This window comes from Lepisosteus platostomus, chromosome 22, assembly GCF_059453375.1.
Source record: "Lepisosteus platostomus isolate fLepPlt1 chromosome 22, fLepPlt1.hap1, whole genome shotgun sequence".
Taxonomy (NCBI): domain Eukaryota; kingdom Metazoa; phylum Chordata; class Actinopteri; order Semionotiformes; family Lepisosteidae; genus Lepisosteus; species Lepisosteus platostomus.
The window spans coordinates 1,943,208-2,202,788 of NC_142632.1; the positions used below are offsets into that span (position 1 = coordinate 1,943,208).

General features: G+C 45.2%; 84 non-coding genes and 3 pseudogenes across 84 annotated transcripts; 43 read left to right on the forward strand and 44 right to left on the reverse strand.

The window, feature by feature from the left end:
- Positions 1–3,394: 3,394 nt before the first annotated feature.
- Positions 3,395–3,468, reverse strand: trnat-agu (transfer RNA threonine (anticodon AGU)). Its single transcript has one exon. It is a non-coding gene; the product is annotated as a tRNA-Thr (tRNA).
- Positions 3,469–7,982: 4,514 nt separating this feature from the next.
- trnak-cuu (transfer RNA lysine (anticodon CUU)) lies at positions 7,983–8,055 on the forward strand. The gene has a single exon. It is a non-coding gene; the product is annotated as a tRNA-Lys (tRNA).
- Positions 8,056–13,420: 5,365 nt separating this feature from the next.
- Positions 13,421–13,562, forward strand: LOC148642907 (U4 spliceosomal RNA). Its single transcript, XR_015929479.1, has one exon. It is a non-coding gene; the product is annotated as a U4 spliceosomal RNA (small nuclear RNA).
- Positions 13,563–15,510: 1,948 nt separating this feature from the next.
- Positions 15,511–15,584, reverse strand: trnan-guu (transfer RNA asparagine (anticodon GUU)). Its single transcript has one exon. It is a non-coding gene; the product is annotated as a tRNA-Asn (tRNA).
- A 1,193-nt stretch (positions 15,585–16,777) lies between these two features.
- Positions 16,778–16,850, forward strand: trnar-ucg (transfer RNA arginine (anticodon UCG)). The gene has a single exon. It is a non-coding gene; the product is annotated as a tRNA-Arg (tRNA).
- A 1,560-nt stretch (positions 16,851–18,410) lies between these two features.
- Positions 18,411–18,492, reverse strand: trnas-uga (transfer RNA serine (anticodon UGA)). The gene has a single exon. It is a non-coding gene; the product is annotated as a tRNA-Ser (tRNA).
- A 1,537-nt stretch (positions 18,493–20,029) lies between these two features.
- trnan-guu (transfer RNA asparagine (anticodon GUU)) lies at positions 20,030–20,103 on the reverse strand. The gene has a single exon. It is a non-coding gene; the product is annotated as a tRNA-Asn (tRNA).
- Positions 20,104–21,296: 1,193 nt separating this feature from the next.
- On the forward strand, positions 21,297–21,369 carry trnar-ucg (transfer RNA arginine (anticodon UCG)). The gene has a single exon. It is a non-coding gene; the product is annotated as a tRNA-Arg (tRNA).
- An 8,129-nt stretch (positions 21,370–29,498) lies between these two features.
- trnas-cga (transfer RNA serine (anticodon CGA)) lies at positions 29,499–29,580 on the reverse strand. The gene has a single exon. It is a non-coding gene; the product is annotated as a tRNA-Ser (tRNA).
- A 1,389-nt stretch (positions 29,581–30,969) lies between these two features.
- Positions 30,970–31,051, reverse strand: trnas-uga (transfer RNA serine (anticodon UGA)). The gene has a single exon. It is a non-coding gene; the product is annotated as a tRNA-Ser (tRNA).
- A 963-nt stretch (positions 31,052–32,014) lies between these two features.
- Positions 32,015–32,096, reverse strand: trnas-gcu (transfer RNA serine (anticodon GCU)). The gene has a single exon. It is a non-coding gene; the product is annotated as a tRNA-Ser (tRNA).
- Positions 32,097–41,480: 9,384 nt separating this feature from the next.
- trnas-uga (transfer RNA serine (anticodon UGA)) lies at positions 41,481–41,562 on the forward strand. The gene has a single exon. It is a non-coding gene; the product is annotated as a tRNA-Ser (tRNA).
- A 1,550-nt stretch (positions 41,563–43,112) lies between these two features.
- On the reverse strand, positions 43,113–43,185 carry trnar-ucg (transfer RNA arginine (anticodon UCG)). The gene has a single exon. It is a non-coding gene; the product is annotated as a tRNA-Arg (tRNA).
- A 1,193-nt stretch (positions 43,186–44,378) lies between these two features.
- On the forward strand, positions 44,379–44,452 carry trnan-guu (transfer RNA asparagine (anticodon GUU)). The gene has a single exon. It is a non-coding gene; the product is annotated as a tRNA-Asn (tRNA).
- A 1,538-nt stretch (positions 44,453–45,990) lies between these two features.
- On the forward strand, positions 45,991–46,072 carry trnas-uga (transfer RNA serine (anticodon UGA)). Its single transcript has one exon. It is a non-coding gene; the product is annotated as a tRNA-Ser (tRNA).
- Positions 46,073–47,622: 1,550 nt separating this feature from the next.
- trnar-ucg (transfer RNA arginine (anticodon UCG)) lies at positions 47,623–47,695 on the reverse strand. The gene has a single exon. It is a non-coding gene; the product is annotated as a tRNA-Arg (tRNA).
- Positions 47,696–50,498: 2,803 nt separating this feature from the next.
- trnas-uga (transfer RNA serine (anticodon UGA)) lies at positions 50,499–50,580 on the forward strand. The gene has a single exon. It is a non-coding gene; the product is annotated as a tRNA-Ser (tRNA).
- Positions 50,581–52,130: 1,550 nt separating this feature from the next.
- Positions 52,131–52,203, reverse strand: trnar-ucg (transfer RNA arginine (anticodon UCG)). The gene has a single exon. It is a non-coding gene; the product is annotated as a tRNA-Arg (tRNA).
- Positions 52,204–53,396: 1,193 nt separating this feature from the next.
- Positions 53,397–53,470, forward strand: trnan-guu (transfer RNA asparagine (anticodon GUU)). Its single transcript has one exon. It is a non-coding gene; the product is annotated as a tRNA-Asn (tRNA).
- A 1,536-nt stretch (positions 53,471–55,006) lies between these two features.
- Positions 55,007–55,088, forward strand: trnas-uga (transfer RNA serine (anticodon UGA)). The gene has a single exon. It is a non-coding gene; the product is annotated as a tRNA-Ser (tRNA).
- A 1,551-nt stretch (positions 55,089–56,639) lies between these two features.
- trnar-ucg (transfer RNA arginine (anticodon UCG)) lies at positions 56,640–56,712 on the reverse strand. Its single transcript has one exon. It is a non-coding gene; the product is annotated as a tRNA-Arg (tRNA).
- A 1,193-nt stretch (positions 56,713–57,905) lies between these two features.
- Positions 57,906–57,979, forward strand: trnan-auu (transfer RNA asparagine (anticodon AUU)). Its single transcript has one exon. It is a non-coding gene; the product is annotated as a tRNA-Asn (tRNA).
- A 3,511-nt stretch (positions 57,980–61,490) lies between these two features.
- On the reverse strand, positions 61,491–61,563 carry trnar-ccu (transfer RNA arginine (anticodon CCU)). Its single transcript has one exon. It is a non-coding gene; the product is annotated as a tRNA-Arg (tRNA).
- A 3,377-nt stretch (positions 61,564–64,940) lies between these two features.
- On the reverse strand, positions 64,941–65,013 carry trnar-ccu (transfer RNA arginine (anticodon CCU)). Its single transcript has one exon. It is a non-coding gene; the product is annotated as a tRNA-Arg (tRNA).
- Positions 65,014–69,079: 4,066 nt separating this feature from the next.
- On the reverse strand, positions 69,080–69,152 carry trnar-acg (transfer RNA arginine (anticodon ACG)). The gene has a single exon. It is a non-coding gene; the product is annotated as a tRNA-Arg (tRNA).
- Positions 69,153–70,777: 1,625 nt separating this feature from the next.
- On the forward strand, positions 70,778–70,859 carry trnas-gcu (transfer RNA serine (anticodon GCU)). Its single transcript has one exon. It is a non-coding gene; the product is annotated as a tRNA-Ser (tRNA).
- A 1,343-nt stretch (positions 70,860–72,202) lies between these two features.
- On the forward strand, positions 72,203–72,284 carry trnas-uga (transfer RNA serine (anticodon UGA)). Its single transcript has one exon. It is a non-coding gene; the product is annotated as a tRNA-Ser (tRNA).
- A 1,695-nt stretch (positions 72,285–73,979) lies between these two features.
- On the forward strand, positions 73,980–74,050 carry trnag-gcc (transfer RNA glycine (anticodon GCC)). Its single transcript has one exon. It is a non-coding gene; the product is annotated as a tRNA-Gly (tRNA).
- Positions 74,051–78,770: 4,720 nt separating this feature from the next.
- On the reverse strand, positions 78,771–78,912 carry LOC148642933 (U4 spliceosomal RNA). The gene has a single exon (XR_015929426.1). It is a non-coding gene; the product is annotated as a U4 spliceosomal RNA (small nuclear RNA).
- Positions 78,913–80,206: 1,294 nt separating this feature from the next.
- LOC148642934 (5S ribosomal RNA) lies at positions 80,207–80,325 on the forward strand. Its single transcript, XR_015929193.1, has one exon. It is a non-coding gene; the product is annotated as a 5S ribosomal RNA (ribosomal RNA).
- Positions 80,326–80,962: 637 nt separating this feature from the next.
- Positions 80,963–81,126, reverse strand: LOC148642935 (U1 spliceosomal RNA). The gene has a single exon (XR_015929489.1). It is a non-coding gene; the product is annotated as a U1 spliceosomal RNA (small nuclear RNA).
- Positions 81,127–82,886: 1,760 nt separating this feature from the next.
- LOC148642936 (5S ribosomal RNA) lies at positions 82,887–83,005 on the forward strand (annotated as a pseudogene).
- A 636-nt stretch (positions 83,006–83,641) lies between these two features.
- On the reverse strand, positions 83,642–83,805 carry LOC148642937 (U1 spliceosomal RNA). The gene has a single exon (XR_015929230.1). It is a non-coding gene; the product is annotated as a U1 spliceosomal RNA (small nuclear RNA).
- A 1,807-nt stretch (positions 83,806–85,612) lies between these two features.
- LOC148642938 (5S ribosomal RNA) lies at positions 85,613–85,731 on the forward strand (annotated as a pseudogene).
- A 636-nt stretch (positions 85,732–86,367) lies between these two features.
- LOC148642939 (U1 spliceosomal RNA) lies at positions 86,368–86,537 on the reverse strand. Its single transcript, XR_015929150.1, has one exon. It is a non-coding gene; the product is annotated as a U1 spliceosomal RNA (small nuclear RNA).
- A 6,940-nt stretch (positions 86,538–93,477) lies between these two features.
- On the forward strand, positions 93,478–93,596 carry LOC148642940 (5S ribosomal RNA). The gene has a single exon (XR_015929175.1). It is a non-coding gene; the product is annotated as a 5S ribosomal RNA (ribosomal RNA).
- A 636-nt stretch (positions 93,597–94,232) lies between these two features.
- Positions 94,233–94,396, reverse strand: LOC148642941 (U1 spliceosomal RNA). The gene has a single exon (XR_015929278.1). It is a non-coding gene; the product is annotated as a U1 spliceosomal RNA (small nuclear RNA).
- Positions 94,397–96,203: 1,807 nt separating this feature from the next.
- LOC148642942 (5S ribosomal RNA) lies at positions 96,204–96,322 on the forward strand. The gene has a single exon (XR_015929199.1). It is a non-coding gene; the product is annotated as a 5S ribosomal RNA (ribosomal RNA).
- Positions 96,323–101,871: 5,549 nt separating this feature from the next.
- On the reverse strand, positions 101,872–101,986 carry LOC148642943 (U5 spliceosomal RNA). Its single transcript, XR_015929307.1, has one exon. It is a non-coding gene; the product is annotated as a U5 spliceosomal RNA (small nuclear RNA).
- Positions 101,987–102,377: 391 nt separating this feature from the next.
- On the reverse strand, positions 102,378–102,494 carry LOC148642944 (U5 spliceosomal RNA). The gene has a single exon (XR_015929330.1). It is a non-coding gene; the product is annotated as a U5 spliceosomal RNA (small nuclear RNA).
- An 8,839-nt stretch (positions 102,495–111,333) lies between these two features.
- On the forward strand, positions 111,334–111,415 carry trnas-gcu (transfer RNA serine (anticodon GCU)). Its single transcript has one exon. It is a non-coding gene; the product is annotated as a tRNA-Ser (tRNA).
- Positions 111,416–112,378: 963 nt separating this feature from the next.
- On the forward strand, positions 112,379–112,460 carry trnas-uga (transfer RNA serine (anticodon UGA)). The gene has a single exon. It is a non-coding gene; the product is annotated as a tRNA-Ser (tRNA).
- An 8,129-nt stretch (positions 112,461–120,589) lies between these two features.
- On the reverse strand, positions 120,590–120,662 carry trnar-ucg (transfer RNA arginine (anticodon UCG)). The gene has a single exon. It is a non-coding gene; the product is annotated as a tRNA-Arg (tRNA).
- Positions 120,663–121,855: 1,193 nt separating this feature from the next.
- trnan-guu (transfer RNA asparagine (anticodon GUU)) lies at positions 121,856–121,929 on the forward strand. The gene has a single exon. It is a non-coding gene; the product is annotated as a tRNA-Asn (tRNA).
- A 1,537-nt stretch (positions 121,930–123,466) lies between these two features.
- Positions 123,467–123,548, forward strand: trnas-uga (transfer RNA serine (anticodon UGA)). The gene has a single exon. It is a non-coding gene; the product is annotated as a tRNA-Ser (tRNA).
- Positions 123,549–125,098: 1,550 nt separating this feature from the next.
- Positions 125,099–125,171, reverse strand: trnar-ucg (transfer RNA arginine (anticodon UCG)). Its single transcript has one exon. It is a non-coding gene; the product is annotated as a tRNA-Arg (tRNA).
- A 1,193-nt stretch (positions 125,172–126,364) lies between these two features.
- Positions 126,365–126,438, forward strand: trnan-guu (transfer RNA asparagine (anticodon GUU)). Its single transcript has one exon. It is a non-coding gene; the product is annotated as a tRNA-Asn (tRNA).
- Positions 126,439–127,974: 1,536 nt separating this feature from the next.
- Positions 127,975–128,056, forward strand: trnas-uga (transfer RNA serine (anticodon UGA)). Its single transcript has one exon. It is a non-coding gene; the product is annotated as a tRNA-Ser (tRNA).
- Positions 128,057–129,606: 1,550 nt separating this feature from the next.
- On the reverse strand, positions 129,607–129,679 carry trnar-ucg (transfer RNA arginine (anticodon UCG)). The gene has a single exon. It is a non-coding gene; the product is annotated as a tRNA-Arg (tRNA).
- Positions 129,680–130,872: 1,193 nt separating this feature from the next.
- On the forward strand, positions 130,873–130,946 carry trnan-guu (transfer RNA asparagine (anticodon GUU)). Its single transcript has one exon. It is a non-coding gene; the product is annotated as a tRNA-Asn (tRNA).
- Positions 130,947–132,482: 1,536 nt separating this feature from the next.
- Positions 132,483–132,564, forward strand: trnas-uga (transfer RNA serine (anticodon UGA)). The gene has a single exon. It is a non-coding gene; the product is annotated as a tRNA-Ser (tRNA).
- Positions 132,565–134,114: 1,550 nt separating this feature from the next.
- On the reverse strand, positions 134,115–134,187 carry trnar-ucg (transfer RNA arginine (anticodon UCG)). The gene has a single exon. It is a non-coding gene; the product is annotated as a tRNA-Arg (tRNA).
- Positions 134,188–135,380: 1,193 nt separating this feature from the next.
- Positions 135,381–135,454, forward strand: trnan-guu (transfer RNA asparagine (anticodon GUU)). Its single transcript has one exon. It is a non-coding gene; the product is annotated as a tRNA-Asn (tRNA).
- A 5,791-nt stretch (positions 135,455–141,245) lies between these two features.
- On the reverse strand, positions 141,246–141,318 carry trnar-acg (transfer RNA arginine (anticodon ACG)). Its single transcript has one exon. It is a non-coding gene; the product is annotated as a tRNA-Arg (tRNA).
- Positions 141,319–142,942: 1,624 nt separating this feature from the next.
- On the forward strand, positions 142,943–143,024 carry trnas-gcu (transfer RNA serine (anticodon GCU)). The gene has a single exon. It is a non-coding gene; the product is annotated as a tRNA-Ser (tRNA).
- Positions 143,025–144,367: 1,343 nt separating this feature from the next.
- Positions 144,368–144,449, forward strand: trnas-uga (transfer RNA serine (anticodon UGA)). The gene has a single exon. It is a non-coding gene; the product is annotated as a tRNA-Ser (tRNA).
- Positions 144,450–150,131: 5,682 nt separating this feature from the next.
- On the reverse strand, positions 150,132–150,273 carry LOC148642961 (U4 spliceosomal RNA). The gene has a single exon (XR_015929427.1). It is a non-coding gene; the product is annotated as a U4 spliceosomal RNA (small nuclear RNA).
- Positions 150,274–151,567: 1,294 nt separating this feature from the next.
- LOC148642962 (5S ribosomal RNA) lies at positions 151,568–151,686 on the forward strand. Its single transcript, XR_015929192.1, has one exon. It is a non-coding gene; the product is annotated as a 5S ribosomal RNA (ribosomal RNA).
- A 637-nt stretch (positions 151,687–152,323) lies between these two features.
- LOC148642963 (U1 spliceosomal RNA) lies at positions 152,324–152,487 on the reverse strand. Its single transcript, XR_015929500.1, has one exon. It is a non-coding gene; the product is annotated as a U1 spliceosomal RNA (small nuclear RNA).
- Positions 152,488–154,294: 1,807 nt separating this feature from the next.
- Positions 154,295–154,413, forward strand: LOC148642964 (5S ribosomal RNA; annotated as a pseudogene).
- A 636-nt stretch (positions 154,414–155,049) lies between these two features.
- LOC148642965 (U1 spliceosomal RNA) lies at positions 155,050–155,213 on the reverse strand. The gene has a single exon (XR_015929165.1). It is a non-coding gene; the product is annotated as a U1 spliceosomal RNA (small nuclear RNA).
- A 1,807-nt stretch (positions 155,214–157,020) lies between these two features.
- LOC148642966 (5S ribosomal RNA) lies at positions 157,021–157,139 on the forward strand. Its single transcript, XR_015929167.1, has one exon. It is a non-coding gene; the product is annotated as a 5S ribosomal RNA (ribosomal RNA).
- Positions 157,140–157,775: 636 nt separating this feature from the next.
- LOC148642967 (U1 spliceosomal RNA) lies at positions 157,776–157,945 on the reverse strand. The gene has a single exon (XR_015929137.1). It is a non-coding gene; the product is annotated as a U1 spliceosomal RNA (small nuclear RNA).
- A 5,256-nt stretch (positions 157,946–163,201) lies between these two features.
- LOC148642968 (U5 spliceosomal RNA) lies at positions 163,202–163,318 on the forward strand. The gene has a single exon (XR_015929291.1). It is a non-coding gene; the product is annotated as a U5 spliceosomal RNA (small nuclear RNA).
- Positions 163,319–163,548: 230 nt separating this feature from the next.
- On the forward strand, positions 163,549–163,690 carry LOC148642969 (U4 spliceosomal RNA). Its single transcript, XR_015929469.1, has one exon. It is a non-coding gene; the product is annotated as a U4 spliceosomal RNA (small nuclear RNA).
- Positions 163,691–164,449: 759 nt separating this feature from the next.
- On the reverse strand, positions 164,450–164,564 carry LOC148642970 (U5 spliceosomal RNA). The gene has a single exon (XR_015929323.1). It is a non-coding gene; the product is annotated as a U5 spliceosomal RNA (small nuclear RNA).
- Positions 164,565–164,954: 390 nt separating this feature from the next.
- LOC148642971 (U5 spliceosomal RNA) lies at positions 164,955–165,071 on the reverse strand. Its single transcript, XR_015929338.1, has one exon. It is a non-coding gene; the product is annotated as a U5 spliceosomal RNA (small nuclear RNA).
- A 393-nt stretch (positions 165,072–165,464) lies between these two features.
- LOC148642972 (U5 spliceosomal RNA) lies at positions 165,465–165,579 on the reverse strand. Its single transcript, XR_015929348.1, has one exon. It is a non-coding gene; the product is annotated as a U5 spliceosomal RNA (small nuclear RNA).
- A 391-nt stretch (positions 165,580–165,970) lies between these two features.
- On the reverse strand, positions 165,971–166,087 carry LOC148642973 (U5 spliceosomal RNA). The gene has a single exon (XR_015929352.1). It is a non-coding gene; the product is annotated as a U5 spliceosomal RNA (small nuclear RNA).
- A 7,124-nt stretch (positions 166,088–173,211) lies between these two features.
- trnas-gcu (transfer RNA serine (anticodon GCU)) lies at positions 173,212–173,293 on the forward strand. The gene has a single exon. It is a non-coding gene; the product is annotated as a tRNA-Ser (tRNA).
- A 2,612-nt stretch (positions 173,294–175,905) lies between these two features.
- trnae-uuc (transfer RNA glutamic acid (anticodon UUC)) lies at positions 175,906–175,977 on the reverse strand. Its single transcript has one exon. It is a non-coding gene; the product is annotated as a tRNA-Glu (tRNA).
- Positions 175,978–176,824: 847 nt separating this feature from the next.
- On the reverse strand, positions 176,825–176,897 carry trnav-aac (transfer RNA valine (anticodon AAC)). Its single transcript has one exon. It is a non-coding gene; the product is annotated as a tRNA-Val (tRNA).
- A 647-nt stretch (positions 176,898–177,544) lies between these two features.
- Positions 177,545–177,658, forward strand: LOC148642977 (U5 spliceosomal RNA). Its single transcript, XR_015929382.1, has one exon. It is a non-coding gene; the product is annotated as a U5 spliceosomal RNA (small nuclear RNA).
- A 391-nt stretch (positions 177,659–178,049) lies between these two features.
- LOC148642978 (U5 spliceosomal RNA) lies at positions 178,050–178,168 on the forward strand. The gene has a single exon (XR_015929380.1). It is a non-coding gene; the product is annotated as a U5 spliceosomal RNA (small nuclear RNA).
- A 1,516-nt stretch (positions 178,169–179,684) lies between these two features.
- trnag-ucc (transfer RNA glycine (anticodon UCC)) lies at positions 179,685–179,756 on the reverse strand. The gene has a single exon. It is a non-coding gene; the product is annotated as a tRNA-Gly (tRNA).
- A 5,053-nt stretch (positions 179,757–184,809) lies between these two features.
- Positions 184,810–184,926, forward strand: LOC148642980 (U5 spliceosomal RNA). Its single transcript, XR_015929359.1, has one exon. It is a non-coding gene; the product is annotated as a U5 spliceosomal RNA (small nuclear RNA).
- A 13,386-nt stretch (positions 184,927–198,312) lies between these two features.
- On the reverse strand, positions 198,313–198,383 carry trnag-gcc (transfer RNA glycine (anticodon GCC)). Its single transcript has one exon. It is a non-coding gene; the product is annotated as a tRNA-Gly (tRNA).
- Positions 198,384–205,518: 7,135 nt separating this feature from the next.
- Positions 205,519–205,592, forward strand: trnat-agu (transfer RNA threonine (anticodon AGU)). The gene has a single exon. It is a non-coding gene; the product is annotated as a tRNA-Thr (tRNA).
- A 9,710-nt stretch (positions 205,593–215,302) lies between these two features.
- trnas-cga (transfer RNA serine (anticodon CGA)) lies at positions 215,303–215,384 on the reverse strand. Its single transcript has one exon. It is a non-coding gene; the product is annotated as a tRNA-Ser (tRNA).
- Positions 215,385–218,068: 2,684 nt separating this feature from the next.
- Positions 218,069–218,210, reverse strand: LOC148642984 (U4 spliceosomal RNA). The gene has a single exon (XR_015929483.1). It is a non-coding gene; the product is annotated as a U4 spliceosomal RNA (small nuclear RNA).
- A 1,326-nt stretch (positions 218,211–219,536) lies between these two features.
- Positions 219,537–219,678, reverse strand: LOC148642985 (U4 spliceosomal RNA). The gene has a single exon (XR_015929405.1). It is a non-coding gene; the product is annotated as a U4 spliceosomal RNA (small nuclear RNA).
- Positions 219,679–219,904: 226 nt separating this feature from the next.
- Positions 219,905–220,021, reverse strand: LOC148642986 (U5 spliceosomal RNA). Its single transcript, XR_015929263.1, has one exon. It is a non-coding gene; the product is annotated as a U5 spliceosomal RNA (small nuclear RNA).
- An 8,681-nt stretch (positions 220,022–228,702) lies between these two features.
- On the reverse strand, positions 228,703–228,776 carry trnai-aau (transfer RNA isoleucine (anticodon AAU)). The gene has a single exon. It is a non-coding gene; the product is annotated as a tRNA-Ile (tRNA).
- A 5,214-nt stretch (positions 228,777–233,990) lies between these two features.
- Positions 233,991–234,132, reverse strand: LOC148642988 (U4 spliceosomal RNA). The gene has a single exon (XR_015929490.1). It is a non-coding gene; the product is annotated as a U4 spliceosomal RNA (small nuclear RNA).
- A 2,246-nt stretch (positions 234,133–236,378) lies between these two features.
- trnag-ucc (transfer RNA glycine (anticodon UCC)) lies at positions 236,379–236,450 on the forward strand. Its single transcript has one exon. It is a non-coding gene; the product is annotated as a tRNA-Gly (tRNA).
- Positions 236,451–237,624: 1,174 nt separating this feature from the next.
- Positions 237,625–237,698, forward strand: trnat-agu (transfer RNA threonine (anticodon AGU)). The gene has a single exon. It is a non-coding gene; the product is annotated as a tRNA-Thr (tRNA).
- Positions 237,699–257,910: 20,212 nt separating this feature from the next.
- On the forward strand, positions 257,911–258,052 carry LOC148642991 (U4 spliceosomal RNA). The gene has a single exon (XR_015929484.1). It is a non-coding gene; the product is annotated as a U4 spliceosomal RNA (small nuclear RNA).
- Positions 258,053–259,581: the final 1,529 nt, after the last annotated feature.

A 259,581-nucleotide genomic window follows, 5' to 3' on the forward strand; every position in this document is an offset into this window, starting at 1 on the left:
GTACATCATCTATCAACAATTACACAGGTTCTGTTTCCATATTGCGGATTTTCGTTAGGTATTATCAAATCCAGTGGCGCTGTGTGTTAGTTTACTGAGTCCCATGTCACATGGTCTGTGATTGAAACCTGTAAAACCGGTTTAATTTGTCACAGCCAGCACTCTTCAGGTGTGAGGGTCTTCTGCTCAGAATGAAACGCTAAAATGTTTGTGTATATTCTAATGGTAGTGGGGGCAGGGTGTGTGGGAACAGGTTTGGTTGAAATTGCATTGGACATCTATGTTCTTCACACCTGAAACATTTTCTCTGAAAGCATTTTCTTCGCAATTTAACCGATCTTGTTACAGCATGTTACAGTTTACTATTATTAACCATATTAATTTTAAGTGCTTAATGTAAAATCTTGTAAAAATATATTTTCATTGTTGAAATATACATTAAGTCTGACTATCATATAATAAGTTAAATACAAAACTAAAGATAAAATAGGGTTAAATATAATTCAAAATATTTTGCTAACAATGTTAACTGTTTATGAATAATAAAATGTATTAACTAAGGAGTAGGATGGCACAGTTGTTAGTATGTTTTTTGTTTTGTTTCTTTTTCATAAATACAACAGTAGTACCTGATGTCTCAGTGGCTTTCAAAATTAAATTATGCATGCAAACCTGTGAACTAGAAAGATAACTAAGATATCCATCCATTATATTCCATAATATCCATGAAATATATGGCGCTGAAATATGTGTGACGCAGTGGTGGCCTGACACGGTGAGGTGCGCTGGCAGCTGTGTGATGCAGTGGTGGTCGGGTATGTAGAGGTGCACTGGCAGCTGTGTGTTGTGACGCAGTGGTGGCCTGACACGGTGTGGTGCCCTGGCAGCTGTGTGATGCAGTGGTGGTCGGGTATGTAGAGGTGCACTGGCAGCTGTGTGTTGTGACGCAGTGGTGGCCTGGCACGGTGAGGTGCGCTGGAAGCTGTGTGATGCAGTGGTGGTCGGGTATGTAGAGGTGCACTGGCAGCTGTGTGTTGTGACGCAGTGGTGGCCTGGCACGGTGAGGTGCGCTGGAGCTGTGTGATGCAGTGGTGGTCGGGTATGTAGAGGTGCACTGGCAGCTGTGTGTTGTGACGCAGTGGTGGCCTGGCACGGTGAGGTGCGCTGGCAGCTGTGTGATGCAGTGGTGGTCGGGTATGTAGAGGTGCACTGGCAGCTGTGTGTTGTGACGCAGTGGTGGCCTGGCACGGTGAGGTGCGCTGGCAGCTGTGTGATGCAGTGGTGGTCGGGTATGTAGAGGTGCACTGGCAGCTGTGTGTTGTGACGCAGTGGTGGCCTGGCACGGTGAGGTGCGCTGGCAGCTGTGTGATGCAGTGGTGGTCGGGTATGTAGAGGTGCACTGGCAGCTGTGTGTTGTGACGCAGTGGTGGCCTGGCACGGTGAGGTGCCCTGGCAGCTGTATGATGCAGTGGTGGCCTGGCACGGTGAGGTGCGCTTGCAGCTATGTGACGCAGTGGTGGCCTGGCACGGTGAGGTGCGCTGGCAGCTGTGTGATGCACAGCTCAGTTGGTTTTGTCCAACTGAGCAATCTTGCTTTCATAAAATATACCAACATTTTAATGACTGATGATTAACATGCTGTAATACACAGTTCAAAATTAAAGGCTCAAATGCTGTACATGAGAGGTTAAGCTCCCCCTGGCGGTTTTACAAGGCGACGCCGGATAGTTAGTCACGTGACACACGTGAACCGCGTGATACCCCGGTGGGCGTGTCGCGGTATGCCGCGAAATACCTCACCCATTTTGAATGGCTGCATCTGTACGTTCAGAATCAAACCCGCAGCTGTTGTTCGACTTTATTTCTTGACTAATTACAACTGAGTGTCGCACGAGCAGTTACGTAAACTTGTCTGGTATATTTGAACACAAATGCCATTCTTCAATTAAAACTAACAGTACATTGTCAGGGACATTCAGTTCTATAAAAACAAGAGACAGACAAGAGAATATTTCTTCCTTTCATGTGGACTACGTGTTGACTTACTGATCGGAATAATTGAAAAGTTCGGGTTCATAGCCGATGCAGTGCGTGCTAATTAGAACAGCAACGCTGAGCTCTCAGCACCGTACTGAGCCCAGGTGTTTTTCTAAAGCTGTCAGGTGCAGTTCATTTACATGAAGGAAATTTCTTACTGGGTACAATTACAATGCAGTAAGTAGCACAGACTACTTAGGGAGCAGCCCGATGTGTTTAAAAATGACCCGAGCCAGGTAGGAGTCGAACCTACAATCTCCTGATTCGTAATCAGACACCTTAGCCATTGCGCCACTGGACCTGGTGTAACACTGCAGGACTGTAACCCAGTGAGCTCAGCCCTGCAACTAGTAAAATATTACCCCCGGTCCATTCTTTTCCAAAAGTGAGAAACACCTGTTTTCTACATGTTGTCTGTTTTAAAACCATATCTCTTTAAACCAAACCAAGAGTTTGTCTTTTGCACTGCTATTCTGATTCATTTCGATTTCAAAGAAAAAAAAACATTACCTTCCAAAGCATCATAAAATTGTCCCTTCTTCCAGACTCTACTTCTCTCTTGTAGTAGTACAGCAGACCTTTCCAGGTGAGCAGATCACAGAGTCCGAAATGAGCTTCCTCCATCAAGCAAAGTACCTGAACATGACTCTGTCATCATAAAAGCGCCCCTGTAATAAAGAAATTAAATCCGAAATCAAGAGGGCAGTTGCCTACTGAAATACAAGAAGTCATCAATTTTAACCTAGCAACACAGTTCAGAGTCCGGAGTGCGGACTGATGGCGCACGGAGGGTCCATATACTGTGGATCCCTCAGTGATCTTCCGCGTATTCAAACCGCCAGCGTGTGACTCCCCTGTCCCCGTGACCTCATTGCTCTGCTCTCTCCTCTGTGCAGCCGAGCCCGACTCACGGTAAAGTGAAAAAAAATATGCCCTCAACGTGAGATTTAGTCTGGAGCGAGGATAGATGTTACCTTTTTATCATTGAACAGGATGTATGTGATGTGGCGACTAGGTTCAATTTTGTATCCTCTTTAAAAGATTAAGGACTGGGGTGAGCGTGATTTACCAGCTAAGAACCCGACGTGCGCACCGTTTAAGCTGCATAGACTCGGTCGTTTAACTCTTCTCCATTAGTAGGGTTAAGGTTAAAGAAAAAAACATTGCTGACTTCTTTTTTTTTTGCCAGCCGCTAGCGCTGATTAGCAAGGTTTGTATTTCATGTTTTGCAAGTTGCATCCATTTTAAGAAAAACAAGTCGCGTTAAAGACAGGAAATGAATACTTGCATTTAATTAAGTCTAGCCGTAGGCGGTTGTCCATAATGACCAGTACTGTTCAAGAAGACAGAACAAAGAAGGCACCGCTGGGATTCGAACCCAGGATCTCCTGTTTACTAGACAGGCGCTTTAACCAACTAAGCCACAGCGCCCCAGGAGTGTTGTCCTTTTGCAGCCACTTGGACACACCTTTAGAAAAACATTTTGTTAGGCATTCTGCCTCAGCCTAAACACCTATAGCTTGCAAAGCGCATGCTATTAGACAGGCACCTCTGCAAGACCTTAAGAGTCTCTTAAACTAGTGATAGTAAGGTGTTCCCAATGGGTGATGTTCGGCTTTCAAATCATCTCTCCGTGGAAGCGCCGAGATGCAGCTGTTTAAGGCTTAGAAGCAGCTGACTGTTTCACTACCTAGCTGATCACTGTCAGTCAGGGAGCTTAGAGGTGAAAAGCCTGTCTGAGAGACAATTCGCCATCGATCAGTTCAATATGTTCTGTACCAGCTCGGCGCACCCGAGATCATCTTGGTAGCCGTGTAGCTCAGATGAGTGAGAGCTTGTGTGTATTTACCACCGTGATTGGATGCCGGCCTTTCTCAGGTCACAGTAAACCTTCTGCTCAAAAAAAGTGAGGTAAAACCTCACTCTGCACAGTAAAACCTAAAAAAGTGAGGTTTTATTTAATCTCTGACCAAGGGAAACGTTTCATTTTTTCAAAGAAATGTTTGTTAAAAAATAAAGTCATAGTTCCATGGGATTCAATCATAGACCGTGTGACATGGAAGTCAGGAACCTAACCCACTAAAGCACTACAGAAACATTATCGACAGACAATGTACAGCGTGTACTATTCTTGTGTTGCGGTACATGAATATAATTATATCGTTATTAATTTCTAATTTATAACTTTATTAACTTTATAAATTAACTTTATAAATTTATTAACGTTATTAATTAATTTCACGACGCACAGACAGAGCGTGGGGAGCCGCCGCCTGCAAACACGGCTCCAGGCAGGACTCCGCTCTGCAGGAGCCGCAGAGCAGAGGAGATGGGGGCAGCTTAGCTCCTGTGCAGAGACCTGAGCTGTTGTTGCTGCGGACGCTGTCTTTTCTGCACTCGGGGTAGGAGTGAATGTTGAGTTGCCCTTAGAAATGAAGCAGAGCACTTCAACGGCACGGGTGTGTGTGTGTGCGCCCTGGTGATTCTGGGAGCCAGATCGAACCTGGGCTAAAAGAGAGGGGGCTTAGCCCTCTTCCATTTACTAGTTCAAAGTTGTACAACCCATTTGTATCTGCTAGGCGGCGCAGTCGTCGTGCACAAAGAACGCTTTGAAAAGCGTCAAAGGCAAGTCATTCTGAGTTGGTCGTTTGTGTTTTCCGTTCAGACGCGAAATGCTGAAATGATCTCTCGGCTCCTCGGTTGTCATTTCTGCTCCGTAAAGGAATCACAGCACGCGTCGGCTTCCAGCACGGTGGGTCGGGACACGATGCCGGGGGTCGGAGAGAGCGATGTCTTCCTCGTTAGTATAGGACCTGTCACTTGTCCCCACCTGTCACGCGGGAGACATGGGTACATCAGGATGTTTCATTGAAGTGAAAGCAGGATGCGCTGCGACATGCACTGTGCAGATCCCGCCACACTAAGAGGTGAGTGGGTCTGTTCGATCACAGCGCTAGGCGAATCCCCAATCCCTTTTGTGCGTGGCGACAAAAGAAGTCTGAAGTCTGTTTCCACCCGGGGACCTTTCGCGTGTGAGGCGAACGTGATAACCATTACACCACGGAAACAGTGGTAAGATGTGCCCAGCGGCCCAGCGCTGAGCTTCGCCAATGCGATTCAGCGGCTTCCAGTGCCTTTATTGGGGTGCGCTGATGGACCGTGCTCTCTCTCCAGAGACCAGCACGCCTGTCATGGACGGAGCAGGAAAGGTGGCGCCACATTCTACAGCCCTCTCCACGCAATCGACGAAATCGGGCTACTGAAGTGGAGAAAATCGCCTCTCCAGAAAGTGCAAATATCATCTTGGAGAGTATAAATCCTATTGCCAAAGGTCAGCCCTGTCTACCAGAGTAACCCTCCCACCTCCTGCAGCGATGGTCAGCTCATCTCACACGCGAGAAGTTTCGGCTGGAAACAAGCGCCCCCTCTTCTCGCACGTTTTGCACGTTTGAGTAGTTTTAATGCGGCTCCTTCGTACGCGGTGCTGATCTTTTGGAAAGCAGGAGGCAAAACTGACACGTTCCCATACCAAAGTCGAACCCGGGCCGCCTGGGTGAAAACCAGGAATCCTAACCGCTAGACCATATAGGAGAGCACAACCCTGCTGTTCCGGGCATCATGCAAGCAAACTACAGAAATATTAGAAAACGCAAGAGAGTTGTCACTCAGAGTGTCGAAGGGTCGATGTATACTGGGGCTCAGTTGAAATGCAACGTCAGGACTTTTCCGAATTATGTCACATGAAGAGAGCACAGCCTTTTCCACCCTGCCACGTGTGTATCGGTAACTCGCCGTGATCGTATAGTGGTCAGTACTTTGCGTTGTGGCCGCAACAACCCCTGTTCGAATCCGGGTCACGGCAGAATAGGGGTGTCTGCTTTTACTACTTGCACGAATGAAGGCAAAAAAAAGCCAATCGATGTGAACGAACGGCGCTTTACAGAGGAGTACTGCCTGACTGGATCGTTGATGAACGACAGAGGCCACTCCGACCTCTTCTCGGGTTTCTTCAATGACTTACTAAGGATCTTCTTCACATTCGCCCATGCAGGGGAAGCCAGTTACACCAAAGCAAACGCAGGAAAGTGCATTTCATGCAGAGACCAGGAGGGACCTGTTTACACCAAGAGTGGTCGGAGTATGGAACAATGCGCCCAGCCCTGTTGCTGGAGTCGATTCTTGATTAGATTTTGGGCTCACTAAGAGGCCCCCGCTGGGTACTAATCTTTCTGTTGTTCTCGCAGGTGTTGCGCTGCTTTTGAGCCGACAGAGCTCGTCTTGGTCTGTCGGGACAGCCCAATTGCAAATGATCGGCTCCAGGTACAGAAGGAACGTGCGTTTGGTACAAGAGTGCATGAAGGCACCGGAAATACATTGGGAACAAATGACTGGTGGTTCAAGACCTCTGTGAAGTGCAGGAGCGTGCAAGAAGAGGCTGTTTGCACCCGGTCTCGAACCTGGGACCTTTCACATGTTAGGCAAACGTGATAACCACTACACTACGGAAACCTGTAGGGTTTGTTGCTGGTGTATCGCTTGCGTTTCGGGCTGAGAAAGGGACACGTCATTTTAGGCAGGGGGCGCTGGAGAGAGGAACAAAGGGAGCGATGAAACAAAATGCCGAAACCCGGGATCGAGCCAAGGACCTTTAGAACATACTCTCACGAATCGTTAGAATATGTGCGTTTGATCATCAATTGCGTAACAACCACATTCGTTCGACTTGAGCCATCAAGCTCATAGTTTTCAAATCTTGAAAGCTGTCATTGAGCACATCATAGTCTGCAGTACGCCCCGTAACTTGCGTACTTCAACAGAAAGAAGAGCAGACAGCTCCATAAATATGCGAGGCGCAGAGAGTGCAAGGCGAGCCGCACACGTTTTGGTGGCTGAGAGAGGGCAGTTTTTGCTTCTGCATTTCCCAAGTAAGGACGCATGACAACAAGCGATTGCGGTGCTCATTTACGACATAGTGGTGATGAGTTTTCAGTACGTGTTCTTTTGAACGAGCAATGAGGTTGCTGCCTTGGACAGCTGACTGCACGCTCTCATTGTGCCACGTGATGAGTATTCACCAGGCTCGTTCAGTCATTAGTCACATTCCATCGTTTGCCATAAGCAGATGCTGCAAGGTGATGTGGATATCAGTTCCCAGTCTTGTGGACGAGGACAAAAAGAGCACACAAGGGCTCAGCCGGGAGTTGAACCCAGGACCTCCCACACCCTAAGTGAGAATCATACCCCTAAACCAATGAGCCACGGCAGCACTTTCTATTTTATCCTGTCAGCGAGCTTGAGGACGGGGGAGAGGCGTCATTCGCTCGTCCAGTCAGACCTTCATCAATAAGTCAAGAAAGCCGCAATTACACGACTGCCTTGCAAACGAAGGGCAGTGAACTGCACCCGGTAAGAGGGGAACAAGCGGCACTAGGCGACACTGAGGCATGAGCCCCAGTGAGGGGGGTTAGCTTGCATGGTACAGCGCTCGCTTTGCATGCGAGAGGTAGCGGGATCGTTTCCCACGTCCTCCAGGTGTGTGCTTAGAGCTTGATGTGCCGAAAGGTGTCCTTTAGCCTGTGGTCACGCCTTGCATGGAGAGCGTCATGCAGCTGTCAATCATTTCGCAGCCACGCCCCCTCTTCATCTTCTCTCTGCCTTAAGCGTCTCCGCCACTCTCTCTTGACATTTCATGTCAGCATGTCAGAAGTCCGAGTGACGTTTTTAATGGCTGAGTGAGGGCACGATGCTGAAGCAGAGAGGCCACTTCAGCCAGAGAGACTTGTGCTAGGTGAGATCTGAAAAACGGACTCACAACAGAAACAGACCAAAAAAGTATCGGTGAGATCAAAAGGCAAATGCAACATCCAGCAGAGGGCGTCTGAAGATTAGGGAACGGGCGACTGAAATCCATATGAGGCAAACTTTCCGGCTGTGCACTGCAGCTGGCCTCGTTGGCATAGTTGGTAGCGCGTCAGTCTCTTTATCTGAAGGTCCTGAGTTTGATCCTCACACGGGGCATGGCTGCTTGCTCTTTTCAAACACTTGCGGCAACTGTTCGCTCATAACCACGTCTGGAATGCGTGACCTTTACACGGGGGAGAAGCAACGCCGCATCCCTTTTCTAAAGAACATTCATATTCAGAAATAAGTCAAGAAATTTGCCATTACTTTTGCTGTCAGCCTGCCCATGTTGCCAAAGAAAGATTCACTCTGCGTCAACATGACAGAACAGCGATCACTTGAAAACACTGTTCCACACTCCGTAAGCAAGAACTTCAGTGTTTGCAGTCACCCGATATGCCGATAGTCAAAGGAGCACAAAACACGAAGCGTCAAAAGACAAGATGAGTTGATGGAAAGAGCGTTGAATTGATGAGCACAAAAGTTCAGCTCGTACAATAGGCAACGAAGGTCCCGGCGTCATCATCGCACTTGAAAGGACTGCCTTGCAGACTAAGGGCAGTGGGAGGTTGCTGTTTTGAGATGGAGGCATTGGGATGGTGGGCCGAGATCTATTCTTCTTAAGGAATTCTTCATCGTGAAAGATCGGTCCACAGATCATCCAAAGAACTTACAAATTTTTGGGACTCAGGGAATCACGTCTTGAAAATACGGCTTGGACGCGTAACGGCATTCTATCCAACTATCCAACTGCAGGACTTGAGGGTTTTTTGTGCTTTGTTCTGTTTTCGTTGACATCGCATTCGTAAGAGCGTCAAAAAAAGGCAATTCCAGCATCTAACACGAATAAAAGGGCTATTGAAACTGCAGGGCTGCGCAGCTTCTAAAATCCTTGCACACAATTCTCCGTTATTGTTACTTCCTTCTTTCTGTCTAACAAAGTTCCCTTTTCCTGACCGGACGGGGAGACTATCATTCCAACTTGAAGCCAGCCTTAAGTTCTCCGAGGCGCATTTGTCTGCTAGCATGCATTTTGTGAAATTTTTTTTTGTTGTTGTTAAACCAAAAGCGACTTTGAAAAAGGTTTCCACCGCCGCCCGGCACTCTATGTTAGACTGTATCAAGAAAGCAGCGCGCGCTGCAGCCGTGGCCGAGTGGTTAGGGCGATGGATTAGAAAGCCGTCGGGGTCTCCCCGCGAAGCTTCAAGTCCTGCCGCCTACGGTGTCGTCGTGTGTCTGCGCAACAAAGGAAAAGCACCCGTTTCACTTTTCCCGCGACTTTTAAAACACGAATGATCTGGATTTCTACATGAATGGCTCTTAAAATGTGATCTGATCTTCATCTGACGCATAATAATAAATAAAGACAGTCTTGTTTAACAAACAACACACAACATTTTACATTGTCAATTCAGTTCAAATCAATGTATTTCTATATAGCGCCTTTCACAACAAGGTTGTCCCAAGGCACTTAACAATGCAAGTTGTTAAGAGCCTTGTGTCTAATATGCCGCCTAGGTTACGTGCTGTCTCTTTGAGGCAAATGTTTAAATCCTCTGAGTTAAGTGCTGAAGTTATAGTAGTCCTATCAGTATTGTTGCCTCCGATCAACAGATCCTCAGTTTTCTCAGAGTTGAGTAACAAAAAGTTTTCACACATCCAAGTCTTTCCTTCATTAATGCATTTAACTAAAGTGATAATAGAAGAGTTGTCATTTGGTGTAAACAAAATGTTTATTTGAGTGTCATCAGCATATGAATGAAAGTTCATATTATTTTTTCGTATTATCCTACCTAGCAGCAGCATGTAGAGAGAGAGAGCAATATTGGTCCCGGCACTGATCCGTCTGGTACCCCAAATTGAACTGGTGACGTTGATGAAGCAGTACAATTATTAGATATTTGAACATAATGAAAACGATGAGTAAAATGTGAAGTAAACCACTGAAGGACGGTTCCAGATAAGCCAACCTCAAACTCAAGCCTGTGTAACAAAACAGAGAGGTCAACCGTGTCAAAGGCAGCTCTAAGATCTAGAAGCACAAGCACTGTTGCATTCCCCGCATCAGTAGCTAAGAGAATATCATTTACGACTCTCGTTAATGCAGTTTCAGAAACCAGACTGAAATTTCTCAATTATATTATTTGAATCCAGATACGATTGACGTTGGGCAACAACTATTCTCTCAAGACTTTTAGATTGAAATGGGACCTTTGAGACAGGCCTGTAGTTGTTAAGAACTTGTGGATCCAAATTTGACTTCTTAAGGAGCGGTCTAACAACTGCTACCTTAAATTGATCAGGTACAACGCCTGACGCAAGCGATGCATTCATCATACTAATTATAGGTCCTGCCAGTCCTTCGAGGGAATCTTTGACTAGCTGAGTGGGGATGGGATCTAGCGAACAGGTGGTTGACTTTGTCTTACGTCTGTGTTCATGAGTCCACCATAAGAAGAAATCTGAACAGGAGTGGTGATCATCCGAGGTCACCACGGAGGAAATCACTGCTCTCCCCAACAAAAAAACCACCACTGCCCCTCTCAAGTTTGCTAAAGACCACATGGATGTTCCACAGCAACTCTTGGAACAATGTTCTGTGGACAGACGTGACAAAAGTTGAACTTGTTGGTAAATGTACACAGCGTTATGTTTGGAGATAACAAAACACTGCATACCAACTCCAAAACCTCATCCCACCTGGGAAGCATGGCGGAGGCTGTACGGCTTGTAATCATCGAGGGACCGATGAATTCCAAGATGTATCAGGAAATTCTACAGCAGAATGTCAGGGTGTCTGCCTGTGATCTAAAACTCGAAAGACGCTGGGTCATGCAACATGACAAAAACAAAGGAGTACATCAACAACAGAGTGGCTGAAACAGAAGAAATTCCGTATTTTGGGATGGCCAAGTAAGAGTCCTGACCCCAATCCCATTGAAGTGCTGTGGCATGATCTGAAGCAGGCCGTTCAGCGCAAGACATCCCAAAAATATACATGAACTGAAACAGTTTTGCATAGAGGAATAGGCCAAAATACCTCCTAACCGCTGCTCAGGTCTGACCAGCCGCTACAGAAAGTGGGGGTTGAGGTTTTTGTCAATAAAGGAGGTTCCACTAGCTCCTTAATATAAGGGTTCACGTACTTTTTCCATCAATGACCTTGATTGTTTAAAACATTTGTTAAAACAGCAATGTCAAATGTTGGGCGTGTGTTGTTTGTTAAATCAGACTCTCTTTATTGATTATTATGACTTAGATAAAGATAAGATCACATGTTAGGAGCCATTCATGCAGAAATCCACATCATTCCGAAGGGCTGTTTACAAAAGTTTTTCTCCCAACTGTATGTGAGAGAAAAGCAGAGACGCTCACTGAGTAAGGTGGGGTTGCAGCTTCGCAAATTGCAAGGACATTTGTACTCTCAAAAGGGGACAGGAGCACCCCAGATAGAACTCGAACCCACAATCCCTGGCTTAATCACTAGTTTAAGAGACTCTTAAGGTCTTGCAGAGGTGCCTGTCTAATAGCATGCGCTTTTCAAGCTATAGGTGTTTAGGCTGAGGCAGAATGCCTGTTAACAAAATGTTTTTCTAAAGGGGCCTCGCACTCTTTTCCAAGCAATGGTCACCATCCCCACCGAGTGTCACAATGTAGTCATGTCCTAGGACGTCACCTGTTAGTCTCCATTTGTCTGCCACCAACACTTTAGGTTACGGGGTCACAACCGCACCCCGGAGCGCAGAGGAGCCGTTGGCGTTTTGGTGGCGCAGATTGGGCTGAAGGTGGGGCGCTTGAATCTCGCTGTTGGAGGCCGTCTGAAACTGACCCAAGCCTTTCCCTTGAATTAAATGTAAATAAGATATGAACCCCAGATGCACATGGAATCAATCACGTGTTTCCTTTGAGCCGTTTCAAAGACTGCTCCAGAGTTTACCTTGCACAGATGCGCAAAGATTAATGATGGGGGTGCATGCTTCCAGGCGCCTTACAACTGTAGGGACTGATTAGAGACAATTCGTAGCGTGTGTTCGTTTCCATATACGCCCCGTGTTGCAATGGTAGGATGAAGTCAAATACGGCTTGGACGTGTAACGGCATTCTATCCAACTGCAGGACTTGAGGGTTTTTTTGTGCTTCGTTCTGTTTTCGTTGACATCGCATTCGTAAGAGCGTCAAAAAAAGGCAATTCCAGCATCTAACACGAATAAAAGGGCTATTGAAACTGCAGGGCTGCGCAGCTTCTAAAATCCTTGCACACAATTCTCCGTTATTGTTACTTCCTTCTTTCTGTCTAACAAAGTTCCCTTTTCCTAACCGGACGGGGAGACTTTATCATTCCAACTTGAAGCCAGCCTTAAGTCCTCTGAGGCGCATTTGTCTGCTAGCATGCTTTTGTGAAAGTTCAAATTTGGACAAACACAATCTGTGGCGTTTAGCGTGACATAGTCTTGCAGGCATCGTGCTGTCTCACTGCAATACTATACCGCTGGAGGAAACAGTCCATCTGGCCATGAAACTCATTTGAACGTCTAGCTACAGCAACTAACAATATCATGATTTATTCAGGATGTGTGGAATCAGAACGTCCCGGAGACAGCTTCCGAAATCGTGAGCATTCTCTGGTGGTGTCCTGCTGGGATCCTGTGGGCGTGTGTTGGTGGTATAGTGGTGAGCATGCAAAAGCCACTGCATTGGCCAGGAATCGAACCCGAGCCTCTTACTTGGCAGGCAAGAATTCTTCCACTGAACCACCAATGCTCAATACCTGTACCTTCAAAAAAGACGCTTTTTTGGTGCTCTGTTCAAAAAGCGTCGACATCTGTTTCCAGCTGCAAAATGCCATCCGCGGACACTGAAGAATTTATTTATTTAGACACCGCTCAGAATCCCCTGTAAGATTCTCCCTCAGTTCCTTTGAGCAGTGTTTTACCTCTTTCAAAAGGCTTCACTTTCCTAGTCACATTCCAAGGCTCATCGAACCCGGGCTGTTTCCTCCAGCGGTATAGTATTGCAGTGAGACAGCACGATGCCTGCAAGACTATGTCACGCTAAACGCCACAGATTGTGTTTGTCCGTTCGTGTCAGTTGTCCTGCAACCACGGGAAGTGGGACACAAACATGCTGCAATGCTTTCAGGACGTTAGGATTTGTTTATGCAACATCCGAGAAGAGTACTTGTGGCTTGAATGTGAACTGTACGTGCCCGCCCCCTTTCCTCTGTAGTGCATGAGTTCCTCCCGGCCCTTCGTCATTGTTCTGTCATCTTGTATTTAAAGGGTTGTATTCCTGCTGCTGATAATAAGCAACGGTTTTCTCACAACGCCCTTTGTTTCCGACGGAGCCCTTGTCTGTCATGAAATTCTTCAAAACCTCAAGCTAGAAGAAGAAGACGACAAATATGAAGCGTTACAGCAACGACATGCCATGAGACGATTGATAACGATTTCCGTAGGATCCCCACGGTTGCCTGGCAACCGTCAGCTTTGCGCAGTGGCAGTATCGTAGCCTGTGAGGTTTAGCCGAGGCGCGATTATTACTAGTTGAAAACTTTTCCCAATACCCCCCTTCCGCCGGTTTGCAATACAATCGGCGAAAGCAATTTTTGACAGTCTCGTCAGAGACTGAGCAAGGTGTTTAAAGACAGATTTTGTCATGGTGACATCATGATAGAAAGAAACGAGCTTGTTACGTTTCAACAGAAACGCTCTTTAGCTCTTTCAGCGTTATGCAGAGAACAGCGTCTGTCGAGATCACTTTTGAGTCAGCGCGAAACGCCGTGTGCTTGTCAGTTTGATTTCATATTGCTTGTAGCGGCGCCCGGCTTTTGTCTGTCAAACGTTAGGTTGCGCTTCTTCATGCTGCATCGTCGGCATGAGTGGAGCTTTATAAACGTCTGTACTTACTGCGCCCCATAAGAAATCGTTTGTCCCCGTTCAAAAGAGATTGTGCGATGTCCTGCAGCAAACCTTTGACAGTTTGAAAAGAGGAATTTATTCTGCTTCCTGTGCGTGCAGTAGTTACAAAGTTGAACGCCTTTACACGATCTGCTGCAGTTTTCAGTGGGCGGGCTTTGTCAAATGGCTTGGAAAAACGCACAGTGTTTCGGCTCGGGAAACATCATGAGCAGTGTCCTGCATGTTTTCTGTGTGTAGCTGTCTTTTAACGCATACAGAATTCATTCGAAATCATTGATTTCTCCAATTAACAAGGGTCCCTTAAAGGATGAGTCAAAGTAACGTCTAATCGGATTAGTTTCCTTAGAGCTGGTTCAGAGTTTGCTCAAGAGTTTACCTTTCACAGATGCGCAAAGAAGAATGTTGGGGGTGCACGCTTCAAAGCTCCTTACAGCTGTAGGGAGTGATTCGAGACGATTCGTGGCGTGTGCTCGTTCCCATATACCGTACGCCCCGGGGTGCAGTGCTAGGATGACATACAACACCGCTTGGGCACGTAACGGCGTTATATGCAAGTGCGGGACGTGAGGGTTTTCGTTTGTTCGTTTTGTTTTGCTCTGCTTTGCTTTGTTTCGTGGTCAAGAGGCGTAAGGTAAGTCGTAATCCAGGGAGAACACTGGTGGCAAACAGTCCGAGGTGAGAGGCGAGGACAAAGTCGAAAAGGCAGAAGGGGAGTCCAATATCCAGAATAAACGAGGTAATGGAAAAACGCCAGGTAGAGCTCTCAAGGAGCAGACTCAATACCGAGCAGCGGGAAGCAGGTAAAGATGGTAAAAATAGCATTGCGTACCGCACGGTGGAGTGTGTGCAGGTGGGTAAACTCGTGCGGCGGCGTTTATTAATAATCACCCACTGCTGGTGCTGATTAGATCGCTTATGAGTTGGTCTTAACTGCCTGGCGGTCATGACAAGCTCCTCTTTAAGCTGTGGTTTAGTTTTGCATTCATGTGTTTCTAGAGCAGTTATTTATAGGGGTGGGTGGGTCTTTCACAGAGGCTCAGGACAAATCCCCCACATGAAATTTTACTGTGTGCGTTCAGACAGTCACAGGTCAAGAGCCAGGCAGGAGGACAATGGACAGAAGAGCCAACGAACTAAAAATAAAAGAACGAATATGAAAAAGCCACCATCTTTTTCTTTTTGACATTTTCCGACTTTCATGCAAGCCAGGACAAAGTTGCTCGTAGCTACTTGTGGATTCAAATACTCTATCGAGTGCTTTGATGAGTTTTTGCAATTTGATTGTCGTCCTGTCAGCCTGTTTCTGTTTTTTTTTTCAATCTAGTGATGGAAAGTAAGAGGGAAATGATGGAGCAATCAATAACCGCTCCGGAAAAATGGCAGAAAGAAATGGCCCGTCACTAAGGACATTTGTGAAGCAGAGGAGTGACATCACCACAAAGGCGACTTATTCTGCTGATCGTTTTGGTGAATAATGATTGAGGCGCGTTAAGAGAAAGGTAGCTGCGTCAGCATGCTTAGGCTGCAAAGGATCAAGCAAAGGTTTACTCCATGCTGAAAAGAGAAGAAAAGAAGCACAACGTTTCGACTGTGGAGCCTTCTGCGCCATCTTCTTTAGCGGTGATGATGTTTACATTGGAAAAACTGAGACATGCGTCCCTGGGTGGGCTTGAACCACCAACCTTTCGGTTAACAGCCGAACGCGCTAACCGATTGCGCCACAGAGACTGACGGCCGCTTGTGCTCCCTACATTTGCAGGTTTATGGTCAAAGAAAACAATCACTTGCGCTTCTTGCAGCCGGCAATCTTTTTCCACTGACAACCAAGAAATGGATTTCATCTTTCACAAGCTGTATGGATTTCTTCAAAAACAAGTTATTCCAGAAAGGAAATGAATTCTTGTATTAAACTGAACCAAGCTGTACATGTTTGTCTGAAATGATACATTCGGCACAACAAGACACGGAGAGAGGCACCGCTGGTATTCAGACCCAGGATCGCCTGCTTACTAGGCGGGCACTTTAAGCCACTAGGGAACAGCGCCAGCGGAGCACCGCGCTTTTACAGACACTTGGACACATCTGCGTTCGGTGTGCACTTAACCTGCTCTCTGAGCCCGTTGCCTCCATCCCATTTAATAGCAGAACTGACGCCAAGAGAAATGATGAGAAATGGCATTTATCGGGCACTTTTCATGTCCAAGGAGCTCAATGCCCTTGACACCTCCCCAAGGCGACAGAGCTGTGCATTCTTTGGCGACACCACTTTTTCTTTTGTTTAATTTCTATACTTATTGATAGAATAAAAACGATATGTCATGTACTGTAAGGGAAATGTCTCTTTTCATGGGGAAAGCTAGCACCAGCAAATGTTGTGTTTAGAAGAAGTGATTTAACATGACACGTGACCTAATTTACCGGAGCAAAAGCTCACCCAGCAAGCCCTGCTTTACTTCTACAGGAGAGAAGTACTGTAGAGTCTGCAAGATGTTCAGCTGGGTAGCTACGTCAGCATGCCTCGGCTGCAAAGGAACAAGTAATAGGTTTATTGCATGCTGAAAAGAGAAGAACGGAAACACAGCGTTTCGACTGTGAGGTCTTCTCACACCTGAAGAAGCCTCACACCTGTAAAAGGCTCCATGGTTTTCTTTCTTCTCTTTTCAACATGGAATACACCTATTGTCTGCAAGATGTGACAATTTCATGGTGTTTTGGAAGAAAACCTTTTTTCTTTGAATTCAAAATCAATCGGAATTTCAGCACGACACATCAACACTTTTTCTGTTTTAAGGAGATGATATTTTAAACCTGATAAAAATAGTAGGAAACACAAGTTTCTTGCTGTGAAAATTTAGATGGGGAAGTGTACTACTAGTAGCAGTGTAGAGCTCTCTGTGGTGGAGTGCAAGCGCATGTTTTATGGGCCAGTGGCGTAATGGATAACGCGTCTGACTTCGGATCAGAAGTTTGTAGGTTCGAGTCCTGCCTGGCTCGTGAGGCTTTTAAACCTCTCAGGTTCCTCGGTAACAGGTTGCCGTCATGTATATGAACTATAGAAAAGCATTTGCCACAACCCATAAATTAGCACGCAAGTGCGGGCTAGTGAACACAGAACTGTATGGAGATCATCTCCAGCTCCGAGCTCAATTGCAATGAAAAAACATGCAGAACAGAACTGGAGAGCAGCTGAATTTGTGCTCGGTAGGGTGGGGAGGACTCAGCATTGCTATTGTTCTAATTGGCATGAACTGCAGGGGATCTGAATCAGAACATGTCAGTTAGTTCGATCATTGCGTCAATATGTAGGCCACGTTAATACAGAATTATTACTTTGTCTGTCTCGTCTTTGTATATAGCTGAATGTCCCTGACAATTTCATGTTAGTTTTTAAGAACGACATTGGTGCTAATATATACACATATAGCATATAAGGAACACGTAAAAGTTGAGTCCATGCTGAAAAGATAAGAGAACCGCCACAAGGTTTCATCTTGGAATAAATCTTTACTTGTTGTTTTGCAGCCTACCCATTCTGACCTAACTCCTCCCTTGAAATTCCCTAACAGATAAGGGTACGTAACGGCTCATGCAATGCTCAGTTGCAATTTGTCCCAAAACAAACAAGAACAGCAGCTGAGGGTTTGAGTTTGAACATGCACTGTATTAAAGCAGCTTTTATTTCCATTGATAAATGCTAGATATTCCTACAGAGATTCTCCAGGTGAGTAAGCGATTCCTGTTTCTGTTTCTATTTCTGTTTCATATATATATATACAGTATATATATATATGTTACATGTGTCTCTGCAATAGTACAAATGTGTTATACACTATCAGTGGCTGCTTTTTTGTGCACCTCATCTACAACAAGGGTTTTTTTTTCATTTATGTTTGTGGACCTTCACCATTTGAGGAAGTGAGTTAGATAAGAAAGTTACAGGTATGGTGAGCAATGACTGACAAAGGCACGTACTGCGTATTCCTTACAGAAGTGTAAGCAATTTGTTCTAAAAAACACTGGCTAAAGTCCAACATCGTTAGCAATCTTATTACTTAAACAGAATTAACATCAATAAACTGTAAGGTGCTGGTACATGCGAGTAGATTTGATCTTCTATTAAACAAAAATGCAATTACAGCTCTAAAAAGGTCAACCTAGACTTCTGGAACAGATCTGTTCAGGTCATTGCTGTTCCTCTGACCTTGTGAGTCTTTGGAATTTTAAAAGTGTATTTTGCTTGCCTTTCATGTGGTCTGTGTACAAGTCACTGTGGCGTATGCGATCCTACACAGCCTTGCTATAGACGTGACGAGCCTCCGCTATGTTGCAATGGAGAACAGGTTCAGTACGGAGCTGCCGAGAAAATTCAGCTGGAAAGCTCGTTGCAGAAAAGCATCGGTATCTGTGTCCAGCGGCAAAGCGTCCTTCGTGGGTGCTGAAGAATCGATTTCACAGGCTGCGGGTCCAGGCGATTTAGAGTGTTAAAGGTCCCAGCGAAAACGAAACGGCGCTGGTCCTTTTACACGCACGCACGCAACCAAATGCAAAGGACACCGTAGTCGGCAGGATTTGAACCTGCGCGGGGAGACCCCAACGGATTTCAAGTCCGTCACCTTAACCACTCGGCCACGACTACAGCGAGCGCCGCGGCCGCTGCCTTCTTGCTACAATCGAACAGGGAGTGCGAGGCGGCGGCGGCAGCGGAGGCAACTTTTTTCAAGTTCGCTCTCCGTTTAAGAAACCTTTTACGCCATACGTGCAAGCACACACACACACACCTCAGAGGACTTAAGGGTGGCTTCAAGTTGGAATGATAAAGTCTCCCCGTTCGGACATGAAAACAGAACGTTCTTAGACAGAAAGCAATCAACAACGGAGACATGTGGACGACGATTTTAGTCACTGCACTTTGAATAGCATTTTTGCTCCAGTTACAGGAGATGCACCAATGGCCCTTGACCTACGCTCTTACCAATGCCTTGAACATTCAAACAAAACAGCCCTCAAGTCCTGCGGTTTAATATAACGCTGTTACGTGTCGAGGCAGTATTTGACTCTGTCCTACCGTTGAGACACGGGGCGTATATGGAAATGAACACATGCTACGGATCGTCTCTAATCGGTCCCTACAGTTGGAAGGCTCCTTGAAGCGTGCACCCCCATCATTCATCTTTGCGCATCTGTGAAAGGTAGACTCTTGAGCAATGTTTGAGCCAGCTCTAAGGCAACTAGTGCTATTGGACAGACACCTCTGGAAGATCCTAAGAGTCTCTTAACACCACTTCCAGCAGCAAGCTTAATTGTTCGCTGGAGGTCTCCCACCCAGGTACTGACCAGGCAAAGAATCACCACTACATTGAATGAGGAAGTTAATCCTGAAATCCAATTACATATCTCAAGGTAAGACAAATCCATAAGAACATGTCTTAGTATTACTTCGTTTACATTAGTATGGCACTGAGTTGGAGCTCCTCTTTAAGCTGTGGTTTAGTTTTGCATTCATGTGTTTCTAGAGCAGTTATTTATGGGGGTGGGTGGGTCTTCCACAGAGGCTCAGGACAAATCCCCCGCCTGAAAGTCTAATGTGTGCGTTCAGACAGTCACAGGTCAAGAGCCAGGCAGGAGGACAATGGACAGAAGAGCCAACGAACTAAAAATAAAAGAACAGATATGAAAAAGCCACCATCTTTTTCTTTTTGACATTTTCCGACTTTCATGCAAGCCAGGACAAAGTTGCTCGTAGCTACTTGTGGATTCAAATACTCTATCGAGTGCTTTGATGAGTTTTTGCAATTTGATTGTCGTCCTATCAGCCTGTTTCTGTTTTTTTTTTTTCAATCTTGGGATGGAAAGTATGAGGGAAATGATGGAGCAATCAATAACCGCTCCGGAAAAATGGCAGAATGAAATGGTCCGTCACTAAGGACATTTGTGAAGCAGAGGAGTGACATCACCACAAAGGCGACACATTCTGCTGATGGTTTTGGTGAATAATGATTGAGGTGCGTTAAGAGAAAGGTAGCTGTGTCAGCATGCGTAGGCTGCAAAGGATCAAGCAAAGGTTTACTCCATGCTGAAAAGAGAAGAAAAGAAGCACAACGTTTCGACTGTGGAGCCTTCTGCGCCATCTTCTTTAGCGGTGATGATGTTTACATTGGAAAAACGGAGACATGCGTCCCTGGGTGGGCTTGAACCACCAACCTTTCGGTTAACAGCTGAACGCGCTAACCGATTGCGCCACAGAGACTGACGGCCGCTTGTGCTCCCTACATTTGCAGGTTTATGGTCAAAGAAAACAATCACTTGCGCTTCTTGCAGCCGGCAATCTTTTTCCACTGACAACCAAGAAATGGATTTCATCTTTCACAAGCTGTATGGATTTCTTCAAAAACAAGTTATTCCAGAAAGGAAATGAATTCTTGCATTAAACTGAACCAAGCTGTACATGTTTGTCTGAAATGAGACATTCGGCACAACAAGACACGGAGAGAGGCACCGCTGGTATTCAGACCCAGGATCGCCTGCTTACTAGGCGGGCACTTTAAGCCACTAGGGAACAGCGCCAGCGGAGCACCGCGCTTTTACAGACACTTGGACACATCTGCGTTCGGTGTGCACTTAACCTGCTCTCTGAACCCGTTGCCTCCGTCCCATTTAATAGCAGAACTGACGCCAAGAGAAATGATGAGAAATGGCATTTATCGGGCACTTTTCATGTCCAAGGAGCTCAATGCCCTTGACACCTCCCCAAGGCGACAGAGCTGTGCATTCTTTGGCGACACCATTTTTTCTTTTGTTTAATTTCTATACTTATTGATAGAATAAAAACGATATGTCATGTACTGTAAGGGAAATGTCTCTTTTCATGGGGAAAGCTAGCACCAGCAAATGTTGTGTTTAGAAGAAGTGATTTAACATGACACGTGACCTAATTTACCGGAGCAAAAGCTCACCCAGCAAGCCCTGCTTTACTTCTACAGGAGAGAAGTACTGTAGAGTCTGCAAGATGTTCAGCTGGGTAGCTACGTCAGCATGCCTCGGCTGCAAAGGAACAAGTACTAGGTTTATTGCATGCTGAAAAGAGAAGAACGGAAACACAGCGTTTCGACTGTGAGGTCTTCTCACACCTGAAGAAGCCTCACACCTGTAAAAGGCTCCATGGTTTTCTTTCTTCTCTTTTCAACATGGAATACACCTATTGTCTGCAAGATGTGACAATTTCATGGTGTTTTGGAAGAAAACCTTTTTTCTTTGAATTCAAAATCAATCGGAATTTCAGCACGACACATCAACACTTTTTCTGTTTTAAGGAGATGATATTTTAAACCTGATAAAAATAGTAGGAAACACAAGTTTCTTGCTGTGAAAATTTAGATGGGGAAGTGTACTACTAGTAGCAGTGTAGAGCTCTCTGTGGTGGAGTGCAAGCGCATGTTCTATGGGCCAGTGGCGTAATGGATAACGCGTCTGACTTCGGATCAGAAGATTGTAGGTTCGAGTCCTGCCTGGCTCGTGAGGCTTTTAAACCTCTCAGGTTCCTCGGTAACAGGTTGCCGTCATGTATATGAACTATAGAAAAGCATCTGCCACAACCCGTAAATTAGCACGCAAGTGCGGGCTGGTGAACACAGAACTGTATGGAGATCATCTCCAGCTCCGAGCTCAATTGCAATGAAAAAACATGAAGAACAGAACTGGAGAGCAGCTGAATTTGTGCTCGGTAGGGTGGGGAGGACTCAGCATTGCTATTGTTCTAATTGGCATGAACTGCAGGGGATCTGAATCAGAACATGTCAGTTAGTTCGATCATTGCGTCAGTATGTAGGCCACGTTAATACAGAATTATTACTTTGTCTGTCTCGTCTTTGTATATAGCTGAATGTCCCTGACAATTTCATGTTAGTTTTTAAGAACGACATTGGTGCTAATATATACATATATAGCATATAAGGAACACGTAAAAGTTTAGTCCATGCTGAAAAGATAAGAAAACCGCCACAACGTTTCATCTTGGAATAAATCTTTACTTGTTGTTTTGCAGCCTACCCATTCTGACCTAACTCCTCCCTTGAAATTCCCTAACAGATAAGGGTACGTAACGGCTCATGCGATGCTCAGTTGCAATTTGTCCCAAAACAAACAAGAACAGCAGCTGAGGGTTTCAGTTTGAACATGCACTGTATTAAAGCAGCTTTTATTTCCATTGATAAATGCTAGATATTCCTACAGAGATTCTCCAGGTGAGTAAGCGATTCCTGTTTCTGTTTCTATTTCTGTTTCATATATATATATACAGTATATATACAGTATTGTACTATTATTATATAATTCGTTACACTGTGGCTGTGTTGTGTGTGTTAAGCTGCTGTTGCACTGCAATTTCCCTCACGGGATCAATAAAGTATCTATCTATAAGAAGACATTACCAACAACGACCACAAGATGGAGATATTGTCTAGACATTACCAACAACGACCACAAGATGGAGATATTGTCCAAAGAGGCAAGAAGGGCAAAGCCGCGATAAGGTAAAATCATTTTTTGTAAGAGATTGGTGTCAGAATGCACATCCGTATCCCAAACAGAATCTCTAGTAAAATATGATCATTTGTGAAACAGGCAAATGAGTGTCTGCTACAATATGATTGCTACAGATGCAGCCATTCAAAATGTGCGGGAGATACTGCATTATTTTCCGGTACGCTGTACGCAGTCTACCGCGAGTTACCGGTAAATACCGCGAGTTACCGGTAAATACCGCTAGCAAAATAATAGTATCCGGAATTTCCGCAAGGTGGAGCTAATAAAGCTCAACTTCTCATGTTTGAGCTGTAGCCATCAAAGTCTTTAATGAAGATATTACTAATAGTATTAATAATAAATGACCTTGGACAAGCTGTAAACTCAAAGTATTGCCCTGGTCCACATTATTTTTTTCACTGACCTTCTTTGTAAAAGTAACACCACAGCATTTCGCAATCACGCATTTTTTTCCAATCATGCAAAGTACAGTAATTTTTGAGAATCGATTCACCATGCCTTTCACATGCTCATAAAAGAGATTGATTTAGGAACATAAACATATTACCGTATGCAAACTGTACTGTATACAGTTTGTATATGTATATGTATATGTATATGTATATGTATATTTAATGTCTTAACTGTGCCCGTTTAAGTATTGAATATTTATATGGAATTTTACCACTGAAGGGAAATCTTAGTGCCTGAGCATAAAAAGAATAGGAGCGTAATGCAACGCGTGTGAAGGCCATAAACGATATTAATTTTGGAACATAAACATACAGTATATGGCTGGTCTCGGTACTTTAAAGAAAACATACACGAAACATGGTTTCATTATGACCAGAATCGGTCTTGAGATATTTTTAACTTGATTTACAGTATTTGAGAGGTATGTCTTGACACCGATACTACGTAAATACTCCTCACGTATATGTTTCTAGGTTTATATTATGCATTTCATACGGTCAAATTGCTTTTGAGCAACTGATAAGAAGCGCGAAACGGTATGCCCAGGGCGTTTTAGTTTTTGTTTTGTTTTAATGCAGTGCAGTGGATTGATTAGAGATATCAAGTACATACAAGTCATTTTTTAAATGTTGTAGTTCGTCTTGTAAAAATGTTACGAATACATCATCTGTCAACAATTACACAGGTTCTGTTTCCATATTGCGGTTTTTGGTTACGTAATACTATTTTCTAATTTCACGTTGTGAATATATGATTTGGGCAAACAGAGCCGCAAAGAAGTACATTATGGGTTGTTGTTGTTTTTTTGCAGTTTTATCTAAAATAAGCGATGCTTAAACCTTTGTCTGATTCTTGTGAAACTATCCACACGACAGTTACCTAGGAGTTGACTTCAGTGATGTCACTGATGGGATGTTTCTAAAAATCCATCCTCTGTAAAACATCTTCTCTAGTTGTTCTGCATATGTATTCGCTAATGAAGCTGTGTGTTCTGAGCCTGGTTCTCTACATTTCTGTATGAACCAGCTTAGAGGGCTAAAGACAGCTTGTGTTTAAATTGAGTGTAAGGTAATTTATGCTTCTAAAGTCATGGTCAGCATTTATTATTGTACTGTGCTGTAAACTTCTTCTGTGCCTAATTACATTATTTTATAGTCGATAATGTTTCTGTAGTGCTTTTTCAGCCCTCAGCATGTGACTGCGCTGGTGGTGCTGTGGGTTAGGTTCCTGACTCCTATGTCACATGGTCTGTGGTTGAATCTCATGGAACTATGACTTTAATTTTTAACAAACATTTCTTTGAAAAAATGAAACATTTCCCTTGGTCAGAGATTAAATAAAACCTCACTCGCATCAAAACAAATTTATATTTCTAAATATCACAACATGATCGAATTTACGTCTTTTTAATAACAATGAATAGTCACCTATGCGTTACAAAATAAACATTTATATTGATTTGAATCGAGTTTTGATTTAAATCGTAAACGCGTGTTTAAAGGCGATATACTGTATAAAAGCGCTGATTCTTATGGAATGTGTTTGGCCGGGGATTCAAAAAAATTATTTTTTTTAATCGCGTATCTAAGGAAAATTGCAGTATAACTTTGTTCATGCACAAACAGTGGCATGTTACATTATAATTTGGGTGTCTCCTCTTGCCAGAAAGCTCTAAATTGGATTTTGAGTGCGGTTTTTGACTTTTTCTAAATTGCAACCCATAAATAAAGCTGATACAGTTTAGACTTACTGTATTCTAAACTGTATTACAACATCACATTGGACAATGCAACGTAAATTGCAAAAATGCACTTGGAATCTGTCCAAGCCCTACTACGAAAATTATTAAAACTGCGACACTTATCATTCATCTTTAAATAAACTTTATTTTATATAGCGTTTTAAGCGAATAGGTAATTAGATTGCTCATAAACCTAATCGCTTTTTCTACATAAACACAGCGTGATTGCTCTCTGAAAATGCTTTTTTCTTTATATTAAGGCTCAGATTTCAACTATAGATTGTATTATTATAAACTTTCTTGGAAAAATGTCTTTTATGTAAACCATGTTTGCTATTAATTCATTTAGGGCTAAAATACGTTCATTGTCTTCCAATCGAGTCGAGTTGACATTGGAAGCTTGCCACGCCCGGACTGTTACACCAACGCATTAGCATGTTGAAGCGATTTCATTGAGGAGGCCATCTACTAGTTAACACTGTACTTCCTACTTTGAAAACACCTGTGAAATTGGTTTAATTCGTCACAGCCAGCACTCCGGCAGAGAGGGGGGTTGTACTCGTTAATGTCTGATGACATACAAGTGGAAAGATTACAGATTTTAATCGTTTTTTTTCTGAACCAGGGAAAATCTGATCATGTTTCTCTATAACAATAATAAAAAACTTTATTTTAAATTATTTTACATATCCCGCTTGCACATCGCACGACTTTAATAAATCTATTCTTTATTAATACTAAATAAATAATACTAAAAATACTACAGCAAAGAGGTCACTTGATTTTTGGAATAATTCCAAATAGCACAATGATCCGCTGGCATTCCTGAAGTCTGTTTAGTGCATAATCTTCCAAATACAATCACTAAGCAATTATAAGAATTATACCATCCTATTTCTTTGTGATGTCCTGTAAAAACTAAACCTATTTTTATAAGGCTTTTACTCAAAAGGTTTCCAAACACACAAAGCATTTGTGAAGTACTATAGTATTTCTAAAGGTTACTGGTACAACATCAATCATTAAAGCTTAACAATAAAGTTTAGATTGCTGACTATGGACTAACTACATTAACTAACTGCAATGCAACATTATACATTTTACAAGAATATCTGGTTGAATTCTTGCATTTGTAGCCAATTTAATGCGAGAGAAATAAGCCAATTTAATTATTTCACAAAAAATAATGTAATATAAAATGGATGTTTTTAACTTTATTGTAGTGTTTTAGAAACTAATATGTCTTCAAAAATGGTTGTTTTTCACTCCTAGGAATGAAAGCTGTTGTTAAATGATGTTTATTTTCAAATTTGGAAAAATCAAAGGATTCTAGCTTTCTCCCCTTGCAGGCATCGGACACAGAGAACCTCATGGTTTTCCTAAAAATCATTTTTTATGTTCCCTGGTGTTCCAAACTTAGTTTTAATTTGTTATTATGTTAAAAACAGGGTAATAAATTTCTAATTGGACTATAAATAATGTCATATTGTCTGCTATAAAACTGATGTTTTCAACTCTATTGTAGAGATTCTAGAATCATCTAATAGAGAATTGAAATAAAAAAAGGGCATAAGAAAACATTACCAACAACGACCACAAGATGGAGATATTGTCTAGACATTACCAACAACGACCACAAGATGGAGATATTGCCCAAAAAGGCAAGAAGGGCAAACCCGCGATAAGGTAAAATCATTTTTTGAAAGAGATTGCTGTCAGAATGCACAACTGAATCCCAAACAGAATCTCTAGTCAAATATGATCATTTGTGAAACAGGCAAATGAGTCTCTCAGGTGCCCATTGCTCATTTTCAGACACATTTATGCAATACTTTCACCATGCGTTGAGCAATAGGGATTAAAGATACCAGAGGTAAGGTTTAAAAGTGATTCTGAGGTGCAACACATCAGCAATACAGCTAGGCATCTGAAATGCGGGGTTTGAGAGCCCTTCAGGGAACACCGTACCCTAAAGGTACCAGAAGTCCAGTAGTATAAGCATTAAGTCACTGTCACCCCTGTTACAATGTGATTGCTACATATCTTCATTTCTTTGGTTTTTAAGGAGTAAGAGTGCAGGGGGTCTAAATCTGCGATCCAGTGTGTTGAAGTATTTCACAACATTACCTGTAGCCCGTATGGAAATAAATACTAATTCTGATTATTGCCCTGGGCATGTACCAATAAATCACCGAGCATATATATATATATCACTGTGTTGAAGCTAGAGACCTGTATGTAATATTATGGTGCTAAAATGTCATTTTCACATATATTAATGTAATAAATGATTGCTTATGCTTTATAAACAAATCTAATTAAAATAAATGATTAAGTTTTGTATTTATCTTGTACCATAGAACATGATTTTCTTTGTATTTCAAGCCCACAAAGTGTCCAAATGACGCACTACATGATATAAGGAAGATTATCACATGCATATCGGTATTATCTTTCTTATGAAAATGCATTCCTTTCATTACCTTTTACTTTTTAAAATGAACTCAAATTGTGTATAATGTAATAATTTAAGTAGAAGTGCTTCACTGCTCTATGCCGTCTGGAAATAAATCCTCAGACTACTTACTGCCCTGGGCATGTACCAATAAATTACAGGAGCACATCTATATATCACTGCGTTGAAGCAGGAGACACACAATCACTGCAAACACATCCTAAATACAGTGTTCTAGCACCTTTGACCTCATCCAGAACATATCATTTCTTGAAAGGGATTGCTGTCCGAATGCACATCTGAATCCCAAACAGAATCTCTAGTAAAATACGATCATTTGTGAAACAGGCAAATGACTGTCTCAGGGGCCCATTCCTCATTCTCAAGACACATGTATGCAGTACGTACACCATGCATTGAGCAATAGGGATTAAAGACACCACAGCTAAGGTTAGAAGTCATTCTGACTATATTCTAAAATATTGGACTCATATTCTTATGATGGCAGACATGATGCTGCGTTTAAAACCGGGGTTAATGGACATTATATGACTGTCAATTCTGTTTTGTTTTGGAGACTCTTGGCTGCCTATATGGTACACTGCAGCGTGAAGGAATTATTTTCCAAAACTGTGTCAGCTCAAAAGTTGTAAGAGAACCTCTCCAGCTGCTTTAACTCTCTTCATTTTTGTCATTTAATTGTCTGTCGGCACTATGTGGCAGCGTTGCATGACAACCCCTCTCACCACGGAAAGGAACCTAACAGCTTTGGTAAGAGAGGAGAAAAGGACCTGGCCAGTAAGGGGCACGAACCCGTGACTTTGGCGTTATTAGCACCATGCTCTAACCAACTCAGCTAACCGGCCTCACGACAGTGGTTCTCTCTGTGCTGCAAAAAATCGAACTCAGGGAATTTCTTTTGCCCTCCTTTGAATAGAAAGCCGTGTAATTCAGTGTACGGGCTTTCTCATGCAGTTTCATGGTTCTTGTAACCCAAATCCTACACTGGCCTGAAGTGCCCCCCATTTCACAGAATTTTTCAGCTGATTTAAAATGTACCTAAAGGAGAAGCATTATTGAAGACGATCAATTACCAAGAGCTTTTGTCAAAGGTTTTGGTGGTCATTTTTAATGACCACAGAGCGATGTGACCTCGGTTTTACATCTCATCCAAAAGACAGCGCCCTTTTACAACACAGTGTCTCCGTCACTATGCTGGGGCATTGGGACCCGCACAGACCTCAGGGTGAGCGCCCCACCGCCGGCACCATTAACACCGCTTCCAGCTGGAAGCTTTGTTTTTCCCTGTAGCTCACCCTCATCCGGGTACTGACCTGGCTCACACCTGCTTAGCTTCAGTGGGTTTTCAGTTGCGAGTTGCAAGGGGATGCAAGTGATGGAGCAGCTAGCTGCAAAAGCCACTGCATTGGCGGGGAATCAAAGCCGAGCCTCCCGCGTGGCAGGCGAGAATTCTACCACTGAACCACCAATGCTCAGAACCCGGGCCTTCAAAAAAGACGCTTTTTTGGTGCTCTGTGCAAAAAGCGTCGACATCTGCTTCCAGCTGTAAAATGCCATTCGCGGACGCTGAAGAACTTATTTGCAAGGGAGCGGGTACAAGCAATTTGGCATTTTAAAACCACCAGGAACACCGAACAGGCGCGCTTCTTTGCTTGCGCCGAAACACAACGACAGGAGGTGGACAACGTAGTCGGCAGGATTCGAACCTCTTTCTGTCTATTATATACTAAATGTTCTCTTGTCTGTCTCTTGTTTGTATAGAACTGAATGTCCCTGACAATGTACTGTTAGTTTTAATTGAAGAACGGCATTTGTGTTCAAATATATCAGACAAGTTTACGTAACTGCTCATGCGACACTCAGTTGTAATTAGTCAAGAAATAAAGTCGAACAACAGCTGCGGGTTTGATTCTGAACGTATCAGATTGCAGCACCTTTTACTTCCATTGACAAATGATAGAGATTCGAAGAGAGATCCTTCAGACCAGCAAGCAAACCCACGGCTATTTCGGTTTTCTATCTAGGCAACGTTGGTGTCTGCAATAGCATACATGAAAGCGTGATGCAATTTCTGTGGCTAAATTTGTTGCACGTCATGCACAGTAAGAGTGTTTCTAACACCAAATAAAAAGTCAACAATTAGCGATCACGCCTTCTCCTCAGTTAACCCACTGAAACCCTTGCTGTTAACAGTTCTTTAATGCATGCTTTACGAGCACCTACATATTGTGTCGGTTCTTTCAGTTTTATTCATTAGGTTTTCAAAGGCATAAGTAGAACACCAGAGGTGCGAACGCAAGATGTGTGGTTATCTGAAGAACTCATTTCCATGGCAGCGGGGCCAAGCTATTTAGTGTTTTTATAGTACCAGGGAAGGAGAAGCGGCACTTCACCTTTGCCGCGCAGGCACAAGGAGACGTGCGGCAGACGCCGTAGTCGGCAAGATTTGAACCTGCATGGGGAGTCCCCAACGGATTTCGAGTCCATCGCCTTAACCACTCGGCCACGACTACAGCGAGTTCACCATCGCCGCATTCCTCCTTTAATCTAACACGGAGTGCGACGTGGCTGCGGAAACCTTTTCAAAGTCGCTCTCCGTTAAAAAAAAATAATACCTTTGACAAAATACGTGCCGGCAGACAGACACGCCTCAGAGGGTTTAAGGCTGGCTTCATGTCGGAATGATAAAGTCTCCCCGTCCGGACATGAAAATGCCACTTTGTTACACACAAAAAAAGAATCAACAACAGAGAAATGCCCAAAAGCATTTGAAAAGCCGCACCACGTCGCACTTGAAATAGCTCTTACATTAGTGGTAGACGCAGGAATCGCATTTTTATTTACGCTCTTACCAACGCGATGGAAAGCAAAACAAAGCAAAGCAGAGCAAAACAAAACGAACAAACGAAAACCCTGCACATAACGCCATTACGTGCCCAAGTGGTATTGTACGTCATCCTAGCACTGCACCCCGGGGCGTACGGTACATGGGAACGAGCACACGCCACGAATCGTCTCGAATCACTCCCTACAGCTGTAAGGCGCCTTGAAGCGTGCACCCCCAACATTCTTCTTTGCGCATCTGTGAAAGGTAAACTCTTGAGCAAACTCTGAACCAGCTCTAAGGAAACTAATCCGATTAGACGTAACTTTGACTCATCTTTTTACGCTCAGTGCTGGATTGCTCAAACTCCAGCTAGGGTTAGGGTTAGCATTACCACGCTACTTAGACACTTTGTTTACGCTCAGTGCTGGATTTTGGGAACTTCAGGACGAGTGGGAATTTTCTCCTATCTGTCCATTCTGTTTTGTTTTGGAGACTCTTGGCTGCCTATGTTGTACAGTGCAGCGTGAAGGAAACATTTTCCAAAACTGTGTCAGCTCAAGAGTTGTAAGAAAACCTCTCCAGCTGCTACAACTCTCTTCATTTTTGTCATTTAATGTGACACTCGATGTATAACTGGAGCCTCACATATGCAAATGGTGCGGCTCCAGTTCGACACCCAGTTCGACACCACTTTACAGTATATGACAAAAGCATGGCAAACTGTGCCGGACCAGCAGATAACTTCCGCTTATTTTGACCATATTAAACATTGGAAATCTTCCCACTTGCATTTGTGACACTTGATTTTGGCTCCACCTAAGAAACTCTTAAATCTTCTAACACTTTTCTCTTCTCCCGCAACACACTTGTCTGTCGGCACTATGTGGAAGCGTTGCATGACAACCCATCTCACCACGGAAAGGAACCTAACAGCTTTGGTAAGAGAGTAGAATTACCTGAAGAACTGCTTTCCATGGAAGCAGGACCAAGCGATGTAGCATTTTTATAGTACCAGGAAAGGAGAAGCGGCACTTCGCCTTTGCCACACAGGCACAAGGCGACGTGCAGCAGACGCCGTAGTCAGCAGGATTCGAACCTGAGCGGGGAGTCCTCAATGGATTTCAAGTCCATCGCCTTAACTACTCGGCCACAACTACAGTGAGCTCGCCGCCGCCGCATTCCTCCTCCGGAGTGCGAGGTGTCTGCGGAAACCTTTTTAAAGTCGCTCTCCGTTAAAAAAAAAATACCTTTCACAAGATACATGCCGGCAGACAGACACGCCTCAGAGGGTTTAAGGCTGGCTTCACGTTCAAATGATAAAGTCTCACCGTCCGGATGTCAAAATGCAACTTTGGCAGACAGAAAAAAAACATCAACAAACCACAAATGTGGACAAGGATTTTACAAGCTGCACCACACTGCACTTTCAAAAGCATTTACATTCGTGTTAGACGCAGGAATTGTCCTTGTTTTGCGCGCTTACGAACGCCATACAAATAAAACAGGTCTACGGGTCTGAAACCTGCTCCACGGAAAACAGTTCTGTTGCGCTTTTGATCAAAGGGAGATTCTCTGTTCTTACTTTTTCATGACATAACACCCAAAGGGGCTTCTTTGGAGCTGGATTCCAACCAGCATCCTAAAGTTTCTTGGTCGTATCCTTTACAGTCCTCTGTTCGGTCGACATGGAACAGAAGGGGGCAGCTTTCCTCACACATACAGTGCAGTTCTGCATCAGACCTCTAACTCGTTTCCTTAGCTTGGATTTAAGCCACGAAGCAGGCTTCTACTGTATAAACGTCTAGAGGAATCACAAACTATTTGAGAGGCCATCATCCCAGGGGGAACTGACAAAGTCTATCCCTAAACACCTAGCGCAGTCTCTCGAGAGACTGTCAAAAATCGCTTTCTCCGTTTGTGCTGCAAGTAAGTGAAAATGCGGTCTCAACCCAGAGCCACTTGGCAGCAGCGGCACGTAAATACTGTTACTGCCACTGCTCGATACCGACGTTAGCCTACTATACCATGTTCAGCCACCGCTAGAAAATGTACAGCTCTAGTACTGGAGCAAACAGAAGGAGGGCCAACATCTAACAGGCACACGTGTCAGACATAGAGAGCGCCGAGGATGGGATTCGAACCCATGCGTGCAGAGCACAATGGATTAGCAGTCCATCGCCTTAACCACTCGGCCACCTCGTCAATGAAACTGGGCTGTCCAGACACGGGTTGGCACGCTCCAGATGATCTTTTTCTTTTTTTTCCCTCGTACTCGAGGGTCCTTTTCCTGTTCCACATGCGATTTCAACATTTTCCTTGGGAGATGTCAAGCCAGCAAGCCACTGCTGTGGTTCAGTGGCCAGTGTGGAGTTCAGTGGCCCTGTTGTACACAGAAAGCACATTGAGCTCCTTGGACATGAAAAGTTCCAGATAAAAGCCATTTGTCATCCTTTCTCTTGGTGTCGATGTTGCTATTGTATGTAAAGGTGGCAACTTGCTCAGCGAGCAGGCGGAGCACACACCGAATGCAGATGTGTCTGAGTGGTGTGTCCAAGTGGCTGCAAAAAAACAGTACTCCCGGGGCGCCGTGGCTTAGTTGGTTAAAGCGCCTGTCTAGTAAACAAGAAATCCTGGGTCCGAATCCCAGCAGTGCCTTTTTTTGTGCTGTGTTCTCGAACAGAACTGGTCATTATGGACAACCGCATACGCCTAGACTTAATTAAATGCAAGTATTCATTTCCTGTCTTGAACGACTTGTTTTTCTTAAAATGGATGCAACTTGCAAAACATGAAATACAAACCTCGCTAATCAGCGCTCGCGGCTGGCAAAAAAAAAAGAAGTCAGCAATGTTTTTTTTTCTTTAACCTTAACCCTGCTAATGGAGAAGAGTTAAACGACCGAGTCTATGCAGCTTAAACGGTGCTCACGTCGGGTTCTTAGCTGAAAGGGTGATAAATCCCGCTCACCCCAGTCCTTAATCTTTTAAAAGGATACAAAATTGAACCTAGTCGCCACATCACATACATCCTGTTCAACGATAAAAAGGTGACATCTATCCTCGATCCAGAGTAAATCCCACGTTGAGGGCATATTTTTTTCCACTTTACCATGAGTCGGGCTCGGCTGCACAGAGGCGAGAGCAGAGCAATGAGGTCACGGGGACAGGAGAGCCACACGCTGGCGGTTTAAACACGCGGAAGAAAACTGAGGGATCCACAGTATGTGGACCCTCCGTGCGCCATCAGTCCGCACTCCGGACTCTGAATCCTGCCATCCGAGTTAAGATCTCGGCGGAACCTGAGGCGCAGTTCTTTCTTAAAACGTAATCTGGTGAGCATTTCTAGAATCGTACTTGTATAGATGCAGCCTTTAATGTGTTGCTAGGTTAAAATTGATGACTTCTTGAACTTCAGTAGGCAACTGCCCTCTTGATTTTGGATTTAATTTCTTTATTACAGGGGCGCTTTTATGAAGACCGAGTCATGTTCAGGTACTTTGCTTGATGGAGGAAGCATATTTCGGACTCTGTGATCTGCTCACCTGGAAAGGTCTGCTGTACTACTACAAGAGAGAAGTAGAGTCTGGAAGAATGGACAATTTTATGATGCTTTGGAAGATAATGTTTTTTTTTTTCTTTGAAATTGAAATGAATCAGAATATCAGTGCAAAAGACAAACTCTTGGTTTGGTTTAAAGAGATATGGTTTTAAAACGGACAAAATGTAGAAAACAGGTGTTTCTCACTTTTGGAAGAGAATGGACCGGGGGTAATATTTTACAAGTTATATAATAGTAAAATATTATATAATAGGGGTAATAGTCGCGAGGGGCTTCAGCTTTTTCGTGCTTAATATGGTGCGCTGTGGCCACGGCAGATATGGGATCTATAAAAGCCGAAAATTCTCCGATCATTGCCTGACACAGCTCCTCAAAGCTATTACAGACCTCAGGTCCTTGTCTAGACATCCACTCGTGGACCGCTCGGCTGGTAGTTTTCCTTACTAACATAGCCTTTTCCTGTTCGGACGCTTCGGGCATAAACTGCAAAGTATATCTCAGCTCATCAATGTAGGTCTCCACATTATTCCCTGACACTGTCGGGTCAAACCTTTCTACATCTTTGGCTAACTGCCTCAGGGAGTGGAGGTTAATTTTTACAGTTTCTCCGTGGGCAGGGAGACGGCCGTGATCAGGAGCAGGGGGTCTATGCCTGAATTGAATCGCCCTTGCGTCTCGCGCAGGACTCGGCGATCTCCCCCATGCCGATCCGACCACAGACCCTGGCCGGGAGAAACCTCCTGGGTGAGCGCTCCGGGCTGCTAGGTGGGCTGGCATGTAAGTGGGATCTAGCCTGTTTTGCTTCCAGTACGGCAGCATCTAACTCCTTTTGCCTTTCCTGGCTGAGCTCATTTAAACTCTCAATTTCTTTTTCTTTTTCTTTCAAGCTCGCTTCTAGGTCTCTCCTAGCTACCTCAGCCGCAGTTTCTCTAGCAGACAGGTCATCTAATTTACCTAAAACTTCCCTGAGTCTGTCTTCACTTTCCTCACTTTTCACTCTCTTTTCTCTGATTATATCCAACAACTCAACTCGCTCCGCCTTATATCTTTCTAGCTTTCCCTGAAGCGTTTGAAACTTTGTCAGCTCGGACAAAGACAGTTCCAGCTGTTTAGCTAGATTTAAGGCGAAACTAGATAGGACCTGAACTGCGTTCACAGACCCTCCTGTGTTAAGCTGGTTCGCTACCTTAGCTACTAAATCTACTTGCAGCTTCTCAATATCATCAAAGTTCAACTTTTCGATACCGCTCCAGTAACCAGGATTGTCGTCGCTAGAAATAGTACTTATAAGCGACTCCACTTCAGACATTTTAGCAGCCATTGTCATTACGTCAGAGAAACTTTAAGAGTATTACTTTTTTTCCTTTTACCAAAATACAGTATGGAATCTAAACACCCGAGCAGATGGATTTCCAATCAGCACACGTTACACTAAACGCTAGAAAACAGGGGGATTTCTTTACGCAGTTATCAGCACACCCGGTATTCGCGTATAAAAGCCACGGTGCTGTGCTGAACTTGAACTCACAGCAACATCAGTTATTCTGTGCGATTGAGTCTCATTTCATTCTAAACTCGCCCACCCAGGGACGCCATTAAATGTAGTGGTTTGATGGGTTTACTGAGACACTTATTAATTGTAGCAGTAATCACGAGGTTGTTCGTTGGGGCTTTTAGAAAATCAATCGCCAGAACAACTAACAACGCACACACACGGGTTCAATACACGAGATACATTTATTAATATAAATTGTGCACCAAACATATACTAGTCTGCCTGGATACGAGCGGCAGACCTTACTGTGAGGGTTATCAATATACAAGATATATAATCTCGAAGAGATGCAAACACAAAGAGATACACAACAGAGAATATATGTCAATATATATCGTTCGGTTACCAAATCGCTAATCAGTGTTATTACCCATTGTTACTCTAAACTCGGAAGTAAATACATTACTCATGAATTAAATTGATAACAACTTGTGTTGAGGTACAATTGAATTCTCGAGACGCAATGTAGAACATGGGGTTAACTTATCCACTGTGTATGGATTTGGAATTTCCCGGCACGAACACCAAACCAGCTGACAAGCTCTGTTGCAGCCTCTGTTCCAGCGGTTGTCCAATGGGCGTTGTGTCGGCGTCCTCTGGCTACCAGCCAACCAGTCAAGGTGCAGCTCGGAGTAGGACGGGCGGAGGAATCTGACTGCGGCGCGCAGGGCAGTCGTTGCTCCGAGGGGATCTACCAGCAGTCCGGCTGGCTAGTAGAAAGTCTCTATGCACAGAGTGTGACCGCGAGTCCTCACAAGTCACTCTTTTGCCTGGGAAGAAACTGGTTCGTTCCCGGTCCAGCGCTGCTTCTGAATAAGCTATTCAGGTTGTCGACGAGGGTCCAACTGTAGGCTGCCGTTGATCAAACGGAGCATTCACGTTAGTAGAATTCTGAGTACGTACGGGATGCTTGGCCTCGCGCTTAGAACAAAGTCCAAGTCCCTATGCAGACAACAGCAGTTGTCACGTGATTGTCTCTGAGGATGCGCGAAAATGGCCAAGGAGAGCCCCGATCTGAGCTTGCGCTCCCTTTTTGACCAAGACACAGATGTGTGCTGATTGGTTGAGAGTTTGGCGGGCATTGGAGACCCACGTGGTATTACCACGCCCTGCCAGTCCCTGATTGGTTGGTCAAGGTGAGATATAAGTCACTTACTCTTGACACTTAAGAATGCAGTCCAGATGTCCATTCAGCACTCCCTAGACAGATAGGCGCCAATGGATGACCATTGATCATGATAGCCAGGCTTAGCTAAGTGCATCCCTGTCTGGGAGCTGTTCCCTATCAAAAGAAAACAACTTAAATCAGTCTGCATGAATACTTTCTCTGTGGCTGCACCACAGAGATGGGGGGTGAGATGGGGCTTCATTTAGGACAGCATACCAACGCTTAATTCTGTCTTATTAACAAGCATTGCCGCTACACTTGTATCCCAACTTTTGCAACTCGCAACTGAAAACCCACTGAAGCTAAGCAGGTGTGAGCCAGGTCAGTACCAGGATGAGGGTGAGCTACAGGGAAAAACAAAGCTTCCAGCTGGAAGTGGTGTTAATGGGCGCTCACTCTGAGGTCTGTACGGGTCCCAATGTCCCAATATAGTGACGGAGAAGCTGTGTTGGAAAAAGGGCGCTGTCTTTTGGATGAGATGTAAAACCGAGGTCATAGTGCTCTGTGGTCATTAAAAATGACCACCAAAACCTTTGACAAAAGCTCTTGGTAATTGATGGTCTTCAATAATGCTTCTCCTTTAGGTACATTTTAAATCAGCTGAAAAATGCTGTGAAATGGGGGGGCACTTCAGGCCAGTGTAGGATTTGGGTTACAAGAACTATGAAACTGCACGAGAAAGCCCGTACACTGAATTACACGGCTTTCTATTCAAAGGACAAAAGAAATTCCCTGAGCTTGATTTTTTGCAGCACAGAGAGGACCACTGTTGTGAGGTCGGTTAGCTCAGTTGGTTAGATGGTGGTGCTAGTAACGCCAAGGTTGCGGGTTTGAGCCGCGTACGGGCCAGGTCCTTTTCTCCTCTCTTACCAAAGCTGTTAGGTTCCTTTCCGTGGTGAGATGGGTTGTCATGCAACGCTGCCACATAGCGCCGACAGACAAGAGTGTTGCGGGAGAAGAGAAATGTGTTTGAAGATTTAAGAGTGTCTTAGGTGCAGCCAAAATCAAGTGTCACAAATGCAAGTGGTTGGATTTCCATTGTTTAATATGGTAAAAATAAGCGGAAGTAATCTGCCGGTCCGGCACAGTCTGCCATGCTTTTGTCATTTACTGTAAAGTGGTATTGAACTGGGTGTCGAACTGGAGCCTCACCATTTGCATATGTGAGGCTCCAGTTATACATCGAGTGTCACATTAAATGACAAAAATGAAGAGAGTTAAAGCAGCTGGAGAGGTTTTCTTACAACTTTTGAGCTGACACAGTTTTGGAAAATGTTTCCTTCACGCTGCACTGTACAACATAGGCAGCCAAGAGTCTCCAAAACAAAACAGAATTGACAGATAGGAGAAAATTCCCACTCGTCCTGAAGTTCCCAAAATCAAGCACTGAGCGTAAACAAAGTGTCTAAGTAGCGTGGGAATGCTAACCCTAACCCTAGCGTAAAAAGATGAGTCAAAGTAACGTCTAATCGGATTAGTTTCCTTAGAGCTGGTTCAGAGTTTGCTGAAGAGTTTACCCAGTGGGCACTGATTCGTCGAATATACGTATATTCACGGCGAAAATACGGCTATACGTATATATACGTCGCCTCGACGTATAATCAAAGTCGAATTGCAACCGTAAAATCGACGACATTAATAAACGCATATATAACGTCGAAAACACATCTAACACAGTGCCTGAGGCTTTTTACTGTATGTATCGTGTGTGCCGCAACTAGGAGTATACGGCACTCTGCACAGTGTACGAAGTAAATTATTTTCGCAGTAATTAATTTACACGTGTATAATAAATATAGTAAATATAATAAATTAATTACTGCGAAAATTACTTCGTACACTGTGCAGAGTGCCGTATACTCCTAGGTAAGTTAGGTACATCTTTTTGCCCAAAACTGAAGGGGCGACATTCCTCCCTCCCCCCGTGATGCCAGGCCTGTCCCCATCCTATTCCATAATGTCATTATACTGTATATAATACCATACAACAGTGACCGATCCTTACTAACTGCATGCGTTAAAATTGCACATCAGCTCATAGCAGGGGGCACATAGCCGCGATGTATTATCAATGTTAAATTTCAACCATAATATCGACAACATTAATAAACGCATACGTTGAGAAAATATCGAACCCAGCATATTTTCCGGTTATATACCACAATGCATTGCTAGTATTCCTTGGTCACCATTTTGGACACGTTTTTCAAACGTAGAAGTATATCCGCAAATATCTCAGCAATCCTCTTTTGACGAGTAAGTATGAACAATAATAATACTATCTGAATACATACAGATCTTTCTTAATATTATTTTGATTAAAATAGTAAGTGAATAAGCAAAAAATGGCACATAAAATAGTGGAGCTTTTTAAACGTCTGTACTTACTGCGCCCCATAAGAAATCGTTTGTCCCCGTTCAAAAGAGGTTGTGCGATGTCCTGCAGCGTTCGCAAAGCAAACCTTTGACAGTTTGAAAAGAGGAATTTATTCTGCTTCCTGTGCGTGCAGTAGTTACAAAGTTGAACGTCTTTACACGATCTGCTGCAGTTTTCAGTGGGCGGGCGTTGTCAAATGGCTTGGAAAAACGCACTGTGTTTCGGCTCGGCAAACATCGTGAGCAGTGTCCTGCATGTTTTCTGTGTATAGCTGTCTTTTAACGCATACAGAATTCATTCGAAATGGGGAATGGTGTGAATGGGGAAGATGACACTAAATCGTTTTGCCGTTTCTCTATTCTTATTCTATGTTGTACTTTCAAACTTTGGGTACTCTTTAATTAGGACAGACTTTATTGCTCAACTTCTATGATGCAAGCCAAATTTTATACATTTATTTCAGCTTTGAGCTTAGTAAACCGTTCATTTTTTAGATTATACTAAAGAAGATATTAATCATCATTAATTTGGGAAGTAATATTATATAATTTTCTCCTAGCTGCGGTGCTGAAGTCCCGCCCTAAATCAGCAGAAAAAGAAATAAAGGAGCACGCAATGTGTTACTTGAAGAATGCATATGCAAGGCAGGGGGCCAGGAGATCTGGACACTGAAAATACTAGGTTTTTGGTTCTAACTGTTAGGACAATTACACAGGGTTTGCAAATAGTGGACAAAAATCGTCTTAACTTCCATTGTAATATTTTTTTTCTTGGAAATATAGAAGTTGTACATTTTAAAATGTATATTTGAATCAAAATGTGGTTTTGAGTTAGTGTGTTAATGTAATTAGTTTGTGTTTGCCGTTACTATACTGTATATTGCCATATTACCAGAATTTGTAGCTGAAGTTTAAGACTAGTTGTGTTTTTTATGATTATTGCCCATATGTTGATTGTTGATTGATTGTATACAATGTATAATTTGAAATACATATTTTTCAGGTGTGAATGTGTATTTTCAGAATAAATTTCTAAACCAAATCATTGGGTTGATTTACTAGTTTCTACACCTGTAAAACCTAACTTTGATGTATAATAGACCTCTACCCATATACGTATAATAGACCTCTAAAGTTATCCGTATAATAGACCTCTAACCATATACATATAATAGACCTCTAAAGTTATCCGTATAATAGACCTCTACCCATATACGTATAATAGACCTCTAAAGTTATCCGTATAATAGACCTCCAACCATATACGTAGAATAGTCCTCTAAAGTTATCCGGAACTCCTACCATATATGTATAATAGTCCTCTAAATTTATCCGTATAATAGAGCGTTCGGCTGTTAACCGAAAGGTTGGTGGTTCAAGCCCACCCAGGGACGCATGTCTCAGTTTTTCCAATGTAAACATCATCACCGCTAAAGAAGATGGCGCAGAAGGCTCCACAGTCGAAACGTTGTGCTTCTTTTCTTCTCTTTTCAGCATGGAGTAAACCTTTGCTTGATCCTTTGCAGCCTACGCATGCTGACACAGCTACCTTTCTCTTAACGCACCTCAATCATTATTCACCAAAACCATCAGCAGAATGTGTCGCCTTTGTGGTGATGTCACTCCTCTGCTTCACAAATGTCCTTAGTGACGGACCATTTCATTCTGCCATTTTTCCGGAGCGGTTATTGATTGCTCCATCATTTCCCTCATACTTTCCATCCCAAGATTGAAAAAAAAAACAGAAACAGGCTGATAGGACGACAATCAAATTGCAAAAACTCATCAAAGCACTCGATAGAGTATTTGAATCCACAAGTAGCTACGAGCAACTTTGTCCTGGCTTGCATGAAAGTCGGAAAATGTCAAAAAGAAAAAGATGGTGGCTTTTTCATATCTGTTCTTTTATTTTTAGTTCGTTGGCTCTTCTGTCCATTGTCCTCCTGCCTGGCTCTTGACCTGTGACTGTCTGAACGCACACATTAGACTTTCAGGCGGGGGATTTGTCCTGAGCCTCTGTGGAAGACCCACCCACCCCCATAAATAACTGCTCTAGAAACACATGAATGCAAAACTAAACCACAGCTTAAAGAGGAGCTCCAACTCAGTGCCATACTAATGTAAACGAAGTAATACTAAGACATGTTCTTATGGATTTGTCTTACCTTGAGATATGTAATTGGATTTCAGGATTAACTTCCTCATTCAATGTACTGGTGATTCTTTGCCTGGTCAGTACCTGGGTGGGAGACCTCCAGCGAACAATTAAGCTTGCTGCTGGAAGTGGTGTTAAGAGACTCTTAGGATCTTCCAGAGGTGTCTGTCCAATAGCACTAGTTGCCTTAGAGCTGGCTCAAACATTGCTCAAGAGTCTACCTTTCACAGATGCGCAAAGATGAATGATGGGGGTGCACGCTTCAAGGAGCCTTCCAACTGTAGGGACCGATTAGAGACGATCCGTAGCATGTGTTCATTTCCATATACGCCCCGTGTCTCAACGGTAGGACAGAGTCAAATACTGCCTCGACACGTAACAGCGTTATATTAAACCGCAGGACTTGAGGGCTGTTTTGTTTGAATGTTCAAGGCATTGGTAAGAGCGTAGGTCAAGGGCCATTGGTGCATCTCCTGTAACTGGAGTAAAAATGCTATTCAAAGTGCAGTGACTAAAATCGTCGTCCAGATGTCTCTGTTGTTGATTGCTTTCTGTCTAAGAACGTTCTGTTTTCATGTCCGAACGGGGAGACTTTATCATTCCAACTTGAAGCCACCCTTAAGTCCTCTGAGGTGTGTGTGTGTGTGCTTGCACGTATGGCGTAAAAGGTTTCTTAAACGGAGAGCGAACTTGAAAAAAGTTGCCTCCGCTGCCGCCGCCGCCTCGCACTCCCTGTTCGATTGTAGCAAGAAGGCAGCGGCCGCGGCGCTTGCTGTAGTCGTGGCCGAGTGGTTAAGGTGACGGACTTGAAATCCGTTGGGGTCTCCCCGCGCAGGTTCAAATCCTGCCGACTACGGCGTCCTTTGCATTTGGTTGCGTGCGTGCGTGTAAAAGGACCAGCGCCGTTTCGTTTTCGCTGGGACCTTTAACACTCTAAATCGCCTGGACCCACAGCCTGTGAAATCGATTCTTCAGCACCCACGATGGACGCTTTGCCGCTGGACACAGAGAACGATGCTTTTCTGCAACGAGCTTTCCAGCTGAATTTTCTCGGCAGCTCCGTACTGAACCTGTTCTCCATTGCAACATAGCGGAGGCTCGTCACGTCTATAGCAAGGCTGTGTAGGACCGCATACGCCACAGTGACTTGTACACAGACCACATGAAAGGCAAGCAAAATACACTTTTAAAATTCCAAAGACTCACAAGGTCAGAGAAACAGCGATGACCTGAACAGATCTGTTACAGAAGTCTAGGTTGACCTTTTTAGAGCTGTAATTGCATTTTTGTTTAATAGAAGATCAAATCTACTCGCATGTACCAGCACCTTACAGTTTATTGATGTTAATTCTGTTTAAGTAATAAGATTGCTAACGATGTTGGACTTTAGCCGGTGTTTTTTAGAAAAAATTGCTTACACTTCTGTAAGGAATACGCAGTACGTGCCTTTGTCAGTCATTGCTCACCATACCTGTAACTTTCTTATCTAACTCACTTCCTCAAATGGTGAAGGTCCACAAACATAAATGAAAAAAAAACCCTTGTTGTAGATGAGGTGCAGAAAAAAGCAGCCCCTGATAGTGTATAACACATTTATACTATTGCAGAGACACATGTAACATATATATACTGTATATATGAAACAGAAATAGAAACAGAAACAGGAATCGCTTACTCACCTGGAGAATCTCTGTAGGAATATCTAGCATTTATCAATGGAAATAAAAGCTGCTTTAATACAGTGCATGTTCAAACTCAAACCCTCAGCTGCTGTTCTTGTTTGTTTTGGGACAAATTGCAACTGAGCATCGCATGAGCCGTTACGTACCCTTATCTGTTAGGGAATTTCAAGGGAGGAGTTAGGTCAGAATGGGTAGGCTGCAAAACAACAAGTAAAGATTTATTCCAAGATGAAACGTTGTGGCGGTTTTCTTATCTTTTCAGCATGGACTAAACTTTTACGTGTTCCTTATATGCTATATATGTATATATTAGCACCAATGTCGTTCTTAAAAACTAACATGAAATTGTCAGGGACATTCAGCTATATACAAAGACGAGACAGACAAAGTAATAATTCTGTATTAACGTGGCCTACATATTGACGCAATGATCAAACTGACTGACATGTTCTGATTCAGATCCCCTGCAGTTCATGCCAATTAGAACAATAGCAATGCTGAGTCCTCCCCACCCTACTGAGCACAAATTCAGCTGCTCTCCAGTTCTGTTCTGCATGTTTTTTCATTGCAATTGAGCTCGGAGCTGGAGATGATCTCCATACAGTTCTGTGTTCACCAGCCCGCACTTGCGTGCTAATTTACGGGTTGTGGCAAATGCTTTTCTATAGTTCATATACATGACGGCAACCTGTTACCTAGGAACCTGAGAGGTTTAAAAGCCTCACGAGCCAGGCAGGACTCGAACCTACAATCTTCTGATCCGAAGTCAGACGCGTTATCCATTACGCCACTGGCCCATAGAACATGCGCTTGCACTCCACCACAGAGAGCTCTACACTGCTACTAGTAGTACACTTCCCCATCTAAATTTTCACAGCAAGAAACTTGTGTTTCCTACTATTTTTGTCAGGTTTAAAATATCATCTCCTTAAAACAGAAAAAGTGTTGATGTGTTGTGCTGAAATTCCGATTGATTTTGAATTCAAAGAAAAAAGGTTTTCTTCCAAAACACCATGAAATTGTCACATCTTGCAGACAATAGGTGTATTCCATGTTGAAAAGAGAAGAAAGAAAACCATGGAGCCTTTTACAGGTGTGAGGCTTCTTCAGGTGTGAGAAGACCTCACAGTCGAAACGCTGTGTTTCCGTTCTTCTCTTTTCAGCATGCAATAAACCTAGTACTTGTTCCTTTGCAGCCGAGGCATGCTGACGTAGCTACCCAGCTGAACATCTTGCAGACTCTACAGTACTTCTCTCCTGTAGAAGTAAAGCAGGGCTTGCTGGGTGAGCTTTTGCTCCGGTAAATTAGGTCACGTGTCATGTTAAATCACTTCTTCTAAACACAACATTTGCTGGTGCTAGCTTTCCCCATGAAAAGAGACATTTCCCTTACAGTACATGACATATCGTTTTTATTCTATCAATAAGTATAGAAATTAAACAAAAGAAAAAATGGTGTCGCCAAAGAATGCACAGCTCTGTCGCCTTGGGGAGGTGTCAAGGGCATTGAGCTCCTTGGATATGAAAAGTGCCCGATAAATGCCATTTCTCATCATTTCTCTTGGCGTCAGTTCTGCTATTAAATGGGACGGAGGCAACGGGTTCAGAGAGCAGGTTAAGTGCACACCGAACGCAGATGTGTCCAAGTGTCTGTAAAAGCACGGTGCTCCGCTGGCGCTGTTCCCTAGTGGCTTAAAGTGCCCGCCTAGTAAGCAGGCGATCCTGGGTCTGAATACCAGCGGTGCCTCTCTCCGTGTCTTGTTGTGCCGAATGTATCATTTCAGACAAACATGTACAGCTTGGTTCAGTTTAATGCAAGAATTCATTTCCTTTCTGGAATAACTTGTTTTTGAAGAAATCCATACAGCTTGTGAAAGATGAAATCCATTTCTTGGTTGTCAGTGGAAAAAGATTGCCGGCTGCAAGAAGCGCAAGTGATTGTTTTCTTTGACCATAAACCTGCAAATGTAGGTAGCACAAGCGGCCGTCAGTCTCTGTGGCGCAATCGGTTAGCGCGTTCGGCTGTTAACCGAAAGGTTGGTGGTTCAAGCCCACCCAGGGACGCATGTCTCAGTTTTTCCAATGTAAACATCATCACCGCTAAAGAAGATGGCGCAGAAGGCTCCACAGTCGAAACGTTGTGCTTCTTTTCTTCTCTTTTCAGCATGGAGTAAACCTTTGCTTGATCCTTTGCAGCCTACGCATGCTGACACAGCTACCTTTCTCTTAACGCACCTCAATCATTATTCACCAAAACCATCAGCAGAATGTGTCGCCTTTGTGGTGATGTCACTCCTCTGCTTCACAAATGTCCTTAGTGACGGACCATTTCATTCTGCCATTTTTCCGGAGCGGTTATTGATTGCTCCATCATTTCCCTCATACTTTCCATCCCAAGATTGAAAAAAAAAAACAGAAACAGGCTGATAGGACGACAATCAAATTGCAAAAACTCATCAAAGCACTCGATAGAGTATTTGAATCCACAAGTAGCTACGAGCAACTTTGTCCTGGCTTGCATGAAAGTCGGAAAATGTCAAAAAGAAAAAGATGGTGGCTTTTTCATATCTGTTCTTTTATTTTTAGTTCGTTGGCTCTTCTGTCCATTGTCCTCCTGCCTGGCTCTTGACCTGTGACTGTCTGAACGCACACATTAGACTTTCAGGCGGGGGATTTGTCCTGAGCCTCTGTGGAAGACCCACCCACCCCCATAAATAACTGCTCTAGAAACACATGAATGCAAAACTAAACCACAGCTTAAAGAGGAGCTCCAACTCAGTGCCATACTAATGTAAACGAAGTAATACTAAGACATGTTCTTATGGATTTGTCTTACCTTGAGATATGTAATTGGATTTCAGGATTAACTTCCTCATTCAATGTACTGGTGATTCTTTGCCTGGTCAGTACCTGGGTGGGAGACCTCCAGCGAACAATTAAGCTTGCTGCTGGAAGTGGTGTTAAGAGACTCTTAGGATCTTCCAGAGGTGTCTGTCCAATAGCACTAGTTGCCTTAGAGCTGGCTCAAACATTGCTCAAGAGTCTACCTTTCACAGATGCGCAAAGATGAATGATGGGGGTGCACGCTTCAAGGAGCCTTCCAACTGTAGGGACCGATTAGAGACGATCCGTAGCATGTGTTCATTTCCATATACGCCCCGTGTCTCAACGGTAGGACAGAGTCAAATACTGCCTCGACACGTAACAGCGTTATATTAAACCGCAGGACTTGAGGGCTGTTTTGTTTGAATGTTCAAGGCATTGGTAAGAGCGTAGGTCAAGGGCCATTGGTGCATCTCCTGTAACTGGAGTAAAAATGCTATTCAAAGTGCAGTGACTAAAATCGTCGTCCAGATGTCTCTGTTGTTGATTGCTTTCTGTCTAAGAACGTTCTGTTTTCATGTCCGAACGGGGAGACTTTATCATTCCAACTTGAAGCCACCCTTAAGTCCTCTGAGGTGTGTGTGTGTGTGTGCTTGCACGTATGGCGTAAAAGGTTTCTTAAACGGAGAGCGAACTTGAAAAAAGTTGCCTCCGCTGCCGCCGCCGCCTCGCACTCCCTGTTCGATTGTAGCAAGAAGGCAGCGGCCGTGGCGCTTGCTGTAGTCGTGGCCGAGTGGTTAAGGTGACGGACTTGAAATCCGTTGGGGTCTCCCCGCGCAGGTTCAAATCCTGCCGACTACGGCGTCCTTTGCATTTGGTTGCGTGCGTGCGTGTAAAAGGACCAGCGCCGTTTCGTTTTCGCTGGGACCTTTAACACTCTAAATCGCCTGGACCCACAGCCTGTGAAATCGATTCTTCAGCACCCACGATGGACGCTTTGCCGCTGGACACAGAGAACGATGCTTTTCTGCAACGAGCTTTCCAGCTGAATTTTCTCGGCAGCTCCGTACTGAACCTGTTCTCCATTGCAACATAGCGGAGGCTCGTCACGTCTATAGCAAGGCTGTGTAGGACCGCATACGCCACAGTGACTTGTACACAGACCACATGAAAGGCAAGCAAAATACACTTTTAAAATTCCAAAGACTCACAAGGTCAGAGAAACAGCGATGACCTGAACAGATCTGTTACAGAAGTCTAGGTTGACCTTTTTAGAGCTGTAATTGCATTTTTGTTTATTAGAAGATCAAATCTACTCGCATGTACCAGCACCTTACAGTTTATTGATGTTAATTCTGTTTAAGTAATAAGATTGCTAACGATGTTGGACTTTAGCCGGTGTTTTTTAGAACAAATTGCTTACACTTCTGTAAGGAATACGCAGTACGTGCCTTTGTCAGTCATTGCTCACCATACCTGTAACTTTCTTATCTAACTCACTTCCTCAAATGGTGAAGGTCCACAAACATAAATGAAAAAAAAACCCTTGTTGTAGATGAGGTGCACAAAAAAGCAGCCCCTGATAGTGTATAACACATTTATACTATTGCAGAGACACATGTAACATATATATACTGTATATATGAAACAGAAATAGAAACAGAAACAGGAATCGCTTACTCACCTGGAGAATCTCTGTAGGAATATCTAGCATTTATCAATGGAAATAAAAGCTGCTTTAATACAGTGCATGTTCAAACTCAAACCCTCAGCTGCTGTTCTTGTTTGTTTTGGGACAAATTGCAACTGAGCATCGCATGAGCCGTTACGTACCCTTATCTGTTAGGGAATTTCAAGGGAGGAGTTAGGTCAGAATGGGTAGGCTGCAAAACAACAAGTAAAGATTTATTCCAAGATGAAACGTTGTGGCGGTTTTCTTATCTTTTCAGCATGGACTAAACTTTTACGTGTTCCTTATATGCTATATATGTATATATTAGCACCAATGTCGTTCTTAAAAACTAACATGAAATTGTCAGGGACATTCAGCTATATACAAAGACGAGACAGACAAAGTAATAATTCTGTATTAACGTGGCCTACATATTGACGCAATGATCAAACTGACTGACATGTTCTGATTCAGATCCCCTGCAGTTCATGCCAATTAGAACAATAGCAATGCTGAGTCCTCCCTACCCTACTGAGCACAAATTCAGCTGCTCTCCAGTTCTGTTCTGCATGTTTTTTCATTGCAATTGAGCTCGGAGCTGGAGATGATCTCCATACAGTTCTGTGTTCACCAGCCCGCACTTGCGTGCTAATTTACGGGTTGTGGCAAATGCTTTTCTATAGTTCATATACATGACGGCAACCTGTTACCTAGGAACCTGAGAGGTTTAAAAGCCTCACGAGCCAGGCAGGACTCGAACCTACAATCTTCTGATCCGAAGTCAGACGCGTTATCCATTACGCCACTGGCCCATAGAACATGCGCTTGCACTCCACCACAGAGAGCTCTACACTGCTACTAGTAGTACACTTCCCCATCTAAATTTTCACAGCAAGAAACTTGTGTTTCCTACTATTTTTGTCAGGTTTAAAATATCATCTCCTTAAAACAGAAAAAGTGTTGATGTGTCGTGCTGAAATTCCGATTGATTTTGAATTCAAAGAAAAAAGGTTTTCTTCCAAAACACCATGAAATTGTCACATCTTGCAGACAATAGGTGTATTCCATGTTGAAAAGAGAAGAAAGAAAACCATGGAGCCTTTTACAGGTGTGAGGCTTCTTCAGGTGTGAGAAGACCTCACAGTCGAAACGCTGTGTTTCCGTTCTTCTCTTTTCAGCATGCAATAAACCTAGTACTTGTTCCTTTGCAGCCGAGGCATGCTGACGTAGCTACCCAGCTGAACATCTTGCAGACTCTACAGTACTTCTCTCCTGTAGAAGTAAAGCAGGGCTTGCTGGGTGAGCTTTTGCTCCGGTAAATTAGGTCACGTGTCATGTTAAATCACTTCTTCTAAACACAACATTTGCTGGTGCTAGCTTTCCCCATGAAAAGAGACATTTCCCTTACAGTACATGACATATCGTTTTTATTCTATCAATAAGTATAGAAATTAAACAAAAGAAAAAATGGTGTCGCCAAAGAATGCACAGCTCTGTCGCCTTGGGGAGGTGTCAAGGGCATTGAGCTCCTTGGACATGAAAAGTGCCCGATAAATGCCATTTCTCATCATTTCTCTTGGCGTCAGTTCTGCTATTAAATGGGACGGAGGCAACGGGCTCAGAGAGCAGGTTAAGTGCACACCGAACGCAGATGTGTCCAAGTGTCTGTAAAAGCGCGGTGCTCCGCTGGCGCTGTTCCCTAGTGGCTTAAAGTGCCCGCCTAGTAAGCAGGCGATCCTGGGTCTGAATACCAGCGGTGCCTCTCTCCGTGTCTTGTTGTGCCGAATGTATCATTTCAGACAAACATGTACAGCTTGGTTCAGTTTAATGCAAGAATTCATTTCCTTTCTGGAATAACTTGTTTTTGAAGAAATCCATACGGCTTGTGAAAGATGAAATCCATTTCTTGGTTGTCAGTGGAAAAAGATTGCCGGCTGCAAGAAGCGCAAGTGATTGTTTTCTTTGACCATAAACCTGCAAATGTAGGGAGCACAAGCGGCCGTCAGTCTCTGTGGTGCAATCGGTTAGCGCGTTCGGCTGTAACCGAAAGGTTGGTGGTTCAAGCCCACCCAGGGACGCATGTCTCCGTTTTTCCAATGTAAACATCATCACCGCTAAAGAAGATGGCGCAGAAGGCTCCACAGTCGAAACGTTGTGCTTCTTTTCTTCTCTTTTCAGCATGGAGTAAACCTTTGCTTGATCGTTTGCAGCCTACGCATGCTGACACAGCTACCTTTCTCTTAACGCGCCTCAATCATTATTCACCAAAACCATCAGCAGAATGTGTCGCCTTTGTGGTGATGTCACTCCTCTGCTTCACAAATGTCCTTAGTGACGGACCATTTCTTTCTGCCATTTTTCCGGAGCGGTTATTGATTGCTCCATCATTTCCCTCATACTTTCCATCCCTAGATTGAAAAAAAAAAAACAGAAACAGGCTGACAGGACGACAATCAAATTGCAAAAACTCATCAAAGCACTCGATAGAGTATTTGAATCCACAAGTAGCTACGAGCAACTTTGTCCTGGCTTGTATGAAAGTCGGAAAATGTCAAAAAGACAAAGATGGTGGCTTTTTCATATCTGTTCTTTTATTTTTAGTTCGTTGGCTCTTCTGTCCATTGTCCTCCTGCCTGGCTCTTGACCTGTGACTGTCTGAACGCACACATTAGACTTTCAGGCGGGGGATTTGTCCTGAGCCTCTGTGGAAGACCCACCCACCCCCATAAATAACTGCTCTAGAAACACATGAATGCAAAACTAAACCACAGCTTAAAGAGGAGCTCCAACTCAGTGCCATACTAATGTAAACGAAGTAATACTAAGACATGTTCTTATGGATTTGTCTTACCTTGAGATATGTAATTTGATTTCAGGATTAACTTCCTCATTCAATGTACTGGTGATTCTTTGCCTGGTCAGTACCTGGGTGGGAGACCTCCAGCGAACAATTAAGCTTGCTGCTGGAAGTGGTGTTAAGAGACTCTTAGGATCTTCCAGAGGTGTCTGTCCAATAGCACTAGTTGCCTTAGAGCTGGCTCAAACATTGCTCAAGAGTCTACCTTTCACAGATGCGCAAAGATGAATGATGGGGGTGCACGCTTCAAGGAGCCTTCCAACTGTAGGGACCGATTAGAGACGATCCGTAGCATGTGTTCATTTCCATATACGCCCCGTGTCTCAACGGTAGGACAGAGTCAAATACTGCCTCGACACGTAACAGCGTTATATTAAACCGCAGGACTTGAGGGCTGTTTTGTTTGAATGTTCAAGGCATTGGTAAGAGCGTAGGTCAAGGGCCATTGGTGCATCTCCTGTAACTGGAGTAAAAATGCTATTCAAAGTGCAGTGACTAAAATCGTCGTCCAGATGTCTCTGTTGTTGATTGCTTTCTGTCTAAGAACGTTCTGTTTTCATGTCCGAACGGGGAGACTTTATCATTCCAACTTGAAGCCACCCTTAAGTCCTCTGAGGTGTGTGTGTGTGTGCTTGCACGTATGGCGTAAAAGGTTTCTTAAACGGAGAGCGAACTTGAAAAAAGTTGCCTCCGCTGCCGCCGCCGCCTCGCACTCCCTGTTCGATTGTAGCAAGAAGGCAGCGGCCGCAGCGCTTGCTGTAGTCGTGGCCGAGTGGTTAAGGTGACGGACTTGAAATCCGTTGGGGTCTCCCCGCGCAGGTTCAAATCCTGCCGACTACGGCGTCCTTTGCATTTGGTTGCGTGCGTGCGTGTAAAAGGACCAGCGCCGTTTCGTTTTCGCTGGGACCTTTAACACTCTAAATCGCCTGGACCCACAGCCTGTGAAATCGATTCTTCAGCACCCACGATGGACGCTTTGCCGCTGGACACAGAGAACGATGCTTTTCTGCAACGAGCTTTCCAGCTGAATTTTCTCGGCAGCTCCGTACTGAACCTGTTCTCCATTGCAACATAGCGGAGGCTCGTCACGTCTATAGCAAGGCTGTGTAGGACCGCATACGCCACAGTGACTTGTACACAGACCACATGAAAGGCAAGCAAAATACACTTTTAAAATTCCAAAGACTCACAAGGTCAGAGAAACAGCGATGACCTGAACAGATCTGTTACAGAAGTCTAGGTTGACCTTTTTAGAGCTGTAATTGCATTTTTGTTTAATAGAAGATCAAATCTACTCGCATGTACCAGCACCTTACAGTTTATTGATGTTAATTCTGTTTAAGTAATAAGATTGCTAACGATGTTGGACTTTAGCCGGTGTTTTTTAGAACAAATTGCTTACACTTCTGTAAGGAATACGCAGTACGTGCCTTTGTCAGTCATTGCTCACCATACCTGTAACTTTCTTATCTAACTCACTTCCTCAAATGGTGAAGGTCCACAAACATAAATGAAAAAAAAACCCTTGTTGTAGATGAGGTGCACAAAAAAGCAGCCCCTGATAGTGTATAACACATTTATACTATTGCAGAGACACATGTAACATATATATACTGTATATATGAAACAGAAATAGAAACAGAAACAGGAATCGCTTACTCACCTGGAGAATCTCTGTAGGAATATCTAGCATTTATCAATGGAAATAAAAGCTGCTTTAATACAGTGCATGTTCAAACTCAAACCCTCAGCTGCTGTTCTTGTTTGTTTTGGGACAAATTGCAACTGAGCATCGCATGAGCCGTTACGTACCCTTATCTGTTAGGGAATTTCAAGGGAGGAGTTAGGTCAGAATGGGTAGGCTGCAAAACAACAAGTAAAGATTTATTCCAAGATGAAACGTTGTGGCGGTTTTCTTATCTTTTCAGCATGGACTAAACTTTTACGTGTTCCTTATATGCTATATATGTATATATTAGCACCAATGTCGTTCTTAAAAACTAACATGAAATTGTCAGGGACATTCAGCTATATACAAAGACGAGACAGACAAAGTAATAATTCTGTATTAACGTGGCCTACATATTGACGCAATGATCAAACTGACTGACATGTTCTGATTCAGATCCCCTGCAGTTCATGCCAATTAGAACAATAGCAATGCTGAGTCCTCCCCACCCTACTGAGCACAAATTCAGCTGCTCTCCAGTTCTGTTCTGCATGTTTTTTCATTGCAATTGAGCTCGGAGCTGGAGATGATCTCCATACAGTTCTGTGTTCACCAGCCCGCACTTGCGTGCTAATTTACGGGTTGTGGCAAATGCTTTTCTATAGTTCATATACATGACGGCAACCTGTTACCTAGGAACCTGAGAGGTTTAAAAGCCTCACGAGCCAGGCAGGACTCGAACCTACAATCTTCTGATCCGAAGTCAGACGCGTTATCCATTACGCCACTGGCCCATAGAACATGCGCTTGCACTCCACCACAGAGAGCTCTACACTGCTACTAGTAGTACACTTCCCCATCTAAATTTTCACAGCAAGAAACTTGTGTTTCCTACTATTTTTGTCAGGTTTAAAATATCATCTCCTTAAAACAGAAAAAGTGTTGATGTGTTGTGCTGAAATTCCGATTGATTTTGAATTCAAAGAAAAAAGGTTTTCTTCCAAAACACCATGAAATTGTCACATCTTGCAGACAATAGGTGTATTCCATGTTGAAAAGAGAAGAAAGAAAACCATGGAGCCTTTTACAGGTGTGAGGCTTCTTCAGGTGTGAGAAGACCTCACAGTCGAAACGCTGTGTTTCCGTTCTTCTCTTTTCAGCATGCAATAAACCTAGTACTTGTTCCTTTGCAGCCGAGGCATGCTGACGTAGCTACCCAGCTGAACATCTTGCAGACTCTACAGTACTTCTCTCCTGTAGAAGTAAAGCAGGGCTTGCTGGGTGAGCTTTTGCTCCGGTAAATTAGGTCACGTGTCATGTTAAATCACTTCTTCTAAACACAACATTTGCTGGTGCTAGCTTTCCCCATGAAAAGAGACATTTCCCTTACAGTACATGACATATCGTTTTTATTCTATCAATAAGTATAGAAATTAAACAAAAGAAAAAATGGTGTCGCCAAAGAATGCACAGCTCTGTCGCCTTGGGGAGGTGTCAAGGGCATTGAGCTCCTTGGACATGAAAAGTGCCCGATAAATGCCATTTCTCATCATTTCTCTTGGCGTCAGTTCTGCTATTAAATGGGACGGAGGCAACGGGCTCAGAGAGCAGGTTAAGTGCACACCGAACGCAGATGTGTCCAAGTGTCTGTAAAAGCGCGGTGCTCCGCTGGCGCTGTTCCCTAGTGGCTTAAAGTGCCCGCCTAGTAAGCAGGCGATCCTGGGTCTGAATACCAGCGGTGCCTCTCTCCGTGTCTTGTTGTGCCGAATGTATCATTTCAGACAAACATGTACAGCTTGGTTCAGTTTAATGCAAGAATTCATTTCCTTTCTGGAATAACTTGTTTTTGAAGAAATCCATACAGCTTGTGAAAGATGAAATCCATTTCTTGGTTGTCAGTGGAAAAAGATTGCCGGCTGCAAGAAGCGCAAGTGATTGTTTTCTTTGACCATAAACCTGCAAATGTAGGGAGCACAAGCGGCCGTCAGTCTCTGTGGCGCAATCGGTTAGCGCGTTCGGCTGTTAACCGAAAGGTTGGTGGTTCAAGCCCACCCAGGGACGCATGTCTCCGTTTTTCCAATGTAAACATCATCACCGCTAAAGAAGATGGCGCAGAAGGCTCCACAGTCGAAACGTTGTGCTTCTTTTCTTCTCTTTTCAGCATGGAGTAAACCTTTGCTTGATCCTTTGCAGCCTACGCATGCTGACACAGCTACCTTTCTCTTAACGCACCTCAATCATTATTCACCAAAACCATCAGCAGAATGTGTCGCCTTTGTGGTGATGTCACTCCTCTGCTTCACAAATGTCCTTAGTGACGGACCATTTCATTCTGCCATTTTTCCGGAGCGGTTATTGATTGCTCCATCATTTCCCTCATACTTTCCATCCCAAGATTGAAAAAAAAAAACAGAAACAGGCTGATAGGACGACAATCAAATTGCAAAAACTCATCAAAGCACTCGATAGAGTATTTGAATCCACAAGTAGCTACGAGCAACTTTGTCCTGGCTTGCATGAAAGTCGGAAAATGTCAAAAAGAAAAAGATGGTGGCTTTTTCATACCTGTTCTTTTATTTTTAGTTCGTTGGCTCTTCTGTCCATTGTCCTCCTGCCTGGCTCTTGACCTGTGACTGTCTGAACGCACACATTAGACTTTCAGGCGGGGGATTTGTCCTGAGCCTCTGTGGAAGACCCACCCACCCCCATAAATAACTGCTCTAGAAACACATGAATGCAAAACTAAACCACAGCTTAAAGAGGAGCTCCAACTCAGTGCCATACTAATGTAAACGAAGTAATACTAAGACATGTTCTTATGGATTTGTCTTACCTTGAGATATGTAATTGGATTTCAGGATTAACTTCCTCATTCAATGTACTGGTGATTCTTTGCCTGGTCAGTACCTGGGTGGGAGACCTCCAGCGAACAATTAAGCTTGCTGCTGGAAGTGGTGTTAAGAGACTCTTAGGATCTTCCAGAGGTGTCTGTCCAATAGCACTAGTTGCCTTAGAGCTGGCTCAAACATTGCTCAAGAGTCTACCTTTCACAGATGCGCAAAGATGAATGATGGGGGTGCACGCTTCAAGGAGCCTTCCAACTGTAGGGACCGATTAGAGACGATCCGTAGCATGTGTTCATTTCCATATACGCCCCGTGTCTCAACGGTAGGACAGAGTCAAATACTGCCTCGACACGTAACAGCGTTATATTAAACCGCAGGACTTGAGGGCTGTTTTGTTTGAATGTTCAAGGCATTGGTAAGAGCGTAGGTCAAGGGCCATTGGTGCATCTCCTGTAACTGGAGTAAAAATGCTATTCAAAGTGCAGTGACTAAAATCGTCGTCCAGATGTCTCTGTTGTTGATTGCTTTCTGTCTAAGAACGTTCTGTTTTCATGTCCGAACGGGGAGACTTTATCATTCCAACTTGAAGCCACCCTTAAGTCCTCTGAGGTGTGTGTGTGTGTGCTTGCACGTATGGCGTAAAAGGTTTCTTAAACGGAGAGCGAACTTGAAAAAAGTTGCCTCCGCTGCCGCCGCCGCCTCGCACTCCCTGTTCGATTGTAGCAAGAAGGCAGCGGCCGTGGCGCTTGCTGTAGTCGTGGCCGAGTGGTTAAGGTGACGGACTTGAAATCCGTTGGGGTCTCCCCGCGCAGGTTCAAATCCTGCCGACTACGGCGTCCTTTGCATTTGGTTGCGTGCGTGCGTGTAAAAGGACCAGCGCCGTTTCGTTTTCGCTGGGACCTTTAACACTCTAAATCGCCTGGACCCACAGCCTGTGAAATCGATTCTTCAGCACCCACGATGGACGCTTTGCCGCTGGACACAGAGAACGATGCTTTTCTGCAACGAGCTTTCCAGCTGAATTTTCTCGGCAGCTCCGTACTGAACCTGTTCTCCATTGCAACATAGCGGAGGCTCGTCACGTCTATAGCAAGGCTGTGTAGGACCGCATACGCCACAGTGACTTGTACACAGACCACATGAAAGGCAAGCAAAATACACTTTTAAAATTCCAAAGACTCACAAGGTCAGAGAAACAGCGATGACCTGAACAGATCTGTTACAGAAGTCTAGGTTGACCTTTTTAGAGCTGTAATTGCATTTTTGTTTAATAGAAGATCAAATCTACTCGCATGTACCAGCACCTTACAGTTTATTGATGTTAATTCTGTTTAAGTAATAAGATTGCTAACGATGTTGGACTTTAGCCGGTGTTTTTTAGAACAAATTGCTTACACTTCTGTAAGGAATACGCAGTACGTGCCTTTGTCAGTCATTGCTCACCATACCTGTAACTTTCTTATCTAACTCACTTCCTCAAATGGTGAAGGTCCACAAACATAAATGAAAAAAAAAACCCTTGTTGTAGATGAGGTGCACAAAAAAGCAGCCCCTGATAGTGTATAACACATTTATACTATTGCAGAGACACATGTAACATATATATACTGTATATATGAAACAGAAATAGAAACAGAAACAGGAATCGCTTACTCACCTGGAGAATCTCTGTAGGAATATCTAGCATTTATCAATGGAAATAAAAGCTGCTTTAATACAGTGCATGTTCAAACTCAAACCCTCAGCTGCTGTTCTTGTTTGTTTTGGGACAAATTGCAACTGAGCATCGCATGAGCCGTTACGTACCCTTATCTGTTAGGGAATTTCAAGGGAGGAGTTAGGTCAGAATGGGTAGGCTGCAAAACAACAAGTAAAGATTTATTCCAAGATGAAACGTTGTGGCGGTTTTCTTATCCTTTCAGCATGGACTAAACTTTTACGTGTTCCTTATATGCTATATATGTATATATTAGCACCAATGTCGTTCTTAAAAACTAACATGAAATTGTCAGGGACATTCAGCTATATACAAAGACGAGACAGACAAAGTAATAATTCTGTATTAACGTGGCCTACATATTGACGCAATGATCAAACTGACTGACATGTTCTGATTCAGATCCCCTGCAGTTCATGCCAATTAGAACAATAGCAATGCTGAGTCCTCCCCACCCTACTGAGCACAAATTCAGCTGCTCTCCAGTTCTGTTCTGCATGTTTTTTCATTGCAATTGAGCTCGGAGCTGGAGATGATCTCCATACAGTTCTGTGTTCACCAGCCCGCACTTGCGTGCTAATTTACGGGTTGTGGCAAATGCTTTTCTATAGTTCATATACATGACGGCAACCTGTTACCTAGGAACCTGAGAGGTTTAAAAGCCTCACGAGCCAGGCAGGACTCGAACCTACAATCTTCTGATCCGAAGTCAGACGCGTTATCCATTACGCCACTGGCCCATAGAACATGCGCTTGCACTCCACCACAGAGAGCTCTACACTGCTACTAGTAGTACACTTCCCCATCTAAATTTTCACAGCAAGAAACTTGTGTTTCCTACTATTTTTGTCAGGTTTAAAATATCATCTCCTTAAAACAGAAAAAGTGTTGATGTGTTGTGCTGAAATTCCGATTGATTTTGAATTCAAAGAAAAAAGGTTTTCTTCCAAAACACCATGAAATTGTCACATCTTGCAGACAATAGGTGTATTCCATGTTGAAAAGAGAAGAAAGAAAACCATGGAGCCTTTTACAGGTGTGAGGCTTCTTCAGGTGTGAGAAGACCTCACAGTCGAAACGCTGTGTTTCCGTTCTTCTCTTTTCAGCATGCAATAAACCTAGTACTTGTTCCTTTGCAGCCGAGGCATGCTGACGTAGCTACCCAGCTGAACATCTTGCAGACTCTACAGTACTTCTCTCCTGTAGAAGTAAAGCAGGGCTTGCTGGGTGAGCTTTTGCTCCGGTAAATTAGGTCACGTGTCATGTTAAATCACTTCTTCTAAACACAACATTTGCTGGTGCTAGCTTTCCCCATGAAAAGAGACATTTCCCTTACAGTACATGACATATCGTTTTTATTCTATCAATAAGTATAGAAATTAAACAAAAGAAAAAATGGTGTCGCCAAAGAATGCACAGCTCTGTCGCCTTGGGGAGGTGTCAAGGGCATTGAGCTCCTTGGACATGAAAAGTGCCCGATAAATGCCATTTCTCATCATTTCTCTTGGCGTCAGTTCTGCTATTAAATGGGACGGAGGCAACGGGCTCAGAGAGCAGGTTAAGTGCACACCGAACGCAGATGTGTCCAAGTGTCTGTAAAAGCGCGGTGCTCCGCTGGCGCTGTTCCCTAGTGGCTTAAAGTGCCCGCCTAGTAAGCAGGCGATCCTGGGTCTGAATACCAGCGGTGCCTCTCTCCGTGTCTTGTTGTGCCGAATGTATCATTTCAGACAAACATGTACAGCTTGGTTCAGTTTAATGCAGGAATTCATTTCCTTTCTGGAATAACTTGTTTTTGAAGAAATCCATACAGCTTGTGAAAGATGAAATCCATTTCTTGGTTGTCAGTGGAAAAAGATTGCCGGCTGCAAGAAGCGCAAGTGATTGTTTTCTTTGACCATAAACCTGCAAATGTAGGGAGCACAAGCGGCCGTCAGTCTCTGTGGTGCAATCGGTTAGCGCGTTCGGCTATTAACCGAAAGGTTGGTGGTTCAAGCCCACCCAGGGACGCATGTCTCCGTTTTTCCAATGTAAACATCATCACCGCTAAAGAAGATGGCGCAGAAGGCTCCACAGTCGAAACGTTGTGCTTCTTTTCTTCTCTTTTCAGCATGGAGTAAACCTTTGCTTGATCGTTTGCAGCCTACGCATGCTGACACAGCTACCTTTCTCTTAACGCGCCTCAATCATTATTCACCAAAACCATCAGCAGAATGTGTCGCCTTTGTGGTGATGTCACTCCTCTGCTTCACAAATGTCCTTAGTGACGGACCATTTCTTTCTGCCATTTTTCCGGAGCGGTTATTGATTGCTCCATCATTTCCCTCATACTTTCCATCCCTAGATTGAAAAAAAAAAACAGAAACAGGCTGACAGGACGACAATCAAATTGCAAAAACTCATCAAAGCACTCGATAGAGTATTTGAATCCACAAGTAGCTACGAGCAACTTTGTCCTGGCTTGCATGAAAGTCGGAAAATGTCAAAAAGAAAAAGATGGTGGCTTTTTCATATCTGTTCTTTTATTTTTAGTTCGTTGGCTCTTCTGTCCATTGTCCTCCTGCCTGGCTCTTGACCTGTGACTGTTTGAACGCACACAGTAGACTTTCATGCAGGGGATTTGTCCTGAGCCTCTGTGAAGGACCCACCCACCCCCATAAATAACTGCTCTAGAAACACATGAATGCAAAACTAAACCACAGCTTAAAGAGGAGCTTGTCATGACCGCCAGGCAGTTAAGACCAACTCTTAAGCAATCTAAACAGCACCAGCAGAGGGTGATTATTAACAAACGCCGCCGCACGAGTTAACCCACCTGCACACACTCCACCGTGGGGTACGCATTGCTATTTTTACCATCTTTACTTGCTTCCCGCTGGTATTGAGTCTACTCCTTGAGAGCTCTACCTGGCGTTTTTTCCATTACCTCGTTTATTCTGGATATTGGACTCCCCTTCTGCCTTTTCGACTTTGGACCTCGCCTCTCACCTCGGACTGTTTGCCACCAGTGTTCTCCCTGGATTACGACTTACCTTACGCCTCTTGACCACGAAACAAAGCAAAGCAGAGCAAAACAAAATGAACAAACGAAAAGCCTCACGTCCCGCACTTGCGTGTAACGCCGTTACGTGCCCAAGCGGTATTGTACTTCATCTTAGCACTGCACCCCGGGGCGTACGGTATATGGGAACGAGCACACGCCACAAATCGTCTCGAATCACTCCCTACAGCTGTAAGGCACCTTGAAGCGTGCACCCCCAACATTTTTCTTTGCGCATCTGTGAAAGGTAAACTCTTGAGCAAACTCTGAACCAGCTCTAAGGAAACTAATCCGATTAGACGTTACTTTGACTCATCCTTTAAGGGAACCTTGTTAATTGGAGAAATCAATGATTTCGAATGAATTCTGTATGCGTTAAAAGACAGCTATACACAGAAAACATGCAGGACACTTCTCATGATGTTTCCCGAGCCGAAACACAGTGCGTTTTTCCAAGCCCTCTGACAAAGCCCGCCCACTGAAAACTGCAGCAGATCGTGTAAAGACGTTCAACTTTGTAACTACTGCACGCACAGGAAGCAGAATAAATTCCTCTTTTCAAACTGTCAAAGGTTTGCTTTGCGAACACTGCAGGACATCGCACAATCTCTTTTGAATGGGGACAAACGATTTCTTATGGGGCACAGTAAGTACAGACGTTTAAAAAGCTCCACTCATGCCGACGATGCAGCATGAAGAAGCGCAACCTAACGTTTGCATTCCTAGCAAATTCCTTTTATTTTTTGATAAATAAAGACAGTCTTGTTTAACAAACAACACACACAACATTTTACATTGTCAATTCAATTCAAATCAATGTATTTCTATATAGCACCTTTCACAACAAGGTTGTCCCAAGGCACTTAACAATGCAAGTTGTTAAGAGCCTTGTGTCTAATATGCCGCCTAGGTAACGTGCTGTCTCTTTGAGGCAGATGTTTAAATCCTCTGAGTTAAGTGCTGAAGTTATAGTAGTCCTATCAGTATTGTTGCCTCCGATCAACAGATCCTCATTTTTCTCAGAGTTGAGTAACAAAAAGTTTTCACACATCCAAGTATTTCCTTCCTTAATGCATTTAACTAAACTGATAATAGAAGAGTTGTCGTTTGGTGTAAACAAAATGTTTATTTGAGTGTCATCAGCATATGAATGAAAGTTCATATTATTTTTTCATATTATCCTACCTAGCAGCAGCATGTAGAGAGAGAGAGCAATATTGGTCCCAGCACTGATCTTCTGGTACCCCAAATTGAACTGGTGACATTGATGAAGCAGTACAATTATTAGATATTTGAACATAATGAAAACGATGAGTAAAATGTGAAGTAAACCACTGAAGGACGGTTCCAGATAAGCCAACCTCAAACTCAAGCCTGTGTAACAAAACAGAGAGGTCAACCGTGTCAAAGGCAGCTCTAAGATCTAGAAGCAAAGCACAAGCACTGTTGCATTCCCTGCATCAGTAGCTAAGAGAATATCATTTACGACTCTTGTTAATGCAGTTTCAGAAACCAGACTAAAATTTCTCAAGTATATTATTTGAATCCAGATATGATTGACGTTGGGCAACAACTATTCTCCCAAGACTTTTAGATTGAAATGGGACCTTTGAGACAGGCCTGTAGTTGTTAAGAACTTGTTGATCCAAATTTGACTTCTTAAGAGCGGTCTAACAACCGCTACCTTAAATTGATCAGGTACAACGCCTGACGCAAGCGATGCATTCATCATACTAATTATAGGTCCTGCCAGTCCTTCGATGGAATCTTTGACTAGCTGAGTGGGGATGGGATGTAGCGAACAGGTGGTTGACTTTGTCTTACGTCTGTGTTTATGAGTCCACCATAAGAAGAAATCTGAACAGGAGTGGTGATCATGCGAGGTCACCATGGAGGAAACCACTGCTCTCCCCCCCAAAAAAACCACCACTGCCCCTCTCAAGTTTGCTAAAGACCACATGGATGTTCCACAGCAACTCCTGGAACAATGTTCTTTGGACAGTGACAAAAGTTGAACATGTTGGTAAATGTGCACAACGTTATGTTTGGAGATAACAAAACACTGCATACCAACTCCAAAACCTCATCCCACCTGGGAAGCATAGCGGAGGCTGTACGGCTTGCAATCATCGAGGGACCGATGAATTCCAAGATGTATCAGGAAATTCTACAGCAGAATGTCAGGGTGTCTGCCTGTGATCTAAAACTCGAAAGACGCTGGGTCATGCAGCATGACAAAAACAAAGGAGTACATCAACAACAGAGTGGCTGAAACAATAGAAATTCCGTATTTTGGGATGGCCGAGTAAGAGTCCTGACCCCAATCCCATTGAAGTGCTGTGGCGTGATCTGAAGCAGGCCGTTCAGTGCAAGACATCTCCCAACTGTATGTGAGAGAAAAGCAGAGACGCTCACTGAGTAAGGTGGGGTTGCAGCTTTGCAAATCAAAAGGACATTTGTACGCTCAAAAAGGGACAGTAGCACCCCAGATGGGACTCGAACCCACAATCCCTGGCTTAGGAGGCCAGTGCCTTATCCATTAGGCCACTGGGGCACACTGGGTTGGGTCGATCACGCTGATGAAGAGCCAGTTTTTTTTTTCCTTTGCTTTTTCAAAGGGATCCCAAAATTAGGAAAGTTAGGCAGCAGAAGGTTTACTGTGACCTGAGAAGGACCGGCATCCAATCACGGTGGTACACACACACACACTCTCACTCATCTGAGCTACACGGCTACCAAGATGATCTCAGGTGCGCCGAGCTGGTACGGAACATATTGAACTGATCGACGGCGAATTGTCTCTCAGACAGGCTTTTCACCTCTGAGCTCCCTGACTGACAGTAATCAGCTAGGTAGTGAAACAGTCAGCTGCTTCTAAGCCTTAAACAGCTGCATCTCGGCGCTTCCACAGAGAGATGATTTGAAAGCCAAACATCGCCCATTGGGAACACCTTACTATCACTAGTTTAAGAGACTTTTAAGGTCTTGCAGAGGTGCCTGTCTAATAGCATGCGCTTTGCAAGCTATAGGTGTTTAGGCTGAGGCAGAATGCCTGTTAACAAAATGTTTTTCTAAAGGGGCCTCGCACTCTTTTCCAAGCAATGGTCACCATCCCCACCGAGTGTCACAATGTAGTCATGTCCTAGGACATCACCTGTTAGTCTCCATTTGTCTGCCACCAACACTTTAGGTTAAGGGGTCACAACCGCACCCCGGAGAGCAGAGGAGCCGTTGGCGTTCTGGCGGCGCAGATTGGGCTGAAGGTGGGGCGCTTGAATCTCGCTGTTGGAGGCCGTCTGAAACTGACCCAAGCCTTTCCCTTGAATTAAATGTAAATAAATAAATGAACCCCAGATGCACATGGAATCAATCACGTGTTTCCTTTGAGCCGTTTCAAAGACTGCTCCAGAGTTTACCTTGCACAGATGCGCAAAGATTAATGATGGGGGTGCACGCTTCCAGGCGCCTTACAACTGTAGGGACTGATTAGAGACAATTCGTAGCGTGTGTTCGTTTCCATATACGCCCCGTGTTGCAATGGTAGGATGAAGTCAAATACGGCTTGGACGCGTAACGGCATTCTATCCAACTGCAGGACTTGAGGGTTTTTTGTGCTTTGTTCTGTTTTCGTTGACATCGCATTCGTAAGAGCGTCAAAAAAAGGCAATTCCAGCATCTAACACGAATAAAAGGGCTATTGAAACTGCAGGGCTGCGCAGCTTCTAAAATCCTTGCACACAATTCTCCGTTATTGTTACTTCCTTCTTTCTGTCTAACAAAGTTCCCTTTTCCTGACCGGACGGGGAGACTTTATCATTCCAACTTGAAGCCAGCCTTAAGTCCTCTGAGGCGCATTTGTCTGCTAGCATGCATTTTGTGAAAGTTTTTTTTGTTGTTGTTAAACGGAAAGCGACTTTGAAAAAGGTTTCCGCCGCTGCCCGGCACTCTATGTTAGACTGCATCAAAAAGGCAGTGGTGGCGGCGGTGGCCGAGTGGTTAGGGCGATGGACTAGAAAGCCATCGGGGTCTCCCTGCGAAGCTTCGAGTCCTGCCGCCTACGGTGTCGTCGTGTGTCTGCGCAACAAAGGAAAAGCACCTGTTTTGCTTTTCCCGCAACTTTTAAAACGCGAATGATCTGGATTTCTACATGATTGGCTCTTAAAATGTGATCTGATCTTCATCTGACGCATAATAATAAATAAAGACAGTCTTGTTTAACAAACAACACACACAACATTTTACATTGTCAATTCAGTTCAAATCAATGTATTTCTATATAGCACCTTTCACAACAAGGTTGTCTCAAGGCACTTAACAATGCAAGTTGTTAAGAGCCTTGTGTCTAATATGCCACTTAGGTTACGTGCTGTCTCTTTGAGGCAAATGTTTAAATCCTCTGAGTTAAGTGCTGAAGTTATAGTAGTCCTATCAGTATTGTTGCCTCCGATCAACAGATCCTCAGTTTTCTCAGAGTTGAGTAACAAAAAGTTTTCACACATCCAAGTCTTTCCTTCATTAATGCATTTAACTAAAGTGATAATAGAAAAGTTGTCGTTTGGTGTGAACAAAATGTTTATTTGAGTGTCATCAGCATATGAATGAAAGTTCATATTATTTTTTCGTATTATCCTACCTAGCAGCAGAATGTAGAGAGAGAGAGCAATATTGGCCCCGGCACTGATCCGTCTGGTACCCCAAATTGAACTGGTGACGTTGATGAAGCAGTACAATTATTAGATATTTGAACATAATGAAAACGATGAGTAAAATGTGAAGTAAACCACTGAAGGACAGTTCCAGATAAGCCAACCTCAAACTCAAGCCTGTGTAACAAAACAGAGAGGTCAACCGTGTCAAAGGCAGCTCTAAGATCTAGAAGCACAAGCACTGTTGCATTCCCCACATCAGTAGCTAAGAGAATATCATTTACGACTCTCGTTAATGCAGTTTCAGAAAGCAGACTGAAATTTCTCAAGTATATTATTTGAATCCAGATACGATTGACATTGGGCAACAACTATTCTCTCAAAACTTTTAGATTGAAATGGGACCTTTGAGACAGGCCTGTAGTTGTTAAGAACTTGTGGATCCAAATTTGACTTCTTAAGGAGCGGTCTAACAACCGCTACCTTAAATTGATCAGGTACAACGCCTGACGCAAGCGATGCATTCATCATACTAATTATAGGTCCTGCCAGTCCTTCAGGGGAATCTTTGACTAGCTGAGTGGGGATGGGATCTAGCGAACAGGTGGTTGACTTTGTCTTACGTCTGTGCTCATGAGTCCACCATAAGAAGAAATCTGAACAGGAGTGGTGATCATGCGAGGTCACCACAGAGGAAACTACTGCTCTCCCCCCCAAAAAAAACACCACTGCCCCTCTCAAGTTTGCTAAAGACCACATGGATGTTCCACAGCAACTCCTGGAACAATGTTCTGTGGACAGACGTGACAAAAGTTGAACTTGTTGGTAAATGTGCACAGCATTATGTTTGGAGATAACAAAACTCTGCATACCAACTCCAAAACCTCATCCCACCTGGGAAGCATGGCGGATGCTGAGGTTTGTTGGATGTTGAGGTTTTTGTCAATAAAGGAGGTTCCACTAGCTCCTTAATATAAGGGTTCACGTACTTTTTCCATCAATGACCTTGATTGTTTAAACCATTTGGTCAATAAAGAAACAGCAATGTCAAATGTTGGGCGTGTGTTGTTTGTGAAATCAGACTCTCTTTATTAATTATTATGACTTAGATAAAGATAAGATCACATGTTAGGAGCCATTCATGCAGAAATCCACATCATTCCGAAGGGCTGTTTACAAAAGTTTTTCTCCCAACTGAGAGAAAAGCAGAGACGCTCACTGAGTAAGGTGGGGTTGCAGCTTCACAAATCACAAGGACATTTGTACACTCAAAAAGGGACAGGAGCACCCCAGATGGGACTCAAACCCACAATCCCTGGCTTAGGAAGCCAGTGCCTTATCCATTAGGCCACTGGGGCACACTGAGTGGGGTCGATCACGCTGATGAAGAGCCAGTTTTTTTTTTCCTTTGCTTTTTCAAAGGGATCCCCAAAATTAGGGAAGTTAGGCAGCAGAAGGTTTACTGTGACCTGAGAAGGACCGGCATCCAATCACGGTGGTACACACACACACGCTCTCACTCATCTGAGCTACACGGCTACCAAGATGATCTCAGGTGCGCCGAGCTGGTACGGAACATATTGAACTGATCGACGGCGAATTGTCTCTCAGACAGGCTTTTCACCTCTGAGCTCCCTGACTAACAGTGATCAGCTAGGTAGTGAAACAGTCAGCTGCTTCTAAACCTTAAACAGTTGCATCTCGGCGCTTCCACGGAGAGATGATTTGAAAGCCGAACATCGCCCATTGGGAACACCTTACTATCACTAGTTTAAGAGACTCTTAAGGTCTTGCAGAGGTGCCTGTCTAATAGCATGCGCTTTGCAAGCTATAGGTGTTTAGGCTGAGGCAGAATGCCTGTTAACAAAATGTTTTTCTAAAGGGGCCTCGCACTCTTTTCCAAGCAATGGTCACCATCCCCACCGAGTGTCACAACGTAGTCATGTCCTAGGATGTCACCTGTTAGTCTCCATTTGTCTGCCACCAACACTTTAGGTTACGGGGTCACAACCGCACCCCGGAGAGCAGAGGAGCCGTTGTCGTTCTGGCGGCGCAGATTGGGCTGAAGGTGGGGCGCTTGAATCTCGCTGTTGGAGGCCGTCTGAAACTGACCCAAGCCTTTCCCTTGAATTAAATGTAAATAAATAAATGAACCCCAGATGCACATGGAATCAATCACGTGTTTCCTTTGAGCCGTTTCAAAGACTGCTCCAGAGTTTACCTTGCACAGATGCGCAAAGATTAATGATGGGGGTGCACGCTTCCAGGCGCCTTACAACTGTAGGGACTGATTAGAGACAATTCGTAGCGTGTGTTCGTTTCCATATACGCCCCGTGTTGCAATGGTAGGATGAAGTCAAATACGGCTTGGACGCGCAAGCGATGCATTCATCATACTAATTATAGGTCCTGCCAGTCCTTCGAGGGAATCTTTGACTAGCTGAGTGGGGATGGGATCTAGCGAACAGGTGGTTGACTTTGTCTTACGTCTGTGTCCATGAGTCCACCATAAGAAGAAATCTGAACAGGAGCGGTGATCATGCGAGGTCACCACGGAGGAAACCACTGCTCTCCCCCCAAAAAAAACCACCACTGCCCCTCTCAAGTTTGCTAAAGACCACATGGATGTTCCACAGCAACTCCTGGAACAATGTTCTGTGGACAGACATGACAAAAGTTGAACTTGTTGGTAAATGTGCACAGCGTTATGTTTGGAGATAACAAAACACTGCATACCAACTCCAAAACCTCATCCCACCTGGGAAACATGGCGGAGGCTGTACGGCTTGCAATCATCGAGGGACCGATGAATTCCAAGATGTATCAGGAAATTCTACAGCAGAATGTCAGGGTGTCTGCCTGTGATCTAAAACTCGAAAGAGGCTGGGTCATGCAGCATGACAAAAACAAAGGAGTACATCAACAACAGAGTGGCTGAAACAGAAGAAATTCCGTATTTTGGGATGGCCAAGTAAGAGTCCTGACCCCAATCCCATTGAAGTGCTGTGGCGTGATCTGAAGCAGGCCGTTCAGCGCAAGACATCCCAAAAATATACATGAACTGAAACAGTTTTGCATAGAGGAATAGGCCAAAATACCTCCTAACCGCTGCTCAGGTCTGACCAGCCGCTACAGAAAGTGGGGATTGAGGTTTTTGTCATAAAGGAGGTTCCACTAGCTCCTTAATATAAGGGTTCACGTACTTTTTCCATCAATGACCTTGATTGTTTAAACCATTTGGTCAATAAAGAAACAGCAATGTCAAATGTTGGGCGTGTGTTGTTTGTTAAATCAGACTCTCTTTATTAATTATTATGACTTAGATAAAGATAAGATCACATGTTAGGAGCCATTCATGCAGAAATCCACATCATTCCGAAGGGCTGTTTACAAAAGTTTTTCTCCCAACTGTATGTGAGAGAAAAGAAGAGACGCTCACTGAGTAAGGTGGGGTTGTAGCTTTGCAAATCAAAAGGACATTTGTACGCTCAAAATGCACTCTCGCACTCTTTTCCAAGCAATGGTCACCATCCCCACCGAGTGTCACAATGTAGTCATGTCCTAGGACATCACCTGTTAGTCTCCATTTGTCTGCCACCAACACTTTAGGTTACGGGGTCACAACCGCACCCCAAAGACCAGAGGAGCCGTTGTCGTTCTGGCGGCGCAGATTGGGCTGAAGGTGGGGCGCTTGAATCTCGCTGTTGGAGGCCGTCTGAAACTGACCCAAGCCTTTCCCTTGAATTAAATGTAAATAAGAAATGAACCCCAGATGCATATGGAATCAATCACGTGTTTCCTTTGAGCCGTTTCAGAGACTGCTCCAGAGTTTACCTTGCACAGATGCGCAAAGATTAATGATGGGGGTGCACGCTTCCAGGCGTCTTACAACTGTAGGGACTGATTAGAGACAATTCGTAGCTTGTGCTCATTTCCCTCTATTCCCCGTGTTGCAGTGGTAGGATGACGTAAATTCCTGCTTCGACACGTAACGGCATTATAATCAAGTGCAGGAGCTGAGGGCTTTAGTTTTGTTTCGTTTTCCATGGCGTTCGTAAGCGCGCAAATCAAAGGCAATTCCTGCGTCTAACACGAATGTAAATGCTTTTGAAAGTGCAGTGTGGTGCAGCTTGTAAAATCCTTGTCCACATTTTTGGTTTGTTGATGTTTTTTCTGTCTGCCAAAGTTGCATTTTGACATCCGGACTGGGGGACTTTATCATTTGAACGTGAAGCCAGCCTTAAACCCTCTGAGGCGTGTCTGTCTGCCGGCACGAATCTTGTGAAAGGTATTTTTTTTTAACGGAGAGCAACTTTAAAAAGGTTTCCGCAGCCAAATCGCAGTCCGTGTTTGATTATAGGAGGAATGCGGCGGCGGCGAGCTCGCATTTGTCGTGCTCGAGTGGTTAAGGCGATGGGCTCGAAATGCGTTGGGGCTTCCCCGCGCAGGTGCGAAACCTGCCGACTCCGGCGTCTGCCGCACGTCGCCTTGTGCCTGCGCGGCAGAGGCGAAGTGCCGCTTTTCCTTTCCTGGTACTATAACAACGCGAAATCGCTTGGACCCGCTGCCATGGAAATCAATTCTTCAGATAACTACACATTTTGCGTTCGCACCTCTGGTGCTCTACTTATGCCTTTGAAAACCTAATGAATAAAGCTGAAAGAACCGACACGATATGTAGGTGCTGGTAAAGCACGCAGTAAAGAACTGTTAACAGCAAGGGTTTCAGTGGGTTAACTGAGGAGAAGGCGTGATCGCTAATTGTTGACTTTTTATTTGGTGTTAGAAACACTCTTACTGTGCATGACGTGCAACAAATGTAGCCACAGAAATCGCATCACGCTTTCATGTATGCTATTGCAGACACCAACGTTGCCTAGATAGAAAACCGAAAAAGCCGTGGGTTTGCTTGCTGGTCTGAAGGATCTCTCTTCGAATCTCTATCATTTGTCAATGGAAGTAAAAGGCGCTGCAATCTCATACGTTCAGAATCAAACCCGCAGCTGTTGTTCGACTTTTTTTTCTTGACTAATTACAACTGAGTGTCGCATGAGCAGTTACATAAACTTGTCTGGTATATTTGAACACAAATGCCGTTCTTCAATTAAAACTAACAGTACATTGTCAGGGACATTCAGTTCTATACAAACAAGAGACAGACAAGAGAATATTTCTACCGTTCATGTGGACTACGTGTTGACTTACTGATCGGAATAATTGAAAGGTTCGGGCTCATAGCCGATGCAGTGCGTGCTAATTAGAACAGCAACGCTAAGCTCTCAGCACCGTACTGAGCCCAGGTGTTTTTCTAAAGCTGTCAGGTGCAGTTCATTTACATGAAGGAAATATCTTACTGGGTACGATTACAATGCAGTAAGTAGCACAGACTACTTAGGGAGTAGCCCGATGTGTTTAAAAACGACCCGAGCCAGGCAGGAGTCGAACCTGCAATCTCCTGATCCGTAGTCAGACGCGTTATCCATTGCGCCACTGGCCCTGGTGTGACACTGCAGGACTGTAACCCAGTGAGATGAGCACTGCACCTAGTAAAATATTACCCCCGGTCCATTCTTTTCCAAAAGTGAGAAACACCTGTTTTCTACATTTTGTCTGTTTTAAAACCATATCTCTTTAAACCAAACCAAGAGTTTGTCTTTTGCACTGATATTCTGATTCATTTCGATTTCAAAGAAAAAAAAAACATTATCTTCCAAAGCATCATAAAATTGTCCATTCTTCCAGACTCTACTTCTCTCTTGTAGTAGTACAGCAGACCTTTCCAGGTGAGCAGATCACAGAGTCCGAAATATGCTTCCTCCATCAAGCAAAGTACCTGAACATGACTCTGTCTTCATAAAAGCGCCCCTGTAATAAAGAAATTAAATCCGAAATCAAGAGGGCAGTTGCCTACTGAAGTTCAAGAAGTCATCAATTTTAACCCAGCAACACATTAAAGGCTGCATCTATACAAGTACGATTCTAGAAATGCTCACCAGATTACGTTTTAAGAAGGAACTGTGCCTCAGGTTCCGCCGAGATCTTAACTCGGATGGCAGGATTCAGAGTCCGGAGTGTGGACTGATGGCGCACGGAGGGTCCATATACTGTGGATCCCTCAGTGATCTTCCGCGTGTTCAAACCGCCAGCGTGTGACTCCCCTGTCCCTGTGACCTCATTGCTCTGCTCTCGCCTCTGTGCAGCTGAGCCCGACTCATGGTAAAGTGGAAAAAAATATGCCCTCATCGTGGGATTTACTCTGGATCGAGGATAGATGTCACTTTTTTTATCGTTGAACAGGATGTATGTGATGTGGCGACTAGGTTCAATATTGTATCCTTTTAAAAGATTAAGGACTGGGGTGAGCGTGATTTACCACCCTTTCAGCTAAGAACCCGACATGAGCACCGTTTAAGCTGCATAGACTCGGTCGTTTAACTCTTCTCCATTAGCAGGGTTAAGGTTAAAGAAAAAAAACATTGCTGACTTCTTTTTTTTTGCCAGCCGCTAGCGCTGATTAGCAATGTTTGTATTTCATGTTTTGCAAGTTCCATCCATTTTAAGAAAAACAAGTCGCGTTAAAGACAGGAAATGAATACTTGCATTTAATTAAGTCTAGCCGTAGGCGGTTGTCTGTAAGGACCAGTTCTGTTCGAGAAGACAGAACAAAGAAGGCACCACTGGGATTCGGACTCAGGATCTCCTGTTTAAGAGACAAGCGCTTTAACCAACTAAGCAACGGCGCCCCGGTAGTGTTGTCCTTTTGCAGCCACTTGGACACACCACTCAGACACATCTGCATTCGGTGTGTGCTCCGCCTGCTCGCTGAGCAAGTTGCCACCTTTACATACAATAGCAACATCGACACCAAGAGAAAGGATGACAAATGGCTTTTATCTGGAACTTTTCATGTCCAAGGAGCTCAATGTGCTTTCTGTGTACAACAGGGCCACTGAACTCCACAATGGCCACTGAACCACAGCAGTGGCTTGCTGGCTTGACATCTCCCAAGGAAAATGTTGAAATCGCATGTGGAACAGGAAAAGGACCCTTGAGTACGAGGGAAAAAAAAGAAAAAGATCATCTGGAGCGCGCCAACCCATGTCTGGACAGCCCAGTTTCATCGACGAGGTGGCCGAGTGGTTAAGGCGATGGACTGCTAATCCATTGTGCTCTGCACGCATGGGTTCGAATCCCATCCTCGTCGCTCTCTACATTTGACGTTGGCTCTCCTTTTGTTTGCTCCAGTACTAGAGCCTTACATTTTCTAGCGGTGGCTGAACATGGTATAGTAGGCTAACGTTGGTATCGAGCAGTGGTAGTAACAGTATTTACGTGCCGCTGCTGCCAAGTGGCTCTGGGTTGAGACCGCGTTTTCACTTACTTGCAGCACAAACGGAGAAAGCGATTTTTGACAGTCTCTCGAGAGACTGCGCTAGGTGTTTAGGGATAGACTTTGTCAGTTCCCCCTGGGATGATGGCCTTTCAAATAGTTTGTGATTCCTCTAGACGTTTATACAGTAGAAGCCTGCTTCGTGGCTTAAATCCAAGCTAAGGAAACGAGTTAGAGGTCTGATGCAGAACTGCGAATTCAATGAAGGGGAACACTACAGTACATTGCACTGTATGTGTGAGGAAAGCTGCCCCCTACTGTTCCTTGTCGACCGAACAGAGGACTGTAAAGGATACCGCCAAGAAACTTTAGGATGCTGGTTGGAATCCAGCTCCAATGAAGCCCCTTTGGGTGTTATGTAATCAAAAAGTAAGAACAGAGAATCTCCCTTTGATCAAAAGCGCAACAGAACTGTTTTCCGTGGAGCAGGTTTCAGACCCGTAGACCTGTTTTATTTGTAGGGCAGGGCGCATTCCCAAACGCGAATCTCCTGTTTTAGAAATGCTTTGGGCGGCGTGAAGTGAAAATAAGAAGTGGGCTCCAGATGCACATGGAAGCAATCAAGTGTTTCATCCGAGCTGTTTCAAAGACTGCTCAACAGCTTTCCTTTTACAGAGGCCCAACGATTAATGATGGGGGTGCACCCTTCAATGTGCCTTACGACTCTAGGGAGTGATTGAGACGATTCGTAGCGTGTGTTCATTTCCCTCTATTCCCCATGTTGCAGTGGTAAGATGACGTAAAATCCTGCTTCGACACGTAACGGCGTTATAATCAAGTACAGGAGCTGAGGGCTTTTGTTTTGTTTCGTTTTCTATGGCGTTCGTAAGCGCGCAAAACAAAGACAATTCCTGCGTCTAACACGAATGTAAATGCTTTTGAAAGTGCAGTGTGGTGCAGCTTGTAAAATCCTTGTCCACATTTGTGGTTTGTTGATGTTTTTTCTGTCTGCCAAAGTTGCATTTTGACATCCGGACGGGGAGACTTTATCATTTGAACGTGAAGCCAGCCTTAAACCCTCTGAGGCGTGTCTGTCTGCCGGCATGTATCTTGTGAAAGGTTTTTTTTTTAACAGAGAGCGACTTTAAAAAGGTTTCCGCAGCCACCTCGCACTCCGTGTTAGATTATAGGAGGAATGCAGCGGCGGCGAGCTCGCTGTAGTCGTGGCCGAGTAGTTAAGGCGATGGATTTGAAATCCATTGGGGACTCCCCGCTCAGGTTCGAATCCTGCCGACTACGGCGTCTGCCGCACGTCACCTTGTGCCTGTGCGGCAAAGGCGAAGTGCCGCTTCTCCTTTCCTGGTACTATAAAAATGCTACATCGCTTGGTCCTGCTTCCATGGAAAGCAGTTCTTCAGGTAATTCTACTCTCTTACCAAAGCTGTTAGGTTCCTTTCCGTGGTGAGATGGGTTGTCATGCAACGCTGCCACATAGTGCCGACAGACAAGTGTGTTGCGGGAGAAGAGAAAAGTGTTTGAAGATTTAAGAGTGTCTTAGGTGGAGCCAAAATCAAGTGTCACAAATGCAAGTGGGAAGATTTCCAATGTTTAATATGGTCAAAATAAGCGGAAGTTACCAGCTGGTCCGGCACAGTCTGCCATGCTTTTGTCATATACTGTAAAGTGGTGTGGAACTGGGTGTCGAACTGGAGCCTCACCATTTGCATATGTGAGGCTCCAGTTATACATCGAGTGTCACATTAAATGACAAAAATGAAGAGAGTTAAAGCACCTGGAGAGGTTTTCTTACAACTTTTGAGCTGACACAGTTTTGGAAAATGTTTCCTTCACGGTGCACTGAACAACATAGGCAGCCAAGAGTCTCCAAAACAAAACAGAATGGACAGATAGGAGAAAATTCCCACTCGTCCTGAAGTTCCCAAAATCCAGCACTGAGCGTAAACAAAGTGTCTAAGTAGCGTGGGAATGCTAACCCTAACCCTAGCTGGAGTTTGAGCAATCCGGCACTGAGCGTAAGAAGATGAGTCAAAGTAACGTCTAATCGGATTAGTTTCCTTAGAGCTGGTTCAGAGTTTGCTCAAGAGTTTACCTTTCACAGATGCGCAAAGAAGAATGTTGGGGGTGCACGCTTCAAGGCGCCTTACAGCTGTAGGGAGTGATTCGAGACGATTCGTGGCGTGTGCTCGTTCCCATATACCGTACGACCCGGGGTGCAGTGCTAGGATGACGTACAATACCGCTTGGGCACGTAACGGGGTTATATGCAAGTGCAGGACGTGAGGGTTTTCGTTTGTTCGTTTTGTTTTGCTCTGCTTTGCTTTGTTTTGCTTTCCATCGCGTTGGTAAGAGCGTAAATAAAAAGGCGATTCCTGTGTCTACCACTAATGTAAGAGCTATTTCAAGTGCGACGTGGTGCGGCTTTTCAAATGCTTGTGGGCATTTCTCTGTTGTTGATTCTTTTTTTGTGTGTAACAAAGTGGCATTTTCATGTCCGGACGGGGAGACTTTATCATTCCGACATGAAGCCACCCTTAAGTCCTCTGAGGCGTGTCTGTCTGCAAGGCTTGTATTTTGGAAATGTTTTTTTGAAACGGAGAACGACTTTGAAATAGGCTTCCGCCGGCGCCTCGCGATCCAGGTAAGATTGTAGCAAGAACGCAGCGGCAGTGGGGCTTGCTGTAGTCGTGGCTGAGTGGTTAAGGCAATGGACTAGAAATCCATTGGGGTCTCCCCGCACAGGTTCCAATCCTGCCGACTACGTTGTCCGCTTTCAGTCGGTGTGTTTCGGCACAAGCAAAGAAGCGCGCCTCTTTGCTGTTCCTGGTGGTTTTAAAACGCCCAATCGCTTGTACCCGCTGCCTTAGAAATAAGTTCTTCAGCGTCCGCAAATGGCATTTTGCAGCTGGAAGCAGATGTCGACGCGTTTTGCACAGAGCACCAAAAAAGCGTCTTTTTTGAAGGCCCAGGCACTGAGCATTGGTGGTTCAGTGGTAGAATTCTCACCTGCCACGCGGGAGGCTCGGGTTCGATTCCCGGCCAATGCAGTGGCTTTTGCAGCGAGCGGCTCCATCACTTGCATCCCCTTGCAACTCGCAACTGAAAACCCACTGAAGCTAAGCAGGTGTGAGCCAGGTCAGTACCTGGATGAGGATGAGCTACAGGGAAAAACAAAGCTTCCAGCTGGAAGCGGTGTTAATGGTGCCGGCGGGGGGGCGCTCACCCTGAGGTCTGTGCGGGTCCCAATGCCCCAGTATAGTGACGGAGATGCTGTGTTGTAAAAGGGCGCTGTCTTTTGGATGAGATGTAAAACCGAGGTCACAGCGCTCTGTGGTCATTCAAAATGACCACCAAAACCTTTGACAAAAGCTCTTGGTAATTGATGGTCTTCAATAATGCTTCTCCTTTAGGTACATTTTAAATCAGCTGAAAAATGCTGTGAAATGGGGGGGCACTTCAGGCCAGTGTAGGATTTGGGTTACAAGAACCATGAAACTGCACGAGAAAGCCCGTACACTGATTACACGGCTTTCTATTCAAAGGAGGACAAAAGAAATTCCCTGAGTTTGATTTTTTGCAGCACAGAGAGGAGCACTGTCGTGAGGCTGGTTAGCTCAGTTGGTTAGAGCGTGGTGCTAATAACGCCAAGGTCGCGGGTTTGAGCCCTGTATGGGCCAGGTCTAGGTCCAGGTCCCTGTTTGTGAAACAGGCAAATGACTGTCTCAGGGGCCCATTCCTCATTCTCAAGACACATGTATGCAGTATGTACACCGTGCATTGAGCAATAGGGACTGAATACACCACAGGTAAGGTTAGAAGTCATTCTGAGGTGCCACAGGTGAGGGATACAGCTAGGCATCCGAAATGTAGGGTTTGAGACCCTTCAGGAGTACTGCATCCTTTGAGACAGACCCGTGCATGTTAAACAAATGATCATTTCTTTCGGCATTAGGGACTAAATATACTAAACATATGATGCTAAAATGTTATTTTCACATATATTAATGTAATAAATGATTGCTTATGCTTTAGAAACAAATCTAATTAAAATAAAAGCTTAAGTTTTGTATTTATCTTGTACCATAGAACATGATTTTCTTTGTATTTCAAGCCCACAAAGTGTCCAAATGACGCACTACATGATATAAGGAAGATTATCACATGCATATCGGTATTATCTTTCTTATGAAAATGCATTCCTTTCATTACCTTTTACTTTTTAAAATGAACTCAAATTGAGTATAATGTAATAATTTAAGTAGAATAGATTCTAATAATATAATGATCCAGTGTTTTGCACTACTTCACTGCTTCACTGCTCTATGCCATCTGGAAATAAATCCTCAGACTGCTTACTGCCCTGGGCATGTACCAATAAATTAAAGGAGCACATCTGTTTATCACTGCGTTGAAGCAGGAGACACACAGTCTCTGCAAACACATCCTAGATACAGTGTTCCAGCACCTTTGACCTCATCCAGAACGTATCATTTCTTGAAAGGGATTGCTGTCCGAATGCACATCTGAATCCCAAGCAGAATCTCTAGTAAAATACGATCATTTGTGAAACAGGCAAATGACTGTCTCAGGGGCCCATTCCTCATTGTCAGACACATGTATGGAATGCTTTCACCGTGCATTGAGCAATAGGGATTAAAAACACCGCAGGTAAGGTTAGATGTCATGTTCTATGATCATTTCTTTCAGCATTAGGGACTAAATATACTAAACGTATGATGCTAAAATGTTATTTTTACATATATTAATGTAATAAATGATTGCTTATGCTTTATAAACAAATCTAATTAAAATAAAAGCTTAAGTTTTGTATTTATCTTGTACCATAGAACATGATTTTCTTTGTATTTGAAGCCCACAAAGTGTCCAAATGATGCACTACATGATATAAGGAAGATTATCACATGCATATCGGTATTATCTTTCTTATGAAAATGCATTCCTTTCATTACCTTTTACTTTTTAAAATGAACTCAAATTGTGTATAATGTAATAATTTAAGTAGAATAGATTCAGGTAGGAAATATAGAGTCATGATGTTTATGGCTGACATCATTTCACATGGGTGAATTTTAAGCTAAGAAATAAAAACATTTACAATGAAGATACCATTGCTTAATTTTAAATGCCTTTAAAAAATAAATACCTCCTGAGAATAATTTGCCACTCCCAGATCCTTGGTAAGGTACTGTTTGAATCCAATCAGGAGAGGAGCATCCAGGGAGTGCTTTCTATAGAGTCCAGCTTGGGCCACTCTCTTCCGGCCTGCTGATACTTTTTAACTACTCAGGGCCTGTAAGGATATAAAACACCGGTTTAAACATTTTATACCTATAAGACAAATTAGAATTTTAGTAAAAAATAGATACATCTGAAAAATAAAAAGTCTTACTGCTGATAGAGTTCTTCAGAGCTCACATCTTCCCCTTCCTTATCCGCTTCTGTTTCAGTTTCTAGAGCAGCCTCTGGCATCTCTTCCTCCTGGACTGCGGCCTCTTGCTCAGGGCCGCTGGAATGCAGGTAGATTCTTTTCAACATGCTTTTACATAATATGTTGTAACAATGATTTCAAAAAGAAACTACAGAAGCCTTACAGATTAAAAATATCTCACCTTGCCAATGTGTCTTCAGGCTTCCCATGTACAAAAAGGCCCAAGGACTCTAGCAGTCTTACAACCACTATCCTGTTTGCCTCACCAGACACGATCTCTATTCTGTGGTAATCCACGATGACCCCGTTCTTCAGGTGATTCATCATGTCCTCCCTCGCCTGTTGAGAGGCCATCCTGATGTTTTCTGCCGTGGCGTGCTTCATACACGCCCTCTTCAAGTGAGCAGGAAGCTGATCAAGAGTATTCAGGCACATCTTGCACACCAGGGGAATCCTCGCGGGTTTCCTTTGAAAATAAATAATACCATCTGTGTATAGAAACAAGCTAAGACTGATTTCTTAAATTATCCTTAATTTTCTCTCTCATAGTTTGAGCATAATGATTTTATTGCATTTATATAAGAATTGCTCATTGCTCCTAAATAAATAATGGTTTCATAAAAAAGTGAACACTTGGTCTCAGTCACAGACTTTCCAATAGAAGCCATTGTGGAGTTCAGCAACTGCAGGTCCTAGAAGTGGGGAAGGAATTTTAAAAGAGAAATTGAATTACAATACAGAAGGAATGGCTGAGGGATCACTGAAATATATATATATACAAATTCCAAAGACTGAGTCCATATAGAAACAACTACCTTTCATTTTCAGTATAAGAAAAAAAAAACATTATCTTCCAAAGCATCATAAAATTGTCCCTTCTTCCAGACTCTACTTCTCTCTTGTAGTAGTATAGCAGACCTTTCCAGGTGAGCAGATCACAGAGTCCGAAATGAGCTTCCTCCATCAAGCAAAGTACCTGAACATGACTCTGTCTTCATAAAAGCGCCCCTGTAATAAAGAAATTAAATCCGAAATCAAGAGGGCAGTTGCCTACTGAAATACAAGAAGTCATCAATTTTAACCTAGCAACACATTAAAGGCTGCATCTATACAAGTACGATTCTAGAAATGCTCACCAGATTACGTTTTAAGAAGGAACTGCGCCTCAGGTTCCGCCGAGATCTTAACTCGGATGGCAGGATTCAGAGTCCGGAGTGCGGACTGATGGCGCACGGAGGGTCCATATACTGTGGATCCCTCAGTGATCTTCCGCGTATTCAAACCGCCAGCGTGTGACTCCCCTGTCCCCGTGACCTCATTGCTCTGCTCTCTCCTCTGTGCAGCTGAGCCCGACTCACGGTAAAATGGAAAAAAATATGCCCTCGACGTGAGATTTATTCTGGAGCGAGCCAGTGTTGCGCATACCTGCCTTCAAAGCAGTTAACCCAGGTTCGATTCCCGGCCAACGCAGTTACGAATGTTTTCAAATGCTGTCATGAGCCTTGGATTGTGACTAGCAAAGCGAAGCCTTTTGAAAGAGCTAAAGCACTGCAAAACGGAATTGAAGGAGAATCTTACAGGGGATTCTGAGCAGTGTCTGCATACATGCAGTCAGATAAAGGTGCTGAAAGCTTGAGCTACTCTCAATGTCATGCTGCCCTTCCCCGGAGTAAATCTGTTACATTGAAAGAATGCTTCTGGCAGGTTCAAAAAGAGACCCTTGTTAATTGGAGAAATCAATGATTTCGAATGAATTCTGTATGCGTTAAAAGACAGCTATACACAGAAAACATGCAGGACACTGCTCATGATGTTTCCCGAGCAGAAACACAGTGCGTTTTTCCAAGCCATTTGACAAAGCCCACCCACTGAAAACTGCAGCAGATCGTGTAAAGACGTTCAACTTTGTAACTACTGCACGCACAGGAAGCAGAATAAATTCCTCTTTTCAAACTGTCAAAGGTTTGCTTTGCGAACGCTGCAGGACATCGCACAATCTCTTTTGAATGGGGACAAACGATTTCTTATGGGGCGCAGTAAGTACAGACGTTTAAAATGCTCCACTCATGCCGACGATGCAGCATGAAGAAGCGCAACCTAACGTTTGACAGACAAAAGCCAGGCGCCGCTACGAGCAATATGAAATCATACTGACAAGCACACGGCGTTTCGCGCTGACACAAAAGTAATCTCGACAGACGCTGTTCTCTGCATAAAGCTGAAAGAGCTAAAGAGCGTTTCTGTTGACACGTAACAAGTTCGTTTCTTTCTACCATGATATCACCGTGACCAAATCTGTCTTTAAACACCTTGCTCAGTCTCTGACGAGACTGTCAAAAATTGCTTTCGCCGATTGTATTGCAAACCGGCGGAAGCGGGGTATTGGGAAAAGTTTTCAACTAGCAATAATCGCGCCTCGGCTAACCCTCACAGGCTACGATACTGCCACTGCGCAAAGCTGACGGTTGCCAGGCAACCGCGGGGATCCTATGGAAATCGTTATCGATCGTGTCATGGCATGTCGTTGCTATAACGCTTCATATTTGTCGTCTTCTTCTTCTTCTAGCTTGAGGTTTTGAAGAATTTCATGACAGACAAGGGCTCCGTTGGGAACAAAGGGCGTTGTGAGAAAACCGTTGCTTATTTTCAGCAGCAGAAATACAACCCTTTAAATACAAGATGACAGAACAATGACGAAGGGCATGCCGGGAGGAACTCATGCACTACAGAGGAAAGGGGGCGGGCACGTACAGTTCACATTCAAGCCACAAGTACTCCTCTTGGATGTTGCACAAACAAATCCTAACGTCTTGAAAGCATTGCAGCATGTTTGTGTCCCACTTCCCGTGGCTGCGGGACGACTGACACGAACGGACAAACACAATCTGTGGCGTTTAGCGTGACATAGTCTTGCAGGCATCGTGCTGTCTCACTGCAATATTATACCGCTGGAGGAAACAGTCCATCTGGCCATGAAACTCATTTGAACGTCTAGCTACAGCAACTAACAATATCATGATTTATTCAGGATGTGTGGAATCAGCACGTCCCGGAGACAGCTTCCGAAATCGTGAGCATTCTCTGGTGGTAGGGGCGTTCAAGATGGCGCTCAGGTGGGAGGTAAAGTTTAGTGGTTGGGGAGTTTTTTTGAGTTTTTCATGACCTGAATGTTAATTTTTGCTTTTTTTGACTACAGAAAAATAAGGACTTGACTTACTAGTTGTTTAAACTTCAGTTATAATTGAAAGAAAAAAAAACGATTTTTTTTTAGGTTTAAAAAGTCCGATATGAGTAACACTGGGAAAAGAAAAGAGAGTGCTGGGTCTTCGAAGGAGAACTCTAAGATACCTCAATCGTATATGTATAGCACTACAAAAAAATCGATGGCAACTAAAGGGAAAAGTGAAGCAGCTGCAGGGGCAGCAAGAGGGCGGAGGCGCCGCGCGCCCGGCCGAAGTGTTGGACCGGTGCGCTTTACGTGCTGAAATAAACACGCGACAGCCCCGAAATGTTTCCAGAGTGCTGTGCACTGAAGACTTGCCTGGTGCTCCTCCGTGCAGATTCTTTGTCCTCCTCCAGTGCGGGACGAGCCAACACAAGGGAGCGCATTCGCCAACATCCAGGCACGCAATGCGATTTGGAAAGCAGCTCCTTTCCAAAGAGTTGCACACGAACGATCCTTCAGTCCCGCTCGGGGGGCATGGAGCCCCCGCCACACACAGCTTCAAGTAGCGAGTCAGGCGCCAGGGCTTTCGCTTACGGCCACACCACCCTGAACACGCCCGATCTCGTCTGATCTTGGAAGCTAAGCAGGGTCGGGCCTGGTTAGTACTTGGATGGGAGACCGCCTGGGAATACCAGGTGCTATAAGCTCTTGCTCTCCCGGCCAGCAGGGGTCGCCGTTGGTGCCGTAGGCTTTGGGAGGAAAACCTGCAGGATGGAAAGGTGATCTATAGCCTCATCTCTAGAGATGTTTTGTTGCTGTGGCATGTGTGTGACCCATATTCCAAAAAAAAAAACCCGTCTGTAAAACGAATATCGAAGCTGCCTCTAAATCTGCAAATGAAGATGAGTCGATAAACCACTCGTTTTTCGTATAACTAGACATATATTCATTTGTTACCGATTTCATTCATTGAGCACGGATACAATAGAGGTACAGCCATTCACTGTTTGACATGTCTGCACTGGTACAGAACCGAGCAATCAGAAAACGGGTGAAACTGTCTTTAGACTCAGCATACAGTACCGAGGCCCCCCATGACCAAATAAAGGCTAACCTCGATAATCAGCCTAAAGAACGCAGACTACAGCAAAACGACTGACTTTGAAAAGGGAATGAACGTCCGGAAGGAGTAGTGGAACTAGCTTGAGATGCTTCTCCGGACCCCTAACTAAAAGCCAGCGAGAACCAGCAGCGGCGTCCACTCCTGTTGAACCGGGATCCTTCCGCAGCCACGCAGCTCGTGGTGTCCTAACCCTCCCGTATCTGATTTTGGACCAAGCACATCAGGGGAGAGCGCGAACGCAGTCCCCCACTACCAGAAATTATGCAGTCGAGATTCCCACATTTGGGGAATTCGCAGGGGTCAGCACAGCCGGAGTGCAATGGCCGAGCCTCGCTCTGGTTGAATCTCCTTCTTGATCAAGATATCTCCCCTGCCAGGTAAGTATGAGTTGTACAGGCCCCTGCAAGCGGCCCGCACCCACAGCACAAATCGCGCAGCCTAGGCCACCTCCTCGCCCCGCACGCCACCGCCTCCTGCTGGGCCCACTCTTTCGCACACTCACACGCCACACTAACACTCAAAAGTGTGGGCAAAACGAGAAAACGAGCGCGCCGTTTCCTACACATCTGCAGTCGCCGTTGTGCATTCGCAGCATGTCCCGGGATGCAATTCGGCCTCATTTGCATAACTCCAGACCGGCAGATCGCCACGCAAGCTCACGACGTGCGCCTGCCACACACCAAACAAACCTTTTCAGCAATTTCCAAAAAACGGGCCTGCTCGCCTGCCCACAAGGCTCCGTCTCTTACCTGCTCTCCAGAGCCTGCTGCCTTCTGTGCTTTTCTCTCGGCACCGCTGCAGCGCACACAACTCCTGCAGCGGGAGGGGGGGAGAAAGTTCCCGCGCTCCGCCGCAGGGAAGGCTCGCTCCGTGCGCACACGTCCTTTCGATGCCAGTCCAACAAGTGCTCCGCATTAGCTGCGTCGGGGCCTCACCTCACCTCGCACTGCCCCCTCCTTGAATGTCTGCCGCTGGGCATGCCCCGCTCTCCTCCGCCTTATCTTATCGCGTGTGAGCACCGACAATGGCCACAATGCCAGGGAATGGCACCTGTAAAGTGTTAATTGGGGCACAGGAACAGCCCGTCTCGTCTCGGGGGGGCCGGCTTCAGAGACAATACAGCAAACACAGCGGGGCGGGGGAAGAAGACGACACCACACATGCGGGTACATTCAGCTCCGGCGGGAACGAGACATTTGTCGGTCTTTTCAAGTGCCGAGAGCCGAGCAATCCTTCACTTGTATCGTTTCTCCCCGGTGACTAGATCTGGCCCTGCGACTCTCGACTGGGCTCACCCCCGGGGCAGCCCAGCAGGTGTGAGCCTGGCCGGCACCCGGATGGGAGATTCCACCCCGGAAAAGCTCCGGTTGCTGCTGCTCCTGCAAGAGGTGTGACGGGGACCAGTAGGGAGCGCTCACCCTGCGGGCTGTGTGGCTCTCTTACGCCCCAGCCTCCTGATGGCGACACTCTGCTGCACAAACAGAGGTCAAACCGAGGTCCCGACCCTCCTTGGCCATTAGGAAACCCCAGGGCGTCTCTCAAAAAGAGACGCCGGGGGTGTCCCTCTGGTGTTAGTGCTCCCCTTTACCCATCAGTCGGGGTCTCCTCCTAATCCCCGTCTCACCTGTAACAATCAATGACGAGGCCCCCCTGTCCGTGAGATTTAGTACTCGCGCAAGAGACCGGGGGCAGAGCGCGAACGCGGTCCCCCGCCCCCCACAAAGTGCGCGCTCCGTGTCCTGCAACACAGCGGAAGGGCAGCGAGAAGGAGCCTCTTGCTCTGACGCCGCAAGGCCACAAGAGGGCGGAGGCGCCGCGCGCCCGGCCGACGTGTTGGACCGGTGCGCTTTACGTGCTGAAATAAACACGCGAAAGCCCCGAAATGTTTCCAGAGTGCTGTGCACTGGAGGTTTTTGTCTGGTGAAGACTTGCCTGGTGCTCCTCCGTGCAGATTGTTTGTCCTCCTCCAGTGCGGGACGAGCCAACACAAGGGAGCGCATTCGCCAACATCCAGGCACGCAATGCGATTTGGAAAGCAGCTCCTTTCCAAAGAGTTGCACACGAACGATCCTTCAGTCCCGCTCGGGGGGCACGGAACCCCCGCCACACACAGCTTCAAGTAGCGAATCAGGCGCCGGGGCTTTCGCTTACGGCCACACCACCCTGAACACGCCCGATCTCGTCTGATCTTGGAAGCTAAGCAGCGTCGAGCCTGGTTAGTACTTGGATGGGAGACTGCCTGGGAATACCAGGTGCTGTAAGCTTTTGCTCTCCCGGCCAGCAGGGGTCGCCGTTGGTGCCGTAGGCTTTGGGAGGAAAACCTGCAGGATGGAAAGGTGATCTACAGCCTCATCTCTAGAGATGTTTTGTTGCTGTGGCATGTGTGTGACCCATATTCAAAAAAAAAAACCCGTCTGTAAAACGAATATCGAAGCTGCCTCTAAATCTGCAAATGAAGATGAGTCGATAAACCACTCGTTTTTCGTATAACTAGACATATATTCATTTGTTACCGATTTCATTCATTGAGCACGGATACAATAGAGGCACAGCCATTCACTGTTTGACATGTCTGCACTGGTACAGAACCGAGCAATCAGAAAACGGGTGAAACTGTCTTTAGACTCAGCATACAGTACCGAGGCCCCCCATGACCAAATAAAGGCTAACCTCGATAATCAGCCTAAAGAACGCAGACTACAGCAAAACGACTGACTTTGAAAAGGGAATGAACGTCCGGAAGGAGTAGTGGAACTAGCTTGAGATGCTTCTCCGGACCCCTAACTAAAAGCCAGCGAGAACCAGCAGCGGCGTCCACTCCTGTCGAACCGGGATCCTTCCGCAGCCACGCAGCTCGTGGTGTCCTAACCCTCCCGTATCTGATTTTGGACCAAGCACATCAGGGGAGAGCGCGAACGCAGTCCCCCACTACCAGAAATTATGCAGTCGAGATTCCCACATTTGGGGAATTCGCAGGGGTCAGCACAGCCGGAGTGCAATGGCCAAGCCTCGCCCTGGGTGAACCTCCTTCTTGATCAAGGTATCTCCCCTGCCAGGTAAGTATGAGTTAAACAGGCCCCTGCAAGCGGCCCGCACCCACAGCACAAATCGCGCAGCCTAGGCCACCTCCTCGCCCCGCACGCCACCGCCTCCTGCTGGGCCCACTCTTTCACACACTCACACGCCACACTAACACTCAAAAGTGTGGGCAAAACGAGAAAACGAGCGCGCCGTTTCCTACACATCTGCAGTCGCCGTTGCGCATTCGCAGCATGTCCCGGGATGCAATTCGGCCTCATTTGCATAACTCCAGACCGGCAGATCGCCACGCAAGCTCGCGACGTGCGCCTGCCACACACCGAACAAACCTTTTCAGCAATTTCCAAAAAACGGGCCTGCTCGCCTGCCCACAAGGCTCCGTCTCTTACCTGCTCTCCAGAGCCTGCTGCCTTCTTTGCTTTTCTCTCGGCACCGCTGCAGTGCACACAACTCCTGCAGCGGGAGGGGGGGAGAAAGTTCCCACGCTCCGCCGCAGGGAAGGCTCGCTCCGTGCGCACACGTCGTTTCGATGCCAGTCCAACAAGTGCTCCGCATTAGCTGCGTCGGGGCTCCGGCGTGTCGCACCTCACCTCACCTCGCACTGCCCCCTCCTTGAATGTCTGCCGCTGGGCATGCCCTGCTCTCCTCCGCCTTATCTTATCGCGTGTGAGCACCGACAATGGCCACAATGCCGGGGAATGGCACCTGTAAAGTGTTAATTGGGGCACAGGAACAGCCCGTCTCGTCTCGGGGGGGCCGGCTTCAGAGACAATACAGCAAACACAGCGGGGCGGGGGAAGAAGACGACACCACACATGCGGGTACATTCAGCTCCGGCGGGAACGAGACATTTGTCGGTCTTTTCAAGTGCCGAGAGCCGAGCAATCCTTCACTTGTATCGTTTCTCCCCGGTGACTAGATCTGGCCCTGTGACTCTCGACTGGGCTCACCCCCGGGGCAGCCCAGCAGGTGTGAGCCTGGCCGGCACCCGGATGGGAGATTCCACCCCGGAAAAGCTCCGGTTGCTGCTGCTCCTGCAAGAGGTGTGACTGGGACCAGTAGGGAGCGCTCACCCTGCGGGCTGTGTGGCTCTCTTACGCCCCAGCCTCCTGATGGCGACACTCTGCTGCACAAACAGGCGCCGTCCTTCGGGGGAGGCGTCAAACCGAGGTCCCGACCCTCCTTGGCCATTAGGAAACCCCAGGGCGTCTCTCAAAAAGAGACGCCGGGGGTGTCCCTCTGGTGTTAGTGCTCCCCTTTACCCATCAGTCGGGGTCTCCTCCTAATCCCCGTCTCACCTGTAACAATCAATGACGAGGCCCCCCTGTCCGTGAGATTTAGTACTCGCGCAAGAGACCGGGGGCAGAGCGCGAACGCGGTCCCCCGCCCCCCACAAAGTGCGCGCTCCGGGTTCCCTCTCGGGGCCCTGCAACACAGCGGAAGGGCAGCGAGAAGGAGCCTCTTGCTCTGACGCCGCAAGGCCACAAGAGGGCGGAGGCGCCGCGCGCCCGGCCGACGTGTTGGACCGGTGCGCTTTACGTGCTGAAATAAACACGCGAAAGCCCCGAAATGTTTCCAGAGTGCTGTGCACTGGAGGTTTTTGTCTGGTGAAGACTTGCCTGGTGCTCCTCCGTGCAGATTGTTTGTCCTCCTCCAGTGCGGGACGAGCCAACACAAGGGAGCGCATTCGCCAACATCCAGGCACGCAATGCGATTTGGAAAGCAGCTCCTTTCCAAAGAGTTGCACACGAACGATCCTTCAGTCCCGCTCGGGGGGCACGGAACCCCCGCCACACACAGCTTCAAGTAGCGAGTCAGTCGCCGGGGCTTTCTCTTACGGCCACACCACCCTGAACACGCCCGATCTCGTCTGATCTTGGAAGCTAAGCAGCGTCGGGCCTGGTTAGTACTTGGATGGGAGACTGCCTGGGAATACCAGGTGCTGTAAGCTTTTGCTCTCCCGGCCAGCAGGGGTCGCCGTTGGTGCCGTAGGCTTTGGGAGGAAAACCTGCAGGATGGAAAGGTGATCTATAGCCTCATCTCTAGAGACGTTTTGTTGCTGTGGCATGTGTGTGACCCATATTCAAAAAAAAAAACCCGTCTGTAAAACGAATATCGAAGCTGCCTCTAAATCTGCAAATGAAGATGAGTCGATAAACCACTCGTTTTTCGTATAACTAGACATATATTCATTTGTTACCGATTTCATTCATTGAGCACGGATACAATAGAGGTACAGCCATTCACTGTTTGACATGTCTGCACTGGTACAGAACCGAGCAATCAGAAAACGGGTGAAACTGTCTTTAGACTCAGCATACAGTACCGAGGCCCCCCATGACCAAATAAAGGCTAACCTCGATAATCAGCCTAAAGAACGCAGACTACAGCAAAACGACTGACTTTGAAAAGGGAATGAACGTCCGGAAGGAGTAGTGGAACTAGCTTGAGATGCTTCTCCGGACCCCTAACTAAAAGCCAGCGAGAACCAGCAGCGGCGTCCACTCCTGTCGAACCGGGATCCTTCCGCAGCCACGCAGCTCGTGGTGTCCTAACCCTCCCGTATCTGATTTTGGACCAAGCACATCAGGGGAGAGCGCGAACGCAGTCCCCCACTTCTAGAAATTATGCAGTCGAGATTCCCACATTTGGGGAATTCGCAGGGGTCAAAACAGCCGGAGTGCAATGGCCGAGCCTCGCCCTGGGTGAACCGATTTCGATTTTTAAGAACTTTATTTTCTTTTCACAAAAAAATACAGGAAATCACAAATCAGAAAGCTTTACATTAATATACATACTTAAAACAGTATATATGATCACATCTCATTACATTTTGACACGGTAACAGTTACATAGCAACAATTTTCTTTTTTTCTGGTGCAAATCACATTCTTTATTTAAACATGATAATGTTTTTCACAGTTTCTTGAGATGTTGACCTATGCTCTCTATTTCCCACTGATTTTCTGCTTCCTCCCTCCCTTCTCTCCACAGATCTCTGAGGTAATAGTTCTCTCGGGTGATGAACAGGGCCAGGCTACCTGCTGCCTTGACTGGGACCTCGATGCCTTTGAACAGCCCCATGTTCCTCACTCTCCACAGGGCGTCTTTCCCACTGTTCACCACGGCCCAGATCCTGTCAAACACGTCAGGAGGAAGCTTGACAGGAGAGATGCCGTATCTAACGAAAGCAGCGGTCAGGGTAAATTGGGGCGAGAGAGCCTGCAACCAATCTTCAAACTGGGCCCAGAAGGCCTTAGCAAAAAAGCAGGACCACAGGAGATGGGTCACAGTCTCCTCCTCGCCGCAGCCCACCCTAACGCAGCGGGGGCTGGGGGTGAGGCCCCTACGGTACAAGAAAGTTCGTACCGGTAAGCACTGGTGGACGACACTCCAGGCTAAATCTCTGTGAATGTTGCACAGAAATTTAGAGGATGTGTGTTTCCACACCTTCCTTGTTTGGGCTGATGTTAAAATGCCCACAGGGGTCTGCCTATTGTTCTGGGGTGCTACGAAATCTTCCAGTTTTTGGACGCTGACATCTCGGAGGGGAATATGGCCAATTGGGTGAGATCTTAGAAAACTTTTAACTGTCCCATAAATTGCAGGGCATGTGTCAGAGAGTGGGACGTCCAGCTTGGGTCTGACACCCCACACTCTGAACACCTCCCTACCTACCCAGAGCCTGGAAAAATAAGTCCAGGTACGCGCTGCAGGTGCTGTTGCAAAGCCTCTCAGCACAGAGGCCAGGAAAATGCACAGCAGCTTCGTAGCAATATCTGGGACAGACTTCCCCCCTGAGGGTAGCGGCCTGTACATTATTTCCCTTCTGAGTCTTTCCTGCTTCCCACCCCATAGAAATTGAAACATCAATCTCCTCAGCACCGCCGCAACACGGTGTGGGATTGGGAAGGTAGAAGCCAGAAAATTCAAGACAGGCAAGAGCTCGGCTTTGATGACCAGCACCTTCCCTGTCATGGTGAGGTCTCGGTCCTTCCATTGCATCAGTTTTTTGTTTAAGATTGGCAATTTGTTCTGCCAATTTACTGTTCCCATCTCTTCTCCAAAATACACCCCCAGGACCTTAATTCTCTTCTCTTGCAGCCTGAGATCATGTCCTTCTTTTGGCTCCCTCCAGTTCTGATAAAAAATCTCACTCTTAGATGTGTTAATTTTTGCGGAGGAAGCCAAAGAGAACCGATCACAGCACTGCAGAGCTCTGCTAATTGAGGCATTGTCAGAGAGGAGCAGGGTGACGTCATCCATGTATAGAGATGTCTTTACCTCTCCTCCCCCACTTCCAGGCACTGGTATCCCATTAATGGCCTGATCCTGGCGCAAGGCACAGGCTAAGGGCTCCATAGCCAAAACGAATAACAAGGGGGATAATGGGCAGCCCTGCCTCACCCCTGAACAGACTTCAAAGGTGCGTGATCTATTGCCATTAACCATGACTCTGCTGTTGCTACCTGTGTACAGCAGGTTAATCCACTTTCTCATGATGGGGCCAAACTTCATGTGCTCAAGTACCGATGTTAAGTACTGCCGGTTTAGGCGGTCAAAGGCCTTTTCTAGGTCTACACCTAAAATGCACAGAGGGAGGGAGCGATCCTCAGAGTACAGACAGACATCCCTCAACAAGGCCAGGTTGTCGCTCATCAGGCGTCCTGCTATCCCACAAGTCTGTTCTTTCCCTACCAGTGAGGCCACTACATTTTGTAGGCGCAGGAAAAGGGCTTTGGACAGGATCTTAGTGTCCACGCCTAACAGGCTGAGGGGTCTCCAGTTCTTTATGTCATTTTTTGCTCCTTTCTTAAACAAGAGAGAGATAGTGCCTTCTCTTAAGGAGTCAGGCAGCAATTCTGTCTTGTAGCTTTCCTCGAATAGGAGCAGTAGCGGATCCTGAAGCAGATCCCAAAAGGTGCAATAAAATTCTTTAGGGAGCCCGTCAGCACCCGGAGTTTTCCCCTTCTGTAAGCTCTCCATAGCCTGTCTCAGCTCTTCTACTGTCAAATCCCTCTCAAGTACTTCCCTATCTTCTTCACTCAAAATGTTTTCTAGCTTTGAGGTAAAAAAATGAATATCTTCATCCTTTACCTCTGTAGAGCTGTACAGTCTTGAGTAGAAGGCCTCGGTGCAGGAGAGGATAGCACTCGGCTCTGTTCTCTCTCGTCCCTCCTCATCAACTACACTTTCCATGACAGTCTTGGAGCCTACCACTTTCCTGAAAAAGAAGCGAGTACACTTCTCATTTTCTTCCAAGAACTGCACTCTGCTTCTTAACAGCACTCCTCGACTACTTTCTTCGGCTATGCTCCGGATGTCCTTTTTTAAAAGGGCGATATCCTCGAGCACATCGAAGCCACTGTGCAGCATCGTGTAGAGACGCTGCAGCTGCCTCTGTTTCCTGGCTAGCACTCCTCTCCGTCTGGCAGCAGCCTTCCTTCCCTCAGCCATGAAAAAGGCCTTTGTCCTCACCTTCACCTCCTCCCACCACTCTCCTACTGACCCGTACAGACACTGCAAGGACAGCCACTGTGATAGTTTCTCCTTGTAGCGGGATACTACCCCCTCGTTCTCTAGCAGCTTTGTGTTGAGTTTCCAGAGGCCTGGGCCAAAGACAGTCCCGCCCTGGAGTTCCACTCTACACCCTAAAGCCTGATGATCTGAGAAGAAGACAGGCTGAAGAGTGACCCCAACAACTTTCACTCTCTCTGAGACAAAGCAATAGTCAATTCTGGAGCTGCTATTCCTCCCTGACCATGTATATCCTGCTGTTGTGGGATATATACATCTATATGTGTCTGAGAGTTTAAAGTCTTGAACTAAGTTTTGCAGGGCCAGTGAGCTGGAATCCAATTTTATCGGCGAGCTAGACTGCCTGTCTGTGTGCTCTAAGATACAATTAAAATCCCCTCCCACTATCACGTCTGTGCTGCATAACAATAGGGGGGAGAGTGCCTTGAGTAGCTCCACCCTTCCTCCTACGTCAGTAGGGCAATACACATTGATTAGCCGCAGGTTAACGGTCCCCCATTCCACATCCACACACAGCAACCTGCCATCTATGACCCTCTGAATACTTTTCAATTTGAATGCCCATCCTTTGAAAAGAATGGCCACGCCAGAGGCTCTGTTGTTATTGTCCCCTGACCAAACAGAAGGCCCTTTATCCCACCTATCTTCAAAACTTTTATACCTCTCTTGATAGGCTAAAGCACACTCCTGCAACATCAACACATCTCCCTCTCTCTGCTGGAGGTAATCAAAGACAGACTGGCATTTAACTCTGTCATTGATACCTCTTGTGTTAAGAGAAATTATGTTAAGAGCCATATTACATAAGAAAGTGGAACCAGTCTTTACAAAACACATTTCTCTTCGGTCTCACCTGTTACCTTTTTCTTTTTCTTTTTCTTCTTACCAATTTCCTGCCAGCCATCCTCTGAATGAGCCTTCATCAGGGTGGCAGCAGTAAAAGCGTTCACAGAGTCCATTTCAAGGAAGGGGGTAGAGGGAGGGGTGGAGAGGTTCCAGCTGTCCCCATCGCCATGCTCTCCTTCCTCCTCGCTCGGGGAGAAAACAGAGTCATTTTTTCTTTTCCTCAAGTCCAGCTCCTGGGAGCACTGAGGGGAAAGGGGTGCAGCCGATGCACCAGTCTCCTCTTCCCCCTCACCCACCAGCTGCTGCAGATCCTCCGTGATGGACTGGATGGAGGAGAGGAGGGCATCTGTAGCACTTGCAGAGTCTGAGAAAAGCAGCTCCGCTGAATCCTGGGTATCCTCGCTGGACCCGCTCCACCGGGGGGCCCCACACTGGCCCTCGTTCTGAGGAGCAGGAGTGGGGGAGGGGTCCTCGCTGTTCTCGGGGGTTTTCAAACCCTCGTGCTTGTCTGGTGCAGTCTGCGGTTGTGGGAGCGTAGTGGATTTCTCTTCCACCAGCCCCGGAGCCACAGCAGGACTGATCCTGGCTGGAGGCTGAGAGTCTTTGTCCAACAAGGGTTCTTTGTTTGACTTGTTGTTTGCTTTGGCTTTTCGGGCCGGTTTGGCTGAAACAAGCACTGCCTCATCCTTTCTCATTTTGAGTTTATTGGCGTAGGCGTGAGGGCAGTTCTTAAAAACGTGTCCTTCCGAGCCACATAAATTGCACTTTGGCAGCATTGAACAGTCAGAGGCTAAATGTCCCTGTTTGCCACAGGTCTTGCAGCATTTCACAGTGCAGGACGATGCCAGGTGTCCCACAGCACCACAGCGCCGACACACCTTTGGTTGTCCCACATAAAACACATAGCCATTGCAGGCGCCCAGCCGGATTGTAGAGGGCAGGTGCCTTAAGCCTCCATTTACGCTGTCCGGTAGCAAGCGAACCTCGAATTTCCTTGCTCCTGTTTTTATACCATCAACATCTCTAACCTCAGTTCCATGGTGGACGGTGCAGTACTGGTTAAGCCAGGTGTGAATGTCCTCCGTCTTTGCCAGTTCCGAGAACATAACAACATGCACCGTTTTCCTCTCTCTCTGTGTCAGAGGCTGCAAGTTGATCTTCTCAAGTGCAGGAACTTTGCCTCTTTTTGCCTCAAACACATCCACGCATTGTTCAAACAGAGGATAGGTAGCAAATACAACCTCAAATGCTTTCTGACCTGGGAGAGCGAAGATGAAATCCAAGTGCCGAGGTTCAAAGCCAAGTTCCTTCTGTAACACTTTTCTGCTGAACTGCATACGATCCATGAAGAGGTCATCCAAGAGCTCAAAACGTACAGCATTCTTACGGGATCCAAAGGTTGCCATTTCAAAAACCGCAAATCGAACACTGCTTCCAACAAAAGAAAAACAATCCAACTACTCCACCTACAGGCTGATCAAGGTATCTCCCCTGCCAGGTAAGTATGAGTTAAACAGGCCCCTGCAAGCGGCCCGCACCCACAGCACAAATCGCGCAGCCTAGGCCACCTCCTCGCCCCGCACGCCACCGCCTCCTGCTGGGCCCACTCTTTCACACACTCACACGCCACACTAACACTCAAAAGTGTGGGCAAAACGAGAAAACGAGCGCGCCATTTCCTACACATCTGCAGTCGCCGTTGCGCATTCGCAGCATGTCCCGGGATGCAATTCGGCCTCATTTGCATAACTCCAGACCGGCAGATCGCCACGCAAGCTCGCGACGTGCGCCTGCCACACACCGAACAAACCTTTTCAGCAATTTCCAAAAAACGGGCCTGCTCGCCTGCCCACAAGGCTCCGTCTCTTACCTGCTCTCCAGAGCCTGCTGCCTTCTGTGCTTTTCTCTCGGCACCGCTGCAGTGCACACAACTCCTGCAGCGGGAGGGGGGGAGAAAGTTCCCGCGCTCCGCCGCAGGGAAGGCTCGCTCCGTGCGCACACGCCCTTTCGATGCCAGTCCAACAAGTGCTCCGCATTAGCTGCGTCGGGGCTCCGGCGTGTCGCACCTCACCTCACCTCGCACTGCCCCCTCCTTGAATGTCTGCCGCTGGGCATGCCCCGCTCTCCTCCGCCTTATCTTATCGCGTGTGAGCACCGACAATGGCCACAATGCCGGGGAATGGCACCTGTAAAGTGTTAATTGGGGCACAGGAACAGCCCGTCTCGTCTCGGGGGGGCCGGCTTCAGAGACAATACAGCAAACACAGCGGGGCGGGGGAAGAAGACGACACCACACATGCGGGTACATTCAGCTCCGGCGGGAACGAGACATTTGTCGGTCTTTTCAAGTGCCGAGAGCCGAGCAATCCTTCACTTGTATCGTTTCTCCCCGGTGACTAGATCTGGCCCTGCGACTCTCGACTGGGCTCACCCCCGGGGCAGCCCAGCAGGTGTGAGCCTGGCCGGCACCCGGATGGGAGATTCCACCCCGGAAAAGCTCCGGTTGCTGCTGCTCCTGCAAGAGGTGTGACGGGGACCAGTAGGGAGCGCTCACCCTGCGGGCTGTGTGGCTCTCTTACGCCCCAGCCTCCTGATGGCGACACTCTGCTGCACAAACAGGCGCCGTCCTTCGGGGGAGGCGTCAAACCGAGGTCCCGACCCTCCTTGGCCATTAGGAAACCCCAGGGCGTCTCTCAAAAAGAGACGCCGTGGGTGTCCCTCTGGTGTTAGTGCTCCCCTTTACCCATCAGTCGGGGTCTCCTCCTAATCCCCGTCTCACCTGTAACAATCAATGACGAGGCCCCCCTGTCCGTGAGATTTAGTACTCGCGCAAGAGACCGGGGGCAGAGCGCGAACGCGGTCCCCCGCCCCCCACAAAGTGCGCGCTCCGGGTTCCCTCTCGGGGCCCTGCAACACAGCGGAAGGGCAGCGAGAAGGAGCCTCTTGCTCTGACGCCGCAAGGCCACAAGAGGGCGGAGGCGCCGCGCGCCCGGCCGACGTGTTGGACCGGTGCGCTTTACGTGCTGAAATAAACACGCGAAAGCCCCGAAATGTTTCCAGAGTGCTGTGCACTGGAGGTTTTTGTCTGGTGAAGACTTGCCTGGTGCTCCTCCGTGCAGATTGTTTGTCCTCCTCCAGTGCGGGACGAGCCAACACAAGGGAGCGCATTCGCCAACATCCAGGCACGCAATGCGATTTGGAAAGCAGCTCCTTTCCAAAGAGTGGCACACGAACGATCCTTCAGTCCCGCTCGGGGAGCACGGAACCCCCGCCACACACAGCTTCAAGTAGCGAGTCAGGCGCTGGGGCTTTTGCTTACGGCCACACCACCCTGAACACGCCCGATCTCGTCTGATCTCGGAAGCTAAGCAGCGTCGGGCCTGGTTAGTACTTGGATGGGAGACTGCCTGGGAATACCAGGTGCTGTAAGCTTCTGCTCTCCCGGCCAGCAGGGGTCGCCGTTGGTGCCGTAGGCTTTGGGAGGAAAACCTGCAGGATGGAAAGGTGATCTATAGCCTCATCTCTAGAGATGTTTTGTTGCTGTGGCATGTGTGTGACCCATATTCCAAAAAAAAAACCCGTCTGTAAAACGAATATCGAAGCTGCCTCTGAATCTGCAAATGAAGATGAGTCGATAAACCACTCGTTTTTCGTATAACTAGACATATATTCATTTGTTACCGATTTCATTCATTGAGCACGGATACAATAGAGGTACAGCCATTCACTGTTTGACATGTCTGCACTGGTACAGAACCGAGCAATCAGAAAACGGGTGAAACTGTCTTTAGACTCAGCATACAGTACCGAGGCCCCCCATGACCAAATAAAGGCTAACCTCGATAATCAGCCTAAAGAACGCAGACTACAGCAAAACGACTGACTTTGAAAAGGGAATGAACGTCCGGAAGGAGTAGTGGAACTAGCTTGAGATGCTTCTCCGGACCCCTAACTAAAAGCCAGCGAGATCCAGCAGCGGCGTCCACTCCTGTCGAACTGGGATCCTTCCGCAGCCACGCAGCTCGTGGTGTCCTAACCCTCCCGTATCTGATTTTGGACCAAGCACATCAGGGGAGAGCGCGAACGCAGTCCCCCACTTCTAGAAATTATGCAGTCGAGATTCCCACATTTGGGGAATTCGCAGGGGTCAGCACAGCCGGAGTGCAATGGCCGAGCCTCGCCCTGGGTGAACCTCCTTCTTGATCAAGGTATCTCCCCTGCCAGGTAAGTATGAGTTAAACAGGCCCCTGCAAGCGGCCCGCACCCACAGCACAAATCGCGCAGCCTAGGCCACCTCCTCGCCCCGCACGCCACCGCCTCCTGCTGGGCCCACTCTTTCACACACTCACACGCCACACTAACACTCAAAAGTGTGGGCAAAACGAGAAAACGAGCGCGCCATTTCCTACACATCTGCAGTCGCCGTTGCGCATTCGCAGCATGTCCCGGGATGCAATTCGGCCTCATTTGCATAACTCCAGACCGGCAGATCGCCACGCAAGCTCGCGACGTGCGCCTGCCACACACCGAACAAACCTTTTCAGCAATTTCCAAAAAACGGGCCTGCTCGCCTGCCCACAAGGCTCCGTCTCTTACCTGCTCTCCAGAGCCTGCTGCCTTCTGTGCTTTTCTCTCGGCACCGCTGCAGTGCACACAACTCCTGCAGCGGGAGGGGGGGAGAAAGTTCCCGCGCTCCGCCGCAGGGAAGGCTCGCTCCGTGCGCACACGTCCTTTCGATGCCAGTCCAACAAGTGCTCCGCATTAGCTGCGTCGGGGCTCCGGCGTGTCGCACCTCACCTCACCTCGCACTGCCCCCTCCTTGAATGTCTGCCGCTGGGCATGCCCCGCTCTCCTCCGCCTTATCTTATCGCGTGTGAGCACCGACAATGGCCACAATGCCGGGGAATGGCACCTGTAAAGTGTTAATTGGGGCACAGGAACAGCCCGTCTCGTCTCGGGGGGGCCGGCTTCAGAGACAATACAGCAAACACAGCGGGGCGGGGGAAGAAGACGACACCACACATGCGGGTACATTCAGCTCCGGCGGGAACGAGACATTTGTCGGTCTTTTCAAGTGCCGAGAGCCGAGCAATCCTTCACTTGTATCGTTTCTCCCCGGTGACTAGATCTGGCCCTGCGACTCTCGACTGGGCTCACCCCCGGGGCAGCCCAGCAGGTGTGAGCCTGGCCGGCACCCGGATGGGAGATTCCACCCCGGAAAAGCTCCGGTTGCTGCTGCTCCTGCAAGAGGTGTGACTGGGACCAGTAGGGAGCGCTCACCCTGCGGGCTGTGTGGCTCTCTTACGCCCCAGCCTCCTGATGGCGACACTCTGCTGCACAAACAGGCGCCGTCCTTCGGGGGAGGCGTCAAACCGAGGTCCCGACCCTCCTTGGCCATTAGGAAACCCCAGGGCGTCTCTCAAAAAGAGACGCCGGGGGTGTCCCTCTGGTGTTAGTGCTCCCCTTTACCCATCAGTCGGGGTCTCCTCCTAATCCCCGTCTCACCTGTAACAATCAATGACGAGGCCCCCCTGTCCGTGAGATTTAGTACTCGCGCAAGAGACCGGGGGCAGAGCGCGAACGCGGTCCCCCGCCCCCCACAAAGTGCGCGCTCCGGGTTCCCTCTCGGGGCCCTGCAACACAGCGGAAGGGCAGCGAGAAGGAGCCTCTTGCTCTGACGCCGCAAGGCCACAAGAGGGCGGAGGCGCCGCGCGCCCGGCCGACGTGTTGGACCGGTGCGCTTTACGTGCTGAAATAAACACGCGAAAGCCCCGAAATGTTTCCAGAGTGCTGTGCACTGGAGGTTTTTGTCTGGTGAAGACTTGCCTGGTGCTCCTCCGTGCAGATTGTTTGTCCTCCTCCAGTGCGGGACGAGCCAACACAAGGGAGCGCATTCGCCAACATCCAGGCATGCAATGCGATTTGGAAAGCAGCTCCTTTCCAAAGAGTTGCACACGAACGATCCTTCAGTCCCGCTCGGGGGGCACGGAACCCCCGCCACACACAGCTTCAAGTAGCGAGTCAGGCGCCGGGGTTTTCGCTTATGGCCACACCACCCTGAACACGCCCGATCTCGTCTGATCTCGGAAGCTAAGCAGTGTCGGGCCTGGTTAGTACTTGGATGGGAGACTGCCTGGGAATACCAGGTGCTGTAAGCTTTTGCTCTCCCGGCCAGCAGGGGTCGCCGTTGGTGCCGTAGGCTTTGGGAGGAAAACCTGCAGGATGGAAAGGTGATCTATAGCCTCATCTCTAGAGATGTTTTGTTGCTGTGGCATGTGTGTGACCCATATTCCAAAAAAAAAACCCGTCTGTAAAACGAATATCGAAGGGGTCAGCACAGCCGGAGTGCAATGGCCGAGCCTCGCCCTGGGTGAACCGATTTCGATTTTTAAGAACTTTATTTTCTTTTCACAAAAAAATACAGGACATCACAAATCAGAAAGCTTTACATTCATATACATACTTAAAACAGTATATATGATCACATCTCATTACATTTTGACATGGTAACAGTTACATAGCAACAATTTTCTTTTTTTCTGGTGCAAATCACATTCTTTACTTAAACTTGATAATGTTTTTCACAGTTTCTTGAGATATTGACCTATGCTCTCTATTTCCCACAGATTTTCTGCTTCCTCCCTCCCTTCTCTCCACAGATCTCTGAGGTAATAGTTCTCTCGGGTGATGAACAGGGCCAGGCTACCTGCTGCCTTGACTGGGATCTCGATGCCTTTGAACAGCCCCATGTTCCTCACTCTCCACAGGGCAACTTTCCCACTGTTCACCACGGCCCAGATCCTGTCAAACACGTCAGGAGGAAGTTTGACAGGAGAGATGCCGTATATGACGAAAGCAGCGGTCAGGGTAAATTGGGGCGAGAGAGCCAGCAACCAATCTTCAAACTGTGCCCAGAAGGCCTTAGCAAAAAAGCAGGACCACAGGAGATGGGATACAGTCTCCTCCTCGCCGCAGCCCACCCTAACGCAGCGAGGGCTGGGGGTGAGGCCCCTACGGTACAAGAAAGTTCGTACCGGTAAGCACTGGTGGACGACACTCCAGGCTAAATCTCTGTGAATGTTGCACAGAAACTTAGAGGATGTGTGTTTCCACACCTTCCTTGTTTGGGCTGATGTTAAAATGCCCACATGGGTCTGCCTATTGTTCTGGGGTGCAACGAAATCTTCCAGTTTTTGGACGCTGACATCTCGGAGGGGAATATGGCCAATTGGGTGAGATCTTAGAAAACTTTTAACTGTCCCATAAATTGCAGGGCATGTGTCAGAGAGTGGGACGTCCAGCTTGGGTCTGACACCCCACACTCTGAACACCTCCCTACCTACCCAGAGCCTGGAAAAATAAGTCCAGGTACGCGCTGCAGGTGCTGTTGCAAAGCCTCTCAGCACAGAGGCCAGGAAAATGCACAGCAGCTTCGTAGCAATATCTGGGACAGACTTCCCCCCTGAGGGTAGCGGCCTGTACATTATTTCCCTTCTGAGTCTTTCCTGCTTCCCACCCCATAGAAATTGAAACATCAATCTCCTCATCACCGCCGCAACACGGTGTGGGATTGGGAAGGTAGAAGCCAGAAAATTCAAGACAGGCAAGAGCTCGGCTTTGATGACCAGCACCTTCCCTGTCATGGTGAGGTCTCGGTCCTTCCATTGCATCAGTTTTTTGTTTAAGATTGGCAATTTGTTCTGCCAATTTACTGTTCCCATCTCTTCTCCAAAATACACCCCCAGGACCTTAATTCTCTTCTCTTGCAGCCTGAGATCATGTCCTTCTTTTGGCTCCCTCCAGTTCTGATAAAAAATCTCACTCTTAGATTTGTTAATTTTTGCGGAGGAAGCCAAAGAGAAACGATCACAGCACTGCAGAGCTCTGCTAATTGAGGCATTGTCAGAGAGGAGCAGGGTGACGTCATCCATGTATAGAGATGTCTTTACCTCTCCTCCCCCCACTTCCAGGCACTGGTATCCCATTAATGGCCTGATCCTGGCGCAAGGCACAGGCTAAGGGCTCCATAGCCAAAACGCATAACAAGGGGGATAATGGGCAGCCCTGCCTCACCCCTGAACAGACTTCAAAGGGGCGTGATCTATTGCCATTAACCATGACTCTGCTGTTGCTACCTGTGTACAGCAGGTTAATCCACTTTCTCATGATGGGGCCAAACTTCATGTGCTCAAGTCCCGATGTTAAGTACTGCCGGTTTAGGCGGTCAAAGGCCTTTTCTAGGTCTACACCTAAAATGCAAAGAGGGAGGGAGCGATCCTCAGAGTACAGACAGACATCCCTCAACAAGGCCAGGTTGTCGCTCATCAGGCGTCCTGCTATCCCACAAGTCTGTTCTTTCCCTACCAGTGAGGCCACTACATTTTGTAGGTGCAGGAAAAGGGCTTTGGACAGGATCTTAGTGTCCACGCCTAACAGGCTGAGGGGTCTCCAGTTCTTTATGTCATTTTTTGCTCCTTTCTTAAACAAGAGAGAGATAGTGCCTTCTCTTAAGGAGTCAGGCAGCAATTCTGTCTTATATCTTTCCTCGAATAGGACCAGTAGCGGATCCTGAAGCAGATCCCAAAAGGTGCAATAAAATTCTTTAGGGAGCCCGTCAGCACCTGGAGTTTTCCCCTTCTGTAAGCTCTCCATAGCCTGTCTGAGCTCTTCTACTGTCAAATCCCTCTCAAGTACTTCCCTATCTTCTTCACTCAAAACGTTTTCTAGCTTTGAGGTAAAAAAATGAATTTCTTCATCCTTTACCTCTGTAGAGCTGTACAGTCTTGAGTAGAAGGCCTCGGTGCAGGAGAGGATAGCACTCGGCTCTGTTCTCTCTCGTCCCTCCTCATCAACTACACTTTCCATGACAGACTTGGAGCCTACCACTTTCCTGAAAAAGAAGCGAGTACACTTCTCATTTTCTTCCAAGAACTGCACTCTGCCTCTTAACAGCACTCCTCGACTACTTTCTTCGGCTATGCTCCGGATGTCCTTTTTTAAAAGGGTGATATCCTCGAGCACATCGAAGCCACTGTGCAGCATCGTGTAGAGACGCTGCAGCTGCCTCTGTTTCCTGGCTAGCACTCCTCTCCGTCTGGCAGCAGCCTTCCTTCCCTCAGCCATGAAAAAGGTCTTTGTCCTCATCTTCACCTCCTCCCACCACTCTCCTACTGACCCGTACAGACACTGCAAGGACAGCCACTGTGATAGTTTCTCCTTGTAGCGGGATACTACCCCCTCGTTCTCTAGCAGCTTTGTGTTGAGTTTCCAGAGGCCTGGGCCAAAGACAGTCCCGCCCTGGAGTTCCACTCTACACCCTAAAGCCTGATGATCTGAGAAGAAGACAGGCTGAAGAGTGACCCCAACAACTTTCACTCTCTCTGAGACAAAGCAATAGTCAATTCTGGAGCTGCTATTCCTCCCTGACCATGCATATCCTGCTGTTGTGGGATATATACATCTATATGTGTCTGAGAGTTTAAAGTCTTGAACTAAGTTTTGCAGGGCCAGTGAGCTGGAATCCAATTTTATCGGAGAGCTAGACTGCCTGTCTGTGTGCTCTAAGATACAATTAAAATCCCCTCCCACTATCACGTCTGTGCTACTTAACAATAGGGGAGAGAGTGCCTTGAGTAGCTCCACCCTTCCTCCCACGTCAGTAGGACAATACACATTGATTAGCCGCAGGTTAACGGTCCCCCATTCCACATCCACACACAGCAACCTGCCATCTATGACCCTCTGAATACTTTTCAATTTGAAAGCCCATCCTTTGAAAAGAATGGCCACGCCAGAGGCTCTGTTGTTATTGTCCCCTGACCAAACAGAAGGCCCTTTATCCCACCTATCTTCAAAGCTTTTATACCTCTCTTGATAGGCTAAAGCACACTCCTGCAACATCAACACATCTCCCTCTCTCTGCTGGAGGTAATCAAAGACACACTGACATTTAACTCCGTCATTGATACCTCTGGTGTTAAGAGAAATTATGTTTAGAGCCATATTACATAAGAAAGTGGAACCAGTCTTTACAAAACACATTTCTCTTCGGTCTCACCTGTTACCTTCTTCTTTTTCTTTTTCTTCTTACCAATTTCCTGCCAGCCATCCTCTGAATGAGCCTTCATCAGGGTGGCAGCAGTAAAAGCATTCACGGAGTCCATTTCAAGGAAGGGGGTAGAGGGAGGGGTGGAGGGGTTCCAGCTGTCCCCATCGCCATTCTCTCCTTCCTCCTCGCTCGGGGAGAAAACAGAGTCATTTTTCCTTTTCCTCAAGTCCAGCTCCTGGGAGCACTGAGGGGAAAGGGGTGCAGCCGATGCACCAGTCTCCTCTTCCCCCTCACCCACCAGCTGTTGCAGATCCTCCGTGATGGACTGGATGGAGGAGAGGAGGGCATCTGTAGCACTTGCAGAGTCTGAGAAAAGCAGCTCCGCTGAATCCTGGGTATCGTCGCTGGACCCGCTCCACCGGGGGGCCCCACACTGGCCCTCGTTCTGAGGAGCAGGAGTGGGGGAGGGGTCCTCGCTGTTCTCGGGGGTTTTCAAACCCTCGTGCTTGTCTGGTGCAGTCTGCGGTTGTGGGAGCGTAGTGGATTTCTCTTCCACCGGCCTCGGAGCCACAGCAGGACTGATCCTGGCTGGAGGCTGAGACTCTTTGTCCAACAAGGGTTCTTTGTTTGACTTGTTGTTTGCTTTGGCTTTTCGGGCCGGTTTGGCTGAAACAAGCACTGCCTCATTTTGAGTTTATTGGCGTAGGCGTGAGGGCAGTTCTTAAAAACGTGTCCTTCCGAGCCACATAAATTGCACTTTGGCAGCATTGAACAGTCAGAGGCTAAATGTCCCTGTTTGCCACAGGTCTTGCAGCATTTCACAGTGCAGGAAGATGCCAGGTGTCCCACAGCACCACAGCGCCGACACACCTTTGGTTGTCCCACATAAAAAACATAGCCATTGCAGGCGCCCAGCCGGATTGTAGAGGGCAGGTGCCTTAAGCCTCCATTTACATTGTCCGGTAGTAAGCGAACCTCGAATTTCCTTGCTCCTGTTTTTATACCGTCAACATCTCTAACCTCAGTTCCATGGTGGACGGTCAGCGCGAAACGCCATGTGCTGTCAGTTTGATTTCATATTGCTCGTAGCGGCGCCCGGCTTTTGTCTGTCAAACGTTAGGTTGCCCTTCTTCATGCTGCATCGTCGGCATGAGTGGAGCTTTTTAAACGTCTGTATTTACTGCGCCTCATAAGAAATCGTTTGTCCCCGTTCAAAACAGATTGTGCGATGTCCTGCAGCGTTCGCAAAGCAAACCTTTGACAGTTTGAAAGAGGAATTTATTCTGCTTCCTGTGCGTGCAGTAGTTACAAAGTTGAACGTCTTTATACGATCTGCCGCAGATCTTACAAACGAGCCAGTGGGGCCCGTTCAGCTCGGGGCTCATCGCCTGCGGCTCACGGCTTGCGAGCGTGCCCAATCCGTGCGATAACTCGGAAAACACCCGGCCACACTGTGCCGGAAACGACGCACTCTGGGAAGCCGCTATGCAAAGCGAGGTCCCAAGATCCCCTGCGGCCGGACACTTCCCGCCCCCCAAAGAAAAGAGCGCCAATCAGACGGCCGGAGATCGAGGACTCGCGGAGCAGACGGCCACAATCACCATTACAAGAGCGATTGCGAACGTGCTTGTTTTCTCTCTTTGACCAGCCCAGCTGCCCGCGACCCGAAAGCAGGGAAGCACAAAAATTGCAGGGAACTCATTCATGCTCCTCTCCACGAAAATCTTTAGTAAAAGGCAAAAGATTTGTACGAGATGAAGAGAAACCAGAGTGCATGGCTGCACAGCTGCAGGAGCCCAGGCCGCCTTCAAAGCCTCTGCGCTGCCGGTCATGGTTGGCAATACACCTGGCCTTACAAACGAGCCAGTGGGGCCCGTTCAGCTCCGGGCTCATCGCCTGCGGCTCTCAGCTTGCGGCCGTGCCCAATCCGTGCGATAAGTCGGAAAACACCCAGCCACACTGTGCCGGAAACGACGCACTCTGGGAAGCCGCTATGCAAAGCGAGGTCCCAAGATCCCCTGCGGCCGGACACTTCCCGCCCCCCAAAGAAAAGAGCGCCAATCAGACAGCCGGAGACCGAGGACTCGCGGAGCAGACGGCCACAATTGCCATAACAAGAGTGATTGCGAACGTTTTTGTTTTCTCTCTTTGACCAGCCAGGCTGCGCCCCACCCGAAGGCAGGGAAGCACAAAAATTGCATGGAACTTATTCATGCTCCTCTCCACGGAAATCTTTAATAAAAGGCGAAAGATTTGTACGAGATGAAGAGAAACCAGAGTGCGTGGCTGCACAGCTGCAGGAGCCCAGACCGCCTTCAAAGCCTCTGCGCTGCCAGTCGTGGTTGGCAATGCACCTGGCCTTACAAACTAGCCAGTGGGGCCCGTTCAGCCCCGGGCTCATCGCCTGCGGCTCTCGGCTTGTGGGCGTGCCCAATCCGTGCGATAACTCGGAAAACACCCGGCCACACTGTGTCGGAAACAACGCACTGTAAGGCACCTTGAAGCGTGCACCCCCAACATTCTTCTTTGCACATCTGTGAAAGGTAAACTCTTGAGCAAACTCTGAACCAGCTCTAAGGAAACTAATCCGATTAGACGTTACTTTGACTCATCCTTTAAGGGACCCTTGATAATTGGAGAAATCAATGATTTCGAATGAATTCTGTATGCGTCAAAAGACAGCTATACACAGAAAACATGCAGGACACTGCTCATGATGTTTCCCGAGCCGAAACACAGTGCGTTTTTCCAAGCCATCTGACAAAGCCCGCCCACTGAAAACTGCAGCAGATCGTGTAAAGACGTTCAACTTTGTAACTACTGCACGCACAGGAAGCAGAATAAATTCCTCTTTTCAAACTGTCAAAGGTTTGCTTTGCGAACGCTGCAGGACATCGCAAAATCTCTTTTGAACGGGGACAAACGATTTCTTATGGGGCGCAGTAAGTACAGACGTTTAAAAAGCTCCACTCATGCCGACGATGCAGCATGAAGAAGCGCAACCTAACGTTTGACAGACAAAAGCCGGGCGCCGCTACGAGCAATATGAAATCAAACTGACAGCACACGGCGTTTCGCGCTGACTCAAAAGTGATCTCGACAGACGCTGTTCTCTGCATAACACTGAAAGAGCTAAAGAGCGTTTCTGTTGAGACGTAACCCAGTGGGCAAAAGACGTATAATATACGTCTATTAAACGCATACCTTAGACGTCTAAATGTGGTCTGCAATTCGTCTAGAATGAAATTCTAATATACGTCTATTGTTATACGTCAATTATACGTCTATGATTAGATGTTCATTATACGTAAATGGTTGGAGTTCTATTATACGGATAAATTTAGAGGACTATTATACATATATGGTAGGAGTTCCGGATAACTTTAGAGGACTATTCTACGTATATGGTTGGAGGTCTATTATACGGATAACTTTAGAGGTCTATTATACGTATATGGGTAGAGGTCTATTATACGGATAACTTTAGAGGTCTATTATATGTATATGGTTAGAGGTCTATTATACGGATAACTTTAGAGGTCTATTATACGTATATGGGTAGAGGTCTATTATACATCAAAGTTAGGTTTTACAGGTGTAGAAACTAGTAAATCAACCCAATGATTTGGTTTAGAAATTTATTCTGAAAATACACATTCACACCTGAAAAATATGTATTTCAAATTATACATTGTATACAATCAATCAACAATCAACATATGGGCAATAATCATAAAAAACACAACTAGTCTTAAACTTCAGCTACAAATTCTGGTAATATGGCAATATACAGTATAGTAACGGCAAACACAAACTAATTACATTAACACACTAACTCAAAACCACATTTTGATTCAAATATACATTTTAAAATGTACAACTTCTATATTTCCAAGAAAAAAAATATTACAATGGAAGTTAAGACGATTTTTGTCCACTATTTGCAAACCCTGTGTAATTGTCCTAACAGTTAGAACCAAAAACCTAGTATTTTCAGTGTCCAGATCTCCTGGCCCCCTGCCTTGCATATGCATTCTTCAAGTAACACATTGCGTGCTCCTTTATTTCTTTTTCTGCTGATTTAGGGCGGGACTTCAGCACCGCAGCTAGGAGAAAATTATATAATATTACTTCCCAAATTAATGATGATTAATATCTTCTTTAGTATAATCTAAAAAATGAACGGTTTACTAAGCTCAAAGCTGAAATAAATGTATAAAATTTGGCTTGCATCATAGAAGTTGAGCAATAAAGTCTGTCCTAATTAAAGAGTACCCAAAGTTTGAAAGTACAACATAGAATAAGAATAGAGAAACGGCAAAACGATTTAGTGTCATCTTCCCCATTCACACCATTCCCCATTTCGAATGAATTCTGTATGCGTTAAAAGACAGCTATACACAGAAAACATGCAGGACACTGCTCACGATGTTTGCCGAGCCGAAACACAGTGCGTTTTTCCAAGCCATTTGACAACGCCCGCCCACTGAAAACTGCAGCAGATCGTGTAAAGACGTTCAACTTTGTAACTACTGCACGCACAGGAAGCAGAATAAATTCCTCTTTTCAAACTGTCAAAGGTTTGCTTTGCGAACGCTGCAGGACATCGCACAACCTCTTTTGAACGGGGACAAACGATTTCTTATGGGGCGCAGTAAGTACAGACGTTTAAAAAGCTCCACTATTTTATGTGCCATTTTTTGCTTATTCACTTACTATTTTAATCAAAATAATATTAAGAAAGATCTGTATGTATTCAGATAGTATTATTATTGTTCATACTTACTCGTCAAAAGAGGATTGCTGAGATATTTGCGGATATACTTCTACGTTTGAAAAACGTGTCCAAAATGGTGACCAAGGAATACTAGCAATGCATTGTGGTATATAACCGGAAAATATGCTGGGTTCGATATTTTCTCAACGTATGCGTTTATTAATGTTGTCGATATTATGGTTGAAATTTAACATTGATAATACATCGCGGCTATGTGCCCCCTGCTATGAGCTGATGTGCAATTTTAACGCATGCAGTTAGTAAGGATCGGTCACTGTTGTATGGTATTATATACAGTATAATGACATTATGGAATAGGATGGGGACAGGCCTGGCATCACGGGGGGAGGGAGGAATGTCGCCCCTTCAGTTTTGGGCAAAAAGATGTACCTAACTTACCTAGGAGTATACGGCACTCTGCACAGTGTACGAAGTAATTTTCGCAGTAATTAATTTATTATATTTACTATATTTATTATACACGTGTAAATTAATTACTGCGAAAATAATTTACTTCGTACACTGTGCAGAGTGCCGTATACTCCTAGTTGCGGCACACACGATACATACAGTAAAAAGCCTCAGGCACTGTGTTAGATGTGTTTTCGACGTTATATATGCGTTTATTAATGTCGTCGATTTTACGGTTGCAATTCGACTTTGATTATACGTCGAGGCGACGTATATATACGTATAGCCGTATTTTCGCCGTGAATATACGTATATTCGACGAATCAGTGCCCACTGGGTAAACTCTTCAGCAAACTCTGAACCAGCTCTAAGGAAACTAATCCGATTAGACGTTACTTTGACTCATCTTTTTACGCTAGGGTTAGGGTTAGCATTCCCACGCTACTTAGACACTTTGTTTACGCTCAGTGCTTGATTTTGGGAACTTCAGGACGAGTGGGAATTTTCTCCTATCTGTCAATTCTGTTTTGTTTTGGAGACTCTTGGCTGCCTATGTTGTACAGTGCAGCGTGAAGGAAACATTTTCCAAAACTGTGTCAGCTCAAAAGTTGTAAGAAAACCTCTCCAGCTGCTTTAACTCTCTTCATTTTTGTCATTTAATGTGACACTCGATGTATAACTGGAGCCTCACATATGCAAATGGTGAGGCTCCAGTTCGACACCCAGTTCAATACCACTTTACAGTAAATGACAAAAGCATGGCAGACTGTGCCGGACCGGCAGATTACTTCCGCTTATTTTTACCATATTAAACAATGGAAATCCAACCACTTGCATTTGTGACACTTGATTTTGGCTGCACCTAAGACACTCTTAAATCTTCAAACACATTTCTCTTCTCCCGCAACACTCTTGTCTGTCGGCGCTATGTGGCAGCGTTGCATGACAACCCATCTCACCACGGAAAGGAACCTAACAGCTTTGGTAAGAGAGGAGAAAAGGACCTGGCCCGTACGCGGCTCAAACCCGCAACCTTGGCGTTACTAGCACCACCATCTAACCAACTGAGCTAACCGACCTCACAACAGTGGTCCTCTCTGTGCTGCAAAAAATCAAGCTCAGGGAATTTCTTTTGTCCTTTGAATAGAAAGCCGTGTAATTCAGTGTACGGGCTTTCTCGTGCAGTTTCATAGTTCTTGTAACCCAAATCCTACACTGGCCTGAAGTGCCCCCCCATTTCACAGCATTTTTCAGCTGATTTAAAATGTACCTAAAGGAGAAGCATTATTGAAGACCATCAATTACCAAGAGCTTTTGTCAAAGGTTTTGGTGGTCATTTTTAATGACCACAGAGCACTATGACCTCGGTTTTACATCTCATCCAAAAGACAGCGCCCTTTTTCCAACACAGCTTCTCCGTCACTATATTGGGACATTGGGACCCGTACAGACCTCAGAGTGAGCGCCCATTAACACCACTTCCAGCTGGAAGCTTTGTTTTTCCCTGTAGCTCACCCTCATCCTGGTACTGACCTGGCTCACACCTGCTTAGCTTCAGTGGGTTTTCAGTTGCGAGTTGCAAAAGTTGGGATACAAGTGTAGCGGCAATGCTTGTTAATAAGACAGAATTAAGCGTTGGTATGCTGTCCTAAATGAAGCCCCATCTCACCCCCCATCTCTGTGGTGCAGCCACAGAGAAAGTATTCATGCAGACTGATTTAAGTTGTTTTCTTTTGATAGGGAACAGCTCCCAGACAGGGATGCACTTAGCTAAGCCTGGCTATCATGATCAATGGTCATCCATTGGCGCCTATCTGTCTAGGGAGTGCTGAATGGACATCTGGACTGCATTCTTAAGTGTCAAGAGTAAGTGACTTATATCTCACCTTGACCAACCAATCAGGGACTGGCAGGGCGTGGTAATACCACGTGGGTCTCCAATGCCCGCCAAACTCTCAACCAATCAGCACACATCTGTGTCTTGGTCAAAAAGGGAGCGCAAGCTCAGATCGGGGCTCTCCTTGGCCATTTTCGCGCATCCTCAGAGACAATCACGTGACAACTGCTGTTGTCTGCATAGGGACTTGGACTTTGTTCTAAGCGCGAGGCCAAGCATCCCGTACGTACTCAGAATTCTACTAACGTGAATGCTCCGTTTGATCAACGGCAGCCTACAGTTGGACCCTCGTCGACAACCTGAATAGCTTATTCAGAAGCAGCGCTGGACCGGGAACGAACCAGTTTCTTCCCAGGCAAAAGAGTGACTTGTGAGGACTCGCGGTCACACTCTGTGCATAGAGACTTTCTACTAGCCAGCCGGACTGCTGGTAGATCCCCTCGGAGCAACGACTGCCCTGCGCGCCGCAGTCAGATTCCTCCGCCCGTCCTACTCCGAGCTGCACCTTGACTGGTTGGCTGGTAGCCAGAGGACGCCGACACAACGCCCATTGGACAACCGCTGGAACAGAGGCTGCAACAGAGCTTGTCAGCTGGTTTGGTGTTCGTGCCGGGAAATTCCAAATCCATACACAGTGGATAAGTTAACCCCATGTTCTACATTGCGTCTCGAGAATTCAATTGTACCTCAACACAAGTTGTTATCAATTTAATTCATGAGTAATGTATTTACTTCCGAGTTTAGAGTAACAATGGGTAATAACACTGATTAGCGATTTGGTAACCGAACGATATATATTGACATATATTCTCTGTTGTGTATCTCTTTGTGTTTGCATCTCTTCGAGATTATATATCTTGTATATTGATAACCCTCACAGTAAGGTCTGCCGCTCGTATCCAGGCAGACTAGTATATGTTTGGTGCACAATTTATATTAATAAATGTATCTCGTGTATTGAACCCGTGTGTGTGCGTTGTTAGTTGTTCTGGCGATTGATTTTCTAAAAGCCCCAACGAACAACCTCGTGATTACTGCTACAATTAATAAGTGTCTCAGTAAACCCATCAAACCACTACATTTAATGGCGTCCCTGGGTGGGCGAGTTTAGAATGAAATGAGACTCAATCGCACAGAATAACTGATGTTGCTGTGAGTTCAAGTTCAGCACAGCACCGTGGCTTTTATACGCGAATACCGGGTGTGCTGATAACTGCGTAAAGAAATCCCCCTGTTTTCTAGCGTTTAGTGTAACGTGTGCTGATTGGAAATCCATCTGCTCGGGTGTTTAGATTCCATACTGTATTTTGGTAAAAGGAAAAAAAGTAATACTCTTAAAGTTTCTCTGACGTAATGACAATGGCTGCTAAAATGTCTGAAGTGGAGTCGCTTATAAGTACTATTTCTAGCGACGACAATCCTGGTTACTGGAGCGGTATCGAAAAGTTGAACTTTGATGATATTGAGAAGCTGCAAGTAGATTTAGTAGCTAAGGTAGCGAACCAGCTTAACACAGGAGGGTCTGTGAACGCAGTTCAGGTCCTATCTAGTTTCGCCTTAAATCTAGCTAAACAGCTGGAACTGTCTTTGTCCGAGCTGACAAAGTTTCAAACGCTTCAGGGAAAGCTAGAAAGATATAAGGCGGAGCGAGTTGAGTTGTTGGATATAATCAGAGAAAAGAGAGTGAAAAGTGAGGAAAGTGAAGACAGACTCAGGGAAGTTTTAGGTAAATTAGATGACCTGTCTGCTAGAGAAACTGCGGCTGAGGTAGCTAGGAGAGACCTAGAAGCGAGCTTGAAAGAAAAAGAAAAAGAAATTGAGAGTTTAAATGAGCTCAGCCAGGAAAGGCAAAAGGAGTTAGATGCTGCCGTACTGGAAGCAAAACAGGCTAGATCCCACTTACATGCCAGCCCACCTAGCAGCCCGGAGCGCTCACCCAGGAGGTTTCTCCCGGCCAGGGTCTGTGGTCGGATCGGCATGGGGGAGATCGCCGAGTCCTGCGCGAGACGCAAGGGCGATTCAATTCAGGCATAGACCCCCTGCTCCTGATCACGGCCGTCTCCCTGCCCACGGAGAAACTGTAAAAATTAACCTCCACTCCCTGAGGCAGTTAGCCAAAGATGTAGAAAGGTTTGACCCGACAGTGTCAGGGAATAATGTGGAGACCTACATTGATGAGCTGAGATATACTTTGCAGTTTATGCCCGAAGCGTCCGAACAGGAAAAGGCTATGTTAGTAAGGAAAACTACCAGCCGAGCGGTCCACGAGTGGATGTCTAGACAAGGACCTGAGGTCTGTAATAGCTTTGAGGAGCTGTGTCAGGCAATGATCGGAGAATTTTCGGCTTTTATAGATCCCATATCTGCCGTGGCCACAGCGCACCATATTAAGCACGAAAAAGCTGAAGCCCCTCGCGACTATTACCCCTATTATATAATATTTTACTATTATATAACTTGTAAAATATTACCCCCGGTCCATTCTCTTCCAAAAGTGAGAAACACCTGTTTTCTACATTTTGTCCGTTTTAAAACCATATCTCTTTAAACCAAACCAAGAGTTTGTCTTTTGCACTGATATTCTGATTCATTTCAATTTCAAAGAAAAAAAAAAACATTATCTTCCAAAGCATCATAAAATTGTCCATTCTTCCAGACTCTACTTCTCTCTTGTAGTAGTACAGCAGACCTTTCCAGGTGAGCAGATCACAGAGTCCGAAATATGCTTCCTCCATCAAGCAAAGTACCTGAACATGACTCGGTCTTCATAAAAGCGCCCCTGTAATAAAGAAATTAAATCCAAAATCAAGAGGGCAGTTGCCTACTGAAGTTCAAGAAGTCATCAATTTTAACCTAGCAACACATTAAAGGCTGCATCTATACAAGTACGATTCTAGAAATGCTCACCAGATTACGTTTTAAGAAAGAACTGCGCCTCAGGTTCCGCCGAGATCTTAACTCGGATGGCAGGATTCAGAGTCCGGAGTGCGGACTGATGGCGCACGGAGGGTCCACATACTGTGGATCCCTCAGTTTTCTTCCGCGTGTTTAAACCGCCAGCGTGTGGCTCTCCTGTCCCCGTGACCTCATTGCTCTGCTCTCGCCTCTGTGCAGCCGAGCCCGACTCATGGTAAAGTGGAAAAAAATATGCCCTCAACGTGGGATTTACTCTGGATCGAGGATAGATGTCACCTTTTTATCGTTGAACAGGATGTATGTGATGTGGCGACTAGGTTCAATTTTGTATCCTTTTAAAAGATTAAGGACTGGGGTGAGCGGGATTTATCACCCTTTCAGCTAAGAACCCGACGTGAGCACCGTTTAAGCTGCATAGACTCGGTCGTTTAACTCTTCTCCATTAGCAGGGTTAAGGTTAAAGAAAAAAAAACATTGCTGACTTCTTTTTTTTTTGCCAGCCGCGAGCGCTGATTAGCGAGGTTTGTATTTCATGTTTTGCAAGTTGCATCCATTTTAAGAAAAACAAGTCGTTCAAGACAGGAAATGAATACTTGCATTTAATTAAGTCTAGGCGTATGCGGTTGTCCATAATGACCAGTTCTGTTCGAGAACACAGCACAAAAAAAGGCACCGCTGGGATTCGGACCCAGGATTTCTTGTTTACTAGACAGGCGCTTTAACCAACTAAGCCACGGCGCCCCGGGAGTACTGTTTTTTTGCAGCCACTTGGACACACCACTCAGACACATCTGCATTCGGTGTGTGCTCCGCCTGCTCGCTGAGCAAGTTGCCACCTTTACATACAATAGCAACATCGACACCAAGAGAAAGGATGACAAATGGCTTTTATCTGGAACTTTTCATGTCCAAGGAGCTCAATGTGCTTTCTGTGTACAACAGGGCCACTGAACTCCACACTGGCCACTGAACCACAGCAGTGGCTTGCTGGCTTGACATCTCCCAAGGAAAATGTTGAAATAGCATGTGGAACAGGAAAAGGACCCTCGAGTACGAGGGAAAAAAAAGAAAAAGATCATCTGGAGCGTGCCAACCCGTGTCTGGACAGCCCAGTTTCATTGACGAGGTGGCCGAGTGGTTAAGGCGATGGACTGCTAATCCATTGTGCTCTGCACGCATGGGTTCGAATCCCATCCTCGGCGCTCTCTATGTCTGACACGTGTGCCTGTTAGATGTTGGCCCTCCTTCTGTTTGCTCCAGTACTAGAGCTGTACATTTTCTAGCGGTGGCTGAACATGGTATAGTAGGCTAACGTCGGTATCGAGCAGTGGCAGTAACAGTATTTACGTGCCGCTGCTGCCAAGTGGCTCTGGGTTGAGACCGCATTTTCACTTACTTGCAGCACAAACGGAGAAAGCGATTTTTGACAGTCTCTCGAGAGACTGCGCTAGGTGTTTAGGGATAGACTTTGTCAGTTCCCCCTGGGATGATGGCCTCTCAAATAGTTTGTGATTCCTCTAGACGTTTATACAGTAGAAGCCTGCTTCGTGGCTTAAATCCAAGCTAAGGAAACGAGTTAGAGGTCTGATGCAGAACTGCACTGTATGTGTGAGGAAAGCTGCCCCCTTCTGTTCCATGTCGACCGAACAGAGGACTGTAAAGGATACGACCAAGAAACTTTAGGATGCTGGTTGGAATCCAGCTCCAAAGAAGCCCCTTTGGGTGTTATGTCATGAAAAAGTAAGAACAGAGAATCTCCCTTTGATCAAAAGCGCAACAGAACTGTTTTCCGTGGAGCAGGTTTCAGACCCGTAGACCTGTTTTATTTGTATGGCGTTCGTAAGCGCGCAAAACAAGGACAATTCCTGCGTCTAACACGAATGTAAATGCTTTTGAAAGTGCAGTGTGGTGCAGCTTGTAAAATCCTTGTCCACATTTGTGGTTTGTTGATGTTTTTTTTCTGTCTGCCAAAGTTGCATTTTGACATCCGGACGGTGAGACTTTATCATTTGAACGTGAAGCCAGCCTTAAACCCTCTGAGGCGTGTCTGTCTGCCGGCATGTATCTTGTGAAAGGTATTTTTTTTTTAACGGAGAGCGACTTTAAAAAGGTTTCCGCAGACACCTCGCACTCCGGAGGAGGAATGCGGCGGCGGCGAGCTCACTGTAGTTGTGGCCGAGTAGTTAAGGCGATGGACTTGAAATCCATTGAGGACTCCCCGCTCAGGTTCGAATCCTGCCGACTACGGCGTCTGCCGCACGTCTCCTTGTGCCTGCGCGGCAAAGGTGAAGTGCCGCTTCTCCTTCCCTGGTACTATAAAAACACTAAATAGCTTGGCCCCGCTGCCATGGAAATGAGTTCTTCAGATAACCACACATCTTGCGTTCGCACCTCTGGTGTTCTACTTATGCCTTTGAAAACCTAATGAATAAAACTGAAAGAACCGACACAATATGTAGGTGCTCGTAAAGCATGCATTAAAGAACTGTTAACAGCAAGGGTTTCAGTGGGTTAACTGAGGAGAAGGCGTGATCGCTAATTGTTGACTTTTTATTTGGTGTTAGAAACACTCTTACTGTGCATGACGTGCAACAAATTTAGCCACAGAAATTGCATCACGCTTTCATGTATGCTATTGCAGACACCAACGTTGCCTAGATAGAAAACCGAAATAGCCGTGGGTTTGCTTGCTGGTCTGAAGGATCTCTCTTCGAATCTCTATCATTTGTCAATGGAAGTAAAAGGTGCTGCAATCTGATACGTTCAGAATCAAACCCGCAGCTGTTGTTCGACTTTATTTCTTGACTAATTACAACTGAGTGTCGCATGAGCAGTTACGTAAACTTGTCTGATATATTTGAACACAAATGCCGTTCTTCAATTAAAACTAACAGTACATTGTCAGGGACATTCAGTTCTATACAAACAAGAGACAGACAAGAGAACATTTAGTATATAATAGACAGAAAGAGGTTCGAATCCTGCCGACTACGTTGTCCACCTCCTGTCGTTGTGTTTCGGCGCAAGCAAAGAAGCGCGCCTGTTCGGTGTTCCTGGTGGTTTTAAAATGCCAAATTGCTTGTACCCGCTCCCTTGCAAATAAGTTCTTCAGCGTCCGCGAATGGCATTTTACAGCTGGAAGCAGATGTCGACGCTTTTTGCACAGAGCACCAAAAAAGCGTCTTTTTTGAAGGCCCGGGTTCTGAGCATTGGTGGTTCAGTGGTAGAATTCTCGCCTGCCACGCGGGAGGCTCGGCTTTGATTCCCCGCCAATGCAGTGGCTTTTGCAGCTAGCTGCTCCATCACTTGCATCCCCTTGCAACTCGCAACTGAAAACCCACTGAAGCTAAGCAGGTGTGAGCCAGGTCAGTACCCGGATGAGGGTGAGCTACAGGGAAAAACAAAGCTTCCAGCTGGAAGCGGTGTTAATGGTGCCGGCGGTGGGGCGCTCACCCTGAGGTCTGTGCGGGTCCCAATGCCCCAGCATAGTGACGGAGACACTGTGTTGTAAAAGGGCGCTGTCTTTTGGATGAGATGTAAAACCGAGGTCACATCGCTCTGTGGTCATTAAAAATGACCACCAAAACCTTTGACAAAAGCTCTTGGTAATTGATCGTCTTCAATAATGCTTCTCCTTTAGGTACATTTTAAATCAGCTGAAAAATTCTGTGAAATGGGGGGCACTTCAGGCCAGTGTAGGATTTGGGTTACAAGAACCATGAAACTGCATGAGAAAGCCCGTACACTGAATTACACGGCTTTCTATTCAAAGGAGGGCAAAAGAAATTCCCTGAGTTCGATTTTTTGCAGCACAGAGAGAACCACTGTCGTGAGGCCGGTTAGCTGAGTTGGTTAGAGCATGGTGCTAATAACGCCAAAGTCACGGGTTCGTGCCCCTTACTGGCCAGGTCCTTTTCTCCTCTCTTACCAAAGCTGTTAGGTTCCTTTCCGTGGTGAGAGGGGTTGTCATGCAACGCTGCCACATAGTGCCGACAGACAATTAAATGACAAAAATGAAGAGAGTTAAAGCAGCTGGAGAGGTTCTCTTACAACTTTTGAGCTGACACAGTTTTGGAAAATAATTCCTTCACGCTGCAGTGTACCATATAGGCAGCCAAGAGTCTCCAAAACAAAACAGAATTGACAGTCATATAATGTCCATTAACCCCGGTTTTAAACGCAGCATCATGTCTGCCATCATAAGAATATGAGTCCAATATTTTAGAATATAGTCAGAATGACTTCTAACCTTAGCTGTGGTGTCTTTAATCCCTATTGCTCAATGCATGGTGTACGTACTGCATACATGTGTCTTGAGAATGAGGAATGGGCCCCTGAGACAGTCATTTGCCTGTTTCACAAATGATCGTATTTTACTAGAGATTCTGTTTGGGATTCAGATGTGCATTCGGACAGCAATCCCTTTCAAGAAATGATATGTTCTGGATGAGGTCAAAGGTGCTAGAACACTGTATTTAGGATGTGTTTGCAGTGATTGTGTGTCTCCTGCTTCAACGCAGTGATATATAGATGTGCTCCTGTAATTTATTGGTACATGCCCAGGGCAGTAAGTAGTCTGAGGATTTATTTCCAGACGGCATAGAGCAGTGAAGCACTTCTACTTAAATTATTACATTATACACAATTTGAGTTCATTTTAAAAAGTAAAAGGTAATGAAAGGAATGCATTTTCATAAGAAAGATAATACCGATATGCATGTGATAATCTTCCTTATATCATGTAGTGCGTCATTTGGACACTTTGTGGGCTTGAAATACAAAGAAAATCATGTTCTATGGTACAAGATAAATACAAAACTTAATCATTTATTTTAATTAGATTTGTTTATAAAGCATAAGCAATCATTTATTACATTAATATATGTGAAAATGACATTTTAGCACCATAATATTACATACAGGTCTCTAGCTTCAACACAGTGATATATATATATATGCTCAGTGATTTATTGGTACATGCCCAGGGCAATAATCAGAATTAGTATTTATTTCCATACGGGCTACAGGTAATGTTGTGAAATACTTCAACACACTGGATCGCAGATTTAGACCCCCTGCACTCTTACTCCTTAAAAACCAAAGAAATGAAGATATGTAGCAATCACATTGTAACAGGGGTGACAGTGACTTAATGCTTATACTACTGGACTTCTGGTACCTTTAGGGTACGGTGTTCCCTGAAGGGCTCTCAAACCCCGCATTTCAGATGCCTAGCTGTATTGCTGATGTGTTGCACCTCAGAATCACTTTTAAACCTTACCTCTGGTATCTTTAATCCCTATTGCTCAACGCATGGTGAAAGTATTGCATAAATGTGTCTGAAAATGAGCAATGGGCACCTGAGAGACTCATTTGCCTGTTTCACAAATGATCATATTTGACTAGAGATTCTGTTTGGGATTCAGTTGTGCATTCTGACAGCAATCTCTTTCAAAAAATGATTTTACCTTATCGCGGCTTTGCCCTTCTTGCCTTTTTGGACAATATCTCCATCTTGTGGTCGTTGTTGGTAATGTCTAGACAATATCTCCATCTTGTGGTCGTTGTTGGTAATGTTTTCTTATGCCCTTTTTTTATTTCAATTCTCTATTAGATGATTCTAGAATCTCTACAATAGAGTTGAAAACATCAGTTTTATAGCAGACAATATGACATTATTTATAGTCCAATTAGAAATTTATTACCCTGTTTTTAACATAATAACAAATTAAAACTAAGTTTGGAACACCAGGGAACATAAAAAATGATTTTTAGGAAAACCATGAGGTTCTCTGTGTCCGATGCCTGCAAGGGGAGAAAGCTAGAATCCTTTGATTTTTCCAAATTTGAAAATAAACATCATATAACAACAGCTTTCATTCCTAGGAGTGAAAAACAACCATTTTTGAAGACATATTAGTTTCTAAAACACTACAATAAAGTTAAAAACATCCATTTTATATTACATTATTTTTTGTGAAATAATTAAATTGGCTTATTTCTCTCGCATTAAATTGGCTACAAATGCAAGAATTCAACCAGATATTCTTGTAAAATGTATAATGTTGCATTGCAGTTAGTTAATGTAGTTAGTCCATAGTCAGCAATCTAAACTTTATTGTTAAGCTTTAATGATTGATGTTGTACCAGTAACCTTTAGAAATACTATAGTACGTCACAAATGCTTTGTGTGTTTGGAAACCTTTTGAGTAAAAGCCTTATAAAAATAGGTTTAGTTTTTACAGGACATCACAAAGAAATAGGATGGTATAATTCTTATAATTGCTTAGTGATTGTATTTGGAAGATTATGCACTAAACAGACTTCAGGAATGCCAGCGGATCATTGTGCTATTTGGAATTATTCCAAAAATCAAGTGACCTCTTTGCTGTAGTATTTTTAGTATTATTTATTTAGTATTAATAAAGAATAGATTTATTAAAGTCGTGCGATGTGCAAGCGGGATATGTAAAATAATTTAAAATAAAGTTTTTTATTATTGTTATAGAGAAACATGATCAGATTTTCCCTGGTTCAGAAAAAAAACGATTAAAATCTGTAATCTTTCCACTTGTATGTCATCAGACATTAACGAGTACAACCCCCCTCTCTGCCGGAGTGCTGGCTGTGACGAATTAAACCAATTTCACAGGTGTTTTCAAAGTAGGAAGTACAGTGTTAACTAGTAGATGGCCTCCTCAATGAAATCGCTTCAACATGCTAATGCGTTGGTGTAACAGTCCGGGCGTGGCAAGCTTCCAATGTCAACTCGACTCGATTGGAAGACAATGAACGTATTTTAGCCCTAAATGAATTAATAGCAAACATGGTTTACATAAAAGACATTTTTCCAAGAAAGTTTATAATAATACAATCTATAGTTGAAATCTGAGCCTTAATATAAAGAAAAAAGCATTTTCAGAGAGCAATCACGCTGTGTTTATGTAGAAAAAGCGATTAGGTTTATGAGCAATCTAATTACCTATTCGCTTAAAACGCTATATAAAATAAAGTTTATTTAAAGATGAATGATAAGTGTCGCAGTTTTAATAATTTTCGTAGTAGGGCTTGGACAGATTCCAAGTGCATTTTTGCAATTTACGTTGCATTGTCCAATGTGATGTTGTAATACAGTTTAGAATACAGTAAGTCTAAACTGTATCAGCTTTATTTATGGGTTGCAATTTAGAAAAAGTCAAAAACCGCACTCAAAATCCAATTTAGAGCTTTCTGGCAAGAGGAGACACCCAAATTATAATGTAACATGCCACTGTTTGTGCATGAACAAAGTTATACTGCAATTTTCCTTAGATACGCGATTAAAAAAAATAATTATTTTGAATCCCCGGCCAAACACATTCCATAAGAATCAGCGCTTTTATACAGTATATCGCCTTTAAACACGCGTTTACGATTTAAATCAAAACTCGATTCAAATCAATATAAATGTTTATTTTGTAACGCATAGGTGACTATTCATTGTTATTAAAAAGACGTAAATTCGATCATGTTGTGATATTTAGAAATATAAATTTGTTTTGATGCGAGTGAGGTTTTATTTAATCTCTGACCAAGGGAAATGTTTCATTTTTTCAAAGAAATGTTTGTTAAAAATTAAAGTCATAGTTCCATGAGATTCAACCAGAGACCATGTGACATAGAAGTCAGGAACCTAACCCACAGCACCACCAGCGCAGTCACATGCTGAGGGCTGAAAAAGCACTACAGAAACATTATCGACTATAAAATAATGTAATTAGGCACAGAAGAAGTTTACAGCACAGTACAATAATAAATGCTGACCATGACTTTAGAAGCATAAATTACCTTACACTCAATTTAAACACAAGCTGTCTTTAGCCCTCTAAGCTGGTTCATACAGAAATGTAGAGAACCAGGCTCAGAACACACAGCTTCATTAGCGAATACATATGCAGAACAACTAGAGAAGATGTTTTACAGAGGATGGATTTTTAGAAACATCCCATCAGTGACATCACTGAAGTCAACTCCTAGGTAACTGTCGTGTGGATAGTTTCACAAGAATCAGACAAAGGTTTAAGCATCGCTTATTTTAGATAAAACTGCAAAAAAACAACAACAACCCATAATGTACTTCTTTGCGGCTCTGTTTGCCCAAATCATATATTCACAACGTGAAATTAGAAAATAGTATTACGTAACCAAAAACCGCAATATGGAAACAGAACCTGTGTAATTGTTGACAGATGATGTACTCGTAACATTTTTACAAGACGAACTACAACATTTAAAAAATGACTTGTATGTACTTGATATCTCTAATCAATCCACTGCACTGCATTAAAACAAAACAAAAACTAAAACGCCCTGGGCATACCGTTTCGCGCTTCTTATCAGTTGCTCAAAAGCAATTTGACCGTATGAAATGCATAATATAAACCTAGAAACATATACGTGAGGAGTATTTACGTAGTATCGGTGTCAAGACATACCTCTCAAATACTGTAAATCAAGTTAAAAATATCTCAAGACCGATTCTGGTCATAATGAAACCATGTTTCGTGTATGTTTTCTTTAAAGTACCGAGACCAGCCATATACTGTATGTTTATGTTCCAAAATTAATATCGTTTATGGCCTTCACACGCGTTGCATTACGCTCCTATTCTTTTTATGCTCAGGCACTAAGATTTCCCTTCAGTGGTAAAATTCCATATAAATATTCAATACTTAAACGGGCACAGTTAAGACATTAAATATACATATACATATACATATACATATACATATACAAACTGTATACAGTACAGTTTGCATACGGTAATATGTTTATGTTCCTAAATCAATCTCTTTTATGAGCATGTGAAAGGCATGGTGAATCGATTCTCAAAAATTACTGTACTTTGCATGATTGGAAAAAAATGCGTGATTGCGAAATGCTGTGGTGTTACTTTTACAAAGAAGGTCAGTGAAAAAAATAATGTGGACCAGGGCAATACTTTGAGTTTACAGCTTGTCCAAGGTCATTTATTATTAATACTATTAGTAATATCTTCATTAAAGACTTTGATGGCTACAGCTCAAACATGAGAAGTTGAGCTTTATTAGCTCCACCTTGCGGAAATTCCGGATACTATTATTTTGCTAGCGGTATTTACCGGTAACTCGCGGTATTTACCGGTAACTCGCGGTAGACTGCGTACAGCGTACCGGAAAATAATGCAGTATCTCCCGCACATTTTGAATGGCTGCATCTGTAGCAATCATATTGTAGCAGACACTCATTTGCCTGTTTCACAAATGATCATATTTTACTAGAGATTCTGTTTGGGATACGGATGTGCATTCTGACACCAATCTCTTACAAAAAATGATTTTACCTTATCGCGGCTTTGCCCTTCTTGCCTCTTTGGACAATATCTCCATCTTGTGGTCGTTGTTGGTAATGTCTAGACAATATCTCCATCTTGTGGTCGTTGTTGGTAATGTCTTCTTATAGATAGATACTTTATTGATCCCGTGAGGGAAATTGCAGTGCAACAGCAGCTTAACACACACAACACAGCCACAGTGTAACGAATTATATAATAATAGTACAATACTGTATATATACTGTATATATATATATGAAACAGAAATAGAAACAGAAACAGGAATCGCTTACTCACCTGGAGAATCTCTGTAGGAATATCTAGCATTTATCAATGGAAATAAAAGCTGCTTTAATACAGTGCATGTTCAAACTGAAACCCTCAGCTGCTGTTCTTGTTTGTTTTGGGACAAATTGCAACTGAGCATCGCATGAGCCGTTACGTACCCTTATCTGTTAGGGAATTTCAAGGGAGGAGTTAGGTCAGAATGGGTAGGCTGCAAAACAACAAGTAAAGATTTATTCCAAGATGAAACGTTGTGGCGGTTTTCTTATCTTTTCAGCATGGACTAAACTTTTACGTGTTCCTTATATGCTATATATGTATATATTAGCACCAATGTCGTTCTTAAAAACTAACATGAAATTGTCAGGGACATTCAGCTATATACAAAGACGAGACAGACAAAGTAATAATTCTGTATTAACGTGGCCTACATACTGACGCAATGATCGAACTAACTGACATGTTCTGATTCAGATCCCCTGCAGTTCATGCCAATTAGAACAATAGCAATGCTGAGTCCTCCCCACCCTACCGAGCACAAATTCAGCTGCTCTCCAGTTCTGTTCTTCATGTTTTTTCATTGCAATTGAGCTCGGAGCTGGAGATGATCTCCATACAGTTCTGTGTTCACCAGCCCGCACTTGCGTGCTAATTTACGGGTTGTGGCAGATGCTTTTCTATAGTTCATATACATGACGGCAACCTGTTACCGAGGAACCTGAGAGGTTTAAAAGCCTCACGAGCCAGGCAGGACTCGAACCTACAATCTTCTGATCCGAAGTCAGACGCGTTATCCATTACGCCACTGGCCCATAGAACATGCGCTTGCACTCCACCACAGAGAGCTCTACACTGCTACTAGTAGTACACTTCCCCATCTAAATTTTCACAGCAAGAAACTTGTGTTTCCTACTATTTTTATCAGGTTTAAAATATCATCTCCTTAAAACAGAAAAAGTGTTGATGTGTCGTGCTGAAATTCCGATTGATTTTGAATTCAAAGAAAAAAGGTTTTCTTCCAAAACACCATGAAATTGTCACATCTTGCAGACAATAGGTGTATTCCATGTTGAAAAGAGAAGAAAGAAAACCATGGAGCCTTTTACAGGTGTGAGGCTTCTTCAGGTGTGAGAAGACCTCACAGTCGAAACGCTGTGTTTCCGTTCTTCTCTTTTCAGCATGCAATAAACCTAGTACTTGTTCCTTTGCAGCCGAGGCATGCTGACGTAGCTACCCAGCTGAACATCTTGCAGACTCTACAGTACTTCTCTCCTGTAGAAGTAAAGCAGGGCTTGCTGGGTGAGCTTTTGCTCCGGTAAATTAGGTCACGTGTCATGTTAAATCACTTCTTCTAAACACAACATTTGCTGGTGCTAGCTTTCCCCATGAAAAGAGACATTTCCCTTACAGTACATGACATATCGTTTTTATTCTATCAATAAGTATAGAAATTAAACAAAAGAAAAAATGGTGTCGCCAAAGAATGCACAGCTCTGTCGCCTTGGGGAGGTGTCAAGGGCATTGAGCTCCTTGGACATGAAAAGTGCCCGATAAATGCCATTTCTCATCATTTCTCTTGGCGTCAGTTCTGCTATTAAATGGGACGGAGGCAACGGGTTCAGAGAGCAGGTTAAGTGCACACCGAACGCAGGTGTGTCCAAGTGTCTGTAAAAGCGCGGTGCTCCGCTGGCGCTGTTCCCTAGTGGCTTAAAGTGCCCGCCTAGTAAGCAGGCGATCCTGGGTCTGAATACCAGCGGTGCCTCTCTCCGTGTCTTGTTGTGCCGAATGTCTCATTTCAGACAAACATGTACAGCTTGGTTCAGTTTAATGCAAGAATTCATTTCCTTTCTGGAATAACTTGTTTTTGAAGAAATCCATACAGCTTGTGAAAGATGAAATCCATTTCTTGGTTGTCAGTGGAAAAAGATTGCCGGCTGCAAGAAGCGCAAGTGATTGTTTTCTTTGACCATAAACCTGCAAATGTAGGGAGCACAAGCGGCCGTCAGTCTCTGTGGCGCAATTGGTTAGCGCGTTCGGCTGTTAACCGAAAGGTTGGTGGTTCAAGCCCACCCAGGGACGCATGTCTCCGTTTTTCCAATGTAAACATCATCACCGCTAAAGAAGATGGCGCAGAAGGCTCCACAGTCGAAACGTTGTGCTTCTTTTCTTCTCTTTTCAGCATGGAGTAAACCTTTGCTTGATCCTTTGCAGCCTACGCATGCTGACACAGCTACCTTTCTCTTAACGCACCTCAATCATTATTCACCAAAACCATCAGCAGAATGTGTCGCCTTTGTGGTGATGTCACTCCTCTGCTTCACAAATGTCCTTAGTGACGGACCATTTCATTCTGCCATTTTTCCGGAGCGGTTATTGATTGCTCCATCATTTCCCTCATACTTTCCATCCCAAGATTGAAAAAAAAAAAACAGAAACAGGCTGATAGGACGACAATCAAATTGCAAAAACTCATCAAAGCACTCGATAGAGTATTTGAATCCACAAGTAGCTACGAGCAACTTTGTCCTGGCTTGCATGAAAGTCGGAAAATGTCAAAAAGAAAAAGATGGTGGCTTTTTCATATCTGTTCTTTTATTTTTAGTTCGTTGGCTCTTCTGTCCATTGTCCTCCTGCCTGGCTCTTGACCTGTGACTGTCTGAACGCACACATTAGACTTTCAGGCGGGGGATTTGTCCTGAGCCTCTGTGAAAGACCCACCCACCCCCATAAATAACTGCTCTAGAAACACATGAATGCAAAACTAAACCACAGCTTAAAGAGGAGCTCCAAGTCAGTGCCATACTAATGTAAACGAAGTAATACTAAGACATGTTCTTATGGATTTGTCTTACCTTGAGATATGTAATTGGATTTCAGGATTAACTTCCTCATTCAATGTACTGGTGATTCTTTGCCTGGTCAGTACCTGGGTGGGAGACCTCCAGCGAACAATTAAGCTTGCTGCTGGAAGTGGTGTTAAGAGACTCTTAGGATCTTCCAGAGGTGTCTGTCCAATAGCACTAGTTGCCTTAGAGCTGGCTCAAACATTGCTCAAGAGTCTACCTTTCACAGATGCGCAAAGATGAATGATGGGGGTGCACGCTTCAAGGAGCCTTCCAACTGTAGGGACCGATTAGAGACGATCCGTAGCATGTGTTCATTTCCATATACGCCCCGTGTCTCAACGGTAGGACAGAGTCAAATACTGCCTCGACACGTAACAGCGTTATATTAAACCGCAGGACTTGAGGGCTGTTTTGTTTGAATGTTCAAGGCATTGGTAAGAGCGTAGGTCAAGGGCCATTGGTGCATCTCCTGTAACTGGAGTAAAAATGCTATTCAAAGTGCAGTGACTAAAATCGTCGTCCAGATGTCTCTGTTGTTGATTGCTTTCTGTCTAAGAACGTTCTGTTTTCATGTCCGAACGGGGAGACTTTATCATTCCAACTTGAAGCCACCCTTAAGTCCTCTGAGGTGTGTGTGTGTGTGCTTGCACGTATGGCGTAAAAGGTTTCTTAAACGGAGAGCGAACTTGAAAAAAGTTGCCTCCGCTGCCGCCGCCGCCTCGCACTCCCTGTTCGATTGTAGCAAGAAGGCAGCGGCCGCGGCGTTTGCTGTAGTCGTGGCCGAGTGGTTAAGGTGACGGACTTGAAATCCGTTGGGGTCTCCCCGCGCAGGTTCAAATCCTGCCGACTACGGCGTCCTTTGCATTTGGTTGCGTGCGTGCGTGTAAAAGGACCAGCGCCGTTTCGTTTTCGCTGGGACCTTTAACACTCTAAATCGCCTGGACCCACAGCCTGTGAAATCGATTCTTCAGCACCCACGATGGACGCTTTGCCGCTGGACACAGAGAACGATGCTTTTCTGCAACGAGCTTTCCAGCTGAATTTTCTCGGCAGCTCCGTACTGAACCTGTTCTCCATTGCAACATAGCGGAGGCTCGTCACGTCTATAGCAAGGCTGTGTAGGACCGCATACGCCACAGTGACTTGTACACAGACCACATGAAAGGCAAGCAAAATACACTTTTAAAATTCCAAAGACTCACAAGGTCAGAGAAACAGCGATGACCTGAACAGATCTGTTACAGAAGTCTAGGTTGACCTTTTTAGAGCTGTAATTGCATTTTTGTTTAATAGAAGATCAAATCTACTCGCATGTACCAGCACCTTACAGTTTATTGATGTTAATTCTGTTTAAGTAATAAGATTGCTAACGATGTTGGACTTTAGCCGGTGTTTTTTAGAACAAATTGCTTACACTTCTGTAAGGAATACGCAGTACGTGCCTTTGTCAGTCATTGCTCACCATACCTGTAACTTTCTTATCTAACTCACTTCCTCAAATGGTGAAGGTCCACAAACATAAATGAAAAAAAAACCCTTGTTGTAGATGAGGTGCACAAAAAAGCAGCCCCTGATAGTGTATAACACATTTATACTATTGCAGAGACACATGTAACATATATATACTGTATATATGAAACAGAAATAGAAACAGAAACAGGAATCGCTTACTCACCTGGAGAATCTCTGTAGGAATATCTAGCATTTATCAATGGAAATAAAAGCTGCTTTAATACAGTGCATGTTCAAACTCAAACCCTCAGCTGCTGTTCTTGTTTGTTTTGGGACAAATTGCAACTGAGCATCGCATGAGCCGTTACGTACCCTTATCTGTTAGGGAATTTCAAGGGAGGAGTTAGGTCAGAATGGGTAGGCTGCAAAACAACAAGTAAAGATTTATTCCAAGATGAAACGTTGTGGCGGTTTTCTTATCTTTTCAGCATGGACTAAACTTTTACGTGTTCCTTATATGCTATATATGTATATATTAGCACCAATGTCGTTCTTAAAAACTAACATGAAATTGTCAGGGACATTCAGCTATATACAAAGACGAGACAGACAAAGTAATAATTCTGTATTAACGTGGCCTACATATTGACGCAATGATCAAACTGACTGACATGTTCTGATTCAGATCCCCTGCAGTTCATGCCAATTAGAACAATAGCAATGCTGAGTCCTCCCCACCCTACTGAGCACAAATTCAGCTGCTCTCCAGTTCTGTTCTGCATGTTTTTTCATTGCAATTGAGCTCGGAGCTGGAGATGATCTCCATACAGTTCTGTGTTCACCAGCCCGCACTTGCGTGCTAATTTACGGGTTGTGGCAAATGCTTTTCTATAGTTCATATACATGACGGCAACCTGTTACCTAGGAACCTGAGAGGTTTAAAAGCCTCACGAGCCAGGCAGGACTCGAACCTACAATCTTCTGATCCGAAGTCAGACGCGTTATCCATTACGCCACTGGCCCATAGAACATGCGCTTGCACTCCACCACAGAGAGCTCTACACTGCTACTAGTAGTACACTTCCCCATCTAAATTTTCACAGCAAGAAACTTGTGTTTCCTACTATTTTTGTCAGGTTTAAAATATCATCTCCTTAAAACAGAAAAAGTGTTGATGTGTTGTGCTGAAATTCCGATTGATTTTGAATTCAAAGAAAAAAGGTTTTCTTCCAAAACACCATGAAATTGTCACATCTTGCAGACAATAGGTGTATTCCATGTTGAAAAGAGAAGAAAGAAAACCATGGAGCCTTTTACAGGTGTGAGGCTTCTTCAGGTGTGAGAAGACCTCACAGTCGAAACGCTGTGTTTCCGTTCTTCTCTTTTCAGCATGCAATAAACCTAGTACTTGTTCCTTTGCAGCCGAGGCATGCTGACGTAGCTACCCAGCTGAACATCTTGCAGACTCTACAGTACTTCTCTCCTGTAGAAGTAAAGCAGGGCTTGCTGGGTGAGCTTTTGCTCCGGTAAATTAGGTCACGTGTCATGTTAAATCACTTCTTCTAAACACAACATTTGCTGGTGCTAGCTTTCCCCATGAAAAGAGACATTTCCCTTACAGTACATGACATATCGTTTTTATTCTATCAATAAGTATAGAAATTAAACAAAAGAAAAAATGGTGTCGCCAAAGAATGCACAGCTCTGTCGCCTTGGGGAGGTGTCAAGGGCATTGAGCTCCTTGGATATGAAAAGTGCCCGATAAATGCCATTTCTCATCATTTCTCTTGGCGTCAGTTCTGCTATTAAATGGGACGGAGGCAACGGGTTCAGAGAGCAGGTTAAGTGCACACCGAACGCAGATGTGTCCAAGTGTCTGTAAAAGCGCGGTGCTCCGCTGGCGCTGTTCCCTAGTGGCTTAAAGTGCCCGCCTAGTAAGCAGGCGATCCTGGGTCTGAATACCAGCGGTGCCTCTCTCCGTGTCTTGTTGTGCCGAATGTATCATTTCAGACAAACATGTACAGCTTGGTTCAGTTTAATGCAAGAATTCATTTCCTTTCTGGAATAACTTGTTTTTGAAGAAATCCATACAGCTTGTGAAAGATGAAATCCATTTCTTGGTTGTCAGTGGAAAAAGATTGCCGGCTGCAAGAAGCGCAAGTGATTGTTTTCTTTGACCATAAACCTGCAAATGTAGGGAGCACAAGCGGCCGTCAGTCTCTGTGGCGCAATCGGTTAGCGCGTTCGGCTGTTAACCGAAAGGTTGGTGGTTCAAGCCCACCCAGGGACGCATGTCTCAGTTTTTCCAATGTAAACATCATCACCGCTAAAGAAGATGGCGCAGAAGGCTCCACAGTCGAAACGTTGTGCTTCTTTTCTTCTCTTTTCAGCATGGAGTAAACCTTTGCTTGATCCTTTGCAGCCTACGCATGCTGACACAGCTACCTTTCTCTTAACGCACCTCAATCATTATTCACCAAAACCATCAGCAGAATGTGTCGCCTTTGTGGTGATGTCACTCCTCTGCTTCACAAATGTCCTTAGTGACGGACCATTTCATTCTGCCATTTTTCCGGAGCGGTTATTGATTGCTCCATCATTTCCCTCATACTTTCCATCCCAAGATTGAAAAAAAAAAACAGAAACAGGCTGATAGGACGACAATCAAATTGCAAAAACTCATCAAAGCACTCGATAGAGTATTTGAATCCACAAGTAGCTACGAGCAACTTTGTCCTGGCTTGCATGAAAGTCGGAAAATGTCAAAAAGAAAAAGATGGTGGCTTTTTCATATCTGTTCTTTTATTTTTAGTTCGTTGGCTCTTCTGTCCATTGTCCTCCTGCCTGGCTCTTGACCTGTGACTGTCTGAACGCACACATTAGACTTTCAGGCGGGGGATTTGTCCTGAGCCTCTGTGGAAGACCCACCCACCCCCATAAATAACTGCTCTAGAAACACATGAATGCAAAACTAAACCACAGCTTAAAGAGGAGCTCCAACTCAGTGCCATACTAATGTAAACGAAGTAATACTAAGACATGTTCTTATGGATTTGTCTTACCTTGAGATATGTAATTGGATTTCAGGATTAACTTCCTCATTCAATGTACTGGTGATTCTTTGCCTGGTCAGTACCTGGGTGGGAGACCTCCAGCGAACAATTAAGCTTGCTGCTGGAAGTGGTGTTAAGAGACTCTTAGGATCTTCCAGAGGTGTCTGTCCAATAGCACTAGTTGCCTTAGAGCTGGCTCAAACATTGCTCAAGAGTCTACCTTTCACAGATGCGCAAAGATGAATGATGGGGGTGCACGCTTCAAGGAGCCTTCCAACTGTAGGGACCGATTAGAGACGATCCGTAGCATGTGTTCATTTCCATATACGCCCCGTGTCTCAACGGTAGGACAGAGTCAAATACTGCCTCGACACGTAACAGCGTTATATTAAACCGCAGGACTTGAGGGCTGTTTTGTTTGAATGTTCAAGGCATTGGTAAGAGCGTAGGTCAAGGGCCATTGGTGCATCTCCTGTAACTGGAGTAAAAATGCTATTCAAAGTGCAGAGACTAAAATCGTCGTCCAGATGTCTCTGTTGTTGATTGCTTTCTGTCTAAGAACGTTCTGTTTTCATGTCCGAACGGGGAGACTTTATCATTCCAACTTGAAGCCACCCTTAAGTCCTCTGAGGTGTGTGTGTGTGTGCTTGCACGTATGGCGTAAAAGGTTTCTTAAACGGAGAGCGAACTTGAAAAAAGTTGCCTCCGCTGCCGCCGCCGCCTCGCACTCCCTGTTCGATTGTAGCAAGAAGGCAGCGGCCGTGGCGCTTGCTGTAGTCGTGGCCGAGTGGTTAAGGTGACGGACTTGAAATCCGTTGGGGTCTCCCCGCGCAGGTTCAAATCCTGCCGACTACGGCGTCCTTTGCATTTGGTTGCGTGCGTGCGTGTAAAAGGACCAGCGCCGTTTCGTTTTCGCTGGGACCTTTAACACTCTAAATCGCCTGGACCCACAGCCTGTGAAATCGATTCTTCAGCACCCACGATGGACGCTTTGCCGCTGGACACAGAGAACGATGCTTTTCTGCAACGAGCTTTCCAGCTGAATTTTCTCGGCAGCTCCGTACTGAACCTGTTCTCCATTGCAACATAGCGGAGGCTCGTCACGTCTATAGCAAGGCTGTGTAGGACCGCATACGCCACAGTGACTTGTACACAGACCACATGAAAGGCAAGCAAAATACACTTTTAAAATTCCAAAGACTCACAAGGTCAGAGAAACAGCGATGACCTGAACAGATCTGTTACAGAAGTCTAGGTTGACCTTTTTAGAGCTGTAATTGCATTTTTGTTTAATAGAAGATCAAATCTACTCGCATGTACCAGCACCTTACAGTTTATTGATGTTAATTCTGTTTAAGTAATAAGATTGCTAACGATGTTGGACTTTAGCCGGTGTTTTTTAGAACAAATTGCTTACACTTCTGTAAGGAATACGCAGTACGTGCCTTTGTCAGTCATTGCTCACCATACCTGTAACTTTCTTATCTAACTCACTTCCTCAAATGGTGAAGGTCCACAAACATAAATGAAAAAAAAACCCTTGTTGTAGATGAGGTGCACAAAAAAGCAGCCCCTGATAGTGTATAACACATTTATACTATTGCAGAGACACATGTAACATATATATACTGTATATATGAAACAGAAATAGAAACAGAAACAGGAATCGCTTACTCACCTGGAGAATCTCTGTAGGAATATCTAGCATTTATCAATGGAAATAAAAGCTGCTTTAATACAGTGCATGTTCAAACTCAAACCCTCAGCTGCTGTTCTTGTTTGTTTTGGGACAAATTGCAACTGAGCATCGCATGAGCCGTTACGTACCCTTATCTGTTAGGGAATTTCAAGGGAGGAGTTAGGTCAGAATGGGTAGGCTGCAAAACAACAAGTAAAGATTTATTCCAAGATGAAACGTTGTGGCGGTTTTCTTATCTTTTCAGCATGGACTAAACTTTTACGTGTTCCTTATATGCTATATATGTATATATTAGCACCAATGTCGTTCTTAAAAACTAACATGAAATTGTCAGGGACATTCAGCTATATACAAAGACGAGACAGACAAAGTAATAATTCTGTATTAACGTGGCCTACATATTGACGCAATGATCAAACTGACTGACATGTTCTGATTCAGATCCCCTGCAGTTCATGCCAATTAGAACAATAGCAATGCTGAGTCCTCCCCACCCTACTGAGCACAAATTCAGCTGCTCTCCAGTTCTGTTCTGCATGTTTTTTCATTGCAATTGAGCTCGGAGCTGGAGATGATCTCCATACAGTTCTGTGTTCACCAGCCCGCACTTGCGTGCTAATTTACGGGTTGTGGCAAATGCTTTTCTATAGTTCATATACATGACGGCAACCTGTTACCTAGGAACCTGAGAGGTTTAAAAGCCTCACGAGCCAGGCAGGACTCGAACCTACAATCTTCTGATCCGAAGTCAGACGCGTTATCCATTACGCCACTGGCCCATAGAACATGCACTTGCACTCCACCACAGAGAGCTCTACACTGCTACTAGTAGTACACTTCCCCATCTAAATTTTCACAGCAAGAAACTTGTGTTTCCTACTATTTTTGTCAGGTTTAAAATATCATCTCCTTAAAACAGAAAAAGTGTTGATGTGTTGTGCTGAAATTCCGATTGATTTTGAATTCAAAGAAAAAAGGTTTTCTTCCAAAACACCATGAAATTGTCACATCTTGCAGACAATAGGTGTATTCCATGTTGAAAAGAGAAGAAAGAAAACCATGGAGCCTTTTACAGGTGTGAGGCTTCTTCAGGTGTGAGAAGACCTCACAGTCGAAACGCTGTGTTTCCGTTCTTCTCTTTTCAGCATGCAATAAACCTAGTACTTGTTCCTTTGCAGCCGAGGCATGCTGACGTAGCTACCCAGCTGAACATCTTGCAGACTCTACAGTACTTCTCTCCTGTAGAAGTAAAGCAGGGCTTGCTGGGTGAGCTTTTGCTCCGGTAAATTAGGTCACGTGTCATGTTAAATCACTTCTTCTAAACACAACATTTGCTGGTGCTAGCTTTCCCCATGAAAAGAGACATTTCCCTTACAGTACATGACATATCGTTTTTATTCTATCAATAAGTATAGAAATTAAACAAAAGAAAAAATGGTGTCGCCAAAGAATGCACAGCTCTGTCGCCTTGGGGAGGTGTCAAGGGCATTGAGCTCCTTGGATATGAAAAGTGCCCGATAAATGCCATTTCTCATCATTTCTCTTGGCGTCAGTTCTGCTATTAAATGGGACGGAGGCAACGGGTTCAGAGAGCAGGTTAAGTGCACACCGAACGCAGATGTGTCCAAGTGTCTGTAAAAGCGCGGTGCTCCGCTGGCGCTGTTCCCTAGTGGCTTAAAGTGCCCGCCTAGTAAGCAGGCGATCCTGGGTCTGAATACCAGCGGTGCCTCTCTCCGTGTCTTGTTGTGCCGAATGTATCATTTCAGACAAACATGTACAGCTTGGTTCAGTTTAATGCAAGAATTCATTTCCTTTCTGGAATAACTTGTTTTTGAAGAAATCCATACAGCTTGTGAAAGATGAAATCCATTTCTTGGTTGTCAGTGGAAAAAGATTGCCGGCTGCAAGAAGCGCAAGTGATTGTTTTCTTTGACCATAAACCTGCAAATGTAGGTAGCACAAGCGGCCGTCAGTCTCTGTGGCGCAATCGGTTAGCGCGTTCGGCTGTTAACCGAAAGGTTGGTGGTTCAAGCCCACCCAGGGACGCATGTCTCAGTTTTTCCAATGTAAACATCATCACCGCTAAAGAAGATGGCGCAGAAGGCTCCACAGTCGAAACGTTGTGCTTCTTTTCTTCTCTTTTCAGCATGGAGTAAACCTTTGCTTGATCCTTTGCAGCCTACGCATGCTGACACAGCTACCTTTCTCTTAACGCACCTCAATCATTATTCACCAAAACCATCAGCAGAATGTGTCGCCTTTGTGGTGATGTCACTCCTCTGCTTCACAAATGTCCTTAGTGACGGACCATTTCATTCTGCCATTTTTCCGGAGCGGTTATTGATTGCTCCATCATTTCCCTCATACTTTCCATCCCAAGATTGAAAAAAAAAAACAGAAACAGGCTGATAGGACGACAATCAAATTGCAAAAACTCATCAAAGCACTCGATAGAGTATTTGAATCCACAAGTAGCTACGAGCAACTTTGTCCTGGCTTGCATGAAAGTCGGAAAATGTCAAAAAGAAAAAGATGGTGGCTTTTTCATATCTGTTCTTTTATTTTTAGTTCGTTGGCTCTTCTGTCCATTGTCCTCCTGCCTGGCTCTTGACCTGTGACTGTCTGAACGCACACATTAGACTTTCAGGCGGGGGATTTGTCCTGAGCCTCTGTGGAAGACCCACCCACCCCCATAAATAACTGCTCTAGAAACACATGAATGCAAAACTAAACCACAGCTTAAAGAGGAGCTCCAACTCAGTGCCATACTAATGTAAACAAAGTAATACTAAGACATGTTCTTATGGATTTGTCTTACCTTGAGATATGTAATTGGATTTCAGGATTAACTTCCTCATTCAATGTACTGGTGATTCTTTGCCTGGTCAGTACCTGGGTGGGAGACCTCCAGCGAACAATTAAGCTTGCTGCTGGAAGTGGTGTTAAGAGACTCTTAGGATCTTCCAGAGGTGTCTGTCCAATAGCACTAGTTGCCTTAGAGCTGGCTCAAACATTGCTCAAGAGTCTACCTTTCACAGATGCGCAAAGATGAATGATGGGGGTGCACGCTTCAAGGAGCCTTCCAACTGTAGGGACCGATTAGAGACGATCCGTAGCATGTGTTCATTTCCATATACGCCCCGTGTCTCAACGGTAGGACAGAGTCAAATACTGCCTCGACACGTAACAGCGTTATATTAAACCGCAGGACTTGAGGGCTGTTTTGTTTGAATGTTCAAGGCATTGGTAAGAGCGTAGGTCAAGGGCCATTGGTGCATCTCCTGTAACTGGAGTAAAAATGCTATTCAAAGTGCAGTGACTAAAATCGTCGTCCAGATGTCTCTGTTGTTGATTGCTTTCTGTCTAAGAACGTTCTGTTTTCATGTCCGAACGGGGAGACTTTATCATTCCAACTTGAAGCCACCCTTAAGTCCTCTGAGGTGTGTGTGTGTGTGCTTGCACGTATGGCGTAAAAGGTTTCTTAAACGGAGAGCGAACTTGAAAAAAGTTGCCTCCGCTGCCGCCGCCGCCTCGCACTCCCTGTTCGATTGTAGCAAGAAGGCAGCGGCCGTGGTGCTTGCTGTAGTCGTGGCCGAGTGGTTAAGGTGACGGACTTGAAATCCGTTGGGGTCTCCCCGCGCAGGTTCAAATCCTGCCGACTACGGCGTCCTTTGCATTTGGTTGCGTGCGTGCGTGTAAAAGGACCAGCGCCGTTTCGTTTTCGCTGGGACCTTTAACACTCTAAATCGCCTGGACCCACAGCCTGTGAAATCGATTCTTCAGCACCCACGATGGACGCTTTGCCGCTGGACACAGAGAACGATGCTTTTCTGCAACGAGCTTTCCAGCTGAATTTTCTCGGCAGCTCCGTACTGAACCTGTTCTCCATTGCAACATAGCGGAGGCTCGTCACGTCTATAGCAAGGCTGTGTAGGACCGCATACGCCACAGTGACTTGTACACAGACCACATGAAAGGCAAGCAAAATACACTTTTAAAATTCCAAAGACTCACAAGGTCAGAGAAACAGCGATGACCTGAACAGATCTGTTACAGAAGTCTAGGTTGACCTTTTTAGAGCTGTAATTGCATTTTTGTTTAATAGAAGATCAAATCTACTCGCATGTACCAGCACCTTACAGTTTATTGATGTTAATTCTGTTTAAGTAATAAGATTGCTAACGATGTTGGACTTTAGCCGGTGTTTTTTAGAACAAATTGCTTACACTTCTGTAAGGAATACGCAGTACGTGCCTTTGTCAGTCATTGCTCACCATACCTGTAACTTTCTTATCTAACTCACTTCCTCAAATGGTGAAGGTCCACAAACATAAATGAAAAAAAAACCCTTGTTGTAGATGAGGTGCACAAAAAAGCAGCCCCTGATAGTGTATAACACATTTATACTATTGCAGAGACACATGTAACATATATATACTGTATATATGAAACAGAAATAGAAACAGAAACAGGAATCGCTTACTCACCTGGAGAATCTCTGTAGGAATATCTAGCATTTATCAATGGAAATAAAAGCTGCTTTAATACAGTGCATGTTCAAACTCAAACCCTCAGCTGCTGTTCTTGTTTGTTTTGGGACAAATTGCAACTGAGCATCGCATGAGCCGTTACGTACCCTTATCTGTTAGGGAATTTCAAGGGAGGAGTTAGGTCAGAATGGGTAGGCTGCAAAACAACAAGTAAAGATTTATTCCAAGATGAAACGTTGTGGCGGTTTTCTTATCTTTTCAGCATGGACTAAACTTTTACGTGTTCCTTATATGCTATATATGTATATATTAGCACCAATGTCGTTCTTAAAAACTAACATGAAATTGTCAGGGACATTCAGCTATATACAAAGACGAGACAGACAAAGTAATAATTCTGTATTAACGTGGCCTACATATTGACACAATGATCAAACTGACTGACATGTTCTGATTCAGATCCCCTGCAGTTCATGCCAATTAGAACAATAGCAATGCTGAGTCCTCCCCACCCTACTGAGCACAAATTCAGCTGCTCTCCAGTTCTGTTCTGCATGTTTTTTCATTGCAATTGAGCTCGGAGCTGGAGATGATCTCCATACAGTTCTGTGTTCACCAGCCCGCACTTGCGTGCTAATTTACGGGTTGTGGCAAATGCTTTTCTATAGTTCATATACATGACGGCAACCTGTTACCTAGGAACCTGAGAGGTTTAAAAGCCTCACGAGCCAGGCAGGACTCGAACCTACAATCTTCTGATCCGAAGTCAGACGCGTTATCCATTACGCCACTGGCCCATAGAACATGTGCTTGCACTCCACCACAGAGAGCTCTACACTGCTACTAGTAGTACACTTCCCCATCTAAATTTTCACAGCAAGAAACTTGTGTTTCCTACTATTTTTGTCAGGTTTAAAATATCATCTCCTTAAAACAGAAAAAGTGTTGATGTGTTGTGCTGAAATTCCGATTGATTTTGAATTCAAAGAAAAAAGGTTTTCTTCCAAAACACCATGAAATTGTCACATCTTGCAGACAATAGGTGTATTCCATGTTGAAAAGAGAAGAAAGAAAACCATGGAGCCTTTTACAGGTGTGAGGCTTCTTCAGGTGTGAGAAGACCTCACAGTCGAAACGCTGTGTTTCCGTTCTTCTCTTTTCAGCATGCAATAAACCTAGTACTTGTTCCTTTGCAGCCGAGGCATGCTGACGTAGCTACCCAGCTGAACATCTTGCAGACTCTACAGTACTTCTCTCCTGTAGAAGTAAAGCAGGGCTTGCTGGGTGAGCTTTTGCTCCGGTAAATTAGGTCACGTGTCATGTTAAATCACTTCTTCTAAACACAACATTTGCTGGTGCTAGCTTTCCCCATGAAAAGAGACATTTCCCTTACAGTACATGACATATCGTTTTTATTCTATCAATAAGTATAGAAATTAAACAAAAGAAAAAATGGTGTCGCCAAAGAATGCACAGCTCTGTCGCCTTGGGGAGGTGTCAAGGGCATTGAGCTCCTTGGATATGAAAAGTGCCCGATAAATGCCATTTCTCATCATTTCTCTTGGCGTCAGTTCTGCTATTAAATGGGACGGAGGCAACGGGTTCAGAGAGCAGGTTAAGTGCACACCGAACGCAGATGTGTCCAAGTGTCTGTAAAAGCGCGGTGCTCCGCTGGCGCTGTTCCCTAGTGGCTTAAAGTGCCCGCCTAGTAAGCAGGCGATCCTGGGTCTGAATACCAGCGGTGCCTCTCTCCGTGTCTTGTTGTGCCGAATGTATCATTTCAGACAAACATGTACAGCTTGGTTCAGTTTAATGCAAGAATTCATTTCCTTTCTGGAATAACTTGTTTTTGAAGAAATCCATACAGCTTGTGAAAGATGAAATCCATTTCTTGGTTGTCAGTGGAAAAAGATTGCCGGCTGCAAGAAGCGCAAGTGATTGTTTTCTTTGACCATAAACCTGCAAATGTAGGGAGCACAAGCGGCCGTCAGTCTCTGTGGCGCAATCGGTTAGCGCGTTCGGCTGTTAACCGAAAGGTTGGTGGTTCAAGCCCACCCAGGGACGCATGTCTCAGTTTTTCCAATGTAAACATCATTACTGCTAAAGAAGATGGCGCAGAAGGCTCCACAGTCGAAACGTTGTGCTTCTTTTCTTCTCTTTTCAGCATGGAGTAAACCTTTGCTTGATCCTTTGCAGCCTACGCATGCTGACACAGCTACCTTTCTCTTAACGCACCTCAATCATTATTCACCAAAACCATCAGCAGAATGTGTCGCCTTTGTGGTGATGTCACTCCTCTGCTTCACAAATGTCCTTAGTGACGGACCATTTCATTCTGCCATTTTTCCGGAGCGGTTATTGATTGCTCCATCATTTCCCTCATACTTTCCATCCCTAGATTGAAAAAAAAAAACAGAAACAGGCTGACAGGACGACAATCAAATTGCAAAAACTCATCAAAGCACTCGATAGAGTATTTGAATCCACAAGTAGCTACGAGCAACTTTGTCCTGGCTTGCATGAAAGTCGGAAAATGTCAAAAAGAAAAAGATGGTGGCTTTTTCATATCTGTTCTTTTATTTTTAGTTCGTTGGCTCTTCTGTCCATTGTCCTCCTGCCTGGCTCTTGACCTGTGACTGTTTGAACGCACACAGTAGACTTTCATGCAGGGGATTTGTCCTGAGCCTCTGTGAAGGACCCACCCACCCCCATAAATAACTGCTCTAGAAACACATGAATGCAAAACTAAACCACAGCTTAAAGAGGAGCTTGTCATGACCGCCAGGCAGTTAAGACCAACTCTTAAGCAATCTAAACAGCACCAGCAGAGGGTGATTATTAACAAACGCCGCCGCACGTGTTAACCCACCTGCACACACTCCACCGTGGGGTACGCATTGCTATTTTTACCATCTTTACTTGCTTCCCGCTGGTATTGAGTCTACTCCTTGAGAGCTCTACCTGGCGTTTTTTCCATTACCTCGTTTATTCTGGATATTGGACTCCCCTTCTGCCTTTTCGACTTTGGACCTCGCCTCTCACCTCGGACTGTTTGCCACCAGTGTTCTCCCTGGATTACGACTTACCTTACGCCTCTTGACCACGAAACAAAGCAAAGCAGAGCAAAACAAAATGAACAAACGAAAAGCCTCACGTCCCGCACTTGCGTGTAACGCCGTTACGTGCCCAAGCGGTATTGTACTTCATCTTAGCACTGCACCCCGGGGCGTACGGTATATGGGAACGAGCACACGCCACAAATCGTCTCGAATCACTCCCTACAGCTGTAAGGCACCTTGAAGCGTGCACCCCCAACATTTTTCTTTGCGCATCTGTGAAAGGTAAACTCTTGAGCAAACTCTGAACCAGCTCTAAGGAAACTAATCCGATTAGACGTTACTTTGACTCATCCTTTAAGGGAACCTTGTTAATTGGAGAAATCAATGATTTCGAATGAATTCTGTATGCGTTAAAAGACAGCTATACACAGAAAACATGCAGGACACTTCTCATGATGTTTCCCGAGCCGAAACACAGTGCGTTTTTCCAAGCCCTCTGACAAAGCCCGCCCACTGAAAACTGCAGCAGATCGTGTAAAGACGTTCAACTTTGTAACTACTGCACGCACAGGAAGCAGAATAAATTCCTCTTTTCAAACTGTCAAAGGTTTGCTTTGCGAACACTGCAGGACATCGCACAATCTCTTTTGAATGGGGACAAACGATTTCTTATGGGGCACAGTAAGTACAGACGTTTAAAAAGCTCCACTCATGCCGACGATGCAGCATGAAGAAGCGCAACCTAACTTTTGCATTCCTAGCAAATTCCTTTTATTTTTTGATAAATAAAGACAGTCTTGTTTAACAAACAACACACACAACATTTTACATTGTCAATTCAATTCAAATCAATGTATTTCTATATAGCACCTTTCACAACAAGGTTGTCCCAAGGCACTTAACAATGCAAGTTGTTAAGAGCCTTGTGTCTAATATGCCGCCTAGGTAACGTGCTGTCTCTTTGAGGCAGATGTTTAAATCCTCTGAGTTAAGTGCTGAAGTTATAGTAGTCCTATCAGTATTGTTGCCTCCGATCAACAGATCCTCATTTTTCTCAGAGTTGAGTAACAAAAAGTTTTCACACATCCAAGTATTTCCTTCCTTAATGCATTTAACTAAACTGATAATAGAAGAGTTGTCGTTTGGTGTAAACAAAATGTTTATTTGAGTGTCATCAGCATATGAATGAAAGTTCATATTATTTTTTCATATTATCCTACCTAGCAGCAGCATGTAGAGAGAGAGAGCAATATTGGTCCCAGCACTGATCTTCTGGTACCCCAAATTGAACTGGTGACATTGATGAAGCAGTACAATTATTAGATATTTGAACATAATGAAAACGATGAGTAAAATGTGAAGTAAACCACTGAAGGACGGTTCCAGATAAGCCAACCTCAAACTCAAGCCTGTGTAACAAAACAGAGAGGTCAACCGTGTCAAAGGCAGCTCTAAGATCTAGAAGCAAAGCACAAGCACTGTTGCATTCCCTGCATCAGTAGCTAAGAGAATATCATTTACGACTCTTGTTAATGCAGTTTCAGAAACCAGACTAAAATTTCTCAAGTATATTATTTGAATCCAGATATGATTGACGTTGGGCAACAACTATTCTCCCAAGACTTTTAGATTGAAATGGGACCTTTGAGACAGGCCTGTAGTTGTTAAGAACTTGTTGATCCAAATTTGACTTCTTAAGAGCGGTCTAACAACCGCTACCTTAAATTGATCAGGTACAACGCCTGACGCAAGCGATGCATTCATCATACTAATTATAGGTCCTGCCAGTCCTTCGAGGGAATCTTTGACTAGCTGAGTGGGGATGGGATCTAGCGAACAGGTGGTTGACTTTGTCTTACGTCTGTGTTTATGAGTCCACCATAAGAAGAAATCTGAACAGGAGTGGTGATCATGCGAGGTCACCATGGAGGAAACCACTGCTCTCCCCCCAAAAAAAACCACCACTGCCCCTCTCAAGTTTGCTAAAGACCACATGGATGTTCCACAGCAACTCCTGGAACAATGTTCTGTGGACAGACATGACAAAAGTTGAACTTGTTGGTAAATGTGCACAGCGTTATGTTTGGAGATAACAAAACACTGCATACCAACTCCAAAACCTCATCCCACCTGGGAAACATGGCGGAGGCTGTACGGCTTGCAATCATCGAGGGACCGATGAATTCCAAGATGTATCAGGAAATTCTACAGCAGAATGTCAGGGTGTCTGCCTGTGATCTAAAACTCGAAAGAGGCTGGGTCATGCAGCATGACAAAAACAAAGGAGTACATCAACAACAGAGTGGCTGAAACAGAAGAAATTCCGTATTTTGGGATGGCCAAGTAAGAGTCCTGACCCCAATCCCATTGAAGTGCTGTGGCGTGATCTGAAGCAGGCCGTTCAGCGCAAGACATCCCAAAAATATACATGAACTGAAACAGTTTTGCATAGAGGAATAGGCCAAAATACCTCCTAACCGCTGCTCAGGTCTGACCAGCCGCTACAGAAAGTGGGGATTGAGGTTTTTGTCATAAAGGAGGTTCCACTAGCTCCTTAATATAAGGGTTCACGTACTTTTTCCATCAATGACCTTGATTGTTTAAACCATTTGGTCAATAAAGAAACAGCAATGTCAAATGTTGGGCGTGTGTTGTTTGTTAAATCAGACTCTCTTTATTAATTATTATGACTTAGATAAAGATAAGATCACATGTTAGGAGCCATTCATGCAGAAATCCACATCATTCCGAAGGGCTGTTTACAAAAGTTTTTCTCCCAACTGTATGTGAGAGAAAAGAAGAGACGCTCACTGAGTAAGGTGGGGTTGTAGCTTTGCAAATCAAAAGGACATTTGTACGCTCAAAATGCACTCTCGCACTCTTTTCCAAGCAATGGTCACCATCCCCACCGAGTGTCACAATGTAGTCATGTCCTAGGACATCACCTGTTAGTCTCCATTTGTCTGCCACCAACACTTTAGGTTACGGGGTCACAACCGCACCCCAAAGACCAGAGGAGCCGTTGTCGTTCTGGCGGCGCAGATTGGGCTGAAGGTGGGGCGCTTGAATCTCGCTGTTGGAGGCCGTCTGAAACTGACCCAAGCCTTTCCCTTGAATTAAATGTAAATAAGAAATGAACCCCAGATGCATATGGAATCAATCACGTGTTTCCTTTGAGCCGTTTCAGAGACTGCTCCAGAGTTTACCTTGCACAGATGCGCAAAGATTAATGATGGGGGTGCACGCTTCCAGGCGTCTTACAACTGTAGGGACTGATTAGAGACAATTCGTAGCTTGTGCTCATTTCCCTCTATTCCCCGTTTTGCAGTGGTAGGATGACGTAAATTCCTGCTTCGACACGTAACGGCATTATAATCAAGTGCAGGAGCTGAGGGCTTTAGTTTTGTTTCGTTTTCCATGGCGTTCGTAAGCGCGCAAATCAAAGGCAATTCCTGCGTCTAACACGAATGTAAATGCTTTTGAAAGTGCAGTGTGGTGCAGCTTGTAAAATCCTTGTCCACATTTTTGGTTTGTTGATGTTTTTTCTGTCTGCCAAAGTTGCATTTTGACATCCGGACTGGGGGACTTTATCATTTGAACGTGAAGCCAGCCTTAAACCCTCTGAGGCGTGTCTGTCTGCCGGCACGAATCTTGTGAAAGGTATTTTTTTTTAACGGAGAGCAACTTTAAAAAGGTTTCCGCAGCCAAATCGCAGTCCGTGTTTGATTATAGGAGGAATGCGGCGGCGGCGAGCTCGCATTTGTCGTGCTCGAGTGGTTAAGGCGATGGGCTCGAAATGCGTTGGGGCTTCCCCGCGCAGGTGCGAAACCTGCCGACTCCGGCGTCTGCCGCACGTCGCCTTGTGCCTGCGCGGCAGAGGCGAAGTGCCGCTTTTCCTTTCCTGGTACTATAACAACGCGAAATCGCTTGGACCCGCTGCCATGGAAATCAATTCTTCAGATAACTACACATTTTGCGTTCGCACCTCTGGTGCTCTACTTATGCCTTTGAAAACCTAATGAATAAAGCTGAAAGAACCGACACGATATGTAGGTGCTGGTAAAGCACGCAGTAAAGAACTGTTAACAGCAAGGGTTTCAGTGGGTTAACTGAGGAGAAGGCGTGATCGCTAATTGTTGACTTTTTATTTGGTGTAAGAAACACTCATACTGTGCATGACGTGCAACAAATGTAGCCACAGAAATCGCATCACGCTTTCATGTATGCTATTGCAGACACCAACGTTGCCTAGATAGAAAACCGAAAAAGCCGTGGGTTTGCTTGCTGGTCTGAAGGATCTCTCTTCGAATCTCTATCATTTGTCAATGGAAGTAAAAGGCGCTGCAATCTCATACGTTCAGAATCAAACCCGCAGCTGTTGTTCGACTTTTTTTTCTTGACTAATTACAACTGAGTGTCGCATGAGCAGTTACATAAACTTGTCTGGTATATTTGAACACAAATGCCGTTCTTCAATTAAAACTAACAGTACATTGTCAGGGACATTCAGTTCTATACAAACAAGAGACAGACAAGAGAATATTTCTACCGTTCATGTGGACTACGTGTTGACTTACTGATCGGAATAATTGAAAGGTTCGGGCTCATAGCCGATGCAGTGCGTGCTAATTAGAACAGCAACGCTAAGCTCTCAGCACCGTACTGAGCCCAGGTGTTTTTCTAAAGCTGTCAGGTGCAGTTCATTTACATGAAGGAAATATCTTACTGGGTACGATTACAATGCAGTAAGTAGCACAGACTACTTAGGGAGTAGCCCGATGTGTTTAAAAACGACCCGAGCCAGGCAGGAGTCGAACCTGCAATCTCCTGATCCGTAGTCAGACGCGTTATCCATTGCGCCACTGGCCCTGGTGTGACACTGCAGGACTGTAACCCAGTGAGATGAGCACTGCACCTAGTAAAATATTACCCCCGGTCCATTCTTTTCCAAAAGTGAGAAACACCTGTTTTCTACATTTTGTCTGTTTTAAAACCATATCTCTTTAAACCAAACCAAGAGTTTGTCTTTTGCACTGATATTCTGATTCATTTCGATTTCAAAGAAAAAAAAAACATTATCTTCCAAAGCATCATAAAATTGTCCATTCTTCCAGACTCTACTTCTCTCTTGTAGTAGTACAGCAGACCTTTCCAGGTGAGCAGATCACAGAGTCCGAAATATGCTTCCTCCATCAAGCAAAGTACCTGAACATGACTCTGTCTTCATAAAAGCGCCCCTGTAATAAAGAAATTAAATCCGAAATCAAGAGGGCAGTTGCCTACTGAAGTTCAAGAAGTCATCAATTTTAACCCAGCAACACATTAAAGGCTGCATCTATACAAGTACGATTCTAGAAATGCTCACCAGATTACGTTTTAAGAAGGAACTGTGCCTCAGGTTCCGCCGAGATCTTAACTCGGATGGCAGGATTCAGAGTCCGGAGTGTGGACTGATGGCGCACGGAGGGTCCATATACTGTGGATCCCTCAGTGATCTTCCGCGTGTTCAAACCGCCAGCGTGTGACTCCCCTGTCCCTGTGACCTCATTGCTCTGCTCTCGCCTCTGTGCAGCTGAGCCCGACTCATGGTAAAGTGGAAAAAAATATGCCCTCATCGTGGGATTTACTCTGGATCGAGGATAGATGTCACTTTTTTATCGTTGAACAGGATGTATGTGATGTGGCGACTAGGTTCAATATTGTATCCTTTTAAAAGATTAAGGACTGGGGTGAGCGTGATTTACCACCCTTTCAGCTAAGAACCCGACATGAGCACCGTTTAAGCTGCATAGACTCGGTCGTTTAACTCTTCTCCATTAGCAGGGTTAAGGTTAAAGAAAAAAAACATTGCTGACTTCTTTTTTTTTGCCAGCCGCTAGCGCTGATTAGCAATGTTTGTATTTCATGTTTTGCAAGTTCCATCCATTTTAAGAAAAACAAGTCGCGTTAAAGACAGGAAATGAATACTTGCATTTAATTAAGTCTAGCCGTAGGCGGTTGTCTGTAAGGACCAGTTCTGTTCGAGAAGACAGAACAAAGAAGGCACCACTGGGATTCGGACTCAGGATCTCCTGTTTAAGAGACAAGCGCTTTAACCAACTAAGCAAAGGCGCCCCGGTAGTGTTGTCCTTTTGCAGCCACTTGGACACACCACTCAGACACATCTGCATTCGGTGTGTGCTCCGCCTGCTCGCTGAGCAAGTTGCCACCTTTACATACAATAGCAACATCGACACCAAGAGAAAGGATGACAAATGGCTTTTATCTGGAACTTTTCATGTCCAAGGAGCTCAATGTGCTTTCTGTGTACAACAGGGCCACTGAACTCCACAATGGCCACTGAACCACAGCAGTGGCTTGCTGGCTTGACATCTCCCAAGGAAAATGTTGAAATCGCATGTGGAACAGGAAAAGGACCCTTGAGTACGAGGGAAAAAAAAGAAAAAGATCATCTGGAGCGCGCCAACCCATGTCTGGACAGCCCAGTTTCATCAACGAGGTGGCCGAGTGGTTAAGGCGATGGACTGCTAATCCATTGTGCTCTGCACGCATGGGTTCGAATCCCATCCTCGTCGCTCTCTACATTTGACGTTGGCTCTCCTTTTGTTTGCTCCAGTACTAGAGCCTTACATTTTCTAGCGGTGGCTGAACATGGTATAGTAGGCTAACGTTGGTATCGAGCAGTGGTAGTAACAGTATTTACGTGCCGCTGCTGCCAAGTGGCTCTGGGTTGAGACCGCGTTTTCACTTACTTGCAGCACAAACGGAGAAAGCGATTTTTGACAGTCTCTCGAGAGACTGCGCTAGGTGTTTAGGGATAGACTTTGTCAGTTCCCCCTGGGATGATGGCCTCTCAAATAGTTTGTGATTCCTCTAGACGTTTATACAGTAGAAGCCTGCTTCGTGGCTTAAATCCAAGCTAAGGAAACGAGTTAGAGGTCTGATGCAGAACTGCGAATTCAATGAAGGGGAACACTACAGTACATTGCACTGTATGTGTGAGGAAAGCTGCCCCCTACTGTTCCTTGTCGACCGAACAGAGGACTGTAAAGGATACCGCCAAGAAACTTTAGGATGCTGGTTGGAATCCAGCTCCAAAGAATCCCCTTTGGGTGTTATGTAATCAAAAAGTAAGAACAGAGAATCTCCCTTTGATCAAAAGCGCAACAGAACTGTTTTCCGTGGAGCAGGTTTCAGACCCGTAGACCTGTTTTATTTGTAGGGCAGGGCGCATTCCCAAACGCGAATCTCCTGTTTTAGAAATGCTTTGGGCGGCGTGAAGTGAAAATAAGAAGTGGGCTCCAGATGCACATGGAAGCAATCAAGTGTTTCATCCGAGCTGTTTCAAAGACTGCTCAACAGCTTTCCTTTTACAGAGGCCCAACGATTAATGATGGGGGTGCACCCTTCAATGTGCCTTACGACTCTAGGGAGTGATTGAGACGATTCGTAGCGTGTGTTCATTTCCCTCTATTCCCCATGTTGCAGTGGTAAGATGACGTAAATTCCTGCTTCGACACGTAACGGCGTTATAATCAAGTACAGGAGCTGAGGGCTTTTGTTTTGTTTCGTTTTCTATGGCGTTCGTAAGCGCGCAAAACAAAGACAATTCCTGCGTCTAACACGAATGTAAATGCTTTTGAAAGTGCAGTGTGGTGCAGCTTGTAAAATCCTTGTCCACATTTGTGGTTTGTTGATGTTTTTTCTGTCTGCCAAAGTTGCATTTTGACATCCGGACGGGGAGACTTTATCATTTGAACGTGAAGCCAGCCTTAAACCCTCTGAGGCGTGTCTGTCTGCCGGCATGTATCTTGTGAAAGGTTTTTTTTTTAACAGAGAGCGACTTTAAAAATGTTTCCGCAGCCACCTCGCACTCCGTGTTAGATTATAGGAGGAATGCAGCGGCGGCGAGCTCGCTGTAGTCGTGGCCGAGTAGTTAAGGCGATGGATTTGAAATCCATTGGGGACTCCCCGCTCAGGTTTGAATCCTGCCGACTACGGCGTCTGCCGCACGTCACCTTGTGCCTGTGCGGCAAAGGCGAAGTGCCGCTTCTCCTTTCCTGGTACTATAAAAATGCTACATCGCTTGGTCCTGCTTCCATGGAAAGCAGTTCTTCAGGTAATTCTACTCTCTTACCAAAGCTGTTAGGTTCCTTTCCGTGGTGAGATGGGTTGTCATGCAACGCTGCCACATAGTGCCGACAGACAAGTGTGTTGCGGGAGAAGAGAAAAGTGTTTGAAGATTTAAGAGTGTCTTAGGTGGAGCCAAAATCAAGTGTCACAAATGCAAGTGGGAAGATTTCCAATGTTTAATATGGTCAAAATAAGCGGAAGTTACCAGCTGGTCCGGCACAGTCTGCCATGCTTTTGTCATATACTGTAAAGTGGTGTGGAACTGGGTGTCGAACTGGAGCCTCACCATTTGCATATGTGAGGCTCCAGTTATACATCGAGTGTCACATTAAATGACAAAAATGAAGAGAGTTAAAGCACCTGGAGAGGTTTTCTTACAACTTTTGAGCTGACACAGTTTTGGAAAATGTTTCCTTCACGGTGCACTGAACAACATAGGCAGCCAAGAGTCTCCAAAACAAAACAGAATGGACAGATAGGAGAAAATTCCCACTCGTCCTGAAGTTCCCAAAATCCAGCACTGAGCGTAAACAAAGTGTCTAAGTAGCGTGGGAATGCTAACCCTAACCCTAGCTGGAGTTTGAGCAATCCGGCACTGAGCGTAAGAAGATGAGTCAAAGTAACGTCTAATCGGATTAGTTTCCTTAGAGCTGGTTCAGAGTTTGCTCAAGAGTTTACCTTTCACAGATGCGCAAAGAAGAATGTTGGGGGTGCACGCTTCAAGGCGCCTTACAGCTGTAGGGAGTGATTCGAGACGATTCGTGGCGTGTGCTCGTTCCCATATACCGTACGACCCGGGGTGCAGTGCTAGGATGACGTACAATACCGCTTGGGCACGTAACGGGGTTATATGCAAGTGCAGGACGTGAGGGTTTTCGTTTGTTCGTTTTGTTTTGCTCTGCTTTGCTTTGTTTTGCTTTCCATCGCGTTGGTAAGAGCGTAAATAAAAAGGCGATTCCTGTGTCTACCACTAATGTAAGAGCTATTTCAAGTGCGACGTGGTGCGGCCTTTCAAATGCTTGTGGGCATTTCTCTGTTGTTGATTCTTTTTTTGTGTGTAACAAAGTGGCATTTTCATGTCCAGACGGGGAGACTTTATCATTCCGACATGAAGCCACCCTTAAGTCCTCTGAGGCGTGTCTGTCTGCAAGGCTTGTATTTTGCCTTCCGCCGGCGCCTCGCGATCCAGGTAAGATTGTAGCAAGAACGCAGCGGCAGTGGGGCTTGCTGTAGTCGTGGCTGAGTGGTTAAGGCGATGGACTAGAAATCCATTGGGGTCTCCCCGCACAGGTTCCAATCCTGCCGACTACGTTGTCCGCCTTCAGTCGGTGTGTTTCGGCACAAGCAAAGAAGCGCGCCTCTTTGCTGTTCCTGGTGGTTTTAAAACGCCCAATCGCTTGTACCCGCTGCCTTGGAAATAAGTTCTTCAGCGTCCGCAAATGGCATTTTGCAGCTGGAAGCAGATGTCGACGCGTTTTGCACAGAGCACCAAAAAAGCGTCTTTTTTGAAGGCTCAGGCACTGAGCATTGGTGGTTCAGTGGTAGAATTCTAACCTGCCACGCGGGAGGCTCGGGTTTGATTCCCGGCCAATGCAGTGGCTTTTGCAGCGAGCGGCTCCATCACTTGCATCCCCTTGCAACTCGCAACTGAAAACCCACTGAAGCTAAGCAGGTGTGAGCCAGGTCAGTACCTGGATGAGGATGAGCTACAGGGAAAAACAAAGCTTCCAGCTGGAAGCGGTGTTAATGGTGCCGGCGGGGGGGCGCTCACCCTGAGGTCTGTGCGGGTCCCAATGCCCCAATATAGTGACGGAGATGCTGTGTTGTAAAAGGGCGCTGTCTTTTGGATGAGATGTAAAACCGAGGTCACAGCGCTCTGTGGTCATTCAAAATGACCACCAAAACCTTTGACAAAAGCTCTTGGTAATTGATGGTCTTCAATAATGCTTCTCCTTTAGGTACATCTTAAATCAGCTGAAAAATGCTGTGAAATGGGGGGGCACTTCAGGCCAGTGTAGGATTTGGGTTACAAGAACCATGAAACTGCACGAGAAAGCCCGTACACTGAATTACACAGCTTTCTATTCAAAGGAGGACAAAATTCCCTGAGTTTGATTTTTTGCAACACAGAGAGGAGCACTGTCGTGAGGCCGGTTAGCTCAGTTGGTTAGAGTGTGGTGCTAATAACGCCAAGGTCGTGGGTTTGAGCCCCGTACGGGCCAAGTCTAGGTCCAGGTCCCTGTTTGTGAAACAGGCAAATGACTGTCTCAGGGGCCCATTCCTCATTCTCAAGACACATGTATGCAGTATGTACACCGTGCATTGAGCAATAGGGACTGAATACACCACAGGTAAGGTTAGAAGTCATTCTGAGGTGCCACATGTGAGGGATACAGCTAGGCATCCAAAATGTAGGGTTTGAGACCCTTCAGGAGTACTGCATCCTTTGAGACAGACCTGTGCATGTTAAACAAATGATCATTTCTTTTGGCATTAGGGACTAAATATACTAAACATATGATGCTAAAATGTTATTTTCACATATATTAATGTAATAAATGATTGCTTATGCTTTAGAAACAAATCTAATTAAAATAAAAGCTTAAGTTTTGTATTTATCTTGTACCATAGAACATGATTTTCTTTGTATTTGAAGCCCACAAAGTGTCCAAATGATGCACTACATGATATAAGGAAGATTATCACATGCATATCGGTATTATCTTTCTTATGAAAATGCATTCCTTTCATTACCTTTTACTTTTTAAAATGAACTCAAATTGTGTATAATGTAATAATTTAAGTAGAATAGATTCAGGTAGGAAATATAGAGTCATGATGTTTATGGCTGACATCATTTCACATGGGTGAATTTTAAGCTAAGAAATAAAAACATTTACAATGAAGATACCATTGCTTAATTTTAAATGCCTTTAAAAAATAAATACCTCCTGAGAATAATTTGCCACTCCCAGATCCTTGGTAAGGTACTGTTTGAATCCAATCAGGAGAGGAGCATCCAGGGAGTGCTTTCTATAGAGTCCAGCTTGGGCCACTCTCTTCCGGCCTGCTGATACTTTTTAACTACTCAGGGCCTGTAAGGATATAAAACACCGGTTTAAACATTTTATACCTATAAGACAAATTAGAATTTTAGTAAAAAATAGATACATCTGAAAAATAAAAAGTCTTACTGCTGATAGAGTTCTTCAGAGCTCACATCTTCCCCTTCCTTATCCGCTTCTGTTTCAGTTTCTAGAGCAGCCTCTGGCATCTCTTCCTCCTGGACTGCGGCCTCTTGCTCAGGGCCGCTGGAATGCAGGTAGATTCTTTTCAACATGCTTTTACATAATATGTTGTAACAATGATTTCAAAAAGAAACTACAGAAGCCTTACAGATTAAAAATATCTCACCTTGCCAATGTGTCTTCAGGCTTCCCATGTACAAAAAGGCCCAAGGACTCTAGCAGTCTTACAACCACTATCCTGTTTGCCTCACCAGACACGATCTCTATTCTGTGGTAATCCACGATGACCCCGTTCTTCAGGTGATTCATCATGTCCTCCCTCGCCTGTTGAGAGGCCATCCTGATGTTTTCTGCCGTGGCGTGCTTCATACACGCCCTCTTCAAGTGAGCAGGAAGCTGATCAAGAGTATTCAGGCACATCTTGCACACCAGGGGAATCCTCGCGGGTTTCCTTTGAAAATAAATAATACCATCTGTGTATAGAAACAAGCTAAGACTGATTTCTTAAATTATCCTTAATTTTCTCTCTCATAGTTTGAGCATAATGATTTTATTGCATTTATATAAGAATTGCTCATTGCTCCTAAATAAATAATGGTTTCATAAAAAAGTGAACACTTGGTCTCAGTCACAGACTTTCCAATAGAAGCCATTGTGGAGTTCAGCAACTGCAGGTCCTAGAAGTGGGGAAGGAATTTTAAAAGAGAAATTGAATTACAATACAGAAGGAATGGCTGAGGGATCACTGAAATATATATATACAAATTCCAAAGACTGAGTCCATATAGAAACAACTACCTTTCATTTTCAGTATAAGAAAAAAAAAACATTATCTTCCAAAGCATCATAAAATTGTCCCTTCTTCCAGACTCTACTTCTCTCTTGTAGTAGTATAGCAGACCTTTCCAGGTGAGCAGATCACAGAGTCCGAAATGAGCTTCCTCCATCAAGCAAAGTACCTGAACATGACTCTGTCTTCATAAAAGCGCCCCTGTAATAAAGAAATTAAATCCGAAATCAAGAGGGCAGTTGCCTACTGAAATACAAGAAGTCATCAATTTTAACCTAGCAACACATTAAAGGCTGCATCTATACAAGTACGATTCTAGAAATGCTCACCAGATTACGTTTTAAGAAGGAACTGCGCCTCAGGTTCCGCCGAGATCTTAACTCGGATGGCAGGATTCAGAGTCCGGAGTGCGGACTGATGGCGCACGGAGAGTCCATATACTGTGGATCCCTCAGTGATCTTCCGCGTATTCAAACCGCCAGCGTGTGACTCCCCTGTCCCCGTGACCTCATTGCTCTGCTCTCTCCTCTGTGCAGCTGAGCCCGACTCACGGTAAAATGGAAAAAAATATGCCCTCGACGTGAGATTTATTCTGGAGCGAGCCAGTGTTGCGCATACCTGCCTTCAAAGCAGTTAACCCAGGTTCGATTCCCGGCCAACGCAGTTACGAATGTTTTCAAATGCTGTCATGAGCCTTGGATTGTGACTAGCAAAGCGAAGCCTTTTGAAAGAGCTAAAGCACTGCAAAACGGAATTGAAGGAGAATCTTACAGGGGATTCTGAGCAGTGTCTGCATACATGCAGTCAGATAAAGGTGCTGAAAGCTTGAGCTACTCTCAATGTCATGCTGCCCTTCCCCGGAGTAAATCTGTTACATTGAAAGAATGCTTCTGGCAGGTTCAAAAAGAGACCCTTGTTAATTGGAGAAATCAATGATTTCGAATGAATTCTGTATGCGTTAAAAGACAGCTATACACAGAAAACATGCAGGACACTGCTCATGATGTTTCCCGAGCAGAAACACAGTGCGTTTTTCCAAGCCATTTGACAAAGCCCACCCACTGAAAACTGCAGCAGATCGTGTAAAGACGTTCAACTTTGTAACTACTGCACGCACAGGAAGCAGAATAAATTCCTCTTTTCAAACTGTCAAAGGTTTGCTTTGCGAACGCTGCAGGACATCGCACAATCTCTTTTGAATGGGGACAAACGATTTCTTATGGGGCGCAGTAAGTACAGACGTTTAAAATGCTCCACTCATGCCGACGATGCAGCATGAAGAAGCGCAACCTAACGTTTGACAGACAAAAGCCAGGCGCCGCTACGAGCAATATGAAATCATACTGACAAGCACACGGCGTTTCGCGCTGACACAAAAGTAATCTCGACAGACGCTGTTCTCTGCATAAAGCTGAAAGAGCTAAAGAGCGTTTCTGTTGACACGTAACAAGTTCGTTTCTTTCTACCATGATATCACCGTGACCAAATCTGTCTTTAAACACCTTGCTCAGTCTCTGACGAGACTGTCAAAAATTGCTTTCGCCGATTGTATTGCAAACCGGCGGAAGCGGGGTATTGGGAAAAGTTTTCAACTAGCAATAATCGCGCCTCGGCTAACCCTCACAGGCTACGATACTGCCACTGCGCAAAGCTGACGGTTGCCAGGCAACCGCGGGGATCCTATGGAAATCGTTATCGATCGTGTCATGGCATGTCGTTGCTATAACGCTTCATATTTGTCGTCTTCTTCTTCTTCTAGCTTGAGGTTTTGAAGAATTTCATGACAGACAAGGGCTCCGTTGGGAACAAAGGGCGTTGTGAGAAAACCGTTGCTTATTTTCAGCAGCAGAAATACAACCCTTTAAATACAAGATGACAGAACAATGACGAAGGGCATGCCGGGAGGAACTCATGCACTACAGAGGAAAGGGGGCGGGCACGTACAGTTCACATTCAAGCCACAAGTACTCCTCTTGGATGTTGCACAAACAAATCCTAACGTCTTGAAAGCATTGCAGCATGTTTGTGTCCCACTTCCCGTGGCTGCGGGACGACTGACACGAACGGACAAACACAATCTGTGGCGTTTAGCGTGACATAGTCTTGCAGGCATCGTGCTGTCTCACTGCAATATTATACCGCTGGAGGAAACAGTCCATCTGGCCATGAAACTCATTTGAACGTCTAGCTACAGCAACTAACAATATCATGATTTATTCAGGATGTGTGGAATCAGCACGTCCCGGAGACAGCTTCCGAAATCGTGAGCATTCTCTGGTGGTAGGGGCGTTCAAGATGGCGCTCAGGTGGGAGGTAAAGTTTAGTGGTTGGGGAGTTTTTTTGAGTTTTTCATGACCTGAATGTTAATTTTTGCTTTTTTTGACTACAGAAAAATAAGGACTTGACTTACTAGTTGTTTAAACTTCAGTTATAATTGAAAGAAAAAAAAACGATTTTTTTTTAGGTTTAAAAAGTCCGATATGAGTAACACTGGGAAAAGAAAAGAGAGTGCTGGGTCTTCGAAGGAGAACTCTAAGATACCTCAATCGTATATGTATAGCACTACAAAAAAATCGATGGCAACTAAAGGGAAAAGTGAAGCAGCTGCAGGGGCAGCAAGAGGGCGGAGGCGCCGCGCGCCCGGCCGAAGTGTTGGACCGGTGCGCTTTACGTGCTGAAATAAACACGCGACAGCCCCGAAATGTTTCCAGAGTGCTGTGCACTGAAGACTTGCCTGGTGCTCCTCCGTGCAGATTCTTTGTCCTCCTCCAGTGCGGGACGAGCCAACACAAGGGAGCGCATTCGCCAACATCCAGGCACGCAATGCGATTTGGAAAGCAGCTCCTTTCCAAAGAGTTGCACACGAACGATCCTTCAGTCCCGCTCGGGGGGCATGGAGCCCCCGCCACACACAGCTTCAAGTAGCGAGTCAGGCGCCAGGGCTTTCGCTTACGGCCACACCGCCCTGAACACGCCCGATCTCGTCTGATCTTGGAAGCTAAGCAGGGTCGGGCCTGGTTAGTACTTGGATGGGAGACCGCCTGGGAATACCAGGTGCTATAAGCTCTTGCTCTCCCGGCCAGCAGGGGTCGCCGTTGGTGCCGTAGGCTTTGGGAGGAAAACCTGCAGGATGGAAAGGTGATCTATAGCCTCATCTCTAGAGATGTTTTGTTGCTGTGGCATGTGTGTGACCCATATTCAAAAAAAAAAAACCCGTCTGTAAAACGAATATCGAAGCTGCCTCTAAATCTGCAAATGAAGATGAGTCGATAAACCACTCGTTTTTCGTATAACTAGACATATATTCATTTGTTACCGATTTCATTCATTGAGCACGGATACAATAGAGGTACAGCCATTCACTGTTTGACATGTCTGCACTGGTACAGAACCGAGCAATCAGAAAACGGGTGAAACTGTCTTTAGACTCAGCATACAGTACCGAGGCCCCCCATGACCAAATAAAGGCTAACCTCGATAATCAGCCTAAAGAACGCAGACTACAGCAAAACGACTGACTTTGAAAAGGGAATGAACGTCCGGAAGGAGTAGTGGAACTAGCTTGAGATGCTTCTCCGGACCCCTAACTAAAAGCCAGCGAGAACCAGCAGCGGCGTCCACTCCTGTTGAACCGGGATCCTTCCGCAGCCACGCAGCTCGTGGTGTCCTAACCCTCCCGTATCTGATTTTGGACCAAGCACATCAGGGGAGAGCGCGAACGCAGTCCCCCACTACCAGAAATTATGCAGTCGAGATTCCCACATTTGGGGAATTCGCAGGGGTCAGCACAGCCGGAGTGCAATGGCCGAGCCTCGCTCTGGTTGAATCTCCTTCTTGATCAAGATATCTCCCCTGCCAGGTAAGTATGAGTTGTACAGGCCCCTGCAAGCGGCCCGCACCCACAGCACAAATCGCGCAGCCTAGGCCACCTCCTCGCCCCGCACGCCACCGCCTCCTGCTGGGCCCACTCTTTCGCACACTCACACGCCACACTAACACTCAAAAGTGTGGGCAAAACGAGAAAACGAGCGCGCCGTTTCCTACACATCTGCAGTCGCCGTTGTGCATTCGCAGCATGTCCCGGGATGCAATTCGGCCTCATTTGCATAACTCCAGACCGGCAGATCGCCACGCAAGCTCACAACGTGCGCCTGCCACACACCGAACAAACCTTTTCAGCAATTTCCAAAAAACGGGCCTGCTCGCCTGCCCACAAGGCTCCGTCTCTTACCTGCTCTCCAGAGCCTGCTGCCTTCTGTGCTTTTCTCTCGGCACCGCTGCAGCGCACACAACTCCTGCAGCGGGAGGGGGGGAGAAAGTTCCCGCGCTCCGCCGCAGGGAAGGCTCGCTCCGTGCGCACACGTCCTTTCGATGCCAGTCCAACAAGTGCTCCGCATTAGCTGCGTCGGGGCTCCGGCGTGTCGCACCTCACCTCACCTCGCACTGCCCCCTCCTTGAATGTCTGCCGCTGGGCATGCCCCGCTCTCCTCCGCCTTATCTTATCGCGTGTGAGCACCGACAATGGCCACAATGCCGGGGAATGGCACCTGTAAAGTGTTAATTGGGGCACAGGAACAGCCCGTCTCGTCTCGGGGGGGCCGGCTTCAGAGACAATACAGCAAACACAGCGGGGCGGGGGAAGAAGACGACACCACACATGCGGGTACATTCAGCTCCGGCGGGAACGAGACATTTGTCGGTCTTTTCAAGAGCCGAGAGCCGAGCAATCCTTCACTTGTATCGTTTCTCCCCGGTGACTAGATCTGGCCCTGCGACTCTCGACTGGGCTCACCCCCGGGGCAGCCCAGCAGGTGTGAGCCTGGCCGGCACCCGGATGGGAGATTCCACCCCGGAAAAGCTCCGGTTGCTGCTGCTCCTGCAAGAGGTGTGACTGGGACCAGTAGGGAGCGCTGACCCTGCGGGCTGTGTGGCTCTCTTACGCCCCAGCCTCCTGATGGCGACACTCTGCTGCACAAACAGGCGCCGTCCTTCGGGGGAGGCGTCAAACCGAGGTCCCGACCCTCCTTGGCCATTAGGAAACCCCAGGGCGTCTCTCAAAAAGAGACGCCGGGGGTGTCCCTCTGGTGTTAGTGCTCCCCTTTACCCATCAGTCGGGGTCTCCTCCTAATCCCCGTCTCACCTGTAACAATCAATGACGAGGCCCCCCTGTCCGTGAGATTTAGTACTCGCGCAAGAGACCGGGGGCAGAGCGCGAACGCGGTCCCCCGCCCCCCACAAAGTGCGCGCTCCGGGTTCCCTCTCGGGGCCCTGCAACACAGCGGAAGGGCAGCGAGAAGGAGCCTCTTGCTCTGACGCCGCAAGGCCACAAGAGGGCGGAGGCGCCGCGCGCCCGGCCGACGTGTTGGACCGGTGCGCTTTACGTGCTGAAATAAACACGCGAAAGCCCCGAAATGTTTCCAGAGTGCTGTGCACTGGAGGTTTTTGTCTGGTGAAGACTTGCCTGGTGCTCCTCCGTGCAGATTGTTTGTCCTCCTCCAGTGCGGGACGTGCCAACACAAGGGAGCGCATTCGCCAACATCCAGGCACGCAATGCGATTTGGAAAGCAGCTCCTTTCCAAAGAGTGGCACACGAACGATCCTTCAGTCCCGCTCGGGGGGCACGGAACCCCCGCCACACACAGCTTCAAGTAGCGAGTCAGGCGCCGGGGCTTTTGCTTATGGCCACACCACCCTGACCATGCCCGATCTCGTCTGATCTCGGAAGCTAAGCAGCATCGGGCCTGGTTAGTACTTGGATGGGAGACTGCCTGGGAAAACCAGGTGCTGTAAGCTTTTGCTCTCCCGGCCAGCAGGGGTCGCCGTTGGTGCCGTAGGCTTTGGGAGGAAAACCTGCAGGATGGAAAGGTGATCTATAGCCTCATCTCTAGAGATGTTTTGTTGCTGTGGCATGTGTGTGACCCATATTCAAAAAAAAAAACCCGTCTATAAAACGAATATCGAAGCTGCCTCTAAATCTGCAAATGAAGATGAGTCGATAAACCACTAGTTTTTCGTATAACTAGACATATATTCATTTGTTACCGATTTCATTCATTGAGCACGGATACAGTAGAGGTACAGCCATTCACTGTTTGACATGTCTGCACTGGTACAGAACCGAGCAATCAGAAAACGGGTGAAACTGTCTTTAGACTCAGCATACAGTACCGAGGCCCCCCATGACCAAATAAAGGCTAACCTCGATAATCAGCCTAAAGAACGCAGACTACAGCAAAACGACTGACTTTGAAAAGGGAATGAACGTCCGGAAGGAGTAGTGGAACTAGCTTGAGATGCTTCTCCGGACCCCTAACTAAAAGCCAGCGAGAACCAGCAGCGGCGTCCACTCCTGTCGAACCGGGATCCTTCCGCAGCCACGCAGCTCGTGGTGTCCTAACCCTCCCGTATCTGATTTTGGACCAAGCACATCAGGGGAGAGCGCGAACGCAGTCCCCCACTACCAGAAATTATGCAGTCGAGATTCCCACATTTGGGGAATTCGCAGGGGTCAGCACAGCCGGAGTGCAATGGCCGAGCCTCGCCCTGGGTGAACCTCCTTCTTGATCAAGGTATCTCCCCTGCCAGGTAAGTATGAGTTAAACAGGCCCCTGCAAGCGGCCCGCACCCACAGCACAAATCGCGCAGCCTAGGCCACCTCCTCGCCCCGCACGCCACCGCCTCCTGCTGGGCCCACTCTTTCACACACTCACACGCCACACTAACACTCAAAAGTGTGGGCAAAACGAGAAAACGAGCGCGCCGTTTCCTACACATCTGCAGTCGCCGTTGCGCATTCAGAGCATGTCCCGGGATGCAATTCGGCCTCATTTGCATAACTCCAGACCGGCAGATCGCCACGCAAGCTCGCGACGTGCGCCTGCCACACACCGAACAAACCTTTTCAGCAATTTCCAAAAAACGGGCCTGCTCGCCTGCCCACAAGGCTCCGTCTCTTACCTGCTCTCCAGAGCCTGCTGCCTTCTGTGCTTTTCTCTCGGCACCGCTGCAGTGCACACAACTCCTGCAGCGGGAGGGGGGGAGAAAGTTCCCGCGCTCCGCCGCAGGGAAGGCTCGCTCCGTGCGCACACGTCCTTTCGATGCCAGTCCAACAAGTGCTCCGCATTAGCTGCGTCGGGGCTCCGGCGTGTCGCACCTCACCTCACCTCGCACTGCCCCCTCCTTGAATGTCTGCCGCTGGGCATGCCCCGCTCTCCTCCGCCTTATCTTATCGCGTGTGAGCACCGACAATGGCCACAATGCCGGGGAATGGCACCTGTAAAGTGTTAATTGGGGCACAGGAACAGCCCGTCTCGTCTCGGGGGGGCCGGCTTCAGAGACAATACAGCAAACACAGCGGGGCGGGGGAAGAAGACGACACCACACATGCGGGTACATTCAGCTCCGGCGGGAACGAGACATTTGTCGGTCTTTTCAAGTGCCGAGAGCCGAGCAATCCTTCACTTGTATCGTTTCTCCCCGGTGACTAGATCTGGCCCTGCGACTCTCGACTGGGCTCACCCCCGGGGCAGCCCAGCAGGTGTGAGCCTGGCCGGCACCCGGATGGGAGATTCCACCCCGGAAAAGCTCCGGTTGCTGCTGCTCCTGCAAGAGGTGTGACTGGGACCAGTAGGGAGCGCTCACCCTGCGGGCTGTGTGGCTCTCTTACGCTCCAGCCTCCTGATGGCGACACTCTGCTGCACAAACAGGCGCCGTCCTTCGGGGGAGGCGTCAAACCGAGGTCCCGACCCTCCTTGGCCATTAGGAAACCCCAGGGCGTCTCTCAAAAAGAGACGCCGGGGGTGTCCCTCTGGTGTTAGTGCTCCCCTTTACCCATCAGTCGGGGTCTCCTCCTAATCCCCGTCTCACCTGTAACAATCAATGACGAGGCCCCCCTGTCCGTGAGATTTAGTACTCGCGCAAGAGACCGGGGGCAGAGCGCGAACGCGGTCCCCCGCCCCCCACAAAGTGCGCGCTCCGGGTTCCCTCTCGGGGCCCTGCAACACAGCGGAAGGGCAGCGAGAAGGAGCCTCTTGCTCTGATGCCGCAAGGCCACAAGAGGGCGGAGGCGCCGCGCGCCCGGCCGACGTGTTGGACCGGTGCGCTTTACGTGCTGAAATAAACACACGAAAGCCCCGAAATGTTTCCAGAGTGCTGTGCACTGGAGGTTTTTGTCTGGTGAAGACTTGCCTGGTGCTCCTCCGTGCAGATTGTTTGTCCTCCTCCAGTGCGGGACGAGTCAACACAAGGGAGCGCATTCGCCAACATCCAGGCACGCAATGCGATTTGGAAAGCAGCTCCTTTCCAAAGAGTGGCACACGAACGATCCTTCAGTCCCGCTCGGGGAGCACGGAACCCCCGCCACACACAGCTTCAAGTAGCGAGTCAGGCGCCAGGGCTTTCGCTTACGGCCACACCACCCTGAACACGCCCGATCTCGTCTGATCTCGGAAGCTAAGCAGTGTCGGGCCTGGTTAGTACTTGGATGGGAGACTGCCTGGGAATACCAGGTGCTGTAAGCTTTTGCTCTCCCGGCCAGCAGGGGTCGCCGTTGGTGCCGTAGGCTTTGGGAGGAAAACCTGCAGGATGGAAAGGTGATCTATAGCCTCATCTCTAGAGATGTTTTGTTGCTGTGGCATGTGTGTGACCCATATTCAAAAAAAAAAACCCGTCTGTAAAACGAATATCGAAGCTGCCTCTAAATCTGCAAATGAAGATGAGTCGATAAACCACTCGTTTTTCGTATAACTAGACATATATTCATTTGTTACCGATTTCATTCATTGAGCACGGATACAGTAGAGGTACAGCCATTCACTGTTTGACATGTCTGCACTGGTACAGAACCGAGCAATCAGAAAACGGGTGAAACTGTCTTTAGACTCAGCATACAGTACCGAGGCCCCCCATGACCAAATAAAGGCTAACCTTGATAATCAGCCTAAAGAACGCAGACTACAGCAAAACGACTGACTTTGAAAAGGGAATGAACGTCCGGAAGGAGTAGTGGAACTAGCTTGAGATGCTTCTCCGGACCCCTAACTAAAAGCCAGCGAGAACCAGCAGCGGCGTCCACTCCTGTCGAACCGGGATCCTTCCGCAGCCACGCAGCTCGTGGTGTCCTAACCCTCCCGTATCTGATTTTGGACCAAGCACATCAGGGGAGAGCGCGAACGCAGTCCCCCACTACCAGAAATTATGCAGTCGAGATTCCCACATTTGGGGAATTCGCAGGGGTCAGCACAGCCGGAGTGCAATGGCCGAGCCTCGCCCTGGGTGAACCGATTTCGATTTTTAAGAACTTTATTTTCTTTTCACAAAAAAATACAGGACATCACAAATCAGAAAGCTTTACATTCATATACATACTTAAAACAGTATATATGATCACATCTCATTACATTTTGACATGGTAACAGTTACATAGCAACAATTTTCTTTTTTTCTGGTGCAAATCACATTCTTTACTTAAACTTGATAATGTTTTTCACAGTTTCTTGAGATATTGACCTATGCTCTCTATTTCCCACAGATTTTCTGCTTCCTCCCTCCCTTCTCTCCACAGATCTCTGAGGTAATAGTTCTCTCGGGTGATGAACAGGGCCAGGCTACCTGCTGCCTTGACTGGGATCTCGATGCCTTTGAACAGCCCCATGTTCCTCACTCTCCACAGGGCAACTTTCCCACTGTTCACCACGGCCCAGATCCTGTCAAACACGTCAGGAGGAAGTTTGACAGGAGAGATGCCGTATATGACGAAAGCAGCGGTCAGGGTAAATTGGGGCGAGAGAGCCAGCAACCAATCTTCAAACTGTGCCCAGAAGGCCTTAGCAAAAAAGCAGGACCACAGGAGATGGGATACAGTCTCCTCCTCGCCGCAGCCCACCCTAACGCAGCGAGGGCTGGGGGTGAGGCCCCTACGGTACAAGAAAGTTCGTACCGGTAAGCACTGGTGGACGACACTCCAGGCTAAATCTCTGTGAATGTTGCACAGAAACTTAGAGGATGTGTGTTTCCACACCTTCCTTGTTTGGGCTGATGTTAAAATGCCCACATGGGTCTGCCTATTGTTCTGGGGTGCAACGAAATCTTCCAGTTTTTGGACGCTGACATCTCGGAGGGGAATATGGCCAATTGGGTGAGATCTTAGAAAACTTTTAACTGTCCCATAAATTGCAGGGCATGTGTCAGAGAGTGGGACGTCCAGCTTGGGTCTGACACCCCACACTCTGAACACCTCCCTACCTACCCAGAGCCTGGAAAAATAAGTCCAGGTACGCGCTGCAGGTGCTGTTGCAAAGCCTCTCAGCACAGAGGCCAGGAAAATGCACAGCAGCTTCGTAGCAATATCTGGGACAGACTTCCCCCCTGAGGGTAGCGGCCTGTACATTATTTCCCTTCTGAGTCTTTCCTGCTTCCCACCCCATAGAAATTGAAACATCAATCTCCTCATCACCGCCGCAACACGGTGTGGGATTGGGAAGGTAGAAGCCAGAAAATTCAAGACAGGCAAGAGCTCGGCTTTGATGACCAGCACCTTCCCTGTCATGGTGAGGTCTCGGTCCTTCCATTGCATCAGTTTTTTGTTTAAGATTGGCAATTTGTTCTGCCAATTTACTGTTCCCATCTCTTCTCCAAAATACACCCCCAGGACCTTAATTCTCTTCTCTTGCAGCCTGAGATCATGTCCTTCTTTTGGCTCCCTCCAGTTCTGATAAAAAATCTCACTCTTAGATTTGTTAATTTTTGCGGAGGAAGCCAAAGAGAAACGATCACAGCACTGCAGAGCTCTGCTAATTGAGGCATTGTCAGAGAGGAGCAGGGTGACGTCATCCATGTATAGAGATGTCTTTACCTCTCCTCCCCCACTTCCAGGCACTGGTATCCCATTAATGGCCTGATCCTGGCGCAAGGCACAGGCTAAGGGCTCCATAGCCAAAACGCATAACAAGGGGGATAATGGGCAGCCCTGCCTCACCCCTGAACAGACTTCAAAGGGGCGTGATCTATTGCCATTAACCATGACTCTGCTGTTGCTACCTGTGTACAGCAGGTTAATCCACTTTCTCATGATGGGGCCAAACTTCATGTGCTCAAGTCCCGATGTTAAGTACTGCCGGTTTAGGCGGTCAAAGGCCTTTTCTAGGTCTACACCTAAAATGCAAAGAGGGAGGGAGCGATCCTCAGAGTACAGACAGACATCCCTCAACAAGGCCAGGTTGTCGCTCATCAGGCGTCCTGCTATCCCACAAGTCTGTTCTTTCCCTACCAGTGAGGCCACTACATTTTGTAGGTGCAGGAAAAGGGCTTTGGACAGGATCTTAGTGTCCACGCCTAACAGGCTGAGGGGTCTCCAGTTCTTTATGTCATTTTTTGCTCCTTTCTTAAACAAGAGAGAGATAGTGCCTTCTCTTAAGGAGTCAGGCAGCAATTCTGTCTTATATCTTTCCTCGAATAGGACCAGTAGCGGATCCTGAAGCAGATCCCAAAAGGTGCAATAAAATTCTTTAGGGAGCCCGTCAGCACCTGGAGTTTTCCCCTTCTGTAAGCTCTCCATAGCCTGTCTCAGCTCTTCTACTGTCAAATCCCTCTCAAGTACTTCCCTATCTTCTTCACTCAAAACGTTTTCTAGCTTTGAGGTAAAAAAATGAATTTCTTCATCCTTTACCTCTGTAGAGCTGTACAGTCTTGAGTAGAAGGCCTCGGTGCAGGAGAGGATAGCACTCGGCTCTGTTCTCTCTCGTCCCTCCTCATCAACTACACTTTCCATGACAGATTTGGAGCCTACCACTTTCCTGAAAAAGAAGCGAGTACACTTCTCATTTTCTTCCAAGAACTGCACTCTGCCTCTTAACAGCACTCCTCGACTACTTTCTTCGGCTATGCTCCGGATGTCCTTTTTTAAAAGGGTGATATCCTCGAGCACATCGAAGCCACTGTGCAGCATCGTGTAGAGACGCTGCAGCTGCTTCTGTTTCCTGGCTAGCACTCCTCTCCGTCTGGCAGCAGCCTTCCTTCCCTCAGCCATGAAAAAGGTCTTTGTCCTCATCTTCACCTCCTCCCACCACTCTCCTACTGACCCGTACAGACACTGCAAGGACAGCCACTGTGATAGTTTCTCCTTGTAGCGGGATACTACCCCCTCGTTCTCTAGCAGCTTTGTGTTGAGTTTCCAGAGGCCTGGGCCAAAGACAGTCCCGCCCTGGAGTTCCACTCTACACCCTAAAGCCTGATGATCTGAGAAGAAGACAGGCTGAAGAGTGACCCCAACAACTTTCACTCTCTCTGAGACAAAGCAATAGTCAATTCTGGAGCTGCTATTCCTCCCTGACCATGCATATCCTGCTGTTGTGGGATATATACATCTATTTGTGTCTGAGAGTTTAAAGTCTTGAACTAAGTTTTGCAGGGCCAGTGAGCTGGAATCCAATTTTATCGGAGAGCTAGACTGCCTGTCTGTGTGCTCTAAGATACAATTAAAATCCCCTCCCACTATCACGTCTGTGCTACTTAACAATAGGGGAGAGAGTGCCTTGAGTAGCTCCACCCTTCCTCCCACGTCAGTAGGACAATACACATTGATTAGCCGCAGGTTAACGGTCCCCCATTCCACATCCACACACAGCAACCTGCCATCTATGACCCTCTGAATACTTTTCAATTTGAAAGCCCATCCTTTGAAAAGAATGGCCACGCCAGAGGCTCTGTTGTTATTGTCCCCTGACCAAACAGAAGGCCCTTTATCCCACCTATCTTCAAAGTTTTGATACCTCTCTTGATAGGCTAAAGCACACTCCTGCAACATCAACACATCTCCCTCTCTCTGCTGGAGGTAATCAAAGACACACTGACATTTAACTCCGTCATTGATACCTCTGGTGTTAAGAGAAATTATGTTTAGAGCCATATTACATAAGAAAGTGGAACCAGTCTTTACAAAACACATTTCTCTTCGGTCTCACCTGTTACCTTCTTCTTTTTCTTTTTCTTCTTACCAATTTCCTGCCAGCCATCCTCTGAATGAGCCTTCATCAGGGTGGCAGCAGTAAAAGCATTCACGGAGTCCATTTCAAGGAAGGGGGTAGAGGGAGGGGTGGAGGGGTTCCAGCTGTCCCCATCGCCATTCTCTCCTTCCTCCTCGCTCGGGGAGAAAACAGAGTCATTTTTCCTTTTCCTCAAGTCCAGCTCCTGGGAGCACTGAGGGGAAAGGGGTGCAGCCGATGCACCAGTCTCCTCTTCCCCCTCACCCACCAGCTGTTGCAGATCCTCCATGATGGACTGGATGGAGAAGAGGAGGGCATCTGTAGCACTTGCAGAGTCTGAGAAAAGCAGCTCCGCTGAATCCTGGGTATCGTCGCTGGACCCGCTCCACCGGGGGGCCCCACACTGGCCCTCGTTCTGAGGAGCAGGAGTGGGGGAGGGGTCCTCGCTGTTCTCGGGGGTTTTCAAACCCTCGTGCTTGTCTGGTGCAGTCTGCGGTTGTGGGAGCGTAGTGGATTTCTCTTCCACCGGCCCCGGAGCCACAGCAGGACTGATCCTGGCTGGAGGCTGAGACTCTTTGTCCAACAAGGGTTCTTTGTTTGACTTGTTGTTTGCTTTGGCTTTTCGGGCCGGTTTGGCTGAAACAAGCACTGCCTCATCCTTTCTCATTTTGAGTTTATTGGCGTAGGCGTGAGGGCAGTTCTTAAAAACGTGTCCTTCCGAGCCACATAAATTGCACTTTGGCAGCATTGAACAGTCAGAGGCTAAATGTCCCTGTTTGCCACAGGTCTTGCAGCATTTCACAGTGCAGGAAGATGCCAGGTGTCCCACAGCACCACAGCGCCGACACACCTTTGGTTGTCCCACATAAAAAACATAGCCATTGCAGGCGCCCAGCCGGATTGTAGAGGGCAGGTGCCTTAAGCCTCCATTTACATTGTCCGGTAGTAAGCGAACCTCGAAAATTTGTTTTTATACCGTCAACATCTCTAACCTCAGTTCCATGGTGGACGGTGCAGTACTGGTTAAGCCAGGTGTGAATGTCCTCCGTCTTTGCCAGTTCCGAGAACATAACAACATGCACCGTTTTCCTCTCTCTCTGTGTCAGAGGCTGCAAGTTGATCTTCTCAAGTGCAGGAACTTTCCCTCTTTTTGCCTCAAACACATCCACGCATTGTTCAAACAGAGGATAGGTACCAAATACAACCTCAAATGCTTTCTGACCTGGGAGAGCAAAGATGAAATCCAAGTGCCGAGGTTCAAAGCCAAGTTCCTTCTGTAACACTTTTCTGCTGAACTGCATACGATCCATGAACAGGTCATCCAAAAGCTCAAAACGTACAGCATTCTTGCGGGATCCAAAGGTTGCCATCTCAAACTGCAAAACAAACACTGCTTCCACAAAACAAGAAAACAATCCAACTACTCCAACTACAGGCTGATCAAGGTATCTCCCCTGCCAGGTAAGCCGAGAGCCGCAGGCGATGAGCCCGGAGCTGAACGGGCCCCACTGGCTCGTTTGTAAGGCCAGGTGCATTGCCAACCACGACCGGCAGGGCAGAGGCCTTGAAGGCAGCCTGGGCTCCTGCAGCTGTCCAGCCACGCACTCTGGTTTCTCTTCATCTCGTACAAATCTTTTGCCTTTTACTAAAGATTTCCATGAAGAGGAGCATGAATGAGTTCCATACAATTTTTGTGTTTTCCTGCCTTCGGGTGGGGCGCAGCTGGGCTGGTCAAAGAGAGAAAACAAAACCGCTCACAATCACTCTTATTACTGCGACTGTGGCCGTCTGCTCTGCGAGTCCTCGGTCTCCGCCTGTCTGATTGGTGCTCTTTTCTTTGGGGGGCGGGAAGTGTCCGGCCGCAAATATGAAGCGTTACAGCAACGACATGCCATGAGACGATTGATAACGATTTCCATAGGATCCACGCGGTTGCCTGGCAACCGTCAGCTTTGCGCAGTGGCAGTATCGTAGCCTGTGAGGTTTAGCCGATGCGCGATTATTGCTAGTTGAAAACTTTTCCCAATACCCCGCTTCCGCCGGTTTGCAATACAATCGGCGAAAGCAATTCTTGACAGTCTCGTCAGAGACTGAGCAAGGTGTTTAAAGACAGATTTTGTCATGGTAACATCATGGTAGAAAGAAACAAGCTTGTTACGTCTCAACAGAAACACTCTTTAGCTCTTTCAGCGTTATGCAGAGAACAGCGTCTGTCGAGATCACTTTTGAGTCAGCGCGAAACGCCGTGTGCTGTCAGTTTGATTTCATATTGCTCGTAGCGGCGCCCGGCTTTTGTCTGTCAAACGTTAGGTTGCCCTTCTTCATGCTACATCGTCGGCATGAGTGGAGCTTTTTAAACGTCTGTACTTACTGCGCCTCATAAGAAATCGTTTGTCCCCGTTCAAAACAGATTGTGCGATGTCCTGCAGCGTTCGCAAAGCAAACCTTTGACAGTTTGAAAGAGGAATTTATTCTGCTTCCTGTGCGTGCAGTAGTTACAAAGTTGAACGTCTTTACACGATCTGCCGCAGATCTTACAAACGAGCCAGTGGGGCCCGTTCAGCTCGGGGCTCATCGCCTGCGGCTCACGGCTTGCGAGCGTGCCCAATCCGTGCGATAACTCGGAAAACACCCGGCCACACTGTGCCGGAAACGACGCACTCTGGGAAGCCGCTATGCAAAGCGAGGTCCCAAGATCCCCTGCAGCCGGACACTTCCTGCCCCCCAAAGAAAAGAGCGCCAATCAGACGGCCGGAGACCGAGGACTCGCGGAGCAGATGGCCACAATCACCATTACAAGAGCGATTGCGAACGTGCTTGTTTTCTCTCTTTGACCAGCCCAGCTGCCCGCCACCCGAAAGCAGGAAATCACAAAAATTGCAGGGAACTCATTCGTGCTCCTCTCCACGGAAATCTTTAGTAAAAGGCGAAAGAGTTGTACGAGATGAAGAGAAACCAGAGTGCATGGCTGCACAGCTGAAGGAGCCCAGGCCGCCTTCAAGGCCTCTGCCCTGCCGGTCGTGGTTGGCAATACACCTGGCCTTACAAACGAGCCAGTGGGGCCCGTTCAGCTCCGGGCTCATCGCCTGCGGCTCACGGTTTGCGAGCCTGCCCAATCCGTGCGATAACTCGGAAAACACCCGGCCACACTGTGCCGGAAACGACGCACTCTGGGAAGCCGCTATGCAGGCAAGGTCCCAAGATCCCCTGCGGCCGGACACTTCCCGCCCCCCAAAGAAAAGAGCGCCAATCAGACGGCCGGAGACCGAGGACTCGCGGAGCAGACGGCCACAATCACCATTACAAGAGCGATTGCGAACGTGCTTGTTTTCTCTCTTTGACCAACCCAGCTGCGCCCCACCCGAAGGCAGAGAAGCACAAAAATTGCATGGAACTCATTCATGCGCCTCTCCACGGAAATCTTTAGTAAAAGGCGAAAGATTCGTATGAGATGAAGAGAAACCAGAGTGCGTGGCTGCACAGCTGCAGGAGCCCAGGCCGCCTTCAAAGCCTCTGCGCTGCCGGTCATGGTTGGCAATGCACCTGGCCTTACAAACTAGCCAGTGGGGCCCGTTCAGCTCCGGGCTCATCGCCTGCGGCTCTCAGCTTGCGGCCGTGCCCAATCCGTGCGATAAGTCGGAAAACACCCAGCCACACTGTGCCGGAAACGACGCACTCTGGGAAGCCGCTATGAAAAGCGAGGTCCCAAGATCCCCTGCGGCCGGACACTTCCCGCCCCCCAAAGAAAAGAGCGCCAATCAGACGGCCGGAGACCAAGGACTCGCGGAGCAGACGGCCACAATCACCATTACAAGAGCGATTGCGAACGTGCTTGTTTTCTCTCTTTGACCAGCCCAGCTGCCCGCCACCCGAAAGCAGGGAAGCACAAAAACTGCAGGGAACTCATTCGTGCTCCTCTCCATGGAAATTTTTAGTAAAAGGCGAAAGATTTGTACGAGATGAAGAGAAACCAGAGTGCGTGGCTGCACAGCTGCAGGAGCCCAGGCCGCCTTCAAGGCCTCTGCCCTGCCGGTCGTGGTTGGCAATACACCTGGCCTTACAAACGAGCCAGTGGGGCCCGTTCAGCTCCGGGCTCATCGCCTGCGGCTCACGGCTAGCGAGCGTGCCCAATCCGTGCGATAACTCGGAAAACACCCAGCCACACTGTGCCGGAAACGACGCACTCTGGGAAGCCGCTATGCAAAGCGAGGTCCCAAGATCCCCTGCGGCCGGACACTTCCCGCCCCCCAAAGAAAAGAGCGCCAATCAGACGGCCGGAGACCGAGGACTCGCGGAGCAGACGGCCACAATCGCCATAACAAGACCGATTGCGAGCGTTTTTGTTTTCTCTCTTTGACCAGCCCAGCTGCGCCCCACCCGAAAGCAGAGAAGCACAAATATTGCATGGAACTCATTCATGCTTCTCTCCGCGGGAATCTTTAGTAAAAGGCGAAAGATTTGTACGAAATGAAGAGAAACCAGAGTGCGTGGCTGCACAGCTGCAGGAGCCCAGTCCGCCTTCAAAGCCTCTGCGCTGCCGGTCGTGGTTGGCAATGCACCTGGCCTTACAAACTAGCCAGTGGGGCCCGTTCAGCCCCGGGCTCATCGCCTGCGGCTCTCGGCTTGTGGGCGTGCCCAATCCGTGCGATAACTCGGAAAACACCCGGCCACACTGTGTCGGAAACAACGGACTGTAAGGCACCTTGAAGCGTGCACCCCCAACATTCTTCTTTGCACATCTGTGAAAGGTAAACTCTTGAGCAAACTCTGAACCAGCTCTAAGGAAACTAATCCGATTAGACGTTACTTTGACTCATCCTTTAAGGGACCCTTGATAATTGGAGAAATCAATGATTTCGAATGAATTCTGTATGCGTCAAAAGACAGCTATACACAGAAAACATGCAGGACACTGCTCATGATGTTTCCCGAGCCGAAACAGTGCGTTTTTCCAAGCCATCTGACAAAGCCCGCCCACTGAAAACTGCAGCAGATCGTGTAAAGACGTTCAACTTTGTAACTACTGCACGCACAGGAAGCAGAATAAATTCCTCTTTTCAAACTGTCAAAGGTTTGCTTTGCGAACGCTGCAGGACATCGCACAACCTCTTTTGAACGGGGACAAACGATTTCTTATGGGGCGCAGTAAGTACAGACGTTTAAAAAGCTCCACTATTTTATGTGCCATTTTTTGCTTATTCACTTACTATTTTAATCAAAATAATATTAAGAAAGATCTGTATGTATTCAGATAGTATTATTATTGTTCATACTTACTCGTCAAAAGAGGATTGCTGAGATATTTGCGGATATACTTCTACGTTTGAAAAACGTGTCCAAAATGGTGACCAACGAATACTAGCAATGCATTGTGGTATATAACCGGAAAATATGCTGGGTTCGATATTTTCTCAACGTATGCGTTTATTAATGTTGTCGATATTATGGTTGAAATTTAACATTGATAATACATCGCGGCTATGTGCCCCCTGCTATGAGCTGATGTGCAATTTTAACGCATGCAGTTAGTAAGGATCGGTCACTGTTGTATGGTATTATATACAGTATAATGACATTATGGAATAGGATGGGGACAGGCCTGGCATCACGGGGGGAGGGAGGAATGTCGCCCCTTCAGTTTTGGGCAAAAAGATGTACCTAACTTACCTAGGAGTATACGGCACTCTGCACAGTGTACGAAGTAAATTATTTTCGCAGTAATTAATTTACACATGTATAATAAATATAGTAAATATAATAAATTAATTACTGCGAAAATTACTTCGTACACTGTGCAGAGTGCCGTATACTCCTAGTTGCGGCACACACGATACATACAGTAAAAAGCCTCAGGCACTGTGTTAGATGTGTTTTCGACGTTATATATGCGTTTATTAATGTCGTCGATTTTACGGTTGCAATTCGACTTTGATTATACGTCGAGGCGACGTATATATACGTATAGCCGTATTTTCGCCGTGAATATACGTATATTCGACGAATCAGTGCCCACTGGGTAAACTCTTCAGCAAACTCTGAACCAGCTCTAAGGAAACTAATCCGATTAGACGTTACTTTGACTCATCTTTTTATGCTAGGGTTAGGGTTAGCATTCCCACGCTACTTAGACACTTTGTTTACGCTCAGTGCTTGATTTTGGGAACTTCAGGACGAGTGGGAATTTTCTCCTATCTGTCAATTCTGTTTTGTTTTGGAGACTCTTGGCTGCCTATGTTGTACAGTGCAGCGTGAAGGAAACATTTTCCAAAACTGTGTCAGCTCAAAAGTTGTAAGAAAACCTCTCCAGCTGCTTTAACTCTCTTCATTTTTGTCATTTAATGTGACACTCGATGTATAACTGGAGCCTCACATATGCAAATGGTGAGGCTCCAGTTCGACACCCAGTTCAATACCACTTTACAGTAAATGACAAAAGCATGGCAGACTGTGCCGGACCGGCAGATTACTTCCGCTTATTTTTACCATATTAAACAATGGAAATCCAACCACTTGCATTTGTGACACTTGATTTTGGCTGCACCTAAGACACTCTTAAATCTTCAAACACATTTCTCTTCTCCCGCAACACTCTTGTTTGTCGGCGCTATGTGGCAGCGTTGCATGACAACCCATCTCACCACGGAAAGGAACCTAACAGCTTTGGTAAGAGAGGAGAAAAGGACCTGGCCCGTACGCGGCTCAAACCCGCAACCTTGGCGTTACTAGCACCACCATCTAACCAACTGAGCTAACCGACCTCACAACAGTGGTCCTCTCTGTGCTGCAAAAAATCAAGCTCAGGGAATTTCTTTTGTCCTTTGAATAGAAAGCCGTGTAATTCAGTGTACGGGCTTTCTCGTGCAGTTTCATAGTTCTTGTAACCCAAATCCTACACTGGCCTGAAGTGCCCCCCCATTTCACAGCATTTTTCAGCTGATTTAAAATGTACCTAAAGGAGAAGCATTATTGAAGACCATCAATTACCAAGAGCTTTTGTCAAAGGTTTTGGTGGTCATTTTTAATGACCACAGAGCACTATGACCTCGGTTTTACATCTCATCCAAAAGACAGCGCCCTTTTTCCAACACAGCTTCTCCGTCACTATATTGGGACATTGGGACCCGTACAGACCTCAGAGTGAGCGCCCATTAACACCACTTCCAGCTGGAAGCTTTGTTTTTCCCTGTAGCTCACCCTCATCCTGGTACTGACCTGGCTCACACCTGCTTAGCTTCAGTGGGTTTTCAGTTGCGAGTTGCAAAAGTTGGGATACAAGTGTAGCGGCAATGCTTGTTAATAAGACAGAATTAAGCGTTGGTATGCTGTCCTAAATGAAGCCCCATCTCACCCCCCATCTCTGTGGTGCAGCCACAGAGAAAGTATTCATGCAGACTGATTTAAGTTGTTTTCTTTTGATAGGGAACAGCTCCCAGACAGGGATGCACTTAGCTAAGCCTGGCTATCATGATCAATGGTCATCCATTGGCGCCTATCTGTCTAGGGAGTGCTGAATGGACATCTGGACTGCATTCTTAAGTGTCAAGAGTAAGTGACTTATATCTCACCTTGACCAACCAATCAGGGACTGGCAGGGCGTGGTAATACCACGTGGGTCTCCAATGCCCGCCAAACTCTCAACCAATCAGCACACATCTGTGTCTTGGTCAAAAAGGGAGCGCAAGCTCAGATCGGGGCTCTCCTTGGCCATTTTCGCGCATCCTCAGAGACAATCACGTGACAACTGCTGTTGTCTGCATAGGGACTTGGACTTTGTTCTAAGCGCGAGGCCAAGCATCCCGTACGTACTCAGAATTCTACTAACGTGAATGCTCCGTTTGATCAACGGCAGCCTACAGTTGGACCCTCGTCGACAACCTGAATAGCTTATTCAGAAGCAGCGCTGGACCGGGAACGAACCAGTTTCTTCCCAGGCAAAAGAGTGACTTGTGAGGACTCGCGGTCACACTCTGTGCATAGAGACTTTCTACTAGCCAGCCGGACTGCTGGTAGATCCCCTCGGAGCAACGACTGCCCTGCGCGCCGCAGTCAGATTCCTCCGCCCGTCCTACTCCGAGCTGCACCTTGACTGGTTGGCTGGTAGCCAGAGGACGCCGACACAACGCCCATTGGACAACCGCTGGAACAGAGGCTGCAACAGAGCTTGTCAGCTGGTTTGGTGTTCGTGCCGGGAAATTCCAAATCCATACACAGTGGATAAGTTAACCCCATGTTCTACATTGCGTCTCGAGAATTCAATTGTACCTCAACACAAGTTGTTATCAATTTAATTCATGAGTAATGTATTTACTTCCGAGTTTAGAGTAACAATGGGTAATAACACTGATTAGCGATTTGGTAACCGAACGATATATATTGACATATATTCTCTGTTGTGTATCTCTTTGTGTTTGCATCTCTTCGAGATTATATATCTTGTATATTGATAACCCTCACAGTAAGGTCTGCCGCTCGTATCCAGGCAGACTAGTATATGTTTGGTGCACAATTTATATTAATAAATGTATCTCGTGTATTGAACCCGTGTGTGTGCGTTGTTAGTTGTTCTGGCGATTGATTTTCTAAAAGCCCCAACGAACAACCTCGTGATTACTGCTACAATTAATAAGTGTCTCAGTAAACCCATCAAACCACTACATTTAATGGCGTCCCTGGGTGGGCGAGTTTAGAATGAAATGAGACTCAATCGCACAGAATAACTGATGTTGCTGTGAGTTCAAGTTCAGCACAGCACCGTGGCTTTTATACGCGAATACCGGGTGTGCTGATAACTGCGTAAAGAAATCCCCCTGTTTTCTAGCGTTTAGTGTAACGTGTGCTGATTGGAAATCCATCTGCTCGGGTGTTTAGATTCCATACTGTATTTTGGTAAAAGGAAAAAAAGTAATACTCTTAAAGTTTCTCTGACGTAATGACAATGGCTGCTAAAATGTCTGAAGTGGAGTCGCTTATAAGTACTATTTCTAGCGACGACAATCCTGGTTACTGGAGCGGTATCGAAAAGTTGAACTTTGATGATATTGAGAAGCTGCAAGTAGATTTAGTAGCTAAGGTAGCGAACCAGCTTAACACAGGAGGGTCTGTGAACGCAGTTCAGGTCCTATCTAGTTTCGCCTTAAATCTAGCTAAACAGCTGGAACTGTCTTTGTCCGAGCTGACAAAGTTTCAAACGCTTCAGGGAAAGCTAGAAAGATATAAGGCGGAGCGAGTTGAGTTGTTGGATATAATCAGAGAAAAGAGAGTGAAAAGTGAGGAAAGTAAAGACAGACTCAGGGAAGTTTTAGGTAAATTAGATGACCTGTCTGCTAGAGAAACTGCGGCTGAGGTAGCTAGGAGAGACCTAGAAGCGAGCTTGAAAGAAAAAGAAAAAGAAATTGAGAGTTTAAATGAGCTCAGCCAGGAAAGGCAAAAGGAGTTAGATGCTGCCGTACTGGAAGCAAAACAGGCTAGATCCCACTTACATGCCAGCCCACCTAGCAGCCCGGAGCGCTCACCCAGGAGGTTTCTCCCGGCCAGGGTCTGTGGTCGGATCGGCATGGGGGAGATCGCCGAGTCCTGCGCGAGACGCAAGGGCGATTCAATTCAGGCATAGACCCCCTGCTCCTGATCACGGCCGTCTCCCTGCCCACGGAGAAACTGTAAAAATTAACCTCCACTCCCTGAGGCAGTTAGCCAAAGATGTAGAAAGGTTTGACCCGACAGTGTCAGGGAATAATGTGGAGACCTACATTGATGAGCTGAGATATACTTTGCAGTTTATGCCCGAAGCGTCCGAACAGGAAAAGGCTATGTTAGTAAGGAAAACTACCAGCCGAGCGGTCCACGAGTGGATGTTTAGACAAGGACCTGAGGTCTGTAATAGCTTTGAGGAGCTGTGTCAGGCAATGATCGGAGAATTTTCGGCTTTTATAGATCCCATATCTGCCGTGGCCACAGCGCACCATATTAAGCACGAAAAAGCTGAAGCCCCTCGCGACTATTACCCCTATTATATAATATTTTACTATTATATAACTTGTAAAATATTACCCCCGGTCCATTCTCTTCCAAAAGTGAGAAACACCTGTTTTCTACATTTTGTCTGTTTTAAAACCATATCTCTTTAAACCAAACCAAGAGTTTGTCTTTTGCACTGATATTCTGATTCATTTCAATTTCAAAGAAAAAAAAAAACATTATCTTCCAAAGCATCATAAAATTGTCCATTCTTCCAGACTCTACTTCTCTCTTGTAGTAGTACAGCAGACCTTTCCAGGTGAGCAGATCACAGAGTCCGAAATATGCTTCCTCCATCAAGCAAAGTACCTGAACATGACTCGGTCTTCATAAAAGCGCCCCTGTAATAAAGAAATTAAATCCAAAATCAAGAGGGCAGTTGCCTACTGAAGTTCAAGAAGTCATCAATTTTAACCTAGCAACACATTAAAGGCTGCATCTATACAAGTACGATTCTAGAAATGCTCACCAGATTACGTTTTAAGAAATACTGTGCCTCAGGTTCCGCCGAGATCTTAACTCGGATGGCAGGATTCAGAGTCCGGAGTGCGGACTGATGGCGCACGGAGGGTCCACATACTGTGGATCCCTCAGTTTTCTTCCGCGTGTTTAAACCGCCAGCGTGTGGCTCTCCTGTCCCCGTGACCTCATTGCTCTGCTCTCGCCTCTGTGCAGCCGAGCCCGACTCATGGTAAAGTGGAAAAAAATATGCCCTCAACGTGGGATTTACTCTGGATCGAGGATAGATGTCACCTTTTTATCGTTGAACAGGATGTATGTGATGTGGCGACTAGGTTCAATTTTGTATCCTTTTAAAAGATTAAGGACTGGGGTGAGCGGGATTTATCACCCTTTCAGCTAAGAACCCGACGTGAGCACCGTTTAAGCTGCATAGACTCGGTCGTTTAACTCTTCTCCATTAGCAGGGTTAAGGTTAAAGAAAAAAAAACATTGCTGACTTCTTTTTTTTTTGCCAGCCGCGAGCGCTGATTAGCGAGGTTTGTATTTCATGTTTTGCAAGTTGCATCCATTTTAAGAAAAACAAGTCGTTCAAGACAGGAAATGAATACTTGCATTTAATTAAGTCTAGGCGTATGCGGTTGTCCATAATGACCAGTTCTGTTCGAGAACACAGCACAAAAAAAGGCACCGCTGGGATTCGGACCCAGGATTTCTTGTTTACTAGACAGGCGCTTTAACCAACTAAGCCACGGCGCCCCGGGAGTAGTGTTTTTTTGCAGCCACTTGGACACACCACTCAGACACATCTGCATTCGGTGTGTGCTCCGCCTGCTCGCTGAGCAAGTTGCCACCTTTACATACAATAGCAACATCGACACCAAGAGAAAGGATGACAAATGGCTTTTATCTGGAACTTTTCATGTCCAAGGAGCTCAATGTGCTTTCTGTGTACAACAGGGCCACTGAACTCCACACTGGCCACTGAACCACAGCAGTGGCTTGCTGGCTTGACATCTCCCAAGGAAAATGTTGAAATCGCATGTGGAACAGGAAAAGGACCCTCGAGTACGAGGGAAAAAAAAGAAAAAGATCATCTGGAGCGTGCCAACCCGTGTCTGGACAGCCCAGTTTCATTGACGAGGTGGCCGAGTGGTTAAGGCGATGGACTGCTAATCCATTGTGCTCTGCACGCATGGGTTCGAATCCCATCCTCGGCGCTCTCTATGTCTGACACGTGTGCCTGTTAGATGTTGGCCCTCCTTCTGTTTGCTCCAGTACTAGAGCTGTATATTTTCTAGCGGTGGCTGAACATGGTATAGTAGGCTAACGTCGGTATCGAGCAGTGGCAGTAACAGTATTTACGTGCCGCTGCTGCCAAGTGGCTCTGGGTTGAGACCGCATTTTCACTTACTTGCAGCACAAACGGAGAAAGCGATTTTTGACAGTCTCTCGAGAGACTGCGCTAGGTGTTTAGGGATAGACTTTGTCAGTTCCCCCTGGGATGATGGCCTTTCAAATAGTTTGTGATTCCTCTAGACGTTTATACAGTAGAAGCCTGCTTCGTGGCTTAAATCCAAGCTAAGGAAACGAGTTAGAGGTCTGATGCAGAACTGCGAATTCAATGAAGGGGAACACTACAGTACATTGCACTGTATGTGTGAGGAAAGCTGCCCCCTTCAGTCCCTTGTCGACCGAACAGAGGACTGTAAAGGATACCGCCAAGAAACTTAAGGTTGCTGGTTGGAATCCAGCTCCAAAGAAGCCCCTTTGGGTGTTATGTCATCAAAAAGTAAGAACAGCGAATCTCCCTTTGATCAAAAGCGCAACAGAGCTGTTTTCCGTGGAGCAGGTTTCAGACCCGTAGACCTGTTTTATTTGTAGGGCAGGGCGCATTCCCAAACGCAAATCTCCTGTTTTAGAAATGCTTTGGGCGGCGTGAAGTGAAAATAAGAAGTGGGCTCCAGATGCACATGGAAGCAATCAAGTGTTTCATCCGAGCTGTTTCAAAGACTGCCCAAGAGCTTTACTTTCACAGAGGCGCAACGATTAATGATGGGGGTGCACCCTTCAATGCGCCTTACGACTCTAGGGAGCGATTGAGACGATTCGTAGCGTGTGCTCATTTCTCTCTATTCCCCGTGTTGCAGTGGTAGGATGACGTAAATTACTGCTTTGACACGTAACGGCATTATAATCAAGTGCAGGAGCTGAGCCACGGCGCCCCAGGAGTGTTGTCCTTTTGCAGCCACTTGGACACACCTTTAGAAAAACATTTTGTTAACAGGCATTCTGCCTCAGCCTAAACACCTATAGCTTGCAAAGTGCATGCTATTAGACAGGCACCTCTGCAAGACCTTAAGAGTCTCTTAAACTAGTGATAGTAAGGTGTTCCCAATGGGCGATGTTCAGCTTTCAAATCATCTCTCCGTGGAAGCGCCGAGATGCAGCTGTTTAAGGCTTAGAAGCAGCTGACTGTTTCACTACCTAGCTGATCACTGTCAGTCAGGGAGCTTAGAGGTGAAAAGCCTGTCTGAGAGACAATTCGCCGTCGATCAGTTCAATATGTTCCGTACCAGCTCGGCGCACCCGAGATCATCTTGGTAGCCGTGTAGCTCATATGAGTGAGAGCGTGTGTGTGTACCACCGTGATTAGATGCCGGCCCTTCTCAGGTCACAGTAAACCTTCTGCTCAAAAAAAGTGAGGTAAAACCTCACTCTGCACAGTAAAACCTCAAAAAAAGTGAGGTTTTATTTAATCTCTGACCAAGGGAAACGTTTCATTTTTTCAAAGAAATGTTTGTTAAAAAATAAAGTCATAGTTCCATGGGATTCAATCATAGACCATGTGACATAGAAGTCAGGAACCTAACCCACAGCGCCACTAGCACAGTCACATGCTGAGTGCTGAAAAAGCACTACAGAAACATTATCGACAGACAATGTACAGTGTGTACTATTCTTGTGTTGCGGTACATGAATATAATTATATCGTTATTAATTTCTAATTTATAACTTTATTAACTTTATAAATTTATAAATTAACTTTATAAATTTATTAACATTATTAATTAATTTCACGACTCACAGACAGGGCGCGGGGAGCCGCCGCCTGCAAATACAGCTCCAGGCAGGACTCCACTCCGCAGGAGCCGCAGAGCAGAGGAGATGGGGGCAGCTTAGCTCCTGTGCAGAGACCTGAGCTGCTGTTGCTGCAGACACTGTCTTTTCTGCACTCGGGGTAGGAGTGAATGTTGAGTTGCCCTTAGAAATGAAGCAGAGCACTTCAACGGCACAGGTGTGTGTGTGTGCGCCCTGGTGATTCTGGGAGACAGATCGAACCTGGGCTAAAAGAGAGGGGGCTTAGCCCCTCTTCCATTTGCTAGTTCAAAGTTGTACAACCCATTTGTATCTGCTAGGCGGCGCAGTCGTCGTGCACAAAGAACGCTTTGAAAAGCATCAAAGGCAAGTCATTCCGAGTTGGTCGTTTGTGTTTTCTCTAAGGAGAAAACACAAACTCTCCAGAGACCAGCACGCCTGTCATGGACGGAGCAGGAAAGACGGCGCCACATTCTACAGCCCTCTCCACGCAATCGACGAAATCGGGCTACTGAAGTGGAGAAAATCGCCTCTTCAGAAAGTGCAAATATCATCTTGGAGAGTATAAATCCTATTGCCGAAGTTCAGCCCTGTCTACCAGAGTGACGCAAGAAGTTTCGGCTGGAAACAAGCGCCCCCTCTTCTCGCATGTTTTGCACGTTCGAGTAGTTTTAATGCGGCTCCTTCGTACACGGTGCTGATCTTTTGGAAAGCAGGAGGCAAAATTGACACGTTCTCATACCGGGAGTCGAACCCGGGCCGCCTGGGTGAAAGCCAGGAATCCTAACCGCTAGACCATATGGGAGCACACAACCCTGCTGTTTCGGGCATCATGCAAGCAAACTACATAAATATGAGAAAACACGCAAGAGAGTTGTCACTCAGAGTGTCGAAGGGTCGATGTATACTGGGGCTCAGTTGAAATGCAACGTCAGGACTTTCCCGAATTATGTCACACAAAGAGAGCACAGCCTTTCCCGCCCTGCCACGTGTGTATCAGTAACTCGCCGTGATCGTATAGTGGTCAGTACTTTGCGTTGTGGCCGCAACATCCCCGGTTTGAATCCGGGTCACGGCAGAATAGAGGCGTCTGCTTTTACTACTTGCACGAATGAAGGCAAAAAAAAGCCAATCGATGTGAACGAACGGCGCTTTACAGAGGAGTACTGCCTGACTGGATCGTTGATGAACGACAGAGGCCACTCCGACCTCTTCTCGGTTTTCTTCAATGACTTACTAAGGATCTTCTTCACATTCGCCCATGCAGGGGAAGCCAGTTACACCAAAGCAAACGCAGGAAAGTGCATTTCAAGCAGAGACCAGGAGGGACTTGTTTACACCGAGAGTGGTCGGAGAATGGAACAATGCGCCCAGCCCTGTTGCTGGAGCCGATTCTTGATGAGATCTTGGGATCACAAAGAGGCCCCCGCTGGATGCTAATCTTTCTGTTGTTCTTGCAGGTCCTGCGCTGCTTTTGAGCCGACAGAGCTCGTCCTGGTCTGTCGGCACAGCCCAATTGCAAATGATCGGCTCCGCGTACAGAAGGAACGTGCGTTTGGTACAAGAGTGCATGAAGGCACCGGAAATACATTGGGAACAAATGACCGGTCGCTCAAGACCTCTGTGAAGTACAGGAGCGTGCAAAAAGAGGCTGTTTCCGCCCGGTCTCGAACCGGGGACCTTTCGCGTGTTAGGCGAACGTGATAGCCGCTACACTACGAAAACCTGCATGGACTGCTGCTGGTGTCTCGCTTGCATTTCGGGCTGAGAAAGGGACGCGTCACTTTAGGCAGGGGGCTCTGGAGAGAGGAACAAAGGGCGCGATGAAACAAAATACCGAAACCCGGGATAAAACCAGGAACCTTTAGATCTTCAGTCTAACGCTCTCCCAACTGAGCTATTTCGGCGGTGCACAGAGCCCACAGCCACCTGCTCCAGCCTTCCTGTGTTGCGGCATGAGCGCACCAAGAGTAGCGGGAGAGTGTTGCAGGAACGTCACTCAGAAGGAAAGCCACCCAGGTGCGCCCTCTGAGCTCTGTCCAGCGCATCTTCCTCGCATGGACTCCTGCCTGCGACGGGCAGAAAACAATTAGCAAGAACAGAGCAACACCCCATGGGTGTCTCATGACCACACCTTAGGTTGTGACACGTGCAGGTGTGAGGGGTTGCCGAGCTACTTTGGAGCAGAGCTTGGGCAGAGGGGGGGCGGGAAAGCAGACAAAGAGGTGACACCTCAAGGTCTGCACGATCACAGCTCTCCGCCGCCCCAGGATTCCGCTCGATAAGCTACTCGTTTGTAAGGCCAGGTGCATTGCCAACCACGACCGGCAGGGCAGAGGCTTTGAAGGCGGCCTGGGCTCCTGCAGCTGGGCAGCCACGCACTCTTCATCTCGTACAAATCTTTCGCTTTTTATTAAAAACTTCCGTGGAGAAGAGCATGAATGAGTTCCATGCAATTTTTGTGCTTCCCTGCCTTCGGGTGGGGCGCAGCTAGGCTGGTCAAAGAGAGAAAACAAAAACGCTCGCAATCGCTCTTGTTATGGCGATTGTGGCCGTCTGCTCCGCGAGTCCTCGGTCTCCGGCTGTCTGATTGGCGCTCTTTTCTTTGGGGGGCGGGAAGTGTCCGGCCGCAGGGGATCTTGGGACCTCGCTTTGCATAGCGGCTTCCCAGAGTGCGTCGTTTCCGGCACAGTGTGGGCGGGTGTTTTCCGAGTTATCGCACGGATTGGGCACGCTCGCAAGCCGAGAGCCGCAGGCGATGAGCCCGGAGCTGAACGGGCCCCACTGGCTCGTTTGTAAGGCCAGGTGCATTGCCAACCACGACCGGCAGGGCAGAGGCTTTGAAGGCGGCCTGGGCTCCTGTAGTTGTGCAGCCACGCACTCTGGTTTCTCTTCATCTCGTACAAATCTTTCGCCTTTTACTAAAGATTTCCGTGGAGGTTCAATTTTGTATCCTCTTTAAAAGATTAAGGACTGTGGTGAGCGTGATTTACCACCCTTTCAGCTAAGAACCCGACTTGCGCACCGTTTAAGCTGCATAGACTCGGTCGTTTAACTCTTCTCCGTTAGCAGGGTTAAGGTTAAAGAAAAAAACATTGCTGACTTCTTTTTTTTTGACAGCCGCTAGCGCTGATTAGCAAGGTTTGTATTTCATGTTTTGCAAGTTGCATCCATTTAAAGAAAAACAAGTCGCGTTAAAGACAGGAAATGAATACTTGCAAGTCTAGCCGTAGGCGGTTGTCCGTAAGGACCAGTTCTGTTTGAGAAGACAGAACAAAGAAGGCACCACCGGGATTCAAAGCCAGGATCTCCTGTTTACTATACAGGCGTTTTAACCAACTAAGCCACGGCACCCCAGGAGCACTGTCCTTTTGCAGCCACTTGGACACAACACTCAGACACATCTGCATTCGGTGTGTGCTCCGCCTGCTCGCTGAGCAAGTTGCCACCTTTACATACAATAGCAACATCGACACCAAGAGAAAGGATGACAAATGGCTTTTATCTGGAACTTTTCATGTCCAAGGAGCTCAATGTACTTTCTGTGTACAACAGGGCCACTGAACTCCACACTGGCCACTGAACCACAGCAGTGGCTTGCTGGCTTGACATCTCCCAAGGAAAATGTTGAAATCGCATGTGGAACAGGAAAATGACCCTCGAGTATGAGGGAAAAAAAAGAAAAAGATAATCTGGAGCGCGCCAACCCATGTCCGGACAGCCCAGTTTCGTCGACAAGGTGGCCGAGTGGTTAAGGCGACGGACTGCTAATCCATTGTGCTCAGCAGGCATTGGTTTGAATCCCTTTCTCATCGCTCTCCATGTCTGACACGTGTGCCTGTTCGACGTTGGCCCTCCTGTTGTTTGCTCCGGTGCTAGAGCCGTACATTTTCTAGCGGTGGCTGAACATGATATAGTAGGCCAACGTCGGTATCGAGCAGTGACAGTAACAGTACTTACTGCGCCCCATAAGAAATCGTTTGTCCCTCTTCAAAAGAGATTGTGCGATGTCCTGCGGCGTTCCCAAAGCAAACCTTTGACAGTTTGAAAAGAGGAATTTATTCTGCTTCCTGTGCGTGCAGTAGTTACAAAGTTGAACGTCTTTACACGATCTGCTGCAGTTTTCAGTGGGCGGGCTTTGTCAGATGGCTTGGAAAAACGCACTGAGACATCATGAGCAGTGTCCTGCATGTTTTCTGTGTATAGCTGTCTTTTAACGCATACAGAATTCATTTGAAATCATTGATTTCTCCAATTAACAAGGGTCCCTTTTTGAACCTGCCAGAAGCATTCTTTCAATGTAACAGATTTACTCCGGGGAAAGGCAGCATGACATTGAGAGTAGCTCAAGCTTTCAGCACCCGTATCGGACTGCGTGTATGCAGACACCGCTCAGAATCCCCTGTAATATTCTCCTTCAATTCCGTTTTGCAGTGCTTTAGCTTTTTCAAAAGGCTTCGCTTTGCTAGTCACAATCCAAGGCGCATGACAGCATTTGAAACCAATCGCCACTGCGTTGGCCGGGAATCGAACTCGGGTCAACTGCTTGGAAGGCAACTATGCTCACCACTATACCACCAACGCACGCCCACAGGCACCCTGCAGGACACCACCAGAGAATGCTCACGATTTCGGAAGCTGTCTCCGGGACGTGTTGATTCCACACATCCTGAATAAATCATGATATTGTTAGTTGCTGTAGCTAGACGTTCAAATGAGTTTCATGGCCAGATGGACTGTTTCCTCCAGCGGTATAGTATTGCAGTGAGACAGCACGATGCCTGCAAGACTATGTCACGCTAAACGCCACAGATTGTGTTTGTGTTGGACAGTTGGACCCTACAGTTGGACCCTCGTCGACAACCTGAATAGCTTATTCAGAAGCAGTGCTGGACCGGGAACGAACCAGCTTCTTCCCAGGCACAAGAGTGACTTGTGAGGACTCGCGGTCACACTCTGTGCATAGAGACTTTCTACCAGCCAGCCGGACTGCTGGTAGATCCCCTCGGAGCAACGACTGCCCTGCACGCCGCAGTCAGATTCCTCCGCCCGTCCTACTCCGAGCTGCACCTTGACTGGTTGGCCGGTAGCCAGAGGATGCCGGGACACCGCCCATTGGACAACCACTGGAACAGAGGCTGCAACAGAGCCTGTCAGCTGGTTTGGTGTTCGTGCCGGGAAATTCCAAATCCATACACAGTGGATAAGTATACCCCATGTTCTACATTGCGTCTCGAGAATTCAATTGTACCTCAACACAAGTTGTTATCAATTTAATTCATGAGTAATGTATTTACTTCCGAGTTTAGAGTAACAGTGGGTAATAACACTGATTAGCGATTTGGTAACCGAACGATATATATTGACATATATTCTCTGTTGTGTATCTCTTTGTGTTTGCATCTCTTTGGGATTATATACCTTGTATATTGATAACCCTCACAGTAAGGTCTGCCACTCGTATCCAGGCAGACTAGTATATGTTTGGTGCACAATTTATATTAATAAATGTATCTAGTGTATTGAACCCCTGTGTGTGCGTTGTTAGTTGTTCTGACGATTGATTTTCTAAAAGCCCCAACGAACAACCTCGTGATTACTGCTACAATTAAGAATTGTCTCAGTAAACCCATCAAACCATTACATTTAATGGCGTCCCTGGGTGGGCGAGTTTAGAATGAAATGAGAATCAGTCGCACAGAATAACTGATGTTGCTGTGAGTTCAAGTTCAGCACAGCACCGCGGCTTCTATACGCGAATACCGGGTGTGCTGATAACTGCGTAAAGAAATCCCCCTGTTTTCTAGTGTTTAGTGTAACGTGAGCTGATTGGAAATCCATCTGCTCGGGTGTCTAGATTCCATACTGTATTTTGGAAAAAGAAAAAAAAAGTAATACTCTTAAAGTTTCTCTGACGTAATGACAATGGCTGCTAAAATGTCTGAAGTGGAGTCGCTTATAAGTACTATTTCTAGCGACGACAATCCTGGTTACTGGAGTGGTATCGAAAAGTTGAACTTTGATGATATTGAGAAGCTGCAAGTAGATTTAGTAGCTAAGGTAGCGAACCAGCTTAACATAGGAGGGTCTGTGAACGCAGTTCTGGTCCTATCGAGTTTCACCTTAAATCTAGCTAAACAGCTGGAACTGTCTTTGTCCGAGCTGACAAAGTTTCAAAAGCTTCAGGGAACGCTAGAAAGATATAAGGCGGAGCGAGTTGAGTTGTTGGATATAATCAGAGAAAAGAGAGTGAAAAATGAGGAAAGTGAAGACTGACTCAGGGAAGTTTTAGGTAAATTAGATGACTTGTCTGCTAGAGAAACTGCGGCTGAGGTAGCTAGGAGAGACCTGGAAGCGAGCTTGAAAGAAAAAGAAAAAGAAATTGAGAGTTTAAATGAGCTCAGCCAGGAAAGGCAAAAGGAGTCAGATGCTGCCGTACTGGAAGCAAAATAGACTAGATCCCACTTGCATGCCAGCCCACCTAGCAGCCCGGAGCGCTCACCCAGCGCGCCGGGAGGAGGTTTCTCCCGGCCAGGGTCTGTGGTCGGATCGGCATGGGGGAGATCGCCGAGTCCTGCGCGAAACACAAGGGTGAGTCAATTCAGGCATAGACCCCCTGCTCCTGATCACGGCCGTCTCTCTGCCCGCGGAGAAACCGTAAAAATTAACCTCCACTCCCTGAGGCAGTTAGCCAAAGATGTAGAAAGGTTTGACCCGTCAGTGTCAGGGAATAATGTGGAGACCTACATCGATGAGCTGAGATATACTTTGCAGTTTATGCCCGAAGCGTCCGAACAGGAAAAGGCTATGTTAGTAAGGAAAACTACCAGCCGAGCGGTCCACGAGTGGATGTCTAGACAAGGACCAAAGGTCTGTAATAGCTTTGAGGAGCTGTGTCAGGCAATGATCGGAGAATTTTCGGCTTTTATCGATCCCATAGCTGCCGTGGCCGCTGTGCACCATATTAAGCACGAAAAAGCTGAAGCCCCTCGCAACAATTATCAGAGGCTTAGGCGCACTTATTTTGCAGGGCGGAATGAAGAGGGTTGCGAAGAGAACGTGAATTTCAAAGGTTTATTCATTGCTAATCTGCATCCCTCAGTCAGGAAAATGATTGTGATGCACACTGATGCAAAAGTGATGAAAATGGCTGATATTAGAAGGTTGGCTCAAAAAGCCTGGGGAGCTGAAGTCTCTGCTTCCTCAGAGCGAAAACCTGCTAAAACGGCCGTGTTCGCCACTAAAGCCAGCAGGGTTGACAACTCGCCTCAGCTCGAGGCAGCTGAGGTTCCTGAGCTCGCTAAGCCCCGGCGCAAAATAGGCAGGCAGGACCGCACTAAGCGTCAGAGCCGCCGTGAGCGCTATGGGGAAGGCAAGGGCTCAGGCAGAGCCTATCATAAGACTGGACGAAGGGAGTCGACTGCAGCCCGCCTGGCCAGGCTTGAACAAGCCCTGCCTGAGAGATCAGGACAGGGTAAACCTTCCGCACCGAATGCCGGAAGTGTGAATGAGTTTAGGGGGACCACACCCCTTCTCACTGGAGGAGGCGGGGATCCGTCCCAAGCCCCTCCCTCAGTCTATCTGATTGGGTGGGAGGGTTCCTGCCTGGAAGAAGGCTGTGACTCTGAGTTGGGCGCTGACCCCGCCCCTGAAGTCAAAGAAAAGGCAGGCTTCCAACAATTCTTAGGGAATCTCAGCCAGAAAGGCAAAGCAAGGCGTATTTATATCAAGGTTTCTCTTGAAAATGTCTTAGATAGAGAAGCACTGATTGACACTGGGGCTGAAATTAGTTTGATGTCAGCCGATCTACTCAGCGAGCTCAAACGAGTAGCGAAAGGAAAAGGCATCAGACTTAAGGTAGAACCGTGTAAGATAGATATTTCCAGCTATACCCAGGATCATGCCAGGATCACACACCGAGTGGGGGTGGCACTTAGGTTCGGGCCAATGAATGTGGTGCATCCTGTTTACATTTCTAGGTTTAAAACAGAGCCACTACTCATTGGCCAAGACCTGCTTGACAGGCTGGAGCCTCTGGTGGACTGCCAGCGTGGAAAATTGTGGGCTCAGGTCAAAAACCCTAAGCCTGTTGCACAGCAAAAAGGGGGATTCAGTGGTCATGCTGTGATCACACAGTGCCCACTGAACACTATAGCTGAGTTGGAGGTTCCTCCTGGTTCCTCTGGACGAGAATAAATGTCTCTTCTTGCTTTCCAAAACTACAGGGAAGTCCTGCCCAGGCCAGCACTCCCACGGTCTCCCAACTACAGGAGCAGTGCTCCGAGCAGCTGCTTGACCCGCCAGGTAAAGCACACCCCCTTTTCATCCCTGAAGAAGAGTGGATCTCCCTGTCCGGTAATGAATGGGAGTCCTTTCTGTGCACCCTGGTACCTTAGGGGGACCAGGACTACCACCCCATGGTGGTGGGAGGGGGTCCAGGTGGCAGAAGTGCAGGTTGATGATGTAATTCTTAGCCTCAGCTCTGAGAAGTCCATAATCAGTGAAGGTCTGTTCGAGGACCTGTCGCGAAGCTGTCAGGTGACCCTGGTGACGCAGTCACAGGTTCTGTGGTGGGCACCCCCACCTCATAGGTCCATTTGGAGCAAAGGAAGCTGTTTAGCTTCCATCTCCATCGGAAAAAGGAAGTTTGCTCACTACTTCCAGGTAGCACCTCAGCTGACCCATTCGGTCTGTATTGGTGCAGACCTATTGGTTCGACTGGGCGCCCAGCTGGACACAGTAAACAGTGTGCTTTGGACACGGGTGGACCCAGATGCCCACTCTCTAAGCGGCGACCCCGAGAACATTCGGTCAGGTCAGACGATTCCTCAGGCCTGCCAGGTAGTAAACGAATCGGACCTGATCGTTCCTGCGTCAACAGCAGGGTTTCCGGTACGCCTTGTCCTAAAGAAGGGACAGAGAATGGACGCTGAGATGGTTTTCTTCCAACCATCAGCTCAGTTTATCAGACTGAACCTAGCAGTCTGTTGTACCCCCAGACTGGAACGGAATGGCCGAGCCACCTGCCTGTTGGTGCAGAACATAGCAAAACAAGATGTCAAAATCCCTGCTCGCACTGACATGGGACTGGTAATTGACAATGGTTTCTATGATTTCGAACTGGCCATCCCAGTACTGGGGCAGCTCCCTGGTCCCTTGGCCAGGGAGGGGGGAACCGAGCAGGTGTACTACACCTACCCCCGGCGGATGATTGCAATTATGCCAATAGAGGGATTCTGCAACCAGGAGGTGTGCAGGGTGGACCTTAGCGATAAGGATGAGATGGTTGTGTACACAGTACACGCAGGTGTTCCGATGGACCACTCAGCCGAGAGTGCGAACCAGGATACCACCATGCCGTCAAAAGCGGGGTTCCTAGAGCAGGTACAGGAACAGGTTGGTAAGGCAGATGCCCTGGAAACGGAAAGCCAGCGTCAGCAGCTGCGTCAGAATTTCCAGGATTTCCGGGAAGTGTTTGCACGGGACGCCTATGACTGCGGGGTGACGGATTTGAACACAGTGCGCATTCCCACGGCCCCTGGCGCCCGCCCAACCTATGTCAGGCAGTATCGCAGTACCACGACCGGCAGGGCAGAGGCCTTGAAGGCGGTCTGGGCTCCTGCAGCTGTGCAGCCACGCACTCTGGTTTCTCTTCATCTTGTACAAGTCTTTCGCCTTTTACAAAAGATTTCCGTGGAGAGGAGCATGAATGTGTTCCATGCAATTTTTGAGCTTCCCTGCCTTCGGGTGGGGTGCAGCTGGGCTGGTCAAAGAGAGAAAACAAAAACGCTCGCAATCACTCTTGTTATGGCGATTGTGGCCGTCTGCTCTGCGAGTCCTCAGACTCCGCCTGTCTGATTGGCGCTCTTTTCTTTGGGGAGCGGGAAGTGTCCGGCCGCAGGGGATCTTGGGACCTCGCTTTGCATAGCGGCTTCCCAGAGTGCGTCGTTTCCGGCACAGTGTGGCTGGGTGTTTTCCGAGTTATCGCACGGATTGGGCACGGCCGCAAGCCGAGAGCCGCAGGCGATGAGCCTGGAGCTGAACGGGCCCTACTGGCTCGTTTGTAAGGCCAGGTGCATTGCCAACCACGACCGTCAGGGCAGAGGCCTTGAAGGCGGCCTCTATTATTTAATCCTAATATTTTAATCTGGTGGAAACAGCCAGGAAGCGTCTGAAAGACAAACCACTTCTGGTGGACCGCGAGGAGTACGCGCGCGGTTACACATTGTTCGCTTTCAACCTCAGCCCCGACGACGAGTGCACAGGACATTATTCACTTATCAAAACGGGTAATCTGAGAGCTGAAATACGCTTTGCGCAACCGCTACCCACTACAGTTAACATGGTTGTGTACGCGCTGTTCGACAACGTGATAGAGCTGGATATGAGACGTCAAGTCATTTACAACTTCAGCTAAAAAGCACGGGAGACCACACAACCTGCACATAAAGATGACCACCAAACAGCTGGAAGACATTCTAACCCGAGACCGCTACACCCGAGACAGTTTTCTAGACGTGTTCCCCAGTGATGCCCTACCACGCGAGAGACTGGCGCGGCGCCCGTTGTGTTTAATAGTTAATACTCACCCACATGACCGCCCCGGTGAACACTGGCTGGTTATTTACTTACCCGACGACGAGGGCGCAGAATTTTTCGACTCCTACGGATTTTCACCCGAAGCCTTTTCTTTCCCAAGAACATTATTGATTTCTTAAACACAAATGCTAACTCCATATTTTACAACAACAGACAATTGCAAGATTCTTTTGCAGTGACCTGCGGTCTACATTGCGTCTTTTTCCTATACCATAGATGTAAAGGCTTATCTTTTAGAAACATTTTAGAACTTTATTCTACGAATGCTTTCCAGAATGACCGCCTGGTGGAAATAGTTCTGAAAAACCGACATCGTGTGAGATGGAGACCCCTGTACCCTTTCAAGCCCTTTGAAAATACGAATGTTCAATTTTGCGGGTGTTTACGACAATTTAAAACATGTCTTAAATGTTAATCGACTGTCTAAAATAAAAATGAAATCGAACCATTGCGACGTCTGTGTGGTTATTATTTAAAAAGAACACAAAACATGAATTAAAATCAACACAATATTTTTATTATACATTCGCTGTTATAGCGCTCAAGCTTTTTTTAATACATGTTACAGCCAAGCCATTTTTAACCATATTGCGCTCGCTTTTTAATATACATTTCAAGTTATTTATCACAAACACACATACCCAGAGAAAAAATGTTACAAAGACAACCATGTGGGTCTAGGTATTAATGATCGTCTCCTTTCAGCTGTTATCTTAGAGACCGGGTCGACCGGCGACAACTCTACCGGTTGTTTTAAAGTTTTGACCGACGCAGCACACCCCAGCGGGGCAGCCTTGAGTTTTTTAAGTAGCCGGTTACCAGCGTTGGCTAGCAAGGTGCCCGGCACGTTGATTTCTGCCATAGCCTCCATGAACACATCCCAACCTTTTGGCTTCTTACCGACAGCAACTGCTTGCTGCTGCGTGAGAGCCCTGACAAGATCAATCAAGTGAGAGCCCTCAACGGGTACCTCCTTGTACACAAATTCCCCCTTTTCATTCCAGGCTATTAATGGTTCATTGCGGGCCATGGTCTTAAACAATATCTCGGCATTTCTCTGGAACCGCTGAGACACGCTGTCCAAAATATACCCAAAGTCAGCGTCGCTCGATGACGGCGGTTGTGCTAACGTGGGTGATAGTTCGGTGGGTGCATTTTCCGGTAGTACAACAGTTAAAGTCCCCTTTTCGGAAGTCTCCTGGCGTACTAATGTCAAATACCGTTGTAACACCTGGCGGTACAATTTCACTTTTTCATATTCGGCCAGATGCGAGTTCTGAAGAATGTCACGCATTTCATCATCCAGCCGACGGGTTGTTATTTTTCTTACATCGCTTTCGAACCCAGACCGCTCTCGGAGTCGATCGAGCTGTTTCTGAGGTACCAGGTACATTTTTTCAGCGTGCTCCATTATCGACGTTGTAGAAGATCATTTGTAGCCCCGCAGAGAATAGCTTTCCGCTGCTTGGGAGGTGCTTTTACCAGAGAATTTAAGAGAGTCAGGTTTCTCTGAACGCGTGAAGACATGACGACGCCCCGAACGTGTTTTTTCGACTGAGTCTGTGGTTGCGAGATCACCGACTTTTAGATTTTTTAAATACATAAGCCGTGGGTACATCTGGGGGGAAAAGACCTGTTCGCAAGCGATAGTCATCTGGGGTGTCGGCATTTAAATCCACCAACAAGTAACCGAAAGGTTTTTTAGTAGCGTCATCGAACGCTTCCCAAAAAAAATTGGCTTTACCGGGGTACATCTGCCGGGACAGGGTTGTAATCTGTAGTTTATCTCTAGGGTTTTTAAACAGCACCATGTACTTTGTATTTAACGTGATGGTTCTACTTTTCCGACCTTGACAAAACACATTTTGGACGATATACATGATGCTGAGGTTTCGGTGGTGTACGTATTTGGTAAAAGCTTTTTCTAGCTCATTATTTTCACACGCAGACTCCATCAAATCATCAACTATAATCAAATTTACTCTACCCGGCGGCAGTAGCTGGTCGTCGGAAAATGACGTCGGTAGTCCTTCTATAAACTGAATGTATGGAAATTTCACAAGCAACTCAGCGTATAGAGGTTGCCAGCAGCTGTAACACCAGACTATGTTTTCGGGTTTACGAGTCATAACGGTATCACCGCTCTCCAAGAGCTGTTTTATAAAATAACTTTTACCGCAATTCGAGGGTCTGGACAAAATGCATGAAAAAGGGTGTTTTAACCTGACATCCATCGTGTTAATATCCGTAGGGCAACGATGTCAAATTTTCTTGCAGCACCCGCTTGTCGTACACCACCTTCTGGGTTTTCTTTAAGGTCCGGGTCTCAATGCGCCAATCCTTTTTAACACGCATGATCATCGGCTGTTGAATAGAAATGTGTTTAAATTCCCAGCACTCTGCATAAGGGTTAACGCCATCGTCAAAAACCAAGTCCCGCAGACTCTCAAAGTGAACTTTTTCACAATTGTTCACATTGAGCGTAATGCCTTTTACCTTTAAACAGGCTTTCCCTCCAGACAGTTTGTACCCGTACGACTTGGGTGCTGTTGACACAAACTCTGTGATGTGTTGTCCAGCAGCGATTTCGCTGGTCAGCTCACCCAAATAGTCACCCAGCCCCGGATCCCACTCACCCTCCCGGCTCACAAAGATAACGGAATCTGTGTCGTGGTACAGACAGCGGCCTTGCAAAGCATTTAGCAGATTGTATAACTCCAAGCGGGCATAGGCGGTTGTAAAGCTAGCGATGAAAATGTTAGTGTTTGAATGGCCTGTATGGTGGTGTTTAGTGTGTTTCCACGTAACACAGGCTGTGTTTCATCGATAACCTCGCAGGCTGACACCTCATGATATGGTGTAAATAAGTACCTGAACAATTCATCGGGGTTTCTCACAATGGTGGTCTGTGGTAAATTGTCTCTTTGTCCATACTTCCCCCACAAACTGTTCAAGGCAAGTTTTGAAAGCTGTCTTTTGGCCGGATTCTTTTTAATGTTGCCGGGGTCCAGCCGGACACCCTCTTTTTCATAATATTCGCTGATATACAGATGCAGCCATTCAAAATGCACGGTACAAACCCGCGGTATGGTAAACTACCCACAAGCAACCGCAGGGCACTGCGGTAAGTGATTGGCTGGCCAAAATGACCGACAGGGGCACTCGTGGTGCATTGGTTGGTGGTGAAAAGATTTAATCATTTAATGTCTTTAGCGTGCACATTTTAATCCACTTAGTTTTGAATATTAATATGGAATTTAACCACTAAAGGGAAATTTTAGTAGCTGAGCATAAAAAGAAGAGGAGCATAACGCATCTGAAGGTCACGATATTAATTTAGGAACATAAACATTACTGTATGTATGTAAACTGTACTGTGTATGGCTTGTCTTGGTAGTTTAAAGAAAAAATACACACCAGTCTTCCATTTCTCCCTAAAAATTTAAAGCATCAAAGCCTTGTACAGAGATACCATTGTAGCTGTTTGACAGTATTTTAGATGTCCTTAGTTAAAAGCATGGGAGGAAGTACTGCCAAGGGGAGGGGGGGGGGAGCAAGGATTTTTTCTTTGAGTTTGTGAGGTTATTTTTTGTTATATTGTGTTTCAGAAAGCAAGAAAATAAAATTTACTGTATGATAAAAAGAGAAAGAGCTGGAGTAGATCCTCAGATCAGTTTGCTACCAGCAATCAAACAAAAAAAATGGAAAGAATTGTCTCCTCCTGATTGGAACCTTTCTTACTGTCTTATAATTTATCAGGCTACCTTTTAATTTCCACTGAGAGAAGGAAGTCACTTGTCATGCAGCTATTTTATTCTTCATTGCACAATATGCTCTAAGTTAGCAAATGAAACATGAACACTTATTGAAATAAATCAAGTATACGATTAACATGAATGTATAAACATCCAAACTATACTTTATCACATTTAATTATTGGGTTAGCTTTTTATTGAGACGAAATGTTATAAATGTGTGAATGTCTGTAAAATGGAAATATTTATATTTTTCTCTTTTCTGTTACCTGCCTGACAGCATTTTGTATGCCATTCTGTATATAACTGGAAAATATTAGACCCAACCTAAAGAATTCATGGGGGTAGTGGGACACAGTACTGCAAAGAGTCTCCTAAAGGGACAGAGCTATTAGTACTTATGTGTTTGAGTCTGGAGAATATAGTAAACTCTAAACATTAAGGGAATGCATGGAATTGGAAAATATAAATTGCATAGTACACAAGACTTAACTGGTTTTATTCTAGGAAAGCAGACAAGACTGAGTCATGGGACTCAGAGGATCCAAGGCTAGACTGAGTATAATAGGCTTCGGGCTTCTATTGTGACATCTACTGTAAATTACAGAAATGTTAAAAGTAAACAAAATAAAGTAACTAAAATGTGGTCTGAAATCACCCCTTTTGACACCCCTTTTACTTCACTGGTGTCAGATATGAAAGGCAATAGTCTCCCGTTCTTTCTGCTGTGTGTTGCAGCAGAGGGACTCCCTGCAGCTGAAAGGGGCAGAGTAACTTGCATGCCTTCTAGTAAAGTTTACACATGCACGACTTTAAAAGCTAGCAAGACAGGTTTTGATTCACATTAGCTGGTGAGCCTTGTTAAAAAAACTAATGATAATGTAACATGCCACTGTTCATGAACAAAGTTATACTGAGATTTCCTTAGATACGCGATTAAAAAATAAATAAATAAAAATTTGAATCTCCTGCGGAACACATTCCATAAGAATCAGCGGTTTTACAGTATATATCGCCTTTAAAGGTGGCTTCTCAAAACGCTTTACAGAATAAAAACAACCAGAACAGCAGCAACAACAATATTGTATTTCATTGCACTTTGAAAACCAAATAATAACTTAACTATACAGTACGTGCAAACGTTTCGATGTTGCTGTCGTGAATGCCTGCGTACCCATAAGTATCTTATTTGCCTTGAGTCCTGTCTACAGTATCTCTGTCCACTTACCCCCCTCTCTCCCTCAATTCAATTCAAGGTGTTTTATTTGCATGACAGATGGGTACAATTCTTGTTGGGAATGTATACTTTGATATTTACACCCGGCGCGACACCGAGGGAGCGTCTGCATTTATAACTTGGTTTTTAAAATTAGTCAAGCAATATGAAGCATCTCCTTTTACTTTTAAGTCCCTTAAATACATTGAGCACAGCTTTCTCACCATCCTTACACAAAGCAGAAACTTTCCGATGACTCACAGTACAAGTGGAAAGATTACAGATTTTAATCGTCTTTAATTTTGCCTGTGGAGTGTATCTTATTAAGCTCTAAATTGCATTTTGAGCGCGGTTTTTGACTTTTTTTTAATTGCATTTTGGGCGCGGACAGCACATACAAGGGTTAATGAACTGCGCCAAGAAATTTAAAATAGTATTCTTTAGGTGTGAGGGTAGGAGTGGACCGCAGCAGGCATAATCAGCAAACCAGGAAAACAAAGAACAGGACAGGTGAGATGTGTATCCAGAAAGCGAGTGATCAGAAAAAGGAAATGGAAAACGCAGAAAAAGGAAACGCTTTACAGGATAAAAACAATAACAACAGTAGTGGCTGGGCAAATGATTTTTTTTATCGAAATACAAAATGAGATACTGTATAATGATGTGCATGAACAAAGGTATACTGCAATTTTCCTTAGATACGCGATTAATGCTTCGTAGGAGGAGGCGCTCTTTTCCTCTGGTCTAACAGTCTGTCCACAAACAAAACATTCCTGTTAGACAAGAGGAATTGAAAAAAAAAACAATTTTGTCAATGAAAACCGGTGTGCGTGTCTCTCTCTGCTGGATGTCCCTCTCACAAACTGCTGAATGAATAAAATAATTTTATTGAAAACGCGTTTGCGATTGTCTGGTATTTAATTTGGTCCCTTTTAACTGTTTTTCGATCTACTGTATTGCTTTGAGATGCCACTTTTAAAGGCGATATGTAAAATAAAGTTTTTTATTATTGTTATAGAGAAACATGATCAGATTTTCCCTGGTTCAGAAAAAAGATCTAGAGTGCTACACATAACTTTCTTAATTCGATGTATTTAAAGCAGTGAACTACTGTAGGTGTCACATAACATTCAGAAATACAATCACGTATTTGACAAATAAAAACGATTACAATCTAATCCTTCCACGTTTGATCCCAAAATCCCAAGAAATATAAATCTTGACGGGTAGAAAGCTATGCTGAAAGTTTATTAAGATACTTAGAAGACAAAGATACTGTATCAATTGATGTTGCATTAGCCTGATTATGATTAAAAAAACACACATAATTAAACACGCGTTTGCGATTTAAATCAGATCACGATTTAAATCAATATAAATGTTTATATTTTAACGCATACTGTCCAGCCTCCATTTCTCTATAAAAATTTACTCTGTTGCACACACACACACAATAGAAGCAGGAACCGCTGCCAGAAGGGAAGAAGGTGACTATTCATTGTTATCAAAAATGACTTAGAATCGATCATGTTGCGATATTTTGAAATATAAAAGTCAATTGATTGTCCATAATATCGCTATTCTATTTTTTCGAAGAAATGTTTGTTAAAAGAAAAGTCCAGCACCAGCTGGATTCAAACACACAACCTGTGCGTTGTTAGTCACGCACCTAGACCTGTAGGCTACAAGACAGCTCGGATAAACAGGCAGGCGAAACAGTCCTACACAGCCCTGTCGCAGCACACGAATATAATCATACCGTTATTAAATTCTTTAGATACACGATTCCATATTCCATATTATATTCCATTATATTCCATATTATATTCCCTTTTAATCAAATTCTAAAAGTATGCTTGTTGACTCCGGTATCACGTTAGTTAAAGACTTCGAAGCTTAAAATGTTTAGGGAGAAATGGAATACTGGTGTGTATTTTTTCTTTAAAGTACCAAGACCAGCTATATACTGTATGTTTATGTTCCAAAATTAATATCGTTTATGGCCTTCACTTTTCTTCCTCGTGATCAGCTCAGAATCTCTGTGTACGCTGTAAGGTTTTTACTTCTTAATTAAACGTTTAAAATACACGAATTTCATAAAGACAACACACGTTTCGAAGATAAAAAATCCCATTCTTTTCTCTTCCTGGTGTGTGAAACTGATCAGCAGGTCTTTTTTTCCCAATCAGAGGCTCTGAAAATAGCGTACCGCCCACTGCGCTCCGTCAGAGAGGGGCGCGGCACCGAGAGAGGGAGGAGGCGCGGAGCTCAGCAGTACAGACCGTACAATCTGCTGCCTGGAGCGTTTATGGCAGCGATCGCGTCTGCATTTATAACTTAGTTTTTAAAATTAATCAAGCAATATGAAGCATCTCTTTTTACTTTTAAGTCACTTAATTATCATTAAGCACAGCTTTCTCACCACCTAGACTACTTTTTGATACCATCCTTAGACAAAGCAGAAACTTCTTGTTCTGTCTAATGACATCACAAGTGGAAAGATTACAGATTTTAATCGTCTTTAATTTTGTTACGTTATACATTTTAGAAACGTTTCATCCATACAAACACCACAAAACTATTCTCGATTGTATTTCTGAATGGTATGTTACACTTAGTTCACTGTTTTAAATACATCTAATGAAGAAAGTTAGGTGTTAGCATAAACTATTAGCAATCAATATTAAATTTAGCACTTTAATAATTTGTTGCACTTTCCCCCGCATCTTGTAAAAATATATTTTCATTGTTCAAATAAACATTAAATCTGACTATCATATAAGTTAAATACAAAACTAAAGAAAAAATAGGGTTAAATATAATTCAAAATATTTTGCTAACAATGTTAACTGTTTATAAATAATAAATTGTATTAACTAAAGAGTAGGATGGCACAGTTGTTAGTATGCTTTTTGTTTTGTTTCTTTTTCATAAATACAACAGTAGTACCTGATGTCTCAGTGGCTTTCAAAATTAAATTTTGCATGCAAACCTGTGAACTAGAAAGATAACTAAGATATCCATCCATTAATAATGGTGGCAAAGTGGTTAGCATTGCTATCTTGCAGCACTGGGGTCCTAGGTTCAATTCCTGCCATCCTGTGTGTGTGGGGTTTGCATGTTCTCTCTGGGTTACATGGTTTTTCTCCATATGTGTGATATGACTCCCTCTCGCACTCCAAAACATACTGGTAAGTTAATTGGTTTATGGGAAAACTGGCCCTGGTGTGTGTGTGTTTGTGTCTGTCTGTCCTGTGATGGACTGGCACTATGTCCAGGGTGTATTCTGCCTTGTGTCCGTTGCTTACTGGGATAGGCTCCAAATCCTCTGTACTGGATAAAGAGATTAGAAATGGATGAAAGTAAAGGCACTGTGTGGATGGAACTATACACAGTGTTAGAAACCCACTATGAAATGGCAGCATCTCACTGAGAATAAAATATTTTATAGTGCTGGCTTAAGGAAACAGCCTTTCCACCTCTCTTGCACATCAGTATCCATACCTAGTTATTTAAACAGATTGCCTCTAATTATAAACATTTTAATATGCTGGCTCTGTGGATCCGCATCAGCTATGTTTGCCCATTCCTTCAATTCATGTGCATCCAACACACAGTTCAACGCTAGCAACTACACAAAATCTAAAATACAATCCTCATTTCAGTATCTATGTAAACATACAGTCTGTTAACTTCATCATCTTCATCAAAAGTATGCCTAACCCCATTAGGAAGTGTTCTTGTTATCAGTGTATTCCTCAGCTATCCCAAAATTATCTTCTTACCAACATCTCTAGTTTTTTATCCTGCAATAACTCAGCCAACACTTAAATCTCCAAAAGCTGCTTGTGTTCATTTCTTGAAATCACAAATATCATGTGTAAATACTGTCCATGTAATACTCTGCATTGTGGAGTAATAGTTTATTTTAAAGGGAACTAGAGAAACTAAGAACTAGAGAAATCAAGAAAGGCTTTTTTTTCCTAGAATTAATAAATGCACATCCTGTTCACTGGGGAAATTAAATCCACACTGAGCAATCTTCAATATGTTCAGAATATGAATCCTATCAGGGATGCATTACACCTGTTTTCAAGTCCTTGCATTGGTTACCTATCAGGTTTCGAGTCAACTTCAAAATCCTCATCCTCATTCAGTACCTACAGTATATGGCTTATTATCTGTCTACTCCCCACCTTTGTCCGTCTGACTCTGGTCTTCTAGCTGTCCTCAAGAACATCTACATTCTGTGGGTGACAGGGTCTTCTCTAGCTGCACCCCAGAGCTCTCAATTTGTATTCCCAGTGATATCAGTCACGTACCCTGAGTGCATTTAAATCTAACCTCAAAACCTTTCTTTTCAGAAGACTTAGTGTCTGTATCTGCTTCATTTTCTAATTTTGGTAGCACCTCTAACTGCTTGTGTTTCTTATATGTATTTACTTTGTAATCTGTGGTCCTTTTATCTGTTTTTACATCTACTATATTGCTTTGAGATGCCACTTTTAAAGGTGATATATAAAATAAAGTTTTTTATTGTTATAGAGAAACATGATCAGTTTTCCCTGGTTCAGATAAAAAAGATCTAAAGTATACTAGTTTGTCACTCTTCTCATTCCCTTTGTTAAATAACTTTTCATACTAATCTGATCAATCTAACTGCCTGTTTTCTGTGCTTTCTCTATACTGCTAGATTTGCAATTATTCTGAAAATTTTCTTCTTGAAATAACTCATTTCTAAATACCTTTTTTCACTGCTAACATCTTGCAGCAACTCTGCAACAAAATATACACTTAGCACAGTTCGTCCTGCTACCAACATTGAATAAAAAAATCTTAAGATTTCTATATTTATGTCTTTATTTAGTGGTTTCATTAATGACAAAGGCTAAACTTCCTTGGAAAAATGTATTTTATGTGTTGCGGAAAAAACTGATTGCTTTAACAAAGTATGTTTACAAATCCTTTCACCTGGCAATCTACCTGAATGCCCAACTATCCGAGAAGCCCTCCATGAAACCATGGTTGCTATTAATTCATTTAGGGCTTATTGACAGAATTGCTGTTTTTTATGCATGCTAATTTTCTGATTCCTCACTCTGTTTCATGTTTATAGATAAGACTTTATTGATTGTGAAGGGAAATTGATGTACATGATGAACATGTTTGCATGTTCTTTTGTAACATACACCTTTTTGTGCTTTTTTTTTGTATATCTAAGCAAGTGTTCCTGCATCCCTCTTCTGCACTATAGTCATGGCTTTTTTTCTGTTTGCTTATTTCAAAGCAACACCTGCTCCATTTCTAAAACTTTTTACTCATGTGCATTTTTGTATTTTTTACACCTCTAGCACTTTAACATCCTGAATTTTCATTTGCCTTAATTTGTAGAATGAACTTGAGTTTTAGCCTAAAAAAGTTTTCATTATCTTTTGTTTCTTGTCCTACAACTGTTATTATTGATCACCGAATTATTGTTCTTGACATGACTTCACTCAGCCTTTCCTGAACGTCTATTGACAGGCAGAGAGAGTGCTGTTTCTGGTGCGATCTTTTGCAGCTGACATTTCACTGTTTTAAACGAACAAGAAATTAGATTGCTCATAGATCACTTATCCTATATAAACACAGCGTAATTGCCCTCCGAAAATCCTCTTTTTCTTGTTCGTTTTAGAGACCTTGATCGAAACTGATTTTAGATGTCAGAAAGGATTTATTTTCTCTGTATTTCCTACATTGCTTTGTCGAGATTTTAACTTTATATCTAACTTTATATCTAGGCTCAGATTTCAACTATAAATCGTACAGTAATTAATAGCAGTAAATACTGATGTTTTGCACCCTCTTACCACAAAAATATATATGTTTTGTAGCTGGGATGAACTTTATTTCATGCGCGTAGCTACTGCGATTCGGACACGGACGGTTAAACATGGCGGCAAATCAGACACCCAGAGAGGAGGGGGGGGGGGCGTCTTCTCGCCTCCATAACTAAAATGCCAAACAGGAGTGGCTTAAGCGACATACACAGTCGTGTAACTGACAGTTTGAGGTAGCCTATCGTGTAGTTTTCGCTTTGTTGCTGATAGGTTAAGCTTTCGAAACTCAGCCCCAAAGTCATGTGAATGATTTTTCGCCCCATTTCATTTGTTAAACGCAATGATCACAAGCACCACCATGGTAACTGGGATGTGTAGTTTTTAATTCCGTTTGAATTATAACTGTACGTACTGTCTTCATATTTGGCCAGGGCTTTTAAGAGAAGGCGCGCCAAAAAATTTCAGTGCCGTCGTCTCCGCTTTAAAGGTACCCCCGTGCTGGAAGAATTTGACCTCGGAACGTTTGCCCAGCGTACTATTAGTAATATCTTCGTTAAAGACTGATGGCCACAGCTCAAACATGAGAGGTTGAGCTTTATTAGCTCCACCTTGTGGAAATTCCGGATACTATTATTTTGCTTGTCGTATTATAGGAGAATTTACGGTAACTAGCGGTATTTACTGGTAACTCGCGGTATTTACCGGTAGCTTGCGGTAGACTGCGTACAGCGTACCGGAAAATAATGCGGTATCGCCCGCGCATTTTGAATGGCTGCATCTGTATGTTGTACAGTGCAGCGTGAAGGAAACATTTTCCAAAACTGTGTCAGCTCAAAAGTTGTAAGAAAACCTCTCCAGCTGCTTTAACTCTCTTCATTTTTGTCATTTAATGTGACACTCGATGTATAACTGGAGCCTCACATATGCAAATGGTGAGGCTCCAGTTCGACACCCAGTTCGACACCACTTTACAGTATCTGACAAAAGCATGGCAGACTGTGCCGGACCGGCAGATAACTTCCGCTTATTTTTACCATATTAAACATTGGAAATCCTCCCACTTGCATTTGTGACACTTGATTTTGGCTCCACCTAAGACACTCTTAAATTTTCAAACACTTTTCTCTTCTCCCGCAACACTCTTGTCTGTCGGCACTATGTGGCAGCGTTGCATGACAACCCCTCTCACCTAACAGCTTTGGTACAAGAGGAGAAAAGGACAAAAAATCGAACTCAGGGAATTTCTTTTGTCCTCCTTTGAATAGAAAGCCGTGTAATTCAGTGTACGGGCTTTCTCGTGCAGTTTCATGGTTCTTGTAACCCAAATCCTACACTGGCCTGAAGTGCCCCCCCATTTCACAGCATTTTTCAGCTGATTTAAAATGTACCTAAAGGAGAAGCATTATTGAAGACCATCAATTATCAAGAGCTTTTGTCAAAGGTTTTGGTGGTCATTTTTAATGACCACAGAGCGCTGTGACCTCAGTTTTACATCTCATCCAAAGGACAGCGCCCTCTTACAACACAGCATCTCCGTCACTATACTGGGGCATTGGGACCCGCTCAGACCTCAGGGTGAGCGCCCCACCGCCGGCACCATTAACACCGCTTCCAGCTGGAAGCTTTGTTTTTCCCTATAGCTCACCCTCATCCGGGTACTGACCTGGCTCACACCTGCTTAGCTTCAGTGGGTTTTCAGTTGAGAGTTGCAAGGGGATGCAAGTGATGGAGCCGCTCGCTGCAGAAGCCACTGCATTGGCCAGGAATCGAACCCGAGCCTCCCGCGTGGCAGGCGAGAATTCTACCACTGAACCACCAATGCTCAGTGTCTGGGCCTTCAGAAAAGATGCTTTTTTGGTGCTCTGTGCAAAACGCGTCGACATCTGCTTCCAGCTGCAAAATGCCATTCGCGGACGCTGAAGAATTTATTTCCAAGGCAGCGGGTACAAGCGATCGGGCGTTTTAAAACCACCAGGAACAGCAAAGAGGCGCGCTTCTTTGCTTGCGCCGGAACACACCGACTAGAGGCAGACAACATAGTCGGCAGGATTCGAATCTGCGCGGGGAGAACCCAATGGATTTCTAGTCCATCGCCTTAACCACTCGGCCACGACTACAGCGAGCCCCGCCCCCGCTGCGTTCTTGCTACAATCTTACCTGGATCGCGAGGCGCCGGCGGAAGCCTATTTCAAAGTCGTTCTCCGTTTCAAAAAAACATTTCCAAAATACAAGCCTTGCAGACAGACACGCCTCAGAGGACTTAAGGGTGGCTTCATGTCGGAAAGATAAAGTCTCCCCGTCCGGACATGAAAATGCCACTTTGTTACACACAAAAAAAGAATCAACAACAGAGAAATGCCCACAAGCATTTGAAAAGCCGCACCACGTCGCACTTGAAATAGCTCTTACATTAGTGGTAGACGCAGGAATCGCCTTTTTATTTACGCTCTTACCAACGCGATGGAAAGCAAAACAAAGCAAAGCAGAGCAAAACAAAACGAACAAACGAAAACCCTCACGTCCCGCACTTGCATATAACGCCGTTACGTGCCCAAGCGGTATTGTACGTCATCCTAGCACTGCACCCCGGGGCGTACGGTATATGGGAACGAGCACACGCCACGAATCGTCTCGAATCACTCCCTACAGCTGTAAGGCGCCTTGAAGCCTGCACCCCCAACATTCTTCTTTGCGCATCTGTGAAAGGTAAACTCTTGAGCAAACTCTGAACCAGCTCTAAGGAAACTAATCCGATTAGACGTTACTTTGACTCATCTTTTTACGCTCAGTGCTGGATTGCTCAAACTCCAGCTAGGGTTAGGGTTAGCATTCCCACGCTACTTAGACACTTTGTTTACGCTCAGTGCTGGATTTTGGGAACTTCAGGACGAGTGGGAATTTTCTCCTATCTGTCAATTCTGTTTTGTTTTGGAGACTCTTGGCTGCCTATGTTGTACAGTGCAGCGTGAAGGAAACATTTTCCAAAACTGTGTCAGCTCAAAAGTTGTAAGAAAACCTCTCCAGCTGCTTTAACTCTCTTCATTTCATTAGAAATATACATTTGTTTGGTGCGAGTGAAGTTTTATTTAATCTCTGAGCCATACTGATTCTTATGGAAGCCAATTTCCGCCAGGGAGTAAAAAAAAAAACACACTATGGTATTCTCTCCGATGCAGTGCAGTTAAAAGCATATCTCTGATGCTGTTCCTAAATGAATATCGTTTATGACCATCAGACGCTTTATGCTCCATTTCTTTTTTCCAGTAGATTGAACAGGGAGAGGCATTTCATGATGTACTTTTCACTGATGAAACAACAGTGTCTCTGGAACAGTTTTCAACCACGTTGTTTTATAAAAAGGGGAGATATGTGAACAAGCAAAACCCAAAACAAACATGTACACCATACGGCGTACGCGTTACTGAAGCTAAAAGTTAAGCCTTTTCACTAATGTAACCACTAAATAAAGACATATAGAAATCCCTACATCACAGACTGTATATGGCTAGTATTGGTAGTTTAAAGAAAAAATACAGACCAGTATTCCACTTTCTCCCTAAACATTCTGACCATGTTACTCTTTACTGTTACTGACCATATTAAGTTTAAGTGCCTGTTGGCACTTTTCCTGTCCGTGGGGGGTGGACCGTCTTTCATTAGAAGGTTAGTCTGTTCTACTCTGAGAATGTAGAGGGGGTGGAAAGTGCCCGCGGTCATTTAATTAGTTTTAAAATTCGCACTGATTCCCTTGCGAAGATACGGACATAGGAATATTTGTGCGTGGTCAAAAAAATGGCAAAAAACGACAAAGTGAAGGCTGTGAAAACATTCACAATGTACTTTATACACAAAGCAAGTGTTCTCATAACTTTAGGAGGTTTCGTGAAAATGCTACAGTCGTGCCAAAATCATTTTTTTAAATTCAAGGTGACTTTACTGCGGTTTTCATTTTCAGATTGTGAATCAAAAAAGGCATTTAATTAAACACACGATTGCGATTTTAATCAATTACTGTATTGATTGAAAGATACATTCTGTACAGATACAGTACAGTCACATTCTCCTGTCGTCCAGTGGTGTAAAACGAATTAGCAGGTGCTTGAGATAACATCCCACTGAGTGGAATGTTCTCATTTGTTCTCAAGTGTAAAAAGAGGTGATAATTCTTAATAATTCCGTGTCGCATTAACTAACCTCTTCAGTTTATTCCGCCAGACAGTACATTAATATAATTATATCATTATTAAGTTGTTTAGATACGCAATTCCATATTATATTCCCTGTTAATCAAATTCTAAAAGTATGCATTTGTTAGATAACAAGCGAATTCACAGAAAAGGTTAAAATACTATCACTTTTCACAAAGTATATAATCCTAATATGGTCAGAAGGAGCACGTAAAAATGTTTCCCAAATAACAACATGTAAGACTTTGATGCTTAAAATGTTTAGGGAGAAATGGAATACTGGTGTGTATTTTTTCTTTAAACTACCAAGACCAGCAATATACAGTACAGTTTACATACATTAATATGTTTATATTCCTAAATTAAAATCGTTTATGAGCATGTGAAAGGCATGGTGAATCGGAGATTCTCAAGATTTACATTGTATGATTGGAAATGAATGCGTGATCGGATCAACTAAATGCTGTGGCGTTACTTTTTGTCAATTAAAAAATAAACTCTTTTCGTTTACAAAGACGGTTACAAAGAATGTGGACCAGGGTAATACTTTGAGCTTACAGCTTGTCCAAGGTCATTCATTATTAATACTCTTAGTAATATCTTCAGTAAAGACTTTGATGCATAAAATATTCCTGCATAATTAAAATATTTATGATAAAGGTGGTAGGTTGTGTACTTTTGTCCAACAGAACAATCTTGCTTTTATAAAATATACCGCCTTTTTAATGTTTAATGATTAACATGCTGTAATACACTGTTTAAATTTAAAAGTCTAAAGAGTATACACCTTAAATTCTTAATTGAATAAAGATTGTCCCTCAGCAGTGATCAGGATTCAAAACTGACGTTTTCTGGTGACAGCTCAAATGCTGTACAGGAGAGGTTAACCTTTATTAGCTCCACCTGGCGATTTTACAAGGTGATTCCGGATACTATTAACATAATCTAATTTGCGTCCGGTATGATGCGGTATACTGCGACACGCCCACCGTGTTATACCGCAGCATACCCCGCTTGTTTTGAATGGCTGCATATGTATATAGACTCTATATATACATTTGGTGCATGCCACAATTTTGGATGGTGGTGGAGGAATAGGGATTTTCTCAACACGGCAGGGACTCCAGTTAAGAATGCTGGGTTTATCTCTGAACTATTAGAAGCTTTGCAGCTACTGACTGAAGTAGCTGTGGTAATGTGTAAATCACATAATAAAGAAATGTTTTCAGTAACTCGAGGGAACAACTTTGCAGATGCAACTGTCAGGTGAGCAATACTTGTAGAACAGTAGTCTGAGACCTCTGTGAAGCAGAGAAATGGACATGGTTAGAAAAGATTATGGGGCTGCAGGATGATGGGGTGTGGAGCTGACAGCACACCAGACGCCCTGCATGCCCTCACAGCCTAATGCCCTTTATAGCCCGACAAATGCACTCTGTTGGACACCCAGGTGGGAGTCAAATGGTGTGCCGGTTACCCAAAACTGGGTGAGAACCGGGTTTGAAGCAGTAACCACTTATGTGGTATCTGGATGTAATGTTTATCAAAGGAACTCAACTCAGTTCAGGTGCGGGTGCAACAGCTCAAAAGGCCTGCTCCTGAGGAACCTTTCAAACCTGGGAAATTGAAAATTGTAAAGGGAAACCTGGGCTCTTATAATCTGTTTTCCCAGTGGGTTGCTGCCACTGCCTCTGTGTCTACCAAACACTTGATAACAGAGATAAGCCCTCGGTGGGCACTGCCCTGCCCCTTGTATTATGATCAAGGAACACACTTCACGGGGAAGGTGTGTCAGGCTGTGGCTGCATTGTTCGGAATGAGATGGACTGAGATCATCCTCAGTCTGCTGGAACAGTGGAATGAAGGAACAGATCTCTGAAAGATTGACTAGACATCAGGCTGAAGGAACGCCATGGGATGCGGGCTGGATCAAACAGAACTGTGTAACAGCCTGTTTGATATCATCACGGGCCAATCAATGAAACTTCCTGGAGGGACGAATTTAGCTGGACGAATGGATTGTTGAATTTGCTAATTCCCTATTGTAGTATTGTAGGTTGCTAGGACTTAGCAAAGCACATCTATGATGAAGAAAAATATATATCATAATTATAATCCAGATGATTGGGGCATTGGTGCATGGCTACAGTCTGTGCTAGGAACCTGGAGAGGGTCTCTGGTTCAATACATATTTGTGTGTCTGGTATTATTCGTTATGATCATACTGTTAATATCCTGCTTGAAAAACATGTGGACTAAAGCTGCTGCTTCTGTGCTAATTGTACGCCCTGAAGGGATCATGAAGGTCAAAAAATGATTTCATGGGAAAGGTTCTCTTATCTAGTGGCAGAACCTGATGGGTAGAACAATATAGTTTTAAGGGGGGTTACCCTTGGGAGTGATTCCCATAGATGCACATTATTATTATGGTTTGTTTGTTCTTAATAAGATGTTTTGCAGGAACGGAACAAAGAGAAATTTTACAACTTCAGCTAGAATTGTTCTGCAAAACGGCACAGCTGAGGCAGTGGAACAATGTGTAGATTTTTCTAAGAGTTATTACCCAGCTGTTGACCAATCTTGTAAAAAAAACCCTAAGAAAAATGCTGGGCTCCAGCCCACAGGGATTTACCTGTGCTGTAAGAACTAATGCGTGAATAAGGAAACTGGATTCTGGTGAAAGACAGGAAAAAGAAATGGTGTTCACTCAGGTGGAGGGGGCCGTGCCAGGTGCCCTGAATTCATGCTTCCCACTGTAAAAAGGTCACAAACGAACTGAGCAAAGAGCAGGAGTGATGTCTCCACAGGGATAGATGGGGATCACCTGCTTGGGACTGATGTGCACAGCCTTTTTCCTTTTTATGTGGAAGCCTTTCACCACCCAGAAAGAGGAAGAATCTAAACGCGAAGCCTCTTTGTATACAAACTGGCTGAATGAAACTGATAATGAGGGGGATATGAGTAATTTGTGGTATAAATTTATAAATCATACTGTAAAGTTAAAGAAATTTAATGCATCTTGTTATGTATGTGCTTTAATGCCTCATTCTACAGCCTCACCCATGCAACTTTTCCCCCGACCAGTTGATAGTCACATTTCTGAATGCATAAGTCTAGTGGCAGGATTTCCAAAGCCAGATCCTAGATCTTTTCCCACCTTCACCATAACGTATTTGACCTACTCAAAGGGGCATCCATATGCAGCCGGCCTGAAGATAAATAAGTCTACTACAGTAGCATTAGGCTTCGTTTCTCCCAGAGACCCAGCAGTGCATTTTGCTATTCACTTCAATGTTACCAGTAAAAAAGCAGAATGTCCTCCTTTGTGGGATTACCTAAAGAATCACATTACCTGGACTGATTCTCCTGTTAAAGTAGCAGTTTACCTGCCTTCTAAGGTTAGTCACTCTTATTGCTATGAGAATAAAGGTCGTGGCCCCTCAGTAGGAAGAACAGGAGGCTGTAGCGCCACGGTTACTAACCATACTTTATCTAATGGAACTATGGTTTTGATGGATTGGTATTGGCAATGTGGTACAAAAGTTTATGATAGCCTTCCTCCCCAGTGGAGAGGAGTGTGTGCTCTAGTCACGCTACACCACTCCATTCTCATTGTCCCAGTAAACTCTTACTTGTTAAATTCAATGAAGCCCCTTCAGAGGGAGTCAAGGGTTAAACGCGCTCTCAGTTGGGCTGACAGATATGGTCCAGATACTTCTAAAGTACCAGAAGACCATAGACTATTTACTGCAGCTGAAATGATTTTTTCCTCAGGACTGAGTATTCAGGCAGTAGCTAATGCCCGCTGGTTACAAATTACTCGCTATGAAATGTACTCGTTTATTAACATCACGTTAGAAGGCTTAGACGCTATCAGACAAGAATTAAGGGGAGTTAGATTAATGGCACTTCAGAACAGGTTCGTGCTGGACCTACAAAATGCAGCATCTGGAGGAGTCTGTGCTTTAATAGGAGACTCCTGTTGCACATTTATTCCAGCAAATGACAATGATTACGGAAATCTTACGCTTGCTATTCAACATTTGAAAGAACTGAGAGACAAGGTGGACAAAGAAAGAGGCATTAAAGATACACCTGCTTTTCTCTCTTGGTTAGAATCACTGTTTGGGCCGGGGGGAATGTTTTTTTTCAAGTTACTAACACCGATTATAGTAGCTGTGATACTTGTCTTCCTGTTTTTGTGTTGCTGTTCGACTTGTATTATTCCAATGCTTCGAAATATGATAATGAATATGTTTGCGCATCAGTATGTTCTGATAAAAACGGAAGAATCTGAAGTATGGGAGCCTCCTGGGAGTCCATATGAAGAATCTAACTTTTAATCATTTTCAAGAATAAAAAGGAGGGAATTGTAGTGGAAATCTAATGAGTTAATTGATTCTTAAAAATGTAGAGAGCTTTACAAAAAAATATATTGGTGCTTTTAGATAATATTTCAAGGATATAACTGCTATGCTACAGTACGTGCAGAATTTTAGAAAACAGTTCGTCAACAAAGTACACTGTTTAGGTTAGTTTAGAAGACAATGTACCAAAATAATATATGCTGTCTGGGTCATTAGAATTAGCTGAAAGTAACTGATAAGCTTTGAATAACAAATCTAGTTTTTTTCTCTCGCTCTATGATGTAATCTGTCTAATAGCATGCGCTTTGCAAGCTATAGGTGTTTAGGCTGAGGCAGAATGCCTGTTAACAAAATGTTTTTCTAAAGGTGTGTCCAAGTGGCTGCAAAAGGACAACACTCCCGGGGCGCCGTGGCTTAGTTGGTTAAAGCGCCTGTCTAGTAAACAGGAGATCCTGGGTCCGAATCCCAGCGGTGCCTTTTTTGTTCTGTGTTCTCGAACAGAACTGGTCATTATGGACAACCGCCTACAGCTAGACTTAATTAAATGCAAGTATTCATTTCCTGTCTTTAACGCGACTTGTTCTTCTTAAAATGGACGCAACTTGCAAAACATGAAATACAAACCTTGCTAATCAGCGCTAGCGGCTGGCAAAAAAAAAATAAGTCAGCAATGTTTTTTTTCTTTAACCTTAACCCTGCTAATGGAGAAGAGTTAAACGACCGAGTCTATGCAGCTTAAACGGTGCGCATGTCGGGTCCTTAGCTGATAGGGTGGTAAATCACGCTCACCCCAGTCCTTAATCTTTTAAAGAGGATACAAAATTGAACCTAGTCGCCACATCACATACATCCTATTCAACGATAAAAAGGTAACATCTATCCTTGCTCCAGAGTAAATCTCACGTTGAGGGCATATTTTTTTCCACTTTACCATGAGTCGGGCTCGGCTGCACAGAGGCGAGAGCAGAGCAATGAGGTCACGGGGACAGGGGAGTCACACGCTGGCGGTTTAAACATGCGGAAGAAAACTGAGGGATCCACAGTATGTGGAACCTCCGTGCGCCATCAGTCCGCACTCCGGACTCTGAATCCTGCCATCCGAGTTAAGATCTCGGCGGAACCTGAGGCGCAGTTCCTTCTTAAAACGTAATCTGGTGAGCATTTCTAGAATCGTACTTGTATAGATGCAGCCTTTAATGTGTTGCTAGGTTAAAATGGATGACTTCTTGAACTTCAGTAGGCAACTGCCCTCTTGATTTCGGATTTAATTTCTTTATTACAGGGGCGCTTTTATGAAGACAGAGTCATGTTCAGGTACTTTGCTTGATGGAGGAAGCTCATTTCGGACTCTGTGATCTGCTCACCTGGAAAGGTCTGCTGTACTACTACAAGAGAGAAGTAGAGTCTGGAGGAAGGGACAATTTTATGATGCTTTGGAAGGTAATGTTTTTTTTTTCTTTGAAATCGAAATGAATACTCAAGTTGTGTATAATGTAATAATTTAAGTAGAATAGATTCTAATAATATAATGATCCAGTGTGTTGCACTACTTCACTGCTTCACTGCTCTATGCAGTCTGGAAATAAATCCTCAGACTACTTACTGCCCTGGGCATGTGCCAATAAATTACAGGAGCACATCTATTTATCACTGCGTTGAAGCAGGAGACACAATCACTTTAAACACATCCTAAATACAGTGTTCCAGCACCTTTGACCTCATCCAGAACGTATCATTTCTTGAAAGGAATTGCTGTCCGAATGCACATCTGAATCCCAAACAGAATCTCTAGTAAAATACGATCATTTGTGAAACAGGTAAATAGCATGCACCAATGCCCCAATTATCTGGATTATAATTATGATATATATTTTTCTTCATCATAGATGTGCTTTGCTAAGTCATTCATTTGCTAATAATTTTCTAGAATACAAGTACTGTTTAGTCTTTGCTCATCTAAACAGCTGTCTATCACCCTAATAGAGAATGGCCTAAAACTGTGATTATAGCGAGGAGCATACAGTTATTTCCATTTTAATATATCTGAGTTACACTCAGACTAAAAGCAGGGCTATTTACCCATGCCAATAAACCTAAATAATCACCTCTATCAAAGGGGATTACTCCCATGAGCATCTTCTATAGCAATACAATCCCAACATGAGCTCTGATTATTATTTGTGGCTGACTGATAAAGTATTGATTCCATATCCCCATTTTATCAAAGTAAAACTCATTACACTTAACAGGTACACTGTCGCCCCCCCTCAGGAAGCTCAACAAACACAGAAACAGTTACAATATAATAATTAATGTTCACTCAGTCTCTGGTGCAGTGGTTCGGTGTCGGCGCAATGCGTAGATCCAGCGATCTCGTCCTGTCACTCAGATGGCAGAGTCGGTAGTCAGTTGCACTTGATATGGTCCTTCCCAGCAGGGTTGCAACATCTGGCAGGGTATATCTTCCTCACCATACCCACTCGCCAGGTATCAGGTCGTGTCTTCCCTCTACTGGAGGTCTCCAAGTGTCCAGCACCTGTTCACTAGCCCCATGCACCACTTCAATTAACAACCTACAATACTACAATAGAGAATTAGCAAACTCAACAATCCATTAGCCAAATTCATCCCTCCAGGAAGTTTTGTTGATTGGCTTGTGATGATATCAAACAGGCTCTATTACACAGTTCTGTTTGATCCAGCCCGCATTCCATGGCGTTCCTTCATTCTGATGTCTAGTCGATCTTTTAGAGTTCTGTTCCTTCATTCCACTGTTCCAGCAGACTGAGGGTGATCTCAGTCCATCTCACCCCGAATAATCCAGCCACAGCCTGTCCCTTGATCATAATACAAGCGGTAGGTCAGTGCCCACCGAGGGCTTATCTCCATCATCAAGTGTTTGGTAGACACAGAGGCAGTGACAGCAACCCACTGGGAAAACAGATGATAAGAGCCAAGGTTTCCCTTTACAATTGTAAATTGTAAACATTTGCTACTGCGTGAAAGGTTTCTCAGGAGCAGGCCTTTTGAGCTGTAGCACCTGCACCTGAACTGTAGTTGAGTTCCTTTGATAAGCATCACATTGAGATACCACATAAGTGGCTACTGCTTCAAACACGGTCCCCACCCAGGTGTCCGACAGAGTGCATTTGTCGAGCTATAAAGGGCATTAGGCTGTGAGGGCATGCAGAGCGTCCAGTGTGCTGGCAGCACCACACTCTTTTCTAACCATGTCCTTTTCTCTGCTTTAGAGGCCTCAGCCTGAATATCCTGTAGCTGTCCCCTTTTCACCAACAGAGGTCTCACAGGGGTCTCAGACTCCTGTTCTACAAGTACTGCTCACCTGACAGCTACATCTGCAAAGTTGTTCCCTCGAGTTACTGGAAACATTTCTTTATTATGTGATTTACACTTTACCACAGCTACTTCAGTCAGCAGCTGCAAAGCTTCTCACAGTTCAGAGACAAACCCAGCATTCTTAACTGGAGTCCCTGCCATGTTGGGGAAATCCCTATTCCTTCACTGCCATCCAAAATTGTGGCATACACCAAATGTATATATACAGTCTATATAAATTGCTACAATTTTCCATTTAGCATATTTACAAGTTGCAATTAAATCTTTTCATTCGGTCTGCTAGTTCTACACCAGATTATTCACAGTTTATACAGCCAGGCAGGTAGCCTGCACAACACATAAACACGGCCCCTTGGCCACCGCATCAAGGGGTCCTGAATAATAATAACCCACCAGACGATGCCTATCTCCATGCCTCCTGCACCAGCACAACAGCTCACGACCCATTTCTTTCACTTACATACAGATTACATACAGATGATCCGTCTGAGGGAATCCAGTCCAGGGCCAGTGCCTGCAAGAAAGCTTGTTTCAAAACATCAAAAACGGTTTCTGCTGCAGGGGTCAAGGCAATTTTGTCTTTAGACTGCACTACCCCCCTTAAACCAATACGTCACTAGACAAGCTCGTTCTGAGAAGGCATTCACCCTGGCTTTATCATGTAGTTGGTTTTATACTCCTTTTTTTTCTCTCAAGATCCAATACTTGGAGTAGCCCGGCCTTATGGATTCCCTCATTAGGTAAAACAATCACAATATCACATAACTCTATTGAGTTAGTTTACATAAATGCTATTTCATGCAGTAATTCCTTATAAAATGCTGCAGTCTGGGCCTAAAATAGGTCTGGGGTGTCCCCCACCCACATCAGTAGTTGAAACTGTACATCTTTACCCAAGCAGACTGTGACAGCTTATATTTGCTTTAAACACAACCCTTGCACTCCTTCTCCTGTAGCCTCCTGTTATCCGTTAGAAAACGTTATATCACATCTTTATGCTGTTTTAGTCTAAAAACAGGACAGCTGTGCTCCTGTGCCCCACAGTTACTGCACACTGTAAGATTATTTCACTTTTATTTAAATCCTGAGATAAATTTAGGAAGGCTACAGAGGGGTTTACTAGATTAAAACTGTTAGTTCACACACGGCTCTCGTTTCAGCTTCTGACAAGTTCTTTAATTGTGAAATCAAGCCTCTTTCTTACAATTTCTCCAAAAAACACATTTTTTTTTAGTAACTGCACACCAGCTTATTAGTAGTTTTGTCTTTGAGGTTTTATATCTCGGTATAACATTAAAGTCGCACAATAATTTCGACAAACTGGCGGCTCCCTTTTCTCCTTCTTGGGAGTCTTTTTACCACCCATTTGCAGCGCTCGCACTTCTGCATGCATGCTTCGCGAGTTATTAAATCACATCTGTCTCTGTTCGTAATATCAGGAAAGCATAGTTGCACATTCTTGGCAACATCAGGTTTTAACCCACTCAAGTAAATTTGTTTTATTACTGTGGAAGTATCTTTATTCACTTCCTTTTCATCGGCTAACCCCGAGTATACTATCCATAAAGCTATAAACCTTTCTGTAAAATCTGAAAACATCCTCACTTCCTTCTGCTGACATGCTGTTACTTTTCTCTAATCAGTTTTCGGTGGGTAATGCTCTTTAAAAAATCTCCACACTAATTCCCACCCTTCTCCCAGATTCTCTCTTAAGGCGTTCTATTTCTTCTTTTGCTTTCTCTTTTTTATACATATACAACTTCGTTTCGTTCAACCATTGCTTTTAGCTTTTCCATCAGGGATTTTTGCGTCTCATCTATGATATTCTGTTGAATTCTCAAATATTCCTCTAAATATTTTTATCCAAAGGTTCATACACTTTTCTACATTCCTGTTCAGCCTAAATTCCGTCTGACAGTCAATATTTCTTTTAAGTTTCACTTTGGATTAATCAAACTTTTTTTCCCTTCACACCAAACCATTTTCACGTCTCCCACGCGCCCCGCGGAATCCCCCAGTCGAGACAAACTGACGAACTATCACAATTCGGGAACACGGACCAGGCTCCAAATCCTGGCTTTAAACACACAGTTGAATCGAGTTACCATTTTCGGCTCTTCTGCGAGTACAGTTCTAGTTACTACCTTCAGCCGTACTGCAGTCGTGTACCAGGATGCAACACCTGGATTTTTTCGCACGGGCAGGGCGAGATGCTATTCCTTCAGCAATCCCTCCTTTTCTACCCCACCTTCACACAACAGGCATCTAAAACACATACACCATTAACTCATTTTTCTGTTGTACTCGCTTCAGCTTCAGGAAAACCCTGAACCCACCACAGCAACATGGAGAGGACAAGGGACTTTTTAGAAAAGAGGAGTCCTTACCTCTTTTTAGAAGCGGCCGCCTAACTTTTCCTCTCCATGTCCGTGTGGTTTAATTTAGATGGATACTTCTTCATCATTTGGGTCACGTATCCGCCAATCTGCCTCCTCCTTTTTAGAGGACGTTGTAAACCTTTAGGAACAATATGATCTAGCAACAAGGTTATGTCACTGTAATTAGGCTTAAGACAATCAAGAACAAGGCGCTTGCCTTTCTTCTAAATTCTTTACGATCATCAGGCAATTAAGGAAAAGACTTAACTAATGCAAATACAGTGCCTTGCGAAAGTATTCGGCCCCCTTGAACTTTTCAACCTTTTGCCACATTTCAGGCTTCAAACATAAAGATATAAATTTTTTATTTTATGTGAAGAATCACCAACAAGTGGGACACAATTGTGAAGTGGAACGAAATCTATTGGATTTTTGAAACTTTTTTAACTAATAAAAAAATGAAAAGTGGGGCGTGCAAAATTATTCGGCCCCTTTACTTTCAGTGCAGCAAACTCACTCCAGAAGTTTATCGTTGATAAAGTATCCCCGTCCGGATGTCAAAATGCAACTTTGGCAGACCGAACAAACATCAACAAACCACAAATGTGGACAAGGATTTTACAAGCTGCACCACACTGCACTTTCCAAAGCATTTACATTCCTGTTAGACGCAGGAATTGCTTTTGATTTGCGCGCTTACGAACGCCATGGAAAACGAAACAAAACTAAAGCCCTCAGCTCCTGCACTTGATTATAATGCCGTTACGTGTCGAAGCAGGAATTTATGTCATCCTATCACTGCAACACGGGGAATAGAGGGAAATGAGCACACGCTACGTACGTCTCAATCACTCCCTAGAGTCGTAAGGCGCATTGAAGGGTGCACCCCCATCATTAATCGTTGCGCCTCTGTAAAAGGAAAGCTCTTGAGCAGTCTTTGAAACAGCTCGGATGAAACACTTGATTGCTTCCATGTGCATCTGGAGCCCATTTCTTATTTTCACTTCACGCCGCCCAAAGCATTTCTAAAACATGAGATTCGCGTTTGGGAATGCGCCCTGCCCTACGAATAAAACAGGTCTACTGGTCTGAAACCTGCTCCACGGAAAACAGTTCTGTTGCGCTTTTGATCAAAGGGAGATTCGCTGTTCTTACTTTTTGATGACATAACACCCAAAGGGGCCTCTTTGGAGCTGGATTCCAACCAGCATCCTAAAGTTTCTTGGCGGTATCCTTTACAGTCCTCTGTTCGGTCGACAAGGGACAGAAGGGGGCAGCTTTCCTCACACACACAGTGCAATGTACTGTAGTGTTCCCGTTCATTGAATTCGCAGTTCTGCATCAGACCTCCAACTCGTTTCCTTAGCTTGGATTTAAGCCATGAAGCAGGCTTCAAGTGTATAAACGTCTAGAGGAATCACAAACTATTTGAGAGGCCATCATCCCAGGGGGAACTGACAAAGTCTATCCCTAAACACCTAGCGCAGTCTCTCGAGAGACTGTCAAAAATCGCTTTCTCCGTTTGCGCTGCAAGTAAGTGAAAACGCAGTCTCAAACCAGAGCCACTTGGCAGCAGCGGCACGTAAATACTGTTACTGTCACTGCTCGATACTGACGTTAGCCTACTATACCATGTTCAGCCACCGCTAGGAAATGTACGGCTCTAGTACTGGAGCAAACAACAGGAGGGCCAAAGGCACACATGTCAGACACGGAGAGTGACAAGAATGGGACTCGACCCCATGCGTGCAGAGTACAATGGATTAGCAGTCCATCGCCTAAACCACTCGGCCACCTCATCTAGGAAACTGGGCAGTCCAGACATGGGTTGCCGCGCTCCAGATGATCTTTTTCTTTTTTTTCCCTCGTACTCGAGGGTCATTTTCCTGTTCCACATGCGATTTCAACATTTTCCTTGGGAGATGTCAAGCCAGCAAGCCACTGCTGTGGTTCAGTGGCCAGTGTGGAGTTCAGTGGCCCTGTTGTACACAGAATGCACATTGAGCTCCTTGGACATGAAAAGTTCCAGATAAAAGCCATTTGTCACCCTTTCTCTTGGTGTCGATGTTGCTATTGTATGTAAAGGTGGCAACTTGCTCAGCGAGCAGGCGGAGCACACACCGAATGCAGATGTGTCTGAGTGGTGTGTCTAAGTGGCTGCAAAAGGATAATGCTCCCGGGGTGCCGTGGCTTAGTTGGTTAAAGCGCCTGCCTAGTAAACAGGAGATCCTGGGTCCGAATCTCAGCAGTGCCTTTTTTGTTCTGTGTTCTCGAACAGAACTGGTCATTATGGACAACCGCCTACAGCTAGACTTAATTAAATGCAAGTATTCATTTCCTGTCTTTAACGCGACTTGTTTTTCTTAAAATGGATGCAACTTGCAAAACATGAAATACAAACCTTGCTAATCAGCGCTGGCGGCTGGCAAAAAAAAAAGAAGTCAGCAATGTTTTTTTTCTTTAACCTTAACCCTGCTAACGGAGACGAGTTAAACGACCGAGTCTATGCAGCTTAAACGGACCGCACGTCGGGTTCTTAGCTGAAAGGGTGGTAAATCACGCTCACCCCAGTCCTTAATCTTTTAAAGAGGATACAAAATTGAACCTAGTCGCCACATCACATACATCCTGGTCAACGATAAAAAGGTAACATCTATCCTCGCTCCAGAGCAAATCTCATGTTGAGGGCATATTTTTTTCACTTTACCGTGAGTCGGGCTTGGCTGCACAGAGGCAAGAGCAGAGCAATGAGGTCACGGGGACAGGGGAGTCAAACGCTGGCGGTTTGAACACGCGGAAGATCACTGAGGGATCCACAGTATGTGGACCCTCCATGTGCCATCAGTCCGCACTCCGGACAATGAATCCTGCCATCCGAGTTAAGATCTCGGCGGAACCTGAGGCGCAGTTCCTTCTTAAAACGTAATCTGGTGAGCATTTCTAGAATCGTACTTGTATAGATGAGCCTTTAATGTGTTGCTAGGGTAAAATTGAGGACTTCTTGAACTTCAGTAGGCAACTGCCCTCTTGATTTCAGATTTAATTTCTTTATTACAGGGGCACTTTTATGAAGACAGAGTCATGTTCGGGTACTTTGCTTGATGGAGGAAGCTCATTTCGGACTTTGTGATCTGCTCACCTGGAAAGGTCTGCTGTACTACTACAAGAGAGAAGTAGAGTCTGGAAGAAGGGACAATTTTATGATGCTTTGGAAGGTAGGTTTTTTTTTCTTTGAAATCGAAATGAATCAGAATATCAGTGCAAAAGACAAACTCTTAATTTGGTTTAAAGAGATATGGTTTTAAAACAGACAAAATGTAGAAAACAGGTGTTTCTCACTTTTGGAAAAGAATGGACCGGGGGTAATAGTTTACTAGTTGCAGTGCTGAGCTCACCGGGTTGCGGTGCTGCAGTGTCACACGACGGCCAGTGGCGCAATGGATAACGCGTTTGACTACGGATCAGGAAATTGTAAGTTTGACTCCTGCCTGGCTCGGGTCGTTTTTAAACGCATCGGGCTACTCCCCTAAGTAGTCTGTGCTACTTACTGCATTGTAATCGTACTCAGTAAGAGATTTCCTTCATGTAAATTAACTGCACCTGACAGCTTTAGAAAATCACCTGGGCTCAGTACGGTGCTGAGAGCTCAGCATTGCTGTTGTTCTAATTAGCACGCACTGCATCGGCTATGAACCTGAACTTTTCAATTATTCCGATCATTAAGTCAACACGTAGTCCACATGAAAGGTAGAAATATTCTCTTGTCTGTCTCTTGTTTGTATAGAACTGAATGTCCCTGACAATGTACTGTTAGTTTTAATTGAAGAACGGCATTTGTGTTCAAATATATCAGACAAGTTTACGTAACTGCTCATGCGACACTCAGTTGTAATTAGTCAAGAAATAAAGTCGAACAACAGCTGCGGGTTTGATTCTGAACTTATCAGATTGCAGCACCTTTTTCTTCAATTGACAAATGATAGAGATTCGAAGAGAGATCCTTCAGACCAGCAAGCAAACCCACGGCTATTTCGGTTTTCTATCTAGGCAACGTTGGTGTCTGCAATACCATACATGAAAGCATGATGCAATTTCTGTGGCTAAATTTGTTGCACGTCATGCACAGTAAGAATGTTTCTAACACCAAATACAAAGTCAACAATTAGCGATCACGCCTTCTCCTCAGTTAACCCACTGAAACCCTTGCTGTTAACAGTTCTTTAATGCGTGCTTTACAAGCACCTACATATTGTGTCGGTTTTCAGTTTTATTCATTAGGTTTTCAAAGGCATAAGTAGAACACCAGAGGTGCGAACGCAAGATGTGTGGTTATCTGAAGAACTCATTTCCATGGAAGCAGGACCAAGCGATTTAGCATTTTTATAGTACCAGGAAAAGAGAACCAGCACTTCGCCTTTGCCGCGCAGGCACAAGGAGACGTGCGGCAGATGCCGTAGTCGGCAGGATTCGAACCTGCGCGGGGAGTCCCCAACGGATTTCGAGTCCATCGCCTTAACCACTCGGCCACGACTACAGCGAGTTCATCATCGCCGCATGATAAGAAGGTAACAACTATCCTCACTCCAGAGTAAATCTCACGTTGAGGGCATATTTTTTTCCACTTTACCATGAGTCAGGCTCAGCTGCACAGAGGCGAGAGCAGAGCAATGAGGTCAGGGGGACAGGGGAGTCACACGCTGGCGGTTTGAACACGCAGAAGATCACTGAGGGATCCACAGTATGTGGATCCTCCGTGCGCCATCATTTCACACTCCAGACTCTGAATCCTGCCATCCGAGTTAAGATCTCGGCGGAACCTGAGGCGCAGTTCTTTCTTAAAACGTAATCTGGTGAGCATTTCTAGAATCGTACTTGTATAGATGCAGCCTTTAATGTGTTGCTAGGTTAAAATGTATGACTTCTTGAACTTCAGTAGGCAACTGCCCTCTTGATTTCGGATTTAATTTCTTTATTACAGGGGCGCTTTTATGATGACAGAGTCATGTTCAGGTACTTTGCTTGATGGAGGAAGCTCATTTCGGACTCTGTGATCTGCTCACCTGGAAAGGTCTGCTGTACTACTACAAGAGAGAAGTAGAGTCTGGAGGAAGGGACAATTTTACGATGCTTTGGAAGGTAATGTTTTTTTTTTCTTTGAAATCGAAATGAATCAGAATGTCAGTGCAAAAGACAAACTCTTGGTTTGGTTTAAAGAGATATGGTTTTAAAACAGACAAAATGTAGAAAACAGGTGTTTCTCACTTTTGGAAAAGAATGGACTGGGGGTAATATTTTACTAGTTGCAGTGCTAAGCTCACTGCGTTACAGTCCTGCAGTATCACACCAGGGCCAGTGGTGCAATGGATAATGCGTCTGATTATGTATTAGAAGTTTGGAGGTTCGACTCCTGCCTGGCTCTGGTTGTTTTTAAACACATCAGCCTACTCCCTAAGTAGCCTGTGCTACTTACTGCATTGTAATCGTACCCAGTAAGAGATTTCCTTCATGTAAATGAACTGCACCTGACAGCTTTAGAAAAACACCTGGGCTCAGTACGGTGCTGAGAGCTCAAGTTGTGTATAATGTAATAATTTAAGTAGAATAGATTCTAATAATATAATGATCCAGTGTGTTGCACTACTTCACTGCTTCACTGCTCTATGCCGTCTGGAAATAAATCCTCAGACTGCTTACTGCCCTGGGCTTGTACCAATAAATTACAGGAGCACATCTATATATCACTGCGTTGAAGCAGGAGACACAATCACTGCAAACACATCCTAAATACAGTGTTCCAGCACCTTTGACCTCATCCAGAACGTATCATTTCTTGAAAGGAATTGCTGTCCGAATGCACATCTGAATCCCAAACAGAATCTCTAGTAAAATACGATCATTTGTGAAACAGGTAAATGTCTCAGGGGCCCATTCCTCATTCTCAAGACACATGTATGCAGTACGTACACCATGCATTGAGCAATAGGGATTAAAGACACCACAGGTAAGGTTAGAAGACATTCTGACTATATTCTAAAATATTGGACTCATATTCTTATGATGGCAGACATGATGCTGTGTTTAAAACCGGGGTTAATGGACATTATATGACTGTCAATTCTGTTTTGTTTTGGAGACTCTTGGCTGCCTATGTGGTACAGTGCAGCGTGAAGAAAATATTTTCCAAAACTGTGTCAGCTCAAAAGTTGAAACAAAACCTTTCCAGCTGCTTTAACTCTCTTCATTTTTGTCATTTAATTGTCTGTCGGCACTATGTGGCAGCATTGCACGACAACCCCTCTCACCACGGAAAGGAACCTAACAGCTTTGGTAAGAGAGGAGAAAAGGACCTGCCCCATACGGGGATCGAACCCACGACCTTGGCATTATTAGCACCACGCTCTAACCAATTGAGCTAACCAGCAATCCTCTCTGTGCTGCAAAAAATCGAACTCAGGGAATTTCTTTTGCCCTCCTTTGAATAGAAAGCCGTGTAATTCAGTGTACGGGCTTTCTCGTGCAGTTTCATGGTTCTTGTAACCCAAATCCTACACTGGCGTGAAGTGACCCCCCATTTCACAGCATTTTTCAGCTGATTTAAAATGTACCTAAAGGAGAAGCATTATTGAAGACCATCAATTACCAAGAGCTTTTGTCAAAGGTTTTGGTGGTCATTTTTAATGACCACAGAGCGCTGTGACCTCGGTTTTACATCTCATCCAAGAGACAGCGCCCTTTTACAACACAGCGTCTCCGTCACTATGCAGGGGCATTGGGACCCGCACAGACCTCAGGGTGAGCGCCCCCCCACTGGCACCATTAACACCGCTTCCAGCTGGAAACTTTGTTTTTCCCTGTAGCTCACCCTCATCCGGGTACTGACCTGGATAACACCTGCTTTGCTTCAGTGGGTTTTCAGTTGCGAGTTGCAAGGGGATGCAAGTGATGGAGCCGCTCGCTGCAAAAGCCACTGCTTTGGCTGGGAATCAAACCAGAGCCTCCCGCGTGGGAAGCGAGAATTCTACCACTGAACCAACAATGCTCAGTGCCCGGGCCTTCAAAAAAGACGCTTTTTTGGTGCTCTGTTAAAAAAGCGTCGACTACCTCTTTCAAAAGGCTTCACTTTCCTAGTCACATTCCAAGGCTCATTGAACCCGGGCTGTTTCCTCCAGCGGTATAGTATTGCAGTTAGACAGCACGATGCCTGCAAGACTATGTCACGCTCTGACGAGACTGTCAAAAATTGCTTTCGCCGATTGTATTGCAAACCGGCGGAAGCGGGGTATTGGGAAAAGTTTTCAACTAGCAATAATCGCGCCTCGGCTAAACCTCACAGGCTATGATACTGCCAATGCGCAAAGCTGACGGTTGCCAGGCAACCGCGGGGATCCTATGGAAATCGTTATCAATCGTCTCATGGCATGTCGTTGCTGCAACGCTTCATATTTGTCGTCTTCTTCTTCTAGCTTGAGGTTTTGAAGAATTTCATGACAGACAAGGGCTCCGTCGGGAACAAAGGGCGTTGTGAGAAAACCGTTGCTTATTTTCAGCAGCAGAAATACAACCCTTTAAATACAAGATGACAGAACAATGACGAAGGGCGTGCCGGGAGGAACTCATGCACTACAGAGGAAAGGGGGCGGACACGTACAGTTCACATTCAAGCCACAAGTACTCTTCTCGGATGTTGCACAAACAAATCCTAACGTCCTGAAAGCATTGCAGCATGTTTGTGTCCCACTTCCCGTGGCTGCAGGACGACTGACACGAACGGACAAACACAATCTGTGGCGTTTAGCGTGACATAGTCTTGCAGGCATCGTGCTGTCTCACTGCAATACTATACCGCTGGAGGAAACAGCCCGGGTTCGATGAGCCTTGGAATGTGACTAGGAAAGTGAAGCCTTTTGAAAGAGTTAAAGCACTGCACAACGGAACTGAGGGAGAATCTTACAGGGGATTCTGAGCGGTGTCTGCATACACGCAGTCCAATACGGGTGCTGAAAGCTTAGCTACTCTCAATGTCATGCTGCCTTTCCTCGGAGTAAATCTGTTACATTGAAAGAATGCTTCTCGCAGGTTCAAAAAGGGACCCTTGTTAATTGGAGAAATCAATGATTTCGAATGAATTCTGTATGCGTTAAAAGACAGCTATACACAGAAAACATGCAGGACACTGCTCATGATGTTTCCCGAGCCGAAACACAGTGCGTTTTTTCAAGCCATCTGACAAAGCCCGCCCACTGAAAACTGCAGCAGATCGTGTAAAGACGTTCAACTTTGTAACTACTGCACGCACAGGAAGCAGAATAAATTCCTCTTTTCAAACTGTCAAAGGTTTGCTTTGCGAACGCTGCAGGACATCGCACAATCTCTTTTGAACGGGGACAAACGATTTCTTACGGGGCGCAGTAAGTACAGACGTTTAAAAAGCTCCACTCATGCCGACATGCAGCATGAAGAAGCGCAACCTAACGTTTGACAGACAAAAGCCGGACGCCGTTACGAGCAATATGAAATCAAACTGACAGCACACGGCGTTTCGTGCTGACTCAAAAGTGATCTCGACAGACGCTGTTCTCTGCATAACGCTGAAAGAGCTAAAGAGCGTTTCTGTTGAGACGTAACCAGCTTGTTTCTTTCTACCATGATGTTACCATGACAAAATCTCTTTAAACACCTTGCTCAGTCTCTGACGAGACTGTCAAAAATTGCTTTCGCCGATTGTATTGCAAACCGGCGGAAGCGGGGTATTGGGAAAAGTTTTCAACTAGCAATAATCGCGCCTCGGCTAAACCTCACAGGCTACGATACTGCCACTGCGCAAAGCTGACGGTTGCCAGGCAACCGCGGGGATCCTATGGAAATCGTTATCGTCTCATGGCATGTCGTTGCTGTAATGCTTCATATTTGCGGCCGGACACTTCCCGCCCCCCAAAGAAAAGAGCGCCAATCAGACAGGCGGAGACCGAGGACTCGCAGAGCAGACGGCCACAGTCGCCGTAATAAGAGCGATTGTGAGCGGTTTTGTTTTCTCTCTTTGACCAGCCCAGCTGCGCCCCACCCAAAGGCAGGGAAGCACAAAAATTGTATGGAACTCATTCATGCTCCTCTCCATGGAAATCTTTAGTAAAAGGCAAAAGATTTGTACGAGATGAAGAGAAACCAGAGTGCGTGGCTGGACAGCTGCAGGAGCCCAGGCCGCCTTCAAGGCCTCTGCCCTGCCGGTCGTGGTTGGCAATGCACCTGGCCTTACAAACGAGCCAGTGGGGCCCGTTCAGCTCCGGGCTCATCGCCTGCGGCTCTCGGCTTACCTGGCAGGGGAGATACCTTGATCAGCCTGTAGTTGGAGTAGTTGGATTGTTTTCTTGTTTTGTGGAAGCAGTGTTTGTTTTGCAGTTTGAGATGGCAACCTTTGGATCCCGCAAGAATGCTGTACGTTTTGAGCTTTTGGATGACCTCTTCATGGATCGTATGCAGTTCAGCAGAAAAGTGTTACAGAAGGAACTTGGCTTTGAACCTCGGCACTTGGATTTCATCTTCGCTCTCCCAGGTCAGAAAGCATTTGAGGTTTTTTGCTACCTATTCTCTGTTTGAACAATGCGTGGATGTGTTTGAGGCAAAAAGAGGGAAAGTTCCTGCCCTTGAGAAGATCAGCTTGCAGCCTCTGACACAGAGAGAGAGGAAAACGGTGCATGTTGTTATGTTCTCGGAACTGGCAAAGACGGAGGACATTCACACCTGGCTTAAGCAGTACTGCACTGTCCACCATGGAACTGAGGTTAGAGATGTTGACGGTATAAAAACAGGAGCAAGGAAATTCGAGGTTCGCTTGCTACCGGACAATGTAAATGGAGGCTTAAGGCACCTGCCCTCTACAATCCGGCTGGGCGCCTGCAATGGCTATGTTTTTTATGTGGGACAACCAAAGGTGTGTCGGCGCTGTGGTGCTGTGGGACACCTGGCATCGTCCTGCACTGTGAAATGCTGCAAGACCTGTGGCAAACAGGGACATTTAGCCTCTGACTGTTCAATGCTGCCAAAGTGCAATTTATGTGGCTCGGAAAGGACACGTTTTTAAGAACTGCCCTCACACCTACGCCAATAAACTCAAAATGAGAAAGGATGAGGCAGTGCTTGTTTCAGCCAAACCGGCCCGAAAAGCCAAAGCAAACAACAAGTCAAACAAAGAACCCTTGTTGGACAAAGAGTCTCAGCCTCCAGCCAGGATCAGTCCTGCTGTGGCTCCGGGGCCGGTGGAAGAGAAATCCACTACGCTCCCACAACCGCAGACTGCACCAGACAAGCACGAGGGTTTGAAAACCCCAGAGAACAGCGAGGACCCCTCCCCCACTCCTGCTCCTCAGAACGAGGGCCAGTGTGGGGCCCCCCGGTGGAGCGGGTCCAGCGACGATACCCAGGATTCAGCGGAGCTGCTTTTCTCAGACTCTACAAGTGCTACAGATGCCCTCCTCTCCTCCATCCAGTCCGTCACGGAGGATCTGCAACAGCTGGTGGGTGAGGGGGAAGAGGAGACTGGTGCATCGGCTGCACCCCTTTCCCCTCAGTGCTCCCAGGAGCTGGACTTGAGGAAAAGGAAAAATGACTCTGTTTTCTCCCCGAGCGAGGAGGAAGGAGAGCATGGCGATGGGGACAGCTGGAACCCCTCCACCCCTCCTTCTACCCCCTTCCTTGAAATGGACTCGGTGAACGCTTTTACTGCTGCCACCCTGATGAAGGCTCATTCAGAGGATGGCTGGCAGGAAATTGGTAAGAAGAAAAAGAAAAAGAAGAAGGTAACAGGTGAGACCGAAGAGAAATGTGTTTTGTAAAGACTGGTTCCACTTTCTTATGTAATATGGCTCTAAACATAATTTCTCTTAACACCAGAGGTATCAATGACAGAGTTAAATGCCAGTGTGTCTTTGATTACCTCCAGCAGAGAGAGGGAGATGTGTTGATGTTGCAGGAGTGTGCTTTAGCCTATCAAGAGAGGTATAAAAGCTTTGAAGATAGGTGGGATAAAGGGCCTTCTGTTTGGTCAGGGGACAATAACAACAGAGCCTCTGGCGTGGCCATTCTTTTCAAAGGATGGGCTTTCAAATTGAAAAGTATTCAGAGGGTCATAGATGGCAGGTTGCTGTGTGTGGATGTGGAATGGGGGACCGTTAACCTGCGGCTAATCAATGTGTATTGTCCTACTGACGTGGGAGGAAGGGTGGAGCTACTCAAGGCACTCTCTCCCCTATTGTTAAGTAGCACAGACGTGATAGTGGGAGGGGATTTTAATTGTATCTTAGAGCACACAGACAGGCAGTCTAGCTCTCCGATAAAATTGGATTCCAGCTCACTGGCCCTGCAAAACTTAGTTCAAGACTTTAAACTCTCAGACACATATAGATGTATATATCCCACAACAGCAGGATGTACATGGTCAGGGAGGAATAGCAGCTCCAGAATTGACTATTGCTTTGTCTCAGAGAGAGTGAAAGTTGTTGGGGTCACTCTTCAGCCTGTCTTCTTCTCAGATCATCAGGCTTTAGGGTGTAGAGTGGAACTCCAGGGCGGGACTGTCTTTGGCCCAGGCCTCTGGAAACTCAACACAAAGCTGCTAGAGAACGAGGGGGTAGTATCCCGCTACAAGGAGAAACTATCACAGTGGCTGTCCTTGCAGTGTCTGTACGGGTCAGTAGGAGAGTGGTGGGAGGAGGTGAAGATGAGGACAAAGGCCTTTTTCATGGCTGAGGGAAGGAAGGCTGCTGCCAGACGGAGAGGAGTGCTAGCCAGGAAACAGAGGCAGCTGCAGCGTCTCTACACAATGCTGCACAGTGGCTTCGATGTGCTCGAGGATATCACCCTTTTAAAAAAGGACATCCGGAGCATAGCCGAAGAAAGTAGTCGAGGAGTGCTGTTAAGAAGCAGAGTGCAGTTCTTGGAAGAAAATAAGAAGTGTACTCGCTTCTTTTTCAGGAAAGTGGTAGGCTCCAAGTCTGTCATGGAAAGTGTAGTTGATGAGGAGGGACGAGAGAGAACAGAGCCGAGTGCTATCCTCTCCTGCACCGAGGCCTTCTACTCAAGACTGTACAGCTCTACAGAGTTAAAGGATGATGAAGAAATTCATTTTTTTACCTCAAAGCTAGAAAACGTTTTGAGTGAAGAAGATAGGGAAGTACTTGAGAGGGATTTGACAGTAGAAGAGCTGAGACAGGCTATGGAGAGCTTACAGAAGGGGAAAACTCCGGGTGCTGACGGGCTCCCTAAAGAATTTTATTGCACCTTTTGGGATCTGCTTCAGGATCCGCTACTGCTCCTATTCGAGGAAAGCTATAAGACAGAATTGCTGCCTGACTCCTTAAGAGAAGGCACTATCTCTCTCTTGTTTAAGAAAGGAGCAAAGAATGACATAAAGAACTGGAGACCCCTCAGCCTGTTAGGCGTGGACACTAAGATCCTGCCCAAAGCCCTTTTCCTGCACCTACAAAATGTAGTGGCCTCACTGGTAGGGAAAGAACAGACTTGTAGGATAGCAGGACGCCTGATGAGCGACAACCTGGCCTTGTTGAGGGATGTCTGTCTGTACTCGGAGGATCGCTCCCTCCCTCTGTGCATTTTAGGTGTAGACCTAGAAAAGGCCTTTGACCTCCTAAACCGGCAGTACTTAACATCGGGACTTGAGCACATGAAGTTTGGCCCCATCATGAGAAAGTGGATTAACCTGCTGTACACAGGTAGCAACAGCAGAGTCATGGTTAATGGCAATAGATCACGCCCCTTTGAAGTCTGTTCAGGGGTGAGGCAGGGCTGCCCATTATCCCCCTTGTTATTCGTTTTGGCTATGGAGCCCTTAGCCTGTGCCTTGCGCCAGGATCAAGCCATTAATGGGATACCAGTGCCTGGAAGTGGGGGAGGAGAGGTAAAGACATCTCTATACATGGATGACGTCACCCTGCTCCTCTCTGACAATGCCTCAATTAGCAGAGCTCTGCAGTGCTGTGATCGGTTCTCTTTGGCTTCCTCTGCAAAAATTAACAAATATAAGAGTGAGATTTTTTATCAGAACTGGAGGGAGCCAAAAGAAGGACATGATCTCAGGCTGCAAGAGAAGAGAATTAAGGTCCTGGGGGTGTATTTTGGAGAAGAGATGGGAACAGTAAATTGGCAGAACAAATTGCCAATCTTAAACAAAAAACTGATGCAATGGAAAGACCGAGACCTCACCATGACAGGGAAGGTGCTGGTCATCAAAGCCGAGCTCTTGCCTGTCTTGAATTTTCTGGCTTCTACCTTCCCAATCCCACACCGTGTTGCGGCGGTGCTGAGGAGATTGATGTTTCAATTTCTATGGGGTGGGAAGCAGGAAAGACTCAGAAGGGAAATAATGTACAGGCCGCTACCCTCAGGGGGGAAGTCTGTCCCAGATATTGCTACGAAGCTGCTGTGCATTTTCCTGGCCTCTGTGCTGAGAGGCTTTGCAACAGCGCCTGCAGCGCGTACCTGGACTTATTTTTCCAGGCTCTGGGTAGGTAGGGAGGTGTTCAGAGTGTGGGGTGTCAGACCCAAGCTGGACGTCCCACTCTCTGACACATGCCCTGCAATTTATGGGACAGTTAAAAGTTTTCTAAGATCTCACCCAATTGGCCAACGACTAGCAATCTGGTATTTGCGATGAAGTTCAGTTTCACATTTTTCGTCACTCTCACGGTTTGTATTGCCTGGAGCGAAAAGTACCATAAGCGTTCATTTTTGCAGCTACATGGACGTTCTGAATCGTTAAGAAAAAAATGTTGTAAAACCAACAGAAAGCACAGACTGCTATAACTAGTCCTAGTTATATAAAGATTTTAAGTATAATGATAAACTACTGCAAGGAATCGGTCCACCTGAGCAAACAGGATCGTAATGTTGACACTCAATAACGACACTGATATGTGCAGTTCCTGGACGGATAGCCCTCCTGCCCATCAAACAGACTGAGTGACTGTTCGTGTCATTTAGTGTTGTCTGACCATTGACCAAGTACAACTATTTTTTTAGGGCGCAAATTAAGTTAGGTAAATCTTTTTGCCCAAAACTGAAGGGGCAACACTCCTCCCTCCCCCCGTGATGCCAGGCCTGTCCCCATCCTATTCCATAATGTCATTATATATAATACCATACAACAGTACGATCCTTACTAACTGCATGCGTTAAAATTGCACATCAGCACATAGCAGGGGGCACATAGCCGTGATGTATTATCAATGTTAAATTTCAACCATAATATCGACAACATTAATAAACGCATACGTTGAGAAAATATCGAACCCAGCATATTTTCCGGTTATATACCACAATGCATTGCTAGTATTCGTTGGTCACCATTTTGGACACGTTTTTCAAACGTAGAAGTATATCCGCAAATATCTCAGCAATCCTCTTTTGACGAGTAAGTATGAACAATAATAATACTATCTGAATACACACAGATCTTTCTTAATATTATTTTGATTAAAATAGTACGTGAATAAGCAAAAAATGGCACATAAAAATAGTGTGAATGGGGAAGATGGCACAAAATCGTTTTGCCATTTCTCTATTCTTATTCTATGTTGTACTTTCAAACTTTAGGTACTCTTTAATTAGGACAGACTTTATTGCTCAACTGCTATGATGCAAGCCAAATTTTATACATTTATTTCAGCTTTGAGCTTTCAGCTTTGACCAACCTTGAACTCACCGGCCGTGGTTAACACGTGTTGGATTTTAACGGGCTCTGTGTGTTCGATGTACATAAGCCACTGAATGCTGGGTGTAGAAAATCGTTTTTGCTGGTGGTGGTAATTGTCATGGGGTAGCAACGCTATCGTCTCTTCCTGTAAAAACATAAGTCTGAACATGGCCATGCAGACACTAGCGATGGTCACAAACTGAAAGGGGTCGATGCACACAACGCAGGCGGCCCCTGACTCAGTCACGCGTGTCTGTCTGGTCATATTCATGACCTCGTCCCAAAACCTGACACAGCCTTCTCTTAGAATTGCCACATCCAACTGGCAGTAACGTTTCAACTCTCTCTGTAAGTTAAACACACTTCCCTTGCATTCTTCATACCAAACCAAAAACTCGGCTTTCTCCCTCGGCAGCATGTAGTTAACGCCGTAAAGTTCTGGCGGCGGCATCGGGCTGACATAATTTTGGTTTTCTGAAGTGTTCATCAAGTGTGGAAAATGACCCTTACCCCCGGGGAACCCCATGGCGGCCGACAGTTTGCTTAATTTCATAGGTAGAAAGTTTAAAGAATCGATAAATCTGATGTTCAGAGCTTTTACGGTCATACACATTATCTTACCACCCTGATTAATTAGTTCAACGTCCATCTTTTCATCTTACAACTGTCTGATTACTAGGTAATTGTCATATCCCTTGCCATTGTGCGATATGAATGTATGGTTTTTGAAACGTCTATCGATAAATTTACACACAAAATCCTTTAGACAAGTTTCACCATAAAATTCCCAGCTTCGTTTATTGTTAATATGAAGGGCATGGATGTAATTTGGTATGTGTGTCCCCGTTTCTTGCATGCATTCAAAGTAAAAAAAAATGTACTTGTTTGAAATTTTGGGGTTGTCCAAAGGCAGTATGTAGCACAAATGTGTGTCAGGGGTGTCGATCACGTTGTTACAATGCGAGCACAGTTTCTCTTTACATTTGTGACTAGAGAGGTTATAAACCTCACATTTCTCACAAAAGACCCTGCGCTCACACTTACTAACACCCGTCGCTGCATTCCGAAAGTGTCTCGCCAAACATTGAGAGCTACGACAAAAGACCTTACAGGCCGGGCAATTCTGAATTTCTGCATCAATTTCGCAACACTGGGGATCTAAACAGGTTTTACAAGCTTTAACACAGGCGTGTGCGTTCTTGTGGCTATACGCCGCATGGTAGTTAGTGCAAAAATATGCCGCCCCCACAAAAGCTTTAATATTTAAAACCCCATAAAAATGCTCTTCATGCAGTAGAACAAAAAGTATTTTAGAATTAGGTGGTGTGGGCCCCGTTGTAAAATATTTCCAATCACCCTGGTCGTGGTACAAAATTTTAATGACCACCTTTAAATGTTTTTCAAAAGCGGTAATGTCTGACAAACTCATTTTCTGATTCTCTGAAAAACCCAACTCTTTGTGCATTCGTTTAGCGCCCTGTAACATTTCCCCATTGGTACAACCTTCATTCAACAAACCGTACACACTCCCGGTGAAACACAGATTACCGCCCGTGTAATGTAAGTCGATAAGGTGCGCTTTTTTCTGAGCAATTACCCAGAACGGATTTAAATCTTCGACGGGCACCCCCCTGCATATTCCTAACTATCGTCACCACTAATCGGAGGCTGTCATCGGTGAGAATTTCTGTGTGGCTCTGTAAGAGGTCTGAGATGTGGCTTAAAAAATCAGCAGCATTTAATTCTCCGGGTTGTCTCCTGCGTGAGAACAAGGGTTTGTTAAAACCACCCGCAGTCAAACGCAGCTGTACAAAATCATTCGCCCCAATGTTTGGAGAAAGTTCATCCAATATTCTCTGGACTGCACCATGCACATGTTTAGTCATTTATCCCGGTGGGTCTTCGCCAGTGCACCATGAAATAGCATTATCAGGTAACGAAATCCAGAGGTTAGATCAGCATCTTCTTTAGAAAAAACGTCTAAGAGTCTAGCGGCGTAAACCTGGATCAGTTTTGGAAACACTGAATGTACACTTGCTAAAGCGGCTCTTAGATTCTCTAAACCCCGCTTTTTATCCACCTCATTAGTGCCCACCTTTGATACTAACTGTGCAATATACCGCACTGAGTCTCCCACATCACCAAACACCAAGTCTTTAGGCGTGTTATTATTTCTCTCCGAAGGCTTGACACGTTTGGTTTTGATCAGCGTCTTAACAGCCGTCTCCGATGCAGTCACCACCTTAGGGTCCGACGTTTCCACCACACTTTTTTCACCGCTCGTCGATACAGCTGCTGTGTGAATAACGCCAATGCTCCATATCTCAAAATCAGAAAACTACACTGTGATAAAAATAAAAGACTTTTCAACACAACAATCAATTAAATCTAAATGGTCAAAATCAGAAAACTATGATAACTATGATAAAAACGCCACATATGTGGCACATCTTACACAAAGGGCTGCGGGTGAATGGAAAAAGTTACCCGGACATGTTGTTACACCGGTTTCCTTTAAGACTGTGGTGGTGCTACTGGGTTAAGCGGCATGGTTAACGGCATACAGACCCCTGGCACAGACCACTTGTGCCAGGGGTCTGTATGCCATTCCCAAAATCCACCTGCTGGATTTTGGGAACTTCAGGACGAGTGGGAATTTTCTCCTATCTGTCAATTCTGTTTTGTTTTGGAGACTCTTGGCTGCCTATGTTGTACAGTGCAGCGTGAAGGAAACATTTTCCAAAACTGTGTCAGCTCAAAAGTTGTAAGAAAACCTCTCCAGCTGCTTTAACTCTCTTCATTTTTGTCATTTAATGTGACACTCGATGTATAACTGGAGCCTCACATATGCAAATGGTGAGGCTCCAGTTCGACACCACTTTACAGTATCTGACAAAAGCATGGCAGACTGTGCCATGACCGGCAGATAACTTCCGCTTATTTTTACCATATTAAACATTGGAAAACCTCCCACTTGCATTTGTGACACTTGATTTTGGCTCCACCTAAGACACTCTTAAATCTTCAAACACTTTTCTCTTCTCCCGCAACACTCTTGTCTGTCGGCACTATGTGGCAGCGTTGCATGACAACCCATCTCACCACGGAAAGGAACCTAACAGCTTTGGTAAGAGAGGAGAAAAGGACCTGGCCCGTACGGGGCTCGAACCCGTGACCTTGGCGTTATTAGCACCACGCTCTAACCAGCTGAGCTAACCGGCCTCATGACAGTAATCCTCTCTGTGCTGCAAAAAATCGATCTCAGGGAATTTCTTTTGCCCTCCTTTGAATAGAAAGCCGTGTAATTCAGTGTACGGGCTTTCTCGTGCAGTTTCATGGTTCTTGTAACCCAAATCCTACACTGGCCTGAAGTGCCCCCCCATTTCACAGCATTTTTCAGCTGATTTAAAATGTACCTAAAGGAGAAGCATTATTGAAGACCATCAATTACCAAAAGCTTTTGTCAAAGGTTTTGGTGGTCATTTTTAATGACCACAGAGCGCTGTGATCTCGGTTTTACATCTCATCCAAAAGACAGCGCCCTCTTACAACACAGCATCTCCGTCACTATACTGGGGCACTGGGACCCGCACAGACCTCAGGGTGAGCGCCCCCCCCGCCGGCACCATTAACACCGCTTCCAGCTGAAAGCTTTGTTTTTTCCTGTAGCTCACCCTCATCCGGGTACTGACCTGACTCACACCTGCTTAGCTTCAGTGGGATTTCAATTGCATGTTGCAAGGGGATGCAAGTGATGGAGCCGTTCGCTGCAAAAGCCACTGTATTAGCCAGGAATCGAACCCGAGCCTCCCACGTGGCAGGCGAGAATTCTACCACTGAACCACCAATGCTTAGTGCCTGGGCCTTCAAAAAAGACGCTTTTTTGGTGCTCTGTGCAAAACGCGTCGACATCTGCTTCCAGCTGCAAAATGCCATTCACGGACGCTGAAGAATTTATTTCCAAGGCAGCGGGTACAAGCGATTGGGTGTTTTAAAACCACCAGAAACAGCAAAGAGGTGCGCTTCTTTGCTTGCGCTGGAACACACCAACTGGAGGCGGACAACGTAGTCGGCAGGATTCGAGCCTGCGCGGGGAAACCCCAACGGATTTCTAGTCCATCGCCTTAACCACTCGGCCATGACTACAGCAAGCCCCGCTGCCGCTGCGTTCTTGCTACAATCTTACCTGGATCGCGAGGCGCCGGCGGAAGCCTATTTCAAAGTCGTTCTCCGTTTCAAAAAAACATTTCCACAATACAAGCCTTGCAGACAGACACGCCTCAGAGGACTTAAGGGTGGCTTCATGTCGGAATGATAAAGTCTCCCCGTCCGGACATGAAAATGCCACTTTGTTACACACAAAAAAAGAATCAACAACAGAGAAATGCCCACAAGCATTTGAAAAGCCGCACCACGTCGCACTTGAAATAGCTCTTACATTAGTGGTAGATGCAGGAATCGCCTTTTTATTTACGCTCTTACCAACGCGATGGAAAGCAAAACAAAGCAAAGCAGAGCAAAACAAAACGAACAAACGAAAACCCTCACGTCCCGCACTCGCATATAACGCCGTTACGTGCCCAAGCGGTATTGTACGTCATCGTAGCACTACACCCCGGGGCGTACGGTATAAGGGAACGAGCACACGCCATGAATCGCCTCGAATCACTCCCTACAGCTGTAAGGCGCCTTGAAGCGTGCACCCCCAACATTCTTCTTTGCGCATCTGTGAAAGGTAAACTCTTGAGCAAACTCTGAACCAGCTCTAAGGAAACTAATCCGATTAGACGTTACTTTGACTCATCCTTTAAGGGACCCTTGTTAATTGGAGAAATCAATGATTTCGAATGAATTCTGTATGCGTTAAAAGACAGCTATACACAGAAAACATGCAGGACACTGCTCATGATGTTTCCCGAGCCGAAACACAGTGCGTTTTTCCAAGCCATTTGACAAAGCCCGCCCACTGAAAACTGCAGCAGATCGTGTAAAGGCGTTCAACTTTGTAACTACTGCACGCACAGGAAGCAGAATCAATTCCTCTTTTCAAACTGTCAAAGGTTTGCTGCAGGACATCGCACAATCTCTTTTGAACGGGGACAAACGATTTCTTATGGGGCGCAGTAAGTACAGACGTTTATAAAGCTCCACTCATGCCGACGATGCAGCATGAAGAAGCGCAACCTAACGTTTGACAGACAAAAGCCGGGCGCCGCTACGAGCAATATGAAATCAAACTGACAGCACACGGCGTTTCGCGCTGACTCAAAAGTGATCTCGACAGACGCTGTTCTCTGCATAACGCTGAAAGAGCTAAAGAGCGTTTCTGTTGAGACGTAACCCAGTGGGCAAAAGACGTATAATATACGTCTATTAAACGCATACCTTAGACGTCTAAATGTGGTCTACAATTCGTCTAGAATGAAATTCTAATGTACGTCTAAAGTTATACGTCTATGTTTAGACGTTCATTATACATAAATGGTTGGAGTTCTATTATACGGATAAATTTAGAGGACTATTATACATATATGGTTGGAGTTCCGGATAACTTTAGAGGTCTATTATACGGATAACTTTAGAGGACTATTATACGTATATGGTTAGAGGTCTATTATACGTATAACTTTAGAGGTCTATTATACGTATATGGTTAGAGGTCTATTATACGTATAACTTTAGAGGTCTATTATACGTATATGGTTAGAGGTCTATTATACGGATAACTTTAGAGGTCTATTATACGTATATGGTTAGAGGTCTTTTATACGGATAACTTTAGAGGTCTATTATACGTATATGGTTAGAGGTCTATTATACGCATAACTTTAGAGGTCTATTATACGTATATGGGTAGAGGTCTATTATACATCAAAGATAGATTTTATAGGTGTAGAAACAAGTAAACCAAGCCAATGATTAGGTTTAGAAATTTATTCTGAAAATACACATTCACACCTGAAACATATGTATTTCAAATTATACATTGTATACAATCAATCAACAATCAACATATGGGCAATAATCATAAAAAACACAACTAGTCTTAAACTTCAGCTACAAATTCTGGTAACATGGCAATATACAGTATAGTAATGACAAACACAAAACTAATTACATTAACACACTAACTCAAAACCACATTTTGATTCAAATATACATTTTAAAATGTACAACTTCTATATTTCCAAGAAAAAAAAATATTACAATGGAAGTTAAGACGATTTTTGTCCACTATTTGCAAACCCTGTCTAATTGTCCTGTTAGAACCAAAAACCTATTATTTTCAGAGTCCAGATCTCCTGGCCCCCTGCCTTGCATATGCATTCTTCAAGTAACACATTGCGTGCTCCTTTATTTCTTTTTCTGTTGATGTAGGGTGGGACTTCAGCACCGCAGCTAGGAGAAAATTATATAATATTACTTCCCAAATAAATGATGATTAATATCTTCTTTAGTATAATCTAAAAAATGAACGGTTTACTAAGCTCAAAGCTGAAATCAATGTATAAAATTTGGCTTGCATCATAGCAGTTGAGCAATAAAGTCTGTCCTAATTAAAGAGTACCCAAAGTTTGAAAGTACAACATAGAATAAGAATAAGAGAAATGGCAAAACGATTTTGTGTCATCTTCCCCATTCACACTATTTTATGTGCCATTTTTTTGCTTATTCACATACTATTTTAATCAAAATAATATTAAGAAAGATCTGTATGTATTCAGATAGTATTATTATTGTTCATACTTACTCGTCAAAAGAGGATTGCTGAGATATTTGCGGATATACTTCTACGTTTGAAAAACGTGTCCAAAATGGTGACCAACGAATACTAGCAATGCATTGTGGTATATAACCGGAAAATATGCTGGGTTCGATATTTTCTCAACGTATGCGTTTATTAATGTTGTCGATATTATGGTTGAAATTTAACATTGATAATACATCGCGGCTATGTGCCCCCTGCTATGAGCTGATGTGCAATTTTAACGCATGCAGTTAGTAAGGATCGGTCACTGTTGTATGGTATTATATATAATGACATTATGGAATAGGATGGGGACAGGCCTGGCATCACGGGGGGAGGGGGGAATGTCGCCCCTTCAGTTTTGGGCAAAAAGTTTTACCTAACTTAATTTGCGCCCTAAAAAAATAGTTGTACTTTGTCAATGGTCAGACAACACTAAATGACACGAACAGTCACTCAGTCTGTTTGATGGGCAGGAGGGCTATCCGTCCAGGAACTGCACATATTATTGAATGTCAACATTACGATCCTGTTTGCTCAGGTGGACCGATTCCTTGCAGTAGTTTATCATTATATTTAAAATCGTTATATAACTAGGACTAGTTATAGCAGTCTGTGCTTTCTGTTGGTTTTACAACATTTTTTTCTTAACGATTCAGAACGTCCATGTAGCTGCAAAAATGAACACTTATGGTACTTTTCGCTCCAGGCAATACAAACCGTGAGAGTGACGAAAAATGTGAAACTGAACTTCATCGCAAATACCAGATTGCTAGTCGTTATCTTCTATCATGAAGCACTAATCAATGGCATAGCTGCGAGATTTCATTTGGGTAGCTGCACCGTACAGCTCCGTTTCAACCGAAATATCACTCCCCCCTCAGAATTTCAGACGCCCCCCTACAGATTTTTCCTCGGGCACCGCACACTGATGGGGGACGGGGTGTCCAGGAAATGGTATCAACTTTTGTCAAGAAAATAAAAATAGAAACTCTATAGGCACTCAAACATTTTACTGTTTTTTTTCAGGCAGGTGGCAAGACCCCCTCAGCAAAACCCTTGTATGCCAAGCTGTGGGCATTGATTCGTCGAATATACGTATATTTACGGCGAAATTACGGCTATACGTATATATACGTCGCCTCGACGTATAATCAACGTCGAATTGCAACCGTAAAATCGACGACATGAATAAACGCATATATAACGTCGAAAACACATCTAACACAGTGCCTGAGGCTTTTTACTGTATGTATCGTGTGCCGCAACTAGGAGTATAAGGCACTCTGCACAGTGTACGAAGTAAATTATTTTCGCAGTAATTAATTTATTATATTTACTATATTTATTATACACATGTAAATTAATTGCTGCGAAAATAATTTACTTCGTACACTGTGCAGAGTGCCGTATACTCCTAGTTGCGGCACACACGATACATACAGTAAAAAGCCTCAGGCACTGTGTTAGATGTGTTTTCGACGTTATATATGCGTTTGTTAATGTCGTCAATTTTACGGTTGCAATTCGACGTTGATTATACGTCGAGGCGACGTATATATACGTATAGCCGTAATTTCGCCGTAAATATACGTATATTCGACGAATCAATGCCCACTGGGAACAAGCTCGCTTCTTTCTACCATGATGTCACCATGACCAAATCTGTCTTTAAACACCTTGCTCAGTCTCTAACGAGACTGTCAAAAATAGCTTTCGCTGATTGTATTGCAAACCGGCGGAAGCGGGGTATTGGGAAAAGTTTTCAACTAGCAATAATCCCGCCTCGGCTAAACCTCACAGGCTACGATACTGCCACTGCGCAAAGCTGACGGTTGCCAGGCAACCGCCGGGATCCTATGGAAATCGTTATCAATCGTCTCATGGCATGTCGTTGCTGTAACGCTTCATATTTGTCGTCTTCTTCTAGCTTGAGGTTTTGAAGAATTTCATGACAGACAAGGGCTCCGTTGGGAACAAAGAAACCCGTTGATTCTTTTCAGCAGCAGAAATACAACCCTTTAAATACAAGATGACAGAACAATGACGAAGGGCATGCCGGGAGGAACTCATGCACTACAGAGGAAAGGGGGTGGGCACGTACAGTTCACATTCAAGCCACAAGTACTCTTCTCGGATGTTGCACAAACAAATCCTAACGTCTTGAAAGCATTGCGGCATGTTTGTGTCCCACTTCCCGTGGCTGCAGGATGACTGACACGAACGGACAAACACAATCTGTGGCGTTTAGCGTGACATAGTCTTGCAGGCATCGTGCTGTCTCACTGCAATACTATACCGCTGGAGGAAACAGTCCATCTGGCCATGAAACTCATTTGAACGTCTAGCTACAGCAACTAACAATATCATGATTTATTCAGGATGTGTGGAATCAGCACGTCCCGGAGACAGCTTCCGAAATCTTGAGCATTCTCTGGTGGTAGGGGCGTTCAAGATGGCGCTCAGGTGGGAGGTAAAGTTTAGTGGTTGAGGATTTTTTTTGAGTTTTTCATGACCTGAATGTTAATTTTTGCTTTTTTTGACTACAGAAAAATAAGGACTTAACACTACTTGTTTAAACTTCAGTTATAATTGAAAGAAAAAAAAACGATTTTTTTTAGGTTTAAGAATTTCGATATGAGTAACACTGGGAAAAGAAAAGAGAGTGCTGGGTCTTCGAAGGAGAACTCTAAGATACCTCAATCGTATATGTATAGCACTACAAGAAAATTGATGGCAACTAAAGGGAAAAGTGAAGCAGCTGGAGGGGACGTGGAAAGAGTGCTGGAGATGCGCTCGTACGCGAGCGCTCGCAGCCCAAGTGAGACTCAGCTGCCAGAGGAAGAGCCGGAGTCCCTGCCCAGCACACCTGTGAAAACCCCGGCAGCCAAGAGAGGAAGGGGCGACCTGACGCTGGAGGAGCTCCAGACCAACATCTTCAACATGATGGCACAGAGCATGGGTGAGCTGAAGGAAATGACTTGATCTAATACAGTCGCAATCGAAAGTCTTAAAAAGTCCATGGACTGTGTGTTTAAAGAGGTTGAAGACTTAAAGAGTGAAGTAAAAGTTCTTAAACAAGTAAATACCAAACAAGAAAAGCATATTAAAGAACTTGAATTGAAAGTGAACGATGTAGATAGATACCGTCGATGATGAAATTTAAAATTATTTGGAGTTAAAGAGGAACGTGATAAGGACCTTGTTGCAACAGTGAAGGGTATCTGTAAAAGGACCCTGCCGGACCAGGAGGACGTAATATCGGCCATTGACTTTGTTCACAAGCTCGGGAGAGCGAACATGTCTGGGCAAGTGCTCCCCAGATCGATTATAATACAGTTCACCAAGAGGACGGCGAGGGACATGCTGTGGCGAGCGGCGAGGGGGAATGAGTATTTGAATGGGAACAAACTGAGGTTTGCAGAGGACCTGTCTGCTGCGGACAGGAGTACCAGGAACCAGCTGTGGTCCCAGGTTGAAGCTGCCAGAAGAGAGGGGAGGAGAGCCTACTTTGTGGGAGCGAGGGCCTTTGTGGACGGGAAGGAGATTTGCTCCCAGTGACTGCTCAGTTAATGATTATGTTTGGTTTTATTTGTTATACCAGTATATACTAGTGTTTCTTTAGTGTTAGTTTGGAATGGTGTAGTTAAGTGTTAAGGACTGTTATAGTTCTGGTTCTTTGAAAAACTCAATAGTTTAGACAGTCTTAGAGTTAGTTATTTGCTTTTGTGTATGTCTTTTTCATGAATGCCAGAGGTACTCGAAATGTTGTTAAAAGAAAAACTGTGTGCTGAGTTTTATTTTTTACAGGAAACGCATGCATGTTGAAACTAAAGTTTATAAATAATTGAGAAATATTAAAGCAAGGAAAATATGATACGTGTAAAATATACAATTTGATCACATAATTACTTAATTACCTCTGGTAGTTAAATGCTTTTTTCTGCTGCATTTTTTTTCTCTTGTACATGACTCTGATCCTCTTGTTGTATTTGTATTTGTAAATTCTATGTTTAATAAAAAAAATTTAAAAAAAAGCATTCTCTGGTGGTGTCCTGCAGACTTCCTGCGGGCATGCGTTGGTGGTATAGTGGTGAGCATAGCTGCCTTCCAAGCAGTTGACCCGGGTTCGATTCCCGGCCAACGCAGTGGTGAATGTTTTCAAATGCCATCATGAGCCTTGGATTGTGACTAGCAAAGCGAAGCCTTTTGAAAGAGCTAAAGCACTGAAAAACGGAATTGAGGGAGAATCTTACAGGGGATTCTGAGTGGTGTCTGCATACACGCAGTCCGATATGGGTGCTGAAAGCTTGAGCTACTCTCAATGTCATGCTGGCTTTCCCCGGAGTAAATCCGTTACATTGAAAGAATGCTTCTCGCAGGTTCAAAAAGGGACCCTTGTTAATTGGAGAAATCAATGATTTCAAATGAATTCTGTATGCGTTAAAAGACAGCTATACACAGAAAACATGCAGGACACTGCTCATGAGTGTGGAGTTCAGCCGAAACACAGTGCGTTTTTTCAAGCCATCTGACAAAGCCCGCCCACTGAAAACTGCAGCAGATCATGTAAAGACGTTCAACTTTGTAACTACTGCACGCACAGGAAGCAGAATAAATTCCTCTTTTCAAACTGTCAAAGGTTTGCTTTGCGAACGCCGCAGGACATCGCACAATCTCTTTTGAACAGGGACAAACGATTTCTTATGGGGCGCAGTAAGTACTGTTACTGTCACTGCTCGATACCGACGTTGGCCTACTATACCATGTTCAGCCACCGCTAGAAAATGTACGGCTCTAGCACCGGAGCAAGCAACAGGAGGGCCGACGTCAAACAGGCACAGGTGTCGGACATGGAGAGCGACGAGAATGAGATTTGAACCCATGACTGGGGAGCACAATGAATTAGCAGTCCATCACCTTAACCACTCAGCCACCTTGTCGACGAAACTAGGCTGTCCGGACATGGGTTGGCGCGCTCCAGATGATCTTTTTCTTTTTTTTCCCTCGTACTCGAGGGTCATTTTCCTGTTCCACATGTGATTTCAACATTTTCCTTGGGAGATGTCAAGCCAGCAAGCCACTGCTGTGGTTCAGTGGCCAGTGTGGAGTTCAGTGGCCCTGTTGTACACAGAAAGCACATTGAGCTCCTTGGACATGAAAAGTTCCAGATAAGAGCCATTTGTCATCCTTTCTCTTGGTGTCGATGTTGCTATTGTATGTAAAGGTGGCAACTTGCTCAGCAAGCAGGCAGAGCACACACCGAATGCAGATGTGTCTGAGTGGTGTGTCCAAGTGGCTGCAAAAGGACAGCACTCCCGGGGCGCCGTGGCTTAGTTGGTTAAAGCGCCTGCCTAGTAAACAGAAGATCCTGGGTTCGAATCCCAGCGGTGCCTTCTTTGTGTCTTCTCGAACAGAACTGGTCCTTACAGACAACCGCCTACGGCTAGACTTAATTAAATGCAAGTATTCATTTCCTGTCTTTAACGCGACTTGTTTTTCTTAAAATGGATGCAACTTGCAAAACATGAAATACAAGCCTTGCTAATCAGCGCTAGCGGCTGGCAAAAAAAAAAGAAGTCAGCAATGTTTTTTTCTTTAACCTTAACCCTGCTAATGGAGAAGAGTTAAACGACCGAGTCTATGCAGCTTAAACGATGCGCAAGTCGGGTTCTTAGCTGAAAGGGTGGTAAATCACACTCACCCCAGTCCTTAATCTTTTAAAGAGGATACAAAATTGAACCTAGTCGCCACATCACATACATCCTGTTCAATGATAAAAAGGTAACATCTATCCTCGCTCCAGAGTAAATCTCACGTTGAGGGCATCTTTTTTTTCACTTTACCGTGAGTCGGGCTCGGCTGCACAGAGGAGAGAGCAGACCAATGAGGTCACAGGGACAGGGGAGTCACACGCTGGCGGTTTGAATACGCGGAAGATCACTGAGGGATCCACAGTATGTGGACCCTCCGTTCGCCATCAGTCCGCACTCCGGACTCTGAATCCTGCCATCCGAGTTAAGATCTCAGCGGAACCTGAGGCACAGTTCCTTCTTAAAACGTAATCTGGTGAGCATTTCTAGAATCGCACTTGTATAGATGCAGCCTTTAATGTGTTGCTAGGTTAAAATTGATGACTTCTTGTATTTCAGTAGGCAACTGCCCTCTTGATTTTGGATTTAATCTCTTTATTACAGGGGCGCTTTTATGAAGACAGAGTCATGTTCAGGTACTTTGTTTGATGGAGGAAGCTTATTTCGGACTCTGTGATCTGCTCACCTGGAAAGGTCTGCTGTACTACTACAAGAGAGAAGTAGAGTCTGGAAGAAGGGACAATTTTATGATGCTTTGGAAGATAATGTTTTTTTTTTCTTATACTGAAAATGAAAAGTAGTTGTTTCTATATGGACTCAGTCTTTGGAATTTGTATATTTATATATTTCAGTGAACCCTCAGCCATTCCTTCTGTATTGTAATTCAATTTCTCTTTTAAAATTCCTTCCCCACTTCTAGGACCTGCAGTTGCTGAACTCCACAATGGCTTCTATTGGAAAGTCTGTGACTGAGACCAAGTAAGTGTTCACTTTTTTATGAAACCATTATTTATTTTGGAGCAATGAGCAATTCTTATATAAATGCAATAAAATCATTATGCTCAAACTATGAGAGAGAATTTTAAGGATAATTTAAGAAATCAGTCTTAGCTTGTTTCTATACACAGATGGTATTATTTATTTTCAAAGGAAACCCGCGAGGATTCCCCTGGTGTGCAAGATGTGCCTGAATACTTTTGATCAGCTTCCTGCTCACTTCAAGAGAGCGTGTATGAAGCATGCCACGGCAGAAGAGATCGGGATGGCCTCTCAACAGACGAGGGAGGACATGATGAATCACCTGAAGAACGGGGTCATTGTGGATTACCACAGAATAGAGATCAAAGGACACTTTGTGGGCTTGAAATACAAAGAAAATCTTGTTCTATGGTACAAGATAAATACAAAACTTAAGCTTTTATTTTAATTAGATTTATTTATAAAGCATAAGCAATCATTTATTACATTAATATATGTGAAAATAACATTTTAGTATCATACGTTTAGTATATTTAGTTCCTAATGCTGAAAGAAATGATCATAGAACATGACATCTAACCTTACCTGCGGTGTTTTTAATCCCTATTGCTCAATGCACGGTGAAAGCATTGCATACATATGTCTGACAATGAGGAATGGGCCCCTGAGACAGTCATTTGCCTGTTTCACAAATGATCGTATTTTACTAGAGATTCTGTTTGGGATTCAGATGTGCATTCTGACAGCAATCCCTTTCAATAAATGATACGTTCTGGATGAGGTCAAAGGTGTTGGAACACTGTATTTAGGATGTGTTTGCAGTGATTGTGTGTCTTCTGCTTCAACGCAGTGATATATAGACGTGCTCCTGTAATTTATTGGTACAAGCCCAGGGCAGTGAGCAGTCTGAGGATTTATTTCCAGACGGCATAGAGCAGTGAAGCAGTGAAGTAGTGCAACACACTGGATCATTATATTGTTAGAATCTATTCTACTTAAATTATTACATTATACACAATTTGAGTTCATTTTAAAAAGTAAAAGGTAATGAAAGGAATGCATTTTCGTAAGAAAGATAATACCGATATGCATGTGATAATCTTCCTTATATCATGTAGTGCGTCATTTGGACACTTTGTGGGATTGAAATACAAAGAAAACCATGTTATATGGTACAAGATAAATACAAAACTTAAGCTTTTATTTTAATTAGATTTGTTTATAAAGCATAAGCAATCATTTATTACATCGCTTCTTGAATTAAATCTTTTGACAAGAGGTAAGACTTCTATTTTACATTTAAACCCATGTTTAGCTGTGTTTTTTAGATTTAACTGAACCAATTTCTGTGTGTGATAATGTCCTTGAATTCTGACAACATCACACTAAATTACATGATATAAAACAGCTAATGTTTCTAGAGATAAAGTTTCTGGGATGCTTCTAATTACTTTTTATTACCAGGGACAGTTTAATTCACCTTGTACAGTACTGAAAGACCAAGATGCTTTTTTCTAAAGTTATTTAACATTTTATAGAACTTTGTCTACTATGGCAACATGATGAGCTTGGTGAAACTTGGAAAAATACTGCTTGGACACTTATCTTAAGATAAAGATAGGATAAAGGTTTATCTTTTGCACCTACCTGACCCCCAGGGAAGGCCAATGCTTTCTAAGTTGATGGTTCCCTACAGTAGACTGTACCTTATCTTCAAAGGTAATGTATATTGACCCAAATCAGTTTTGGACTCCAATCTACTGACGAAATGGAGCCTATCCTTTTTTCAGGATTTTAGCATCATACGTTTGGTATATTTAGTCCCTAATGATGAAAGAAATGATCATAGAACATTTGGACACTTTGTGGGCTTGAAATACAAAGAAAATCATGTTCTATGGTACAAGATAAATACAAAACTTAAGCTTTTATTTTAATTAGATTTATTTATAAAGCATAAGCAATCATTTATTACATTAATATATGTGTGTAGCGGCGAGGCTTATTAATAAGGCAGAATTAAGTGTTCTGAGCCTTTCCAAATGAGGCCCCATTTCTCTGTTCATCTCTGTGGTGCAGCCACAGAGAGACTATTCATGCAGGGTGATTTAAGGTCCTAGGACAGCTCCCAAAGGGGGATGCACTTAGCTAAGCCTTTCTATCATGATCAATGGTCATCCATTGGCGCCTATCTGTCTAGGGAGTGCCAGTTGGACATCTGGACTGCATTACTAAGTGTCAGGACTAAGTGACTCATATCTCACCTTGATCAATCAATCAGGGACTTGTAGGGCCGAGTAACCCACGTGGGACTCTGATGCCCATGGAACTTTCAGCCAATCAATGAGCTGAAGTTCCTCCAGGTAAAAACAGGCAACACAGAGAGCCTGTGAGATTCAGTAAGATTCAGAAGGGAGGATTCAGAGGATTCTGTGGACAATTCTAAAGGGAATTCAAAGGAGAATTCCAGGGCAGGACGGCCCAGGAGCAGAAGGCTCCCAAGGGCAGGACATTCTCGCAGCGCGCCTCCTGACCATCCTGAGACTCAGCCCGGACAACCACGGAACGGCCAGTGTGTCCAAGTGCCAGAACTTTCCTTTGTTCTAAGAGTCTAGAGCGGAGGTTGCCAGAGAATAACCAGAGGATCCACCCGAGGTTAGCACCAGCAGCAGGCCTCGTGAACAGGTCGGAACTGTGGACAGCTGAATCACTATTCAGAACTAGCTCTTCATCAGAAACGAACCGGTCCTCTTCCTGACTTGCTCGGACCCACAGTCATCTTTTCTCCTGTGCACAAACTTTGCTAGTTAAAGCCAACACTAACTAGCCGGTCAGTGAGCATCAGCAGCGCAGCGTCGCAAGCCGCACAGCACAGCCTGGCACGGAGCCAGAGAGCGCGGATTGGACAGCAACAGCCTGCAACTGTTTCTTTGTACCCGCAGGAAGATCTGAATCCCCAAAGATTGGATGAGTATTCAACTTCAATGCATTACAGCTCGAGAATTCAATTGTTATCCCAACCAGTTGATATCAATTTAATTCCTAAGAGTTATGTACTTGTTTGAGTATCTAATGTAGAAGTTATAACCAAGTTCATTAACGAAACGGTCTTAATGAATGATATACTGAACGTATGTCCTCTTGATATGTGTAACACTTCGTAACTGACTGAATATATATCTTTTGTATTCTGATAACCCTCTTGATAAGATCTGTTAGGTTTACATGCATATTTTATGTATTAATAAATGTATCCTCGTGTATTAGTACCTGTGTGTGCGCGTTGTTTGAGTTATGTCGCATGGTTTGATTCTAAAGCCATCAAAAGAATCAACTTTGTGATTTACTGCTACAATTAATAATTGTCTCAGTAAATGCCCAAACCCTACAGAACTGGTGCCTTCAGAGAGCCACTACATTTAATTTTGCTATGGCAACATTACATATTTGGCGTCCCTGAGCCGGTTTTCTTACATTATTTGGCGTCCCTGGGTGGGCGTGGCAAGACTGAAATGAGTCAACCAAGCGGAATAATTCAATATAAAACGCCGCGGGTTTCATACACAACAATACGGTGTGCTGAAAGCCGAAAGAAAAAAAAGTTCCCCTTGCTCTTTAAGCAGTGTTTGATTGTTTTGTGATCTTTTGCGATCTACCGGGTTGATTGCATACTTGATCTTGTGGTTTTCTGTGGTAAAACTGTGATTTCGTACTTAAAAGTAATACTCTTTAAGTTTAACGATGGTTGCTAAAAGGTCTGAATTCGAGTCGCTATTAAGCACTCTCTCTAGCAGCGACAGGTCTGACCACGATCTCTTCCATATCTCCGTCAGCGGAGAAGCTAGAAGGATAAATCTCCATTCTCTGAGAGAGCTAGCGAAGGACATAGAGAGATTTGACCCCGCAGTGTCAAAGAATAATATCGAGAGTTATATTCAGGACCTCAGGTATACCCTGCAGTATCTGCCAAACGCCACAGAACAGGAGAAAGTGTTTCTGGTCAGGAAAACTACCAGCAGAGCTGTACATGAGTGGATGGCTAGGCAGATGAAAGAAGTCTGTAATGATTTTGAGCAGCTTTGTCAAGCACTTATCGAAGAATACAGTGCGTTTATTGACCCGACTGCTGCGATAGCCGCCGCTCTTAACATTAAGCACAAGAGAGCAGAGTCCCCTCGCGAATATTACGAGAGACTTAGACGAACTTATTTTGCAGGGCGAAATGATGAGGGTTGCGAAGAGAACACACATTTCAAGGGTTTATTCATTGCGAATCTCCACCCGTCAGTCAGAAAGATGATCTTAATGCATACAGATGCACAGACCATGAAAATGACTGATATTAAGAGATTCGTGCAGAAAGCCTGGGAGTATGATGTCCAAAGTCGCTCTGAGCAAAAAGCTGTTAAAGTGACTGTGTTTGCCGTCAGAGCCAGCAGGGTTAATTCCCCCCTGCTCGAAGGAGCACAGGCTCCTGAGCTGGCTAAGCCCCGTTCCAAAGCATGCACACAGGACCACACCCAGCGTCCTAAGTGCCATGAGAACACCGGGGGAGGGAAAGGGCTAGATAAAGCTGAACAAAAGGATTCAGTAGCCACCCGCCTGGCCAGGCTTGAACAAGCTTTATTAGGACAGGGACAACCGCTCCCCAAGGCTGCCGGAAGCGTGAATGAGCTGATACTCTCCACTGGAGGAGGCGGAGACCCGCCCCCTCTCCCTCCCTCAGTCTATCTGATTGAGCAGAAGGGTTCCTGCCTGGATGAATTCAGCCACTCCCAAGTGAGTGCTGACTCCACCCCTGAAGTCACAGAGCAGGCAGTAAAACACAAAGGAAAAGCAAGAAGCTTTTACCTCAAGGCTGCCATGGGAGATGTCTTACACTGTGAGACACTGATTGACACTGAGGTTGAAAGGTGTTTGATGTCACACGGCAAGCTCAAACGGGTTGAAAAAGAAAAGGGCATGCGACTCAGAGAGGAACCTTTGGTGGATCACCAGAAAGGCAAAGTGTGGAAACAGGTCAAGGCTCCTAAGCCTTCTGTACAGAAGGAAAGGGGGGCCAAGAGGCAGACTGTGCTCACACAGTGCCCACCGAACACAGAAGCCTATGTGGAGATTCCTTCTGTTCCCTCTGGACAAGAAATAAAAATATTTCCTTGTTCCCCGGATATACAGGGAAGTCGTGTCCCGGCCAAGGTCCCAACAGCCTCCATGCCACAGGAGCGGTGCTCCAAGCAGCCGCCTGATCCACCAGGTAAAGCACACACCTTTTACATCCCTAAAGAGGAGCAGATCTCCCCACCTGGCGATGAAAAGGAGCTTTCCCTGTGCACCCTGGCACCCAAGAGGGGTCAGGAACACCACCCTGCAGTGGTGGAAGGGATCCAGATGGCAGGAGAGCAGGTTGGTGATGTAGCCCTCACCCTTAGCCCTGAGAGGTCCTCTATTAGTAAGGATCTGCTTGAGCAGCTGTCACAGGGCCACCGCCAGGTGCCCCTGGTGCAACATTCACAGGTTAGACAGGAGGTCCAGCTGGACGCTGAGACTACTGCGCTGTGGACACACCTGATCCCAGATGCCGATTCCCTCTGCTGTGACCCAGGGAACCTGCAGTCAGGTAACATTATTTCTCACAACTACCAGGTAGTGAGTGAGACTGACCTGATTGTTCCTGCCTCAACGGCAGGGTTGCCAACACACCCAGTCCCCCAGAAGGGACAGGGAATGAAAGCCGAGCCGGTTTTCTTACAGCCACCAGCTCAGTCTGTCAGTCTGAGTCTGACCAACAGTGGTTCAGCCAGACTGGAGCTGGATGGTCAAGTCACCCGCCTGCCAGTGCAGGACATCGCAAAGAGGGGTGTCAGAATCCCCGCCTGCACTGACATGGGCCTGGTGAGTGATAGTAAGTTCAAAGACAGTGAACTAGCTATCCCAGTGCTGGGGCAGCTCCCTGAACCCCTAGCAAGGGAAGGGGGGAGCGAGCAGGTGTCCTACACCCACGCCCAGCGAACGATTGTAAACATGCCGATAGAGGGATTCCTCAATCAGGAAGTGTGCAGGGTGGACCTGAACAGTGAGAATGGGGTAACAATCCCAGATCACTCAGGTGCTCCAGATGACCACTCAGCCGAGGGTCAGGCATGCTCCACCGCTGCACCGCCCCCTGCAGGGTTCCTAGAGCACAGGCATGAACAAATCGAAAAAGCAGATGCCCTGGAAAAGGAGGAGCAGCATCAGCAGCTGCGTCAGATCTCCCCAGATTTCCAGGATGTTGGTGCCCAAGATGCCACAGGGCATACTGAGAAAGACACCATGTACACGCTGCGCCAGCTTAGAAAGGCGACAGTCACTCAGAAGGAGATGACTGGGATCAGCCACCCGAAAAGACTTTTGGGAGGACTGATTGCTGCCGCCACTGTTGCACGTTTGCTTTTTTCTGGTAGGTTTGTGTGCTACTGGCACTCTCACCCTGACTGCCCCAAGAAGGCAGGGGTCAGAGATGCCGGAGGGTAGTGACAGACTGTATCGACAGCAGCAAAAGTTGGAAAGCTTAGGGAAAACCCTACAGGCAATTTCCTATGCAACAGGGTTAAACCTTATTCCCCAACCAGTGGACATGATTGTTGGTGTTATACAGTGGGTTTATGCTTGTGTGCAACAGGCCAGAATGTTGACACAAGACCTATTAAGGGAGCTTAGTGCCACTGTAGCTAGTCTAACCACGGCACGATTCCCAACCCACTTGATTCCACTCTTCTCAGTAGAGGAGTATGTGACATTAACCCCATCGCTCATAGCTCACCCAGAAGGCAATCCAAGATTGAATTTGGTTCCAAATCTTGAGATGGGTATGGCTACCAAAGCTATCCATTGGCTGTGTCTAAACGATTCACCAATGAAGGGTGTAAAGCTACTAACGAGCAGAGGGAGGTTAATGAACCCCATGAAGAGCAGGTAGGAAGTAAATGGCTGGTCAGCACACCACATTTAACTGACACTATGACTTGTGACAGGCATGATACAGCTACCACAATGCAGCTACCTAATCAAACAGTTTTCCTGCAAGTTCCCGAGGAGGCCATAGTACAGCATGGTAACTTAACACTGTACGGTCTGGAACCAGACAACATAAGACCAAACTTGAGGTCATGGATGCCTTCAGGTGCCACACTATTGAATTGGATAGAAATCCAAGAAACAGTAAGCCCTGAAGAGGTACAGGTAGTTAGTTTGCTTTAATGGAACAAACCTCCAAACCACCCAAGCAGATACCCAACACAGGTGTTGTGGTTTATCGCGGGGCTGGGAACAGGAACTGTTGTTATTGTAAAACTGCTGCTGGGAAGCTGGATCATGACTGACAGTGTAATCTGAATGCTGTACTCTTGCATCAAAATGTAATCTGGGTAGCATGAATGAGTCAAAGGTAGCATGTCAAAAGAAAGGAAGTGATTTCTCCCCAAATATGTACTACAGAGGTATCAGATATTGACAGTGAACTTCCTGATGTGTAATTCCTAGACTTAGATAATGTCTCCTACCGTGTTTATACATACTCCAGATGTTATTCATCCTGTTTGTATCCAACGTTGGTTCCGGTATGAATTCTCGAGGAGTAATGTGGACATTTAAGATTAATGTTCTAATGGCAAGGGACATCACTTAACTCTGTTTTGTTTTGAAGGCAACAACGCCTCAGGACCTCATGACCTTCAAAAAGGGGGGATATGTAGCGGCGAGGCTTATTAATAAGGCAGAATTAAGTGTTCTGAGCCTTCCCAAATGAGGCCCCATTTCTCTGTTCTGCAGGGTGATTTAAGGTCCTAGGACAGCTCCCAAAGGGGGATGCACTTAGCTAAGCCTGGCTATCATGATCAATGGTCATCCATTGGCGCCTATCTGTCTAGGGAGTGCCAGTTGGACATCTGGACTGCATTACTAAGTGTCAGGACTAAGTGACTCATATCTCACCTTGATCAATCAATCAGGGACTGGTAGGGCCGAGTAACCCACGTGGGACTCTGATGCCCATGGAACTTTCAGCCAATCAATGAGCTGAAGTTCCTCCAGGTAAAAACAGGCAACACAGAGAGCCTGTGAGATTCAGTAAGATTCAGAAGGGAGGATTCAGAGGATTCTGTGGACAATTCTAAAGGGAATTCAAAGGAGAATTCCAGGGCAGGACGGCCCAGGAGCAGAAGGCTCCCAAGGGCAGGACATTCTCGCAGCGCGCCTCCTGACCATCCTGAGACTCAGCCCGGACAACCACGGAACGGCCAGTGTGTACAAGTGCCAGAACTTTCCTTTGTTCTAAGAGTCTAGAGCGGAGGTTGCCAGAGAATAACCAGAGGATCCACCCGAGGTTAGCACCAGCAGCAGGCCTTGTGAACAGGTCGGAACTGTGGACAGCTGAATCACTATTCAGAACTAGCTCTTCATCAGAAACGAACCGGTCCTCTTCCTGACTTGCTGGGACCCACAGTCATCTTTTCTCCTGTGCACAAACTTTGCTAGTTAAAGCCAACAGTGAGCATCAGCAGTGCAGCGTCGCAAGCCGCACAGCACAGCCTGGCACGGAGCCAGAGAGCGCGGATTGGACAGCAACAGCCTGCAACTGTTTCTTTGTGCCCGCAGGAAGATCTGAATCCCCAAAGATTGGATGAGTATTCAACTTCAATGCATTACAGCTCGAGAATTCAATTGTTATCCCAACCAGTTGATATCAATTTAATTCCTAAGAGTTATGTACTTGTTTGAGTATCTAATGTATAAGTTATAACCAAGTTCATTAACGAAACGGTCTTAATGAATGATATACTGAATGTATGTCCTCTTGATATGTGTAACACTTCGTAACTGACTGAATATATATCTTTTGTATTCTGATAACCCTCTTGATAAGATCTGTTAGGTTTACATGCATATTTTATGTATTAATAAATGTATCCTCGTGTATTAGTACCTGTGTGTGCGCGTTGTTTGAGTTATGTCACATGGTTGGATTCTAAAGCTATCAAAAGAATCAACTTTGTGATTTACTGCTACAATTAATAATTGTCTCAGTAAATGCCCAAACCCTACAGAACTGGTGCCTTCAGAGACCCCCTACATTTAATTTTGCTATGGCAACATTACATATTTGGCGTCCCTGAGCCGGTTTTCTTACATGTGAAAATAACATTTTAGCATCATATTATTACATACAGGTCTCTAGCTTCAACACAGTGATATATATATATACTCAGTGATTTATTGGTACATGCCCAGGTCAATAATCAGAATGAGGATTTATTTCCAGACGGGCTACAGGTAGTGTTGTGAAATACTTCAACACACTGGATCGCAGATTTAGACCCCCTGCACTCTTACTCCTTAAAAACCAAAGAAATGAAGATATGTAGCAATTACATTGCAACAGGGCTGACAGTGACTTAATGCTTATACTAGTGGACTTCTGATACCTTTAGGGTACGGTGTTCCCTGAAGGGCTCTCAAACCCCGCATTTCAGATGCCTAGCTTTTTCGCTGATGTGTTGCACCTCAGAATCACTTTTAAACCTTACCTCTGGTATCTTTAATCCCTATTGCTCAACGCATGGTGAAAGTATTGCATAAATGTGTCTGAAAATGAGCAATGGGCACCTGAGAGACTCATTTGCCTGTTTCACAAATGATCATATTTGACTAGAGATTCTGTTTGGGATTCAGTTGTGCATTCTGACAGCAATCGCTTTCAAAAAACGATACATTCTGGATGAGGTCAAGGTGCAGGAACACTGTATTTAGGATGTGTTTTCACTTATTCTGTGTCTCTAGCTTCAACACAGCGATATATGTATATGCTCACTGATTTTTTGGTACATGCCCAGGGCAATAATCATTATGAGGATTTATTTCCATATGTGCTAGAGGTAGTGTTGTGAAATTCTTCAACACACTGGATCGCAGGTTTAAACCCCCTGCACTCTTACTCCTTAAATACCAACAAATGCAGATATGTAGCAATCATATTGTAGCGGACACTCATTTGCCTGTTTCACAAATGATCATATTTTACTAGAGATTCTGTTTGGGATACGGATGTGCATTCTGACAACAATCTCTTTCAAAAAATGATTTTACCTTATCGCAGCTTTGCCCCTCTTGCCTCTTTGGAAAATATCTCCATCTTGTGGTCGTTGTTGGTAATGTCTAGACAATATCTCCATCTTGTGGTCGTTGTTGGTAATGTCTAGACAACATCTCCATCTTGTGGTCGTTGTTGGTAATGTCTTCTTATGCCCTTTTTTATTTTAATTCTCTATTAGTTGATTCTAGTATCTCTACAATGGAGCTGAAAATTTTCCAGAAAGTGGTTGCAAGCCCGATATCATGCGAAGAAACTTCAGGATTCGGGGATCAGTCAATGGATTTTCTTCAAAGTTGGATTTTTGCACTCTGTGGACCAAGAGATGTTGTTCTATAATGTTTTTTTTTTTCAAATTTAAAAATATCATTTTTTCATGGAGCTTTGAATGGGATGGATTCACCCTCCTTTAGCCAGGACAGAGCTCCAGGAGCCTGGGTAGGATTCTAGCTTTCTCCCCTTGCAGGCACCTGGCACAGAAGACAATATTTTTTTCCTTAAAATCTTTTTTTTGTGTGTTCCTTGTTGTTCCAAACTTAATTTTAATCACTTTTAATTAGAGATTTTATTAAAAATAGTGCAATAAATTACTAATTTCACAAAAATTAATGTAATATAAAACGGATGTTTTCAACTTTATTGTAGTGTTTTAGAAACTAATATGTCTTCAAAAATGGTTGTTTTTCACTCCTATGAATGAAAACTGTTGTTATATGATGTTTTTTTTTTTCAAATTTTAAATGATCATTTTTTCATGGAGCTTTGAAGGGGATGGATTCACCCTCCTTTAGCCAGGACAGAACTCCAGGAGCCTGGGTAGGATTCTAGCTTTCTCCCCTTGCAGGCACCTGGCACAGAAGACATAATTTTTTTCCTTAAAATCTTTTTTTTTTTGTGTTCCTTGTTGCTCCAAACTTAATTCTATTCACTTTTAATTAGAGATTATATTAAAAATAGTGCAATAAATGACTAATTTCACTAAAAATACTAAAAGTAATATAAAACGGATGTTTTTAACTTTATTGTAGTGTTTTAGAAACTAATATGTCTTCAAAAATGGTTATTTTTCACTCCTAGGAATGAAAGCTGTTGTTATATGATGTTTATTTTCAAATTTTGAAAAAGCAAAGGATTCTAGCTTTCTCCCCTTGCAGGCATCGGACACAGAGAACCTCATGGTTTTCCTAAAAATCATTTTTTATGTTCCCTGGTGTTCCAAACTTAGTTTTAATCAATTTTAATTTGTTATGTTACAAACAGGGTAATAAAGTCTTAATTGGACTATAACTAATGTCATATTGTCTGCTACAAAACTGATATTTTCAGCTCTATTGTAGAGATTCTAGAATCAACTAATAAAGAATTGAAATAAAAAAGGGCATAAGAAGACATTACCAACAACGACCACATGATGGAGATATTGTCTAGACATTACCAACAACGACCACAAGATGGAGATATTGTCTAGACATTACCAACAACGACCACAAGATGGAGATATTTTCCAAAGAGGCAAGAGGGGCAAAGCTGCGATAAGGTAAAATCATTTTTTGAAAGAGATTGTTGTCAGAATGCACATCCGTATCCCAAACAGAATCTCTAGTAAAATATGATCATTTGTGAAACAGGCAAATGAGTGTCAGCTACAATATGATTGCTACATATCTGCATTTGTTGGTATTTAAGGAGTAAGAGTGCAGGTTTAAACCTGCGATCCAGTGTGTTGAAGAATTTCACAACACTACCTCTAGCACATATGGAAATAAATCCTCATAATGATTATTGCCCTGGGCATGTACCAAAAAATCAGTGAGCATATATATATATATCACTGGGTTGAAGCTAGAAACACAGAATAACTGCAAACACATCCTAAATACAGTGTTCCAGCACCTTTGACCTCATCCAGAACGTATCATTTCTTGAAAGGGATTGCTGTCCGAATGCACATCTGAATCCCAAACAGAATCTCTAGTAAAATACGATCATTTGTGAAACAGGCAAATGACTGTCTCAGGGACCCATTTCTCATTGGCAGACACATGTATGCAATGCTTTCACTGTGCATTGAGCAATAGGGATCAAAAACAGAATGGAAACAGACATGGAAACCAACAAGGATGGGATTTGAACCCATGCGTGCAAAGCACAATGGACTAGCAATCCATCGCCTTAACCACTCGGCCACCTCGTCAACAAAACTGGGCTGTCCCAACTGGGTTGGCGCGCTCCAGATGATCTTTTTCTTTTTTTTCCCTCGTACTCGAGGGTCATTTTCCTGTTCCACATGCGATTTCAACATTTTCCTTGGGAGATGTCAAGCCAGCAAGCCACTGCTGTGGTTCAGTGGCCAGCGTGGAGTTCAGTGGCCCTGTTGTACACAGAAAGCACATTGAGCTCCTTGGACATGAAAAGTTCCAGATAAAAGCCATTTGTCATCCTTTCTCTTGGTGTCGATGTTGCTATTGTATGTAAAGGTGGCAACTTGCTCAGCGAGCAGGCGGAGCACACACCGAATGCAGATGTGTCTGAGTGGTGTGTCCAAGTGGCTGCAAAAGGACAGCACTCCCGGGGCGCTGTGGCTTAGTTGGTTAAAGCGCCTGCCTAGTAAACAGGAGACCCTGGGTCTGAATCCCAGTGGATAACTGCCTATGGCTAGACTTAATTAAATGCAAGTATTCATTTCCTGTCTTTAACACGACTTGTTTTTCTTAAAATGGATGCAACTTGCAAAACATGAAATACAAACCTTGCTAATCAGCGCTAGCAGCTGGCAAAAAAAAAAGAAGTCAGCAATGTTTTTTTTCTTTAACCTTAACCCTGCTAATGGAGAAGAGTTAAACGACCGAGTCTATGCAGCTTAAACGGTGCGCACGTCGGGTTCTTAGCTGAAAGGGTGGTAAATCACGCTCACCCCAGTCCTTAATCTTTTAAAGAGGATACAAAATTGAACCTAGTCGCCACATCACATACATCCTGTTCAATGATAAAAAGGTAACATCTATCCTCGCTCCAGAGTAAATCTCACGTTGAGGGCATATTTTTTTTTCACTTTACCGTGAATCGGGCTCGGCTGCACAGAGGAGAGAGCAGAGCAATGAGGTCACGGGGACAGGGGAGTCACACGCTGGCGGTTTGAATACGCGGAAGATCACTGAGGGATCCACAGTATATGGACCCTCCGTGCGCAATCAGTCCGCACTCCGGACTCTGAATCCTGCCATCCGAGTTAAGATCTCGGCAGAACCTGAAGCGCAGTTCCTTCTTAAAACGTAATCTGGTGAGCATTTCTAGAATCGTACTTGTATAGATGCAGCCTTTAATGTGTTGCTAGGTTAAAATTGATGACTTCTTGTATTTCAGTAGGCAACTGCCCTCTTGATTTCAGATTGAAATTCTTTATTACAGGGGCGCTTTTATGATGACAGAGTCATGTTCAGGTACTTTGCTTGATGGAGGAAGCTCATTTCGGACTCTGTGATCTGCTCACCTGGAAAGGTCTGCTGTACTACTACAAGAGAGAAGTAGAGTCTGGAAGAAGGGACAATTTTATGATGCTTTGGAAGGTAGTTTTTTTTTTCTTTGAAATCGAAATGAATCAGAATATCAGAGCAAAAGACAAACTCTTGGTTTGGTTTAAAGAGATATGGTTTTAAAACAGACAAAATGTAGAAAACAGGTGTTTCTCACTTTTGGAAAAGAATGGACCGGGGGTATTTTACTAGTTGCAGTGCTGAGCTCACCGGGTTGCAGTCCTGCAGTGTTGCACCAGGGTCAGTGGTGCAATGGATAACACGTCTGACTACGGATCAGGAGATTGTAGGTTCGACTTCTGCCTGGTTTGGGTCGTTTTTAAACGCATCAGGCTACTCCCTAAGTAGCCTGTGCTACTTACTGTATTGTAATCGTACCCAGTAAGAGATTTCCTTCATGTAAATGAACTGCACCTGACAGCTTTAGAAAAACACCTGGGCTCAGTACGGTGCTGAGAGCTCAGCGTTGCTGTTGTTCTAATTAGCACGCACTGCATCGGCTATGAACCCGAACTTTTCAATTATTCCGATCAGTAAGTCAACACGTAGTCCACATGAAAGGTAGAAATATTCTCTTGTCTGTCTCTTGTTTGTATAGAACTGAATGTCCCTGACAATGTACTGTTAGTTTTAATTGAAGAACGGCATTTGTGTTCAAATATACCAGACAAGTTTACGTAACTGCTCATGCGACACTCAGTTGTAATTAGTCAAGAAATAAAGTCGAACAACAGCTGCGGGTTTGATTCTGAACGTATGAGATTGCAGCGCCTTTTACTTCCATTGACAAATGATAGAGATTCGAAGAGAGATCCTTCAGACCAACAAGCAAACCCACGGCTATTTCGGTTTTCTATCTAGGCAACGTTGGTGTCTGCAATAGGATACATGAAAGCGTGATGCAATTTCTGTGGCTACATTTGTTGCACATCATGCACAGTAAGAGTGTTTCTAACACCAAATAAAAAGTCAACAATTAGCGATCACGCCTTCTCCTCAGTTAACCCACTGAAACCCTTGCTGTTAACAGTTCTTTAATGCGTGCTTTACGAGCACCTACATATCGTGTCGGTTCTATCAGCTTTATTCATTAGGTTTTCAAAGGCATAAGTAGAGCACCAGAGGTGCGAACGCAGAATGTGTGGTAATCTGAAGAACTGCTTTCCATGGCAGCGGGTCCAAGCGATTTAGCATTTTTATAGTACCGGGAAAGGAGAAGCGGCACTTTGCCTTTGCCGCGCAGGCACAAGGCGACGTGCGGCAGACGCCGGAGTCTGCAAGTTCCGAACCTGCGCGGGGAAGCCCCAACGCATTTCGAGTCCATCGCCTTAACCACTCGGCCATGACAAAAGCAAGCTCGCTGCCGCCGCATTCCTCCTATAATCTAACACGGAGTGCGAAGTCGCTGCGGAAACCTTTTTAAAGTCGCTCTCCGTTAAAAAAAATACCTTTCACAAGATTCGTGCCGGCAGACAGACATGCCTCAGAGGGTTTAAGGCTGGCTTCACGTTCAAATGATGAAGTCCCCCAGTCCGGATGTCAAAATGCAACTTTGGCAGACAGAAAAAACATCAACAAACCACAAATGTGGAAAAGGATTTTACAAGCTGCACCACACTGCACTTTCCAAAGCATTTACATTCGTGTTAGACGCAGGAATTGCCTTTGATTTGCGCGCTTACGAACGCCATGGAAAACGAAACAAAACTAAAGCCCTCAGCTCCTGCACTTGATTATAATGCCGTTACGTGTCGAAGCAGGAATTTACGTCATCCTACCACTGCAACACGGGGAATAGAGGGAAATGAGAACAATCTACGAATTGTCTCTAAACAGTCCCTACAGTTGTAAGACGCCTGGAAGCGTGCACCCCCATCATTAATCTTTGCGCATCTGTGCAAGGTAAACTCTGGAGCAGTCTCTGAAACGGCTCAAAGGAAACACGTGATTGATTCCATGTGCATCTGGGGTTCATTTCTTATTTACATTTAATTCAAGGGAAAGGCTTGGGTCAGTTTCAGACGGCCTCCAACAGCGAGATTCAAGCGTCCCACCTTCAGCCCAATCTGCGCCGCCAGAACGCCAATGGCTCCTCTGGTCTCCGGGGTGCGGTTGTGACCCCGTAACCTAAAGTGTTGGTGGCAGACAAATGGAGACTAACAGGTGATGTCCCAGGACATGACTACATTGTGACACTTGGTGGGGATGGTGACCATTGCTTGGAAAAGAGTGCAAGGCCCCTTTAGAAAAACATTTTGTTAACAGGCATTCTGCCTCAGCCTAAACACCTATAGCTTGCAAAGCACATGCTATTAGACAGGCACCTCTGCAAGACCTTAAGAGTCTCTTAAACTAGTGATAGAAAGGTGTTCCCAATAGGCGATGTTCGGCTTTCAAATCATCTCTCCGTGGAAGCGCCGAGATGCAGCTGTTTAAGGCTTAGAAGCAGCTGACTGTTTCACTACCTAGCTGATCACTGTCAGTCAGGGAGCTCAGAGGTGAAAAGCCTGTCTGAGAGACAATTCGTCGTCGATCAGTTCAATATGTTCCGTACCAGCTCGGCGCACCTGAGATCATCTTGGTAGCCGTGTAGCTCAGATGAGTGAGAGCGTGTGTGTGTGTACCACCGTGATTGGATGCCGGTCCTTCTCAGGTCACAGTAAACCTTCTGCTGCCTAACTTCCCTAATTTTGGGGATCCCTTTGAAAAAGCAAAGGAAAAAAAAACTGGCTCTCATCAACGTGATTGACCCTCCCCAGTGGCCTAATGGCTAAGACACTGGCCTCCTAAAACAGCGATTGTGGGTTTGAGTCCCATCTGGGGTGCTCCTGTCCCATTTTGAGCGTACAAATGTCCTTGTGATTTGCAAAGCTACAACCCCACCTTACTCAGTGAGCGTCTCTGCTTTTCTCTCACATACAGTTGGGAGAAAAACTTTTGTAAACAGCCCTTCGGAATGATGTGGATTTCTGCATGAATGGCTCCTAACATGTGATCTTATCTTTATCTAAGTCATAATAATTAATAAAGAGAGTCTGATTTCACAAACAACACACGCCCAACATTTGACATTGCTGTTTCTTTATTGACCAAATGGTTTAAACAATCAAGGTCATTGATGGAAAAAGTATGTGAACCCTTATATTAAGGAGCTAGTGGAACCTCCTTTATGACAAAAACCTCAATCCCCACTTTCTGTAGCGGCTGGTCAGACCTGAGTAGCGGTTAGGAAGTATTTTGGCCTATTCCTCTATGCAAAACTGTTTCAGTTCATGTATATTTTTGGGATGTCTTGCGCTGAACGGCCTGCTTCAGATCACGCCACAGTACTTCAATGGGATTGGGGTCAGGACTCTTACTTGGCCATCCCAAAATATGGAATTTCTTCTGTTTCAGCCACTCTGTTGTTGATGTACTCCTTTGTTTTTGTCATGCTGCATGACCCAGCGTCTTTCGAGTTTTAGATCACAGGCAGACACCCTGACATTCTGCTGTAGAATTTCCTGATACATCTTGGAATTCATCGGTCCCTCGATGATTGCAAGCCGTACAGCCTCCGCCATGCTTCCCAGGTGGGATGAGGTTTTGGAGTTGGTATGCAGTGTTTTGTTATCTCCAAACATAACGCTGTGCACATTTACCAACAAGTTCAACTTTTGTCACATCTGTGCACAGAACATTGTTCCAGGAGTTGCTGTGGAACATCCATGTGGTCTTTAGCAAACTTGAGAGGGGCAGTGGTGGTTTTTTTTGGGGGGAGAGCAGTGGTTTCCTCCGTGGTGACCTCGCATGATCACCACTCAGATTTCTGTTCAGATTTCTTCTTATGGTGGACTCATGGACACAGACGTAAGACAAAGTCAACCACCTGTTCGCTAGATCCCATACCCACTCAGCTAGTCAAAGATTCCCTCGAAGGACTGGCAGGACCTATAATTAGTATGATGAATGCATCGCTTGCGTCAGGCGTTGTACCTGATCAATTTAAGGTAGCGGTTGTTAGACCGCTCCTTAAGAAGTCAAATTTGGATCCACAAGTTCTTAACAACTACAGGCCTGTCTCAAAGGTCCCATTTCAATCTAAAAGTTTTGAGAGAATAGTTGTTGCCCAACGTCAATCGTATCTGGATTCAAATAACATACTTGAGAAATTTCAGTCTGGTTTCTGAAACAGCATTAACAAGAGCCTTAAATGATATTCTCTTAGCTACTGATGCGCGGAATGCAACAGTGCTAGGTTGCAACAGTGCTAGGAATGTAAACGTTAGGTTGCGCTTCTTCATGCTGCATGGTCGGCATGAGTGGAGCTTTTTAAACGTCTGTACTTAGTGCGCCTCATAAGAAATCGTTTGTCCCCGTTCAAAAGAGATTGTGCGATGTCCTGCAGCGTTCGCAAAGCAAACCTTTGACAGTTTGAAAAGAGGAATTTATTCTGCTTCCTGTGCGTGCAGTAGTTACAAAGTTGAACGTCTTTACACGATCTGCTGCAGTTTTCAGTGGGCGGGCTTTGTCAGATGGCTTGAAAAAACGCACTGTGTTTCGGCTCGGGAAACATCATGAGCAGTGTCCTGCATGTTTTCTGTGTATAGCTGTCTTTTAACGCATACAGAATTCATTCGAAATCATTGATTTCTCCAATTAACAAGGGTCCCTTTTTGAACCTGCGAGAAGCATTCTTTCAATGTAACAGATTTACTCCGAGGAAAGGCAGCATGACATTGAGAGTAGCTAAGCTTTCAGCACCCGTATCGGACTGCGTGTATGCAGACACCGCTCAGAATCCCCTGTAAGATTCTCCCTCAGTTCCGTTGTGCAGTGCTTTAACTCTTTCAAAAGGCTTCACTTTCCTAGTCACATTCCAAGGCTCATCGAACCCGGGCTGTTTCCTCCAGCGGTATAGTATTGCAGTGAGACAGCACGATGCCTGCAAGACTATGTCACGCTAAACGCCACAGATTGTGTTTGTCCGTTCGTGTCAGTCGTCCTGCAGCCACGGGAAGTGGGACACAAACATGCTGCAATGCTTTCAGGACGTTAGGATTTGTTTGTGCAACATCCGAGAAGAGTACTTGTGGCTTGAATGTGAACTGTACGTGTCCGCCCCCTTTCCTCTGTAGTGCATGAGTTCCTCCCGGCACGCCCTTCGTCATTGTTCTGTCATCTTGTATTTAAAGGGTTGTATTTCTGCTGCTGAAAATAAGCAACGGTTTTCTCACAACGCCCTTTGTTCCCGACGGAGCCCTTGTCTGTCATGAAATTCTTCAAAACCTCAAGCTAGAAGAAGAAGACGACAAATATGAAGCGTTGCAGCAACGACATGCCATGAGACGATTGATAACGATTTCCATAGGATCCCCGCGGTTGCCTGGCAACCGTCAGCTTTGCGCATTGGCAGTATCATAGCCTGTGAGGTTTAGCCGAGGCGCGATTATTGCTAGTTGAAAACTTTTCCCAATACCCCGCTTCCGCCGGTTTGCAATACAATCGGCGAAAGCAATTTTTGACAGTCTCGTCAGAGCGTGACATAGTCTTGCAGGCATCGTGCTGTCTAACTGCAATACTATACCGCTGGAGGAAACAGCCCGGGTTCAATGAGCCTTGGAATGTGACTAGGAAAGTGAAGCCTTTTGAAAGAGGTAGTGGACGCTTTTTTAACAGAGCACCAAAAAAGCGTCTTTTTTGAAGGCCCGGGCACTGAGCATTGTTGGTTCAGTGGTAGAATTCTCGCTTCCCACGCGGGAGGCTCTGGTTTGATTCCCAGCCAAAGCAGTGGCTTTTGCAGCGAGCGGCTCCATCACTTGCATCCCCTTGCAACTCGCAACTGAAAACCCACTGAAGCAAAGCAGGTGTTATCCAGGTCAGTACCCGGATGAGGGTGAGCTACAGGGAAAAACAAAGTTTCCAGCTGGAAGCGGTGTTAATGGTGCCAGTGGGGGGGCGCTCACCCTGAGGTCTGTGCGGGTCCCAATGCCCCTGCATAGTGACGGAGACGCTGTGTTGTAAAAGCGCGCTGTCTCTTGGATGAGATGTAAAACCGAGGTCACAGCGCTCTGTGGTCATTAAAAATGACCACCAAAACCTTTGACAAAAGCTCTTGGTAATTGATGGTCTTCAATAATGCTTCTCCTTTAGGTACATTTTAAATCAGCTGAAAAATGCTGTGAAATGGGGGGTCACTTCACGCCAGTGTAGGATTTGGGTTACAAGAACCATGAAACTGCACGAGAAAGCCCGTACACTGAATTACACGGCTTTCTATTCAAAGGAGGGCAAAAGAAATTCCCTGAGTTCGATTTTTTGCAGCACAGAGAGGATTGCTGGTTAGCTCAATTGGTTAGAGCGTGGTGCTAATAATGCCAAGGTCGTGGGTTCGATCCCCGTATGGGGCAGGTCCTTTTCTCCTCTCTTACCAAAGCTGTTAGGTTCCTTTCCGTGGTGAGAGGGGTTGTCGTGCAACGCTGCCACATAGTGCCGACAGACAATTAAATGACAAAAATGAAGAGAGTTAAAGCAGCTGGAAAGGTTTTGTTTCAACTTTTGAGCTGACACAGTTTTGGAAAATATTTTCTTCACGCTGCACTGTACCACATAGGCAGCCAAGAGTCTCCAAAACAAAACAGAATTGACAGTCATATAATGTCCATTAACCCCGGTTTTAAACACAGCATCATGTCTGCCATCATAAGAATATGAGTCCAATATTTTAGAATATAGTCAGAATGTCTTCTAACCTTACCTGTGGTGTCTTTAATCCCTATTGCTCAATGCATGGTGTACGTACTGCATACATGTGTCTTGAGAATGAGGAATGGGCCCCTGAGACATTTACCTGTTTCACAAATGATCGTATTTTACTAGAGATTCTGTTTGGGATTCAGATGTGCATTCGGACAGCAATTCCTTTCAAGAAATGATACGTTCTGGATGAGGTCAAAGGTGCTGGAACACTGTATTTAGGATGTGTTTGCAGTGATTGTGTCTCCTGCTTCAACGCAGTGATATATAGATGTGCTCCTGTAATTTATTGGTACAAGCCCAGGGCAGTAAG